The 252,640-nt window shown below is 46.8% G+C and overlaps 2 protein-coding genes and 1 long non-coding RNA gene across 3 annotated transcripts; 2 read left to right on the plus strand and 1 right to left on the minus strand.

The window, feature by feature from the left end:
- The first annotated feature begins 8,118 nt into the window (after nucleotides 1-8,118).
- On the plus strand, nucleotides 8,119-158,660 carry LOC148479053 (uncharacterized). Its single transcript, XR_015872006.1, has 5 exons — nucleotides 8,119-8,217; nucleotides 10,582-10,678; nucleotides 38,890-38,981; nucleotides 157,664-157,802; nucleotides 158,522-158,660. It is a non-coding gene; the product is annotated as an uncharacterized LOC148479053 (long non-coding RNA).
- LOC148479054 (protein kinase C delta type-like) lies at nucleotides 42,739-120,467 on the minus strand. The gene is made up of 12 exons (XM_088455023.1): nucleotides 120,065-120,467; nucleotides 108,566-108,666; nucleotides 87,039-87,209; nucleotides 82,440-82,531; nucleotides 78,600-78,662; nucleotides 75,887-76,025; nucleotides 64,124-64,267; nucleotides 57,731-57,859; nucleotides 54,098-54,255; nucleotides 47,245-47,317; nucleotides 45,102-45,222; nucleotides 42,739-42,899 (listed from the first exon to the last, which is right to left on the minus strand). The coding sequence occupies exons 1-12, from the start codon at nucleotides 120,465-120,467 to the stop codon at nucleotides 42,739-42,741; spliced, it is 1,755 nt and encodes a 584-aa protein (XP_088311149.1).
- A 39-nt stretch (nucleotides 158,661-158,699) lies between the features above and the next one.
- LOC148479055 (serine/threonine-protein kinase PLK2-like) lies at nucleotides 158,700-163,903 on the plus strand (the record flags this gene model as incomplete). The annotated part of the gene is made up of 6 exons (XM_088455010.1): nucleotides 158,700-158,793; nucleotides 160,149-160,229; nucleotides 161,223-161,382; nucleotides 161,468-161,597; nucleotides 162,719-162,829; nucleotides 163,269-163,903. Coding segments are annotated over 6 exons (771 nt in total), but the record flags the coding sequence as incomplete, so codon positions are not given.
- Nucleotides 163,904-252,640: the final 88,737 nt, after the last annotated feature.

Here is a 252,640-nt window from a genome sequence, read left to right on the forward strand (position 1 = left end):
TATGGCTGGTTCTCACTAAAAAAAATTACATGACTGGTTCCCACGAAAAAATAAACTATGGCTGGTACCCACGAAGAAGAAAAAAATGTCTGGTCCCCACAAAACCCACATTTGTTCCCCCCTTGTCACTCACACTGCAGCAGGATCGCGTGCGGGCGGGCTTCCAGGAAGGCTGCAGAGCCTGCCTGGACAGAGCGCGGGCTGGCTGATTGGCGCAGGGCGTTGGCTGGCAGAGCGGGCTGGAGGGCAGTGGACAACGCGGCGTGCGTGACCTGTGATGTCAAGCCGCCGCATCTTTGCAGGTCACTAACCGGTCGAGTCTCCCAGAGGAGGTCAGCGGCCCGGGATGCTGAAGTACAGTAAAATGTGCCCGGTGGCTCTGACAGCCCCGCGGCACACTTCACAACCGGCCACGGCACACTAGTGTGCCGCGGCACACCGGTTGAAAACCGCTGCTATAGAGTATCTAACAGGGAAGCCTGCCCAGCCCAGCCAGGAGCTACGGGACACGGTGTCTCCTCCTGAGATTTAGATGAGGGGAGTAGCTAATAGCTAAGGCAGAACATACAAACTCCACACATTAAGGGCCGTGGTGGGATCCGAGCCTTGCGCTGGTACTTAAAGGCTATTAGCCTGTTATTATAGGGATGACAGTCACTCAGCACAGCTAGGAGCTACGGAACGCGGCGTCTCCTCCCGTGAGGAGAGCTGCTAACAGCCAAGGCATGTAGTGATACGATGGCAAAACCGCTGCTCTATGTCCAGCCAGTCTGCTCTGGCGGTGGGTGGTGCCTCAGCTGCATATATCTAGCCCGCATGTTATGGTGGGCATAGCCCCGTAGCGCTGATTTTTCCACCTGTCATGGAGGAAATGGCAGGCGTTCGCGCATGGACAATGCATAGCAGGAGTACAGGGTGGGTGCAGAGCAACGCTTAGCGCTGCCATCGCACCACTCCCCATAATCAGTAACCCAGACACTGACCTCTACAAGCTGTGGTGGGTCTTTCTCAACAGCTCCCGCTAATGGTGGGCGTTCAGCGTGCCTACCACAGTGATACACATCCACTTTCCTTGCTGAGTGTAGGGAGGAGGACCCGGACCCAGCCAGTTTCAGCTGCGACGGGCCCCTTAATTGGCAGAAGAGGGAGAGCCCGACTACAGAAGGCGCCGCTTGATATGCAGGACGCGCCGGTAATAAGCTCCACCCCCCGCTAGCCTTGGCGGATTTCAGCTGCGACGGGCCCCTTCGTTGGTTTCTGGCAGCAGCGCCTGAAGAGGGAGAGCCCAACTGCCGATGGTGCCGCTAAATATGCAGGACGCGCCTTTTAATTTCACCCCCGCTACTAGGGATAAGCTAAGAGACCCGGACGCTGCCTGCTGAGGGCCGCGGCGGGTCTAGTCTAATGTTCATGGAGGGAGCTATGCAACAGCCCCTGCAGCATGCCTTTTACCAGATAAGAGACTCGGGTGCGTGCGGGGGGATGGTCGGGTCTCCTAACAGTGACATTCTATGTCACTGAGCCCAGCAATGCTTCCACTGCTCCTGCTATCAGGAGCAGTGGTTATACTTACAACTGCTGCGGCCGGGATGCTGGGCTGAGGGGGCGGCGAGGAACCCGGCACATGCCGGTGTCAGCAGTGGTGGGTCCTTGCAGGGTCTGATGACTCCATGTTTGTGCCCCCTCCTCAGGGTCACCGGACACAGGCTGCAGTAGCCATGGTGGTGCCCTTCCCGGCGGCTCCCATGTAGCAGGCAGACTGCCACAGTAAGCAGCCTGCATGTCCTCAGTGCTTGTTAATAAAAAACACTAAAAATAAAATGAAAAAGGCTGGAGACAGCCTGATGTGCGACCGGCTCTCTCGGGCACATTCTAAAAACTGGGGCTGATGGGGCATAGAGGGGGAGAAGCCAGTAACACTTCTAAATTATTTAAAGTGCCAGGCTCTGTTCTACCACCGTCTATACCCCACTGTCTTGAACTCGTGTCCCCTAGTGGATGAAGGAGAAATTGTAATTAAATGTGGGGTACCTAAACTAACGAAACAGTTGATTTTGGGGGTAATTAGAGGACATTTTTTTTTTACTTCCAAAAATGACATGTAATTATTGGACTACTTAAGCAAATTAGAAACATCCAATTTCCTAATTAGTCATTAGGGGGAGTGTCCATGGGGTTCAGCACAGTGTCCCGACATTTTAACCTTAAAATAAAGATTTTCCTTTCCATCTCTCATTAGGAAGCCTATTCATCAACACTAAGATAACGTTTTTAAGGACATTTTCCTTAATTAAAGTTATTTTCGTATTCGTGTAGAGACTTAACACAGGAGATATCACTGATATCTCCTTGCTAAGTCCCCCTGCGTTAATTTCCACACTCCCCATACATTAGTATGGGGATATGGAAATTATGGTATTCATCAAATTCCGAAAATTATGTATTTTCGGAATTTGATGGTGTTACCATACGCCACTGTGAGGTGGCGTATAGTAGGTAACACTTACCTGCTTTCAGTTGGGCAGGTCCCCCGGCATCTTCCTCCATCGCTCTGGACTCTCCTCTGGCTCCGTCTGCTATGCTGTCATGTGTTCTCCCCAGCAGAGCACAATAAAGTTTAGAAAAAAAAAAAAGTATTTCTTTTTTTATTCTAAACAGTACTGAGTTCTGCTGGGAGAAAACGTGACAGCGTAGCAGACGGAGCCTGAGGCTGCTGCGCGAGCAGGTAAGTCATGGACAGGGGGGAGGTGAGCGGAGGGGGGGCAGGTGAGCGGAGGGGGTAGGGGGGACACAAAATTACCGCCGCTGTGGGCAGTGCTGCGCATGTGCTGGCTTTACGAATGTAATAGCGCATGCGCAGCACGGATTCCAGCTGCGGTAAGTTAGAGCATAGAGTGATAGCTATCTATTTCATGAAAAGCAATCATCGCAAAAATGACAGCTTTTCGAAATATATAGTTATAGGGAGGAGGAATGATGAATTCCTCCGGTAATTAGGTAGAACTCCATGCGAGTTCTAAACCTAATTACCTCCAGAGAAAGTTTAGGTATGATGAATAGGCCCCTATGAGAGTTAGGTGGTAAATATTAACAAACCGAACACACAAATGCCATCACAAATTATTAATGCTTGTAATCGCGTATTCAAATACATAGGTCAAATATGCAGAGTTAAACATGCCACATGTATTAGGTCACACATGCAGTAGGTCACTTATGCAGAGTCACACATACAGAGGATTACAGATGCGGATGATCATAGATGCAGAGTCACACATGCCACATGTATTAGGTCACACATGCAGTAGGTCACTTATGCAGAGTCACACATACAGTGGATTACAGATGCGGATGATCATAGATGCAGAGTCACACATGCAGCAGGTCACATATGCAGAATCACACATACAGCAGATCACAGGTGCAGATGATCATAGATGCAGAGTCACACGTGCTGCAGGTCACTTATGCAGAGTCACACATGCAGCAGGTCACTTATGCAGAGTCACACATACAGCGGATCACAGGTGCAGATGATCATAGATGCAGAGTCACACATGCAGCCAGGGCTGGATTAACAGGGGGGGGGGCAACAGAGGAGTTCGTCCCTGGGCCCCCACACCTGAAGGGCCCCCACACCCGTCGGGGTTAACGTGAACCGGAGAAGACGGAACTAGTTCCGCCTCCTCCGGCCAACCTAACCCCGACGCCGCAGGGAGGCACCATTTGCCAGGCGCCCGCTGATATTGTAACCAGCAGGCGCCAGGCTCCCTCCCCGCAGCGGCTGCCAGAGCCGGAGGCTGTAGCTCATTCGTGAGCTCAGGCTTCCTGTTCACGCAGCGCACTATGGGAGAAACGTCATAACATCTCTCCCATAGTGCAGAGGAGCAGCCGGGCAGAATGGACGTGGAAGGCAGCGGGAGCGGGGCATAAGGTATGTATTTTTTTTTTAGTGCAATTGGCTATTCTACTGGGGGCATTACTCGGGGGGGGGGATTACTACAGGGGGCACTACTACTGGGGCCACTACCACAGGGGGAATGACTACAGGGGGCACAAATACAGGGGTATTACTACTGAGGGCATTTATACAGTGGGCATTACTACTAGGGCATTACTATTGGGCACGGGCACAAACAGGGGGCATAACTACTGTGGTGCATTACTATTGGGGACACAACCACAGGGGGCATTACTACTGGGGGCATAACTACTGGGGGCACTACTAATGGGAGTATTGCATAGGGGGCACTTCTACTGGGTTCACTGCATAAAGGGCACCACTACTGTGGGCTCTGCATACGGGGCACTAACACTACTAGGGACCCCATTGCGCATACCCCCAGTGCGTCACATTTAATAGCGGCCCCCACAGACCTTAATCCGGCCCTGCATGCAGCAGATTACTGATGCAGAGTTACACATGAAGCAAATCACACATGCAGCATGTCATATGCACAGTCACACATGCAGAAGTTCATATGCACAGTCACACATGCAGCAGATTACAGGTGCTCAGTCACACATGCAGAGTATCATACATGCACAGTGTGAGATACATATACTTAGGATTATACCTTTTCAGACTGATTTTTCAAGTTGGTACTTGGCAGTGGGACTGCAGCAACTTCTCTCTCCTAATCTCCCATGATGCCAGCAAGACAGAACTGTACAATCATGTGCCATTTAGCCACGCCCTCTTCTTGATACACACCTCCTTCCTCTCCTGCTTTAATGAAATGTACAGGCAGCCCAGGGATGCAGCTGCACGGAGCACCACAGTTCCAATTAAAATTTTGGGGGGACGGGGCCTCCTTTAATCCAGCTCTTAAATGCACTCACTGCATCCCTCCTACCACCTCAATGATGCGATTCCCACAGACCAGCCACCCGCTGCCAGTGTATTAGGCACAGGGCTGCACAGAATAACGTGACCGGCACATGAGGCCTGCCCCCCTATGACAGTGGGCGGAGTTTTAATTCCTTGGGGCCCACCGGGGATTTCTCCGGGCCCCCGTCATGCCAGTCTGAGCCTATACATAGGACATACTGACATCATACACACTGATCATCACTACATACAGGTCATACTGATATCATACACAGATTATAACTGGTGGATCCACACTATTTAACACCTTTTTTTTCTTAATACAAACATCATATCTCCAACTATGTATAAAGTCTTTCATATTCTAGACAGGCTGAGGTGTACAGACCATGTGACAGAGAGGGTGGTGGTACCTGATGGCCAGGCATCCATCCAATATCATGCTGCCTTTGTATTCTGCATCATCCCACCAACTCCACCTGTCCATCATTTCCAAACAGAGTGCATGGCGATGTAACTACTACAGAGTATGAGGGATGGGGTTCCAGTGGAAGGAGACCAAGAAGATCAGGTGGGAATATGAATAGTAACCGCTGGCACCATTCTCTCCTACATACATCTCAGCACCTCTGCACTATGGCCCTCATTCAGAGCCGCTCGCTATTTGCGGTCGTTCGTTCTAAAACAAGGGGTGGCTATTCAAATGAACCGTTCGCTAATTGCGGTCTGTTCACGCCTCTAAGTCTGAACGAGCAAGCAAAACTTGCGGTTGTAATTTTGAAAAATACGCCCCCTTGCCACTCGCACCATACGTCATGTCCGCTATTTATTAGATTAATCGAGTACATCGAACAGCGTATGAACTGCTCGCTATTCTTGTGGCTGGTTTTTTCAACCACTATTTTGCGAGCAGTTCTGAGTAAAAAAAAACAAGTGACGTGGTCAATGACGCTGCTGTATTAATTATGCACTCCCTTAAAACGCCCGTTTTGACCTTTAAGCACGCCTGCGTTCGAATTCCACACCCCCGTTTTCAAGCACCTTCCCCTGTTATCACCCACATACGCCTCCTTCTGTCACTCAAAATAGCAGGCATTCGCTATATAGCGAACAAACGATTTTCGGCCGCACTGACTGGTTCGCGCATGCGTATTAAAATCCGTACGCATGCGCAGATGTGCGAACATCGGTCAGAACGAACGAGCGGCCGCTTACGAGCGGCTCTGAATCAGGGCCTATATCCAGGATGAGGAGCTGGGTGAGAGAAATAGAGCATCGGTGCAGTCAGCAGGCCCCAGTGTGATACTAACAAAGGTCTAAGTATTAGAAGACTATTATCCCTGTGTGGCCATTCCCATTACTTATCATGGTACCAGAATAAGTAATAGGCCACATAAGAAAGTGAAGCTGTGTCCAAGGATGAAGCCACTGGCTTTGGCACATCCAGGAAATGTAGCCGACATGCTCCCGTTTTCTGGAACGCTGCCCGTTGTGCCCCCAAACAACAGCAGCATGTCAATCACTGTGGCACTGCGAGCGAAATCGCTTTCTAGATCTGCACATAAGCAATCTGGCACCTACACACATCCACAACCATCAGCAAAAATAATCAAAATAGCGTCCACCACTGAATCAGCCCTTATGTGTGGTCACCCAATGCCCATACTTGCCGACATTCAGCTCCCTCCTTCCGGGGGGGAGCTGAATGTCTGCTTACAGTGTGGGGCGTGGCCAGGCAATACTGACGTATTGGGGGCGTGGCCGCAAGATTGCATAATCGCTGCCCCTCCCCCTCTTCACAATGCGGAATAAACAGCGTTGTGAAGCAGGGGGCGGGGCCACGATTATGTGATTCAGCTCGAATCGCGTCACCTGGCCTCCCCACTGCCGGGGTTTCTATATATACACTGGGGGGGGTGTCGGGAGGCTTGCCAGCCTTTCCGGGGGGGCGGGAGTGGAACCCGATATTCGGGAGGCTTCCGGTCAAATCGGAGGGTAGGCAAGCCTGCCAATGCCCACAGTAGCAGCATGGCGTGTGACATCAGAGACATCCCTAGGAATTACAGGAGGGACTGTGGATAAATTAATTAGGTGAAGTGTAGAAGAAAGAACTAATTAATTTCCAAGGGATGGTGGTTGGAAAAGGATAACAGGAGAAGAGACTGATAGAGGAGAACTGCATTACAGTAGACGATGGAGGGAGGGGGGGGGATGAGTTACAGGATATATATGTATGTTATGGCTAATGTCAGAAGTAGTATAAAGCTGACATCAGGCTCATATGAAGAGCAGTTGTATTTCTGACATTAGCCATAATGTAACATACAACAGTATCAGGCGCTAGTTGTATATCTATGTTGTAAAAAAGAAAAAATGAATTGAAAAAAATAAAATGGAACAATTTTGGTTTGAAGTCAAAGCGCATCAGAAAAGTAAAATATGAGAAAAGGCGCATAGCTGCCGGCAAGGGGAGTAATTATTACTATACCACCAGGACACCAGTCTGCGTCACCTATAACAGGATACCATAGTCTCATCCATATGCAGTAACATAGGGCACCAGAGCCTGATTTCAATAACACAGCACCAGAGCCTGCTTCATCTGTATTATAAAATGGCACCAGATCCTGCTCCATCTGTATTATAGTAACAAGAGACCAGAACCTTCACCATCTGTATTATAAGATGGCACCAGAGCCTACTTCATCAACATTACAATGTCAGAACATCAGAGCCTGCTCCATCTGTATTATAGTAACAGGACACCAAAGCCTGCTTCATTTGTATTACAGTAACACATGACATCAGAGTCTGCTGCATGTTATAATAACATAACACCAGAGCCCTTTCCATCTGTATTATAACATTGCACCAGTCTGCTTCATCTGTGTTATAATAGCATACTTGAGCCTGTTCCAATTGTATTATAAAATTGCACCAGAGTCCGCTTCATCTGTAACAACAGGACACCCACTTACTCCACCTGCAGTATAATAATAACAGGACACCAGTTACCTCCATCTGTGTTACAATCACAGGACATAGTTACATGGCACCAGAGGTGACTCCATCTGTATTATAATAAATAACACAAAATTCTGCTCTACCTGTGCTATAACAGGGCACTGTAACTTCCACCACTGTTATTAATATACCAGCAATGTCTCCCCTCTGCGTCTTCTTGAGACACTGAAGGGACTACGGGCGGCCATTTTTTTGAAGCCTATACACAAAGTGAAAGTGAAAGTGGAGTTTCCTGCAGAAGTCAGGTGGGAGATACAGGGCAGAAGTCAGGTGATCTGCAGAGAGTCACTCAAGAAGACAGGCTGGGTATCGTCAGGGTGCATGTACTAAAGGGGATCTGTCCACTACCGCTGGGGAATCAGGTGGATGCCGGGTCTCCTATACACCGGGGCCGGGCCGTGTGTCTGTATCTATCTGTATATAGAGAGCAGGGGCTGATTGTGTGTATGGGGGGATGCTATGTATGTATCATATATTGGGAGGTGGGTCTCGTGTGTGGGTGGACTTGTGTGTGTATTGGAAGGTGGGGGAGTCTCGTGTGTGTATGGGAATGTGGGGGGTCTCTTGTGTGTATGGGGGAGGCTATGTATGTATTGTGTGTATCGGGAGGTCTCGTGTGCATGGGGAGGTGGGGGGCTATGTATGTATTGTGTGTATGGGGAGGTGGGGTCTCGTGTGTTTATGGGGATGGGGGGGTCTTGTGTGTGTGTGGGGGGAATGTGTGTGTATGGAGGGTTGGGGGACACTCGTATGAGTATGGCGAGGTGGGTTTTTTTTGTGTGTGTTTATGTATGACGAGGTGGGGGGGTCTCGTGTGTATGGGGGGTATGTATGTATCTTTTTGTGTGTTACAGGAGGGGGGGGGAGTTTGTGTATGGGAAGGTAGGGGGAGTTCTCGTGTGTATATGGGGAGGTGTGGGTGGTCTTGTGTATGGGGAGACGGGGGTGTCTCGTGTGTGTGTGTGTGTGTGTGTGTGTGTATGGGGAGGTGGGGGGGGGTTGTGTGTATGTGGTGGTGAGGGGTCTAGTGTGTGGATGGGGAGGTGGGGGCTATGTATGTATCTGTCGTGTGTGTGTATGGGGAGGTGGGGTGCTAGGCTATGTATGTATCTGTCGTGGGGAGATGGGGTTATGTATGTCTTGTGTATGGGGTGGTAGGGGGGCTATACATGTGTGTGTGTGTGTATGGGGGTATGCTATGTAACTCGTGTGTATCGGGAGGTCTTGTGTGGAGGTATGTATTGTATGTGTATGGGGAGGTGAGGTCTAGTGTGTATGGGGAGGCTATGTATGTATCATGTGTGTATGGGGGGATTCTATGTATGTATCATGTGTGTATGGGGGGAGGCTATGTATGTATCATCTGTGTATTGTGAGGTATCCTTACTCCTGCCTGCTTATAGTTATTACGTGCTGTCTGTGTGGAAGATGGCTTCCTGTGCAGGAGTGAAGAGAGTGCCCTGATCCAGGAATATACAGAGAGTATTTATCTTTATGTTACAGAACTCCATCCAAACATGATTTAGCCACATTTCATTACATGAAATCAGTAAAAAAGAGAAATTTGCCTTCACAGTGTACATCTGGGCTATAATAAATCTCCTAATTTAACAGCTCATAATCCCCACAAGTGGCCAATGACCTGTCACAAAACTGAGTTTGCTTTCAGCTCTTTACCTGGTGCCCACCTGTATTTTGCTTCCAATTGCTTATGGAACAGCCTCCAGTACTGGCGCGGCACCAATATGGGATGTTTCTACAGCTTGTGCTCTTTCCCTTAGGTCATAGTTTATATTTTCCACTAGGGCAAGGCTTTTCTGCAGACTGGTTTAGATGGATGCAGCCTATAGTAGTGTCTAACGCACTGGTCGGGGAACAGGGGTAAATTACCCCAAATGGGGTAGAAATGAAATTCCTGGGGGTAATGGACGGACAGTCGGGCATGTATATTAATCATTGCATGCCCGGCTGTCCGTCCATTACCCTCAGGAATGGACGTCACTGGCGCCGGGTGTGGCGCCAGTGACCTCCAGCTTGGTGCCGTAGGGAGGCTCTAAGCCGGACACCCGCTGAGATGTTATTACCAGCGGGCGCACGGCTCCTTCCATGCAGCGCCGCGTTAGCCGGAGGCTGGAGTTCTCTTCTGAACTCCAGCTTCCGGCTCTCCCCATGCACACTATGGGAGAGACGTCATGACGTCTCTCCCATAGTTCCGAGGAGCAGCCGGGCGGACAGGATGGCGGGGGATGCAGGAGCGGGGATTAAGGTAAGTGTTTTTTTTTTTGTACAAACGGCACTACAGGGGCACTATGTGGGTAAACTACTAAAGGGACATTATATGGGGGCACTACTACAGGGGCACTACTAAAGTGGCATTATATGGGGGCACTGCTAATTGGGCATTATATGGGGGCTCTAAATATATTTTGGGGTAAAGGGTAAAAAAGTTCCCTGACCCCTGATGTAACGCAAAGGTTTTTTTTTTGTCTGGGATTTTAACCCTCAGAACTCATTGCCCTCTCTTGTGCCACCTACTGACATCAGCAGGTTTGAATTCTACAGGTCACACATCCTAAACTACTGGGTAGGGGGCATATTTTACAAATATGATCCTTTATTGGCATGAACTAGTCTTTATTAATAGTATTTTCATGAAAGCAATGCATTGGGGACTGTAATGTTTGCTTACTCAGGGGTAAAGGATCATTGTTATCTTGTCTCCACAGCCAGAACGTCATCACCGTCTTCAATTTTCAACGATGGGTAAAAACCAAAAAGCAGAAAGAGCCGGAAGGATACATTTTGTCACCTGGTAAGAGACAGGTAAGCCAGATATTTCCTTACTTTAAAGAAACATTATACCAATATTCTGATTATTACATGTTTTTTTCCACTATCACCGATGGCATTTCAGTATCTTCCTGTGATGACTTTTTTATTTGAAATTATGTTTGAAATATATTTTATAATTCTTCACCCTTAATTTTGCCCCGTGGGGTGCAGTTGTCCTAAATATGGTATTTATCTGCACATAAATTAGTCTTTCTGCTTCAGGGTCCATAGGGGGCCCACAGGGTTGACCTTGGGGGTATAGCTGGATCTGCATCCACGGGCACCACGCAGTTAATGCTTTTGCTGCTCCCAGGATGCACTGGGTCCATCCTCCCCTATACCCTTCCCCCGAGCCACAGGCACCTCAGTTTTAGTTGGTGCCCGGCCGGAGTCGGGTCACCCTTAGCACAGGGGGGCTGCTTAGCAGCCCCTAAGCGTATTTTTAGAGTTTTTACATTTTATTTTTTTATTTTATTTTAGTTGACTCTTCAGAGCGGCAGCATCACACTGCCCATTGGACGTCCAAGCTGCCACTCCTACACCCCGCTGGCGCCGCGACGCCAGTACAGATCTGGGGATCGCGGCGGGACCACAGAGTCTGTACTAGCCGGGCTCTGGGGACTCCCACAACTGCTGCCGGAGCGCCGGGGATCAGGTAAGACGCGGGTCACTGCTTGCGGTGACCCGCGTGTATATGCAGTCGCATGCCTCCGGTCTCTGGGGACAGACCGGAGGCGCTAGCAGTGGCGGCAGACTCCCTCTCTCCGGAGGAATGCCCCGCGGGACCACTAGACCACCAGGGAGTAATGCCGGCAGCGGGAGACAGCGTCCCTGGTGTCAATTGCTAGCCAGGGGAGGCAGCCTTCCCTGTCTAGCGGCTCCTCCCCTCAGCTCAGTGCGCTTTTGCAGTCGGGTCTGGCAAGGTTGAGCTGCTTCCTCCTGCAGCCACTCCTCCTCTGAGGTCTCCGGCGACCATCTTCTCTCCAGTGGCAGCGCAGATCTCGCAGGCAGCGTGCGGTCGGTCCCCGTGTGTACCTATCCCCTGCTAAAGGACAGCGTACACAGCACTATAGCCCTCCCAGGCACTGAATCTGGGCAGGTTGATTGTAGTGACAAGGTGCAGTGAGTAGTAACTTTCTGCATTGTATGTGACTTTTGCTAGTGCTGACTATCTGTGCTTTATTTCTACTTACTGTCAGTCTATACCTATCCCTTTCCTTCTACGGCCCTGTAGGTGTGTGGAGGAAGGGCTTTTCTCGGACCTCACTTATATAAATTCACGTATTTGTGAGGTCGGTCACATATAGTTGTGTGCTACACGGTGCCATATCTGTGGGCTTGTGTGCTGCATACTTGTGGATGCGCAGGAGTCAAACACTGACCTTCCCTATCGTGTTTTATATATATATATATATATATATATATATATTTGTATAATATATATATTTTGTCATGTCTGATGAGGAAGTTGAGCGCTCCGCGGCTCCTTCGTTGTTCTCCTACAGACGCTGCGTCGCAGGAGTAGATAAGGAGGTTTTTCCCCTATCTGACCAGCTGATTGATCATATGGCGGAGGCCTGGCAGTCGCCTAGTAAGAGGTTCCAGCCGCAGAAACGTTTAGCGTCTAGTTATCCGTTTCCTGCTGGTCATTGCAAAAAGTGGGAAACCCTGCCCGTGGTGGATTCTCATGTTACTCGCTTAATCAAGAGCGCTACCTTGCCTTTGCCATCCATTTCATCCCTAAAGGATGCCACAGACAGGAAAGTGGAGACTTGTTTAAAATTGGTCTATTTCTGTCCATGACCATCTCTTGGATGACTAAGGCCATTGAGAGTTGGGCCAATGTACTGGAAGATACTTTTCCAGAGGATCCTCCGGAAATGCAGAGAGCTTTAGTGGGACAGATGAGGGATGCCGCTTCCTATATTGGAGAAGCGTATTTGGATGCCAGTCTCCTGACTTCCAGAGTATCGGCTGCAGCGGTGTCTGCTCGCCGGACTTTGTCGCTGCGTTTTTGGAGAGCGGATGCAGATTCCAAGAAAGGCCTAGAGGCCTTACCCTTTAACGGGGAAATATTATTTGGCCCAGACCTGGACAAAATTGTGGATACCCTGGCTAAGTCTAAATCAGCTTTTCTACCTTCGGCAGTTGCACCTTCAGAGGCTAGGACATCTGCATTTCGGTCCTTTCGTACTCAGGGAAAGTCCAAGGGACAGTCCTTCCTGAGGCAGTTGGCGACCAAGGCCGCCCCTAAGCCTAAGAAACAAGCGTGGAGTGCTAGACGTCCTTCTTTCAAGCCGGAGGATAAACCTTCTGCCTGATGGGACGGGCCTCACTCTGGGGATCCCAGAGTGGGGGGCCGACTTCTTCAATTTGCACATTGCTGGTACAACACCACCACAGATGCCTGGGTTCGAGAAGTGGTCTCTCAGGGGTACGCCCTCTCCTTTCGTCACAGACCTCCCCATCAGTTCTTCTGCACGAGTCTTTCTCAGGACAAGACCAAGGCCTTGCAGATTCAGGAAGCAATAGAGTCCTTGCTGAAAGCAGGTGTCATTGTTCCCGTTTCGCCTTCTCAACGCGGGACGGGTTACTATTCTACTCTGTTTCTGGTGCAGAAACCCAATGGGTCTCATCGACCTATCCTCAATTTGAAGTTGCTGAACAAGTTCCTCAGAGTTCCCAAATTCAGGATGGAAACTTTGCGTTCCAGTATTCTGGCTATGGAACCTGGGGACTACATGGTCTCCCTGGACATCCAGGACGCCTACCTTCATGTTCCTATAGCGCCTTCACACCAACGGTATCTGAGGTTTGCTATACGTCAACACCACTACCAGTTTCGGCCTCTGCCCTTTGGCCTCTCCACGACTCCAAGGGTATTCACCAAAATTATGGCGGCCATGGCCACCCATCTATGGAGCCAGGGTATACAGCTTCTACCGTATCTGGACGACCTCCTATTGTTGGCAAGCTCTCTGGAGGCACTTCTACATCATCTACACCTGATGATCGCTTGTCTGCAAGCGCACGGGTGGCTGATAAATTGGAAGAAGTCCTCCCTGATTCCATCACAAAGGATGGTTCATTTGGGAGCCTTGCTGGATTCTCATCAGCAAAGGATCTTTCTGACTCCGGAAAAGATTTCCTCCTTACAACTGCGGGTGCGCAGTTGCCGAATGTCTGTTCACTCGGTGCTGAGGGTTCTGGGGACCATGGTGTCGGCATTCAACATGGTGGAGTATGCCCAGTTCCGTTCCAGGCCCCTGCAGGGGCTGATGCTACCCAAATGGAACGGGTTGCCACACCGGATCAGGACTCAGATGCTGGTGTTGTCTCCAGAGGTGCGCCTTTCGCTAGCTTGGTGGCTTCAGACATTTCATCTCTCCAAGGGTCGCCCCTTTTGGATCCCGGACTGGGTTCTGCTCACGACAGATGCCAGTCTCCGGGGTTGGGGTGCAGTGACAGGTCCACTTTCACTTCAGGGCCGATGGACTGCGGAAGAATCGTTTCTCCCCATCAACATTCAGGAACTTCGGGCCATGTACAGGGCCTTCCAGTTGTCCGGTCACGCTCTTCAAGGAAGGGCCGTGCAAGTTCAATCCGACAACGCCACCACAGTGGCGTACATCAACCATCAAGGGGGGACTCGCAGTCAAGCAGCGATGTCATGCATCCTGGCTTGGGCGGAGTGCCACCTTACGGTCATCTCGGCAGTCTTCATTCCAGGAGTCCTCAATTGGGAGGCGGACTTCCTCAGCCTCATGACGTGCATCCTGGGGAATGGTCGCTTCACCCAGAGGTATTTCAACTATTCGTGGACAGGTGGGGACTGCCGGAGGTGGGCCTCATGGCCTCCCGTCACAATCACAAGCTACCTGTGTATGGATCCAGGACGAGAGACGCCGGTGCAAGCCTGGTGGACGCGCTGTCAGCTGGCGTATCTATTCCCTCCGATATCCCTGCTGCCTCGGGTCCTTCGGAAATTCAAACAGGACGGCGGCACACTTCTGCTGGTGGCTCCGGCTTGGCCCAGACGTCCTTGGTACTCCGATCTTCGGAGCCTTTCCATCGACGCTCCGTTCCTTCTGCCTCAACGTCGGGACCTGTTGTCTCAGGGACCCTGCCTTTACCCGGATCTGAGTCGTCTGTCCTTGACGGCGTGGCTCTTGAGACATCAGTCTTATGGTCCCGGGGTTTTTCCATCTCTGTCATCAGCACGATGCTTCAGGCGCGCAAGCCGGCTTCCGCCAGGATTTACCACAAAGTGTGGCATACATATTTTCAGTGGTGTGAGTCCAGAAACTACGATCCGCAGGTGTTTCGTGTTTGTAGGGTTTTGGCATTCTTTCAGTCTGGTTTGGATTTGGAACTAGGCTTACGCCTAGCTTCTTTGAAAGTTCATGTGTCTGCACTATCTGTGTGGTTCCAGCGTAGGATTGCTACTCTGCCAGATGTCCGCACCTTTTTCCAGGGGGTTCTCAGGATTCAGACTCCCTTTGTTCCTCCTGTGGCTCCTTGGGATTTGGCGGTGGTGCTTCGGGCCCTACAGGGTCCTCCATTTGAACCTCTTGAGTTGGTGGAACTCAAGTGGTTGACGGTTAAAACTGTTTTTCTCCTGGCAATTGCTACGGGCAGGAGGGTGTCAGAATTGGGAGAACTTTCCTGTCGTCCTCCTTTTCTGATTTTTCACCTGGACAGGGCGGTGCTTCGCACCCATCCGGGTTTTCTACCTAAAGTGGTTTCTAAATTCCACATTAATCAGGAAATTGTTGTGCCTGCTTTTCAGTCACCTGACCTCTCGGCTGGTGAGGCTTCTTTGGATATCGTCCGTGCTCTCAAAGTTTATGTAGACCGGACTAGTTTCATTCGGAAGTCGGATTCCTTGTTCATCCTCTTTGGTTTTCACAAGAGGGGTTGGCCTGCTGGCAAACAAACTTTGGCCCATTGGCTTTGTTGGGTTATTTGTGAGGCTTATGCACTGGAGGGTTTGCCTGTTCCGGCCTCTGTTAAGGCTCATTCTAATCGGTCTGTGGGTCCTTCGTGGGCTGCTAGCTGTGGCGCCTCAGCTGTTCAGCTGTGTAAGGCGGCCACATGGTCTTCTATCCAGACTTTTCTGAAATTCTATGCGTTTGACACCTTCGCCTCTCAGGATGCATCCTTCGGGCACCGGATTCTCCTTTCAGCACAGGAGCATCCCCGCCCTCAGTTGAACTGCTTTGGGACATCCCCAAGGTCAACCCCCTATGGACCCTGAAGTAGAAAACAAGAGATATGGTAAGAACTTACCTTTGTTATCTCCTATTCCTACGAAGTCCACAGGGCGCCCGCCCTGACGCACCTGGCTTCATATGGGGTATGTGGCTGGTCACCGATTTTCCGTGTGCCTATCTGTGAGTATGGCTCTTGTGTGTTCCAGTCTTCCTTCTATCTGTTTTTCCTCCTCCGGCCTTGGCTGCTTACCAGCTGAGGTGCCTGTGGCTCGGGGGCGGGGTATAGAGGAGGATGGACCCAGTGCATCCTGGGAGCAGCAAATCTTTAGCTTCGTGGTGCCCGTGAATCCAGATCCAGCTATACCCCCAAGGTCAACCCTATGGACTTCGTAGAAACAGAGATAACAAAGGTAAGTTCTTACCATATCTCTTGTTATATACATATATACACTACTGGTGAAAAGTTTTCAAGTTTTTATGGAAATGTAAATAATTTAATGTCTCAGAGGGGGGAATTAAATTCTCTGCGCTGGGATGTAGCTCCCGAGTTAGGTGCCCGGAGATATTCAATTGATTGCATCAGGCCCTTCTCTCAAGTCGATGCAGTTTACCACGGCTAATACCCGGTGCATAGTTGCTATAAACTGCATTTTCTGACTTTGGTGCCAGGCGCGATACGGTTACAAAATTCGGCAACACCGTGATTAGCCCTGAGCCACTAGATACAGTAGCGTAGATTTCTGCTTGCACCCTAATGACAGTGTGAGCAGAAATCCGTTAGTCGCTGGTTTGCAGCGCTTGCAATTGTAGTGTTCATTCTACGTCCGACGCCGAACCTAGAAAGAAGAACACCTGTGTGCACCCGAACAGGGGGCGTGGCAATGAGAAAAGGGGCGTGTCTTTAAGACGTGCCCCCTTTTCAACACTCTTGGGGGTGTGCCCGGCACTTACGGACATGCCGAGCTGCCCCAATCGTTCCTATCTCAGTGAATAGAAGCCGAGCGCATGCGTCTGGCATCCATTCACCGGCAGCGATCGCTCCATCACTATTTTCCCCACCCATGGGACGCTGCGGCCCACGGGTGGGACGGTACCCGCAGGCTGTTTTAGCGGGGCTCAGCTATGAGGGCAGGGTGCATTCTGCCCTTTAGAAATCGGGCAGGGCGCGGCAACCCGCTAAAAACATCCTAGCAGGAACACTACAATTGAATAGCTCCGGGCACTTACCTCGGGAGCTACTTCCTTGCGCAGAGAATTAAATACCATCCCATGTGTACTCTGAAATTAAAGCATAGAACAAATAAGCAGTTGAAGATAAAATAAATGATAGAATAGTTTTGTTTGAGAAAATGTAATCTGAATTTGTGACACCTCTAAGTAGCTGCCTTTTGCAGATATAACCACTGAACACCCCTGTGGCATTCTTCCTACAATGGAAATCACATATTGTTTGGAAATTCTTCCTGACACTGTTACAGAAGTTCCTACAAATGATGTTGCACATGTATGTTGCTTTGCTTCCACCCTTCTGTTCAGTCCATCCTAACTCAATGGGGTGTAAGTGTGGAGACTCTACTGGCAATAACATGATTTGAAGCCAACTGTCTTGTTCTATTCCCACTGTAGTTTTGTAAAAAAATTGGTAGCCCTTTCGGTTGTTGGTGGCAGCCAAATATCGCCAACTCAAGATCCATCAAAAGGGCCCCATCACACTTCCTCCTCCATGTGACAGGTGGTGTCACAGGGGATTAAGGGCCTGATTCAGAGGCGCTCGCAAATAGCAAGCGCTCGCTCTGAATCAGGGCGGCCTGTTTTTCTTTCTTTTACCTGGCCTACAGGCCGCTCGCTAAGCTGTGGGTGACCACCCACAGCTTTAGCGGGTGGCCAGGTGATGGTCGCGATTATCACAACCGTCGGGCTTTTGAGGAGACACTTGTGGTAGGGTTTCAGGTCTCGCAAGCTCGAGTGGACTCCCTGCTCTAATAGCGCAGGAAGTCCACTACTGACATGACGAGTGATGTCAGTAGGGCCGCCCACAAATGGCAGGTGTTCCATCGGGAACGCCCCCGTTTGTCCAGCCACCCCACCTACCCGCCTACAAAACAGGGCGAGCTGTCGATCATCATCGACAGCCGCTCCGTCTTGTAGCGAGCCCCGGAGTTCTCACTTGCTACGTGGCTTGCGCAATGGCCCACCATCGACCCACTTGCGAGCGGGTCTGAATCAGGCCCTAAGTGTTGACTTGTAAAAGCAGCCAGTTCTCAATTTATTTAAGCCTGAAATTTTAAAGGGCAACGCTTTTAATAGCAAAACATAGGATGTTTTGCTATTCCAAGCATTGCCCTTTTAAATTTTGAACCACTTAGTAAATCCCACACACTGAGGAACCATCCTTTTGGCTACTCGTCAGCGTGCAAATACCCTGCATGATAAACCAAAGACTTCACATTTTGATGAATTGGTCCATAAGACCTTCTAGTGGTCAGTAGGCCACTGGTGGGGCTTCATGGCTCAGGGAAGCCTCTCTTTTATTGCTGCAAAACAGCTGTAAGGCCTTAGCCCATTACTTCTTCCCTGAAAAAGGCCTTCTTATGACTCTGAAGTGTACCTTATTTTTCAGTGTTTGTTACCATAGGCACCTTATTTTATCCTCTAGCACAGGCGTGGCCAACCAGTCAGAGGGAAAGAGCCAAAATATATCTGTAGTCAAGCTAAAGAGTGGATGGCATGCGCACGCCTTTGGTATGACATTTGCAGTAATTAACATTGTGTCACACCCCCGTTTTTAATCACACTGGGGGCGAGCCCAGCACATTGAAAATACACAGTTTACATAATATTCCCAATATACTTTTTCACTGTTGAAAAACAGTGTTGCCCCACAATGCCCCCAGTATGCCACATAATACCCCAAGTATGAACAGTATGCCCTTAAGTATTAACATTATGCCCCACAGTGCCCTCTAACATTAATATTATGCCCCAGTATTAAAAAGTATGCCCCATCAGAATTAATATGACAGAGTACTTACCTTTTGTGGCGAGCTCCTCTCCTGATGATAGCCCGGCGTCCCGAACATGCTGCCGCTGCTTCTGAGTGCATAGTGCATACAGAGCAGCTTCCGAGTACCTTATGTATCACGGAATGTATGCACTATGCATTCAGAAGCTGAATCCAAGCGCTGGGCTTGTGATGGTGGGGGGGAGGCAGCTCAGGCATAGGAGGCTCAAACTGAGCCTGTGTGGAGGACCATTGCCCCGCCGTTATTCCAGGCCTGCTGCTTGCTAGACCAGCCACCGCTATCCACAATCCCGCGGTGGCCGGCCTTTAAGTCATGATGTCCCCTTTGCAGACCCCGCCCTCCGTCCCATTCTGGACTCGCGGGAGTTGAAGCATACATTGCGGGGCAGCGGGAGGCTAAATTAAACTTCGGGAGCCTCCTGCTAAAATCGGGAGGGTCGGCAACTTTGGATAAATGTTAAGTAGAATCTGATTGTGACTGCGTGCAGCTTTGCTGTTCTGTCTGAAGCTGAATCACCCCCATAGGTCACATATATATTGTGTGTACAGTGCAACTGCTAAAGCATACGCAGATGGGCGATTATTGCGTACTGTGCATGCGTATGCTTCGCAGTGCGTGAAGGCACCACACAAATTGACAGGCAGTGAGAGTTTGGGAGTGATGACGGGGGGGTGGTCGGTAAAACACAGGCGTGTCTGTCCGTTTGAATCCATTGCCTGGGCGTACATACATTAGCCAGTGAGATTGCATACGCAGCTTGAGTACTTACTGCATGCAACTAGGTTAGCAATTTGTAATTGGGGTCAGGGCTGTTGTAATTCTGCGTGAGGGGCCGATGGTACTTGATGTTACCGATGTTTAAGGTTTGCAAGGTATTACAGATGTGTTATAGCGATAGTGGGAGGCAGTGGGCGTCTCTATACTGGCGGTGTGACGGCATTACGATAGCAACCATTAGCATATTAGACCTGCGTGCGATTAAGGAGCTGCAATTGCAAAAGTGATCCTTAATGAATCAGGCCCTTAATACATTATATTATAAAGGAGCAATTGACACAATTGAACAGCTTTACCAGTTCCTGGAAGCTGAAGTCGCTGTCATCAATAGCGGTCTGCTCCTCACATGAAGAGAGTAATATGCAGCGCATGACTGTTTAAATGTGTTGCATATGATGCAGTTGCCATGGATCTTGGTGGAAATAGCATTGGTATGGGAAGATTAATATGTGCTGAAGCTAATCAGTTTCTGGGCAGTAGGAATCCTCCCCCAAAGTGGGCATGTGCCTTTCTTGGACTGTTGAATCAAATCTAAAAGAAACTGTAGCACTCTTGGGTCTATTTCTTATAGGGTACCATAGATAGTGCCACTTGTATTTAATCATTATGGATGACCACTAATAATAATAATTCACTCAAGTGTGCTCCTTTGGTGTTATAACATACTGGGTCCTATTCAATTAGAAGCGAAAAGTCCGTTTCCGTGATACTTTTTCGCCGATGACGTAATTTTCGCCGGTTTCTACTTATCCCCGTATTCAATTATTCTGACTTTTCGCCGGTGCGAAATGTCAATGCATCAGACCTGGTGAAATAGCATCACCTATGAATAGGTGGCGAGAAAAAGTGCAGAATTGGGGTTTTGGGGTGCAGACTTCCCAAAACCACCCTGCGCCCTTTGGACAGTTCACTAAAGGTAATCTGTGTAAAAAAAAAATTAAATTACTTTAGGACACCCCAAAAAAGTACTTTCTACTTCAGGGTCCATAGGGTATCCACAGGATACCTTGGGGTATAGGTGTGACGTCAGTCGCAGGGCACCAAAGAGTTAAGCTTTCAGCCTCCCAGGATGCACTAGGTCCCCCTCCTATACCCCGCCCCCGGGCCAAGGCACCTCAGTTTAGTTTGGTGCCCGGCCGGAGTCGGGTGCACCTGTTGGAGTGGGGGCTAGAAGAGCCCCTGAAGCTTTTTCTTCATGCAGCTGTGGCTGCACATCTGGATGAACAGCATGGAAAGTCAGTCCTGACGTCCATGCTGTCTTCCCTACACCCCGCCGGTACCAGAACGCCGGTACTGATCCGGGGATGCTGGTGGGCGTCTGGGGTCACAGCTAGCGGTGACCCCAGATGCTCCGGACCATGGCCGGATTCAAGGGGGACAGAGGTAAGCAGCGGGGTCCCGCGGTGGGTCCCCGCTGATCACATGGTCCTAAGTCCCCAGGCAGGGGGCTCCCTGGGGACTGGCTGCAGCGTGGAGCCAGGCGACCAACCTGCGCTTCCACTACCCCCTGGGACAGCGGACCGCAGCAGAGCGGTAGCGCTGCGGCGTCCCAGGGGTTAAATGCATGCCAGGGGAGCGCGCCTTCCCTGTCTCACAGCCGGCGCCTCCCCCGCTGCACACAGCCCTCTCTGTATGCTGCCGACTGGTCCTGTGGCAGCGCTCCTCCCCCAGGCCAGCCTCCTCTCTGCTCCTCGGCGGCCATCTTCTCCAGAACGCATGGTGAACGCTGCTGGAAGCGCTGGACGGAAGCATCGTGGTCTGGGTCCCCCCGCATACCTCTCCTCCGCTGTGGCTCAGGTCTGTGTATGCAGCGCTGTGTCCTACCAGGCCCTGTGTCTGTGTAGTTGAGTAATCAGCGCTGTTAGTGCAGGAATTGTTATTTCTCTGCATTGTATGTGACTGTGCTAGCGCTGCTGCCTGTAACTTTTCTTCTCTAAACTGTCAGCTTTATTACTGTCCCTGTTCTTCTGCTAAAGCCCTTGCGGTGCGGTGCTGCAGGGTGGTCTCTCGCCTATTTAATACTTAATTGGTGAGAGAGGTCACATACGTGGTGCCATCATGTCTGAAAGTGATTTTCCCCTCCGGCTACAGTGTACCACGTGTAAAGTACCGTTAGCGGAGGGGGAGGGTAGCGCGGAGGGCCTTTGCCGGCAGTGTTTGTCCATGGCGCGGCCTATTACGGTTACAGCACCGGTACAGGAGCCGCCCTGGGCTTGTTTCGCTCAGGCGTTAACAGCTTTAGTGGGCCAGTTAGCTCCGCAGCCCGCGTTTACTCCGAGGGGTTTGTCCCAGCAGTCTGTGGTGTCGTCACCCATGCAGGGGTTCCCACGACAATTGGTGGTACCCCACAGTCTCCCTATTTCCCCGCTCCCGGGTTCTCAGGAGCCAGCGTGGGTTAACTCCCTGACGAGTTCTGTACAGCACTTGTCGGATGTGTTGCAAGGGGAGTCTGTGATGTGGCCTCATAAAAGGCCGGTGGCGTCTCTGTCCGCTCCTTATGAGGATGACGAAGGGACGTCTGATGATGGGGAGATTCTGGATCCTTACGATCAGGAACCTCTCCATACTAAGGACGCTGATGCTAAGTCCAAAGTATATATTCCTGGACTTATTCGGGCGGTCCGCACAGCCTTGGTGATTGAGGACAAAGTTCCCCCAGCGGCTAAATCTAAGTATGCCTTTTTCAAAGATGTGAAGGGCGATGCCACAGTCTTTCCTCTTTCGGGTCAGTTGGTGGACCATTTAGAGGAGGCGTGGAAACAACCTGGCAAAAGATACCAGCCGCAGAGACGCCTGGCGGTGGCTTATCCGTTCGCGGATAATTATTTTGCTAAGTGGGAATCCCCTCCACAGGTGGATTCTCACGTGACCCGTCTTGTCCGTAGTGCCACATTGCCGATGCCATCCATGTCCTCCCTTAAGGATGCTACGGACCGCAAGGTAGAAATCTGCCTGAAGTCCGCTTATTCCCTTGCAGGGGGGGCAGCACGGCCGGCTATGGCCATTTGCTGGGTTGCCAGAGCGATGGAGCGCTGGGCGGATTCATTAGAGGCTTCTTTTGAATCCGACTGTCCGGCCGAACAGGCGGAGTTGATTGGCAATCTCCGTGATTCGGCCACCTACATCAACGAGGCGGCTCTAGACATTAGTACTCTGGTGTCTAGAATTTCTACAGCAGCGGTAGCTGCTCGTCGCACCTTGTGGCTGCGATCCTGGAAGGCGGACGCAGATTCCAAGAAAGGTCTGGAAGCGTTGCCGTTTACCGGAGAAGTTCTCTTCGGTCCGGATCTGGATAAGATTGTGGCCACGCTGGCGGCAGCCAAATCTGCTTGTCTCCCGTCGGCCGCTGCTCCTTCTGGTTCGGGACCATCGTCCTTTCGGTCATCTAGGGCCCAGGGCAGGCCCAAACCACAGTCGTTTCCTCGACAGGCTGGCCCTAAGAAATCGGTCAAGCCCCGGAAGCAGGCATGGAGTACCAGACGTCCGGCCCCCAAGCCAGATGACAAGCCTGCGGCCTGACGGTCCGGGCCTCCCTTTGGGGGATCCCAGGGTGGGAGGCCGCCTGCTACAGTTCGCCCAGTGTTGGTCGACCACTACGACAGACACTTGGGTTCTGGAGGTGGTTTCCCACGGATACGCCCTCTCCTTCCGGCACAGACCCCCGGCTCGCTTCTTCACCACGGGTCTCCCATCAGACCGGAACAAGGCTACGGAGCTGTGGAAGGTATTGCACACTATGCTCCAGGCTGGAGTTATAGTGGCTGTTCCATTCTCCCAGAGGGGCCAGGGTTTCTATTCAAATCTATTTTTGGTACAGAAACCCAATGGGTCATATCGTCCGATTCTCAACCTCAAAGCACTCAACAAGTCTTTGCGGGTCCCGAAGTTTCGGATGGAGACCCTACGGTCCATCATTCTGGCGCTGGAACCTGGGGACTACTTGGTGTCATTGGACATACAGGACGCTTACCTGCATGTCCCTATTCTTTGGCGCCATCAACAGTTCCTCAGGTTTGCAATCCGCAGCGACCACTTCCAGTTTCGGGCGTTACCTTTTGGCCTGGCAACAGCACCACGTGTTTTCACCAAGGTGATGGCGGTCATGGCGGCTTCTCTGCGGCTGCAGGGAGTCCGCATGTTGCCGTATTTGGACGACCTGTTATTGGTGGCAGGATCTCCAGAGCTCCTGTTACGCCACTTGGACCTGACCATTGCACTGCTGCAACGGCACGGCTGGCTAATCAACTGGCAGAAGTCCACTCTAATCCCGTCTCGGAGGATTCTGCATCTTGGAGCCTTATTGGACTCGGGACAGTAAAGGATCTTCGTGACGGAGGACAAGATCTCTGCTTTACAGTCAAGGGTGCGCAGTTGCCTGCACAGCCGCCGAGTGTCCTTACACTCGGCGATGAGGTTACTGGGCTCCATGGTGTCGGTGTTCGACATGGTGGAATACGCCCAGTTTCACTCCAGACCTCTGCAGCACCTGATCCTGTCCAAGTGGAACGGGCTGACTCAGTCTTTGAAGTCCCAGACGATTGTGCTCACCCAGGAGGTTCGCCTGTCCCTTGCGTGGTGGTTACAGACGACCCACCTCAACAAGGGACGTCCGTTCTGGGTTCCAAATTGGGTCCTGTTGACAACGGACGCCAGTCTTCGGGGCTGGGGAGCAGTTTCGGGTCCACACTTGTTCCAGGGCAGGTGGACGCCGACAGAAGCGGAGCTTCCAATAAATATCTTGGAACTCCGTGCGGTCTTCAATGCTCTCCAGCAGGCACAGCGGTTTCTCCAGGGTCGCCCGGTGCAGGTCCAGTCGGACAACGCTACCACCGTGGCCTACATAAACAGGCAAGGAGGAACTCGCAGTCGGGCGGCTCTCGTAGAGGTCTTTGTTATCTCTATTTCTATGAAGTCCATAGGGTTCCGCAGGACTCCCGCCCTGTCGCACCTGTGCTGCAGATGGGCTTTACTCTGGTCACCGGTTTTTCCGTCTCCCTCTGGTGAGAATGTGATTCTTGTGTGTATCCAGATCTTTTTTCTCTCTCTTCCTTATCTTCCTCCGGCCTATGGCTTGGTACGTAACTGAGATGCCTTGGCTCGGGGTGCGGGGTATAGGAGGGGGACCCTAGTGCATCTTGGGAGGCTGAAAACGTAACTCTATGGTGCCCGATGCCTGACGTCATCACCTATACCCCAAGGTATCCTGTGGAACCCTATGTACTTCGTAGAAATAGAGATAACAAAGGTAAGTTCTTACCATATCTCATATTTTTTATCTAGTATTAAACTATTTATTTGTTGTCATTTAGCAGAATTCAAAAGCCCAATCCTGGGATTTCAGTTCCACTGCGTGAGCTGGCTACCTGCACACACATGGGCAAGTCATGCACCCATATGAACCCAGGCCTGTAGAGCGATAGAGTATGTAGTGATGCGGCCGCTGGTCTCAATGCCGACAGCGGAATCCCAGCAAGGGATGTAACATAGGCATCGAAATACCGACGCCTATGTTAATCCCGACGCCGGAACGCAGAGGCCGCCAGCCACCACTAAGGGAGGGATATGGTTACTTACCTACCCCAGTCGGGATCTCTTCATGTCGGGCATCCGCTGTCGGGATTTGAACCGCCGCCGGAATTTCAATCCCATTCCGAGAGATAGTATTGAGGCTGATCTACATTCTTAGATCAGCCTCATTTTTACTAGCCAGCTTTTTAGATTTTTAATAAGCTTAAAACAATTTAAATTGTGAGTAATGCTAAGGGATATTCTTATTAGAGATGTGCGGGTTCGGTTTTATTCGGTTCTTAACGAAAAAAATAATCACAAGTTCGGATTAGTTAGGGTTTATTTTATTGGCTATCCAAAACACGTGACAGGCGGATAGCAAATATGATGTTGTTTTTGAGATCCGAACATATCCGAGTAAATCCAAGTAAAACCGAACCGCACATCTCTAATTCTTCTCAGTCCTAATAAATGGCCATAACAACAAAAGAAAGAAAATAACCTATGGTGCTATGGAAACCAATATGTAACAATAATGAGGTTTAAATTACAAATACAAAATAGAGGGACAGATACACCTAGCTGCTGTGATAAAAGTTGCCAGCAAAAGACCCAAATCCATATCCAAAACACACAGCGCTGGGGAGAATCTCTTAATCCCTTATTAATGGGTGTGTAACTAATCCACTGTACACATCATTACAATAAATTAATACATAAGTCAAATCAGTGAAAATAAATATAAAAATGCATATGTGCCATTAATAAACCAATCAATGCAAAATAATGAATCTAAATGATAAAAAAGATATAAAGATTTATACATAATCATGCATAATATAGGTCCAATACACATTGCACAGTATGCAGAGAATATTTTTCAGAAGCTGTGAACCCAAACACTAAATCAGTCTGACTGAGTGCCGGTGATTATGTATCGTATAAAAGTTATAGCTGGCAGTTCTTTAATATATCCCTGGTTGCAGCCGCAATAATGCTTCAGTTAGTAATTCCTGTCAACATTTGCCCACATTCATGAGAAATAGAAATTAGTCTTCCATGACAATTAGGAGAAATATGAAATAGACATAGAAATGTGATGGATGTGGCACTTGTTATCCACTAAACACTAAAAGGGTGGAATTCTCCCTGGTTACTGCCTCTGGCTACAGTTGGTGGAATGGCAGATTGAACTGTGGCTGCAATATTTTACATACGGTTGCTGAATGCCAAAGATGCCAAGAAATGTTGCTGGCCAAATTCTAAACCAGCAAGTTTATTGTGTGTGCAAAACATGGTATGTGTTCAAACCCACCCAGTTGTAATGCTTATATTATGGTACTCACGTTATCAGAAATGACAAATACTGAGGAGAGTCTTAGGGGTATAATTACTAAAGTGTGGGTTTTTAGAAGTGGAAATGTTGCCCATAGCAACCAATCAGAATCTAGCTTTTATCTTCTAGAAGGTGCTAGATAAATGCATACTTGCCTACTTTTGAAAACTGGTTTCAGGGAGATGGTAGGTGGCAGCAGAATGTGCTGCGCGCCGCTCAGGGGACGTGTCATGTTCCACCTAAATGGGCGTGTCTAGTTCCGCCTATGGGTGTGTCTATTGTCACTCAATATTAAATATTATGCCACAGTGCCCCCTACAGAATTAAATTATGTGCCCCAGTATTAAATATTATGCCCGAGTGCCCCTTCAGAATATTTTGCTCCGCAGTGCCCCAACATTAAATATTATCCCTAACAGTGTCCCCTCCAGAATTTTATGCCCAGTAGTAAATGTTATGCCTCACAATGCCCCCAGTATGCCGCATATTACCCAAAGTATGAATAGTATGCCCTTAAGTATTAACATTATACCCCACAGTGCACTCTAACATTAATATTATGCCCCCAGTATTAAAATGTATGCTCCATCAGAATTAATATGACAGAGTACTTACCTTTTGTGGCGGGCTCCTCTCCTGATGATAGCCCGGCGTCCCGAACATGCTGCCGCTACTTCTGAATGCATAGTGCATACAGAGCAGCTTCTGAGCACCTTATGTATCACGGAAGTCATGTGAAACATAAGGGTCTCGGGAGCCGCTCTGTATGCACTATGCATTCAGAAGTAGAATCCAAGCGCTGGGCTTGTGATGGTCGGGGGCGGTACCTGCTCTCAGGCATCGGAGGCTGAAACTGAGCTTGTGTGGGGGACCATTGCCCCGCCGTTATTCCAGCCCTGCTGCTTTCTAGATCGGCCACCGCTATCCACAACCCCGCGGTGGCCGGACTTTAAGTCATGATGTGCCCTTCGCAGACCCCGCCCTCCGTCCCATTCTGGACCCGCGGGAGTTGAAGCATACATTGCGGGGCAGCGGGAGGCTAAATTAAAAATCTGGAGCACTATGGATAAATGTTAAGTAGAATCTGATTCTGATTGCGTGCATCTTTGCTGTTCTGTCTGAAGCTGACAAATGCCAGAAGGGCCGATGCGGCTGAGGTCAGGCTTACCGCCGGCACTGCAGTATTCACCCTGTTTTTTTTTACATTCACTGCGGCTGCATCACTGTGTAATGACGTCAATACACGGCCGCGTCATGACGTCATTACGCGGCAGGCGGTCATGTGAACCTGTGCGTCTGGAGGCTATTTAGCCAGCTCCTATGAGCTGGCAACTTGCTACACTGCCCAATGTTATGTGCGGGCGCGTCATTACGCTGCTGCGTCATGACGTAATGAGACGCTGCCGGGTTTGAGGATGCGGGGCTCAGGGCCAGGGGTTATCAACGCCATTAGCTCCCCTCTGTCACTCAATTCGGCGGGTGGAGTTTCAAAAATCTGTGTACCGCACCACAAGGGAAAGGAAGCCATGGGCACACCAGATGAGATCCAGTCTCCCACATCTCAGCAGCAGTGGTTGGAGCTAAAGGGCTGCTCAGGAGGCTGCCGTGTGAGCGCTCAGTGCTGCAGCAAGTGTGCGGGGCCAGGCAGAAATGGAACAGCAGCAGGTTAGTGCTCCCATGCCAGTGTTTACCCTTTCTCCAAACAAGTGTTCCCCACCATAACTGACCCCCCATCCCAGTGTCTCCCACCTTCCCTCCCCAACCATCCCACTGCACCCATCTCACTGCTCCCCACCTAGAACCCCCAAGCCAGTCACAGTGACCCCCTTCATTCAGCCTTGTGTTCCCACCTACCAACCTCATCTCTCTGCCCTTTCCCATCCTGCCCAGTCCCCCTAACCAATGGACACCTCATTGCAGTGACTCCCACCCTGCCAGCTCATTGTCTCTCCCCTTCGCTCCCCAGTCAGCCCACTGTCCCATCTAACTTCCCCTCAGCAAGAATACCCAGACTGTCCAGTCAGTGCCCCCCCCTCATTCAGTCCAGTGTACTGCCTTTTCCAGCCTAGTGTCCCCCTCCTTACCACCACCATCTCACTGCCCCCTTTCCATCTAGCCCAGTGCCCTCCTATATATCACCCACAGCCTCTCCCCATCACCCACTGCCTTTCACCCTCTACCAGGCGTCACCCACTACCTCTCCCTGTCACACACTGCCTTTCACCATCATACTCTGTCATCTACTGCCTCCCCTCTGTCACCCATTTCATGGTGTCGCCCATTGCCTCTCTCCATCACTTATTGCCTCTCACCATTACCTTCTCCCTGTCACCCTTTGCATCTCCCCACATGGACCACTGCCTCTACCTGTTACCTTCTCCCTGTCACTGAACTGCCTCACCACCTCCCACTATCTTTTTCTATCAGCCGCTGCCTCACCCTTTGCCTGTCACCCTCTGCCTCTTCTCGGAGTCACTATCTCCCCGTCACACTCTCCCTGTGACCCTCTACCTTACATCACCCACTGCCTCTCCCTGTCACCCTCTGCCTCTTCTCGGAGTCACTATCTCCCCGTCACACTCTCCCTGTGACCCTCTACATTACATCACCCACTGCCTCTCACTCCGTCACCCACTGCCTCTCTCTGTCATCCTCTGTCATCCACTGCCTTTCCCTGTCATCCGCTATGTCACCCACTGCCTCTCCCTGTCATCCTCTGTCACCCTCTGCCTCTTCTCGGAGTCACTATCTCCCCGTCACACTCTCCCTGTGACCCTCTACCTAACATCACCCACTGCCTCTCTCTCACTCCGTCACCCACTGCCTCTCCCCGTCATCCGCTATGTCACCCACTGCCTCTCCCTGCCATCCGCCATGTCACCCACTGCCTCTCCCCGTCATCCTCTGTCACCCACTGCCTCTCCCCGTCATCCGCTATGTCACCCACTGCCTCTCCCTGTCATCCGCTATCACTCACTGCCTCTCCCTGTCATTCTCTGTCACCCACTGCCTCTCCCTGTCATCCTCTGTCACCCACTGCCTCTCTCTCACTCTGTCACCCACTGCCTCTCCCCGTCATCCGCTATGTCACCCACTGCTTCTCCCTGTCATCTTTTATGTCACCCACTGCCTCTTCCAGTCATCCGCTATGTCACCCACTGCCTCTCCCCGTCATCTTTTTTGTCACCCACTGCCTCTCCCCGTCATCCGCTATTCACCCACTGCCTCTCCCCGTAATCCGCTATGTCACCCACTGCCTCTCCCCATCATCTTTTATGTCACCCACTGCTTCTCCCCGTCATCCGCTATGTCACCCACTGCCTCTCCCCATCATCTTTTATGTCACCCACTGCCTCTCCCTGTCATCCGCTATGTCACCCACTGCCTCTCCCCGTCATCCTCTGTCACCCACTGCCTCTCCCCGTCATCCGTTATGTCACCCACTGCCTCTTCCCGTCATCCTCTGTCACCCACTGCCTCTCCCCGTCATCTTTTATGTCACCCACTGCCTCTCCCCGTCATCCGTTATGTCACCCACTGCCTCTTCCCGTCATCCTCTGTCACCCACTGCCTCTCCCCGTCATCCTCTGTCACCCACTGCCTCTCCCCGTCATCCGCTATGTCACCCACTGCCTCTCCCTGTCATCCTCTGTCACCCACTGCCTCTCCCTGTCATCTGCTATGTCACCCACTGCCTCTCCCCGTCGTCTTTTATGTCACCCACTGCCTCTCCCTGTCATCCTCTGTCACCCACTGCCTCTCCCCGTCATCCGCTATGTCACCCACTGCCTCTCCCTGTCATCCGCTATGTCACCCACTGCCTCTCCCTGTCATCTTTTATGTCACCCACTGCCTCTCCCTGTCATCCGCTATGTCACCCACTGCCTCTCCCCGTCATCCTCTGTCACCCACTGCCTCTCCCCGTCATCTTTTATGTCACCCACTGCCTCTCCCCGTCATCCGTTATGTCACCCACTGCCTCTTCCCGTCATCCTCTGTCACCCACTGCCTCTCCCCGTCATCCTCTGTCACCCACTGCCTCTCCCCGTCATCCGCCATGTCACCCACTGCCTCTCCCTGTCACCCTCTGCCTCTTCTCGGAGTCACTATCTCCCCGTCACACTCTCCCTGTGACCCTCTACCTTACATCACCCACTGCCTCTCTCTCACTCCATCACCCACTGCCTCTCCCTGTCATCTTTTATGTCACCCACTGCCTCTCCCCATCATCCGCTATGTCACCCACTGCCTCTCCCCGTCATCTGCTATGTCACCCACTGCCTCTCCCCGTCATCCGCTATGTCACCCACTGCCTCTCCCCGTCATCCTCTGTCACCCACTGCCTCTCCCCGTCATCCTCTGTCACCCACTGCCTCTCCCCGTCATCTTTTATGTCACCCACTGCCTCTCCCCGTCATCTTTTATGTCACCCACTGCCTCTCCCCGTCATCCGCTATGTCACCCACTGCCTCTCCCCGTCATCCGCTATGTCACCCACTGCATCTCCCCGTCATCCGCTATGTCACCCACTGCTTCTCCCTGTCATCTTTTATGTCACCCACTGCCTCTCCCCGTCATCCGCTATGTCACCCACTGCCTCTTCCCATCATCCTCTGTCACCCACTGCCTCTCCCTGTCATCCTCTGTCACTCACTGCCTCTCCCCGTCATCCGCTATGTCACCCACTGCTTCTCCCTGTCATCTTTTATGTCACCCACTGCCTCTCCCCGTCATCCACTATGTCACCCACTGCCTCTTTCCGTCATCCTCTGTCACCCACTGCCTCTCCCTTTCATCCTCTGTCACTCACTGCCTCTCCCCGTCATCCGCCATGTCACCCACTGCCTCTCCCCATCATCCGCCATGTCACCCACTGCCTCTCCCCATCATCCGCCATGTCACCCACTGCCTCTCCCCATCATCCGCTATGTCACCCACTGCCTCTCCCCGTCATCCGCTATGTCACCCACTGCCTCTCCCCGTCATCCGCTATGTCACCCACTGCCTCTCCCCGTCATCCGCTATGTCACCCACTGCCTCTCCCCGTCATCCTCTTTCACCCACTGCCTCTCCCCGTCATCCTCTTTCACCCACTGCCTCTCCCCGTCATCCTCTGTCACCCACTGCCTCTCCCCGTCATCCGCTATGTCACCCACTGCCTCTCTCCGTCATCTTTTATGTCACCCACTGCCTCTCCCTGTCAGTTCATCACAGACGCCCGGAGGCAAGTTATCATTTGGTGCCCCCCCCATTCTCCATTCTATCATTTGGTGCCTCCCCCCATTCTTGCAAGCGGGTCGATGTTCCCCCACTGCGCATGCGCACGACGGAGGGAGCTCCGTCGTGCGCATGCGCGAGACCTGGCGAGCGACGGGCTCTCCATCGCTCCGGGTATCGCACCAAAGGGAGCGTGCTGTCGATGTTGATTGACAGCACGCCCCCTTTGGTGGGCGTGCCGGGGGCGTGCCTGCCAGATAGAGGCGTTCCCATGGGAACGCCTACCGTCTGAAGCCGGCCCCACTGACATCACCAGGAGGCCGCTCCATTTTCATGGAGGAGGGCACTGATTCAGAGCGAGCGCTCTGGTCAGAGCGTTCGGCTCTGAATCAGGCCCTAATTGTGGTGAATATATTGTGGGTGATTTGAGGTGGAGCCCCTTCAGTGCTGGCGCCCAGCGCCTTCATTGTCTCCCATAGTCCTCCTGCCCCTGTCTTATCACTGTCGTGTAAGGGGGGTGATATATTTAAAGATATATATTTTATCACTCTGTCATGTTAAATAATTTAACATGGCAGAGTGATAAAATATATGCTCTTTAAATAAATCGCGCACACTGGGTGCATGCACCCGGCATCCATTCACAGTGACCCTAGCGCTTGGGGGCTGCCCGGCATGTCCGTAAGTGCCGGCCACGCCCCCCAGGAGTGATGAACAGGGGGCGTGCAATAAAGACACGCCCCCTTTTCTTTGGTCATGCACCCTTTTCAGCCGCGCGTGCCAAAGGAGCGCGCAGAAGTGCCCTGTCTCTTGATCCGGCACCCTGCCTGCTGCCGGACCTAGGGCCTGATTCAGACACGCTCGCGAGCGCTATCGATGGTCGGCCAGTGGAGTGCGCGAGCCCCGGAGCGAGTGAGAACTTCACTCGCTCCGGGGCTCGCTACAAAACGGGGCGGTTGTCGATGTTGATCGACAGCTCGCCCCGTTTGTAGGCGGGAGGGGGGGGGTGGCTGCACAAACTGAGGCGTTCCCGAAGGAACGCCTGCCGTTTGTGGGCAGCAATACTGACATCATTCGTGATGTCACTAGTGGACTTCCTGCTCTATTAGAGCAGGGAGTCCACTCGGGCTTGCGAGACCTGAGACCCTAAGACAAGGGCCTCCTCGCAAGCCCGATGGTCGCCATAAACGCAACCATCGCCAGGCCGCCCGCTAAAGCTGTGGGTGGTCACCCACAGCTTAACGAGTGGCCTGGAGGCCGGGCAAAAGAAAAAGCCGTCCCGCCCTGATTCAGAGCGAGCACTCACAAATAGCGAGCGCCTCTGAATCAGGGCCCTAGAGTGAACACTAGTGATAGCCCACATTTTACTAGCACAGGCATGTTTTTGTGCATAAAGTGCACAGCAGGAGCGCCTGTGTGCTTCAAATGCCAGGGCTGTTCACAGATATATTGGACCTCATTCAGAGTCGGTCGAAGCGGCCGCACGGTCGTACGGGAAAAGGGGCCGGATATTCAAATGATTCCCTCGTAAGTTGCGTCCCTAAGTTCGGATCGGTAGCTGGCCGACCAAGGGGAGGAAGCGGTTGGAGGACAAAAAAATACGGCCCCTTCTCGTACGCATTGCACGTCAATTCCAGGCATATAAGGATTAATCGAGACCATCGGGGACCATCGGAACTGGTCGTAGAGCTTAAGGTTGACCTTACCCTCTCTTAAGCTCTACGATCATGTCAGTGTAAAAACCTCCCATGTCACATGTGCCATGATGCTACTTTGTTAATTATGCACTCCCATAATCCGTATGCACTCCCATAAAAGGCCGTTCGCATAATGAGGCACGCCTGCGTTCGGATCTCCACTCCCCCGTTTTCAAGCACCTTCCCCTGTTACCACCCACAAACGCCTCCATCTGTCACTGAAGCTACCGACCTGGCTGTGTTCAAGGAGAGAGAAATTTCTGATCGTAGCGGCAAGTTTGCACACGCGCATTGCGAACTTTACGCATGCGCAGTATATCGAACATCGTTGGCGTACGATCATGCGGCCGCAACGACCGACTCTGAATGAGGTCCATTGTGTGTACAGTGCAACTGCTAAAGCATATGCAGACGGGCGATGATTGCGTACTGTGCATGCGTATGCTTCGCAGCGCGTGAAGGCACCACACAGTGATTGACAGGCAGTGAGCGTTTGGGGGTGGTGACGGGGGGTGGTCTGTCCGTTTGAATCCATTGCCTGGGCGTGCATACATTAGCCAGTGAGATTGCATACGCAGCTTGAGTACTTACTGCGTGCAACTAGGTTAGCAATTTGTAATTAGGGTCAGGGCTGCTTTAATTTTGCGTGAGGGGCCGATGGTACTTGATGTTACCGATGTTTAAGGTTTGCAAGGTATTACGGATGTGAGATAGCGGTAGTGGGAGGCAGTGGGCGTCTCTATGCTGGCAGTGTGACGGTATTACGATTGCAGTCATTAGCATATTTTCGCAGCAGACCTGCGTGCGATTAAGGAGCTGCAATTGCAATAGTGATCCTTAATGAATCAGGCCCTTAATACATTATATTATAAAGGAGCAATTGGCACAGATGAACAGCTTTACCAGTTCCTGGAAGCTGAAGTCCCTGTCATCAATAGCGGTCTGCTCCTCACATGAAGAGAGTAATATGCAGCGCATGACTGTTTAAATGTGTTGCATATGATGCAGTTGCCATGGATCTTGATGGAAATAGCATTGGTATGGGAAGATTAATATGCGCTGAAGCTAATCAGTTTCCGGTCAGTAGGAATCCTCCCCCAAAGTGGGCATGTGCCTATCTTGGACTGTTGAATCAAATCTAAAAGAAACTGTAGCACTCTTGGGTCTATTTCTTATAGGGTACCATAGATAGTGCCACTTGTATTTAATCATTATGGATGACCACTAATAATAATAATTCACTCAACTGTGTTCCTTTGGTGTTATAACATACTGGGTCATATTCAAGAAAAGTCCGTTTCCGTGATACTTTTTCGCCAATGATGTAATTTTCGCCGGTTTGAACTTATCCCCGTATTCAATTATTCCAACTTTTCGCCAGTGCGAAATGTCAATGCATCAGACCTGGCGAAATAGCATCACCTATGAATAGGTGGCGAGAAAAAGTGCAGAATTGGGGTTTTGGGGTGCAGACTTCCCGAAACCACCCAGCACCCTTTGGACAGTTCACTAAAGGTAATCTGTGCCAAATGTTTTTTAAAGTACCTTAGGACACCCCAAAAAAGTACTTTCATTTTAGGGGTGAAAAAAAAAAAAAATCAAAGTTGGGGGACAGACTTGAAAACTAGCGAAATAGACTCGGGGGGGTCCCCAAGTAAGCCCCAGGTGTTTTTTTGATTGCAAGTAGTTGCGTCAGGTGCATTTTTCAAGTTTTTTTAAACTTCATATTAGCAACTTCAAGATATGCTAGTACCCATTTTCATGTACCCCAAATTTGATGGGAGTAGTTATTTTCCCCCAAAAAAACTCCAAAATGCTATTCTTCGCCACATCTGTGAAAACGCTATATACCATTTAAAAACCCCAAATACTTGCAGGCAGGGCTATTCGGGGGTATCCAGAATGATCCCCCCCCCATGTCAGAGCATCTTTTGGGGGGTGTCAGTCTGATTTCCCCAAAAATGACAGAACTTTTAGCTGATTTCAGTTTCGCTGGGTACCGTTTTTGCTGATTTGGAATTGAATACGGGGATAAGCGGGGACGAGCACGATACTTTTTCGCACCCAAAAGCTCAGATGATGGCGAAAATTCAGCCGACTGACTTTTCGCTTCTAATTGAATTAGGCTCATAATTAACAATATATTTTTTATGAGCAAAATGAAAGGACAGCTCAGTGAGTGTAGGGTTTAGCATTACTGCTTCAGCGCTGAGGTCGTAAATCCAATGCCTGACCAAGGCTTTTTCTGTATGGAGTCTTTATGTTCTCCCTGTGTTTGTGTGGGTTTCCTCTGGATGCTGCATTTTCGTACTAACAAACTGGAAATCAGGATAATCATGAACTCCCCTCTCATTTATCACATTACCTGTCAATCACCAACAATCGCTTCCAGTTCCTCCTTCCTAGTAAATGCAGCCTCAAGTCCCTGGCACCTGGAGCAGCTCTGACCACTCATCAGCAGTGTTCTCCATTCCAGTCCTTTTAAGACACCAATTTGCGCCGTTGGGGAGCAAGGACAGGTGGGGTTAGTAGATGCAACTCTAAACAGTAATCGCTGGGTGAGAGAGGAAGCAGGTTAGCGTACTGTCGCTTAGGGGCTGGAGAGAAGAACCACATGGTCAGACTGGGTGAGCCTGAGGAGAGGAAAGAGGAAGAGTGTGATGGAGCCCATTCCAGCAGTGTGTTAGGAGTGAATTGATTGCATCAGAGGTCACATTTAAATTTTCCGGACTCCTGCGCATGCGCGGTCTACTGACCATGTGCAAAAGCCAATGTCATAGATGATGTTTTCCTATCCTATCCCTAGGAGGAGCCATCTTAGCTTATAGGCACATCCAGGCAGCTGCCCAGGGCCCCACAATTCTAGGGGCCTTTAAGCAGGGGCAGGTTGGGCCAGGGGGTATCTTCATGGAGTGTTTGGCCACTCGCTCCGTCCATAGGGCAGCTGGCTGAAAGACAGGCAGAGAAAGATGCTCCCTGGCTGCTGTGCCTGTGATTTGCACACAATCAGATTGGGCAGGCAGTATTCTCTACCTGCCTTCCAGTCTGCAGCCACAGACCTGGATTTGGGGGGAGGGGGACTGATAGCACATCCCCCTGGGCTCCCCTTTCTCCGGGGCCCCCATACTTTAATCACAGTTGCAGTCATGGCTGAACTGGCCATATAGCAGTTCTAGCACATGCCAGAAGGGCTGATGGCCAGATGGGCCAGTCCAGCCGAGCAGCAGCAGTTTTCTTCTGAAGAAACAGCTTAGGAGCCAAGAAACTTGTTTAGCCACGTCCCTTGAGGTATTCCCAAATGGGCCACTGTCTCAGAGCCCCGTCCTTTAATGTGGGGGGGGCGGGGCCTATGGCGCTGCTGCTTTCTGCAACGGGAGTACATAGGCAAACGCAGGGAGGGTTTCCGTCTGCCTGGAAACCCCCGTACCCAGCCCACACCATGACCACAGTAGAAATAGTAACATAATAGTTCTTAGTATCACAAATGAAATAATTAGCACCACCTGTGGATCTTTTAACATGTATCAGCCAGTAATAAATAACCTGTGCACCAACTAGGAGATCTGGAAAACATGCACTGCTATAGAGCCCAATATGTACATATATGTCCAGGGCAGTGCTGGGTTCTTCTGCTGCTCCTCCAGGCTCCCAGACTTGCTCCAATGCTCTGGAATGGTGTCCACATCTAAAATAAAAACATTCAACTCAGGCAGGATGGCACTACTGCTGCATCTAATGACTTCCTGTGATCCTGTATATGCTGGAATTATGACACACAATACACTTTGTATGATGCATATTAAAGCTGGATTAGTGCTAATTATGCCCTCTTCATGGACTGGCCACACTCGCTCTAAAATCAAGCATTTGGAAACCCCCTTCTAGAAATCCTGCATTTTCCACTGGAGTCCTCTAACATAAATCATGAGAGGCTGAGGCCACCCACAGCCTGTAATCAATTAATTAATATTTTATTTATTTTTCTTTGCACTTTATTAAACAGTTATATTGACTTGATGAGAGTCCAGGTACTCGGAGGGGGCGGAGCCTTCAATGTGGGGGCGGAGCCTTCTGTCTGGGGGACGGAGCATTCAGTGTCTAATGCAGGGCTGGACCACTGTGCACTGCTGCCTGCTGGGTATTCCGGTTGGTTGATCAGACAGGATGTCACAGGGAGGTGGAGCTCCTGCCAGTGACATCAGCATGGGAAATTCTACATGGACCCGCAGCACAGCTAGGTTTGGACACCCAGAGCTGCTCCCTTTCACAGTGGGGGTCAGCTACATCATACAGTATACCTTATTGTGTACTAGGAGTCATCCCTGGCTGGCTGTGCTGTTTTACTTTTCTCTCCATCTCTTCCCCATTTCCCTGTCTCTCCCCAACTCTCCTTCTCCTCCCTCCTCTCTCTGTCTCTCCCCATTGCCCCTCTCCCTGTATCTCCCCATTGCCTCTCCTCTCTCTGTCTCTCCCCATTGCCCCTCTCCTCTCTCTGTCTCTCCCCATTGCCCCTCTCCCTCTCCCCCCTCCTCTCCCTGTCTCTCCCCATTGCCCCTCTCCCCCCTCCTCTCCCTGTCTCTCCCCATTGCCCCTCTCCCCCCTCCTCTCCCTGTCTCTCCCCATTGCCCCTCTCCCCCCTCCTCTCCCTGTCTATCCATTGCCCCTCTCCCCCTCCTCTCCCTGTCTCTCCATTGCCCTCTCCCTCTCTCTCCCTCTCTCTCTCTCTCCAGCTTGTTTCTCACCAGCTATTTAGCCACTTCAAGCTGTGTTTCCCTGTTATGTGACTGAAGAGGAAATTCTCACACTCTACTACTGTATAACAAAACTAATAAACCAATAAAGGCACATAGGGAGCATGTAAGCGCTCCCTATGTGCCTTTATTGGTTTTTTAGTTTTGTTCAGTACTGAGTATCTCCAGAAATACTCTTGGGAGCTGCTAAGTAGGATACATCTTCAGTTCATGTTTAATATTTTTGCGCCTGGTTTAGATTTTTAGAATCTTTTGGTGAATCAATTTACTGTATAACAAAGCTGTAATGCAGAGTCAGGGGAAAACCTAGGGGTCTATTTACTAAGCAGTGTTAGGACAGAGTGAAAAGTGATAAGGTGCCAGCCAATCAGCTCCCACCTGTCATTTTTCAAACAGCCTGTGAGATGGCATTTAGGAGCAGATTGGCTGGTACCTTATCTCATTTCACTCTGTCTCCTAACATTGCTTAGAAAATAGACCCTAGTTTTGTATTTTAACTCCATTTCTCTTTGACAGTTTCATGTCTAATTTCCACATTGGTACAAGAATGATGCTTTCCAGTGTGGAGTCATTGGGGCAGATGTGCTGTTATACATGTTTGCAGGTGCTTATTAAATGCTGTTTAACAAATACTGTAGAGGTAAAAATGGGTTTTAATACTTAATTGTTGTCTCTTACAGGTCTGCTTTTAACAACAACCTAAGCGCTGCCTATGACTGCCTCAGTGCTGGGGGGAGGAAGATAAAGCCTGGTGTGACTGGAAAGAGTTATTGTGAGTTGCTGACCAGTATTTGCCAGGAAGGTGATATCCCTGGTGACATTTCTTCTCTTCCATAACAGGGTGGTTCTGTTACACCAGATCACTATGTTAGGCTAATACACAGGGTTTTACTTGTCTGGGCTGCTCCTGACCAGTGTGGGTTCAGCACTGCTCTATGCTACTTCATCAGTCTGTATTAGGCAGGCCTTGGTGTTGTCATTGCCCCTCCTCTGTGATATTCCCACTCATGTGGAATGGAAAAGTCGGCAATGCCTATCCCTTGTGACACTACTGCCTGTGTAGCACTGGCCATCACTTAGATACATAGCAGAGAGGTAAGAGATGGTGGCGGTAACCAGTGAGCGCTGCACCCAAGGTAAGTAACTTCTGTACATTAGCTATACATGGTGATCTTCATGTTATGGGAACTTGTCTCTTTCTATGTTAAGGATTCCCAGCTGCTTAGAGGTGATGTCCATCAAAATAAGAATTTTGAGAATAAATCCCCCCCCTCCCCTCCCCTTCTGGGTCAGTGCATTATATCCCTGTCATTCAGGAGAATCTTCCTCCTAGCAGTTAACAGATTGTTCTCCCGCCAGGAGAAAAATCAGATTTTAAATTCCACCCTTTCTCCTTCATGCACTAGGGGACACTGGAGGCTTCAGACAGTATGGGGTATAGACGTGTGCCAAGTGGGAGCTGCCACTTTAAATTTTTAAGTGTGACTAGCTCCTCCCCCTCTATACCCGCCTACAAGCCCAGTCTTAGTTATTCACATTTTCAGGGTATTTAAATAGAGGGTTGCTGCGCTGAAGCTAAACAATATCTACATTGAGGAACAGACAGGCAGCAGCTGTGCTGCCTCTCTGCATCGATCGAGCTGCCAGGGGGACCCGCTCGCAACTGCACACAGTTCGCCTGGGGTCCCCGACTACAGAGACTACAGTCTCCATATTGGAGGTCTCGCATGCCGCTGCTCGCAGTGCGCATAGCGGTCCTCCATTAGTCAGCGGAGCAGCGTTGTGAGTATGCCCTGGCTCCCCGTCTAGCGGGGTAGCCAGGTCAACATTAAGAGCGGCATATACAGGAGCAGGCTGCTCCGATTAGCGGGGCAGCCAAACATATCACTAGCACATCCTCCTCGTGCAGCAGACATAGCACGCTTATAACCCAATTTAAGCGCAATAGTGGGGGGGGGGTAGCCTAGCTCAAGAGTCCTGCTCCTTCCTCCCAGTGTCCATCCGCGCTTCCCTCGAGGGTGCTGGCGACCATTACACGGAGGGACATTCTGCTACATACGTTAAATGCTGCTGCATGGACTGTAAGTCTAACCTGGACTGTAAGTAAACAGTGGGTTTAGGCTGGTCAGGAGAGTATTTAAGGTAAAACTACTTAGTGGTTACTTCCTTCTTTGCCTAGCGTTTTCTGGCACTGCTAGGAGCTCTATTAGGGCAAGTGTGGCTCTCTCCTGCCTCTCTGTATCTCAGATTCTTCTTTTGACCTTTTTCACTACACTTTACTGTTGTTTGTGTGGGGTCTGTATGTATCATAACTGAAAGGGATGCTAAGGCGTCCCAAAAGTTATTTACCTGCAAAAAGTGTGCAGAAAAATGTACAGGGGCAGTCATCTAACTCCCTACTAATGTGTGACCATGCAATCCTGAATAACAATCTTCAGGGATGTCATTTCCGCTGTCTTGAATGGCGCAGGTTACAATGTGCTCCAGTGGTGCAATCGTTCAGCGTGCTGTACTTATAAGATAGTATCGGTTGAGCAATACCGAGGTTGTGAGTTCACTCACCTGGAGCAAATGTAATTTTATGTCCCATCTCTCTGACGAGATGGAGGCTTCTCGGAAAGAAGAAGAGGTCTCCAGGTCAGCGGCTCTAGAAAAACCAGCATGGGCAAGGTCCTTAGCTGAATCCAGGGATGGGATCTCAAAAGCGTGACTATTTCCCGTACACAACTGGATCCTCTCCACAGGTCTCAAAGAGACTGTTGCCCTCAGTCCTCCAATTGGAGGAGGAGAATATGCCAGTTTTCCAAGGGCAAATATGCCCCAAATTCGCCTAAGGAAATCCAGTAGGAGCCTGAGCCGATGTCCGGATAGAGGCTTTACTTTCTGCAATCCGCCAGGTATAGTAATTACACGACAGTCTTTCTTTCTAAAGAAACAAAGACAAGCTTTTGCATTCAGTAGAGTGGGATTCTCTTTTGATGTCAGATTAGGAACATCCATTTAAAAAAAAATTCAGATGTCCCAGCGGTTGTTATCCTTTTATCCTACAGATAGTAGAAAATCTGGTGAGGAGCTCAAGTGGCTCACCTGATAAGGCGATTACACCAGTAACAGAAAGGTCCCAGGATCGAAAGCCAGTCTGGGACAGCATGCCACTTTGTTAGTTTACTCCCCCTACAGTAGTCTGTCTAGGAAGACTATGCTACCAGTTCCTGGGGCAACAGCTTTAAAAGAGAATACTATCAAGTCCCTTTAAACAGCTGCAGGCCTCTGCGTCCTGCGATTGTAAGCTGCTGGAAGCTTATTCTGTTAGCAATATAGGGGAAGCTGCGACTTACCTTGGAGAAATTGGTTGACGTCGTCCAAAGACGTTTGCAATATATTCATCTCTGGCGTTTTCGGCGCATAGGGCGCTGTGGCTTAAACAATGGCAGGCGAATGCAAGATAGAAGAAAGCTGTGAAAGCACTTTCATTCACGGGAAGTGTATTTTTTGGGAACTAGATAAATGGATTTCTCAAGCTACTGGGGGTAAATACACTTTTGTTCTGTCTGCGGCTCCTCCCTCTAGAAGATCTTACTCGGGACCTTAGTTTTGGTCCCTTTCGTGCTCCGGGACGTTCACGTGGTCGCTTCAGACGAGGACCATCAACTTCCCGTGGTTCCAGAGGACATGGCAAAGCCACAACAACATTTGATCAATAGGAGGTTAAGTCCACTACCAAGCCTCGGGCAGGATGGTCTTCCCTCTCACCTGGGAATCCACAGAGTGGGAGCGCATCTTTGGGACTTCAAAAAAGTATGGACTAATCACTCGGGGATGCAAGCTCATTTTTCAGCTTCAACCTCCACTTAGGTTTTTTTTACCAGGTTTACCAGTCTCCAATGACAGGAGTGTCGTTTTACAAGAAGCAATAGACAGGCTTCTATCCACAAGAGTGGGGGTCCAGGTTCCCAGAAATCAGACCGGAAAGGGTTTTTACTCCAGTCTCTTTGTGCTTCCGGACGGACAGCTCGATGAGACCTATTCTGAACTTGATGGATCTCAAGCCATACCTAAGGATTTTCAAGTTCAGGATGGAGTTCCTTTAGTCGGTGATTGCGGGCCTAGAGGAAGGTGAATTCATGGTATCTCGAGATATCAAGGACGCCTCCCCTCACATTCCTATCTGGCCGCCTCACCAAGTGTGTCTGAGATTCGCAGTTCGAAATTCACATTTCCAGTTTCCGGCCTTTCCCTTCGGCTTATCATCAGCACCCAGGGTATTCACAAGGGTCATGGCTGTGATGATGAGTCTCCTTCGAAAAACAAGGGATCACTATTATCCTTCACCTGGACAATCTCCTTCTGAAGACCCATTCCAGGGACAAATTACTGCACATCACAGTGACTCACAGCCCTCTCATTCTAGAAGGGTGGATCCTGATCTTTCCCTAGTCCCATCTGCAACTGACGCAGAGGCTACAGTTTCTGGGAATGATCATGGACATTATGTCAACAGATGTTCCTCCCTCAGGAAGAGGCAACTTCTATGCAGGATATGGTGAGGATTGTCCTTCGACATCATCAGGTATCGATGCATATTTGCATTCAACTCCTGGGGAAGATGGTTGCAGCATTCGCGGCCATTCCTTACGGAAGGACCTTTCAGCTTGCCCTCTTCTCAAAGTGGACAGGATCCCATCTTTTCCTTCAACAACAGGTAAGGTTAAGTCCCAGAACTCTGATATCCTTTCTCTGGTGGTTGAACTCGGTACACCTAAATGGAGGAAAAGAGATTCGGAGTGTGGGAGGGGCTGGGGGGCTATCATTTAGGAACTTCACTTCCAAGGCCACCGGACATCACAGGAAGCGAGTCTGCAGATGAACATATTGAAATTAAAGACAGTGTTCTACGCTATTCAGACAGCAGATCACCTGTTGTGGGGCCGAGCAGTCAGGGTCCAGTCAGACAACGCTACAGTGGAATACATAAACAAACCAGAAGTTGGCCGGCTATGAAAGAAGTAAGCCGGATTCTAATCTGGGCGGAAATGTTTGCGATCGGCAGGATGTGCAGCCAGGGGAATGGGTACTACATCTTCAGGTTTTTCACCAGCTTGTCCAACGGTGGGGGTCTTCTGCAGGTCGACCTCATGGCATCCAGATGAAATCATCAACTGCCTCTCTACTGCTCTTCGACGCGGCAGTGGCAGTGGATACACTGTCATCGCTGTGGCAGTTCCAATTTGTCTATCTGTTCCCTCCGTTCCCTCTTCTCCCTGGATTCTACACATCAAAAGGGAGAAGGCCAATGTTTTATTGGTGGTTACGGATTGGCCTCGCAGAGCTTGGTATATTCCATCATTCAACTTGTAGTCTTCTCTTTTCGAATCTTTGGAGTCTATAGAGTTAAGATTTCTTTCGTAGACAGTAACACTTCTTCTCGCGCTGGCCTCAGCCAGGAGGGTGTCAGAACTGGGAGCTCTATCCTGCTATCCTCCATACTTGGTGTTTCATGAGGATAGAGCCGACCTCCGTACAAGAATGGATTTTCTAAGGTGGTTTCGGCTTTCCACATCAACCAACCTAGTGTGGTGCCTGTTTCTTCCACAGGATTCACCTTCGTCAAGATCCTTGGATGTTGTTAGGGTTCTTTGTATGTATGTAGAGAGGACTGTAGCCATAAGTAGAACAAACACTCTATTTGTTTTGTAGGATGCTGCTTGTCCTGGTTGGCCAGCTTCCAAACAGTAGCTGGCCCGCTGGATTTGTCTGACCATCAGATAGGCGTATATGGCCTAATTTAGGGAGCCTCTGCCTTCTCTTACAGCGCATTCCACTCGCTCAATGGGTTCCTCGTGGGTGGCTGCTCGCGGGGTTTCCATGGAGTTACTTTGCTGGGCGGCTACTTGGTCTGGCTGGCATACGTTTATTCGTTATTATAGATTTAACATTGTGGCCTCTGCAGCGCAGTATGGCTGGTCTGTTTTGCAGGGTTCTCAGCGCTCTCCCGCCAATGATGGGAGCTCTGGGATGTCCCCACTGTCTAAAGCCTCCAGTATCCCCTAGTGGATGAAGGAGAAAACAGGATTTTGGTACTTACCGATACATACCTTTCTCTGATTCTGCGCTGTTCCTTCCTGCCAGGGTTGTGGTAATTTTATGTTATGACTGTTAAAGAACTGTTTGACGTCTTTTCTCTTGTTGTGTTACTGTTATTTCAACCTTCTAAAATGTTCTGTGTACTTGCTTCGTCTCCTCGTCTTCCGTTTGTCTTTTTCTCAGCTCCCCTCGGGCACAGTTTCCTAAGACTGGGCTTGTAGGGGGGTATAAAGGGGGAGGAGCTAGTCGCACTTAAAATTGTAAAGTGCCAGCTCCCACTTAGCAAACGTCTATACCCCCTAATGTCTGAAGCCTCCAGTGTCCCCTATGGAATCGGAGAAAGGGATTTATCGATAAGTACCAAAATCCTGTTTTCCATACACTGCGGCTTGTATTGTGTTAGGCGCACTGAAAGTGCACATCAAATAATTATGTAATGTTGCTTTGCTTGGTTAATTACTGGCTGTCAGGGGCGTCAGAACGATTTATGTTGTAGGGTTATGAAATAGGTCCTGAGAATATGGAATCTACGTGATTTTGGCAGATTCGCGGCTAAATTTGTTTTTGCCATATAACTCATTGCCGCTTTATATTTAGCTGTGAAGTCGATGAAATCACGCCTGTTCTGTGATCTAGGAATCTATTACATAAGCCCCCATATGTTGTATAGTGTTACTAAAAATGCACTTGGGCAGTATAACTACTAAAAGATATTAGTGGAACTTATCTTAAATTAACTATCCTATCTATTCAGATGCTGATGTACCTTACGGTTTAATCATAGCTTGTCATATGTAGGGATGACTACCTGCACCTTTCACGAGCGTATGGCTAATCACCGTAGCTCTATTCATCAGGCATTGCTGACGGGTGTGTCCGACAAACCGGTTGCGAAACACTTTCTGGATGCGGGCCACCAGGTCGCTTTGCTTAAATGCAGGATCATAGACTGAATACCGAAACCTTATTGTGGAGGTGATCGGGCATTGCTTCTGAAGAAACTTGAAGCCAAGTGGATATTTAGACTTGGGACCATGTCACTCCACGGATTGAATGAATATAGTACTTGAAATGTGTTTTTGCGCTGATAGGCTTTTCGGCATCATGATTTTGATGCACCTGTGCAGTGTGTGTATGTTTTTTCTTTGCGATACAATTTGTATGCATATTTATTTTTTGGGGTATATTTGTGTGTATATTGTATATTTGTTTTGTGCTTTATGTTATTGGTGTCTTGTGTATGTTAATATTTATGTATATATTTTTTTCTGGGTATTCATTTAAGTATATGGGTGTGTATTTTAATATAATTTTAACATGTCTGTATTTGTTTTCTTTTCTCTATTCACCTGAAACCCTGGTCTTAGTACCCTTTGATGTAATGAGCTTGTGCCTATCGATATTTGCCCCACCTGATTGGACTTAGAAGTTTCTCTTTGCATGTGGAACACAGCCTAACATATCCTTATTCCAGACATATTTGTCTGCTGCACCCGCTACTTCCGGTTCGGTGGAACGCGGAAGTTGGTGTAATCTTGGGGCAGAAGTGAGTTTCTGCTCCCTGGCTGGAACGCACTCTGGGTTGTAGCGTGTGGTACACGCTGCAAGTATGATTATACATGTGATGCGCTCTGAGCCTTTACCGGTGAGATCGCGGTTTTCTGATGTTTCTAGTGCATACTTTTAGCTTATACTCGGCGATGGTGATATGTTATGGTGTGTTCCTTACTTGATTACTTAATTAGTGTTATTATGCTATAGGTGTTGTATGGGTATTTATATAACCAAGGGGGCTGAATGTCCTCTCTGTAGGTGTTTTGGGCTTTTTGTTCATGCTGCGCTGTGTTGGCTGTGTTTCCTGATGAAGGGCTCATTGGAGTCCGAAAACGTTTGAGCAGTGTATTACCTCTGCCTATATGTGAGTAATAAATAGCAGCCTTTTTATATGCAAGAAGAATCTGGTGAGGCGCCCCCCCGGGAGAGTTAGGGTCAGGCTAGGGGAAGGGGGGTTAGAGTTAGGCACCCCCAGGGGGAGGTTAGGGTCAGGCACCCTCCCCCCCTGGGAGGGTTAGGTTTAGGGTACGGGGAGGGGGGTTAGGTTTAGGCCCTTGCTGGGGGAGGAAAGGGTTAGGCACTAGGGGGGGAGGTTAGGGTTAGGCACCCCGAAAGGAGGGTTAGGGGGGGAGAGAGGGCTAGGTATAGTAAAAAATACTTACCTGTCGGGATCTTGTCATGCCGGTCTACCGGCGTCGGGATTTGAACCGCTGGACTTAAACATACCGATTCCACAGAAGACTAATGTTGCACTACAAGTGTAGTAATATTCAAAATCATTTGTACATTAAACAATCGATAATTAAGCTACATTATATTGTAGAGACTTGCACAGGTTTATATGCTGGACTGTAATAGTAGCCCAGAAATGACAATAGCAGTGGCAGAACTTGTGACTAGTGGGCCCATGTGCTGAAATATGTTTTGGGCCCTCCTCCTCTGCCCCACCCCAAGTTCATAGTGACATGGAGAGGTAGAGGGTGAAAGGGAGAGGCAAGAGGGTTACAAGGAGAGGGTGATAGGTACTGGGTGACAGGGAGAAGCAGTAGGTGACAGGGAGAGGGTGGCAGGCAGTGGCTGACGGGGAGAGGCTGACGGGGAGAGGCTGACGGGGAGAGGCTGACGGGGAGAGGCTGACGGGGAGAGGCTGACGGGGAGAGGCTGACGGGGAGAGGCTGACGGGGAGAGGCTGACGGGGAGAGGCTGACGGGGAGAGGCTGACGGGGAGAGGCTGACGGGGAGAGGCTGACGGGGAGAGGCTGACGGGGAGAGGCTGACGGGGAGAGGCTGACGGGCAGTGGGTGACGGGCAGTGGGTGACGGGCAGTGGGTGAAAGAGAGAGGTGACAGACAGTGGGTGGCAGGGAGAGGGTGACAAATATATTACTGTTTAGTTACGTGGTCCCAGAACTGCAGCTCATTTGATCCTCCTTGGGTTTTAATGTCGGGGACAGTCACAAGATCATGACATCTGTTGGTGGCAGTGGTAAGGACTACCTCAGAGGAAGAGCCAGGCCAGTCGGGGAGAAGCAGGGCGGGATGGGGAGGAGCAGGTAGGAGAGAGGCTATGAGGGGAGGAGAGGAGGGCCCAGCCTCCTCCAGCCGGATTACATCCACAACCACAGCTCATCATTCCATGATGTTACCACTGGGACGGGTTGGCGGCACATGGTGGCGTATATTGAGTCAATCTGACTCATTATAATCCAGCCAGCTGCGGGTCCCTTTATTTCGGCGGGCCGCAGTGCAATTCACCAGCTGCACCACCGGTAGTTCCGCCCCTGGCACAATGGCAGGAGTGACTTTTTGTATCTCAGAGTTAGGATTCTCCATCTTCTTCATAGTCTTTGTAGTTTAGTCATATTCTGTTGTTTCTTAGGAACTTTGAAAACCAAGTATAAATGTACCTTTATTTTGAGAAGAAACATGTATGCAGTATACATGTAGTAGCATGTTTATTGAAAATAATATATGAAAATGACATTGATCCATAGTATACAACCTCTGTGTTGTATATGATTTCCTCTTAAGAATTAAAAGTTCTCAAACTTGACAATTTTTAGGTAGTTTGAAGAGAAAACTTATTGGGAGATTTCTGCTGCTGTCTTTAGCCCCACACTGATAATTGGATAAATTGTATATCTGGTAATGGTTAATGACCAGTTGACACTTCAATTTGGAAAAGTTTAATGCCTTTCAAATCTGGTTTAAGTGCCAGAAGGGAAAACGCCTCCATTACGGGACTGATATATCTATAGCCAGCTAAGATATCCAAGGTTTCCAAAATAAAGTAACAAGTAATATATCTAGGCTGTTATCTGTGTGGAGTTTGTATATTTTCCCTATGCTTCTGTGGGTTTCCTCAAGGGGCTCTGGTTTCCACCCACGATGGAAGGTCCTGGAAGGATAAGCTTGGTAATCATCCCACAGTGCTTCCTATAGAGCAGCACCTCGTGTGGCCATGGTTACTATGATGACCTGTAGAATGCTTCCTATTATTTTCCATGTAATAAATATCTAAATAACACTCAAATAAATGAATCCAGAACATCTGCTTTTTATAAATCATTTTCTTTTATTGAACATATAGTAAAAGGCATACAAGGTACAAGCAGAGGTAGACCATGTAACTCTGATACAGTAACACAGCAAGGTAACGATACAAACAATGGCAATAACAAATGAGAACAGAACTAAGGGCCTCATTCAGAGGCGGTCGGAGGATGCAAGCGATCGCTCAGAAACTGGGCGGCCGCTTGCATCCTGACCGCCCGCCTCTGTTTCGGTCGTTAGGCTGTGGGTTTACACCCACAGCTCTAACGACCGCTAGGGTGATGGTCGCGATGGTCTCTGACGACGAGACCCTAGGGTAGGGTCTCACTTGTCGTAAGCCCCGGAGAGCTTCTGGCTCTGTCAGAGCCGGAAGCTCTCCACTGACATCACTAGTGATGTCAGTGGGGCCTCCCCCAAACGGTAGGCGTTCCCATGGGAACGCCTCCGTTTGGGCTGCCACCCCCCCTGCCCGCCTTCCAAACGGGGCGAGCTGTCAATCAACATCGACAGCTCGCCCCCTTTGGAAAGAGACCCGCTACGACCGGCGCTGTCGGTCGTAGCGGGTCTCACGCATGCGCACGAAGGAGCCGGCTCCCTCGTGCACATGCGCACTTGACAAACATCGAGGCGGCTGTGCGGTCGTAGACCGTACGGCCGCCTCTGAATGAAGGCCTAAATGCTGTCCTAATAAGATATATAACATCAGGTATATATGCAGCGATACCATTATCATATAATGGGCCTGATTCAGATGTGGACACAATGCTGATATTTACGCAGTTGAGCAATTATCGTCCGACGGCGCATGTCTCATGGTCGCACTACGCAAGCACCAAGATACCTCAGCAGTGAGGATTACAGGGAGTGGCAGCAAAAATGTGGGCGAGTCTTGAAGACGCTTCCAGCACTGCTTGAGTTTAAGATGACGGCGGCCCCGCCCCTTTATGCGAGACGTCATGACGTCATGTGCAAAAGGGACGAGGCCGGCACGGGGCGCTCAGAGCGCTAGCTACGGCTCTGCTCTTAAGTGTTTTTGTTCGGATACGGTTTTGGATCCCTTAAATATCAATGCAAATCTATAAAAAAAATTCATAAATCATGTAATTTGGACCTGCTTACATGCAGTTCAAAACCCGAGGTCGGTTTTTAAATCTGATTTCCAAACTGACTACAGAACCGAATCGTAACTTGAATTGTCTCGGAACCTACCCCAAAGTGATTTCGAACTAGGGAGCTCATTCAGAGCCGCTCGCTCGAGGGGATCGCTCGTCCCCAGTGTATGCAAATTCGGCTAAGTGACGGCATGGCAGGCGCTCGCTCAGAAAGGCATAAGCACCCCACTTTGTGTTGGCAGATGCCCATTAGCGTATGTAGAGACTCCCATTAGCGCCCATCATCTCCAGGAAGTGTATTAAAATATTGGTACATCGAGGACCATCGGAAGGGCTCGCAGCGCTTGTGGTTGCCTTACCTTACCGCAAGCTCTGTGAGGACTTCAGTGTACAAAACAGGCAGGTGACGTGTACTATGACAATGCCTCTTAATTATGCACGCCGAGGAAACTACGTTGAAAAACATAGGCACGCCTGCGTTCGCACCTCCACTCCCCCGTTTCTAGTGGCCTGCCCCTGTTACCACCCACAAATGGCCTCTTCTGTCACTCAATCAACTGGGCTGTCTATGCTGAGCAAGCGAGTGATTCCCGGTCTATCGCAGTGGTTCCCATACGCGCAATGTGATGCATACGCATACGCAGAATGCAAAAATTGGCCAGCAACGAGCGAGCGCATCCTAGCGAGCAGGTATGAGTCAGGTCCAGAATCTTGTGGGAGACACAGCCAGAACAGAACAACCCACACAGGCCCAAGAGCCAGCACCTGACTAAAACTGCTGGTAACCAATCACAGTCGACCAGGCCAATGCGTAGGCTGACATAATCATAACTGGTAAACAAGTCAGCAACCTATCCAAGGATTCAGTCTAGACTCAACCAGCCGAGTACAGATATAACACCACCTTCCCTTCTAGCTGGCAAATCACACACCTTTCTATTTTGTTGTTATTAAGATTAAACTATTCTAACATACTAAATATTAAAATGTACATGTAGAAAATTAAAAAAATCTAAATAGTATTATAGCTATCCGGCCCCCAACCTGCCCTTCTAGACGGCCAATCACACACCTTTCTATTGTGTTGTTATTGTCTTGTAAAAATTCAACTATACTAACATAGTAAATATTAAAATTTAAATGTAGAAAACTTTAAAATCATAAATAGAATTATTTATATCCGGCCTCCATCTGTTATAATACCTGATGAACTCCTGCACTGTCAAAACCTAAACAAAGTGCCCTTCACCAATAACAACCCCCTTTCCCGGAACACACACTTGTTCGTAGGTACTCGGCTGCCGCCTGGACTTCGCACTTAAAGTAATAACAGTGCAGGAAGCACAGGTATCAAAATATATACATAGGAATGTGACACTCTAAGACTTCATATTGGGAACTACACCTAGATTATCAGGAGGTCTTCCATCTAGGAATAAACCCAAGCTCTTACTCCTTAGCTTCTCACTCTCTATTTCTATTGTGTTATTACTGTCTTCTGAAAATGAAACTATACTAACATACTAAATATTAAATGTAATTGTAGAAAAAGTAAAAAAACCATAAATAGCATTATAGCTATCCGGCCTCCAACCTCCCCTTCTAGCCGGCCAATCACACACCTTTCTATTTTGATGTTATTATCTTATTAAAACCAAACTATTCTAACATAGCAAATATTAAAATGTAAATGCAGAAAAAGTAAAAATCATGAATAGACCTATTGCTTTTCGGCCTCCACCTGTTATGATACCTGATGAACTCCTGCACTGTCAAAACCTAAACAAAGTGCCCTTCACCAATAACAACCCCCTTTCCCGGAACACACACTTGTTCGTAGGTACTCGGCTGCCGCCTGGACTTCGCACTTAAAGTAATAACAGTGCAGGAAGCACAGGTATCAAAATATATACATAGAAATGTGACACTCTAAGACTTCATATTGGGAACTACACCTAGATTATTAGGAGGTCTTCCATCTAGGAATAAACCCAAGCTCTTACTCCTTAGCTTCTCACTCTCTATTTCTATTGTGTTATTACTGTCTTCTGAAAATGAAACTATACTAACATACTAAATATTAAATGTAATTGTAGAAAAAGTAAAAAAACCATAAATAGCATTATAGCTATCCGGCCTCCAACCTCCCCTTCTAGCCGGCCAATCACACAGCTTTCTATTGTGTTATTACTGTCTTCTGAAAATGAAACTATACTAACATACTAAATATTAAATGTAAATGTAGAAAAAGTGAAAAAAACATAAATAGCATTATAGCTATCCGGCCTCCAACCTCCCCTTCTAGCCGGCCAATCACTCACCTTTCTATTTTGATGTTATTATCTTATTAAAACCAAACTATTCTAACATAGCAAATATTAAAATGTAAATGCAGAAAAAGTAAAAATCATGAATAGACCTATTGCTTTTCGGCCTCCACCTGTTATGATACCTGATGAACTCCTGCACTGTCAAAACCTAAACAAAGTGCCCTTCACCAATAACAACCCCCTTTCCCGGAACACACACTTGTTCGTAGGTACTCGGCTGCCGCCTGGACTTCGCACCTAAAGTAATAACAGTGCAGGAAGCACAGGTATCAAAATATATACATAGGAATGTGACACTCTAACAACTCATATAGGGAACTAACCTAACCTAGAAAAAGTAAAAACATAAATAGCATTTTAGCTATCCGGCCTCCAACCTCCCCTTCTAGCCGGCCAATCACTCACCTTTCTATTGTGATGTTATTTTCTTATTAAAACTAAATTATTCTAACATAGTAAATATTTAAATGGAATTGCAGAAAATGTAAAAATAGAAATAGCTTTAAAGCTATCCGGCCTCCAACCTCCCCTTCCAGCCGGCCATCACACACCTTTCTATTTTTGATGTTATCTGATTAAAATCAAACTATTCTAACATAGTAAATATAAAAAAAGTAACACTTAAAAAATATATTTTCCTATCTATATCAACATTTATCATAAATTATCAAAATACTACAGGATCTAATGTCCTCTTTCCACACGTCTGATCTTGCACGTGTCTTCCATGTCCTGTATAATTAGAAAACAATATTAGTACATTGTACCGATTACACCATGTGCACTTAGTATCATTTATAACAAAATATATATAACATAATATACATTTTTGTTTCTATGTAGAAAAAATATAGACTTTTTAAAACCTTTGGATTATTTACTAGTGTAACATTATGAGTCCACAGAGCATAAGCTGCTTTGTGACATTTCTTTTTGCACTAATGCGATCATTTATACAGTAAGCACCTGGACCTGTACATCAATGGGGCGACTTCTGTGGTGTGGTGCAACATCTTGGTGGGAGAAGATGGATATAACACAGTGTCTGTAGCTAATTATTGGTTGTTAGCACTTACAGGATAAAATATGTAAATGAGACTGAAGGGGTGGAGACTGAGAATCAGAGGCATTCTCTGGTTAGCGGGTGGTCGCAGAGTCTCTTCCCTGCTATAGGATCTTTTACAGGTTCCCAGAGGATGTCGGTAATTGGGAATTGCTCTATACTTTTAGTAGGACAGCTTTTGTATCACCCAGACACCTTTTATATAAGTGTCTTGCTTGGTGCACAAATACTTTCTGTAATAAAAGCACAATATATAACATGGAAACATACAGTAAAGACAGTCCACAGCCCTCACAGTCTCCTCACCCATGATTAATGTCACGTGATGCTCCTATTAAAAGGGGAATATGGGAAACTAACGAACAGAGTGATCACATTTAATAGTAGGCATATTTACTTTGTCAAACACGTGCACCCACCAAAGGCTGGGCTTAAGGCACACTTGCCTACCCTCCTGATTCGGCCGAGAGCCTCTCGGAAATTGGGTGCCGCTCCCGGCCCCCCGTAAAGGCAGGCAAACTGACTCCTCCTCTCCGTGCGGTTATCAGAGATTCCCCCGCAGCGGGAGTGGTCCATGACGTGATTCATGCTGAATTGCATCATTTTGGCCCTGCCCCCTGCTTCAGAATGCAAAGTATTAGAGATATGAGAAAGCAGTAGTGGGCGTCCCTATGCTGGCTGAGCGGTGGCCGGCATTCGCATATTCTCACTGCAACTTTGCTTACGATTACGCAGCTGAGATTGCGATCCGTGCTAAATCAGACCCTATGTTTGGTTCTATTGCTTTTTCTGTGCATGCAGCAGGTACAGCTCACTCCTCCTACCCCTCCCTGCCTCCACTGTTCTTCCTCTGCTCACATCCCTGACATGCCCCTTCTCCTCCATTTCCCCCGCTATTATTTTTATATCTCTTAAGCTATATCTGTTTATGTAATAATCCCCAGCCTGCAATTATTTCTGCATTTCATCTTGCAAGAAGCTTATTGTCCAATATGAAAACTGATTATTATTGATCCTCAAATTACTATTATGCCCAGCTCTATCTCCCTTTTTCTTTCTTCATCTTTCCCTGGTTTAAAATTGAAATCTTCAATCAAACATGTTTAAAAAATAATAAATATATAATGTACATACATGCAGAGGTTCCCATTCTGGCACCCAGCAGTGCTGAAGCCTCAGCTCTATGTTCTTACAGGCCGGGTGGCTTTGGCAGGGTTCTCCAGGTGGAGGTGACGAATGAGAACCCTGCAAATCCTTCCTGCTCCTCGGCTGTAAGAGGCAGTTTACGGGCTTCTGCTGCCTCCATTCTTTCCAGATGTTTAGTTTTGGAGGCAGGCGGTGGAACGGTTGGCTAAAGAAAGAAGAAATAACATTTATACCAATGACTATTGCATCTTTTATTTGTAAGGTAGAAAAAGAGGCATTTACAGATTTTGCACAATAGTTTAAATACTAGGTGCTTACAAGGAGGTACATTTACTAAGGTACAGGTTTTTAGAAGTGGAGTTGTTGCCCATAGCAACCAATCAGATTCTAGATATTATCTTCTAGAAGATGCTAGATAAATGATAAGTAGAATCTGATTGGTTGCTATGGGCAACAACTCCACTTCTAAAAACCTGCACTTTAGTAAATATACCCAAAGATGTCTATATAAAGCTGAAGGAAGTGGCATAAATGTTGCACAAAGAACTGTCAGTCAGACCATATATAACAGTATTGCAGTAGATGCAGTGCTCGAAGTGGGGCGGTATGACATATCGCCACTTCCTGCTGCCACTTAATTTTTGATACAGTAGAGAATGTACCAGCGCTGGAACAGCTGTGGCATTGTGTGGAGATGTGTCCATTGTGATGGAGCCGGGAGCATCAGCTCCTGGTTGCACTGCTGTTTACAGCTAGCAGTGGCTGCCAGCCAATCCTGGCTCGCAGACCAGCTACCAGTCAAAAGAAGGGACAGATTTTTTAATCTGGTACCTTCTGCTAGCCAATAGCGGCTTGCAGACCGCCAGCCAATGAGAAGCAGCAAAGTGGCTTTCTCATTGGCTCACGGCCGGTGCTGGATTTAAAAAGACTCTCCTTCTTTTGACTGAGTCACGCGTCCCCGCTGGTAACCGGCATCGCGGATCCCTATTCCCTCTCTGACAGCTGGTTTAGGGGTTGGATTGTGGACATCTGCTGTCGGTTCTTGCTTCCCTTAGAGTAGCCTCAGCCATTCTCAGGACAGACAAGCTACCCATTGAGGAGACCCTGAAGGACAGTCCTCAGGTCACAGGTCTGGCAGGGAAGTGGCTGTAGTGTGCTGCGTGGGTGTGGGGTGTGTGTGTGTGTGGGGGGGAGTAGAGGAGGGGTGGATTACATTTTTCATACCCCCTCCTCTGAATTCCCACTTTGAGCACTGAGTAGATGTGAGATTGCTCTGGTGCGACTAAAGGTGTTGGCATACTCTATGCTCTCAGGAGAAGTCTATGTAACCTAGAAGTGCACCTTGATGTGCATAGAGGAGAATTCATTTCTAGAGGATAACTATGGAAAAGAGTAAACTGAGTATTAAAGTCCAACCTCCAACCACTTTATTTACACCCATTTATTAACATAAATAATTACAGTTTCCTTCCTTAAATACTGTATTATGTATGGTGCCACATGGTAGTAACGCTAGGAATGCCTTTCTCCACTGATGTGCCATATGAAGGCTAAGAGGAGCCCCAATAACAGTGTAGGACAAGACCCAAAGACTATCACCTGGGTGCTGGTGCAATGGTCACATCTTATTATACAGCAGCAATGGCCCCTTAGGTCAGCAAGAAATGTACCATGTCTACCCCTTTACCTCATTGCCAAATTACTGTATCACTCTGAGGGCTCTATTTATTAACATTATTTTTATTAAAAATAAAGTGAAGTAAGGGGCTTTCACACTCTTTTCACATTATTTTAGTTTCACATAAATTTTCTAAAGGACGATTGGAGTAGAATTCGGAAAAATTCTACTCCAAACCCTAATTATCACATATTTTTAGTAAGCAAATCGCCTTTCCCATAATTATAATGGGATAGAACAGCTGACCACCAGAATCCCTGCAGTTAGTATTATGACCACATCCCATATACAGAGGTGGAGGCTAATGCATGCGTCAAGTTATTGCAGTCACAGCGGCAGTACTGTGCAAATGCTAGTTTCAGCTTCCCTCTTGTGTACAAGCGTATGACGGACTCTGCAAGCTCTGAGATGCCCACTTTCCTTGCTTGTGCCAGGGGTTGTATACACTCCACCATTAACGCACCATAACTTGCAATATCGAAATGACAGCCTATGGCAGCACAGTGCTTCCTTCTGAACATCTCCTAAACATGGCCTCTATGGTTGTGGATCTGCTTTTGAGAATGCTGCCTCATTCACTGACATGCCCCTGACTCTCCATAACATGCCTATGACTTTCCATAACACACCTGTGACTCTCCATAACACACCTGTGACTTTCTATAACACGCCTGTGACACCTTGAGACAGCCTTTTTTTGTGTTCACTTTAGGCCATCTCCCGGTAACCGCCCAGGAATACCTATGGCTTTCTGACGCCAGCTCAAATGGATGCGATACCATATGCAACAGAGGTGTCTGCATACACATAGAAGTAACAGCGGTGTCTGTGTACACATAGAAGTAACAGCGGTGTCTGTGTACACATAGAAGTAACAGCGGTGTCTGTGTACACATAGAAGTAACAGCAGTGTCTGCGTACACATAGAAGTAACAGCGGTGTCTGCGTACACATAGATGTAACAGCGGTGTCTGCATACACATAGAAGTAACAGCGGTGTCTGTGTACACATAGAAGTAACAGCGGTGTCTGCGTACACATAGATGTAACAGCGGTGTCTGCATACACATAGAAGTAACAGCGGTGTCTGTGTACACATAGAAGTAACAGCGGTGTCTGCGTACACATAGATGTAACAGCGGTGTCTGTGTACACATAGATGTAACAGAGGTGTCTGCATACACATAGAAGTAACAGCGGTGTCTGTGTACACATAGAAGTAGACAGGACTTAGGGTTTGAGTCAGAGGTGGACGCAGTGTCAATGTTTGCACAGTTGTGATTATTTGGTACTGAGCATGCACAAATAGTCCTAATTATGTGAATGATAACTTTTATCTATATAGTTCTGCATAACTGGTGGCATTATATAAGTAAACAAGGGATGTAGTTACCATGCTGGTGCTCGGGATGTCGGCGTTCAGCAATCGGAATCCCAACACCAGAATAACATCCGCTGGCATCCTGATGGTAAGTATTAGGGTTAGGAGGGGGGGTAAGGGTAAGACACTATGGGGAGGGTTAGGTTACGGGGAGGGAGGGTTAAGGATAAGCTGAGGGGTTAGGCTGCAGGAGGGAAGGTTAGGCTGCAGGGGGCGAGTTAGATTTCGGCTATGGGGAGAAGGTTTAAGCTGCGAGGGGAGGGTTATGGTTAGGCTGTGGGGGGGAGGGTTAGGGTTAAGCTGCAGGGGGAGGGTTATGGTTAGGCTGCGGGAAAGGTGAGATAGGGTTAGAACACTTGTCTAATTGGGTCGAGATTCTGACTGTCTGAATGCCACTGTCGGTATTCTGACCACCGGCATCCCAACTGCTGGGATTCCGTATCCAACCCATAAACAATAATAAATGTCAATAATAGGTTGAGTGGCAGCTATAGCCTGGACCATACATGCACATTTGCACATCTCCTTAGCTCCATGTGTCTGACATGTATGTATTATCTGCTGACCAGCATTTAGTGACAGGTTGTCCAGTAGCTCATGGAACTTCTGTGCTATACTTACTGGTGCAGGTATGTATGGGGGTGCGGTGCTAAGGGCTTCAATGGCGACCCAGTCGATTGGCTGAAAGAAGGGATCACGGCGTATGTTACCATTAACTCCGAGTCGTCTGGCTTGGTCTTTATGGAGGAGCTGAAAAAATTATTTGCATTTAATTTAATGGCTTACATACAGACATACATAATAGTAGCTCAATACAATCATTTTACAAACATTTCTGCTGCCCGGCACAGAGGAATATAAAGTGATTTGTCCATGGCCACAGCATGTTATACTGACATTCTATCTGGGGTATGTAGTATGTCTCCCATTATCATTCTCCATTCAAAGAACATCTACCCACCAAGCCATTTCTTCTCATATTGCTCCTAATTTGGTTATCTGTGTAACAATGGGAGGTCAGTATGGGTGTTTCTATAATGGGTGCAGGGTGTACAGTGAGCACTGGCCCCTGGGTGTAACAATGGGTGGTCAGTACGGGTGTTCCTATAATGGGTGCAGGGTGTACAGCGAGCACTGCCTCTGGGTGTAACAATGGGAGGTCAGTATGGGTGTTTCTATAATGGGTGCAGAGTGTACAGTGAGCACTGGCCCCTGGGTGTAACAATGGGAGGTCAGTATGGGTGTTTCTATAATGGGTGCAGGGTGTACAGTGAGTACTGGCCCCTGGGTGTAACAATGGGTGGTCAGTATAGGTGTTTCTATAATGGGTGCAGAGTGTACAGCGAGCACTGGCCCCTGGGTGTAACAATGGGTGGTCAGTATGGGTGTTTCTATAATGGGTGCAGGGTGTACAGTGAGTACTGGCCCCTGGGTGTAACAATGGGAGGTCAGTATGGGTGTTTCTATAATGGGTGCAGAGTGTACAGTGAGCACTGGCCCCTGGGTGTAACAATGGGAGGTCAGTATGGGTGTTTCTATAATGGGTGCAGGGTGCACAGCGAGCACTGGCCCCTGGGTGTAACAATGGGAGGTCAGTATGGGTGTTTCTATAATGGGTGCAGGGTGTACAGTGAGTACTGGCCCCTGCGTGTAACAATGGGTGGTCAGTATAGGTGTTTCTATAATGGGTGCAGAGTGTACAGCGAGCACTGGCCCCTGGGTGTAACAATGGGTGGTCAGTATGGGTGTTTCTATAATGGTTGCAGGGTGTACAGCGAGCACTGGTCCCTGGGTGTAACAATGGGAGGTCAGTATGGGTGTTTCTATAATGGGTGCAGGGTGTACAGCGAGTACTGGTCCCTGGGTGTAACAATGGGTGGTCAGTATGGGTGTTTTTTTTATAATGGGTGCAGGGTGTACAGTGAGTACTGGCCCCTGGGTGTAACAATGGGAGGTCAGTATGGGTGTTTCTATAATGGGTGCAGGGTGTACAGTGAGTACTGGCCCCTGGGTGTAACAATGGGAGGTCAGTATGGGTGTTTCTATAATGGGTGCAGGGTGTACAGTGTGCACTGGCCCCTGCATCCAGGGAGCCTCACACCACACACTCTGCACCCATACAGTATTCTGGCATCGGCCTCACAGAAATCACTGGGAAAAAGGTGCTGCTGCATTTTCCCGAAGATCTGCACATGTGCAGTAGAGAAATCACTGGGAATATGGCACCATCGCTGTGTTCCCGGAGTACTGCATTCGCACAGTAGACACTGGCACAGTCCCAGAGGCTACTCTGCAAATTTGACGGAGAGAGAGGGGAGGAGCCATACGGAGTCAGCACATGGGCCCCTCCTCTCTTACACCACTCCTGGTGCTCAGGGTTTTTTGGACATTAGAATATTACTTCTATACTTCTTATTAAACAAAGCATATGAATTATAAGCAGCATGATGGTGTACTATGCCAGGTGGGCACTGCCAGAGCTTTTCTATGACCTCACCTGTGATCACTAGAAGTATATATTTATTGGGCTTTGTAAGAACCATACCTGCAATTATCTGTAATGTTTCCAATTGTCTCACTATACAAAAGTCTTCCATTACTTATGTAATAATTGTATTTCTGATTGCAGAGAAAACAGTTGGATGATGCAGGTAGCTGTGTATGTTTTGCACTGAAATGCACTTTATATTTATTAAGTATATTTATCAAATGAGAAAAGCCATATCTCAATGGAACCGCCCCCATCTCTGCCTTAGCGGAGCCTAACCCTAAAACTCCCAGGGTGGTGCCTAACCCTAAGTTCTCCGGGGGGTGCCTAACTCTAACCTCCCCCCAGTGCCGCATACACCTAACCCCCCCAGGGGGTGCCTAACCCTAATTTTCCCCAGGGTTGCCATAACCTAACCCCCCCCATCCCCAGGTTAAGTAGTATACTTACCCAGCTGTTGATGATAGGGATGGTGGGGGTCGGGCTTCCAGCGTCAGGATTTAGATAGTCATTGGTATTTCGACACCTATCTTAAGTCCCATGCCGGGCTTGTGCAGTCGGGATATAGACCAGCGGCAACTCATCCGCCGGTCTATTGACTGCATCCCGTGTGAGCCAGCTAGCCGCGGAGACTGGCCCAGAGAAGAAGTAAGATAAGCCTTACAGCTCCTGTCCAGTACTGAGAAGCATCTGAGTATCACTGACCAGGTGATATTGCATTAATAAATTGCATCAATACTGTCTTTCTAATGCAACAAAAAGGAGGGATTAAAATATCCCTATCACGGCTTGCTGATAAGTATCACTCTGCGTGCCTGAGATTTCCCAAACATTGTGAGATCTCGTGCACAGCCGGACTTCCACAGAATCCATACCAGCAGGTAATTCTGCCAATAGAAGGAATAATGATAAGCCACAAAAGAGCACTTATTGTTTTTAATAACATCTGAATGATTTTCTGCCTACAGTAAAATCGTTACATATTTGCATATAACCTACAGAAGAGTAATTTTCTCTCTGTTATCTGCTTTCATACATACCGATGTTCATTGTAAGTGTCAAATAGCGCTGGTTATAGTGCATTTAACATTTACCAAATCTTCTTACATCTCCTCCTTAGTTCCACCTTTGGGAAACCAGAGCTGAGCCCTTCATGTATTTATGTCCTGGTGCAGTGTATCCTGTAGTTCTCCTGGGGGACAGTATAAAAGTGTGCCTTTGCTAACCCCATTACACAGCCATAGGACATAGCCATAACTATTACTTTATACATAACCTAGAACATGTAGGAGAGTGGCACAGGGTTGGAGGGCTGTCTAGCATATTTATTAAGGCGCACCATGCAAAGACTGATGTGACTTCTTCTCTGCATTCCACAGGTAAATTACAACTACTGCTCCCATCAGATGCTGTTTTAGTGATTGCCTCAGCACAGTTTTGAAAATTTATACTGGGTAAATTACAACTACTGCTATACTAAGAGCAATTTATCTAAAGGAAGTTAGGAATTTATTGTGAATCTGTGTTGGCCTCCCCCCTTCTCACAAATTGTTTATCTTAGACTTTATTGCATCCCAATTTAGTGTGTGTTAGAGCTTTCGGGGTGGGGTCCCAATCAGTGAGCACAGAGACACATGTTTGTAACTTTAGATATTACTGCTCCCACAGGCTGCATAGCCGGTGTTAAGATTCAAAGTGTTCTGATTATAAGTGTAAATACAATTTGATAACTAAGTCGGAGTTACGCTGGAGATAAACTGGAGGAAAACTGAGGGAAAAGAAACTCAAAACCAGATCACTTTCTGAACAACAAGAAGCAACATACTTATGTGAATGAACAAAATCAACATCTTCTGCTGTATGCATATCCAGGCAACTACTTACTGCACTCACTGCTTGGACACTGCAAGTGCTCCCCTGTCTGTGTACTGCTCTTGTTGATTGATCTTTGTTGATCAGAACACTTTGGACTGGATCAGCTCGGGTACATTGTAATTTTGTCCTCATTCATTTTGTATTGCCTTTTCCAATTGCGCCACATCTATCCACTTTAATCATTTGTTTATAAACTAATTCCTGCACCCACTACTCACATACCTCTCCTTTATATATCACTTTTGGAGCTGCGCTCATACATTAGCAGCACTGTTCTTTACATGTATTTTTGAACATTTAACAACTTTAATCCACACTGACTCTATATCTCACAGCCTCCACTCCAGTTTACATCTCAATTATTACCTTGTCCACAGCATGAACACACTTACTTCACACAACCCCCATATTCTATGTCCACATAATCCTCTACTTTATCCATCCCTCTCTTCCCCCTCCTGTTTCCTCCACTTGCTGTTCTTCCTTTTTTTCTCTCATCAGTCTGCTTCCAACCCTCTGCTTCTTTCCCCCACCTCTCCTATACCTCCACTCTCAACCACCTCCCTCCATGGTCTTGTTACCCCACTACTAAGCCCCATTCCCTCCTCGTTCTGTCTGTCACCTCCAGGGCTGCCAAGAGAAATTCTGGGCCCGGGTACTGCAACATCCTGTGGGACCACATCATGTATGGCTGCACCCATTTGTGAGTGGGTCTAGCATGTGAGATGCACCCACTCACAGGAGCATGGCATAGCACCCAGCAGCTGGAACTAAAGTAGTCACTACTGTATTAGGATGGCGGGACAGTCCCATAATAGCTGCATTTCTTGTCAGGCTGTATATAGATGCTAAAATGTAACACAAATTAAAGTGCTTCTACTTTACTTTGTACATCTCTCATGTAAATAACACAAACAATCTATTTTCTATCATAGAGACAGATGAATGAAGGACTTAATTTTTACATAACATCAGGTCATCTTATACACACACATTCCGCAGCACATATCCTAACCCACTGCTCCATGCTCCTTCTTCACTATCTACCCCATCTGTGTCACCCCTGTCTGTCTGCCCTTCCCCTTTAGAATGTAAGCTCTCACGAGCAGGGCCCTCATCCTCACGTGCTTCTCCTCCCCCTACTTATAGTATAATTTACTCCTAACTCCCCACAATGGCACCTAACACCTGGTTGCTCATGTCCTGCTGCTTGTGTTTTGCAGCTGAGTTTATAACCTTGTCCTTGTCCTGCATTGTTTTGTATTACTATTAACTGTTTTTCTTGTGTGCTCATTTATGTACTGTGTAAGGCGCTGCGGAACCTTTGTGGCGCCATATAAATAAAGGATAATAAAGGATAATAATAATAATAACAACAGCAGGGGTGAAACTAGCAGTGGTGCATAGCACTGGGGCCCACCATAATGAAGGGAGCCCGCTGTTGCCAGACAGCATTATCAGCAGGCCAGCCAGGTGTTATTAATGAGTCAGACTGACTCATTATAGTACATCGGCAGCTGCCGGGATGAGAGCCATAACAAGGAGAGAGGAGGAACCAGTCTGGCCTCCCCTGATCTCATGGACATTTACATTATATTCTATACTAGCTGGGATACCAAGCATTGCTCTGGTTGAAGGCTGGACTGTGAAGTAACCTGCAGCCTTCATTTTGTTACATTGTCCTTACCTATAACCTGGATAACTATGCAAATTAGGAGTAAATGACAGTGCAGGCGGGTGTATTATCATACCTTTTGGAATGGGGTATATCAGAAGCAGACTGACTTACAGAACAGCTATAGCTTCCAAAATCACTTTAGTTACAGAAATCACTGCAGAACAGAGGGGGTGATTCAGCTATGGATGGATATGCTTTTGCAGCTGCTAACATGTTAACAGCTGCGATATCTGTAATATGATAATGCAGCAGGAGGTGTTATGCCTCCTGCATACGTTACTGAACCCAGCTGCATCCAAGGACACAGCATCGAATTATCTACAATAATCAGGACTCTGCTTGATCCCTGTCACTGTGTCTGCAGCTGAATCACCACTTGAAATCACTGTGCAGTCCAACATTGAAGACCATGTCTAGCAGTGCTGCCATCCCTGGAATGCCGGGACTGGAGTCCCATTCCCAGACAGAAGGGGGCTCGCTCGCAGTGGCACTGTATGGCTGCGATCAATCTCCCCTGCTGTTTGTAATCTCTGTATGCTAAGCCTTGCCAGGATCAAAGATTGTGGATTGATTATGCTGTTTGCCACAGTCTAAAAATCTTGAGTGCTGAGCTGCTCATAAGCCTGCCAGGTACTGTGTGTGTATGAAGCCAGCCCATCAGCCCCAGAACCTGTGTAATTAAAGAGTATCTCAGTTTTGTTGGATTCTGTGACAGTGTATGGCTCTGATGATGTTCAAACCTAGGAAAAAACCTATTGCTGGTCAAACTACACCATCATGCCAAGTTTGGTGGAGCTAGGTACAAAACTCTGGCTGTGCATAAAGGAAAAACAGACAGGCACACTGTTTTGCTTATTATATAGATGTGTATCTATCATTTCCCTTTTGCTGTGTACAATATCATACAAAGTTATCTATAGCCATTAATATCACATACTTTACAGTTACAATGTATAAATGTAATCTTATTTACCTGTTCAATGATGTCTTTGACCGCAGTGCCTGATGCAGAAAGTCTTTTGGGATTGTATGTAAGACTTCCAGTAATCATTTGAGTTAAAATAACTCCAAATGAATACCAGTCTGCACTGGCATTATACTCCTCACCAGAACGCACCTACCAGAAGAGAGATATTCATTATCAGGTTGTTACCAATAATTTTTCCATTTTATCTTTTTTTAATTGACCAAGTCCATCGCTCTGTATAATATGTGTTTATGTGGAGACAGAGGGCCTGATTCAGAGCCGGACGCTCTGACCAGAGCTCTCGCTCTGAATCACGGCCCTCCTACATGAAAATGGAGCGGCCTTATGGACGCTCGCATAGCTGTGGGTTACCACCCACAGCTTATGCGAGAGTCCATGATGATGGTCGCGATGGTCAAGACCATCGCGACCATCGGGCTTGCGATGGAGACCCTGCGGTAGGGTCTCGCTGCCGCAAGCCCTGGAGTGATTTTGGCTCTATCAGAGCCACAATCACTCCCACTGACATCACTAGTGATGTCAGTGGGGCCGGCTTCAGACGGTAGGCGTTCCCATGGGAACGCCTCCGTCTGGCATCCACGCCCCCGGCACGCCCACCAAAGGGGGCGTGCTGTCACTCACCATCGACAGCACGCCCCCTTTGGTGCGAGACTCGGAGCGACGGAGAGCCCGTCGCTAGTCGGGTGTCGCGCATGCGCACGACGGAGCTCCCTTAGTCGTGCGCATGCGCAGTGGGGCAACATCGACCCGCTTGCGAGCGTCCTGCACTCGCGAGCGGGTCTGAATAACCCCCCGAACACACAAAAGTAGAATCATAAAACAATGCAGTGATGTGCGGTGAGGTCAATGGCTGGGGAAGCACACATGTCTAAAAACTCAGTTTTTATATTAAAACTCTGGAGCATGACAGGGAGTATGATAGGGGAGGGAGTATGACAGGGGAGGCACTGCCTCCCCTGCCTACCCCGACCGCACGTCTTTGATACAATGTAATGTGTCAATTCAGGACACTGATGTGTGGCTTTGTGCCGCCTTGTAATCATATTGGCATATGCTGTGTTTCCTGGGGAAGACTACATGTATATTACCTTAGTGTTACTATAATTATTAAGGACTTTATTTCATTATTATTTGTAAAGCGTGGACATTTCCCTGGCCTGGAATCAGGGCCGGCCCAACCATTACTCAGGGTATGCGGCCGCGAAGAGCGCCACAGTGACGAGGGCGCTGCCATCACGCAGCCCGACAGTGGATGTGACGGGGTGGCCGGCAGGCGCAAAGTTCTAGGGGGCCAGGTCTGCGTATACCTTTCTGTTAGGGAAGGAGCGATAACGGTGCCCTGGCATACTTTACTCACATGAGGCAGCTCCTTCCTGCTGCTTCTCTCTATGGTAAGACACCCCGGGGGTCAGAGGGTTGTGTGGTGAGCCCTGATTGGAGGAGCCATGTACACATGACTCGGGCAGGGGCGGAGCTACACCGTCTTGTTCTTCAACTCCTTATGGTGCGTACACACTGGGCGATTAAAGTGGACGACTGAACGATAACGATATCGTTCAGTCGTCCACTTTATCGTCCATTTTTAACACAAAAAAGATGAACGATGACGACGACGCGCGTTCCCGCGGGTCGTTCGTCATCCTCGTTCATCGGGCTGACATGCAGGCCAACCTGACGACCTCGTCAGGTTGCTGTATGTCAGGGAATGGGTGAGAGAGCCCGGCGCTGAATGATATCGCTAATGATATCGTTCAGCGGCTGTGCTCAATGTCATGAACGACATTGAGCACAGCCTGCCGGGGACACACTAGACGATATCGCTCAGGGAGCATATCGTCTAGTGTGTATGCACCTTTAGTCCAGGGCTTCAGGCAGCCTGGAGGAACTACTAGAAGCTCCACATCAAGGTGAGAGGGGGTGAGACTACAGGGGCATATTGCTTATGTCCTCCACTCTCTGTGTGTGACCCTGCCTGGATATGTGTGTGTGTCTCTATGTAACCCTGTATGTCTCTATATGTAACCCTGTGTGTGTGTATGTCTCTATGTAACCCTGTATGTCTCTATATGTAAACCTGTGTGTGTGTGTGAGAGAGAGAATGGGTAACTGCTGTGTATGTGACAATGTCTGGCTGCTGTGTGTGTGACAATGTCTGGCTGCTGTGTGTATGACAATGTCTGGCTGCTGTGTGTGTTACAATGGCTGCTGTGTATGTGACAATGTCTGGGTGCTGTGTGTGACAATGTCTGGGTGCTGTGTGTATGACAATGTCCGGCTGCTGTGTATGTGACAATGGCTGCTGTGTATGTGACAATGTCTGGGTGCTGTGTGTGTGACAATGTCTGGCTGCTGTGTGTGTGACAATGTCTGGGTGCTGTGTGTGTGACAATGTCTGGGTGCTGTGTGTGTTACAATGGCTGCTGTGTATGTGACAATGTCTGGGTGCTGTGTGTGACAATGTCTGGCTGCTGTGTGTGTGACAATGTCTGGGTGCTGTGTGTATGACAATGTCCGGCTGCTGTGTGTGTGATGATGGCTGCTGTGTGTGTGACAATGTCTGTCACACACACAGCACCCAGACATTGTCACACACACAGCAGCCATCATCACACACACAGCAGGCGGACATTGTCACACACACAGCACCCAGACATTGTCACACACACAGCAGCCAGATATTGTCACATACACAGCAGCCATTGTCACATACACATCAGCCAGACATTGTCACACACACACAGCAGCCATCGTCACACACACAGCTGCCGGACATTGTCACATACACAGCAGCCGGACATTGTCACATACACAGCAGCCTGTCACACACACAGCAGCCAGACATTGTCACACACACAGCAGCCAGACATTGTCACACACACAGCACCCAGACATTGTCACACACACAGCAGCCATCATCACACACACAGCAGCCATCATCACACACACAGCAGCCGGACATTGTCATACACACAGCACCCAGACATTGTCACACACACAGCAGCCAGACATTGTCACACACACAGCAGCCAGACATTGTCACACACACAGCAGCCAGACATTGTCACACACACAGCACCCAATGTCTGGCTGCTGTGTGTGTGACAATGTCCGGCTGCTGTGTGTGTGACAATGGCTGCTGTGTGTGTGACAATATCTGGCTGCTGTGTATGTGACAATGTCCGGCTGCTGTGTGTGTGACAATGGCTGCTGTGTATGTGACAATGTCTGGCTGCTGTGTGTATGACAATGTCTGGCTGCTGTGTATGTGACAATATCTGGGTGCTGTGTGTGTGACAATGTCTGGGTGCTGTGTGTGTGACAATGGCTGCTGTGTGTGTGACAATATCTGGCTGCTATGTGTGTGACAATGTCTGGCTGCTGTGTGTGTGACAATGTCTGGGTGCTGTGTATGTGACAATGGGTGCTGTGTGTGTGACAATGTCCGGCTGCTGTGTGTGTGACAATGTCTGGGTGCTGTGTGTGTGACAATGTCTGGGTGCTGTGTGTGTGACAGGCTGCTGTGTATGTGACAATGTCCGGCTGCTGTGTATGTGACAATATCTGGCTGCTGTGTATGTGACAATGTCCGGCTGCTGTTTGTGTGACAATGGCTGCTGTGTGTTTGACAATGTCTGGGTGCTGTGTGTGTGACAATGTCTGGGTGCTGTGTATGTGACAATATCTGGCTGCTGTGTATGTGACAATGTCTGGGTGCTGTGTGACAATGGCTGCTGTGTATGTGACAATGTCTGGCTGCTGTGTGTGTGACAATGGCTGCTGTGTATGTGACAATGTCTGGCTGCTGTGTGTGTGACAATGTCTGGCTGCTGTGTATGTGACAATATCTGGGTGCTGTGTATGTGACAATGTCTGGGTGCTGTGTGTGTGACAATGTCTGGGTGCTGTGTGTGTGACAATGGCTGGCGTGTGTGTGACAATGTCTGGCTGCTGTGTATGTGACAATGGCTGCTGTGTGTGTGACAATATCTGGCTGCTATGTGTGTGACAATGTCTGGGTGCTGTGTATGTGACAATGTCTGGCTGCTGTGTGTGTGACAATGGGTGCTGTGTGTGTGACAATGTCCGGCTGCTGTGTGTGTTACAATGGCTGCTGTGTATGTGACAATATCTGGCTGCTGTGTATGTGACAATGTCCGGCTGCTGTGTGTTTGACAATGTCTGGGTGCTGTGTATGTGACAATGTGTGGGTGCTGTGTGTGTGACAATGTCTGGGTGCTGTGTATGTGACAATATCTGGCTGCTGTGTATGTGACAATGTCTGGGTGCTGTGTGACAATGGCTGCTGTGTATGTGACAATGTCTGGCTGCTGTGTGTGTGACAATGCCTGCTGTGTGTGTGACAATGTCTGGGTGCTGTGTGTGTGACAATGTCTGGGTGCTGTGTGTGTGACAGGCTGCTGTGTATGTGACAATATCTGGCTGCTGTGTATGTGACAATGTCCAACTGCTGTGTGTGTGACAATGTCTGGGTGCTGTGTGTGTGACAATGGCTGCTGTGTATGTGACAATGTCCGGCTGTTGTGTGTGTGACAATGGCTGCTGTGTGTGTGACAATGTCTGGGTGCTGTGTGTGTGTGACAATGTCTGGGTGCTGCTGTGTGTGTGACAGGCTGCTGTGTATGTGACAATGTCCGGCTGCTGTGTGTGTGACAATGGCTGCTGTGTATGTGACAATATCTGGCTGCTGTGTGTGTGACAATGTCTGGGTGCTGTGTGTGTGACAATGTCTGGGTGCTGCTGTGTGTGACAGGCTGCTGTGTATGTGACAATGTCCGGCTGCTGTGTATGTGACAATATCTGGCTGCTGTGTATGTGACAATGTCTGGCTGCTGTGTATGTGACAATATCTGGGTGCTGTGTGTGTGACAATGTCTGGGTGCTGTGTGTGTGACAATGGCTGGCGTGTGTGTGACAATGTCTGGTTGCTGTGTATGTGACAATGGCTGCTGTGTGTGTGACAATATCTGGCTGCTATGTGTGTGACAATGTCTGGGTGCTGTGTATGTGACAATGTCTGGCTGCTGTGTGTGTGACAATGTCCGGCTGCTGTGTGTGTTACAATGGCTGCTGTGTGTGTGACAATGTCTGGGTGCTGTGTGTGTGACAATGTCTGGGTGCTGTGTGTGTGACAATGTCTGGGTGATGTGTGTGTGACAGGCTGCTGTGTATGTGACAATGTCCTGCTGCTGTGTATGTGACAATATCTGGCTGCTGTGTATGTGACAATGTCCGGCTGCTGTGTGTGTGACAATGGCTGCTGTGTGTTTGACAATGTCTGGGTGCTGTGTATGTGACAATGTGTGGGTGCTGTGTGTGTGACGATGTCTGGGTGCTGTGTATGTGACAATATCTGGCTGCTGTGTATGTGACAATGTCTGGGTGCTGTGTGACAATGGCTGCTGTGTATGTGACAATGTCTGGCTGCTGTGTGTGTGACAATGGCTGCTGTGTGTGTGACAATGTCTGGGTGATGTGTGTGTGACAATGTCTGGGTGCTGTGTGTGTGACAATGTCTGGGTGCTGTGTGTGTGACAGGCTGCTGTGTATGTGACAATGTCCAACTGCTGTGTGTGTGACAATGTCCAACTGCTGTGTGTGTGACAATGGCTGCTGTGTATGTGACAATGTCCGGCTGTTGTGTGTGTGACAATGGCTGCTGTGTGTGTGACAATGTCTGGGTGCTGTGTGTGTGACAATGTCTGGGTGCTGCTGTGTGTGTGACAGGCTGCTGTGTATGTGACAATGTCCGGCTGCTGTGTGTGTGACAATGGCTGCTGTGTATATGACAATGGCTGCTATGTGTGTGACAATGTCTGGGCGCTGTGTGTGTGACAATGTCCGGCTGCTGTGTATGTGACAATGTCCGGCTGCTGTGTGTGTGACAATGGCTGCTGTGTATGTGACAATGTCCGGCTGCTGTGTATGTGACAATATCTGGCTGCTGTGTATGTGACAATGTCTGGCTGCTGTGTATGTGACAATGTCTGGCTGCTGTGTGTGTGACAATGGCTGCTGTGTATGTGACAATGGCTGCTGTATGTGAGAGAGAGAATGGGTAACTGCTGTGTGTGTGACAATGGCTGCTGTGTATATGACAATATCTGGCTGCTGTGTGTGTGACAATGTCTGGGTGCTGTGTGACAATGTCTGCTGTGGATGTGGCAATGTCTGGGTGCTGTGTGTGACAATGTCTGGGTGCTGTGTGTGTGACAGGCTGCTGTGTATGTGACAATGTCTGAGTGCTGTGTGTGTGACAATGTCCGGCTGCTGTGTGTGTGACCATGGGTGCTGTGTGTGTGACCATGGGTGCTGTGTGTTTGACAATGTCAGGCAGGTGTGTATGTGACAATGTCTGGGTGCTGTGTGTGTGTCAATGGCTGCTGTGTATGTGACAATATCTGGCTGCTGTGTGTGTGACAATATCTGGCTGCTGTGTATGTCAATGGCTGCTGTGTATGTGACAATATCTGGCTGCTGTGTGTGTGACAATGTCTGGGTGCTGTGTGTGACAATGGCTGCTGTGTATGTGACAATATCTGGCTGCTGTGTGTGTGACAATATCTGGGTGCTGTGTGTGTGACAATGGCTGCTGTGTATGTGACAATATCTGGCTGCTGTGGATGTGACAATGTCTGGGTGCTGTGTGTGTGACAATGTCTGGGTGCTGTGTGTGTGACAGGCTGCTGTGTATGTGACAATGTCTGGGTGCTGTGTGTGTGACAATGTCCGGCTGCTGTGTATGTGACAATGTCTGGGTGCTGTGTGTGACAATGTCTGGGTGCTGTGTGTGTGACAGGCTGCTGTGTATGTGACAATGTCCGGCTGCTGTGTGTGTGACAATGTCCGGCTGCTGTGTGTGTGACAATGTCTGGGTGCTGTGTGTGTGACAATGGCTGCTGTGTATGTGACAATATCTGGCTGCTGTGTGTGTGACAATGTCTGGCAGCTGTGTATGTGACAATGTCTGGGTGCTGTGTATGTGACAATGTCTGGGTGCTGTGTGTGTGACAATGGCTGCTGTGTATGTGACAATATCTGGCTGCTGTGTGTGTGTGCGCATGTGAGACAATTGGTGACTGCTGTGGGTATACAAGACAACGTCTGACTGGTGTGTGTGACAATGGGTGACCTCTATACACCTGCATAGTAAAATGAAAAGGCGGGTAGCTGCTTTGAGCAAGCTGTGAATAAATACAGTACACATGCGCGCCGCATCTAATCACTGGAGAGAGGGACTGGGGGCATGTCCAGCAGATCCCGGAGTGCTGGGCATGCATCAAGTGTGACAAAAATGGGGGGTGGCTTGTGGGTATGGCTTTTCCCATGAGACCACAGCCCCTAAATTATTTTGGGTGCGCGCAACAATATGCTTAGGGTTGCCCAAAAATATATTTGCTTACCAAAAAATTTGGGCTAGGGCCGGCCCTGCCTGGAATATTAGGGAATATAATAATAGTTACTGTCTTGGTCTCCTACCTTGCTCGACATTTCTTAATATTTATTTAGTGACATCTTAAGACCTAACATAATAAATCACTTCATGCTGAAAAGCTAAATAGATAACAAATATGTAACCAGCGCCAGTGCTATAGCCAGTGCTTGGTGCTGTTAAAGCAGGGTGACTGGGTATGGAGACTAGCTCTCTCCAGTGCTGGGCAGGCTTACCTACTCTCCGATTTGGTCGTGAGCCTCCCGAATATTGGGTGCCGCTCCGGACCCCCGGAAAGCCAGGCAAGCCTCCCGGCTGCTGTCTGCCCCCCGTCCACTAATAGAAATCCCCGCAGCGGCAGGGGGCAATGACGCGATTCGCGCTGAATCGAGTCATCGCAGCCCAGCCCCCTGCTTCACAATACCTTTAATGTTGGCATTGTGAAGAGGGGGGCGGGGTCATGATGATGCGATCGTGCGGCCCCAACCTTGGCTCCGCCCCAATCTGGCATCAGTGTCTGGCCACGCCCCCCGCAGTGTGCAGGCAAGTATGGTGCTGGGTCACCAGTGGTCTTAAAAAATATAAAACAACGGTACATTTATAAGAAGGTATTACCATGTCTGAACCTGAATCGTAACTAAGAATTCCTGATAACGAGTAATATTTGTCTAATGTGAAGGCTTTGTCTGGGGGAGAAGCAGGGAGAGGAGACGCAGCTGCCCAAAATGCTACAAATCGCGTGTCTGTGGGGAGGGGGTGGAGCTAAAATTACACAATCCTGTCATTTTATCCCAGTCATCTTCCTACAGACCCAGGGCTGCCTAAGGCTGCCTAAGGGCTCCGGCTCCTGAGGGGCGCCGCTGAGGTGACTGAGGTCACTAGCACAAACATGATAGAAGTCTCTAAAAGAGACACCCTTTTGTTACTTAGTACTGACAGCAGAAGCAGATTATATAGACAGCTGCTGCACCCGTACTTTCCCCCTTTTCTTCTATTCATGTATAACATGCCTGGCTGGTTCAGCATTGCAGGCAGGTAGCAGTGTCTATCCTCTTCCCCTCTCCCCCTCTTTGAAAGTACATAGGTGACCTGGGGTATTTATAACCATTTGTGGTATATTCAGCCCAAACTACAGTCAGACACTTTCTGGGGCAGCTCACACATGGGGTTATATTTACTAAAGTAAGAGTTTTTAGAAATGGAGATGTTTCCCATAGCAACTAATCAAATTCTAGCTAGTATCTTCTAGAGGGTGCTAGTTAAATGTTAACTAGAATCTGATTGGTTGCTATGGGTAACATTTCCATTTCTAAAAACTCTCATTTACATACATACATACACAGTGTAAATTCACACAACATATTCTAAACAGGTGCACATTCAACACCGCATCAGCACCATAGTTCATACTGAATATTAGATTGATCATGAAGTTATGATCCATCCAATGTTCAATACAACTTTTGTAATAATACTATTCCACATCATGGGGTATATTTACTAAAGTGAGAGTTTTTAGAAACAATACAAAAAACGTTCAATACAACAAAAGTTGTATTGAACATTGGATGGATCATAACTTCATGATCAATCTAATATTCAGTATGAACTATGGTGCTGATGCGGTGTTGAATGTGCACCTGTTTAGAATATGTTGTGTGAAGTTACACTGTGTATGCTGTGAAAATGAACATGTGTAAAAGTGACTATGCACAGTCATGTGCACTTTGGACCCTTAAGCTTGCGAGCAGGGCCCTCTTACCCTTATGTATATGAATGTATGTCTGTCTTTTACAACCCAGTATAATGTTAATGTTGATTCAAATTGTAAAGTGCAACGGAACTTGCTGCGCTATATAACAAACTGTTAATAAATAAATAAATAATACTGTCAAAGAGGGCCAGGCTAAAGCTTTGCCGAGGGTGCCAAGAAACCTTGCACTGGCCCTGTACAGACCAGTGATTCCCGTTATACTGCCCACTTCACTAGGAAATGGGGGCATGCGGGAGATCCGGCCACTCTTCAGGGGGTGCAGGGTACTACACGAATAATAGGGAGCCTCCCGTACCTTGTGTTAGAGTAGGTAAGTATGGATAATGTTACTAAATCCTCCATTTGTTTAAGGAATGAAAGCTACAACCTGCTAATCCCTTGTATCTGAGTTCTAGAAGGGCTCATCGTCCTTTCCTCTTCTAGTTACTCTTTCGCCTTAATATCTAAAATCTATAAACTTTAATATGTCACATTCCAGGGAATGTATCCTGGCTTATATTTTGGCTCCATGCATTACTTAAATTGTTTATTTTTATTAATATTGGAATTTATTGAAAGTTGGCAAATAAAAAAGTTGCTAAATAATATAAAAATAATACATGAACAATAAAGTTAATTAATTCCGAGTCTGATGAATGTCGGCTATTTCTCTCCATACAAGAATTCAGAATTCATTAATTCAGCTATTGGACTAAAGTTGGACAAACATGTCACAAGCCAATCCAATCATTTCATCTACTTAGTTGTTATAGGATTGTTAAAGATTCAAGAGTGTGGTGAAAATAATAGATTAAATGCATTCTAATGTAGATGGTTACATCGATCAATCTAATTGGATTAGGTAATAATGCTTTATCCAAAAAGATTGTATTATATCTTAATTTTATGTATTGTAATTACACAATTAAAGTCTTACAGATCTCTATGTTCTGTTACACTAAAATTCTGATGTGTATTGTGTGTGCTTAAAGAATATATTGCCAGAATATGTATGGAAATCTATATATGTACTTTGCTTTGTGTCTTTCAGTTAGTAGGTGACACAAAGAAAGCGTACTCTCCTCCCCAGACTGTGTAAGCCTGGGTGGTAATAGCAGCTGAATGACGGCTGCATTCCTAATGATATAACGGAAAGCTAATGCAATTACATGCGTGTCTTCATGCTTATGCATCACGCCACCACACTGTGGGCCTCATTCAGAGCCACGTGGGCCTCATTCAGAGCCACTCGTAAGCGGCCGCTCGTTCGCTCCGAGCGATGTTCGCACATCTGCGCATGCGTATGGGTCGTAATGCGCATGCGCCAACCAGTCAGTGTGGTCGGAAATCGTGTGTTCGCAAAATAGCGAGTGCCTGCTAATTTGAGTGACAGGATGAGGCGTTTGTGGGTGGTAACAGGGGAAGGTGCTTGAAAACGGGGAGTGGAGATCCGAACGCAGGCGTGCCAAATGGTCAAAACGGGCGTTTTAAGGGTGTGCATAATTAACAAAGCAGCGTCATCGGCCACGTCACTTGGTTGTCTCTTAGCCTGAACTGTACGCATGATTGCGGTAGAAAAATCCTACCACAAGCACTGCGAGCAGTTCAGACGCCTTTCGATGTACTCGATTTATCAAATAAATAGCGGAGATGACGTAGGATGCGAGCGGCCAGGGGGCGTCTTTACAAAATAGCGAGCGCATGTTTCGTTCGTTCGCTCAGACATAGAGGCGTCAACAGACCGCAAAGAGCGAGCGCTCAATTTAAATAGCCGGCCCCTTTTTCTGAACGAGCGAGCGCAAATAGCGTCTGGCTCTGAATCAGGCCCTGTGTTCTGTCTGCTTGAGTAGCTGTCATCATCAGTGTTGCCACTTACACCTACTGTACCCTAGGCTTAGAGCAACAGATCGGTGTAAAATAGGTGTCCCTCAGGCATTTGCATGACTCTCCCATGACTCTCCCATAAGCCAGTCCTCTTCTGTGCTTCCACCCAGTTATCACCCAGATACACTCATTCTTGTATGGAGAGAAATGGCCGACATCAATAAGATACAAAATCACCCATAACTACGCAAAGATGTAATTGTGTACTACAGTGCATGCCCAGTTTGCTCAATTTGGCTAGATGCGGCCACATATGGGGTTACATGTAACTTATGCTGGGTACACACTGAGATGACGGGTCAGTGAACAAACCGATCTGCCATCAGAGCTGCCGATTGGTAACCTATACACACTTACCAATCGGCAGCTCAACATATCTGGGCTGCTTTCACAACTGGGTGGGCATTTAAATTTGCCCATCCAGTTGAGATGTCAGTGTTAGCGGTCCTTGCAGCAAGCGAATGGACAGTCAGCTGCAGGTTTGACCTGATATGCCTGTGAATTACATCGTCCACAGACATATCTGGTGTCCAACCTGCCGATGCACTCGCGATATATCGTTCATTGATTGAACACAACGATATATCGAAAAGTGTGCGCCCAGCATTAGAATCAGGCCCAACGTGTGTAGTAACCAGTAGGAAACCCATGTGCACCTCACCTCAGGAGCAATGTAGCCACGTGTCCCAACACAGCCAGTGGCTCTCCGGTCTCCGTGCATGTTCTCAATAGCGAGACCGAAGTCGGCGATCTTGATGTTGCCCGTTTCAGCCACTAAGATGTTCTCTGGCTTGAGGTCTCTGTAAAGAAAATCAAATCTTTGTATGCACTATGCTTTTATATAAACATGATTTACTTTTATATATAGAATTATATTATACTTTATATGTGTATTTTCTAAATATCTGTAATTTTGAATTTATAGTTAGAAGCAGGGACTAGAGTGTCAGCTCCTATTGTATTCAGTGTTAGGTTAGTGTCCTTGTGATCCCACTATTTCATGTACATTGGTATGTGTTCAGCAGCATTCAATGTTATTTAATAAGTAGAGCCCTACTTAGACCATTAACATTTGCAATGCTAATTTGTGTGGGTACTGCATGAATAATTACTGATATTAACAGTTTAATATAAGCAGCCCAAAGAGTACCAAACTATGCTCAGCAGTGATGGGGTTACAGAGCCTTTGTGCCCTGCACAGGATTCCATTTATTGCTGCAAGCAGAGGTGGCAAAAGCTGTTTTTGGCACAAATTTAGTAGCATGCCTCTGCCATGCCCTCAGCAAGCCCAATTTACTATTCCCATCATTATTGTTCCTACTCCTATACATTAACTCAGTAGTGTCCCCACACATTATACCAGAAGTGTTCCCAGTACATTATCCCTAAACAGTGACCCCACATAATATATAACCAGTAGAGCCTGTCCTGTTACTAGTGTACAGGGTTTATTTTCCCATCCTCTTGGCCACATATTCTCATTATCATATCTATAGGCTCTAATCCCATCTGTATAACACATACATGTTTTATGCATTTTAATGGTGTTGGTATGTGTGCCTTAGCACTTATGTGAAAAAATGTGATTATAACAGTGGCCAGCCTGCTGACCTTGTAAATCTTCTGCCCTTGGCCACCTTGCTGGCCAGTGTATACTGTTCTAACTCACAGATGTATTCACTGCATCTTATAGCTGCTATCAGCCTCTGTTTTTTTGGCTCAGAGCATTTTCTTTTCTAATACCTTATAGAGACTTGGTACCAGTTTGGTCTTTAGTGCAGGAAAAGAAATATAGCACTATTAGCTCATTGTATTTAATGGTTAGTTTTCTATCCTGTATTGGTATGCCCAAGAGGCCTATTCATCAACACTAAAATAACGTTTTTAAGGACATTTTCCTTAATTAACGTTATTTTAGTATACATGAAGTATCTTAACACAGGAGATATCACTGATATCTTCTTGCTAAGTCCCCCTGCATTAATTTCCACACTATGTGGAAATTATGGTATTCATCAAATTCCGAAAATTATGTATTTTTGGAATTTGATGGAGGTACTGTATCCGCCACTGTGAAGTGGTGAATAGCAGGTGAGACTTACCTGCTTCCAGCTGGAGAGGTCCCCCGGCGTCTTCCTCCGGCGCTCTGTTCCCTCCTCTGGCTCTGGTGGTTGATTGGACAACTGTGGTCTCCCAGCAGAACACAATGAATAAAGTTTAGAAAGAAAAAAAAAGTTTTTATTTCTAAACTGTACTGTGGTCTGCTGGGAGACCACGTGTCAGACCAGCAGGACGTAGCCGGAGGCTTCTGCGCGGGCAGGTAAGTGCGGGACGGGGGGGAGGTGGGGTTGGGGGATACACAAAATTAACGTAGCTGTAGGTAGTGCTGCACATGCGCTGGGTTTACGAATGTAACAGCACATGCGCAGCATGGATTCCAGCTACGGTAAGTTAGTGTAGAGAGGGAAAACTATCTATTTCCCAAAAAGCTGTCATCGCAAATATGACAGCTTTTCGGAATAGATAGTTATGGAGAGAGGAATGATGAATTCCTCCAGTAATTAGGTAGAACTCCATGCCAGTTCTATACTTAATTACCTCCATTGAATTTTAAGTTATGATGAATAGGCCCCCAAGTCTAGTTTCATAGAGAAAGCTCTATCAGTCAGTGATCACAGATGCTGGTAGCTCCTCCAGGACCAGGTGGGAGGTTTCTCAGCCCACTTTTCCCACAGTTGTTGGCAGAGAACTGAGCTGCTAGTAGCACAGAAAAGTACAAATTTTTTAAACTCTCCTCACCCAAAAATGATATGAAACTAATAAAACACTGCAGAAGGGAGGGCGTGTGTAAGATATAAGTGGGAATATGTGCCAATGATAAAAGTATAACACATAGACAGGGCCATAGAGAGCGGTGGTGGGCCCTGTTACTGTAGGGGCCTAAATGTGCAGGAGCAGCCATGTCCCCTACAACAAACTATGCAAAATATTATTTGTGGTGTGTCAAAGTGGTGCTGTGTGCCACACAGCGGGGTGCAGTGCGCCCCTCTGCCAGGGGCAGATCAAGGAGAGGGGCGTGGTCAGTTTGATTGCTCCTCCCCTACCTCCACATTAGGTGCAGGCTGAGGAGACTACAGCTCAGCGGCAGCGCTGATATGTAAGAGGGGGCTGGGAGGGTGGTGGACCTGGATCCCCACTGGGCTCCTCCAACAGCCTGGGCCTTAGCAATTAGTACCCACTGCCCCCTTCCCTCGGGGCACCCCTGCACATAGAAAGTTGGGAACAGGCATGATAAGTATATTACATTCTGTATATTAGACTCTATACTAATATCACTGTATTATACTGTTGCTAAATTGTAACTATATAATTACCGATGGACTATGCCCTTAGCATGGAGGAATTGCAAACCACATACAATTTCTGCACTGTAGAACCTGGTGGATAGAAAATAAGTAAAGTTACATTGTTGGAACATTTAAATAATGGATGAATGATTTCCAGCCAACAGTCCCCACAATTTGTGCAAATGTCCCCATTCTTTGTTTCATATTTGCCAACTGCCTAATATGATGTTTCTGTCTCTGGGCCTGATTCAGACCCGCTCACGAGCGCTGAGCGCTCGCAAGTGGGTCGATGTTACCCAAGTGCTCATGCGCACGACGGAGGCGGCTCCGTCGTGCGCATGCGCGAGACCCGAATAACGACGGCCAAGCCGTTGTTATAGGTCTCGCACCAAAGGGGGAGTGCTGTCGATGGTGATTGACAGCATGTCCCCTTTGGTGGGCGTGCCGGGGGCGTGGCTGCCCAGACGGAGGCGTTCCCATGGGAACGCCTACGGTCTGGGGCCGGCCCCACTAACATCACTAGTGATGTCATTGGGAGTGCGTTTGCCTCTGATAGAGCCAAAAGCACTCCAGGGCTTGCGGCAGCGAGACCCTACCGCAAGGGTCTCGTCGCAAGCCCGATGGTCTTGACCATCGCAACCATCATTTTGGCCGCTCGCTATAGCTGTGGGTGGTCACCCACAGCTATGCGAGCGGCCAGGAGGCCGCTCCAAAAAGGAGGAGGGACGGCCCTGATTCAGAGCGAGCGTCCGACTCTGAATCAGGGCCTCTGTGCGTTGTTGCAAATTACTATATATTGAATATAGCTTATAACGGCGGGTACACACAGGAGCGATGTCGGCACGATATGACTATTTTGTGCGAATCGGATTAACATATCGGCCACATCGCTCAGTGTGTATGGCCAATATGTGCGCTCCTGCGCCCACTTGCTACACTGTCCGGTTGGTGTGCTGCATGTCCAACTGGACGATATCGCAAGCAGCTCCGTTGCAGCTAATGAAGGACAGAACTAGGTATTGCTCCGTCCTTCATTACCTCGTTCTGATGTGTACCCATGATCCGATACGTCGGCCCGTCAGACCGACATAGCAGCTGGGTACACATCGCTCAGTGTGTACCCGGAGTTTATTAAGAGGAGTATTATTTATTTATGTTTATTATTTATTAACAGTTTCTTATATGGCGCAGCGTATTCCGTTGCGCTTTACAATTTGAGACAACATTAATAGAAAAAAGACTGGGTTGTAAGAGACAGACATAAAGGTAAGAGGACCCTGCTCGCAAGCTTACAATCTATACTGATGCCAGCAAGATGATGCTCAGAAAGTCATTTTCTTATAACACTCACCTTTATTACAGTCACCTTTATTTATCAGAATGGAAGGCAACGTATGGAATCAATTTCTTTTACCAATCTCTATCACTAATCTAATGGTGTTCATCTCTCAATTAGATAGGTGAGCTTGTATGTGCACAGGAAAACAGCACCTTCATAGAAATTCATCTCCACCGCAGCTCTATCCTAAGTTTCTGGTGTTAAACCCAATATTTCTTCTTCTTAACTCAAATCCAGGGGAAGCAATCGGGAAGCCGACTGCCTAAATACCGGTAGCCGGCTTCCCGACTGTCATATCCCGGCAAGGGTGAAATGCCGGGCAACTAGATGTAGACGCCCGCATTTCCCCGACGCCGGGAGACCGGCGCCCGGCATCCCGATCGTAGTGATGCCGGGCGCCGCGAGCGGACAGCCGCGGGGGGGGAGGGTTAGGTTTAGGGCTCCCGGGGGGGGACTTAGGGTTAGGCTAGGGGGAGGGAGGGTTAGGGTTAATCACCCCCGGGGGGGACTTAGGGTTAGGCACCCCCCCGGGGGACTTAGGTTTAGGCAGCGGGGAAGGGGGTGGTTAGGGTTAGGCACTTGGGGGGGAAGTTAGGGTTAGGCACCCCTAAGGAGGGTTAGGTTAGGTTAGTAGATACTCACCTATCCACGATCGGGATTTCCAGCGCTGTCGGGCTTCCGCTGCTCGGAACTCTGCTGATGTCGGCCTGCCGCTGACGGGAATCGAACCCATTCCCCAAACCAGACATCAATCTGCCCAATCTGAAACTATAACCCTAATATTTACAAATAATAACCATATAGATTAGGCTAGTATTAAGCAGCTCAAACCATATAGCCAATCAAGACTAGTCATAAAAAAGAAAGGTGTCTCTGACAGAGGCTAGACCCCAGGCCATTTGTGCTATTTTGTCTGTAGACTGAAAAAAAAAATGGAGAAAAAATGATCAGGCCCCCGCAAGTTAAGAGTACCGTCCTAGGGACAATGGGCTCCACAACATTAGGGGCCAGGAAAATACTATAACATTATGGAAACTCTTGTAGAACTATAAGCAACAGTATGCACAGTTGGTGCTCTACAGATGTCCCCGTAACAAATAAAATAAAAAGTATTACCCTGCACTAAATGAAATAGTTGTGCCCCCATAAAATAAAAAGAGCAGTGCCCTGTAATGAATAAAAAGTAGCACCACTATAGTATATAAACTAAAGAAGAGAGCCCCTATAATAATTAATGAGTAGCACCCCCATAAAAAATAAATTAGTAGAGCAATGCAATAAATAAAATAGAGTAATGCCCCTATTATAAGCAAAAATAAAGAGTAGTGCCACCGTAATTAACAAAATAAAGTGTAGTGCCCCCGTAATTAATAAAGAGTAGTACTCCCGTAATTAATAAAGAGTAGTGCCCCCGTAATTAATAAAGAGTAGTACCCCCGTAATTAATAAAGAGTAGTACCCCATAATTAATAAAGAGTAGTACCCTGTGATAAATAAAGTAAAAAGTAGCGTCTCTAGGGGAAATAAAATAAATAGTAACACGTTTAAGACCAGTTTTTCAAGTTCCCCCTTAGAGGACAGGGCCCAATCCTGTGTAGGCTGGGCTCTTACAGAATATAAGGACCTAATGCAATTTAAGAGTTTGAAAACCACCACAAATCTGGATGCAAATTGTTTCAAAACACAGATTAGTAAATGGGTTGGATCTAAAAATCACATTTGATGTGTGGCGGTTTCCCAACCACATACAAAACTGCCCCTTTGTAAAAGTCCACCTTCATGTCACTGACCATTATATGTATAGAATACCCAGCTGTGACCGGCGATGTGTTTGCCCACTTTGATGAAAGCAGCTGCACAATTCTGTTACAACTAATGTATGTCACTGCTAATACTATTGATATCCCAATCCTAAGCTACAGTATAAGACTTATACTCAGTGGCAGATGTTACCTAGGGGCTGCGAGGCTGCGCCCCCCCAGTAAAATCAGCAACTTCAATGAGCCAGTGCACTCCGTGACTGTACTGACTTCACTGCGACTGGAGGTGGCTTCCTATTAGAGGTGCCTCCTGCCAGTCACGCTAAAGACAGGCAGCCCCAGGGGAAGGTGTCTCCTCCCCCTGGGACTGCCGGTCCGTGCTGCGATCAGCAGAGAGCTGCTTGCAGTGGAAGCCGATGCTCTGCCTTTTGGGCAGCCCTACAGGGCTTATTGAGGCTGCCACCAATGCAGCCCCGAGAAACTGGTGATATGCGCATGCGCGACGCCACCACCGCTTATGCGCATGCGCAGGTCCTGATTCAATGAGCAGGCGCCGGGACCCAGGCCAGCAGCAGCGGCAGCCCCCTCAGGCAAGAGAGGAGGAGCTGCTGCTGCATATAGTCCATGCTATTACATACTGTGTTATCTATTTCTATACATCAGGAGAACCCTTTCCACTGAATACAATAGATCATTATAATATATCACCTATCATAAAGTCCTTCCTCTAACCAGTGTCTCTAACAAGATATTCTCCCATATCCTCACCTTGCACTGGGGATGGTAAGGCGGCCTTTCCTCTGCAGGAGACGATGGAAATCTCCGCCACATGCATACTCCATGCCGAGTAGTAAATGCTCCTGTGTATGGTAGAAGCAATAGTATCAGTATACATGTCAGAGAGGCCAGGAGGACATGGGGAATGTCATCTTTAGACCATAAATAAGTAAAGATAAATTATATACATTATTAATTCATAAAAACTGTCCTTCGGTTATTTTCTCTTCATGGGAATATAATGGATGGTCATGGGGAAGACAAAGGGGCCTATTCATCAACACTAAAATAATGTTTTTAAGGACATTTTCCTTAAATACCGTTATTTTAGTATTCATGAAGTATCTTAACACAGGAGACATCACTGATATCTCCTGGTTAAGTCCCCCTGCGTTAATTTCCACACTCCCCGTACAATAGTATGGGGATATAGAAATTATGGTATTCATCAAAGTTGATGGAGTTACTGTCCGCCACTGTGAGGTGGCAAATAGCAGGTAACACTTACCTGTGTCAGCATGGGCAGGTCCCCCGGCATCTTCATCCGGCGCTTTGGTCCCTCCTCTGGCTCCGGTGTCTGCTCGGACACTGTTCTCCCAGCAGAGCACAATAAAGTTTAGAAAAAAAAAAAACTTTTTTTCTCTTCTAAACTGTACAGTGCTCTGCCGGGAGAACACGTCTGAACAGCCACCGGAGCCAGAGGCGCTGCAGCGGGCAGGTAAGTGTGGGACAAGGGGAAGGTATGCGGAGGGGGAGGGGGGTTAAGAGGGACACACAAAATTACCGCAGCTGTAGGTAGTGCTGTGCATGCACTGGTTTTACGAATGTAACAGCGCATGTGCAGCACAGATTCCAGATGCGGTAAGTTAGTGTAGAGAGGGAAAACTCTCGCAATTGCAAAAGAAAAGAAATCGCAAAAATGACAGCTTTTCGGAATAGATAATTATGGGGAGGAGGACTGATGAATTTCTCCGGTAATTAGGTAGAACTCCATGCGAGTTCTAAACCTAATTACCTCCAGAGAATTTTAAGTTATGATGAATAGGCCCCTATGAGAGCAGAGAGAGGGCAGGGGACACAAGGGGGAAAAATAAGTATTACAGTTTATAGAACATGTTCTATAATGTTATTACAGTCCAGTTATTATTACATAACACCAGTAACATTTTTATTTTTATACCAGAATATTATAATTGTCCTACATGCAAAGATTAATAGTAATTTTTGCATCTAAAACAAAAATAATGAATAATTGCAAAAGAGCTGCACAACTGTATTATCACTAGAAGCTGTTATCTGTAGCGCTGATCCTCAATCCACGGAGCACATGACACAAGTAATATGTAGGGGAATGTATTACTGTATAGGTGGGGGGATGGGGAAGAAATACTGTACTACAGGTGAGATGGTAAATATATTACAGAGATTAGAGGGGAATATTTTACAGCAGTGATGGTGTTATAATCATATATCAGCAGTGGCGGAAGTTCATCCCAGATGCCTGGAGGCAAGATATCATTTAGTGCCCCCCTTATCCCCCATATTTACAGCCCTAAGTGGGGTGAATATATTATTGGTGATGGAGGAGGTGCCCCTTCAGTCCTGGCGCCCGGGGCAGGCGCCTCCATTGTCTCCTATACTTCTACCCCTGTATATCAGTAACAATATGATAAAAGGAATTATGGCCAGCTAGTTCTTAACAGTATTTCCAGGTTAGGATATCCCATCCTCATGACCTCCTATATACTCCCATGTCCAGTAAATGCCGCCCCTCAGATTACCCCACTACTAAATGACCATCGGCTAAGATCTGTGCTATATTTAAATCAAGTAAACAGCCCAGTTCTAGCAGTGGAGGAGTAGACGGGGCAGGAGATATTGCTGTAATGATATACTGGTAGGTTAATTGGCTCCCCGCAAAATTGACCATAGTGTGTATGTTTGTGAGCATGTGGTAGGGAATATAGATTGTAAGCTCCACTGGGGCAGGGACAGATGTGAATGGTAAGATATTATCTGTAAAGCGCTGTGGAATATGTGTGCGCTATATAAATAACTGGTAATAAATAAATAAAAATGAATGTAATACAGAAGGCAGCACACAATGGGAGAGATGTTACTGACATACACTCAGGTACAGCATTTATTTCTGTTTTCCTCTCTATCTTCAATAATCCCTTTATCACCAAGTGGCCTATTCATCGTCGCTTAATTATTACAAAAGCAAATGAAAATGAAAATTTTTACCTGTAATTGTAAAAATTAATTTATCAGGCCATTCATCAAGATATCACAGATATCTCCTACTTACCTTCCACTGGCGGAATGGCCCGCTGTCCCCATACACTAGTATGGGGACAGAATTCATCAAGCTCCAAAAATACATTATTTTCGGAGCTTGAGTGCGGGAGCATTCGCCATCTTGTGTATCACAACCTGCTCCTTCCCTATGGAAAGGAGGTCTGGGTTGCGAAGAAGGATCCTTTTGTATCCCTCCGCCCCTGTCCACTCCTTCCGTCAGATGTCGGGGCTCCTGTGCGCATGCGTGACCTATAGGTTACACATGCGCACTAGCAGCACTGCTCCAAAAGGAGTAGTGAAAAGATTCACGGCTCTGATAGGAGCAGTGATGCCGCTCGCCGTAAAGCTGATTTTCAGGTCACCTGTCACCGCACCGGAGCAATGCTGAATCGGCAAGTTAGAATGTTAATTATCGGGGGTCCCCAATAATTAACGTCATGAATAGACCCCCAAGTGATGTAGATACCGTTTACAAGCAGTTTTGAAAATGTATTATATATATATATGGTGCCAGCATATTCTGTTGTGCTTTACATCTAGATGAGATTTAATTTTTAAAAAGAAAAGTCACAGCAGAATATTAGCATACAGTCAGGTGCATAAATATTGGGACATTGACAGAATTCTCATATTTTGGCCTCTATTCACCACCACAATGGCATTGAAATGAAACAAACAAGATGTGCTTTAACTGCAGACTTTCAGATTTAATTTGAGGGTAATTACATCCAAATCAGGTGAACGGTGTAGGAATTACAACGGTTTCTATATGTGCCTCCCACTTTTTAAGGGGCCAAAAGTAATGGGGCTATCAACTCAAAAGCTATTTCATGGACAGGTGTGGGCTATTCCCTCGTTATTTCATTATCAATTAAGCAGGTAAAAGGTCTGGAGTTGATTCTAGGTGTGACATTTGCATTTGGAATCAGTTGCTGTCGACTCTCAATATGAGATCCAAAGAGCTGTCACTATCAGTGAAGCAAGCCATCATTAGGCTGAAAAATCAACACAAACCCATCAGAGAGATAGCAAAAACATTAGGTGTGGCCAAATCAACTGTTTGGAACATTCTTAAAAAGAAAGAACGCACCGGAGAGTTCAGCAACACCAAAAGACCCGGAAGACCACGGAAAACAACTGTGGTGGATGACAGAAGAATTATTTCCCTGGTGAAGAAAAACCCCTTCACAACAGTTGGCCAAATCAAGAACACTCTCCAGGAGGTAGGTGTATATGTGTCAAAGTCAACAATCAAGAGAAGACTTCACAAGAGTGAATATAAAGGGTTCACCACAAGATGTAAACCATTGGTGAGCCACAAAAACAAGAAGACCAGATTAGAGTTTGCCAAACAACATCTAAAAAAGCCACTACAGTTCTGGAACATCATCCTATGGACAGATGAGACAAAGATCAACTTGTACCAGAGTGATGGGAAGAAAAGAGTATGGAGAAGGAAAGGAACTGCTCATGATCCAAAACATACCACCTCATCAGTGAAGCATAGTGGTGGTAGTGTCATGGCGTGGGCATGTATGGCTGCCAATGGAACTGGTTTCCTTGTATTTATTGATGATGTGACTGCTGACAAAAGCAGCAGAATGAATTCTGAAGTGTTTCGGGCAATATCATATGCTCATATTCAGTCAAATGCTTCAGAACTCATTGGACGGTGCTTCACAGTGTAGATGGACAATGACCCGAAGCATACTGCAAAAGCAACCAAAGAGTTTTTTAAGGCTAAAAAGTTGAATGTTATGCAATGGCCAAGTCACTCCCCTGACCTGAATCCGATTGAGCATGCATTTCACTTGATGAAGACAAAACTGAAGGGAAAATGCCCCAAGAACAAGCAGGAACTGAAGACATTTGCAGTAGAGGCCTGGCAGAGCATCACCAGGGATGAAACCCAGCGTCTGGTGATGTCTATGTGTTCCAGACTTCAGGCTGTAATTGCCTGCAAAGGATTTGCAACAAAGTATTAAAAAGTGAAAGTTAGATTTAGGATTGTTTAGTTTGCCCCATTACTTTTGGCCCCTTAAAAAGTGGGAGGCACATATAGAAACCGTTATAATTCCTACACCGTTCACCTGATTTGGATGTAATTACCCTCAAATTAAATCTGAAAGTCTGCAGTTAAAGCACATCTTGTTTGTTTCATTTCAAAGACATTGTGGTGGTGAATAGAGGCCAAAATATGAAAATTCTGTCAATGTCCCAATATTTATGCACTTGACTGTATATGGTACGTATGGATATTAAGCAATAAAGAAGCAATCACAGCAGTACCTTGGTCTGCAGAGCAAAGTAGGCATGTGTGAGGAAGGCGCTCCCATGTGCAACTTCTAACACCCTCCGTTCCACAAACGCGAGTTCTTTGCCCTCGGCGAGCAGATCCCTCTTCTTGATGACCTTGACAGCCAACAACTGGCTGCTACGTGAGTCTGCTGCCAACAGGACCTAGAGGAAATATCACAGTGTCAGCCTCATAAACAACACAGGAACATGAAGGCAAATGTGTTGTTGTCCAACAAGCAGTGGCGTAACTAGGGTATATGGAGCCCAGGGCAAATTTTAAAATGGAGCCCCCCCTCCTATGTGGCGCGAAGAGAAGAGAGGCGTGGTCACAAGGGGCATGGCCACGTAAAAATGGGGCTTGTCAACATGACACACAGCTCTCTCTCATCACTCTGAACATTCCTTTCCATTCCATATGCACCTTAATGCAGTGCCCCCAGTAGTGATCTCCCTTATGCAGTGCCCCATGTAGTGGTCCGCCCTATGCAGTGCCCCCAGTAGTGGTCCCCCTTATGCAGGCCCCCAGTAGTGCCCCTTATACAGTGCCCCCAGTAGTGGTCTCCCGTATGCATGCAAGTAGTGATCCCCCTTATGCAGTGCCCCATGTAGTGGTCCCCCTTATGCAGGCCCTCAGTAGTGATCCCCCCTATCCAGTGCCCCTTATACAGTACCCCCAGTAGTGTTCCTCCTTCTGCAGTCCCCCAGTAGTGATCCCCCTATCCAGTGCCCCTTATACAGTGCCCCCTGAGGTGGTCCTCCCTATTCAATGCCCCCAATAGTCCCCCCCATGCAGTGCCCACAGTAGTGGTCCCCCTTATGCAGGCCCTCAGTAGTGATCCCCCTATCCAGTGCCCCTTACAGTACACCCAGTAGTGTTCCCCCTTCTGCAGGCCCCCAGTAGTGATCCCCCTATCCAGTGCCCCTTATACAGTGCCACCTGTAGTGGTCCTCCCTATTCAATGCCCCCAGTAGTCCCCCCATGCAGTGCCCAAAGGAGTAGCCCCCTCCCCAGTAGTGCCCCCAGTAGTGGGTCCTCCCCCCCGATGCAGTGCCCCAGTAGTAGCCCTCTCCCCAGTAGTGGTCCCCCCCCCACCCCGATGCAACACACGAGTTAAAGAAAAACCACTTACCTTAATCCCGGCTCCTGCTCCCACTGCCGTCCAAACCACCGGGCTTTCGCGCTCTGCATTATGGGAGAGACGTTGTGACGTCTCTCCCGTTAGCCACTGCAGGAGCCGGAAGACCAAGCTCATGAGTGAGCTCCAGCCCGGCTCTTGCAGCGGGCACAGCAGCCAATGAGAGTCTGTCTGACTCTCATTGGCTAGTGATTAACACACACATTGCTGCCGGGCGGCGGCGATGTGTGTGCAGCAGCAGCAGCCAATGAGAGTCTGTCTGACTCATTGGCTGCTGGCTGGTTAACACACACATCGCCGCCGCGCTGGCCAGTGGCGGAACTCCCGGAGACAATGGAGTCAGTTGCCGCCGGGCGCCCAGCCCTGAAGGGGGCATCTGGCTCCATTGTCTCCAGGGACCCGGCCGTTCCACTTCCTTCCACCGCATCTATACCTACCCCTATACCGCTACCGCCGGCTTCACTAGTCTGTAAATAAAAGAAAGCCAGAGAGAGGAGCCGCTGAGCTGAGCGCCAATCAGCATCAGCGGCGCTCCTCCTCCGGCTCCACTACACACTCTGTGCTCTCTGCGGGCCGCGGACGTCACCACGTATCATGTGACCGCCCGCGACCTCATCCTGCGCCTGCCCCGTGCTCCTCTGAAGAGCCGCCCGACACTGCAGAGTGCAGACGGACCGTGGTGGTGGAGACACTGTCTGTGGAGAGTGCGGCTGGGACCCGGGAGACAGGATCTGCGTGGTGGACCACCTCCCGGAGAAATAAAACTGGCTGATCGGGAGCCGGCAGCCCCTGCTGTCTGAGAGCTCAGCCACAGGTAAGAGCTCCCCTCCCTTTGCCCCCCAGAACTATCACCTCCCTCTCCCTTTGGGTTCTGCCATGTTGCCCACTCCTTTTACCCTGTACCTCAGCTTTTGCATGTCCTCGAATATTAGCAATGCCCCCCCTCTCTGCTAGTCCATGATAAGTTTCTGAAGCCCCCTCTATTGCCAAGCCCCTGCCTCGCACCCTCTTGCCAGTCACAGTCCTGCATCACCCTCCTGGCAGCTACCAGCAGTCCCCATTGGAATGGTCTTCTCCTCTCTATGCGTCCCCTAAACCTGGGAGGGGGCGGTAGGAGACAGGATGGATGGAGAGGCGGCCCGGAATAGCTGTTTACCTGCACCGGGGACGTGGGACAGCACCTTTCTGCGAGGGAAAGAAAATTGTATCCGTGGCGTAGTGTAAAATCCATCAAAGGCTGGAGAGGAGGAGAAGATGAGAGGGCGGGCAGCAGCAGCAGCAGCAGCAGCACACATAGCTATCTACTGTATGTGCAGGACAGGCTGATGATCTATACTTACTATATATTATATGTGTGGCACGGAGATTATATATATATATACATATCATGGGCAGGGTTATGATTAATCTTTATACTGGAGAACCAAATATAACTGTTCTGGGTGCGCCAGGACGTATTGTGATACATACTATAGGACAGTGACAGATACAAGGGCAGAACTATGGGAGACAATGGAGGCGCCTGCCGCCGGGCTCCAGCTCTAAAGAGGGCACCTCCTCCATTGTCCACAACATATTCACCCCACTTAGGGCTGTAACTATGTACCATCATGGCCCTTCATGGCACCTGATAAGCCACCATACACTAGTGGAGAACTCCGTGTCAGACCATCAGCTGCTGTCTTAGTCTATCTATAGCCTGTCTGCATGAGAATTGCTACATTACAGTGTCAGCGGCTGTGACGGGGGGGCACCAAATTATAACTTGCCTCCGGGCGTCTAGGATGAACTTACGCCACTGGCGCTGGCGGCGATATGTGTGTAAATACACCAGCCGGATCCCGCCTCCCACCCTCCGCCTGGCGCTATTGGGTAGGCGCTTAGGGGGAGGGAAGGGGCTCGGCTGTGTGTGCAGCACAGGACCGGTGCTGGGCGCATGGAAGCCTAGCACCGGTCCTGAGTAAATGTGTAGCAGTGACCGCACTCACTGCGGTCAGCGCTACACTGGCTATCTAGGGCAGGTCGGTACCGTGGTTGGCGGTGCCCCCCTGCGCCATGGGTCCCACGGCATCCAGGGCACGTGCCCGCTCGCCCTGCCCTAGTTACCCCACTGCCAACAAGGATTTTACTATTTTATTAAATAAGACAGAACAATAAGAAGCTTTTGGTCTGCACTGTCATTTTCCCCAACCCATAATACAATTTAGCTAAGGCCGCGGACGTGAGGATGAGGCTCCAAGTGGACCTGGGACAGGTACTTTGTATATGTACCTCCCTCCACCCCCTCTCAGCTTCTCTGTCTGCTGGAGAAAAAGTTTGCAGCCACTGATGTGAGGAGTTGTATGAATGTAAATCAGTCTGCTAAGGCCCTGATTCAGAGCCGGACGCTCTGACAGAGCGCTTTTAGAACGGCCTCCTGGCCGCTCGCATAGCTGTGGGTGACCACCCACAGCTATAGCGAGCGGCCAGGAAGATGGTCGCGATGGTCAAGACCATCACGACCATCGGGCTTGCGACGAGACCCTTGTGGTAGGGTCTCGTTGCCGCAAGCCCCAGAGAGATTTCGGCTCTAACAGAGCCGGAATCTCTCCACTGACATCACTTGTGATGTCAGGGGGGCCCAGCCCCAAACGGTAGGTGTTCACATGGGAACGCCTCTGTTTGGGCAGCCACCCCCCGGCCCGCCCGCCAATGGGGGCGTGCTGTCACTCAACATCGACAGCACGCCCCCTTTGGTACGAGACCCGGAGCGACGGAGTGCCCGTCGCTATCCGGGTCTCGCGCATGCGCATGACTGAGCCGGCCCTGGTCTGCGCATGTGCTTTGGGCCACCATCGACCCGGTTGCGAGCGCTCAGCGCTTGCGACCGGGTCTGAATCAGACCCTAAGTGTGCATTAGATGCAGTATTGTACCTAGTTTTCCCACTTTGCACATATAGGCCCTCATTCAGAGCCGTACGCTCTGAGCAGAGCGCACGCTCTGAATGAGGGCCGGGCTCCATTTTCATGGAGCGTCCTCCTGGACGCTCGTATAGCTGTGGGTCACCACCCACAGGCTATACGAGCGTGCTTTGTGATGGCCGCGATGGTCGAGACCATCGCGACCATCGAAATTGCGAGCCGGAGCCTGCGGTTGAGGTTTTCAACCGCAAGCTCCGGAGTGATTTTGGCTCTATCAGAGCCAAAATCACTCCCACTGACATCACTAGTGATGTCAGTGGGCCGGCTTCTGACGGGAGGCGTTCCCGTGGGAACGCCCCCGGCAGGGAGGCACGCCCCCGGCACGCCCACCAAAGGGGGCGTGCTGTCAATCAACATTGACAGCACGCCCCCTTTGATCGGACACAACGAGCGAAGGACTTTCCTTCGCTCGTCGCGTCTGGCGCATGCGCACGACGGAGCTCCCTCCGTCGTGCGCATGCTCAGTGCATAACATCGACCCACTTGCGAGCGGACAGCCGCTCGCGAGTGGGTCTGAATCAGGCCTATAGACTTGAATTATCTATTATTTATTTTAACAAAGGATTTGCTGCTGCTCTCATACTGTATGTGATTGGCTGAGCAGTGTAAGAGATCGCTCCTGCTTAGCTACCTATTACCTTTCCCTACTCACTGGAGCTTAAATCATTTGGTGTAGGGACAGTCAGGTGCTTCTCGGGAGTGAACCATTCATTCGAAGGGGCAGATTCAATTAGCCGTGAGTCATTAAGTTTGTTTTGTTAGCTAAAGTACCCGGAACTATTCAATTATAAACACTTGAGCAGCTCAGAGCCAGCAGGTAGCAGTGGTGCCAAAAGGGGGAGCGGGTACTGTTTACCGGGGCCTGGGCTTGTGTGAGGGACCCGGTAGGGGCCCAGGGTTGCCCCCTTCCCCTGTAACATTTCTGGAGATCGCACCCACTGAGCAGCACCAGCATCCTCTTTCTGAGTGATGTGTGAGGGGATGTGTATATTTTCATTTGCCCCCAGGACCCAGGGGCATTTCTAGAGAGGAGGGGGCCCATGTGCAGTCTCCGACACGGGCCCCCTCCTCTCTGTCCGGCGACCGGCAGCGTACTGAGCTGTGTGCAGTCAGCACCGGAGTTATAGACTCTGGGCCCAGACTCTATAGAGTATGCGCTAGTCACCGGGAAAACGGCCGCGGTGGCCATTTTCTCTGTACTGTGCAAACGATTGTAAAATGGCTGCGCCTGCCATTTTCCGGTCGTTTTTACAACGATGAATCCCTGCACCGACGTGGACTCCGGTAGGTAAATAATACTATGGGTGCAGGGTGTGCCCCGCGCACCCTGGACCTATTATGGAGACAGCAAGAGGTCCTGGCAGTTAATGCTAATTTCTCCTGGTACCTCTGGATGCTGGAAGTATAAATAAGCTTTAGCTGCTGTTCCTGGGCTGCTTGTGGGTTTGTAATTGAATAGCTCTGAGCACATTTGTAGGGGGACAGACCGCAAGACTCAATCTGTGGCTAATTTCATCTGGCCCATATGTTTTTTCTCTTTCCCATATGGATTACCATATTCCCCAGCATAAGAAAGAAAGAAGATGCTAGGTAGGTATTTATTATGGGCGCAGCATTGTTTTCTTGAACAACTAATTATTAGTTATGCTTTTTTTTATAATCAGTGATATGATTTATTTCTTTATAATCAGTGACATGATTTATTTCTTTATAATCAGTGACATGATTTATTTCTTTATAATCAGGGACATGATTTATTTCTTTATAATCAGTGACATGATTTATTTCTTTATAATCAGGGACATGATTTATTTCTTTATAATCAGGGACATGATTTATTTCTTTATAATCAGTGACATGATTTATTTCTTTATAATCAGTGACATGATTTATTTCTTTATAATCAGTGACATGATTTATTTCTTTATAATCAGGGACATGATTTATTTCTTTATAATCAGTGACATGATTTATTTCTTTATAATCAGTAACATGATTTATTTCTTTATAATCAGTGACATGATTTATTTCTTTATAATCAGTGACATGATTTATTTTTTTATAATCAGTGACATGATTTATTTCTTTATAATCAGTGACATGATTTATTTCTTTATAATCAGGGACATGATTTATTTCTTTATAATCAGTGACATGATTTATTTCTTTATAATCAGTGACATGATTTATTTCTTTATAATCAGTGACATGATTTATTTCTTTATAATCAGTGACATGATTTATTTCTTTATAATCAGTGACATGATTTATTTCTTTATAATCAGTGACATGATTTATTTCTTTATAATCAGTGACATGATTTATTTCTTTATAATCAGGGACATGATTTATTTCTTTATAATCAGTGACATGATTTATTTCTTTATAATCAGTGACATGATTTATTTCTTTATAATCAGTGACATGATTTATTTCTTTATAATCAGTGACATGATTTATTTCTTTATAATCAGTGACATGATTTATTTCTTTATAATCAGTGACATGATTTATTTCTTTGTAATCAGGGACATGCTTTATATCTTTAGGCTCAAGAGCATACTTTATTTGTTTAGACCATAGTTATTATTCGTTTATAGATGCAATATTTATTGTAATATATTTTCATAGTACTATCCTGGTATCCAATGGCCAGGGGTAAAAGGAGAGGCCTGGAAGCTTAGATATTAAACCCCTCATCTGATTTCTGTTTGCAAACTGCATTCTAATCCGCAGTTTAGTACATTTACTCTTGTAATACCTTTAATGCCACAGATTTGTACCTTGCAGGTTGCATTTCAGTGAAACAGCATTTCTTGTACAGTGTAAAGACAAACATCACACACATACAAAAGTGCCACATGTAATAAAGGCAATATTAATTTAAACCATAACTTATGTTGCGTGGCAAATTTATCGAAACAATGGAAATGTTAAATTTAATAAAAGGTGTAATTCCAGGGTCGGATTAATAAATGGGGCGGGTGGAGCTGCAGGCCCATCGTGAAAATTGTCTCGCCACCCAAAAGATTAGCTGGTAGTGTTGACAAAAAAAAAAAATCCTGTCACAGGCTGCCAGCTGCCTTGTGCTGCCTGTGGGGGGACATTAACTACAGGTGCCCATCCACTAGACGATTAAGTTGAGCGATTGGACGATAACAATCGTTTGCAAATCATTTGCAAAAGTGTCTAATACAACCAGCGAGGTGCGTGCCCACTGGTCGTTTAGACATCTATCATCTTGCAAACATACTGATCAAACTGACGATAACGTCAGGTTGAGCATGTTTGCAGATGATGATTGAGCCTGTACTGAACGACTGCTCGTTCAGTGCAGGCTCATCACATACTGACAAACGACTGCACGATTACAATGTCGTAATTGTGCAGTCGTTTTCATGTCTGCTAGTGGATGGGCACCTTTAAATTGAAGTGCTGCTGCTAGTGCTGTAGGATAAGCAGAGGGAGGGGGTGTGTTCTGAGGACAGGGGGCGTGGCTAAATGGACCATTGTACTGCCTCCTGCCTGCTTATCTGGCTGCTCTGGTATCATGGAGCAGAGGGCTTATCTGTGACAACTAGAACAACCAGTACCTGACCTACAAGATAAGAGAGAGTTTAACTACTGTTTAAGTATGTGTGTGTAAGTGTCTCAACCTATGTGTGACTCGCAAGCGGGTCGTTGGTGAGGACCTGCGCATGTGCAGCGGCCGATGTGCTCGTGCGCAAGCCCCGGAGCGAGTGACAAAATTCACTTGCTCCGGGGCTCACTACAAAAGGGGCGGCTGTCGATGTTGATCGACAGCTCGTCTCATTTTGTAGGTGGGGAGGGGGGTGGCCGGACAAACGGAGGCGTTCCTGAAGGAACGCCTGCCGTTTGTAGGTGGCCCTACTGACATCAACAGTGATGTCAGTAGGTAGCTTCCTGCTCTGTTAGAGCAGGAAGCTACCTGGGGCTTGCGTTAGATGAGACCCTACCCCAAGGGTCTCGTCGCATGCCCCGATGGTCACGATGGTCTCGACCATCACCTGGTCACTCGCTAAAAGCTTAGCGAGTGGCCAGGAGGCCGGCAAGAAAAAACAAAGCGGCCGCCCTCATTCAGAGCGAGCGCTCGCTTTTTGCGAGCAGCTCTGAATGAGGTCCTATGTGTGCATGTATGATGCTCTGTATGTGTGACCCTGTATGTTTATCTGCATAGAAATGAGATCTGCTGCATGTGTGACTGCATATGTGATCTGCTGCATGTGTGACTGCATATGTGACCTGCTGCATATGTGACTACATACGTGACCTGCTGCATGTGTGACTGCATATGTGACCTGCTGCATGTGTGACTAAATATGTGACCTGCTGCATGTGTGACTGCATATGTGACCTGCTGCATGTGTGAGTGCATATGTGATCTGCTGCATATGTTACCTGCTGCATGTGTGACTGCATATGTTACCTGCTGCATGTGTGACTGCATATGTGACCTGCTGCATGTGTGACTGCATATGTGACCTGCTGCATGTGTGACTGCATATGTGACCTGCTGCATGTGTGACTAAATATGTGACCTGCTGCATGTGTGACTAAATATGTGACCTGCTTCATGTGTGACTACATATGTGACCTGCTGCATGTGTGACTGCATATGTGACCTGCTGCATGTGTGACTAAATATGCGACCTGCTGCATGTGTGACTACATGTGACCTGCTGCATGTGTGACTGCATATGTTACCTGCTGCATGTGTGACTGCATATGTGATCTGCTGCATGTGTGACTGCATAGGTGATCTGCTGCATGTGACTGCATAGGTGATCTGCTGCATGTGTGACTGCATATGTGATCTGCTGCATGTGTGACTGCATATGTGATCTGCTGCATGTGTGACTGCATATGTGACCTGCTGCATGTGTGACTAAATATGTGACCTGCTGCATGTCTGACTACATATGTGACCTGCTGCATGTGTGACTGCATATGTTACCTGCTGCATGTGTGACTGCATATGTGACCTGCTGCATGTGTGACTGCATAGGTGATCTGCTGCATGTGTGACTGCATATGTGATCTGCTGCATGTGTGACTGCATATGTGATCTGCTGCATGTGTGACTCCCTGTATATGCATACATGTTACATACGTTTTTCTTATGTGATGGAATTGGTGTGAAATGCTCCTTGTATTTACCGCCTACTAGTAACTCCCTGTTACTGTCTCTATCTCATTTATTGGGGGCAATTCCATTCAGCGCAATGTTGAATAGTCCTAGGAAGGAATTCCTAGAGCTATACAATTGACCACGCTGTTAGGTCCAACTAGAATCACTAAATGGCGCACATCCACTACACGATTAAAATGAGCGATTGAACAATAACGATGAATCATTGTCAAATCGTTCATTAAAATGTCTAAAACGACCAGCAATGCGCGCTCCCGCTGGTCATTTTAGACATCTATCGGGCAAACATGCTGAACAACCTGACGATAAGGTCAGGTTGAGCATGTTAGGGGATGATTGATGTGACTACACTGACCGACTGCTCGTTCAGTGTGGGCACAGCACATACTGTCAAACGAGTGCACGATTACAATGTTGCAATCCTGCAGTCGTTTTGAGGTCTGCTAGTGGATGTGTGCCTTAAGTTGAATAATGCGGGTTACGGCGCCATAAGCTTGGTGTTTAGTCGTGGTAACCGGCATTCTCTGACTAAAGTGCCAGCCGCGAGGCTGTTAGCTCCGCGCTAAGCCAGAAAATAGCATTGCAGCCAGCACTGAAGTTGGATTTCTGTTTGCAACTGAGGAGGGTGCGAGCAGATATCCTGTAGTATGACTTAACAACACAGTGAATTGAATAGCTTTGGGAACTCCTTACTGGGGCTATTCAACATCATGCTGAGTTGAATTGCCCCCATTATGACTATGCTATTAATTTTAGACTTTTAATTAATTTTATTATATATGTAGGGCGTGGTCTAAACTGATGTGAGACGTTGAGGTCCTCTGCTATCTCCAGAAGCAGCGCTGACCCGGAGGCTCCTATAGCGGTGGCGACTAAGAGATCTGCCAGCTGAGAAGAGCTGATTAATGGGCTGTGTACAAAGGTGGCGATTCAATTCCAAAGCAGAAAAACAGCTGCGTGCTCGGCACTTTGGTCGGATTTCTCTCCACATCCCCAGGGGGGTGCGAGAAGAAATCCTTTAGCAGCCCAAACAGTGCGGTGAATTGAATGGCTGTGGGAGCTCCCTCCCGTGGCTATTCAACATCGCGTTGAATTTAATCGCCCCCATAGTTCTTAGCCTTGATGTATGTGAGCATTATTACAAGTAAAATTATACTTTTTATACTATTCTCATGAGTGCGCTATTCCTACTATCTGCATATATATATATTTTATTTTTTTTTAAAGAATTTTTATATATATATATCACATGGGACAGATCTTGGCGGATCATATATATGTCAATGATGGTGACACTCGGTAATAAAACTATGCTTAACTGCAGACAGTAGGAACCAACGTTTCAATACTTTATTGTATTGTCTTCAAGGTACCGTGAAGACGATGCAATAAAGTATGGAAACATTGGTATATATTTTCTGCAGTTAAGCATCATTTATTAATGAGTGCCGTTGTCATTGGAATCTGTATTGTGGGTTCACTTGATGGACACCTGCAAGTATATATGTGTGTGTGTACAGGCATAAATGATTGTGTATATATACATATAATTATATATATTATTACTATGTCATCACAGCGTACTGCAGTCATGATAGGATGATGGGCAGCGTTCGGAATCAGACATGGTGTCATAGGATATAAGGTGAGCTTTATTCTTTTAGTTTTGTGCATACTCCTGCTGAGCTGATAGGTGTGATATATTTTGTCAACAGTGAGAATGTCGACAGCATTATGTTCTGAATGACGACATTCAGGATGTTAACAATATAATGCAGGATTACATTATGTAGATGGATGCTCAGGGGTACCAATTATATGTGCTGCAGATTTATTGAGACTTTTTTCTTTTTAGATCTAGTTGATTTGTACATTTTCTATGATTAGGTCTCTAATGCAGTTGTTACATTCTCTTTATTATATATGTGGTTTATTGGCTTATTATGATTAGTGTATCATGCTCACAGTATCATTATGTTTGTATATGTGCTATTACCTACTTGCATGTACTTGGGATTATTTCTATTTATGTATACACTCTGTTTCTATAGTAACCAAGCAAACTCCGAAAAGGATGTGCCGAGGTGGACACAGCCGCCAATTGTAGCCTGCCGGTCCAATGCTAGAAACTCACATTTGAATATATGTTAGTGTTTTATGATGTACATTGGGCCTGATTCAGAGTTGTACACAGTCTCTGGACGCAGCTGCTCTGCGATAATATGTAAAAATAGCAGGATGCTTTTGTGATCCACAGCTGCATGGCATCACCTGCATGAACATCGGTCATCTAAGTAACCCTCAGGTTACCCAAGATGGCCGTGAGTTTCACGCTTCCGGGGCCAGTGGAGCTGCGTCCAAGGATGCAGCCACTAACCTTGGTACGCCCAGAAAAACGGGGTTGACACGCCACCACTTTCTGTAAAAACCACTTCCCCTTTCCCAAACAACCACAAAGAGCAAAATTTACTAAGCAGCGGGTTCTAAACCCTGGCGGTTTGGTGGCGGTTTGATGGCGGGTTCTAAACGCCGGGAATTTGGTGGCGGTTTTGCGGCGGTTTCTAAATGACAGCCCTGTTCTATTCTATTCTAAAATGTGTTATGACGGTGGTTTTGCAGCGGTTTTGGCCTTAGTAAATCTGCGGATAGCAAAACCGCCACCAAACCGCCGGAGGTTAGAACCCGCCGCTTAGTAAATTTTGCCCAGAATGTCAATCATACTGCGGTTTAGAGAGCACTGTGACCATTGTCACAGACACAGATCTGCACATGCGCAGTACAGATCCTACGCATGTGCAGAATGACAAAGATCGGAGATGTACGTAAACTATCGGGCTTGCGTACATCTCTCAATCAGGCCCACTGTTCCCTGAGGAGATAATTACACTCTGAGAGATTGGAATGCAAGTGTTTACTGCTGACTCATCTGTTTAACAGTTCCCTGAGTGCCGATTGCATCTGGGCAATAGGAGTGATGGACACATAAGTGACAATGGCAAGGTTAGAAATAATGATTTTTATTTGACATAATTTTGTCCTTCAAACTTTGCTTTCTCCAAAGAATGCTCCTTTTGCAGCAATTACAGCATTGCAGACCTTTGGCATTCTAGCTGTTCATTTGTTGAGGTAATCTGAAGAAATTTCACCCCACACTTCCTGAAGCACCTGCCACAAGTTGGATTGGCTTGATGAACACTTCTTGCGTACCATACGGTCAGTAGAAAAGAGAGGGGGGTTTAACCACCTATTGTTCCTCAGCACACTGAACCATACCAGCAACAATATATGAACACTATATGGTAATAGAATTTCAGAGATATTAGTTGCATGCATTTGCAAATACATGGGAAACTGCTAGGCCTCGTCAAGGCTTCTCTGTCACTAGCAGTCCCTACACTAAACGGTTCACGTCCGGGGGGCAGAGCACCCCAAATTAAGTCCAGCCCAGGACCCCCCCAGGGCATCACACGAAAAATGGAAAAAGGGGTGACTCCCAGGTAAGCTGGCTCTCAATTCGGATGCATTTATGTATGTGCCTTTATCGTGAGGCCTTACATTTGCCAAAAAATATATATGTGCCTTTATTATGAGGCTTTAATTGGCATACATTACATTTGGGGTGAGCGTTTGGGGCGTAGGGACCCCGAGGCTGCTCTGGCTGGGCCTCCTGAGGGCATCACCACTTAATACTCAGTTACTTTTCACATCACCTTTTTATGTTTGTTTATTATTCATGTAATTTTTCACATATATTTTAACCCCTTAACACTTAGTAATTACTCGCACACTTCTATACTTTACACCGCACTGTCATTCTTTTTCCATTTTTCGTGTGATGCCCTGGGGGGTCCTGGGCTGGACTTAATTTGGGGTGCTCTGCGCCCCGGATGTGAACCGTTTAGTGTAGGGACTGCTAGTGACAGAGAAGCCTTGACGAGGCCTAGCAGCATCCCATGTATTTGCAAATGCATGCAACTAATATCTCTGAAATTCTATTACCATATAGTTTTCATATATTGTTGCTGGTATGGTTTAGTGTGCTGAGGATCAATAGGGGGTTAAACCCCCCTCTCTTTTCTACTTGGTATGACCCCTCCCTTTCATGCACCTGTAAAAGTACTACCAGATTGATTGAGCAGCTGACATTTTTTTGTTTGTACCATACGGTCAAGCTGCTCCCACAACAGCTCAATGGGGTTGAGATCTGGTGACTGCTTTGGCCACTCCATTACAGACAGAATACCAGCTGCCTGCTTCTTTCCTAAATAGTTCTTGCATGATTTGGAGGTGTGCTTTGGGTCATTGTCCTGTTGTAGGAGGAAATTGGCTCCAATCAAGTGCTGTCCACAGGGTATGGCATGGCGTTGCAAAATGGAGTGATAGCCTTCCTTATTCAAAATCCCTTTTACCTTGTACAAATCTCCCACTTTACCAGCACCAAAGCAGCCCCAGACCATCACATTACCTCCACCATGCTTGACAGATGGCATCCGGCACTCTTCCAGCATCTTTTCTCTTGTTCTGCATCTCACAAATGTTCTTCTGTGTGATCCAAACACCTCAAACTTCGATTCGTCTGTCCATAACAGTTTTTTCCAATCTTTCTCTGTCCAATGTCTGTTTTCTTTTGCCCATATTAATCTTTCCTTTTATTGGCCAGTCTTAGATATGGCTTTTTCTTTGCCACTCTGCCTAGAAGGCCAGCATCCCGGAGTCGCCTCTTCACTGTGAGCGTTGACACTGGCGTTTTGCGTGTACCATTTAATGAAGCTGCCAGTTGAGGACTTGCGAGGCGTCTATTTCTCAAACTAGAGACTCTAATGTACTTGTCTTCTTGCACAGTTGTGCACCAGGGCCTCCCACTTCTCTTTCTACTCTGGTTAGAGCCTGTATGTGCTGTTCTCTGAAGGGAGTAGTACATACTGTTGTAGGAAATGTTCAGTTTCTACTTCAGGGTCCATAGGGGGTCCACAGGGTTGACCTTGGGGTATAGCTGGATCTGGATCCATGGGCACCACGCAGTTAAAGCTTTGCTGCTCCCAGGATGCACTTGAGTCCGTCCTCCTTTATACCCCGCCCCGGCCACAGGCACCTCAGTTTTAGTTGGTGCCCGGCCGGAGTCGGGTCACCCTGCGCAGTGGGGCTGCATAAGCAGCCCCTAAGCTTTATTCTTTATTTAAAAAAAAAAAAAAAAAAAAGAAGATTTTATTATTTTATTTTTACTGTCTTCAGAGCGGCAGCATCAGACTGTCCATCTGGACGTCTATGCTGCCGCTCCAACAGCCCCGCTGGCGCTGCGACGCCGGTACTGATCCGGGGATCGCAGCGGGACCCCGGAGTCAGTGCTAGCGTGGCTTCGGGACCACCCAAGGACTGCTGCCAGACTGAAGGGGCCAGGTAAGCCGCGTGCAGCGCTGTCAGCGCTGCACACGGGGAAAATGCAGTCTTCATGCCGCCGGTCTCTGGGGACAGACCGGCGGCGCTAGTAGCGGCGGCGGGCTCCCCCTCTTCAGGCATACCCCGCGTGTCCGCTGGCCCCCGGGGTGTAAGTACCGGCGGGTAACCGGCTTCCCCGGGGGTTTAGTACTAGCAGGGGAGGCAGCCTTCCCTGCTTCAGCGCTCCTCCCCTCAGCCCAGCGCGCCTTCTCTCATGTGTGCTGGCGTCGCTGGGCTGTTCTCACTCGGCCACTCCTCCTCAGAGCTCCCCGGCGGCCATCTTCCTCAGGCAGCATAGCAGAGCTCCCAGGCAGGCTTCCAGTGGACCAGTCCCCCTGTGTACCTCTCCCCCTGCAAAGGACAGTGTTCGCAGCGCTATAGCCCTCCCAGACACTGAATGTGGGAGGTTGATTGTAGCAGAAGGTGCAGTGAGTATAACTTCTCTGCATGGTATGTGACTTTTGCTAGTGCTGCTGTCTGTGCTTATTTTCTACTTACTGTCAGCTTTTTACCTATCCCTTTCCTTCTCCTATGGCCCGCAGGTGCGTGGGGGAGGGGTGTTCTTTCTGTGTACCTCACTTATATAAATCTACGTATTTGTGAGGTCCGTCACATACTGCGGTGTGCTCCTCAGTACCATATTGTGGGCTGTTTGGGTTGCATACTTGGGAGTGCGTGGGTGTTATACGCCTTACCTCGTTTCGGTGAGACACTTTTTTTGCAAAAAAGTTTGTGTCATGTCTGATGAGGGGAATGAGCGCTCCGAGGCTCCTGTGTTGTTTTCCTGCCGACGCTGTTCGGCAGGGGTTGACGGGGCAGAATTGTCTGAGGACGGTCTGTGCGGGCGGTGCCAGTTGGTACCTGGACCCTCTAAACCCCCGGTGGCGCAGGATCCTCCGTGGGCAATGTTTACGCAAGTGCTGGCGTCAATCGCGGACCGACTTGCGGTCCCGACTGCGTCCCCTTCAAGGGCGTTGCCCCAGCCTACCATGCCCCGTTCCCCGGGTGTGACTCGTCTGGTGCAGTCTCCTCCTGGGTCTCAGACTGTGGGTCCTTATGCGGGTTTGCCGGTATACGTGCAAACCCCCACAGTGCCGCAGCAGTCGATGGTACCTTTTCAGGGGTATCCTCAGGCAGTACCCCCGCCTTGGGTGGACGTCCTCTCCAGCTCTGTTCAGAGTCTGGCGGCTTCGTCATCGGCTTTTCAACATATGTTGCACAGTGATTTGCCCCCACGGGCGTCCAAGCGTTCCGTTCCGGCTTCACTGGCGGCTCAGTTCACGGACACGGACGTGTCTTCGGATGACGGGGAGATCCATGAAGACTCTGACTCGGATGCCGGGGCCCAGGAGATGGAGGCTAAGTCTTCCATTAATGTGCCGGCATTGGTTAGGGCGGTGCGGGCCATCCTTCACATTGAGGAGGTGTGCCCGCCCCCAGGTCAAAATACCCAAATTTTAAAAAGGCCAAGGTAGCTTCGACGGTTTTTCCCCTGTCCGATCAATTGACGGATCATATGGCAGGGGCCTGGCAGTTGCCCAGCAAGAGGTTCCAACCGCAGAAGCGGTTGGCTTCGAACTATCCGTTTCCGGAGGCTCATTGCAGGAAGTGGGAAACTCCTCCAGCGGTGGATTCCCACGTTACCCGCTTAATTAAAAGCGCTACGCTGCCTTTGCCGTCGATCTCCTCCCTGAAGGATCCCACGGACAGGAAGGTGGAGACTTGTTTGAAGTCTATTTACTCTCTCTCGGGGGCGGTGGCCCGTCCGTCCATGGCCATCTCTTGGGTGGCTAAGGCCATCGATAGCTGGGCCAATGCTTTGGAGGATACCTTTCCGGAAGATGCTCCGGAGATCCAGAGAGCGTTGATAGGTCAAATGAGGGATGCGGCTTCCTACATTGGGGAAGCATCGTTAGACGCAAGCCTGCTAACCTCTCGGGTGTCGGCTGCAGCTGTGTCGGCGCGTCGGTCCTTGTGGCTGAGGTCTTGGAGAGCTGACGCTGACTCCAAAAAGGGACTGGAGGCCTTACCTTTTAATGGGGAGTTGCTTTTTGGTCCAGACTTGGACAAAATTGTGGACACTGGCTAAGTCTAAATCAGCCTTCCTCCCTTCGGCTTCTGCTCCTACCAAGGTACGGAGCTCTGCTTTTCGGTCCTTTCGGGTTCAGGGCAAGGCAAAAGGTCAGTCCTTCCCGAGGCAGTCGACGACCAAGGCCGCTTCTAAGCCCAAGAAGCAGCCCTGGAGTGCCAGGCGCCCTTCTTCCAAGCAGGAAGATAAACCTTCTGCCTGATGGGACGGGCCTCCCTCTGGGGGACCCCAGAGTGGGAGGCCGACTTCTTCTATTTGCCCAGTGCTGGCACAATACCACCACGGATGCCTGGGTTCGAGAAGTGGTCTCCCAGGGGTACGCCCTGTCTTTTCGGCACAGACCGCCCCACCAGTTTTTCTGCACGAGTCCTTCTCAGGATACGACAAAGTCTTTACAGATTCAGGAAGCTATAGAGTCCTTGCTGACAGCAGGGGTCATTGTTCCCGTTCCTCAATTACAACGAGGGACGGGGTTCTATTCTTCTCTGTTTCTGGTGCGGAAACCCAATGGTTCTCATCGCCCTATCCTCAACTTGAAGTCTCTGAACAAATTCCTCAGAGTTCCCAAGTTCAGGATGGAAACGTTACGTTCCATCATTCTGGCGATGGAACCGGGGGATTACATGGTGTCCCTGGATATCCAGGACGCCTACCTCCATGTTCCGATAGCACCTTCGCACCAGCGGTATCTGAGGTTCGCTATCCTTCAACACCATTACCAGTTCCGGGCGCTACCCTTTGGTCTCTCCACGGCACCGAGGGTGTTCACGAAGATTATGGCGGTCATGGCCGCACATCTTCAGAACCAGAATGTACGGCTACTACCGTATCTGGACGACCTCCTGTTGCTGGCGAGTTCCCCGGAGGTACTGCTTCATCATCTCCACTTGACGGTCGCTTGCCTGCAAGCGCACGGGTGGCTGATAAATTGGAAAAAGTCCTCCCTGATTCCATCTCAGCGGATGGTTCATTTGGGAGCCCTGCTAGATTCTCGGCAGCAAAGGATCTTCCTGACCCCGGAGAAGGTCTCCTCCCTGCAGCTGAGGATACACAGTTGCCTGAGCAGTTGCCGCCTGTCGGTCCATTCGGCTATGAGGGTTTTGGGCTCCATGGTATCAACATTCGACATGGTGGAATTTGCCCATTTCCATTCCCGGCCTCTGCAGGGGCTGATTCTATCGGAATGGAACGGGTTACCTCACCGGATCCGCTCTCAGTTGCTGGTGTTGTCCCCGGAGGTTCGGCAGTCTTGGGCTTGGTGGCTTCAGACAGCTCATCTGGTCGAGGGGCGTCCCTTTTGGATCCCGGACTGGGTCCTGCTCACGACGGATGCCAGTCTTCGGGGTTGGGGGGCAGTGACCGGCTCGTTGTCACTTCAGGGTCGTTGGGCTGCGGAAGAAGCTCTTCTTCCCATCAACATTCTGGAACTGCGGGCGGTTTATCGGGCCCTGCAGTCGTCCGGTCCCGCTCTTTACGGACGGCCGGTTCAGGTGCAGTCCGACAACGCCACCACGGTGGCGTATATCAACCACCAAGGAGGAACTCGAAGTCGGGCAGCAATGTCGGAGGTGTCTCGCATCCTTGCTTGGGCGGAGTGTCACATTCCAGCGATCTCGGCAGTCTTCATTCCCGGAGTCCTCAATTGGGAGGCGGACTTCCTCAGCCGTCACGACGTGCATCCCGGGGAATGGTCGCTTCACCCAGAGGTGTTTCAGCTACTCGTGGACAGGTGGGGGCTGCCGGAGCTAGACTTGATGGCCTCCCGTCACAATCACAAGTTGCCCGTTTACGGGTCAAGGACAAGAGACGCAGGCGCCAGTCTGGTAGACGCGCTGTCGGTGAAATGGACGGTTCACCTGGCGTATCTGTTTCCTCCGATATCCTTACTTCCTCGGGTTCTGCGGAAATTCAAGCAGGACGGCGGCACGCTCGTGCTGGTTGATCCAGCGTGGCCCAGACGTCCTTTGTACTCCGATCTGAGGTGTCTCTCCATCGACGCTCCGTACCTTCTTCCTCAGCGTCGGGACCTGTTGTCTCAAGGGCCCTGCCTTTACCCGGATCTGGGTCGGCTGTCTTTGACGGCGTGGCTCTTGAGACAGCCGTCTTGAGGTCTAGGGGTTTCTCCAGTTCAGTCATTGGTACCATGCTTAGGGCACGCAAGCCTGCCTCCGCACGGATTTACCACAGGGTGTGGCGCACTTACTTTCAGTGGTGTGAATCCAGAAACTATGATCCTCAGGTGTTCCGGGTTTCCAGAATCTTGGAGTTCCTTCAATCAGGTTTGGACCTCGGCTTACGCCTGGCCTCTCTGAAGGTTCATGTGTCTGCATTGTCTGTGTGGTTTCAGCGACGGATTGCTACACTACCGGATGTTCACACCTTTTTCCAGGGTGTTCTCAGGATACAGCCTCCCTTCGTGCCTCCTGTGGCTCCTTGGGACTTGGCGGTGGTGCTACGGGTCTTGCAGGGTCATCTTTTTGAGCCTCTTGAGGCGGTGGACCTCAAGTGGCTGACGTTCAAGACCGTTTTTCTCCTAGCAATTGCTTCTGCCAGGAGGGTGTCAGAGTTGGGGGCGCTTTCCTGTCGCCCTCCTTTTCTGATTTTTCATCAGGACAGAGCGGTGCTCCGCACTCGTCCTGAGTTTTTGCCCAAAGTGGTCTCGAAGTTCCACATTAATCAGGAACTTGTTGTGCCAGCTTTTCAGTCGCCTGATCTTTCAGCTGGTGAGGCTTCCTTAGATGTAGTCTGGGCACTTAGAATCTATGTGGATCGGACTGCTTCGGTTAGGAAGTCGGATTCTTTGTTTGTCCTCTTCGGTTTTCACAAGAGGGGTTGGCCTGCCAACAAGCAAACGTTAGCCCGTTGGCTTCGTTCCGTTATTTGTGAGGCTTATGCACAGGAGGGTTTACCTGTGCCAGCCTCTGTTAAGGCTCATTCCACTCGTTCTGTGGGTCCCTCTTGGGCTGCTAGACGTGGCGCCTCGGCTGTTCCGCTGTGTAAGGCGGCCACTTGGTCTTCAATTCAAACGTTTTTGAGGTTCTATGCGTTTGACACCTTCGCCTCTCAGGATGCATCCTTCGGGCGCCGGGTACTCCTTTCAGCACAGGAGCATCCCCGCCCTTAGTTGAACTGCTTTGGGACATCCCCAAGGTCAACCTTGTGGACCCCCTATGGACCCTGAAGTAGAAAACAAGAGATATGGTAAGAACTTACCTTTGTTATCTCTGTTTCTACGAAGTCCATAGGGTCCACAGGGCGCCCGCCCTGACTCACCTGGCTTCAAATGGGCTGTGTGGCTGGTCACCGGTTTTCCGTCTCCCATTTCTGTGAGTATGGTTTCTTGTGTGTTCCAGTCTTCCTTCTCTCTGTTTAGTCTCCTCCTCCGGCCTTAGCTGCTTACCAACTGAGGTGCCTGTGGCCGGGGCGGGGTATAGAGGAGGACGGACCCAAGTGCATCCTGGGAGCAGCAAAGCTTTAACTGCGTGGTGCCCATGGATCCAGATCCAGCTATACCCCAAGGTCAACCCTGTGGACCCTATGGACTTCGTAGAAACAGAGATAACAAAGGTAAGTTCTTACCATATCTCTTGTTTTCTTGCCAATTTCTCACATGGAATAGCCTTAATTTCTAAGAACAAGAATAGACTGTCGAGTTTCACATGAAAGTTCTCTTTTTCTGGCCATTTGGAGAGTATAATCGAACCCACAAATGTGATGCTCCAGATACTCAACTAGCTCAAAGGAAGGCCAGTTTTATAGCTTCTCTAACAAGCAAACCCATTTTCAGCTGTGCTAACATAATTGTACAAGGGTTTCCTAATCATCCATTAGTCTTCTAACGCGCTTAGCAAACACAATGTACCATTAGAACACTGGAGTGATGGTTGCTGGAAATGGGCCTTTATACACCTATGTAGATATTCCTTTAACAACCAGAAGTTTGCAGCTAGTATAGTCATTTACCACATTAACAATGTATAGAGTGTATTTCTGATTAATTTAATGTTATCTTCATTGAAAAAAACAGTGCTTTTCTTTCAAAAATAAGGAAATTTCTAAGTGACCCCAAACTTTTGAATGGTAGTATATATATATATATATATATATATATATATATATATTACCAACTATGCAATGGTGGGCCAATCAGAACCTGGGGACAGGGCTTCGCAGGTGTAGGGGAGGTGCTGTGCTCCGTGTCCTGGCACCTTGTAAAAAAAATAAATAGTTTATGCTGTGCCATCGATGAAGGGAAACCGTCTGATTCTCCCCCATCGATGGTAAAAGCATTCGACATCAGCCATAAACCATCAATGATTATGAATCATCAATGGTCGATGGCCATCCCTAGGTCACATCCATGACATCACTAGTCAGACCATAGGCCCTTTATATCTTTCAGGGTAATTTTAAAGTGGTATGAGGTTAAACTTTACACTTTTGCATTATGTGTCTACAGTATCTTTAGATGCTTTCTATAACCCCAAATGCTGTCTCCTAATAATACACCAACAACACCACAGCGCACAATGAATTGACACTATCACAGACCCAGCACTATAAATTACATGTAATGCAGCAAGTACAGTGTGGAATAACATTAGGTGGAGTGACAAATCAAAACTAACATTGAATGAAATTGTGCTGTAGCTCTGTACATCTGTACTAACATCCAAATTCAGACATACAGTAATTCCCCTGTGACAAATAAAACCTCATTACTTACCTTTCCAAAGCCACCCTGGCCTAGCTGACGGAAGAACGTTAGTCTCTGGATGGTGTGAGAGACTTCATTGCTGAGGCAGGATGACTGAGCACTGCTGGTTCCTAATGGAAAAGTGAGATGAGAACATTTCAATAACTCCCATATATTATAGAACATTAAGGGGCCTAATTATCAAATGTTTTTATTTTCATATAATTATGTAGAAACTGCAGTTTCTACATAATTTTATGAATTGTTGCTATGTATTAATAGCCTAATGCATGGCATTTCATAGAAATCTCCTGCAGAAGGCTAATTAACACTGCAGATCGCAGTCCCCATTATTATCAATGAGGACTATGATCTGACCCCTATGTCCCAAATTCCGAAAGGCAAATCATTTTGGAGTTTGGCCCCATTAGTTTACATCATTTTCAGATGGTGTAAACCGCTTTAAGTCTATGGAGGCTTTACTCTCAGGAGAGAGATCTTCCAATGCAGTGTCAGATTCCCCTGGAGGAGTTTTTCACAAATGTGAAAGACTGCTCCAAAATGCTGGGGAAATAACTCACAGGGACAGCGGTTATCACTACCGCTGTCCTTGCGGGTTCAGTTTAGTACATAGTGGGGCTACTTTCATTTGAAATAAAAAAAATTCTGCCGTGATATGAAGTGTTAATAATCGTGGCAGTGCCTAATTGAGCTCACATATTTATTACAGCAGACAACCAGTTACATGAATATTTCCATTCATATATCCTACTTCCTACTATGTGCCAATTGCAGTCAATCTAAGGCCCATATTCAATTAGCGTTGAAAAGCCGAGATCGCCAAAAAGTTTTCACCGATGTGCGGTTTTCGCCACTTTACGAAGTATCGCCCTATTCAATTCCAGGACGCTTTTCGCCGATCATGGCTTTCCGCCTCTAATTGAATCCGGCCATTAGGGGTTTTTTGGTCAGCTATATGTTTTGGGACCAGATGGAGCAATTCAATTGTTGCTCCACATGGGCATTATAGCCGCCAGCATTTCTGCTTGCACCCTCTGGATGATGCGAGCAAAAATGTGCAATAAACCGGTAGTTAGAGTGTCCAAACAGCAGTTTGGGCGCCCTAACCAGGACTGTAGACGGGTTTATCCGTTTTACATGTCTAAACCTGGTCTAATAAGGCCTGATGACCGCAATAAGGCGTCCATTCATTTATTGTGAAAAACATTAAAACCATTTTATGCTAATCTTAACTCTAAAATAATGACACTGACAACAAGTGCTTGGTTCGAATCAAATTAATGTATTTATTAATTGCATGAATTTATTTTAATAAAGGGTGGCAAAAGAAGGCGCTACCACAACCCAGCTCTAGCCAAATACTTCTCACCAAAAACTGGGGATGACTAAGATGCCCCCCTTTCAATATGCGTAACCTGCGCTGTGAAAGTCTCACCACCCCTTACTATGGCACAGTCCAGACACTTCCGCAAAGAAAGCGCCCAATTGTCCACCCCGCATAGGTAGGACACACTCCCTGTCCTTCAAAGGGGCAAGTGCCCCACAGCAACCACTTATGCCACATGTGCCCGCTGGTTAGTATCGCCTTCCCGCCTACTGCTTTAAAATTGTTTAGTAAAGGACAAACACATGGTTTTGGGTAGGGAGCGAGGGGCTTCCAACTGAAAAAGAGGCTGAACCTATTCAAATTTAGCCTTAAATAGAAAAACTCATTATGCAAGCCCCTTGAAACTCTAATTGGCTAACTGTCAACTAATGAAAAAAGGGCCTCAAAAAGCAGAAAACTGCCTAGCAAACAAATTCCCTATTACTGACCAATCACAAAAACTGAGGACTCTTATATAGCCTCATGCCTATGCAGCCCTCAGCTAGTCTAATTAATGGGTACCCAAAACCATTAAATTGCAACACTTGGCGCCCACTAATTATCGCCGCCCACAAAACAATTAAATTGCCCCTATAGTATATAATTCTGCTCATAATAACAGTATATACACACACATTTTTCTAATCTCATCAACTATGTTAATCCAATAGCATCAGAAATCTAAAGTATGTGAACTAAATATTTCCTTTTGTGACAAACAGGACTGTCTGCAACATTTGTGTTTGCATTACATTTGCCTATAATGTGTGGTCACATGACAGCACTGCTACTATCTGGGCCGAATTAAGGCTTGTGGGGGCCCCAGGGCAACTAAATTGTGGGGGCCCCTCCAAACCACACAGAGCCCACCCCCCTCCCTGAAAGACCCACCCAGAGCCTACCCCCGCCACATGAAGACAGGGACAAACGTAGGATTTTTTTTGAGGGGGGGGGCCCTGAAAATAAATTTATATATATATATATATATATATATATATATATATATAGAACCCATTTGAATCCGGCACTCATAATGAAAATTTGTACTTGCCCAGGTGCCCTCTACGCACACGAGTCCAAATCTGTGTCCAAATAGTATCCAAAGTGTAGCCGCACTCACGGGACTTGTTTAGATCAAGAAATTATAAACTGCTGATAGCAGGCTTGAATTCCAACGTTTCAGATATTTAATCTTTTTTCAAGGATATAGCACGGTGCTATATCCTTGAAAAAAGATTAAATATCTGAAACGTTGGAACTCAAGCCTGCTATCAGCAGTTTATAATTTCTTGATCTAAACAAGTCCCGTGAGTGCCGCTACACTTTGGATACTATATATATATATATATATATATATATATAAATCATACACTCACACATAAACAGTATACACACGCTAATACATATATACATATTAACACATGGACACTAGAACATATATACATATACACACTAACACATACACAGTATACACATAACATACTGTATACACCATGACATATATCCATATAGAATAGAATCACATACATACATACATACATACACACAAACCGAAACATTACACAAACATACCTTCACTTAATGCAGCAGCTGCTACAGGACCAGTCCTGGTTGCAACAAGGACCGAGCACCTCGATCCATTAGGCCCCGCCCCCTCAATGTAATGCAGTGATTTGCGGGTATATGGGGCGGGGCTTGTCATATTGGCTCCGCCCCCCAATGTTGTGTGTCAGGGAGGGTTTCTATGTACGCAGAAACCCCCCTGCATCCGCAAAATGCGAGCGCTCTCTCTGAATGAGGGCGGTGGTTTCTCTGTAATGAGCCGGCCTCCTGGCCGCTCGCTAAGCTGTGGGTGACCACCCACAGCTTTAGCGAGCGGCCAGGTTGATGATCATGAGTGATGTCAGTGGTGCCGCCCCCAGATGGCAGGCGTTCCTTCGGGAACGCCTCTGTTTGGCCAGCCACCCCCCACCCTGCCTACAAAACGGTGCAAGTTGTCGATCACCATTGACAGCCGCCCCTTTTGTAGTGAGCCCCAGAGTGAGAGAATTTCTCTCTCGCTCCGGGGCTTGCACACTCGCAGTGCGGACGCTGCACGTGCGCAGGGCCTCAACATCGACCCGCTTGCGAGCGCTCCGCTTGTGAGTGGGTCTGAATGAGACCCTCAACCCGGGAACAGGTGTCGCTTTGTGTGGGGGCCCCTGGACGACCACCCCTGTCGCCCCTCCCTTAATCGAGTCAGTTTCTGCCGAGCATTGATGAAGTTGTCATATACACAAGTGTGAAGCTCTGGAAGGAGATATAGCTAACAAGCTCCACAAATCGTATCTTGGCCCCAGATCCAGTTTAAAGTTTCCCTCTGCCCTCCTGTCTCAGGGCGCCCCCCAACTTTGATTACAGCTTCAGTGCAAAAGAGCACCACAACTAGAAGTTGAAAATGAGGAGGGTGGAGACTGAGCAGGGGGACGGGGTTACATGGCACTATACAGCCAGTCAGTGCTAGCAGCAGAATGGGGGAGATGAGGGGAGGGGGGGACTGAGCAGGGGGACGGGGCTACATGGCACTATACAGCCAGTCCGTGCTAGCAGCAGCATGGGGGAGATGAGGGGAGGGGGGGGACTGAGCAGGGGGACGGGGCTACGTTGCACTATACAACCAGTCAGTGCTAGCAGCAGCATGGGGGAGAGGAGGGGAGGGGGGGGCCTGAGTAGGGGGACGGGGTTACATGGCACTATACAGCCAGTCAGTGCTAGCAGCAGCATGGGGGAGATGAGGGGAGGGGGGGGTCTGAGCAGGGGATGGGGCTGCATGGCACTATACAGCCAGTCAGTGCTAGCAGCAGCATGGGGGAAAGGAGGGGAGGGGGGGACTGAGCAGGGGGACGGGGCTTCATGGCACTATACAACCAGTCAGTGCTAGCAGCAGCATGGGGGAGAGGAGGGGAGGGGGGGACTGAGCAGGGGGACGGGGCTACATGGCACTATACAGATAGTCAGTGGTAGAAGCAGCATGGGGGAGAGGAGGGGAGGGGAGGAGAGGCAGCAGGAGCAGATACAGACAGTGGGTCTCATTCAGACCCGCTCGCAAGCACCTATTAGCTTTCAAGCGGGTCGATTCTCTCGCTCCAGGGCTCACTACAAAAGTGGCGGCTGTCGATGGTGATCGACAGCTCGCACTGTTTTGTAGGCAGGGTGGGGGGTGGCTGGCCAAATGGAGGCATTCCTGACGGAACGCCTGCCGTTTGGGGGCGGCCCCACTGACATCACTCATGATGTCAGTGGTGAGCTTCCGGCTCTATTAGAGCTGAAAGCTCACTGGGGCTTGCAGCAGACGAGACCCTACCACAACGGTCTCGTCACAAGCCCCGATGGTCACGATGGTCTTGACCATCGCGACCATCAACCTGGCCACTCGCTAAAGCTATGGGTGGTCACCCACAGAATAGCGAACGGCCAGGAGGCCGGCTTTGAACATAGAAGCGGCCGCCCTCATTCAGAGCGAGTGCTCACATTTTGCGAGCGGCTCTGAATGAGGTCCAGTGTGCCAAGTGATGATGTAAGGTAAGAGGGAGGAGGAGGAACACTATCTATATGTATATATGAATAAGGCCAAGATTTACTAAATAGGATAATGCTGTAAAACCCCAGAAAATGCAGTTTTCAGGGTTTTTACCGCATTCTCCATATGTACAAAGCACCGGCAAGCATCAACCCGATGGGTAACGCCACCTTTAGGTGTCATTACCCAATGGAAGCCTATGGGCTTCTTTTCAGGACACTCCTAGTTGGGAGGGATCTGATCGGATCTCTCCCATGAGCCCCCGCGGCCGTCTGGGCATGCGTAGAAGGACGCCTGAGGCACTTCTGGGTATTAAACTCGGAAATCCCTCTGCCGGGCAGCATAGCAAAGGACAGCTCTTATCGGGGTAGCTGTCCTTTGCGATATTCTAGGTACATACCACGGTAATGAACTGCAGTGTGTACACGAAGACAGGCGGGATGTACCGCATTGCTAATGCAATGCTTAGTACATCCCGCCCTAAGTGTGTGATTATCTGTATGTGTGTAAATGAATGAATGTATGTGTATGACTTTGTGTACCAGTATGATATATATGTGTGTGTATAAGTTTCTGACTACATGTATGTATGTGTGACAGTGTGTATGTATGTGTATAAGGGGCAGATGTAGTACTTAGCTTTGGAGAGAGATAAAGGACTTGAGTCACTTGTATGCACTGCAGTGCACGTGCATGAATTAGCATTACGATCGTACTGTGATCACTTATACAGATATAAAGCCATCGCAGACAGAGGGACAGGACATCAGCGTTTGGGGGTGCTGACGGGGGAGTGGTTGGAGAACCACAGACCTGTCTGTCTATTTGAATGCCATTTCCAAGGCGTGCATAAATAAGCCACTCCAGACGGCATACGCAGCTTGAGTACGTGTGATGACATCTAAAATTTCTGAGTAAGGACCGAGTAGCTGTAATTCTGCATGAGGGTCCAATGTTACTTGATGGTACCGATGTATACGCAGGTCTGCAAGGTATTACAAAGGTGAGATAGCGGTAGTAGGTGCCTCTATGTTGGCTTTGCGATTGCAAACATTAGCAAATTTTCGCAGCAGATCTGCGTGCAGCTATAGCGATCCATAGTGAATCAGGCCCAAAGTGCCAACCAATCAGCTCTTAACTGTCATTTTTCAAACATTGCCTATAAAATGACAGGAGCTGATTGGTTGGTATTTTATCTCTCTCCACTTTATCTCTCTCCAAGGCTTAGTAAATCTACCCCTGTACGTGTAACTACATATGTAGGTGTGTGACAGTATATATGTATATGTGTGTGACTGTATGTATGTGTATATGATGTGTGTGACAGTATATCTGTATGTGTATATGTGTGTGACTGTATGTATGTGTATATGATGTGTGTGACAGTATATCTGTATGTGTATATGTGAGTGACTGTATGTATGTGTATATGTGTGTGACAGTATATCTGTATGTGTATATGTGAGTGACTGTATGTATGTGTATATGATGTGTGTGACAGTATATCTGTAAGTGTATATGTGAGTGACTGTATGTATGTGTATGACAGTATATCTGTATGTGTATATGTGTGTGACTGTATGTATGTGTATATGATGTGTGTGACAGTATATCTGTAAGTGTATATATGTGTGACTATATGTATGTGTATATGATGTGTGTGACAGTATATCTGTATGTGTATATGTGAGTGACTATGTATGTGTATATGTGTGTGACTGTATGTATGTGTATATGATGTGTGTGACTGTATATCTGTATGTGTATATGTGTGTGACTATATGTATGTGTATATGATGTGTGTGAAAGTATATCTGTAAGTGTATATGTGTGTGACTGTATGTATGTGTATATGATGTGTGTGACAGTATATCTGTAAGTGTATATGTGAGTGACTGTATGTATGTGTATATGATGTGTGTGACAGTATATCTGTATGTGTATATGTGTGTGACTGTATGTATGTGTATATGATGTGTGTGACAGTATATCTGTAAGTGTATATGTGAGTGACTGTATGTATGTGTATATGATGTGTGTGACAGTATATCTGTAAGTGTATTTGTGAGTGACTGTATGTATGTGTATATGATGTGTGTGACAGTATATCTGTATGTGTATATGTGTGTGACTGTATGTATGTGTATATGATGTGTGTGACAGTATATCTGTAAGTGTATATGTGTGTGACTGTATGTATGTGTATCATACTTGCCTACTTTTGAAAACTAATTTCAGGGAGATTTTAGATAGTGGTTGGATTGCCATTTGTCCTGCAGTCTATACTACCAGGAACTCGGGTGTACTGTATACATAACCAAAGTCAGCAGAATAGATATGAAAAAGGGGTTCTAGAAAATGGAAGCCACCCTAAATCACTGCAAGTGGTAATCTCAAGTCTGAGAAACGCCCCCTCCCCTCCTCATTAAAAATTATTTCACAGATCTGATACACCCTTCCGCCATAGCTTAAAATCAGACCCCACATCAGCCTCTCTCAATTATGATCATATGGTACCCCACACTTGACAAACCCCCTCCCTCAATTGGAAACATACCCCAGTCCTGATTATCTTCCCGGCCTTTCTCAATGTACTCTATAATCAGTCTCAAACATGACAACTCCCTCAATTAAAATCACATCCCAGAACTGCCCCCCAGACCTAACAACCTATCCCCCTTAATTAATAACATATTTTAGAAGTGGCCCCCTTCATACATGACAACCCCCCTCTTCTCCCTCAATTAACAGCATGTTCCAGAAGTGACAACCCCCCTTCTCCCTCAATTAACAGAATGTTCCAGAAGTGACCCCCCCTCATACCTGACAACCCCCCCTTCTCCCTCAATTAATAGCATGTTCCAGAAGTGACAACCCCCCTCATACCTGACAACCCCCCCTTCTCCCTCAATTAACAGAATGTTCCAGAAGTGACCCCCCCTCATACCTGACAACCCCCCATTCTCCCTCAATTAATAGCATGTTCCAGAAGTGACAAACCCCATACCTGACAACCCCCCCCCCCTTCTCCCTTAATAGCATGTTCCAGAAGTAACCCCCCTCATACCTGGCAACCCCCCCTTCTCCCTTAATAGCAAGCCCAAAACTGTTCTTCCCTTCCCTGCCCCCCTCCCCCTTCACCTTCAATAAAAATCATTTACTAACTGCCTTAAATCTGATAAAAGAAAATGCATTTTAAAAATAAGACCTCAAATCAATGGGGGAAGTCCAATACTCACCAGTCTCCTGCTGCTGTTGTCCCTCCTATCTCCGGCTCTCTCTCAAAGTCTGCATGGCCGTTTGCAGCCTTCCACCAGCCATCCACCAATCAGCGTTCAGATACTCCAGCCATCCACCAATCAGTGTTCAGATACTCCTATCACTGTGATTGGTGGATGGCCAGCTCCATCCACCAATGAGGCTGCAGACAATGTTACTTGGCTTCTGCCATCGCGGCCGCGGATCCAAATCCTTTACAGTGTACCGGCCGGGCCGGCCCGGGGGAAGATGCCTTCCTGCACAGCTCACCCTCTACTTATATTTTTTTTACTAACGAGGTGAGCAGACTTGGGACAGCAGCCGGGGAGGAGGAGAGGACGCTGCAGCCGCCGCCAGTCCCGCTCCCTGCAGTCAGAGATCAGACAGACTCGGGAGGCAGTGACACCTAGGCGGCCAACGTTACTCACAACTCCGTGGTAGCCGGCCTATCATATTACATTACTGTAAATGACGTTGCTTGTCGTGATGTCCTCAAGCCTGGCCCCTCCCCTTTCATATCCGACTCGCGCATGCGTAGTGCGGTGCTTTGACAGGTCAGTGGGAAATACCGGGGGATTCTCTATACTTTCCGGGGTAGCGGGAGCTCCCAGCTTATAGAGGGAGGCCCCCAGCGGAATGCGGGAGGGTAGGCAAGTCTGATGTGTATTTGATGTGTGTGACAGTATATCTGTAAGTGTATATGTGTGTGACTGTATGTATGTGTATATGATGGGTGTGACAGTATATCTGTATGTGTATATGTGTATGACTATATATGTATACATGTCCTCCCAACCATCACAATGTTGCTGGGACCTGCTGTGCACATGAGCATAGGGGGCAGCCCAGCAGCTGTGGAAGCAATGTGTACGCCCCCAGTGTGAAGAAAAATGGGTGTGTGATGTATGGCCATGTCCCCATTTATTTGCATGCAGAAGGCTCACACACTATGAGCCTGATTCAGAGTTGTACACAAACCTGATCATTTGCTTACAGCTTCGATGATGGGTGATCGGCGCATGCAGAGGATCTGTACGGCTCATTTTCTGATAAGTGTCCATGAGATCGCTTGCAGTATCCCCTAAGCTGCAGCATGATTGACATGCTGTGGCCATTTGGGGGTGGGGGTGGTGACAGTGATTGATTTACAAAATGGGGACATGTTGCCCCCATTTTGTAGGCATAACAAGGCCAGGATCTCCATCTTCTGATGCGGATTTCCTGGCCCCAGCAGAGGCGTTCCATAGGCCATTGTTAGTAAACTTAGGCTACTTATACCCCTTTCACACTGCAAGCAATAACCCGGGTTATTGTGCAGTGTGGAAGGACCCAGTTGAAATAACCTGGGTCAAGTGACCCGGCATGTCAACCTGGGTAACGAGCAGGATTGAACACGGGTTCATCCCGGCTCGCAGTGCAGTGTGAACGGATAACCTGGGTCGATGTGACTTGGGACCCGTTAGCAGCATAGGAAGAGCTGGCGCTTGGAGATGATCTCACATGACGCCAGTGACATAATTGACCCTGCAATAAGCCGGGTCATGCTGCCAGTCTGAGATTCCAAAGTGAAAGGGGTATAAGATGGCCCGTGGCTGTTAGATGGTGATTTGATGCTGTGTCTTTGGATGCACCACTCTGAGCTGGGATGCCGGCAGTGAGAGTTTTCAGCCTCCAGACGTACAATTCTGAAACAAGCCCAATGACCAAAACTTTGTATCTCAAATATTGGTCTTTAGTGACCCCCAGCCTTAAGTTCCGGGCCCCTCAAAGCCTCAATCCAGCTCTGCTTGGTCCAGTTGAGTAATTCCATCTTCAGATGGGGAGAAGGTGTAACAGATAATTACTGGCAGAGTACGTTATGTGGTCAGAGGATTTATCATATGGTTGGGTGGAGTCTGAGATCATTAGTAAATCATGGTATTGATTATTGACAAATAATGTAAGAGACATGATTGGTATGGCAGGAAATTGGAACGGAGCTGCACAAATCATTTTTGACCCTAAAGTACAGTGTAATTCTTCTAATTTCCCAGATGTAATGGGCCACATGTTCTGGGGATAGCAAAATGAAGTTAAAAAAGTATTTTTATTTGTTTGTTTAATCTTGCATCAGACGTCTGCTTTATAGGTGAACACAATAAGGATTAAGGTGGCGTCTCTATATCCTGTATTTTACAAATATGTATGTAAATATGTGTATGGGTTTCATACTCACAGATAGTGATCATCACAATTACAATAGATATAATGACTACTAAATGACTGGACACTAATGTTAATATTAAGCTTTATTTACAGATATCAATTTAGCTTTTAGATTTAAAGCGGGAATAATGTCTAATTATTGCTGCTTTAACTCTAGCGGGTAAGTCACCAAAATCTTGCAGCTGCCTGCAACCCACAGGCTATTACACTTAGCCCATAATCTTTACTTCTAATTCACATTAATCAGTACATCCAGTTACTACCAGTACCCACACTGCAAGTGACTGAAGCCGCCTTGTCATTGGTAGCTCCCCATTAGCCTCTACACATCCAATTACATCACCCACACACTAAGGGGTCAATTCAAAAGACTGCGAAGGGTGCATGTCGCTGTTGCCATGGCGTTAAAACACCAGCAATGGCACGGCATTTCGCACCCCTCGCGGCCTGCTCTGAGCCTGGATTCACATAATTTTGCTTGGAGCCCTACGAGGCTGTGAGCACTTAATGCGAATTCGGGATGCCGTCAAGTGCAGCCGTTGTCATGATGACTCGCACCCTGGAGTACATCGCATTTAATTGCACAGTAATACATGTGGTGTAAATGGTGCTTTACACATTACCAATACTCTTGGGGGAGATGTATCAAACCTTGGAGAGAGATAAAGTGGAGAAAGATAAAGTACCAACCAATCAGCTCCTAACTGTCACTTTACAGACTGTGTTTGAAAAAATAAAGTTAGGAGTTGATTAGTTGGTACTTTATCTCTCTCCCCTTTATCTCTCTCCAAGATTTGTTACATTTCTCCACAATATTTAATAGTTTGGTTGTAGTCCATGGGGCACAATATTTCAGCCCAGATATAGTGCAACCCCCTATTACTGTAATAAGTACAAACATTGTCATATATAAGCATTCTTGGATTTACTATTAAGACAAATACCACTAAATTAGATTTTGATGCAAGAAACAGCATGATGTAAATAAATACATGTAAATGTATTTTCAAATAATGGTATAGATATAGAGGCCTCAGCACTTGTCTACTATAGCACAGCCTACAAAATGTCATTCATGGTGTTTGTATGATAACAGTTTGTATGTATGAGTCTCCCTTACCCTGTCTCTCTGCATCTACGTGATGTTCTTTGCTCTTCTTCTTATCTCCAGGCTTCTCCTCTGGGCAAGATGACAAGTGCCTGCATCTCTTCTGTCTCTTGATGGAGACCTTCACCTCTTCCTCGGAGGGGTTAGAAATAATCCTCCTCTTGCTGTAATGTCCGTTCTTGCTCTCCTCTGCGCTGGACGATAGCTTCCTCCATCTCTTCTTCCCCTTCTTGATGGAGACATTCACCTCTTCCTCGGAGGAGGAGTCAGATAGGATCCTCCTCTTGCTGTCATGTCCAGTATGGTTCAACTCCTCTGAGCTGGATAATAGTTTCCTCCATCTCTTCTTCCCCTTCTTGATGGAGACCTTCACCTCTTCCTCGGAGGAGGAGATGGAAATGATGCTCCTCTTCATGTCACGTCCGTTGTTGCTTAACTCCTCTGAGCTTGATGATATCTTCCTGCACCTCTTCTTCCCCTTCTTGCTGGAATTGATGCTCCTCTCCATGGTGGCCTTCTTCATCCCTGGCTTCCAACGGTCGCTCTTCCACCAGTGGTTTGAAAGTAAACTGCCCTGACACCAGCTGCAGCTTTGAAAAGTGGCATGTGCCATCAGTGGCAGTTACCTGCCCATATCCCTGTGCTACATACATGGTGTATGCTGGGCGAGCCTATATGCATGTAACATGAATAGGGAGGCATGTGTGAGATTATCACTGGATTAAATAGGGTTTTCCTAAATTATGGGGTGGGAGTCATTTTTATCAATGTGGATTGATCTGATTAAAATGTATCTATATTAAGGTGCATATTGAATTATGTTTGTCACTATTTTATTAAAAAAAAATTATAATGTATTATTTATATATTCTGTATTACCAGTTATTTATGTAGTGCACACACATATTAGCCCGTGCTTCCCAGAGAACATTTCAGTTACTGACATTAGTCCCTGGCAGTCCTTGTCTAATAAAAACATGGACATTAATCCCTGCCCCAGTGGATCTTACAACATACATGCCTACCCTCCCGGAAGTCGCAAGAGGCTCCCGATTTTTCAGGTAACCCCCCGCACCCCTGGAAGAGTAGCCACTTCTCCCACATTCTTCCCACTTCATAGTGAAGTGGGCAGAATAAGGAGATTTTTCTTGCAGACCGGCGGGTCAGCAAGTAGGGGGCGTGCCCTAATGACCTTATGATGTGTTCTTTAAATATGCCCCGTTCACGGCAAATTGCAGCGAGGGGGCGGGGCTTAATGATGCGACCCATCCCCAACTCCTCCCACCTGCTTCTCCTCCCCAGGCTTCTCCTGGGTAAGAAAACTCCAATGTCGGCAGGTTTGGCTTACAATCTGTATTCCCTATCACATGGGCTCACAGTTTATAGCAATACAGGTTGAGTCTCCCATATCCAAATATTCCGAAATGCAGATTTTTTTTTGTATGACTGAGATAGTAAAAACTTTGTTTTTTGATGGATCAATGTACACAAACTTTGTTTAAAGCACAACATTGTTAAAAATATTGTATAAAATTACCTTTAGGCTGTGTGTATACGGTGTATATGAAACATATACATTTCATGTATGTACACAAACTTTGTTTGAGCCTCAAAATTATTGAACATATTGTATAAAATGACCTGCAGGCTGTGTGTATACGGTGTATATAAATCATAAATGCTTTCTGTGTATAGATTTGGGTCCCATTCCCAAGATATTTCATTATGGTGTGCAATTATTCCAAAATACGGAATATTCCGATATCCAAAATACCCCTGGTCCCAAGCATTTTGGATATGTGAGACAGCCTGTACCAAATAGTTATTGACAAGATAAACACAAAACACACAGGTGCAGTAGTCAGCCATGGACGTGTCACTTCTCATACATACTATTATTCCTACTGGGATACAATTTGGCACTTTCCTCATTGTCCTACACTGTGTCTTACAATTTGCATACTGTATCCAGTCTCATGGTCTCTCTATACCTTTTATAAGCCAGGGATATCATGGTCTTAACTTGGGCCTGTATTCAATTTGAGGCGAAAAGTCCGGATCCGCGATACTTTTTCGCCGATGACGTAATTTTTGCCTGTTTGGCTTTTACCCCGTATTCAATTTGAAAGACTTTCCACCTAGGCGGAAAGTAAATGCAATGTAATAGGCAGAAAAGTTTCGCCTATGAATGGGAGGCGGAAAAAGGTGCAGAATTGGGGTTTTGGGGTGCAATATTGCGGGAACCCCCGTGCAGTCTTCAGACAGTCCCCCAAAGGTAATCTGTGTCAACATTTTTTTTAAAAACACTTAAGGACACCTAAAAAAAAAATCACTTTCATTTTGGGGGCAAAAAATAAAAATGTTGGGGGACAAAGTTGAAAACTAGCGAACTTGACTCTGGGGGGACCCCAAGTATGCCCCAAGTGTTTTTTTGATTGCATGCTCTTGCGGCAGGTGGTTTTTTCATGATTTTTTCAACTTCACTTTAGCAACTTATAAATATGCTAACCCCCATTTTCAAGTACCCCAAATTTGATGGGATAACTTATTTTCTGGAAAAAATATTCCTGAATACTCTTCTGCATCACGTATAGAAAAATACAATTTAGCAGCTATTAAGCCCGTTTAAAAACACCAAATACCTTCAGCAAGCCAAATCGGGGGGTACCATAGGGAACCCCCATGTCAGTGCATCTTTTGGGGGGTGTCAGGCTGATTTCCCCAAATCTGACAGCACTTTCCACCTGTTTAAGTTTCGCCGGGTCCCGTTTTCGCGTGCTTTCAAATTGAATACGGGGTAAAGCAGGCACGCGATACTTTTCCGCCTACAAAACAGGCAGAGTAGGCGGAAAGTCCGGGCCGCGAAAAAGTATTGCGGCTCGGCTCAAATTGAATACAGCCCTTAGCTGGATGTAATATTACTAGTACAACTGATATATTCCTACTAGTGATGAGCTAAGCTATTGCAATTTAGGTCCTTAAGAGTTTTGTTTCAATAAAAAAAAAATTGCCATAAAATACTGAAAAATGACTTTTTCAGGTGATAATTACACAGAAGCAGGGGCGGGGGCAGGAGGCCAGGTGCCCCCCAGGCCGCACCATCACCTAGAGTCCTGGGCTGCCTTCTCTGCAGTAAGCGCCCTGGTGGTCAAGTGGTTGATATAGCCGTGATCCACCTGTCGGATCTTACTACATCTTTCTGTTACTGCAGAGTGACAGAAGCCATGTAGACTATAAGTTAGTAACAGAACAGGCTGTGATACTGGCGGCCGTATTACAGGGGAGACTGCTTGTGTGTAGCTGTGGCTGTGCTCCGTGAGTCACAGATGACAGCCTGAGACACAACAAGCAGGGCCAGCAATGTGACCATATTAGTGACATGGTTGTACTGCAGCTAGCGGCTGTGTCACCCAGGACCCTCCTCAGACTTCAGGTGCCCCCACACCCAGATAACATAATAAATATATAATAAATGGAAGCGTCATTCTTAGTAGGAGGCTCCCATAATTATTAATATTAAAATATATTCAACTGACTCATATGAATATATAACCCTATATAGTACCCTCTGCTAGTAAGAGACTCCCATATAGGCAGGAGGGCCTGGCAAAAGAAATCTTGGGGCCCAGAACACTCATGTTTTTGGGGCCCCCCATCCCTTAATAGCAAAAAATGCTCATTTCATTATTTCCATTTCAGGATGGGGATAACAAGAGACAGTGAATGAAGAAATGATTTGCTTAAATAAAGCTTTTTTTCTATATGTAATTTTATTAAGATATTTTAAATCCAAATATTTAAATATTGAAGTTTTTTTTTATTTTTTTTATGTAATCTGTTTTTATTGCAAACGAAAACAGCACGGTACAGATATGGCCGCAATGGCCTACAGAAACATCAAATAAATTCAAATAACAATATGAATTCAATGGACAAATATAATCATGAGGCATGAAATGAAAGAACAAGAAAGAGTAAGTCTCAGATCGCATGGTTCTGTACGTGCTGTCAGATATTACTAAGTAAAATAAAATAAAAGTAAATATAATATTAGAAATCAAAATAACTAAGAAAATAAAATACATAAAAATTAAGAAAGAAAATATTATATAAAGGTAGCAAAAGAATGGGGAAAATTAAAAGAGGATGTCGCTATATCCTAAGAGGCATTTAAGTATTGTACTTTGTACTCAGTAGTCTCTTTAAAACTCAGCCAGCAATGCCAAGTGTCTGCAAATCTCAGGGGAGCTGGTTTAGATAATGAGAGGTCTTCCATATACATATACTGGTCTATTCTTTGGAACCATCGAGATATGGGAGGACAAGTCGAAGACCTCCAATAACATGGTACAGTAGCCCTCGCAGCATTCATCAGATGACGCAACATGGATTTTTTATATATAGATAATGGAAGGTCAGACAAATTTAGCAACCAAAATTCAGGTTTATCAGATAAAGAAAGACCAGTGATCAATTCCGATAAGTGTCGAACCTTCCTCCAGAAGTCAGCTAACACTGGGCATTGCCACCAAATATGAAAAGAGGTGCCCACAGCCTGTTGACAACGCCAGCATAAATCAGATAAATTTGGAAACATCCGATGAATGTGAACAGGGCACCTATACCATCTAGCCAAAATCTTATATTGGGTTTCTAGAACTTGGAGTGATGAGGAACTAGCAAAAGTAAAATCAAATATTTGTGACCACTGATCCTCAGTTAGTTCCCTTCCTAGTTCACTATGCCAAGCAGAGACATAAGAAGGTAAGGATGGGTTAGAGTACTCAAGACACATTCGATATAAGGAAGAAATAAGGTGTCTTGGTGGATCTACTGCCATACATAAAACTTCAAACTTAGTTGGAGTCCAGCGAGGATCACTAGCCTTAAGAGAGTTAACATAGTGTCTTAATTGGAGATATACCCAGAATGAACGGGATGGGAGATTATATATTTGCCGGAGATCTGTAAAGGATCGCAATCCACTAGGTGCAACTAGGTGGGATATACATGTAATACCCTTTGTGGATCAATCAGATAAATTAGACGCCATGAGACCTGGGGGGAAATCTGGGTTATCCACCAGTGGAGTAGGTAATGAAGCGCCTGGGCTAAACGAGGGGGAGCTTCTAAATTTGTTCCAACAGTGGAGGGTGCGGCCTAGTGTCGGGTGAGATAAAGACGGACATTTAACAATCCAAGGAAGGACATGGGGTGGTTTACCTACTGTGTGACCTACTATACATGTCCATTGTTTGACTGCAGATAGTCTAGACATTTCAACAATCCTAGACAAGTGGACTGCATAGTAATAAGTAAGAAAGTGGGGTAATTGCAGACCACCTTTCAAACGACTTTGCGTTAATACAGCCTGTGATAGTCTGGATCTACCTGAGCCCCAAACAAAATGGTCCACTAAGCTTTGTAATTCCCTAAAAAAGGAAACTGGTATGGTAATAGGCAACACTTGCATCAGATATAAGACTTTAGGTAAAATAGACATCTTGACCGTATTGATTTTACCCAACTTGGATAGCTTCAGTAGAGACCATCTCTGGAAATCTGTCTTAAATTGTTGAATAAGAGGGGGAAAATTTAATTGGTACAAATTATTATTTGAAGGGGATAGAAGAACACCCAAATATTTAAGACTAGAAGAAGTCCAAACAAAGGGAAAAGCACTTCTAAGGCTTGTCACAGTACTGTCAGAGGCTGATACATTCATGGCAACAGATTTGGAAAAATTGATTTTAAAATTAGAGATCCCACTGAACCTATCAAACTCATGCATGAGGGCAAGGAGAGAGGTCACCGGCAAAGAGATGGTAGCAAGGAGATCATCAGCAAATAGTGCCAATTTATACTCATGGTCTCCAATCTGCACACCTTTAATATCCCCGTTACACCGGATAGCCCTCGCCAATGCCTCCATGCAGAGTACAAATATAAGAGGAGACAGTGGGCATCCTTGACGTGTACCATTATTAATCGCAAAAGGCTCTGAAAAGGCCCCATTAACCCGTACTCTGGCCATGGGAAATTTATAAAGGGCTAAAATACGATGAAGACAGTGAGAGCCTAACCCCATATATCGGAGAAGACCTTCCATGAACCGCCAATCAATCCTGTCGAAGGCCTTATCTGCATCCGTTGAGAGAAGGACAACAGGGGACTTAGTTCCTTTAACAAAATGAATTATATCAATAATTTTAGAAGTATTGTCCTTAGCCTCTCTACCTCGAACAAATCCCACTTGGTCCTCGTGTATCAAGCCAGGGAGAAGAGAACTCAACCTATTTGCCAGCATTTTAGCATACAATTTGAAATCATTATTTAATAAAGAAATAGGTCTATAGCTTGCACATTGGGCAGGATCCTTCCCCTCTTTGGGGATTATTGAAATATGTGCTTCAAGTGTCTGAGGAGAGAAACCCAGCCCATCTGAAACTTCATTACAGGCCTTCAAAAAAAGTGGTAACAACATAGATCTAAACGACTTATAATAACTTACAGGAAAACCATCAGGGCCAGGGCTTTTCCCAAGTGGAGTATTTGACAAAGCAAGATCTAGTTCCTCGTAAGTAAAGGGGCGATCGAGAGAGGTCAGATCACTCTCATCGAGTTGTGGGAAATCAACCGAGGAGAGGTAATTTCTGATCACTTCCTGATGCGTTAATGAATGGGTAGGTGATTGTTCCTTACGTAAATTATAAAGTTTCATGTAGTAATTTTGAAAGGCAGCTGCAATCTGAGGAAAGGTGTGGACAACATTCCCCCCTGAATCCCGAACATTAGAAACGTAAGATTTTAGCCTCTGAGTTTTTAAAGCTCTAGCAAGCATTTTGCCAGGCTTGTTACCCCATTGATAAAATTTGTGCCTGCATTTCTGCAAATCCAATTTAGTTTTATCGTGAAGAAGCTTATTAAGAGCCTGTCTTGCTTCAGTAAGTTCTCTCAATGTATTTTCATCTAAAGAAGATTTATGGGATGTCTCCAGGGATTTAATACGGGCTAGAAGTTGTTGCCTTTGAGCCATCCTCTCCCTTTTTAATCTAGAGCCTAACTGGATATAGTGTCCTCTAATCACACATTTGTGTGCCTCCCACACCGTTATCTTAGACACATCTGGAGCGTCATTAATATCGATATACTCAGTAATGGCTTTGAGAAGGTAATTTTTAGTACGAGGATCACTAAGCAAAATCTCATTAAAGCGCCATGTCCACGGTCTGGGCATCGAGTTGGGATAACATATATTTGCAAAGATTGGGGCATGGTCAGACCAAGTAATATGACCTATTTGACTATGGGGAAATATTGAAGGTTTCTATGGTCTACAAGAAAGTAATCAATACGTGAATATACATAGTGCGGGTTCGAGTAAAACGTATAATCCCTAACCGTTGGATGTTGAGTCCTCCATAAATCTATCAATTGGTACTCAGAAAAGAGTTGACGTACTCTACGATGGTCCCGCAAGGAGACTCGGGGCGATCCCAAAGAACAGTCTAACACAGGATCTAAGGACCAGTTAAAATCTCCACCTATTATTACACACCCCTCTCTCAATGGTTCCAAAAGTTTTAAGACCTTATTAAAAAATTGCCTCTGTTTCTGACTCGGAGAATAAACATTTACAATAGTGTATACTTGATTATATATCTTACATTTCAATATCTGACATCTGCCTTCCACGAGGATATGATGAGATATATCTGTAACGGCGAGCTTACGAGAAAGGAGTATAGCCACTCCCAGGGACTTACTCTGAGAGTTATTACTGCAAAACACATGAGGGTAATAATAATTCCCAAGCTTAGGAGCAACCAGCTGCTTAAAGTGGGTTTCTTGCACAAAAGCCACATCTACCCTCTCTAGGTGAAGTTCTCGTAGTAATGTGGAACGTTTCTCAGGAATATTAAGACCTTTAACATTAAAGGAACATAATATTATATTTTCTGACTTAAGAGGGGCCATGGCAGTGACTGTGGGAAAGGGTAATCATATATAGAGAGTAAGGCATTATATGAATCTTATAAAGGTGTACATGGGCAGCAGAGGTATAGCGACTAGAAAGGGAAAAAATAAAAACAAAAAATAAAAACAAAAATAATAAAGAAAAAATAAATTAAATAATAAGAAAAAACTGAAAATAGTCTTATTAGAATAAACAGGAAAATATATCCATGAGAAAAAATTTCCGCTATTGGAGCAGGCAGGAGACGATAGTCGGCCCATGCTCCAAGGTCAAAAAATGCGGAACGACCCAACTGGGGTAAGGCAGCTAGAAACCACCCCCCCCGGGAATAAAGAACTAACATATATCCTGTAAACGATAATATCAACAAATCATCTACATAATAATAATAACAGTACCATCTACATTAGTATCGTAAATGTATGAGGCATAACTATATAGCAATTCTAGAAGAATTTCGTAAAAAAAAAAAAGAAGAAGGAAACTTGCTAGAACAAACACAACCTTACAAAATCTGCTGTATAGTGAGAACAAAAAGCATAAATAAATTATTTCCTTTCGTATAAACGACAAGTATAAAGCATTAAACTGTCAGGCAAGAGCTAAGACAATTATAAAAATCTATAATCATCAAATGATCAGTGAGCGAGCTGATCCCCAACAATATCAAAAGGATACAATTCCGGACATGCATCCTATCTAAGCTCAACAAAGAAGCAAAAAGATCATCACATTTAAATATCTTAGATGATCAGGTGCCAGAGGCCGTCCTCTCAAATCGTGGAGAAGTCGAATTATGTCTCTGTCCCCTCACCGTTGCCCAAGGAACTTTTGCAACAGGTGAGACGGGTGGATCTAGACGTGAGAACAGGTGGAACCAATCTTGGAGAGGAGGTATTGAAATAGAGAGAGCGTCACAAAAATTATCCAGGTCTTCTGGTGTCTGCAAGACAAGTTGGCGACCATCATGCATGACTTGAATACTCAGAGGAAATCCCCAATGAAAACGGACACCTTTCTGTTTAAGAATGTCAGTAAGAGGCTTAAGAAGGCGCCTTTGATGGAGTGTATTCCAGGAGAGGTCAGGGAAGATTTGAATTTTACTGCCGTTAAACTCAATACCATCCAGTTTGCGTGCTTTGCTGAGAATCTCTTCCTTAATATGATGGTAGTGAAGTCGACAAATAATGTCTCCGGGAGGCTCAGATTGGAGACCCTTTGGTCGTAGGGCCCGGTGAGCACGATCAAAAAGAATTATATTATCTGGTTCTGCATCCGTGAGTTCATTGAACATTTTGGTTAGTGCATCAACGATACCGGGACCTTGGACGTCCTCTGGGATTCCTCGGATACGTAAATTATTGCGACGCCCTCTGTTATCGAGATCATCCAATCTCCGCTGCATAATTCTCATCTCTTGTGCATGCGTAGAGACAATGTCCCGAACTTTTTGTTGAAAAGAACTAACTTCCTCCATGTGTGTCTCCATGTCAGACACCCGGTGGGCAACCTGAGAAATTTCTTTCTGAAGAGTAGCAATTTCCGCCTTGACTGTGGCCCCAATTTTCTTATCAAGATCTAGAAAGTCTTGTTTTGTAGGGAGAGAACGTAAGTGCGTTAGAACCTCAGCCATAGCGGTATCCGATATATCTCCGGAACCAGTATGAATTGGTGACGCCATAAGTCCAGTATTATCAGACGACGTAGATGGGTTAGAATCAGAACGTGCGTTATCTTCAAAAGCACCACCGTCAGGGGTAAGATAGCAGAATAAGTTGGGTTGCAATGATGTATCCACAGTCCTCTTTGCACTAGGTGTCCGCACTGTCCTCTTAGTTTTTCCCATCAGAGAGATAGAGACAAGAGAGACAAGAAAGAAAACAAACACATGGAGAAAGGGAAAAGAACAAACACAGCAGATATGTAGGACAAAAATATTAATACATGTATAGCCTCAGCAGGTATATTCCCAGGGTGTGGTCACCACGCACTCCTCCCCATAGTATACGGGTGAATCAGGGGGTCATGGCCATCTCGCAGCGTACTTGTCAGCCCATGGAAATCAACATCTACCTCCACAACGAAATATAGGAGATGTAATAGTAATATTAGGCAATACAATATGTTATAGACACCCGCTCTGAGATCAAACAGAAGGACTTTTATAAATAGGTAGATGTAAAGTTACAAGCGTGGACACATGGGGGAGCTCCAAGCCCAAATATGTTATAATATCAGTACACACTCATAGGAATGAAAGGATATATTGGAGGAAAAGAAAAACACATAAGAGTTTGCTTGCAGAAGAACTATGGCCCTCATTCAGAGCCGTACGCTCTGAGCAGAGCGCACGCTCTGCATGAGGGCCGGGCTCCATTTTCATGGAGCGTCCTCCTGGACGCTCGTATAGCTGTGGGTCACCACCCACAGGCTATACGAGCGTGCATTTTGATGGCCGCGATGGTCGTGACCATCGCGACCATCGAATTTGCGAGCCGGAGCCTGCGGTTGAGGTTTTCAACCGCAAGCTCCGGAGTGATTTTGGCTCTATCAGAGCCAAAATCACTCCCACTGACATCACTAGTGATGTCAGTGGGCCGGCTTCTGACGGGAGGCGTTCCCGTGGGAACGCCCCCGTCAGGGAGGCACGCCCCCGGCACGCCCACCAAAGGGGGCGTGCTGTCAATCAACATTGACAGCACGCCCCCTTTGATCGGACACAACGAGCGAAGGAAAGTCCTTCGCTCGTCGTGTCTGGCGCATGCGCACGACGTAGCACCCTCCGTCGTGCGCATGCTCAGTACAGACCATCGACCCACTTGTGAGCGGACAGCCGCTCGCGAGTGGGTCTGAATCAGGCCCTATATCTGTTATCCGACAAAGTGGCACGATTCTTTTTAATGGGCACTGTCCACTGGTTCACTTTCTTTATGGTGGGCAATCACAGTCCCCGCAATACAGCAGCAAAGATGTTAATATCCCCTCACAGCAAGATGACACAGTCAGTAGTCTCAGTGACCGAGCATAGGACCAGTAAACTCCTGCAGAAGCTTCAGTGGTCAGAGTCAGGGAACATATGTGTAAGGAGGATGTCACAGAGGGCTGTCTCACATATGGAAGCAATGCAGTACTTCCCAGGATAGCAGCCTCACCTTCCGGCAATAGATTGGGAGAAATAGGAGATGGAGCCAGAGAACCAGTAACAGGGGTGTATAAGGGCAGCCTCCGCTTGGTCACCGCTGTGCCCCGCGTCGTCCCGCGATACAACCACAGGGGTCTGGAGCGCCCGCAGCAAGTGTGCCGCCAGGAGCTTCCGGAGCACCGCCTGTCTCCAACCAGGGCACGAGAGGAGTCAGTAAGTGTTTGGGGTCTTCCAGGGGCTATTAGGTAGAGGGGAGGCTGTACCTCGATGCGTATAACGCAGGCTCCGTCGGGCGGTTCACCAACTCTAGGTCCCGGCTTCTTGGCGTGAACCAGGCCTCAAACCAGCGGGGGTCTGCTGACTGCCTCCGGGAACAGCAACTACCTCACGGGCAGCACAGCAGGGTCCTGAGAGCAGGAATAGGTGTCCAATGGAGAAATGGAGCCCAATAGTACCTCCAGTGAGGGCTTTTAGGGCTGATTTTGCAGGAGCTCTCTGCAGATGCGACTGCTCAGCTTTAAGTCCAGGCCGCGCCCCCCCAAATATTGAAGTTTTAGTAAGATTTTGGGGTACGTAAATCATGAAGGTGGACTACACATAGTGTCTGGTTTTTAATCTACTATAACAAGTTTAAGGCATAAAAACACTGTATAAACATTTGCTACATTTTATTTCAAAATAGACATTTTAAACAATGACCATAAAATGTATGATACATAGTATATATAGTATGATATAGGATTTCATACTTGTGATGAGCAGTGTTGTTCTCAGTGGCATAACAATGGTCCCGCAGACATTGCAGTGGCTTGGGGGTGCCGGAGGCCAAATTAGGGGCCGGTCGCAGGGGCAGGGTGTTGATATGAGAGTTGCACTCACAGCCAGCATCCCGCAGCAACCATTGAGACCATAGACACAGCGCCGCCATTTTCTAATGTGGCACCGGTCAAAAAATCAGAGCTCGCGGACCGGCAGCCAATTAGCAGCTCTGATTTGCATCTGGCACCAGAATGATTGCGGCGTTGTGTATCTAGTCTCAAGGGTTGCTGCCACTGCGAATCCAAATCAACCCTGCCACTTTCTGTGATCCACTGTTACATGAGGACGCAGCAATGGATCACTCTGCGTGACCATCGGCCATTTGAGGAACCCTCCGGTTACTCAGTATGGCCGGTGTTTTCACGCAGCAGAAACCAGTGGTTTAAACACGCCCAGATAATGGGGCCGACCACTCCCCCATCTGTTCTCTTAGAAGCTGCCTGACACTTCGCCTGCTCTGCTCCCAATCAGGTTGCGGTGCCCGGACACTGAGGGCCTGATTGAGATCCGCATGCAAATGACATCGCAGCTGCCATATCTCACGGATCACAACTGCGAAAATGTGCTAATGTCTCCACAACTTACCCCAGCATGTGGATGCCCACTGCTACCTTCTCATACCCATCCGACAACGTGCAACAGCGCGTGACCATCGGTAACATCGATGCAGATCTGGCAGCCACGCAGCTTCTCAGTATGTCTAGGCTGCTGCAGACACAGCGGGTCTCCAGACACACAGAGGGCTCTCCTGCTGTGAGCAAGAACGCAGTGGCTAATTTATGTACGCCCAGAAAACAGTTATTAAATGGACCTAACATGCCTACATTTCTCTAGCCACCCCTGTTACCTCCCACAATCACTGATAACCTGTCTCTCACTTTCCATATGAATCCTCTGTGTGAGTGTAATCACAATATGATCACTGCACATGCACAGTGCGGCTTACACACATGGGTAATGGCTAGCAATCGCTCAATCTACAGTATATGAACATCGACATTTGCATGCAAATTAGAATCAGGATGAGAGCAATGTCGTAGAAGGAGACCCACACAATACATAACTACATGTGCGCAGATCTGCAGACATCTGAGTTGTACATAAACCATTGGGTAAATCAGCCCCATGAGATAATTATTATGTATTTATTGGTCACACAGCTGAAACAGCATAGCGCTCACAGCCACCTCTATTGTGGTGTTTTATTCTGGTAGTATTTCAGGCCGATTCCAAACCCACTGCTGGATAAATGTGGTGGCTAGTCTCTATGGGGTGTATAAACACACTGCTGGATAAATGTGATGGCTAGTCTCTATGGGGTGTATAAAATCCACTGCTGGATAAATGTGGTGGCTAGTCTCTATGGGGTGTATAAACCCACTGCTGGATACATGTGGTGGCTAGTCTCTATGGGGTGTATAAACCCACTGCTGGATAAATGTGATGGCTAGTCTCTATGGGGTGTATAAAACCCACTGCTGGATAAATGTGGTGGCTAGTCTCTATGGGGTGTATAAACCCACTGCTGGATACATGTGGTGGCTAGTCTCTATGGGGTGTATAAACCCACTGCTGGATAAATGTGGTGGATAGTCTCTATGGGGTGTATAAACTCACTGCTGGATAAATGTGGTGGCTAGTCTCTATGGGGTGTATAAACCCACTGCTGGATACATGTGATGGCTAGTCTCTATGGGGTGTATAAAACCCACTGCTGGATAAATGTGGTGGCTAGTCTCTATGGGGTGTATAAACCCACTGCTGGATACATGTGGTGGCTAGTCTCTATGGGGTGTATAAACCCACTGCTGGATAAATGTGATGGCTAGTCTCTATGGGGTGTATAAACCCACTGCTGGATAAATGTGATGGCTAGTCTCTATGGGGTGTATAAACCCAATGCTGGATAAATGTGATGGCTAATCTCTATGAGGTGTATAAACCCACTGCTGGATAAATGTGATCGCTAGTCTCTATGGGGTGTATAAACCCAATGCTGGATAAATGTGGTGGCTAGTCTCTATGGGGTGTATAAACCCAATGCTGGATAAATGTGATGGCTAGTCTCTATGCGGTGTATAAACCCACTGCTGGTTAAATGTGGTGGCTAGTCTCTATGGGGTGTATAAACCCACTGCTGGATAAATGTGGTGGCTAGTCTCTATGAGGTGTATAAACCCACTGCTGGATAAATGTGATGGCTAGTCTCTATGGGGTGTATAAACCCAATGCTGGATAAATGTGATGGCTAGTCTCTATGGGGTGTATAAACCCACTGCTGGATAAATATGATGGCTAGTCTCTATGGGGTGTATAAACCCAATGCTGGATAAATGTGGTGGCTAGTCTCTATGGGGTGTATAAACCCAATGCTGGATAAATGTGATGGCTAGTCTCTATGGGGTGTATAAACCCACTGCTGGATAAATGTGATGGCTAGTCTCTATGGGGTGTATAAACCCAATGCTGGATAAATGTGATGGCTAGTCTCTATGGGGTGTATAAACCCACTGCTGGATAAATGTGATGGCTAGTCTCTATGGGGTGTATAAACCCAATGCTGGATAAATGTGATGGCTAGTCTCTATGGGGTGTATAAACCCACTGCTGGATAAATGTGATGGCTAGTCTCTTTGGGGTGTATAAAACCCACTGCTGGATAAATGTGGTGGCTAGTCTCTATGGGGTGTATAAAACCCACTGCTGGATAAATGTGATGGCTAGTCTCTATGGTGTGTATAAACCCACTGCTGGATAAATGTGATGGCTAGTCTCTATGGTGTGTATAAACCCACTGCTGGATAAATGTGATGGCTAGTCTCTATGGGGTATATAAACCCACTGCTGGATAACTGTGATGGCTAGTCTCTATGGGGTGTATAAACCCACTGCTGGATAAATGTGGTGGCTAGTCTCTATGGGGTGTATAAACCCACTGCTGGATAAATGTGGTGGCTAGTCTCTATGGGGTGTATAAAACCACTGCTGGATAAATGTGATGGCTAGTCTCTATGGGGTGTATAAACACACTGCTGGATAAATGTGGTGGCTAGTCTCTATGAGGTGTATAAACACACTGCTGGATAAATGTGTTGGCTAGTCTCTATGGGGTGTATAAACCCACTGCTGGATAAATATGGTGGCTAGTCTCTATGCGGTGTATAAACCCACTGCTGGATAAATGTGATGGCTAGTCTCTTTGGGGTGTATAAAACTCACTGCTGGATAAATGTGGTGGCTAGTCTCTATGGGGTGTATAAAACCCACTGCTGGATAAATGTGGTGACTAATCTCTATGGGGTGTATAAACCCACTGCTGGATAACTGTGATGGCTAGTCTCTATGGGGTGTATAAACCCACTGCTGGATAAATGTGGTGGCTAGTCTCTATGGGGTGTATAAAACCCACTGTTGGATAAATGTGGTGGCTAGTCTCTATGGGGTGTATAAAACCCACTGCTGGATAAATGTGGTGGCTAGTCTCTATGGAGTGTATAAACCCACTTCTGGATAAATGTGATGGCTAGTCTCTATGGGGTGTATAAACACACTGCTGGATAAATGTGGTGGCTAGTCTCTATGGGCTGCAATAAAATGTAACTTAATTAAACATGTTACATTCAATTTACTAATGGTAATAGAAATCTCTTTTGCAGGTATGCCATACCTCTTAACATTGTTCTAAAGCAGGGGTGGGGAACCTTTTTTCTGCCGAGGGCCATTTTGATATAACATTATTCGCAGGCCTGGTGCAGGTTATGCCCCCTCCGTGTGATGTCACACAGGGGCAGGGCCACAATTGCCGATGATTACAACAATGCCCGGAGCATCCTGAGGATGCTCCGGGAGCTGTAAGGGCAGCGGTGTGACAGTCTGAGGCGGCACTGCTACATAGAGTTTGGCTGCAGGGCGCTATTCTAAGAACCCTGCTAGCCAGATGAGACTAGCAGAAAGAAGCTCAGAGGGCCAAACCAAATGAATCTGGGGGCCTTATACGGCCCCCGGGGCTGAGGTTCCCTATCCCTGTTCTAAAGCCTTTCACAAAAAAAGAAGAAAGTGGGGTGTTGTGTGTGGAGGCACAATGAGAATCCCTGATTGTAATATTATTTTAAATAAAAAATGAATACATCTTTATTGGTATTCCTTAAAATATATTGTTCAGGACATTTAGGGCAAAATATTTGTTAAAATTATAGAATTACTTTGTGCAAAAAGATATGAAAAGTGTATTAAAAAGAAAGTTCCATATACCACTGATCTGTTATATGTATTATTATTCTCTTCAAATGTGTCAATTTGTTAATGCTCCCAACATTTCAAATAATAGTGATTTAGTTACAAGTATATCTATCTTATTATTACTGTATCATGAATATCCTGTCACTAAACCCAGATGAATCCCAGGTGGCCACCTAACCTGTGCACTGCTTAATATAGTGAATAAGTCAGTGTTGTTCAAGCCTGATGCAGTTTCAATATATAAATGTTACCAAATACACAGTAGCTTTCAATAGATTTGTATCAGTGTCTCAACCTGATGTATTGTAGATTACACAAATATCCACACGTATTCTCCAATATGATTATTCAATAATGGGATATAATGACAGATGTTCTCCCAGTTAATATTTTCCTATTATTGCTACTAGTTGTTCTAGTTTAGATACATATTCATGTCAGTTTATTTAATAATTAAATGATTTTATTCCTGCACGTTAGATAAAACCTGTATTTTGTTAATTACAGCTGTGACTTTGTCTATAGCTGTGTCAGAAATTGTTATAATAACTTGTAACAAATGCAATATATCTTGCTACATCACAGGTTACACTTTGGCTGTAATCTTATACATTAGATAACTTTCCATGCTGTTATGTTATGCACCGCTCTCCCCTCTAATAACATTGTCAGCGCCAGCATGGAGAGCCGTGTTATCAGTCATTGTATTAGTGCTGCTGTGCGCGGCTTCACGTATAAGCTAAACCACTATTACTTTAATTATAATTGTCGGTGCATTGTAATGTACATAGTCCTGTTAAGTCCGTTATAGTTTTAGACACATTGAGGCGGGTAGTATGATCGTGATCAGCGGTACTATTGGAAACGCCAATGTGCGTTTCGCCTGCAGCTTTTTTAAGGCTATCCATCTATTGTTCTAAAGCCCCGTGGGAACAGATGTGTATGGCTACATGCAATCGGAGCCATGCCCCTCCACTGCATCACATTTCTCCGCACTCACTTCTCCCTTACTTACTCCCCCCAACTGTAGTAACACATTTGTCCTTTGCACCTGCAGTAACAATTCAAAGGCCAGAACCTCTGTAGTAATAAATCCCCCCCATCCCCAGCACCCCTACATTTTATATTTGCAGTAACACATTGTCCCTACCTCTCACCCCTTCTTGGTAACCTATTCTCCTCACCTCCACCTCTTTATTAACTCATTACCCTCAATCAGCTCTGCATTTGCACATACCTGTTAAAAATGATGTGTGTGCAGGTGGTGATATTACAGAGTTATATAGGCACACACCAGTGGATGACTCAGATTATGAACAGCCCAGTTACTTAACCAGTGGTGATGGTTTATTTGGCTATAGCAGGAACAGCTGTACTCACTGTGGTATACACACTGGTGATAGAGTAAAGCTTGAGCAATGCGGCATTTCATACAGCTCACCAGCCATATGATGCTTTCGGGTAGCAGTGCAGGATGCTGGAACAGCATAATAGCAGGTAATAACCAGGTCTCTTGTTAGGAGCTAAGTAGGAGACATCTCTCTCCCACCATGTCATTCTACACATTGGCAAGATGGTATGCGCAGCATGAAGTCTGGCAGCCATCTTGGTACAGGTAATGAAGCCTCCCTGGAGAGACAGTAAGATAGAGTCTGTCGAGTGGCGCACTACACTTTCAACAATTTCCCTTCATCAGCTGTGCAGTAACACATTCTCCTCCATTCTCCATGAGTTAAACTGCCGGTAAGCTCGCAATGCCACTTTCATTACATGATGCAAGTTATACAGAAGCCTTCACAGATCAATGAGACCCGTGAAGGCTTCTGTGTGAAATAACCCCTGAAAAGTGTAAAAAAAAAAGACGTGGGGTCCCCCCTGAAAGCACAACCAGCACCAGTCCTTTCTGACCAAGTCCTTGTAAAATACAGGGGAAAAAATGTAGGGTTCCCCCGTATTTTCATCAACCAGCACCAGGCTCAGTGAGCCAGTCCTGGTTGTGGAAATATTGGAGACAAAAGGAGTAGGGGGTCCCACATATTATCCACAACTGGCACTAGACTCTAGCAGGGGGGGGGTGAGTACGGGTCCCCCATATTATCCACAACTAGCACCGGACTATTTCTAGCGGGGTCTCCCGGCCAAAGTATTCATCACCCCATGCTAGTCAGCCTAGGGCGGGGATCTCTGGGGAGGTAGGGACCGGCTAAATGGGGTCCCCCTTTCCAGGGTACCCCAGGCCCAGGATGACAGCCAGTAGCTATTACCTACACCCCTGGTGATAAATAAATGCTTTGATAAATAGTTTGACTATTGTCTTTAACATGGGGACTACAAATCCCAAGGCTGCCCCGTTTGCTTACACTTGTAGAACCACAAGTACCAGCACACCCAGGCATTATGGGTCTGCTGTTACTTGTAGTCCTTCTTTTAAATAAATAGTCCAAAATAACCCACACGACACACACACGGTGATAGTATTAACTTTATTAAGCATGGATTATAGATTTTAATTCCATGTATGGATTTGTTATTTTCACTAAACTGTATTACTATTACACTCAAAATAATATATATATATATATATATATATATATATATATAGAGAGAGAGTATCGGCGCCAACTTAGATACCAAAGAATCTTAAAAATATACTCTCCCTAAATATTACAGAGTGTCAGCTAGACCAAATGTATAGGTGCAATGGGTGTGCTCCTTAGTGAAGGTATGTGTAAGTGTATAGAGGCCCTGATTCAGAGCCACTCATAAGCGGCCGCTCGTTCGCTCCGAGCGATGTTCACACATCTGCGCATGCGTATGGGTCGTAATGCGCATGAGCCAACCAGTCAGTGCGGTCGGAAATCGAATGCCTGCTAATTTGAGTGACAGGATGAGGCGTTTGTGGGTGGTAACAGGGGAAGGTGCTTGAAAACGGGGAGAGGAGATCCGAACGCAGGCATGCCAAACGGTCAAAACGGGCATTTAATGGGAGTGCATAATTAACAAAGCAGCGTCATCGACCACGTCACTTGGTTGTCTTTTAGCCTGAACTGCTGGCATGATTGCAGTAGGAAAATGCTACCACAAGAATAGCGAGCAGTTCATTCGCCTTTCGATGTAATCGATTGATCTAATAAATAGCGGAGATGACGTATGATGCGAACGGCCAAGGGGCGTCTTTACAAAATAGCGATCGCATGTTTCGGACGCTCGCTCAGACATAGAGGCGTCAACAGACCGCAAAGAGCGAGCACTCAATTTAAATAGCCAGCCCCTTTTTCTGGACGAGCGAGCGCAAATAGCGTCCGGCTCTGAATCAGGCCCAGAGTCTTTTAGCGACTGGCGTATTAACACTGTGAAAAATTTAATATATACAATAAAGTGTCTAGTGCAGAGAGTTACCATAAACATAAAAACCGTAGTAATTTTCTCTTATTTAATTAAATTGAAAAGTTGACAAAAGAAACATAAAATATAAAATACAAGTATTGAACTTTCAAATGCTCAAACAGACTCTGTTAATGACCCACAGGTCTCACTGGTCCCTTGTGCAAAATATGCGTGTAATAAAGTGCAAAATTCATAAACAATGCAGTATGCCCCTTATACATATGATAAAATGTGGGGTATTGACAAAGGGATATAAAAATAAATAGAGAATAAAAAAATTAATATCAATTAAATAAGACAATGGGCCTGATTCAGACCCACTCGCGAGCGGCTGTCCGCTCGCAAGTGGGTCGATGTTATGCACTGAGCATGCGCACGACGGAGGGAGCTCCGTCGTGCGCATGCGCCAGACGCGACGAGCGAAGGAAAGTCCTTCGCTCGTTGTGTCCGATCAAAGGGGGCGTGCTGTCAATGTTGATTGACAGCACGCCCCCTTTGGTGGGCGTGCCGGGGGCGTGCCTCCCTGATGGGGGCGTTCCCACGGGAACGCCTCCCGTCAGAAGCCGGCCCACTGACATCACTAGTGATGTCAGTGGGAGTGATTTTGGCTCTGATAGAGCCAAAATCACTCCGGAGCTTGCGGTTGAAAACCTCAACCGCAGGTTCCGGCTCGCAATTTCGATGGTCGCGATGGTCTCGACCATCGCGGCCATCAAAAAGCACGCTCGTATAGCCTGTGGGTGGTGACCCACAGCTATACGAGCGTCCAGGAGGACGCTCCATGAAAATGGAGCCCGGCCCTCATTCAGAGCGTGCGCTCTGCTCAGAGCGTACGGCTCTGAATGAGGGCCAATGTCTGGTAAAAAGTAGGCACAGGAGAAACAATACTTTTTAAAAATGTATAAATAACATGTAAAAAGTAAAAGCAAGAGTCTAAAAGCGATATGTTGTTATCAGGTGCTTATCTTAATAGTTCATTGAGGCAAGAGGCAGCTTCCCAATGCGTTTCATCCACAGGGGACTTCTTCAAGGGCGCACCACTGTATAATTATTTATTACTGTGCAAATAGACACTGATTGACTCCGTACACGGAGCCGCCAAGCTAGTGCAGTGCGGGGTGTTTGCAGGTCTGCGGGAGACCAGATATATTTTGTATGTGTATCCTGTTAGATGCGAGAGCTGTTTATTAGACATGTTAAACAGAGACAATCTCCCTAAGACCACCTCACTCTATGTCTACACTGTAATACCCATATCTAGTGATACACTGATCCTGCTGGATGTCAGGTCCCTGACGGCAGTAATTATAGGAGCCGTGTAACATAATCTTCACTGACATATACATAGGATTGCCTGACCATATAAGAGTTGTTCAATCCATATGTATGACCATCCAACAATGATGGTATAAGGGTAATATTATCTGTGGGATAAGTGTATAATATCATTTTGTTAGGTGGTTATACCAAGAGCAACAGAACGTTGCTGTAACATCAGCTTCTGGATACAATGAACATCCAGTAATACACTTGGCAACTAAAGTGACAGTTGTAACATAATAGTGTTACAATCAAAGGAGGAATTTCTGTAAGAGTTATATCACTGGTCTATTATAAAACAGCTGCACACAATATATTAAGAACAGCACTACCTCAACTTGAATTAACTATTATTTCATGGTGAAAGCACAGAAATATCTTGAATGCTAGTTTATTTAAACATCAGCGGAATCACATTTTAAACACTTGTTTATTTCTCTTCACATTCTTTTCTATGTCTGTTTTTATTTCGCTAGCTTCACATGTGCTAATTGCAATCAAAAAATTTTTTTTATTATATGATCAAATAAAAGTTATATTTTAACATTCGATACATTGCCAGAGTGCACCTAGCTTTAAGATTCTTTTTCCACTTTCCCCATTCCCTGGTTAGGTTTATGCATCTATATGTAATCTTTGGTAACACCCCTCTCTATTGGACTCTATAAATAGTATTATTCACCATCATATTATGACGTGTCTGATGGGAGGTAAAGTAATGAATCAAAATATCTAGACTCCAGTGCAGTGGAAATATCTATGGTTTCTATGTGAATGTTGATCTTGTGTGCTCAGGTCATATTTGTCCTTTTGTGGGTTGTTAAAAGTCATTAAACCCCCAGAAAAATTACTGTATATTTACACATCCTTGGTGGTGGTGGAAAATTGGTCTATGCTTTCAGTGGTACTCCTTTTCCACCATCAAGAGCTATTTATATTTGGAATACAAAAATTAAATAAATATATTCAATAAATAAGACACCAGTGAGAAGTGTTTTGTGGAGGTGAGGGGGAATAGAAAGTTATATTGAAATAGGTTGGTGGGCATAGTGGTCAATTGGGCAAAAGAAGCACTATGCACATCTGCATTTTGGCAACATTATAATATAACTCAGTAAGGGGTAATTTTTACTAAGAATCGTGTTTGATCGAGATTACAATCTCGGGTGAGTTTAGGCATTTTTTTCAACTCGCAAATTTACTAAAGACAAACTTGGGTGAGTTTGGGAGAGTTTTCTCTATTTCCACTGAAAAACTTGGGTGAGATTGCAAACACGATTAAACTCTAAAGTACTTTCAATGAAAAAGATACAACTTGGGAATTTAAGAATTGTGATTAAAATCATGGGTATAATTGTAGCAAACTCGGAGCTAAAAATAGACCACCTCCTGAGCTGCGAGTTTGGCAGAAACATACACAGATCTGTGTGATTTGTGTATGTTTCTGCATGTTAACTACCTACTGTAAAGTGTTTTTTTTGTTTTTCTTTAAATGACGTAGGGTCCCCCACAAAACAGCAAGACCAGCCTCGGACACCTCAGCCAGTCCTGGTTCCTAAAAATATGGGGAAAAAACGTGTAGGGTTTCCCCGTATTTTAGGAACCAGCACTGGGCTGCTAAGCCTGTCCTGGTTTAAAAAATATGGGGAAAAAATTGCGTAGGGATCCCCCTATTTTTAAAACCAGGACAGGCTCAGCAGCCCAGCGCTGGTTCCTAAAATATGGGGGAACCCTACATGTTTTTCCCCCGTATTTTTAGTTAATTTACTTCACTTTACTACTTCACTACATTTTTTCTGAATTTCTAACAAACTTTTGGCTTAGGGGTGCCGTTAAACAATTGTGATGCACTAGGGTGTCGCGATGCAAAAAGTTTGGGAACCACTGTACTAGATAAATGATAAGTAGAGTCTGATTGATTGCTAACCCGCACTTTAGTAAATATACTCCTAGGTCATTAAGATTTGGGAAGTTACAACACTATGCCAACCATAGTTGTGACTACACTGCATCTCCAGCAGAATTCATAAGGTTTGAATAAAGGAATCTGATTTTAAATTTGACCCTGCAGGATAGTGACTCTCCCCGCTGTAAACTCAGAGATGAGACACAGAAGACTTTGTACATAGTGCAGCACTTGTAGGTACCTAAAGAATTCTGTAGACAAAAAGATTCTCTAAACTGTAAGTAACTCGGGATCGAAAACAGCTCTGATCGCAGCAATGTCTCTATCTCTCCAAGGGGTCTATTTATTGTCACTTAACATTTTCACCTGCTTTTGTAGAAATTAAGTTTTGGGGCCATTCATTAAAAAGGCAAAGCGGGAGATATTACAGATATCTCCTGCTTACCTTTCTCTCCCGATGTGGCCCGCTGTCCCCATACACTAGTATGGAGACAGAAATTCATAAACTCCACAATATTTTCTGAGCTTGACTGCGGTGCGATACTGATGGGTATCGGGGACTGTATGCCATCTCAGAATGGCGGTACAGTATCACTCACAAGTTCCAAAAAAATGTTTTTTTTGGAACTTGATGAATAACTAAAGTATGGGGACTGTGAAAACTTTCGGGGGAGAATTGTAACCAGGAGATATCAGCAGGCTTGCGACACCCATGGCCAATAAAGCTCCACCCACTCGCAGGTGCCCGAAGCTCCGCCCTCTCACAGGTGCACTTAGCTCCGCCCACTCGCGGGTTCACGAAGCTCCTACCGTTTACTTCCCACAGTAATCCATCTTCAAATGAGCTGACAGTTTGAGACTGCAGTGGACACTAAAATTATGAAAAAATTGGAGCAGCTGAGGTCAGTGGGGCCGGCTTCAGACGGTAGGCGTTCCCATGGGAACGCTTCCGTCTGGCCGGCACGCCCACCAAAGGGGGCGTGCTGTCAATCAACATCGACAGCACGCCCCCTATGGTGCGAGACCCGGAGCGAGGGAAAGCCCGTCGCTCCCCGGGTCTCGCGCATGCGCACGACGGAGCTCCCTCCGTCGTGCGCATGCGCAGTGGGGAACATCGACCCACTTGCGAGCGTACTGCCGCTCGCGAGTGGGTCTGAATGACCCCCAAAGTTTGTCTACATACATGAAAATCATTTATGTTTCATATACACATTATACACAAAGCCTGAAGGTATTTTTATGCAATATATATAATAAGTTTGTGCTTTAAACAAAGTTTGTGTACATTAAACCATCAGAAAGCAAAGGATTTACTATCTCAGTCATGCTAAAAAACTTCCGTATTTTGGAATATTCTGTATTTTGGCATATTTGGATATGGGAGACTCAACCTGTATTGGGTTTTAGACCTGATAATTGAAATTTATTATCATTGATAGTTGCGGTAATAAGAAATTATTTAATGCCTGAATGTATAAAAAAAAACACAGGCAGGGACAGGTATTCCGAAAGGAGCCCATACCTGGGTCGGGAGGTAATTATGAGATCGGCGGCCGCAATGCCGCCGGTCTCAATACCGACAGCTGAAGCCTGACAGGGGACTTAAGATAGGCATTGAAATAAAGATGCCTATCTTCAGCCCGACGCCGGAACATACATATTAATGCCACGCATTTCTATACACTGGGTACACCCACTTTGGCAGATGGTTACACCCCTTCAGTGGGCCCCTACTATTGCAATCCCCTGGTGGGCCCTTCATGCCCCAGTCCGACCCTGGATATCAGTGTTATCTCCTGGGTTACAGTAATGATGAAGGAGCCTATAACTTAATTTCTACACAATAAGGTGGAAATGTTAATTTTCCCCTACCTTTGTAGAAATGAAGGGATGATGAATAGGCCCTAGGTGTAGAAATGAAGGGATGATGAATAGGCCCTAGGTGTAGAAATGAAGGGATGATAAATAGGCCCTAGGTGTAGAAATGAAGGGATGATGAATAGGCCCTAGGTGTAGAAATGAAGGGATGATGAATAGGCCCTAGGTGTAGAAATGTAAATTCACTCAAATGTTTTGCTCATATCTACATGCTAATTAGAGACTGGCTGTGTATAGAGAGTTATGTATTCTTTTAAGACTGAAAATATGGGTCTGTTCTGAGCTGTATGTAGCTGCGATGTTGAACACAGTGTTTTTTGTATGCACATGTGTCTGAGTTGCACTGCACATGTGTGCCGTAGGTGTTTGTACAGAGGACGCAACAGTCCGGGCTCATTTATGTATCTGCCTGACAGGTTACCACAGTTCCGGGATTTGCGTTCCACACTGTGGAATGCAAACCGGAAGTTCTCATCGGCTCCTGACTAGCCGGCACATCCGGGTGCCGTTAGCCGGGAGCAGCAGCATAGCGTTAGCGCTGCTGCTCCTTTGCCTTCATAGTGGCAGCGTCTCATCCTGCACATAGCATCCAGCACCAGGGACCCCTGTTCAACCTGCTGACAAGCCGGCGTCAGCAGCTTCCGGAAGCAGTGCCTCTCCCCTCTGGTACTTGGCAGTGGCAGTGGACACTATAAGGCAGCAGAGTCGAGCCAGCTGTGCCCAGCATTTAGCCGCTTCGTACTCACCGCCTCAGGATGCCTGCTAGTTAGACCATGTATATAGTTTCTGGTCCTTGTTACTAGAGACGATTTTGTGAGACTTCTGGGGGTTAACAACTTGCAGCAGTGCAGTCACTCTAAACTGCAGGAAGCAAACAAGGGAAGAGTATGCACTGTGATTCTCTTGTTACAGTAGACAAATGTCAATTTCTCTATTAAGACTGTCCTTGGTCCTCTTTTGAGTAAAGCTAGTGTGCAGGCAGAGGCAAAGCATTGTACACTAAACACCCTCCATCCCATGACATACTCCCCACCTTACCTCTCAGCTCCTAGACATAGTGTCCCCGAAACCCAGGGACATACACTATACACTAAACCCCCCCCCTCCCGATACTCTTATGTCCCCAGGGACATACACTCCCCACCCTACCTCCTGGCCACCAAACCACAAACTCCCCGATCAGGGACATACATTATACACCCTACCACCACCAGCCCCCTCCCTCGTCCTAGAGACAATACACTGTCCGCTATATCTTCCCCCCTCCTGGTCTACTCTACACCTCAGTCCTGGGAACAAACACTACTGCTCTGCCTCCCCTAATGTCCATAGGGACATATACTCCCTGTATCCCAGTGCTAATGCTTGTTTTGTTTTTTTCCTGTGGGGTCCGATGTGTTTTAGTTTTTTCCGTGGAGGCCATTGTGTTTTATTTTCTCCTATTGAGGCCAATGTGTTTGCTTGTACTATGTTTCTCGTGCTTGCGTCTGAGTTTCTCCACGCATGCGTTCCATACAGAGTTGCAGTACAGATTCAGATGCGCACAGCAAGAAGTAGATTAGAAATGTTTTGGGTTCTCACAGGGGGATGACTAATCAGACTCTGATGTAATGTAGTATGGGTGTGTTGCTGAAAGTGGTTGCGTATAGAGACACTGAATCACTGATACTGGAGGCCATACTCAGACGGATGATCTGCACCTAGCATAGGGCTTGTGAAAGTTTCAATGATGTGACTGATGGTGGCGCCTAAAGACGCACGGAGCATGATCTGTAGACACTGAAAGTGGGCCGATGTACACCAGGCATTGTAGCAGCATTAGTTTAAAGTCGCAGATAGAACTGTTGCAAATGACACAAAGAAGGTCGCAACTATGTCATACTCATAAACACACTGAGGACAGTCCCGCCCCCTTGACAAACCCCGCCCCCATTTGGGCTGCTTTCATAAATTTCCCGGGCTGGTTTTCCATCCCAATCCGCCCCTGCTGACATATGTTGGGTGTTCCTGGGCAGCATCTGGGAGGCAACAGTGGTGTGTGAGTAAACGGATGCACAGAGATTTTGCGTATTATGGGAGTGTCACAGGCATGTCGTGGCCAAGTTGCTGATAGTGGGTGTCTCATACCTTGCACAGTTATACATACGGATGTACACCAGGGAAGGGCATTGTAGCAGCATTAGCATAAAGTCACAGACCTGACTGCGGCAAAAGATGAAAGGACTCAGAAGCAGCCTATATGTGTCTTTATTAATATTAAAGAAAAAGCATATTTTATATCTACATTGTCAATTGTATTAAAAAAATTGCAGTAGCTGCTTATTTTCCTGCCATAAAGAGCAAATTATCACCAATAGACAGAAAAATAGTTGGCATGATTAGAAAAGACCGTTTTCTGCTGAGTAGATCATGTATGTAAGTCTGTCATGCTGTCTAGTCAGATTCTAGCGTACTGCAACTCCCTTCATAAACCTCCCCATCATAAACTACAGTATGAACTGAACAAAGCACTTATTACTTTTTATGAATGTTTATTCACTGATGTGTATATGCTGCACCTGACATGAATTTATGACATGTAAATATAAAATGCATACCCATTTGCATTCGTACTTGTGTCTACATGCGTTTACAATGGGGCTCGTTTTTTTGGATCCTGCTTGGTCCACTTTAGTGTGATCAAAGTATGTCATCGGCTTTGTTTTATTTAAAAAACTTACAACAATACGTCATAAACACATAAAAAAACATAAAATCATTGCAAATTTAATAACACACATCACCTTGTCCACCCCAACCTTCCCCATTCTGCCCCCTATGCTCAGCTTGACTCCCCACCTACCCTGCACACTCTCGACTAACACCATAAATCCTAAACTCTTAAGTACCGGAATGATAAGAAAACCGTTTTAGTAGTTTGCAAACCATTCAGATCATCAAAATTTCCAACACCCAAGAATGTGATAGAAGAAAACCATAAGATCAATAAAGGAAAGGACTTCCGCCACCCACTCAAGGGGGCTTCAGGTGGCACCACAACCGGGTCAAATTAAGTGGTTCAATCAAAATCGTGCTGTATTTTTATGTTCATGTCAGTGGTTATTTATTCATATGGCCCATTCATTTCAATACAGTTGTTTCCTAAATGAACAAGCTCCATTTATATAAATGAGCAATATAAATGAATGTGCTATTAATATGAATGAATCTGCACAGCATTGGTAAAAAAAAACAACCTCAACAGAAATTCAGTTAATCTTTATTGATGGATCCTGCACAGTCTACCCTTCAACACCACCCTTTCCCAATTGATAGACTTCAGCCCTGCACTGATAAGAATAGGTTGGCTATGACAAGGAGACCCTACGCTTTGTCTCTAGCGGTGGGACAACACTCTCGGTTTCCCTCTCCTTTAGAGGCAGGAGGCCATTGCTATCTAGCACTGGGCCTGGTTCAGGAATGTTTGGGGAGACAAACAGCATAATTTTATATATAGTTTATTGAGATTCTCCAGTTCATATAAATTCATATCAATGGGACCATTCAACTGAAGGGGAAAGTTATTGAAATTACCTATTTGTGTAGAACCTGCGTCATTACAATTGGAACCAGCAGAATGTGAAAAGGAGATTAGTCCATACCATGAGTCCTTGAATAGGTTTGCAGGTTTATTGGTAACAACAAGTATTTTATATGTCAGAAACTCTTAAAATCCTGATCCTTCCCTCTCACAAGAGGATTGGGTATGCAATCCCAGCACACACAATGCAGGTGGTCAGAATCCAGGCACCGGAATCCTGATGGTGAAAATCCTGACTCCTGCAGGTAGGTAATCTAACCTTTCCCCTAAACCCTACCAACAGATATACAAGTGTCACATATCAAATTAATCAGTGCAATCTCGTGAAGCGGCTTTGTCACACCATGTTGTGACTAAGGGCACATCAGTGTGAAAAAGATGCAAAAAAGATGCTTGGTGCATGCCAAGTCGCACAGAACCTGGCATGCTGACAATAGTGGAAGGAAAAATGGAATAGCTTTTCAATGCCCGTGCTGTTTGTATATAGCTTTTTTTCTTAGCATCTAGAGCCTTCATTCTATGTTTGGTTATTTTATGTTACTCATCTGAGCTTAATATCTGTTAATGGAGACATGCCTTTATGGATACATATTTATGTTTTGAATAAATTAGCCCCTTGCATTCTATTGTTTTATGGAGTTCAGATTCATTTACTCAAAATGTATTTGGAAATGACCAGACTAGACACATACTGTATCTTCCTCATGTAAGGTCATATTGGCATGTCGGTTACTGCTGTGTTAAACATTATAAATGATACACAATGTTGATGATGTTGCTCTAAATAAGAAAAAGTGATGGGATGTGCTAGAAATAAACCCCTTTTCTGCAGTCCTGTCACCCTGCCAGTGACCCTCCACCCCTTTGTGCTCACACCAGACAGGTCACAGATTATACTAGTTACAAATGTAACACTCAGACAGTTACTTAGCATGGCCGTTCCTGGCAGGAGCCTCAGAGGAACACATGGCATCTATTCTAGTGATGTCCAATTCCTCTGTCTGCAAATCAAGTTCAAGGAGCAGCTTCTGTTTTGCAATCTGTTTGCAAACACGTAATGTACAGACATGCAAGCACCAATACCATGCTTTAGTGACATATTTAACACAGATATTGGACACATACACAAGAAAATTCACATATCTACACAAACAGTGACAATGAAATACATTCGCACGCATTTGGAATTTTTCCCATTTTGTTACATGATGGAATGATGAAAAGTGACACAACAAGTACCCATTCTTCCATTCTCCATTAACATTCGGGCTCTTGGCTGTACAATTTAATTGACATTTTACTTTTACAGAACAAAGAGTATTAACCTCTGCTGGGCACCTGTTGCCAGCACACACAGGGGGTCTCATTTATAAAACGCACTAGAAGGTTTTAGGAGAGCTTTTGAAAGATTAAGGCTGCATGTGAGTCTGGTCAGGCGGAGTAGGAAGTTCCATAAGTAGGGAGCAGCATGGGAGAAGTTTTGGAGGTGGGAGTGAGAGAAATGGCTGTCTCAGAGAGGATGTGAAACATAGGGGTATATTTACTAAAGTGCAGTTTTTAGAAGTGGAGTTGTTGCCCATACCAACCAATCAGATTCTAGCTAATATCTTCTAGAACAGCCATGTGAAACTCGCGGCCCAAATGTACATTTTATGCTGCCCCGACATCGAGGGCTCAAATATACATATTTTGCGGTCCAGCCTGCTCCTACTGCCCGCCCACTATTACGCTCCCTGGCCCATGGTGGCAGACTGTGACAACATGCCAGTGACAGACCCTCCCAGGGCCTACTCCTGCCGATGTGCTGCAGCTGCCAGCACCCACTACTTTTACCCCACCCGGCGCAATCGCCTCCACCGCATAATAGTGAGTCAAGTGACTTGCTCCACATCCCACCTTACCTATGCCGCATTGTCCGGCGTGCCCACAATAAAGTTTTTCATGTGAGCACTGAATCCGGCGCGGCGTTACGTCATAACATCAGTGCTCTTAAAAAAAACTTTATTGCGGGTACGCACGCTGAATGAGAGGAGCCGCCGCCGTTGGTGTCAGAACTCTGAGCATGTGCTGGAGCAGACAGACAGAAGAAGGAGCGAGTGAGGTAACTAAGGCAGTGCTGCAACTATGGGGGGGGCTGGAGGTGCACGCTGCACCCAGCGTCAGTGTCCTCCAGCCTGGCGCCGCAGGGAGGCTCCAAGCCAGATGCCCACTGCTATTTTATCACCAGCGGGCACCTGGATCCTTCCCTGCAGCACTGCGGTAGCCGGAGGCTGGAGTTCTCTCCTGAACTCCAGCTTCCGGCTCTACCCACGGGCACTATGGGAGAGACGTCATGACATCTCTCCCATAGTTCCAAGGAGCAACCGGGTGGACCGGGCGGCGGCGGACGCAGGAGCGGGGTTTAAGGTAAGTATTGTTTTTTTGGTTTTGTGTAAGCAGCACTACAGGGGCATTACTATGGTGGCATTGTTACAGGGGTATTACCATTTGGGCACTACGACAGGGGCATTATTATGGGGTCATTACCATATGGGAACTACTACAGGGGCATTACTTTATGGGCACTACTACAGGGGCATTACCATATGGGAACTACTACAGGGGCATTACTTTATGGGCACTACTACAGGGGCATTACTATATGGGCACTAATACAGGAGCATTACTATAGGGGCACTACTATTGCACTTCTTCACCATTATCCCCCTCAACTCATATCATATTATGTCATGGGCCATATCCTTATTGCTACTAGGGTGGCGTAGACACAATTCTGGAAACTCCCTCCCTTTTCTAAGATTATTGCTAATACTCATAGAAATAATGAAAAGGAATCTTTAGGCTTGAAATATTCAACATCTACCGTCTCACCTTTAGTTAAATGGAGCCCATTGTTTGAATATTATACCGAACATTTTAACCCATCCCATTCCTCCTCCAATCCATAATTAGGTTCTGTCTCTCTTGTTGTATGCAGATTACCTTTATAGGCCTGATTAGAGAAAGAACAAGTAACTGTGGGCCTGATTCAGAGTTGGGAATAGAGAGAGACATAGCACTTAACTGTGAACCTAAACAAACCATATTGCAATGAAAGGGGTGTAAATACATACATTTGTTTGCATGTGGGGTAAATACTGGCTACTTTTACATGTAGCCCACAAATACTGCACAGCTTTATTATTACTCTACAATTCAGATGTCAGTTTGGACACCTCCATCCCAAATCTAAATCTCTGCACATTTTAAATCTGCCCCACCTGCAGTGCAGCATGGTTTCACCAAGATGATCAGTTGAGAGAGATATCGCTCTCTGGGTCTGATTCAGAGCCGGACGCTATTTGCGCTCGCTCGTCCAGAAAAAGGGGCTGGCTATTTAAATTGACCGTTCGCTCTTTGCGGTCTGTTGACGCCTCTAGGTCTGAACGAGCGAACAAAACATGCGGACTTTTTTTGTAAAACACGCCCCCTGGCCGCTCGCATCATACGTCATCTCCGCTATTTATTAGATTAATAGAGTACATCGAAAGGCGAATGAACTGCTCGCTATTCTTGTGGTTGCATCTTCCTACCGCAATCATGCGAGCAGTTCTGGCTAAAAGACACCCAACTGACGTGGTCGATGACGCTGCTTTGTTAATTATGCACTCCCATTAAACGGCTGTTTTGACTGTTTGGCACGCCTGCGTTCGGATCTCCTCTCCCCGTTTTCAAGCACCTTCCCCTGTTACCACCCACAAACGCCTCACCCTGTCACTCAAATTAGCAGGCTTTCGCTATATTGCGAGCACACGATTTCTGACCACACTGACTGGTTCGCGCATGCGTACTAAAACCCATACGTATGCGCAGATGTGCGAACATTGCTCGGAACGAACGAGCGGCAGCTTACGAGCGGCTCTGAATCAGACCCTCTATTCCCAAGTCTGAATCAGGCCCTGTGTATCTTAGTAAAACCACTGCAGGTGGAGAAGATGTAAAATGTGTAGATAACCTTGTATTGCAAGTGGTTTCAGTGATTTCAGCTGCTGCATTGAAAAATGTTTTAAATAAAAATATATTGTTTAAAAAATAAATAAATCTCATGCACGTATAGGGATTATGACATATTACTGCATGCATTATCCACAACTGAGGTACCCAATTCTGGTATTCAGGGTTTACAGTTCATTATCTCGTTGTAGGTAATTTTTTCATTGCCAAGAACATGGTTGTAAAATTGGGGACCTGGGATTGGCTGTGGAGCAGTGTGAAAAGATCCCAGGGTAAGGATACCGTCCATGTTATCCAACTGCTGAAGCATGCTTGTGATTTCCGCATCCTCAGACAGATGTGTTTTTCACCCCAGCATCATATGTGGCACCCCAAACTACCTATCTCCTGAAGTTCTGGCCAAGGATAGTCACTCTTTCAAATCAGACATCTGGGCTCTTGGATGCATAATGTAAGAGATGTATGATAAAGTACTGAGATTTCTGTTTCCTTTCCCTGTACTACAAATGTCAAGGAAGCAACATAGCATTAAATTACATGACATAGTCAGCATGATAATACCATTAGAATAGTAGGTTCTGCTCACACCAGGCCCACAATCCAAGTATTTATATCATTCTATAATTCTCTGGCAGCTCTACAAACCTTGAGAGCGCCATCCTATTTATGTATACAGAACTGAAAAACGGCAGCATATAGTCTATCATGTGCCATCATAAGCCATCCAGGGACGAGCAATTCAGTTTTTGTAATAAATACTGTTTGTTGATTAAGTCATATGAATGTGACCTTGCAGGGTCAAGAATCTTCATTCCCAATGTACATATCTGAGATTCAGAGGATTAATTGCTGTAAATATGCACCCAAGGGCAAGAACGAGGCCAGACCTCTTTTGGGACATAAAGGGAGATGCATCAAACTTTCTAATCAGGACAGGTGAGAAGTTACCCATAGCAACCAACCAGATTTCATAGAATATAATAGATAAAATGATATATAGATCTGATTGATTGCTATTGGCAACTTCACCACTTTTCTCTCTTAGAACGTTTGATACATCTCATAACATCAGATATAAGGGGGAATTCAATTAGACTTGTTATTTTAACAAGTGTGAAAAAGGGTGGTAGCCTCTGGCTTTAATGTCCCAGGGCGAGATGTAGTTATAATTCCAACAGTCAGGTCGTCGGCACTAGCTAGCACCTTCTAGAAGATAATATGTAGAATCTGATTGGTTGCTATGGGCAACATCTCCACTTCTAAAAACTCTCACTCTAAATTTACCCCTAAGAATGTGTTAAAAGCATAACAATCAAATCATAACACCTTTGTGTCTAAAGTTTGTTTTGCAGTACCAAAATGCTATTTATTGTACAGAAAGTAGCCTTAGCCTTTGATGGGAAACAGGATCAGCACTCCTTAAAGCATGAAGAGTAAACAAATAAAATAGAATGGTTTAATGAGTTGCAAACATCCACTTCTGCACTTTGGGGCTGATACAGGGGGTGTAGTAAGTATTACCGTGGGCCACATGGCCAGCGGTTCAAATCCAATCACTGGCAGCCTGGCAAGGGTGAAGATCCCAATCGTCCCTAAGGTAAGTATCGCTAACCTAATTCTACCCCCTAACCCTGCCTTAGGGGTGCCTAACCCTAACCTCCCCCCCAAGTGCTTAAACCTAACCCCTCTTCCCTGCTGCCTAACCCTTAATCCCCCCGGGAGGCCTTAACCTAACCCCCCTCCCCCACGGCTGTCCGCGCCTTTATTCGGTATGCCGGGCGTCGGTCTTCCGGCGTATGGTTAATGACAGGCATCGAGTTTTCGACGCCTGTCATTAGTACCATGCCAGGATTAGAGAGTCTGGAAGCCAGCGGTCGGTATTTAGACAGTCGGCTTCCAGACTACATCCCGATACAGGGGTGTACACAGCCGAAACTGTCTATTGGCGGCCACCTATCTGCAACTTTATGCAAATACCACCACAAAGCCCTTTCCTGGTGTACATGAGTATGAAGGTGCAAGGACTGAGACACCTACTGTCAGATTCTGTAAATTCTTTAATTAGTTAATGAATTCTACTGTGCTCCTTTGGATAAAATCACTATACTTCACAAATGTCAACCAATGCGTTTCTTCTTCCTGCACTAACAACATAATGTTTGCTAATGTCCTTTGTCTGCTTGTAGCGCCAGGTAGCCAGCACTTATTATTAAGCACTTACTATGGTGCATCTTTCACCATGGAAACTTGCACATGTGGTATGGCAGGTTCTCCGTCTGTGTATGGCCGTCTATTTGAACGCCTATGTGAGCAACCACTTTCACAACACACCCACAACACTCTCATAACACGTCCATAAGATGGTGCCCCAAAACATTTCTGATACCATGCATCTCCATAGCTATTAGCAACAGCGCCTTTGTGTGAACACTGGGCCTGATTCAGAGCAGAGGAGTAGCATGGATCCATGGCGCCCAGAGAAAGTGCATGTCATACCGCCTCCCCCTTCCCTGTGCTGAAATGTGCCAGCTGGGCATGGCCAGCCTGTAGGGGAATACTGAAGTGAAGAGAAAAAGAGCAAACAGTGGCAGTTTGACACTTTGCAGTGAGGTACCATTGGGGGAATGGAATGCTTTGGTGAGGCACTGTCGGACATTAAGGAGTAGCTCCTTTGGCACTGCTTTATTTATGTATAGAACCTAGGCTCTGACTTTTATCTCCTTTGAATCATTGTTATTAGTCAATAGAGGAGATTGTATTATATATTCTGATCATTTAACTTAAATTGATAAAATATATGTGCAAGAGTGAAATGTCACAGGGTGCAAAGCTTATTACTGCCCCAAGCAGCTATCACTGATGTGGGAACACCTATGGGAAGCTCCCTTCTCAGCTATGCTACTACTTAGCAAATATACATTGCACCTATATTAATGTGTGTACTACTATTCATGTTCTGCCTGCCACCATTATTATTATATCAGGTCTCCTAATATTTTTTAAAAGACCTTTCAAATAACACTTTGTGGTCATGCCTGGGAACATCTAATTACTTTAAATAGCAAAGCAGTGCCTTTGTTTAATCTAATACCTTATAATTGAAGTTTAGGACTTTACCTCAGATGCGTCACTTTTAAGTCCATTGAAGCACAATGAATGAATGAGGAGAGGATGGAGGGGATCAAAGAAGAGAGAGGAAAGTGCCGATCTGAGAGGGGAGGTGACAGAAGCCAATAAGAAAAAGAGAGGGTTGGTGACAGAAGCCAATAAGAAAGGAGTGGACAGGGGCAAAGAGCCAATCACATGGTAGAGAAGGGAGGGAATTAAAGAGGTGAGAAGTGAATGTAATTAATCTGACAGGAAAGGGGAGGTGACAGATGATAATCACAGAGAAGGGAGGGCCGGATGGGAGGCAATCTGGGCAGCTTGAGAGAGCATGAAATGTAGAAACGGATCTCAGATCCGTAACTTATTTAGCATATAGAGCAAACAAACCGAGATAAAACTAACAAGGCGGCCGTCATACTGAGTAGCACCCATGACATCCGGAACCCCGGATGGCACCCTCTGTCCATTTTTGCACCTGGAGCTCATGCTCCGCCAGAACCACCCTCGCTAGTCCCGATTCAGAGATGGACACTAATGTGATTGCAACAGCGTTCTTGTACGATTGCAGCTGCAAAAATATGTTAATGTCTGCAAAGATCTCCTGAGCATAGACGCCCACTGCTGCCTTCTTACCTGCGTGCAACGACGCAAACCTGTGTAAATATCGGTAACATCAACGCACATCGAGTAGCCATCTTGGCCTTGCGGCAGGTCTGACCAGCCGCTGCCTTGGGAGCTCTTCAGACATGTAGAGCTGCGTATACACTCGCAGTGGATAATTTATGCACGCCCATGTAATAGTGTTTACACGTACAGATGGCTGTGTTTCTCAGACCACCCCCCGTCACCAACCCCAAATGCTGACAGCCTGTCACTCACAGTGCGGCTTATACGCATGCGCGATGGTAAACAATCACTCGATCTGCATGAAAATCGCATTAGCGTCCATCTCTGAATCAGGCCCAGTGTGTGTAACACAAGTGCCATAGGAGATATCAGGGATATTCGCACACGCGCAGCATCAAAAGTTGCTCAGGTATGTGACCTTCAGCATTGCGTGTAGCTCTGAATCAGGACCTTTGTGATATATGAAATAAAGCATTCGGCATTCCCACTTATAGCTATATTTATGGACATACAGTAGTAGCATCATATTTCATTCTCGTGGTGGCCTCACACTTGTGTGTTAGAAGTTGTGTACTTGTGCTGCTTACAAACCTCTTTAGCAGCATTGTCATGTGTTTGTGTGTTTTGGATCAGCTAGGGGACACATTGTTACTTCACACCGTACTTTAGTCATTTTTAACAGCTTTTTCTTTTACAGCTTGTGTTTGATAGGCTGCAGCATTTATAATTCATTTCAGTGGTCCTGGACCTTCAGCAGTTTTATCTGTTAGGGGAAAACACAACATATAGCCTTAGTAAGCTATAGAAGCTTTGGAAACATTAGAGGTCCAGCAAATAGCATATGCCATAGACTGTAGTGATAGGGATGATCAATAGATATTTGCTGCTTTTACTGACACTGCTGGTTACAAAACACAGATCTGACACCAACCCAATATGGGATTTGGTACACAGGTGGCTTATGTTGTTTCTGTATAGAGTGCAGACTCTGCGAGGGGGTATGTGCTGTTGTACTTACACAATACTAAGCTATGGGAAGTTACAGCTCTACTCTGTCACATTCAGGTACACAATGCTGTGTGAATATTCCCCTTTAAGAGCCCAGTCACAGAAAGAGATGTATTACTTCATCCGAGAAGGATTCTTTCCTGTACTGTCTTACATATCATCTAATGGCAGAAGACTAATCATCTCTTTACTTGTGAGCTGCCCCACCAATAGGCCATGTATAGAGGAAATCCTGGCCCATGATTTCTTCACCCAGGTATAGAACGGCCTCACTGGTGTACTGAGATAGGGGTATACTCACTATCCTAAGTGGGGATTTATACAAGTTTAGGTGTTGCCCATAGCAACCAATCAGATTCTAGCTATTATCTTCTAGAAGGTGCTAGATAAATGATAAATAGAATTTAATTGGTTGCTATGTGCAGCATCTCCTCTTGTATAAATCCGTACTTTAGTAAATATACCCCTTACAGTACATATTTGGAGGGCTGTCATAAGCAGCTACATGTAAATGCTGCACCCGTGCAATGGGATGTATTTACTAAGTTGTATGTAACCTAATAGAAAGCCATAGGACAAGCATAAAATGAGTCTTTTATCATCACTGAGTCTTTTCTTGTATTCAGGAAATCACACCCGAGAAGCTCTCATCTACCACCTGCCACACAGCTCCCACCCTGTCGCTTTCCATCCACCTCACCAGATTCTTCAGAAAGGCAGCTAAAGTTTTATATAGAGGAGTATTATACAGATCCTTATGCACAGGTATATAACTTGTCAGCTTCCAGCTATAGATAGCTAAGCATACTAACTTCATCTTGTACAAATGCTTGTGCTATGCTAGAAATGTTAGTGCAACTGGCATTCTTTTTATAGCATACAGTGTTTATATTAATAGTACCTTTGCCCTCTCTGTATAATGAATAATAATGATCATTTCTAATATTTCCTCTTAATTCACTTGGAGCATTATATAACAAACTTGCTCTTTTTTGATGGAGGGGGCAGCACTCCAAGAGGTGGGGGAAATAGTACAACAACCTGCAGTTGTCTGGTAATTAACCAATCAGATAAATAAACTACTGTAGTTCTTAGCCTATGTATGTGTTTGTCCTAAGCACAATTATATAGTAAAAAATTCAGATCCGTTATAAGGTTGACTTAAAAAATACATATATTGTATAGTTATTCAGCTCTTAACATTTATGCACTACTGAAAAGTTATTAAAATGTATTAGACTTTTATTGTATAGTTCAGGTCTCATTATCAAATGATAACAATGGATACAGTAATATGTGCAGGTCATTAAATATATTATAGTAAGAAGGGAGCAAATATAATCAAACTAATGCATTCCCTGCTAATTAACAACATTGCTAAATATATGATAATAACATTATACAACGCCATAATATCACATTTGGATAAAACCATCCTTTGTGTTTGCCCTCATTAATCTCTATGTATCTGTATGCTTTCTCAGAGTTTCCAGAAGCAGGGGGACATAATAGCTCCATGATTGTCCCAACGCAGAGTCTGATGTCTCTCAGTACAGATAAGATGTGTGAGGTATGAAGAAGAGGGTAGCTGGAGACGCCATGTGTTACAGGCATAGTTTTCCACATTTGGAGAGACCTCTTGTCTGTCTTTTGTCAGGGAGAAAAAAAGGAGATGTTACAACAAGACCTGGTCATGAATCTTTGTACATTCTCATGAAAGGAAGAATGAGCCACAGGAGCAGGTCGGCCTCCCAGAGTGAGCGCCAGTTTTACAAGTGGGATAATGCTAATAGTGCCTTGTATGACACCATGCTGGCTATATATACTTCATTATACAGACTCACAGTTATATCTCATCTCCTACTGTGCAAGTTACTGTGAGCAATGTGTAAGGTATCAGGTTTGGTTACAGAGAGAAATGTGCATATGTTTGTTCATTTTTAATAGAAAATTACTTTATTTACATAAAATGTATGAACAACAGGTATAAAAATAGGCCAGTCAGAAATGTAATGCACCCACATATATAATCCAGACATTAGAACACAATACACAACATACCGTTTATGGTGTAAATACACATTACATCATATATTGCATTTTTCTGACAACACTGAAATCAAGAATGTTTCCTACTAAGCTGATTGTAAAGCTGAAATGGTATGTATCAAGTACCTAGATATCCAATCCTGGATACCATCAATTATTCTCCTCATGTATTTCTAAGTGTCATGTTTTAAACCTTTCCCTACTATATTTTTGATAATCTAAGATTACAGCTGTTTGTCACTGCATTGCTTTCGCCACCTTGCTTCTACCTATCATTTTATAGAATGTTCTTGATAACGCTACCTCACATCTCATTGTGTGCATAGGGTGGTTTTGGTGAGAAGTGAAATAGATATAATGATGTAGGTTGGGCAGGCGAAAGCTAAGAGGAATATCAGTTTTCTTACCTTCCTTGGCTTGTCCTTTGCTATAGTCTCCTATGTTATCAGTGTGAATAAGTCATCCTCTCAGCAGTACCCTTCTTAATCCATTAGGTGCCATCTCTGTAGATGTGTCTGGCCAATCCACAGAGATTGCAGGGCATCTACCTTGGACAGTCCCCATTCTTATTATGACTATCCTCTTGGCAACTCCTTCATGGTGCTATGCTAATGTCCAGAGAGAAGCTCTGTGGCAAGTGCTGGAGGCCATTGGCTGCTACCTGACAATGACAGATTATTTATAATCAATTATTATTAGTACATGGATACAATCCTCATTTTCCATTATATGCATTCGTCATTCTGATATGACTTAGGTGTGTACCAAATAAATAGCTCCTGAGCAGACTAAGATACAGTATCACGTGATGGCTTTGAGATATGCTGCCTGCACCTTCAATAACACCTGCAATAAGTTTTGGTACAATCAACACTAGGAATAAGAATTGATCATGAACAATTAAGATTTTTTTATTAAAGATCAATTGGAAAACTGATTACTTCCACCATGTCCACATTCAGTTACAGTTCCCACTTTGATAACTTTGTAGCATGCTATGTTTTAACACTTTGCTCTGTCAGAAGCTCAGGCTTTGCTCTATGTGCTATTCTTTTCTTGCAGTGCAGACAGAGACCGTCACGGAGAGAGTGGTGGAAGGTGTCACACTTATATTAGAGAACTGTCTCTGCAACATCATACCAGGTGAAAGCAATGGAAATAGTATGAAAGCCCTTAGCGCTAAAACAGGGGAGTGAGGAAAGAGTACATATACTTCTCTTGTGGCATAATTTCTCTCAATAATAAAGAGGCGTTTCCAAACATAAAAGAGAAGACAATAATAATATAGTGTGATACTGTACGTAATAAATAGCTAATTCTAAAATCTAACAAATAAAGCAAATATTTTCAGAGATAAATCTGAGTAAGTTTTATCCCAGAATAATTTGCTCAAAAGAGAATATCCTAAAAACTGATCAATTACTAATAAAACATTTTACAGACATATTCTGCATATTCAATACTAAAAACGTGATAAAAGCTCAAACATAGAGCAGTAGTAGTACAAATAAAGTTCTAAATGGCCAAATAGGCCTTTGTACCAGATAGAGGATATAAGTTCAGCGTTGTGTCACAGCCTTGAGGAAGAGATATCGCTCACAATGCACCAGTGCTGATGCCAGCTACAGACTACTTCTCTCCTGATGGGCCTTTGCCATTTACACATAGTAAGTGAAGTCCGGCATCACTTCTAGTGCAAAACAATGCTGAACTTACATCACCCATCTGGTTGGAAGGCCTATTAGGCCATTTGCTTGTGTGTATTGTAATGTAACACTATCACTTTGGACCAGGGCGCTGTTTTATCACATTAGCGAAAAGTCTTTTGAACATTTTCAGTGGCCAATATATGCGCAATGGAGCCATGTGTGGCTTTTTCTGTCACAATGCCTGCTCATAAGATCAAACGCCAACACATCTTTGGGCATCAGGCAATGAGATTTCATAGAAAAGAAATTCATCCCTTGCACTATGCAAATGGGATTTTGTAAAGGGCTATAATAGGACATATTCCAACAAAGATTTGGTGCTTGAGCTGAGGTGGTGGTCTCATCCTCTGACCCGTAAAATAATAGTAAATAATCAATATATTTATCTTCTTCTGCTAGTTTTGATTTCTCATTTTCCATCAAGCAGGTGAATTGGATCCCAGAGACCAGGTAACTTGCCCCATCCTGTGGGTGACCAAGTGGGTGGATTACTGTAATAAATATGGCTTTGGTTACCAGCTGTCAGACAACTGTACCGGAGTGCTTCTGAGTGACGGAACACACACTATTCTCTCCCCCCATTTGCAGTAAGTATAACAATATACTGCCATTTTTAATGACTTGGTTTTAGCGTGGCTAAGATGTATCCTTTCACTCTCTTCTTTCTTTCAGAAAAGTTTGTTATTCTACTAGCTTATACGAGCACATTACATTCCCTGAATGGAGTCCGCCCTGCAAGTTGGATGTAAAGATGAAGATATTGAGGTTCTTCTCTGAGTACATGCAGGAAAATATCTTGGAGGTGAGGACTTAGCAGCCATAGGAGAAGCATGTTGTTTGTGTAACATTTTTATTTTATTCCACATTGTATGAGAAGTATGAGTAAAGGTGCGTACACACGCAGCAATTTTTTTGACGATTGAATGATAACGATGTCGTTATCGTTCAGTTGTCAAAAAATCGTTCAGCTTCTGCCCCAAAACGATGAACGATAACTACCAATGTGCGCTCCCACTTGTAGTTGGTAGTTATTGTTCATCGCCCGAACCTCTCCAACCTGACGAAAATGTCAAGTTGAACATGTTCGGGGATGAGAAAGGTATCCCAGGACTGAACGATAATCGTTCATTATCGACACTGATCACACCCCTGCCGTGGACACACGGGATGGTATTGTTCATGGAGCAAATCGTCCCGTGTGTATGCACCTTAACAAGTATATGTCAGTGATTATGTGAGAAGATCCAATACAATAGGTTTGTTAAACTGATGGCACGACACACCTAAACAACTTACCTCTATTTTCTACTCTGAAGTATAATTCTATTCTGCATGTCCATTTGGAACCAGCAGAGGCTAGATACTTAATTAGAGTAAATATTAAGCTATTCACTATATCAATGCTGTCACCCTTTACATAACACGATAAATGGGGATGCCGTTTATAGACCGGCGGACTAAATGCCGCCGGTCTATATCCCGACACGACAAGCCCGACGGGGGACTTCACAGGCATCAAAATACCGACGCCTATCTGAATCCCGACGGCGGAACGCCGAAGGATGACAACCCGAATGAGGTGAGTCCGGGGCGTCTTTAGCGTTAGCTGCGGGGGTGGGGTTAGGTTTTGGGGGGGAAGGTTAGGGTTAGGCATTCCCCCGGTGAGAGTTAGGTTAGGGTGCGGGAAGGGGGGGTTAGGTTTAGGCATTCCCCCGGGGGGGACTTAGGGTTAGGCACCCTCAGGAGTTTTAGGGTTAGGCGCCTCTAAGGGGGGGAGAGGAGTACTCACCAGATGGCGTCGGGATCTCCTGTGTCGAGATTTGAACCAGCGGCTAAACAGACTGATTCCGATAAATGAATGGCTACATGTCATGTCTACAGTCCCTTCCATAATACATATTAAACTGGAAACTCTACTTACAGGGTGGAGATCTCCGTGCAGCACCAAGCCCCAACGTCAGGACTTTGTGCCTCCTGCACTTCCTGAAGACAGACCAGGCTCTGCTCATGTTGTTCAGTAACAGGACATTACAGGTAAGTAGGTCTAGTCAATGCAGTTCATGAATATTTACACTGTTGCCTGGATGCCACTAGAGTATAGGTATGAAATATAGGTCATTATTTTCCTTAGCGGAAACAAGTTCTTTATGCAATTCACATACTATAGAAACAGAGTTTGACGGCAGATAAGAACCACTTGGCCCATCTAGTCTGCCCACTATATACATCATCTCTGATGATTTTGATAGAATATTTAGATATGGGAAAATCAATCTAGTTTTACAAAGTAGTCTACATAGATTGATTTTATGCCATTTTTTAAAAAACATATTGCATGTGGCTTTCTGGGAACCATATCAGATTCACAAGTAATAGCATCACTGGAATGTAGCGGCAGTACACAGGGCATTCAGTTATTATTTGCATATGACCCCTAATATTAATGTGCTATATAATTTATCTTCATTGGTAGGTGAATTTTTACCATGACTGCACAACAAAGATCATCTTAAGCAGAGGACAGCAGTGTTATCTACTGAGTTTCATTGACCAAGACAGACAGAGCTGTACAGTGCCCCTGTCAGCACTGCAAACCAGTTGTCCTCCACTCATAATTCAGAGACTGGAATATGCCCTGAAAATGCTGCAAAGCCTGAAATGGGATTAGCCAATCCACAAAGACACATTTCTGACAGGTTTTATGGGACTGCCAAGTGTACACTGTAGTTACAACTTACAATAATACGGTAACCACTGAAAAGGAACAAGGCGTGTTATGAATTGTGGGCACATGTATGTGAATGTAGCACCTGTAAAGATTGTTGTCTGGTGGGGAAGTCATGATAAAGCATTTCATTAAAGTTGTATACTTGGTTAGCCGGGAGCGAGGCAGTAAGCCAGGTCAGGTTCTGTGCCAGATACAGTAGCTGTCAGGGTACAGAAATATCAATCTGGTAGTACTGAGAAAAGATGCAGCGCAGTCTGGTAATATGGAGGTCTAAATTTGCATCAAATGAGAAAAACAAGAGTTCTGGAGTACATTGTAGCAATTCAGATTTCATACTGGATCATCTTCTACTTTATACCAAAGAGATATTTTGTAATCAATAAAGGTCATTATTGAAAGTGCAAAACATTTGTCAATGCATAGTTTCTCATTGTGTGCAAATGTACCTGTTCGTTCATATTCTGTAAGCCTCAGCTTACTCTGCCTGGTCAGCATGCGAGCCCCGAAGACTGCGTACGTCCATGCAGTTCCCGGGCTGGCCACTCCCGGAAAACGGGGCGGACACATCCTGTTTCCGGGAATGGCCGAAGACCCCATACCTCCACCCCACAAAAATCAGTGATCACAAGGATTTGCTCGACCCCCTAAATGGAGCCCATGGTGCTTAGCGCTGCTCTTGATTACATGACATAATTTAATAAATATCCTTTTCTATGATTTTAAACAGGAAGGGGTGATGCCATATAGGTTTGTAACTTAAATAAAAGAAATACACATCAAAACAATGAAATAAATAAGAATAAACAAGAAAACCAAGTCTCTCGTCCACCCCCCCGGAAGAACCCCACACCCTCCGTCTTTAAACAGAGTTTGAATAGAAATCAATGGGCGGATCATTGTCGATTATTCGCAATAAATACCAAGAAGTGCTACGTAAGCCAAGTGTACAAATATACTTTCCCACATGTTAAAAAACATTCTACTTTATGCTCCTTATCCATAGCTACTTATGTAACAGACCCTAGCTGTGCCATGTTCTCCCGTTACAAAGCCAACAATAAAGCAATTTTTTTCAAATTGATCTTACATGTTTTCACTCGGTTCAAGATGTTATCACTCGGTTCAAGATGTTATCACACTGTTCAAGATGTTTTCACGCGGTTCAAGATGTTTTCACTCGGTTCAAGATGTTATCACACGGTTCAAGATGTTTTCACTCGGTTCAAGATGTTATCACACTGTTCAAGATGTTTTCACGCGGTTCAAGATGTTTTCACTCGGTTCAAGATGTTATCACACGGTTCAAGATGTTTTCACTCGGTTCAAGATGTTATCACACTGTTCAAGATGTTTGTTATCACTCGGTTCAAGATGTTTTCACTCAATTTCAAGATGTTTTCACTCGGTTCAAGATGTTATCACACTGTTCAAGATGTTTGTTATCACACGGTTCAAGATATTATCACACTGTTCAAGATGTTTTCACTCGGTTCAAGATGTTATCACACTGTTCAAGATGTTTTCACTCAGTTCAAGATGTTTTCACTCGGTTCAAGATGTTATCACACTGTTCAAGATGTTTTCACTCGGTTCAAGATGTTTTCACTCGGTTCAAGATGTTTTCACTCGGTTCAAGATGTTTTCACTCGGTTCAAGATGTTACCAATCACTGTGCACTTGTCATCATGCAGTAACGGCTGATAGATAAATGTAGCCTGTAGAAAAAGACAAGTGTGAGTTACCCATGTAATGCCACTTTCAGAAGAGGAAATGATTGTTCTTAATTATGTCTCCTATAGAGATTATAGGCATGTTATGGCATTGTAGAGTAGAACATATCTTCCATTAATAACGATTCAACTATTGCTCAAATGATAACTGTATATAGGAACTGTTTTTTGTCAATGTAAGATCATAGATGGCAGGTAATTTCAGCACTGTAACTACATTTACTGGTGCCCGGTGCAGGCAACGCCCCCTCCACATGACATGAGGGGCGCCCTGCTAGGCAATTGCAGGAACCATGGGTGAGCAGCGGTGCCGCCCACAGAGCTCTGCGCTGGTGCACTGCTCGCACACCCCTAGTTATGGCCCTGGGTAGTCTGCCTGCTGTTTGAATGCCCCTTCCCCCTCCCCCCCATTTTAGGAGACAGCTAGGTATCCTCACGTCATCTATATGCAGACACATGGGGCCCAAACATCAGAAATAAGAATGATTCACTGATTCTGCCAAATTAACACTAGAAAATCCCTGTGGTAGTAGCTGAGAATAAAAATGGTGCAGGATGCAGGCACCAAAAGGTGCATAATAATATGTTGCTGGTTCGGTCAACTTTTCCTGCAATGAGCTCCAAGAACCAGTTTGCATAACAGACAATTCCAATATCCATACATTTTGAAAATTAATCCCACTCCCCTCCACCTGAATAGTGGGTGGAGGAAGAAATAAGGTAACCAGTGACGACAGGAAGGAAGAGGGGGGTGGACCAGTGACGACAGGAAGGAAGAGGGGGGTGGACCAGTGAATGCAGGAAGAAAGAGGTGGGGATCCAGCGAATGCAGGAAGAATGGAAGGGGGATCCAGCGAATGCAGGAAGAATGGAAGGGGGGGATCCAGTGAACGCAAAAAGAGAGGAAGGGGGGGATCCAGTGAATGCAAAAAGAGAGGAAGGGGGGAACCAGTGAACACAAAAAGAGAGGAAGGGGGGAACCAGTGAACACAGGGAAGAAAAGGGGGAACCAGTGAACACAGGGAAGAAAAGGGGGAACCAGTGAACACAGGGAAGAAAAGGAGGAACCAGTGAACACAGGGAGGAAGGAGGGAACCAGTGAACACAGGGAGGAAGGGGGGAACCAATGAACACAGGGAGGAAGGTGGGGACTAGTGAATGCGGGGAGGAAGGGGGGAATCAGTGAACACAGGGAGGAAGGTGGGGACTAGTGAATTGGGGAGGAAAGTGGGGAAACAGTGAACTCAGGGAGGAAAGTGGGAACCAGTGAATGCAGGGAGGAAGGTGGGGACTAGTGAATGCAGGAAGGAAGGGGGGAGACTAGTGAACGCAGGGAGGAAAGGGGGGAACCAGTGAATGCAGGGAGGAAGAAGGGGAACAAGTGAACACAGGGAGGAAGGGGGGAACCAGTGAATGCAGGGAGGAAAGTGGGAAACAGTGAATGCAGGGAGGAAGGTGGGGACTAGTGAATGCAGGAAGGAAGGTGGGGACTAGTGAATGTGGGGAGGAAAGTGGGGAACCAGTGAATGCAGGGAGGAAGAGGGGGACCAGTGAACCCAGGGAGGAAGGTGGGGACTAGTGAATGGGGGGAGGAAGGGGGGAACCACTGACCGTAGGGAGGAAGGGGGACCAGTGAACGCAGGAAGAAGGTTGGGACCAGTGAACACAGGAAGGAAGGGGAGGCCAATATATGTGTGACAGGGGGTGCAGTGGAAGGAAGGATGGGAGGAGCAATGGATAAAGAAAAATGGAAGACAGGGGGGGCAGTGAATAAAGGATGAGGGGATTAGTGGATGTAGAAAAGAAGGGGTAGTGGATACTAGAGACTCGCTGTCAGCTCTAAGGGCCTGATTCAGACCCGGTCGCTAAGCTGCGTTCGCACGCAGCCGTCAGGGGCCGGGTATGCAAATCCCACGATCGCATGGGATGGCTTAAGGGCACCCTCTATGTCATAGCATGCGGCGGCTGTGCGATCACAAGCCAGTCTAATGCCGCCCCCTTTCCCTTCTCAGCACGTCATCTCCAGGAAGTGTATTAAACCATCTGTAACATCGAGAACCATCGGAGGCATACGCAGTGCTTGTGGCAGTGCCTACCCTTCCGCAAGCGCTGCGAGTGCTGCAGTAAAAAAAACAGCCAGGTGATGTGTACAATGACACTTCACTTTAATTATGCATGCCCAAAGAACGCTGTTTTGACGCTCAGAAATACCTGCGTTCGCACACCCACTCCGCATTTTTCCAGGTCCTTCCCCTGTTACCACCCACAAATGGCACATTCTGTCACTCAACCTAGCAGGCCATCTATGTGTTCTGAGCGATCGCTTCCCGATCGCTATGAGAGGCTCACGCACGCGCACAGCGATGCATAAGCATGCGCAGACGGTGACAATCGACCAGCAGCGTTCGAACGTAGCCTTGCGATCGGGTCTGAATCGGGCCTTAAAGTTAAGAGCTGACGGCCAGTGTCTAGTATCCACTTCCCCTTCCTTCCTACATCCACTAACTTCCCTTCCTTAGACTAAGCCAGTGACTGTCAGCAATGGCTGCTGCAATAGGTGGCACTGTTATAGGGTTCCCTCATTTCCCTGCACCCAGGGCAGTAGAGTGCCTCAGTGTAACCTGCTGTACTAGGCTAATGCCGCAGTCTGTCTCCTCCTATGACCGGCAGCACTAGCAGCTATCCTGGCAGCAGGGGGAGAGGAGCTGTGTCAGCTTAGTATCAGAGTCCAGAGATTAAGTCCTGCACTGATCCCTGTGCCTTGCTCTGACCCCAGCCATACATAATGTCATCCTGCTACCTCTGCATCATACGAGCAGCAGCTGGAGTAAGAGGGTGGAGGGGGTAAGCATGGAGACAATGCAGGTGGGCATCCCGGATATTGCGCCGAATGACTTTAGTGCCATCACGGAATTCGGACAATGCGGCTCCGCTGGGTGCCGCGATGCGCTTCCTGATCTCCTGATAAGAGCCATTGCTGCCCCCGCCGTCATGTTTCTTGGCTTCTTACGTCACTGGCACCACCACAGTGTCCATGCGCCAAGAGCTCTGAGGCTGGTGTGCACACATACATGAAGTCCCCTCTGCTCTGGTGGCCATTTTGTTGTAAATAGAGAAGAGAACAAAGTAGCGCTTGGCCATTGAGGCTGCGCTGTCTGTGGACATGTTAACAAAAGTCAGTCATGGCTCATTATGTAAACACATGCCATAACGCCCACAGACAGACTTTGCTCTTGATGGACATCGGAATCCCGGCATCAAATGGTTGCTGGGCTAACTACATCCAATCCAGCGATGCGATGGCAACTAGCCGGTATGTACCTAGAAAATCGGTAAGTGCTGTTCTTTGTGATAGAGGGATTTCTGGGTTTATGACGTGCATGCCTCTCAGGGGGCATCCCAAAAAGAGGCCCATAGCCTTCTATTAGGGTAACAACCCATTGAGTCGAAGCACCGTAATACATACAATATATGAGAAATGCAGTAAAATGCCCAAAACCTACAGAATTTTTCAGTTTAGTACATCCCATCCTGTGAATGGTGAGGTTTCCTCCTGGGTTGCTGGGCATTGGAATTCAGACAAGGGATGCCCATCAGTGGGCTGGCCGTTAGTGGTTATCATCGAGCATTTCATCTGTGATTTCCCCACAGATGGTTTTGCTCCATCAATGTTACTGTTGATAGTTTGCAATGCCACCGGAAGGCATGGCGTGTCGCAAGCCAATCAGAATTGGGGGTGGGCCTTAGCAGACCACTGGGAGGCTAAATTCCAGCCATCTGAGATAGAAAGAACTCATCAGGTCCTAGTCAGCTATAGATGACAGGGAACCACTGGATCTCTGCCATCATTGACAAAACCATCGACCATCGGAAGTTAACCATTGATGGTAGTTAACTATCAATGGTCGATGGCCATCCCTAATTTAGACTCAACTTTAATAAGAATGATTACGGAGTTTATTATCATCATTTAACATTTTCACTTTTGTAGAGGGGTGACACCAAAATGCCAGCTCCTCTGCAGTGACAGGGAGCACACCACATGATGCTCCTTTTGGTTATTGGTGGGCTGTTAATGTAAACAGTGCAGTGATTACATCACCAGGGCTCCCTGCTGAAAGCAAACCAGTGATGCCAATAGCCATGATGGTGTGTGATACATGGATTCCCATCCTTGGTCAAAATGAGTATTTTGCAGCAGTGGCGTAAATAGGGTATTTGGAGCCCAGGGCAAGTTAAGTTTGTGCGTGAGAAAAGCCACATGCCACAAGGGGTGTGGCCACTGAAAAATGGGGGCGTGTCAACGTGACTCCCCACCGTTTCCTGACACACTAGGAACATTCCTTTCCATTCCATGTGCACCTTAATGCCTCAGTAGTAATGCCCCTTACAATACCCACTGTAGTAGTGCCCCTTATGCAATGCAATGTCCCCAGTAGCATTGCCCCTTATGCAGTACCCCCTGTAGTGCCACTTATACAGTGCCCCCAGTAGTGGTCCCCCCTATGTAGTGCCTTTTATACAGTCCCCCAGTAGTGGTCCCCCCTATGCAGCGCAGCACCCTCAGTAGTAGTACCCCTGTGCATTGCCCCCTATACAAGTACCCCAGTAGTGGTCCCCTCTATGCAGTGTCCCCAGTAGTGGTCCCCCCTATGCAGTGCCCCAGTAGTGGTCCCCCCTATGCAGTTCCCCTAGTATTGCCTCTTATACAGTGCCCCCAGTAGTGGTCCCCCAACATGCAGTGCCTCTAGTAGTAGTCCATTCATGCAGTGCCGCCAGTAGTGGGCCTTCTATGCAGTGCTGCCAGTAGTGGGCCTCCTATGCAGTGCTGCCAGTAGTGGGCCTCCTATGCTGTGCCCCCAGTAGTTCCCCCCTTTACAGTGCCCCCAGTAGTAGTCCCCCTATGCAGTGCTCCCAGTAGTGCCCCCTATACAGTGCCCCAGTAGTAGCCCCCCTATGCAGTGCCCCCAGTAGTGGTCCCCCCTATATAGTGCTCCCAGTAGTCTCCCCTATACAGTGTCCATTATATAATAAAGACACGCACACAAAAAAAAACAACGCTTACCTGAATCCCCGCTCCTCCGTCCTCCCACTCAGCACTATGGGAGAGACGTCTTGACATCTCTCCCATCACTCACTGTGGGAGCCGGAAGGTGGAGCACATGACTGAGCTCCAGTAGTGGGTGCAGCAGCCAATGAGAGTCTGTGTGACTCTCATTGGCTGCCAAAACAAACACACCGCCGCCAGACAGTACGAGTGTAGTACCCAGTGCCGGCATGTTTGTTACTGTGTACTCTGTCTGATCCACACTACACTGACTTAAAATCACTGTCCTGGACTGCGGCCAGTCCGATGGAGCCCAGGGCACGTGCCATGCTCGACCCTCTGTTTTGCCCCTGCTTTTCAGAGAGGGCATATACCAACAAGCTGTTGTGTAGTTGTTCCTGGGTCCAGCACTAGCACCCGCTATACCCCAAGGGTAATGAAGTGTCATAAAGTAGCACAACTGCAAAATCAGGCCCTATTACATTTCCCTCAATATGTCTTCACCACTGTAAATCATTTATTATTATTGTACATGTGCATATAATAGTCTGGTGAATTGTAATCAATTGATGGAGTCTAAGACATAGTTACTTACTATTTAGATGTTCTTTGAAATTTTGAGCGCAGCCAGCTTAGGAATTTATTCTTGTTTTGTTTTCTGCAAAAAAAAGCACATATGTTGGTACATGCGGCAGGTTCTGGTTCTGCACCAATGTGTATGTTTTGTTTATCGGCCAGCATTGTCACAGAAGAAAAGACACTTGGGGGTAAATTTACTAAAGTGAGAGTTTTTAGTAGTGAGTTTTAAAAGTAATGTTGCCCATAGCAACCAATCAGATTCTAGCTATTATCTTCTAGAAGGTGTTAGTTACTGTAAATGTTAAGTAGAATCTGATTGGTTGCTATGGGCAACATCACTTTTAAAACTCACTTCTAAAAACACTCACTTTCGTAAATTTACCCATTGATGTGTATGACTACTGTGTATGTGTCTCACATGTACATAGTTGTGTGTATATGACTACTGTGTATGTGTCTCACATGTACATAGTTGTGTGTATATGACTACTGTGTATGTGTCTCACATGTATATAGTTGTGTGTATGACTACTGTGTATGTGTCTCACATGTAAATACCGTATATACTCGAGTATAAGTCGACCCGAATATAAGCCGAGGTACCTAATTTTACCACAAAAAACTGGGAAAACTTATTGACTCGAGTATAAGCCTAGGGTGGGAAATGCAGCAGCTACTGGTAGTAATCCCCCCTCTGGTACTGTCCCCAGTAGTAATCCCCCCCTGGTATTGCCCCCAGTAGTAATCCCCCCCTGGTAGTGCCGCCAGTAGTAATATCCCCCCCTGGTAGTGCTCCCAGTAGCAATATCCCCCCCCTGGTTGTGCCCCCAGTATTAATCCCCCCCCTGGTAGTGCCCCCAGTAGCAATATCCCCCCCTGGTAGTGCCCCCAGTATTAATCCCCCCCCTGGTAGTGCCCCCAGTAGCAACATCCCCCCTGGTAGTGCCCCCAATATTAATCCCCCCCCTGATAGTGCCCCCAGTAGCAATATCCCCCCCCTGGTAGTGCCCCCAGTATTAACCCCCCCTGGTAGTGCCCCCAGTAGCAACATCCCCCCCTGGTAGTTCCCCCATTATTAATCCCCCCCCTCTGGTAGTGCCCCCAGTAGCGATATCCCCCCTGGTAGTACCCCCCGGTAGTAGCCCCCCCAGTAGAAAGAAATGTAAAAAAAAAAAAAAACACTTACCTGTAACCCCGCTCCTGGTCCCGACGCTGCTACAGGCTCCTCTGCCGCTTTGCATAATGGGAGAGACGTCGTCATGACGACGTCTCTCCCATTACCCACTGCGGGAGCCGGAAGATGGCTCCCGCAGTGGGAGCAGCAGTAGCCGCTGAGAGTCTGACAGACTCTCAGCGGCTGCTGATTACACTAAACACATAGCTGCCGGCTCCGGCGGCTGTGTGTTTAGCAGTGTGTAGTGCTGACCGAACTCCGTCCGGTCAGCGCTACACACGCGGTGCAGCTGTGTCACAGTGACACAGTCTGCACCGCGGCCCGCATGGTACGCTACTCAGCAGCGTACCATGCGGGCATGACTCGAGTATAAGCCGAGGGGGTGCTTTTTTAGCACAAAAAATGTGCTGAAAAACTCGGCTTATACTCGAGTATATACGGTAGTTGTGTGTGTATGGCTACTGTGTATGTGTGTATGTGTGTATGACTACTGTGTATGTATCTCACATATAAATAGCTGTGTGTGTAAGACTACTGTGTATGACTACATGTGAGACACATACACAGTAGTCATACACACACACAACTATTTACATGTTAGAGAGATGAATGTGTGTATTTTGGGGCTAATTGGTGTGAGGTTCTGGTTTTGTTGTGGACCCAGGGTGGTATTAGGAGCAGACACTGAAGTAGATTTAAAAGAGAACGTGGAACTTTTAATGAGTGGTTTAGTAGACATGGAAATGGCAACATAAAAGTCTGGGTAGTAATAAGGTGCACTTGAAACTGTAGTGAGGCAATGGGAAAAAGTCCAGGTAGTGACAGACAGGAGACAGTCCAGTATCCCAGGTTTGTGAGGCTGAAGTGAAGTGCAGGCTGAAGAAAACAAGATCCAGTGGAATGCAAGTGGAGGCAAGGTGCAGGGTACAGGAGACTCAGGTACTTAGACAAGGGAGAGGTAATTGGAGGAGGCAGAGGAATCCAGCAGAGTTGGAGCAGGCAAGGTGAAGCAGGCTAGACAGGGATTCCAACGACTGGTGTATGAGCACAGGAACTCTCTCTCAGCTTCCGCTGAGAAACACGTTGCACTGGCAATGAAAGGGAGCTCTGAACTCCCTTAAATACCCAGTGGTCTGCCATGACAGGCCAGAGAGAGAGCACGTGACACACCAGGATAGGGCGACTAGGTCACATGGCCAGAGGCAATATAGCAGTGCCCATGCTGGAGCGGAACAGAAACACCGCCAGGCCTAACCAGCCCAGAATGACAACATGCCAGCACAGGACCAAGCATAGCCAATGCTCCCCGCCAGACAACAGCACCACCGCCAGACGCCCCTCGCCATAGCATCCTCACAGGTATCACCCGCTGACTGCCATGCCGAGAAACCCTGGTCATGACAATTGGGACTTTAGTAATACACACTCACATTACTTCTCTATGCTATCATTGGATAGAAGTATATACAGTTGTCAGATGTAAATTAAGAGAGGAGAGGACCTGTGTGCAGCCTCCTTGCTAGCCCCTTCCTGTCTCTGGGACAATGGTGGCTGTGCTATATTCCTGATGATATCTGTACTGTGCATACACAAATCTCCGGAAAAATGGTGGCCGCACCATTTTTACTATGATTGGCACAATGCTGACAAGTGACTCCAGAGAGGTAAGTACACTAAATGGGTGCAAGGTGTGTGGTGTGGGCCCCCCTGGTCACAGGGGCACCTGCACCCATTATAGATGCACCACTGACAGTTGTACACCTGACTAATGACTGGGGCAAGTGTGTCTCTCTGACTATTTACACATACAGTAAATACTCTTTTTTTTCTATGTCCCATAATACAACACTTCACCATGATATACATACTGAATAAACCAACGCGTTTCGTCGTGTGTGACTTTTTCAACTGTGAAAAAGTCACACACGTGACGAAAAGCATTGGTTTATTTACTTTCATCCAATACTGACGTCACAGACGTGTGACCAGAGAACTCTGGAAGCACAGACACCGGGAAGAACATACGCGGCTAACGTGATAGGGGCATCACTAAACAGGAATAGTGAAAAAGAGAGTTCCCGTCTCCGAGTGACCCGGCTTGCTGCTCCACTGTATAGCAGAGAGGAGATCCTGAAGTCGCTGCAAACAGGGACAGGTACGGAGAGGGACGAGTTTAAAAATTTCTACCACTGCTGCTATAACCAGCAAGTATTTTATCAGTATTGGTTTATTATTACTACTTTATGTCTCAATACTGTGACTTTATTTTATTATACATAAGCTGTCATATTTACTTAGTAATTTTAAAACTATTTGGTATCCTAAAGGGGGGTATCCACTACAAGATCTGAAAACGACTGCAAGATTACGACATTGTAATTGTGCAGTCGTTTGTCAGTTGTGTGATGAGCCTGCACTGAATGAGCAGACGTTCAGTGCAGGGTCATCAACCATCTGGTAACATGCTGAACCTGACGATATCGTCAGGTTGACCAGCATGTTGGAGAGATCATAGATGTCTAAAAGACCAGCGGGCACGCGCATCGCTGGTCGTTTTAGACACTTTTGCAAATGATTTGCCAGCGATCTGCAAACGATTGAACGATCAAACGATTGTGATCGTTCAATTGTTCCACTTAATCGTGTAGTGGATACCCCCCCTTAAGGGTCACCAATGGGAGAGCTGCTAAAAACATAGTTATTTATAGGGAGCACTGGATGATTGTTCCATTAGGATACTTACCGACAGGTGTCAGTATCCTAACCATGTGCCGGCATCCCGTACCCAAAACGTTTATTACTTAAATGTTATTTCTATTATTACAGTTAGCGAGAAGATGATTCCCATTTGATGTTTAGAGGGGAAAACTTCAGATGTAAGTATTTATGTCATTTTGTTGGCATTTCTATTATATATGCAATTTTTATTTTAATTTCTTTTAATATTGAAACTGTGACTCTCACATATATTATTAACACTGTCATGACTATTATTTTGTATATGATATATAATTATATTAGTATATTATATAGAAACAAGGGAATGTGAGTACAGCAATTACTACTGACACAGTCGCACTACTGTTCTATACTCTATGCTATCATGGGATGTAAGTATAATACGGCTACTCCTGACTAATGCCTGAGGCAAGTGTTACTGTGACTGTGCCGGCCGCATACTGAGATGTGTCTGACTGAACATTTGCGCATATATACACATTTTCTTGCGTGCATCTTATATGCGTTCCATAATACAGAATATTATAATGATATACATACTCAGAATTGGGGACCTTCTAGAAGATAATAGCTAGAATCTGATTGGTTGCTAAAGGTAAAATACTTCAAAAGACTCTTACTTTAGTAAATATACCCCTGAGGTGGTGATTCAGAGCTAAACACAAAAGGGATAGCTTCTGCCTCTTCAGTAGTAGCAGAACTGAGAACTTCTGCAAATGCTGCAGGTGGCATCTGAGAAACTGGCCCACTGCTAGATACTCAGATCTGTTGCATGTGTCCAAAGATGCAGCATTGGATCAACATTGGGAACATTGCGTGGACTATCAGATATCTGAGCAGGGCTGCCATCAGGCAGGACTGACGAGACTACTATACCGGGCTTGGACACTCCGACAGAAAAAGGGGCCCGGTCTGCTCCTACCACCCGTCCGCCGCTGTTGGGAGTGCAAATGAATGGGGACAGCACCACTACTTACCAGTGCAAGTGAAAGGGGTCCCCGTCTTAATACCCACCCGCCACTGCTACTGTAAGTGCAAATGAATGGGGCCCCTGGACGGTCTCCCCCAAACCCACCACTATTACCTCATCCCCAAGGTGAAAGGAGCCCATCGCCTGCCATGAATGAGATGCCCGTCCGCCCCTTCTGCTGTTGTACAATAAAGTTTATTTCCGGCGCATGTGATGTCATGGCGCCACTGAAGAGAGAAGCCACAGCACCAGCCTGGTAGGGTAAGATTTATATACTGCCTGGCTGAGGGAGAAGGGGGCTGGAAGAACACTTTGTGCAGGGCTGGGGAGACAGAGGATAACTCACAAACATAGATAGAGATTATATGTATATATATATATATACACACACACACACACATCTATATATCTATGATGTATATATATATATATATATACACACACACACACACACACATTTATTTGTGTATGTATGAATGAATGTATGAGAGATATGGTAAAAACTTACCTTTGTTATCTCTCTTTCTACTAAGTCCATAGGGTCCACAGGGAGACCTTGGGGTATAGGTGATGATCGGAGTCATCCGGGCACCACGCTGTTAATTTCTCTTCCCAGGGTGCACTGGGTACCTCTCTTATACCCCGCCCCCAGGTCAGAGGTGCCTCAGTTTCGTAACAAGCCAAAGGCCGGAGGAGGGTAAAAGAGAGAGAGGAAAGTCTGGAACACACCAGTCAGTCTCACACAGAAGGAGACAGAAAACCGGTGACCAGAGCGAAGCCCATCTGAAGCACAGGTGCTTCAGGGTGGGTGCCTTGTGGACCCTATGGACTTCATAGAAAGAGAGATAACAAAGGTAAGTTCTTACCATATCTATAATTTTCTACTTCAGTGTCCATAGGCTCCATAGGGAGACCTTGGGGATGTCCCTAAGCAGTACCCTCAAGGGTGCGACGCTCCTGGGCAGAGAGGAGAACCCGCCGCCCGAAGGATGCATCCTGGAAGGCAAAGGTATCAAAAGCATAATACCTCAGAAAGGTCTGGACAGAAGACCACGTGGCCGACTTACAAAGCTGAACAGCTGAGGACCCATGGCGAGCTGCCCACGAAGGATCCACAGACCGAGTAGTATGAGCAGTAACAGAGGGCTGCACTGGAAGGCCCTCATGAGTGTAAGCCTCAGAGATCACCTAGCCAAAATTTGTTTATTGGCTGGCTAACCCTTCTTGTGAAAGCAGTAGAGGACAAACAAGGAGTCTGACTTCCGAAGGGAACTAGTACGGTCCACATAAATCCTGAGGGCACGTACCACATCCAATGAGGCCTCACCAGCCGAGAGGCCTGGGGAATTAAAGGCCGGCACAATAATTTCCTTACTAATGTGGAAACTAGAGACCACCTTTGGAAGGAAACCAGGGCGAGTCCGAACCCTGTTCTGGTGAAAAAACAGAAATGGGGAACGGCAAGAGAGAGCCCCCAAATCAGACACTCTTCTGACAAAAGCAATAGCCTGAAGAAAAACTGTCTTAGCAGTGAGCCATTTGAGATCCACTGAGTCCAGGGATTCAAATGGAGGGCCCTAAGGACAACAGTCAAATCCCAAGATGCCACAGGAGGGACAAAGGGAGGCTGAATGTGAAGGACCCCTTGAAGGAAAGCGTGGATATCAGAGAGAGGAGCAATCCTTCACTGGAACCACACTGAAAGGGCAGAGACATGCACCTTCAGTGAAGCAGGGTGGAGACCAAGGTCTAAACCCACCCACAGGAAAGCCAAAACTTTGGATACCCTGAACACTTGGGGGTTGTAACCTCTGGGACAACACCATTCAAAGTAGGTATGCCACACCCTGTGGTAAATCTGGCAGAGGCAGGTTTCTGTGCTCAGAGTATAGTGTTAATGCACACTAGTAATAGACACAATTTTAGGTAAGTCCTACAAATTATATACTGTAGTGCAACTTTGGGTTGATTTTTGGGGCGTGGGTCCCCTGGATTGCCTTGGTTGGTCTGCTTCAGGGCATTGCATTATAACACTTTCATTTTTTGCACATTTTATACACTTTTACTGTTTGTTTTTTATTATATTTGTATTTTCACTTTTCTATCCTACACATGCAGCAGCAGCAGCTGCTCTTATCTTTCTTACTTTACACTTCACTTTTCTCATTAGAGCGATGCCCTGGGGTGGCTCGGCTGAGCTGGTTTGGGTGTATCCTGCGCTCTAGATTTGAACCCTAGTATGTTAGGGACCTACCCTACAGAGGTTACCTGGATATGATGGGCAGGCCCATAACCTTGGCCATGATTATGCTAAAAACCTCTATTCATTGCAAAATTTTATTGCATAATGTATTTATATATAATCAGTAATTTGGAGTTGACCACCTGTGATCTGTCCGTTTCTGTGCTTGCAATAATAGTCTCAACAAGTAGCACCTCCCATTATATATATTCAGGGTGTGCAGTCCAGGACCCTTTCTTATATACTATGCTGTATTGCCTCTGCCACTACTGTGAATTACATCTACGTATTTAGTGCGGCTAATAACCTTTTATAGTTATAGTCAGTGTGTCGACATATGATTCAAGTTTAGTACACAAGTACAGCAGCCACAGGGACGCCAACTTACGTTTCACCTGCGGCTGCTTTTTCAAGGCATCCTGAGGAACTTGTTCAGGGACTTGAGATTGAGGATAGGTCGGTGGGATCCGTTTGGTTTTTGAACCAGAAAAAGGCTGGAATAATAACCCGTTCCCCTCTGGGATAACGGGACCGGTACAATGACCGCTGCCTGCAGCATGGATTGTACTGCCCTTTGAACAGCCAAGGCCTTGTCCTTGTTTGACAGGACATCTGTGCAGAAAAACTGATGGGGAGGCCGTCTGCAGAAGGAGAGGGCGTACCGCCGAGACCACTTCTCTCACCCAGGTGTCTGTAGTAGTGAAACACCACCGCTGGGTGAATTGAAGAAGTCGGCCTCCCACCCTGGGATCCCGCCCCGTCAGACTGAGGGCTTTTCATCGGGCTTGGCAGCTGGATGTCTCGCACTCTAGGCTTGTTTCTTAGGCTTGGTAATTTTCTTGGTGGTAGACAGCCTAGGAAAGGACTGGGTTCTAGCCTTACCTGGGGCCCGATAGGTCCGAAAGAACGAACTCCGTGACTCCAGGGGAGCAGGAGCAGATGGCAGACAAGCCGACTTAGCTGTAACAGTGTATGCACTATTTTGTCCAAATCCGGGTCGAACAGGACCTTACCATTATAGGGGAAACACTCCAAGCCCTTCTTGGAGTCCGCAGCTGCCCTCCAAGAGTGAAGCCACAGGGAGCGGCGAACGCAATTTCCGCCGTAGAAATCCTGGAATTCAATAAGCTGACATCTAAGGCCGCTTCATTTATATAGGTAGCTGAATTTCGCAAGTTGTCCACCAGATTCAACTCCTCCCTGATCGCATCTGAAGACAAGGACCCCTCAAGGTTGTTTGCACAGTATTCCATAGCCCGAGCCACCCAGCCGATAGCAATAGCTGGTCTGCATGCGGCACCTGAAAGGGAATAAATGGACTTTAGGCAAACCTCCACCTTCCTATCAGTGTCATCTTCAGTGATAATGTGGAAGGTATATGGAGAGTGGCGCTTTTAACCAAGCGCGTGACGTGAGAATCCACTACCGGTGATGTTTCTCATTTTGAAAAAGTCCTCAGCGAAGGGATAAGCATGGGCCAGACGCTTCTGCGGCTGGAACGCTTCCCAGGATTTTTCCATGCCACCTCCAGATGGTCCACCAGCTGGTCGGACAACGGAAATATGGCTTAAAAAGGGCATGTCTGGATTTAGGTGCTGGAGGATCGTCCTTCTCTATGACCAAGGCCGCACGGACAGCTTGTATGAGACCCAGAATATATATATCTTGGACTTGGACTCCCTCTCCCGTGTAGAGGAGTTGTAGTCAGTCATCCCGGAGCGCCCCATCTTCAGATGAGACCTCGTCATCATCACAGAGTAGATTGGGACGACGGCAAAAACCTTTTAGACGGTTTGCCCTGAGGGGCCTCCAGCTGGTGCATTTCTGCAACATTTTGCAATGCAGTGGGAACTGTATTAACCTACTGGGGAGATAGCACCTGCATGGGTGAAGCAAGCTCTGAGAGGGCATAAGCTGCTGCTGCGTGAACTCCAGGGGAAAAACACAGGAGGGGCAGCTAAACGTACCACAATGGCCGTAAGTGCTTGTGCAAAGCACGCCCACAGAGGCTCCTGCGGATTGGCAGGGACCGTAGAGGGACCTGGGGGAGCATAGCACCTCAAACATAATCCCTCCAGTACCATGTCTCCCACCCCTAAAGTCGCTGTACATTTTTTACAGGACAGCTGGGCAGGAGCCACATTAGGCATATCACTCTCACTGCCAGACATAGTGAAGAGGATAGAAATATAATGTATGTGACCCCCTACACAGAAAGAACAGACTGTGAGAGGATGTACCCCGACAACACCTGTTTATAAGAGCTCAGAGAGGACAGGCACAGGGAAAGCAAAATGGCGTACAGGTCAGAAAGTGAAACTCAGACAGACAGCGCTAGCACACAGTCACATACAAAGCAGAATAAAAATAATACCTGCACTAAATCACACTTACTAGTCAACTATGCAGACTTAACGTCTGGTAGGACAAAAGTGCTACATACGCTGACCACCGACCAGGAGAAGAGGTATGTAGGGGGACCTGGACTCCGCACTGCCTGTCTGCGATGAGCGACACTCAGCCAGGAGAAGATGGCTGCCAGAGATCACTGAGGGGGCGGATACAGAGGAGGGAAGTTGTCACAGCCCAGCCAGACCTGCGGCGGCAAGGAGCACTGTGCAGCGAGTAGGAGCCGGCTGTTATACAGGGAAGGCTGCCTTCCCTGATCAGCGTTTAACCCCTGGGATGCTGGAGCGTTCCGCCAAACTCCAGCCCAATGTCCCAGGTGGCTCAGTGAGGACACAGGACTCAGTACCTGGCCCACTTGCTGTCATCCCCAGGGAGTCCACCGCCCCCGGGGGAAAAGACTAACTGGGGCGCACACCACTGCAGAAACATGCACTTACCTTGTGTCCCCATAGTGTCCAGCCACATTCCAGGGATCCGGTGTCCCTGCAAACCAAAACCCCAGAGGACTGCCGAGATCCCTGAATCAGTACCGGCGTCTTGCGCCGGCGGGGTGATGGAGTGACAGTGCGGACATCCCCTGGACTGTCCTTGTTGTCACAATGTAGAAGGAAACTTCTTTAAAACAAAGAAATCTTCAGGGTCTGTGTTAACAGCCCCCCCTGCGCGTCAGTAACCCGACTCCGGCCGGGCACCCAACAAAACTGAGGCACATATGCTGCATGTGCAGATGCAGTTGTATACCGCAAGGAGGGGTTTGTGGCCGCACAGGGCGGGATTGCCTGGGGTGGCATTCGCTGTACCTACCGTCGGCTCACAGTGTCTATACTGTGGGGTGGGGGGGCTGGCTGTCTATTTTGTCAGTCCCAGGCCCCACAATTTCTGATGGCAGCCCTGCATCTGAGCAACCCTAAGGTTGTGACAATATCCTCCGCTAGTAAGCTGCAGAGACCAGAGAATCTGCATCAGAAGACGCAGTTGCAGGATTCGGCATGCCCATAAACTGGTGGTGACATGCCCCATCACCGCCCACAAATGCCTGAGAAATGTCAATCACACTGCGAGTAACACAACAGTGTGATCGGAGCCACAATACCATTACCGCATATGCGCACTGCGGCACTACGCATGTATACAACAGAAAACATAGGTAATTTGTGACCGAATCATAACCGCGTCCATCTCTGAATCACCCCTTTAGTTCTTTATCGTTAGGGCTACATTATATGACGTTACTGCTGTTTACTCACATTAGTTAAGTGCCATTTCTATTAGGACAGTTGCAGAATAGAAGACTTCCATTTGATTTTTAAAGTGGAAACCTTGTATGTTAGTATTTATCATTTTATTTTTGTTATATATGTGAATTTTATTCATTATTTTTATATTGAAAATGTGACTCATATATATTATTAACACTGTCATGACATTATTCTCTCTTTTGTGTATGATATATAATTGTATTAGTATATTATGTAGAACAGGGTAATAGGAGTACAGCAATTACTACTGACACAGTCACACTACTGTCCTACGCTCTCTGTACTACCATGGGATGTAAGTATAATACGGCTACTCCTGACTAATGACTGAGGCAAGTGTTACTGTGACTGTGCCGGCCGCATACTGAGGTGTCCGACTGAACATTTGCACATAAATACACTTTGTTTGTGTGCATCTTGTATACGTTCCATAATACAGCATAGTACAATGATATACATACTTAGAATCCGGGACCTCTTCCTCTGGTGGTCTATTATAAATACGTGAAAAAAAAAAATATATATATATACATAATATCTGTATAACAGTGTTAATGATTTTCTGTTACATAACGAAGCCCTTTTCTCCTTGCTAGGTACTGATTACATGATGATTACATATAATATATATGCTGGCTGACAAATGTATCCTCATTAGCTACAAAGATCGCTACTTCTGAATTATTGCTAGTAAATTATTATTAATCTATATATTAATATTGCTAACATATTACATAGCTCTTTACATACTCATGTACAGCAGCCACTGTGTTAGTAGAACTTACAGTATTAATTCTCTACCACACTGCATCAGGGGGGGACTACTACTGGGGGCACTGCATCAGGGGGACCACTACTGGGGGCACTGTATAGGGGGGGGTTATTACTGGGGGCACTGTATAAGGGGCACTGTATAGGGGGGACCACTACTGGGGGCACTGAATAGGGAGGACCACTACAGGGGGCAATGTATAAGGAGCACTACTGAGGGCACTGCAGAGGGGGGCAGTTATGAGGCATACTTAAAATTGTAGGAGGGGGCAGTTATGGGTCATAATTGTGTGAGGAGGGGGCAGAGTTTAAATACCGCAGTATAGCATAATGGCCCTCTGCTTTGTTGAATTTTTTTATGTAGCCCACACTGCCTTAAAAGGTTGAAGACGCCTGGTATAGATATATGCTGACAGTTAGGAAAAAAGACACAGACAGGCAGAATTTACACTGCAAATTGGCACTACAATCAACCACCCAGATTCAGGACCTCATTCTGAGTCGGTCGTTGCGTCGTAAGGTAAAAGGGGCCGGATATGCAAATGAAGCGCTCGCAAGTTGTGTCGTTAAGATGGGATCGTTAGCTGGACAAGCGAGGGGAGGATGCGGCCGTAAGACTAAAAATACGCCCCCTTCTCGTTCCCATTACATGTCATCTCCGGGCATATAAGGATTAATCGAGACCATCGGGAACCATCGTAGCTGGTCGTAGAGCTTAAGGTTGACCATACCCTCTCTTAAGCACTACGATCAAGTCAGTGTAAAAACCTCCCATGTCACATGTGCCATGACACTACTTAGTTAATTATGCACTCCCATAAAATGCCGTTTGCATAGTCAGGCACGCCTGCGTTCGGATCTCCACTCCCCCGTTCACAAGCACCTTCCCCTGTTACCACCCACAAACGCCTCTTCCTGTCACTCAAACTAACGACCTGGCCAAGTTGAAGGAGAGAGCAATTTCTGATCGTAATAGCTAGTTTGCGCACGCGCATTGCGAATTTTACGCATGCGCAGTTTAGCGAACATCGGTGGCTTACGACCATGCGGCTGCAAAGACCGACTCTGAATGAAGTCCTCAGTGTCTGGGGATGCTATAGCGCTACATACACTAACCCAAAAGAGAGGTATGCAGGATGACTGGACCACGCGCTGTCCTGAGAGATCTGCGTCTGTACCACCAAAAAAGTGGCCACCGGAGACATCAGAGGTGGCGTGGCTGCAGGAGGAAGCAGCTCAGAGAAGCCAGACTTTAGAGCAGGGATGGGGAACCTCAGGCCCGGGGGCCTTGAATCATTTGGTCTGGCCATCGGAGCTTTTTTCTGCTAGCCTCATCTGGATAGCAGGGTGCCTAAATGGCACCCTGCAACCAGAATCTATGCAGTAGTGCAGCCTGGAGCGCGTCCTTAGGAAACTTCAGATGGTCACACCGCTGCCCTTACAGCTCCCCGGAGCATCCTCAGCATGCTCCAGGCATTGCTGTAATCACTGGCGATTGAGGCCCCGCCCCCATTTGATGTCACATGGAGGAGGCATGGGCTGCACCGGGCCCGTGAATAATGTTATATATATCAAAATGGCCCTCGGCAGAAAAAAGGTTCCCAACCCCTGCTTTAGAGGAAAGGCTCCCTGAGCTGAGGGGAGGAGCCGCTTAAACAGGAAAGCTGTCTCCCCTGGCTGATTGTTCAACCCCTGGGACGCTGGTTCCCACACCAAAATGTCCCTGGTGGTCTAGTGGAGTGTGAGGGCTGGAGTCTGCGTCAACACTCATCACCTCCGGGCTGTCCCCAGAGACCGGAGGTATGACTGGCAATGTGCCGTCGAGATCCCCAGATCAGTACAGGCGTCGCGGCACCAGACGGCAGCACAGACGTGCTATGGACAGTCTGCTGCTGCGCGCTCTGAATTTAGTAGAATAAACTAACAAAAATCATAAAAGAAAATAGCTTTAGGGCTGCCCCCTGTGTTAATAGTTGACCCGACTCTGGCCGGGCACCAACGAACACTGAGGTGCTTCTGAGTCAGTGGGAGGATAGACCAGTGCTTCCGGGGAGCTGAAAGCTTTAACTGCGTGGTGCCCGGATCCATCACCTACACCCCAAGGTCTCCCTGTGGAGCCTATGGAGCCTGAAGAAGAAATATATATTTATGGTACATGAATAAGTTACAGGATCATATATGACTCATCTGAAATAAAAAAGTAAAAAATACTATAGGTACATACATGAAGGGTACAACCCGGTTTGACGACTTAGCACTGTTATGGAGCGTACACACGGTCAGATTTGTCAGACTTGTCAGATGAACGACTGAACGACTGAACGATGTGAACGATTTGAACGATTTTACCAAAGTTTTGAACGATTTGAACGATTGAACGATTTTTGACTGCATTAAAATGAATGGAATCGTCCAAGTCTGACTGCAAACACATCAGATGTCAGATATCGTTATCTGACAAACGGGAACGCGCATCGTTGATCGTCCATCGTTCAGGCATGTCAGATATGAACGATTTCCCTTCAGATATGAACGACTGAACGATTTTTAAATCGTTATCGTTCATATCTGAAGGAAAAATCTGATCGTGTGTATAGTTAGAAATATAAAAAATTATGAAAAAAAAAGTTAGTGGTTTTCTTAATCCAATTTGCTTTAAGTTACTGGCATACAGCTCTGTATCTATTACTACATTGCTTTGTTTTTCTGCCTTTAATCTCTACTTTTGAACCAAATCTTTATATCATCTGGCAGAGTTGTTTATTTTGTTGCCCTAGGATACAACACAATGCTGTGATCTGGATACAACTATCTGATCTGTATCTGTAGAAATGTACCTGATGCATAAAGCACAGCAGAGCAGCATTGTATTCTATAACAGCAAGATGAAACAACACTGCCTGACTATACAGAATAAAAACATGGGGCTTGGGGCCTGATTTCGTTTTTTTTAAGTCAAATCAACCTGATTTTGCCAAAATTGCTACTTTGAATTACAAAATCAGCCCTATTACACTTCCCTCCCAATGTATCTTAACCATTAAAAAGCATTTATTATTATTGTACATGTGCATATAATAGTCTGATGAATTTGAAGCAATTGATGGATTCTTAGGGGCATATTCAGTTAGGTGCGAAAAGTCAAAAACTTTTCGCATGCCGGACTTTTTTCCCATCTTCGCTGGTTTTATTTGCGGAAAAGTATCGCGCGCATCCCTGCTTTTCGCCATATTCAATTAGGAATCGCCGAAAACGGCAGCCGACGAATTCAGGCCTGGCGAAAAGTCTCGTCAGAAATGGGGAAATCTGCCTGGAACCCTGAAAAAGATGCACTAACATAGGGGATCACTATAGGGGTGTTTTTAGTACCCCTAATAAAGCTATTCTGGGTACTTCAGTTTTTTCAAAAGCTTGCTATTAGCATCTTTGCATAAGTGAAGAATGGCATTAAGCAATATTTTTTCAACAAAATAACTAGTCCCAGCACATTTGGGGTACATGAAAATGGGTGCTAGCATATTTAAAAGTTGCTAATGTTAATCCACCTGCCGCAAGCACCTGCAATCTTAAAAACACCTGGCACATACTTGGGGACCCCCCCTGGAGTCTATTTAGCTAGTTTTTATGTTTGTCCCCGAAATTTGGTCTTTTCCGCCCCCAATTTAAAAGTGCTTTATTGGGGTGTTCTTATGTATTTTTTATTTTTTTATTTGACACAGTTTAGCTGTGGGGCGCTGTCCCAAGGGTGCTGTGTGGTTTCCGCAAGTTTGCACCCCTAAACCCCAATTCTGCACTTTTTTTGGCCTGCTTTCATAGGCAAATCTTTTCCACGAATTCCAATGCATTGACTTTTCGCACCTGCGAAAAAAGTTTCCACAATTGAACACGGGGATAAGTTTTCACCTGGCGAAATGACGTCACCAGTGAAACTTTGTCGCCAAATACGGCTTTTCGCACCTAATTGAATATGTCCCTCAGATGTAATTACTTACTAGCTAGCAGTTGCTGCAAATTTTGAATGTAGCCATCATACAACTTTATTTTTGGATTTATTCCTGCAAAGAAAAAAAACACATATGTTGGTACATGTAGCAGGTACTGGTTCTGCACCAATGTGTAAGTTTTGTTTATAGAACAGCATTGTCACAGAAGAAAAGACACTTTTCTGTGTATGACTACTGTGTATGTCTCACATGTATATAGTTGTATGTGTATGACTACTGTGTATATGTCTCACATGTACATAGTTGTATGTGTATGACTACTGTGTATATGTCTCACATGTATATAGTTGTATGTGTATGACTACTGTGTATGTGTCTCACATGTATATAGTTGTGTGTGTATGACTACTGTGTATGTGTATCACATGTAAATAGTTGTGTGTGTATGGCTACTGTGTATGTGTCTCACATGTATATAGTTGTGCGTGTATGACTACTGTGTATGTGTATCACATGTAAATAGTTGTGTGTGTATGGCTACTGTGTATGTCTCACATATATATAGCTGTGTGTGTATGACTACTGTGTATGTGTCACATGTATATAGTTGTGTGTGTATGACTACTGTGTATGTATCACATGCAAATAGCTGTTTGTGTATGACTACTGTGTATGTGTCACATGTAAATAGCTGTGTGTGTATGACTACTGTGTATGTGTATCACATGTAAATAGCTGTGTGTGTATATGACTACTGTGTATGTGTCTCACATGTATATAGTTGTGTGTGTATGACTACTGTGTATGTGTATCACATGTAAATAGCTGTTTGTGTATGACTACTGTGTATGTGTATCACATGTAAATAGCTGTGTGTGTATGACTACTGTGTGTGTCACATGTATATAGTTGTATGTGTATGACTACTGTGTATGTGTATCCCATGTATATAGTTGTGTGTGTATGACTACTGTGTATGTATCACATGCAAATAGCTGTTTGTGTATGACTACTGTGTATGTGTCACATGTAAATAGCTGTGTGTGTATGACTACGGTGTATGTGTCACATGTAAATAGCTGTGTGTGTATGACTACTGTGTATGCGTATCACATGTAAATAGCTGTGTGTGTATGACTACTGTGTATGTGTCTCACATGTATATAGGTGTGTGTGTATGACTACTGTGTATGTGTATCACATGTAAATAGTTGTGTGTGTATGACTACTGTGTATGTGTATCACATGTAAATAGTTGTGTGTGTATGGCTATTGTGTATGTGTCTCACATGTATATAGTTGTGCGTGTATGACTACTGTGTATGTGTATCACATGTAAATAGTTGTGCGTGTATGGCTACTGTGTATGTCTCACATATAAATAGCTGTGTGTGTATGACTACTGTGTATGTGTCTCACATGTAAATAGCTGTTTGTGTATGACTACTGTGTATGTGTCACATGTAAATAGCTGTGTGTGTATGACTACGGTGTATGTGTCACATGTAAATAGCTGTGTGTGTATGACTACTGTGTATGTGTCTCACATGTATATAGTTGTATGTGTATGACTACTGTATATGTGTCTCACATGTATATAGTTGTGTGTGTATGACTACTGTGTATGTGTCTCACATGTATATAGTTGTGTGTGTATGACTACTGTGTATGTGTATCACATGTAAATAGTTGTGTGTGTATGACTACTGAGTATGTCTCACATATAAATAGTTGTGTGTGTATGGCTACTGTGTATGTGTCTCACATGTATATAGTTGTGCGTGTATGACTACTGTGTATATGTCTCTCACATGTATATAGTTGTGTGTATGACTACTGTGCATGTGTCACATTTAAATAGGTGTGTGTGTATGACTACTGTGTATGTGTCTCACATGTATATAGTTGTGTGTGTATGACTACTGTGCATGTGTCACATGTATATAGTTGTGTGTGTATGACTACTGTGTATGTGTCACATTTAAATAGGTGTGTGTGTATGACTACTGTGTATGTGTCTCACATGTATATAGTTGTGTGTGTATGACTACTGTGCATGTGTCACATGTATATAGTTGTGTGTGTATGACTACTGTGTATGTGTCTCACATGTATATAGTTGTGTGTGTATGACTACTGTGTATGTGTCTCACATGTATATAGTTGTGTGTATGACTACTGTGTATGTGTCTCACATGTAAATAGTTGTGTGTATGACTACTGTGTATGTGTCTCACATATAAATAGTTGTGTGTATGACTACTGTGTATGTGTCTCACATGTATACAGTTGTGTGTGTATGACTACTGTGTATGTGTCACATGTATATAGTTGTGTGTGTATGACTACTGTGACTGTGTCTGACATGTATATAGTTGTGTGTGTGTGTATGACTACTGTGTATGTGTCTCACATGTACATAGTTGTGTGTGTATGACTACTGTGTATGTGTCTCACATGTACATAGTTGTGTGTGTATGACTACTGTGTATGTGTCTCACATGTAAATAGGTGATGGAGTAAAAAAGTGACCCCAGAGGATCTTTGCAGAAACTACTCTTACACCTAATTTAGAATGTAAAGAATCTGAAATAGGAACTTTGGGCCTGATTCAGAGCCGTTTGCTATTTGCGGTCGTTCGTTCAAAAACAAGGGGTGGCTATTCAAATGATCCGTTCGCAAATTGCAGTCTGTTCACACCTCTATGTCTGAACGAGCGAGCAAAACATACGCTCGTTTATTTGATAAAAACGCCCCCTGGCCGGACGCACCATACGTCATGTCCGCTATTTATTAGATTAATCAAGTACATCGTACAGCGTATGAACTGCTCGCTATTCTTGTGGTTGGTGTTTTCAACCGCTATTTTGCGAGCAGTTCCGAGTTAAAAAAAAACAAATGACGTGGTCAATGACGCTGCTGTATTAATTATGCACTCCCTTAAAACGCCCGTTTTGACCTTTAAGCACGCCTGCGTTCGGATCTCCACTCCCCGTTTTCAAGCACCTTCCCCTGTTACCACCCACATACGCCTCATTCTGTCACTCAAAATAGCAGGCCCTCGCTATATTGCGTACCAACGATTTTCAGCCGCACTGACTGGTTCGCGCATGCATACTAAAAACCGTACGCATGCGCAGATGTGCGAACATCGCTCGGAACGAGCGTACTGCCGCTAGCGAGTGGCTCTGAATGAGGGCCTTTGTGTTGATCAGAGACAATTGAGAAGTGCAGCCTCACAAGAAACACAATACTCCTGGACATACCTGATGTAAATGCAAATATATGGATACCTGATAGGCACATTGTAATGAAGTTAACTGCTACACATAGGAATTCAGTTAAGCTGTGTACACACTGATAGATATATAGCCTGCTTGTTTTAACGAGCGATATATCTATAGTGCATTGCCGAGTGTGTACAGCAGATGTCTGTGGACGATATCGTTCACAGACATATCTGATCTGCTCACAGCATACGGCCGACATATCTGAAAGATATATCGACCATCTGCTCGTGTGTACGGGCGACCCGCCGATCGCGCATACACATGCTGTGGCACCCGGGGGTGATTGACAGCTCAACTGGGCAGGCAATTTAAATGCCTGCCCATTTGAGCTGTCAAGCCTGGCACATCGGGCAGGAGAATTGGTAAGTGTGTATACAATTAGCAATTGTCAGATAGGTCAGAGGGTTGACCCAGCTTCATGTATCACAGGCGTCAATGAATGACGTCACAACACTGTCAGTGTGCTGAGAATAGGGGAGGGAGCAGGATGAGCTGAAGAAGGCAGAGTATGTGACAGCAGGAACCATGTAATCATTAAGGTCAGTACTGTTGCTGAGCAGAGACAAATTGCAGGTTACTACTAGCTAGTAAGTGGTGATATGTGGGAAAGTCTGAGTGGCATGTGGGGAGGCCTTTGGAGAGATTTGGGTAGCATGTGGGAGACTCTAACTGGCATGTGGTAGTATGTGCAGAGGTCTAAGGCCCTGATTCAGGGCAGCTTGCAAGCGGCCCATAAGCACTGTGCATGCACCGCGTCTGGCATGCACGAGCCCCGCCGAGCGACTGAAGTTCGGTCACTATGGGGCTCGCAACAAGATTGGGCGGCTGTCGATGGTAAGTGACAGCTCGCCCTGTCTTGTGTGCGGGTAGGGGGGGTGGCTGGACAAAGGCAGGGGTTCCCTTAGGAACGGATGGCGTTTGTAGGGAGGTCTTACTGACATCAGGAGGAGCAGAGACGGCCCTGATTCAGAGCGAGAGCTCTGTCAGAGCATTCGGCTCTGAATCAGGGCCATAGTCCATTACATCCTCCTATACAGCAGCCCCTGTGTCAGTGGAAGTAAGGAATACATTTGCTAAGTGGTGGCTTTTGCTAGTCACTGCTTCTGTGTTTTTTTAATGCCAAATTGTAACATGATAATTATGGTCAAAACTGTGTTTTGTGTTAAACATGATGGTCATTTTACATTTTGGGGTTAAACATGATGAAAAGTTGCGGTTTGCAAGCTTAGAACATTTACCCCTAACCAGGGCCGGATTGAGGGCCACATGGGCCTGGAGCTGAAAATGATTGAGGGCCTATTTTGAAAAGCAGATGAGGTGTGACCAGAGCTGTATGGTGTGGCCAGAGCCACATGGGCGTATGCACCCACTATAATGTCAACACCAATGTCTCCGTAAATATGTAAAAGAAAAAAAAATCTATTTTGTGAGGTGATACAAATTTACTACTTATGATTTATGGCTGACCATGTGGACAGCAGATGGTCAGTCAACATCATGCTGTCATGACAATGGGCCTATATTTATTTGGAGGCCTGGAGCTGTAGCTCCATCCGCCCCATTGTTAATCTGGCCCCACCCCTAACAGTCTAAGGGATCTATTTACTTAGCAGTGTTAAGCTGGCCACACACTAGACCAATTTACATCCAACCAGCCAACTAGTTGATTGGTTGGAATGAAAATCTGGTAATGTATGGGAGTAACTGATGATCAGCAATTTGATCCTAAATGCCAGAAAACAGACGAAAATGGTCGTTCAGAGTTAAGTTTGTTAAATGTTTGATCTAAACTATTTGTTCATTTTCCAGCGTTTAGGAGCAAATTGCTGATTGTATTTCTTACCAGATTTTCATTCCAACCAATCAACTAGTTGGGTGGTTGATGTAAGTTGGTCTAGTGTGTGGCCAGCATTAGGAGACAAAGTGAAAGGAGATAAGGTACCAGCCAATCAGCTCCCAACTGCCATTTGTGACATGCCAGTTAGGAACTGATTGGCTGGTACCTTATCTCATTTCACTTTGTCTCCTAACACTGCTTAGTACATAGACCCCTAAATTATTTTCATACAAACTAGTGTCCAGGGCAGGATTAAGGCTTGTGGGGGCCCTGGGGCAACTAAGTTGTGGGGGCCCCCACCAAGCCACATGGAGCCTACCCCTTCCCCCGCCACACGTTAAACACGGACACACACATATAATACATATGTAGCAAACATGTTTTCTATAACATACATACTAACACACACATGTACAGTATATACAAACACATACACACTAACACTACACAGTGTATACACACTAGCACATACTGTATATACACATTAACACATACATACACACTAACACATACACACTAACACATACTATATATACAATAACACATACACATATACACACACTAACATATACAGTACTGTATACAGTATACAATAACACATATATACACTTAAACACATACATATACACATATAGACTATAGTATACTTACATTCTATGCAGGCTGCTGCTCACTTCATTAGGCCCCGCCCCCTCACGCTGTACTGCCGTGAATCTCGGGTCATATGGGGACGGGGCTTGCCATGTTGGCTCCGCCCCCATTTCGGGAAAAGTAGAAGGGGGGACTGGTCGCCAGGGGGGTGGTTTCTAGCTGACCTGCAGCAGCAGCAGCAGCAGGGTGCAGGGAGCTGGCTGGATGGGCACTCTCCCTCCTCAGCGTGACACTGACACACCCCCCGGATCATGCACTGAGATGAGCAGGCTGTGGTTCAGCCTATGCTATGGTCGGAGCCTGTGTAATGCGCTGCCCGTGCATTATACAGGCTCCGATCACAGCACAGGCTCAGCGCATGATCCGGACTGCGCTAGGGGGGGCGATCGCTCCAATCGCCCCCCCCCTGGATCCGCCACTGGTGTGCGGGCCCTCTGTGTGTGGGGGCCCAGGGACGACCGCCCCTGTCGCCCCCCCCTTAATCCGGCCCTGCTAGTGTCACTTTGGCCCAAAGCTAATGCTGGGTACACATTATATACAAATATAACTGCAGATGATGGTCGTTCATACACACTGAGCGGCCATCATCTGCTTCTGGCCGCAGGTTCCGGCAGCCGGGGGGTGGGGCGAGGGCATGTCCCTACCCCCTCCTTGTGGCTACCGCTATATGTGCAGACCACCCATACACACTTGCCGATGGACAGATATGTCTGCAGACCACCCGTACACACTTGCCGATGGACAGATATGTCTGCAGACCACACGTACACACTTGCCGATGGACAGATATGTCTGCAGACCACCCATACACACTTGCCGATGGACAGATATGTCTGCAGACCACCCGTACACACTTGCCGATGGACAGATATGTCTGCAGACCAGCCATACACACTTGCCGATGGACAGATATGTCTGCAGACCAGCCATACACACTTGACGATGGACAGATATGTCTGCAGACCACCCGTACACACTTGCCGATGGACAGATATGTCTGCAGACATCTGCCAGTCGGCTATGCAGCACAGCCAATGCGATATGTCTGTGAACGATGCCGTTCACAGACATATCGCGGATACACACTGGCCAACGGGCAGCAGATATATTGCCAGATCAATTGATCGGCCAATATACCTGTCAGTGTGTTCCCAGCTTAAGTAACCTAGCACTATATAATTTGAACTTTTGGGGAAGAAAGAACCTAGAAGAGTCCCACTGTATACAGACTGGGAAATACCATGTTACTGCATATGAGCCGTAAGTAAAAGCGCATTGTGCACTTCCACGTTGGCATTTTGCACTTACTTTTGCCAGAGCTTTTGCTCTTTTGTGCACATGTGCCATCTTTCTGATTATCACTGGGAAGATGGTGCAAGGGCATGCAGTGACTGGTGGTAGCCATGAATTGATCTGTGGGAAATATGAATTAGGCTCAGGGCATGCAGTGACCGGAGGTAGCCATGAATTGTTCTGGGGGAGACATGAATTAGGCTCAGGGAATGAAGTGACCGGGGGTAGCCATGAATTGATCTGGGGGAGATATGAATTAGGCTCAGGGCATGCAGTGACCGGGAGTAGCCATGAATTGTTCTGGGGGAGACATGAATTAGGTAGCCATGAATTGATCTGGGGCAGACATGAATTAGGCTCAGGGCATGCAGTGACTGGGGGTAGCCATGAAGTGATCTGGGGGAGACATGAATTAGGCTCAGGGCATGCAGTGACTGGGGGTAGCCATGAATTGATCTGGGGGAGACATGAATTAGGCTCAGGGCATGCAGTGACTGGTGGTAGCCATGAATTGTTCTGGGGGAGACATGAATTAGGCTCAGGGCATGCAGTGACTGGGGGTAGCCATGAATTGTTCTGGGGGAGACATGAATTAGGCTCAGGGCATGCAGTGACCGGGGGTAGCCATGAATTGATCTGGGGGAGACATGAATTAGGCTCAGGGCATGCAGTGACTGTGGGTAGCCATGAATTGATCTGGGGGAGACATGAATTAGGCTCAGGGCATGCAGTGACTAGTGGTAGCCATGAATTGTTCTGAGGGACACGTGAATTAGGCTCAGGGCATGCAGTGACTGGGGGTAGCCATGAATTGTTCTGGGGGAGATATGAATTAGGCTCAGGGCATGCAGTGACTGGTGGTAGCCATGAATTGTTCTGGGGGAGACATGAATTAGGCTCAGGGTATGCAGTGACTGGGGGTAGCCATGAATTAGGCTAAGGGCATGCAGTGACCGGGGGTAGCCATGAATTGATCTGGGGGAGACATGAATTCGGCTCAGGGCATGCAGTGACTGGGGTAGCCATGAATTGATCTGGGGGAGATATGAATTAGGCTCAGGGCATGCAGTGACTGGGGGTAGCCATGAATTGTTCTGGGGGAGACATGAATTAGGCTCAGGGCATGCAGTTACCGGGGGTAGCCATGAATTGTTCTGGGGAGACATGAATTAGGCTCAGGGCATGCAGTGACCGGGGGTAGCCATGAATTGTTCTGGGGGAGACATGAATTAGGCTCAGGGCATGCAGTGACTGGGGGTAGCCATGAATTGTTCTGGGGGAGACATGAATTAGGCTCAGGGCATGCAGTGACTGGGGGTAGCCATGAATTGATCTGGGGGAGACATGAATTAGGCTCAGGGCATGCAGTGACCGGGAGTAGCCATGAATTGTTCTGGGGAAGACATGAATTAGGCTCAGGGCATGCAGTGACTGGGGGTAGCCATGAATTGATCTGGGGGAGACATGAATTAGGCTCAGGGTATGCAGTTTCCGGGGGTAGCCAAGAAGTGATCTGGGGGATATGAATTAGGCTCAGGGCATGCAGTGACCGGGGGTAGCCATGAAATGTTCTGGGGGAGACATGAATTAGGCTCAGGGCATGCAGTGACTGGGGTAGCCATGAATTGATCTGGGGGAGATATGAATTAGGCTCAGGGCATGCAGTGACAGGGGGTAGCCATGAATTGATCTGGGGGAGACATGAATTTGGCTCAGGGCATGCAGTGACTGGGGTAGCCATGAATTGATCAGGGGGAGATATGAATTAGGCTCAGGGCATGCAGTGACCGGGGGTAGCCATGAACTGTTCTGGGGGAGACATGAATTAGGCTCTGGGCATTGCAGTGACCGGGGGTAGCCATGAATTGTTCTGGGGAGACATGAATTAGTGCTCAGGTTATGCAGTGACCGGGGGTAGCCATGAATTGATCTGGGGGAGACATGAATTAGGCTCAGGGCATGCAGTGACCGGGAGTAGCCATGAATTGTTCTGGGGGAGACATGAATTAGGCTCAGGGCATGCAGTGACTGGGGGTAGCCATGAAGTGATCTGGGGGAGACATGAATTAGGCTCAGGGCATGCAGTGACTTGGGTAGCCATGAATTGATCTGGGGGAGATATGAATTAGGCTCAGGGTATGCAGTGACCGGGGGTAGCAATGAAGTGATCTGGGGGACATGAATTAGGCTCAGGGCATGCAGTGACCGGGGGTAGCCATGAATTGTTCTGGGGGAGACATGAATTAGGCTCAGGGCATGCAGTGACTGGGGGTAGCCATGAAGTAATCTGGGGGAGACATGAATTAGGCTCAGGGCATGCAGTGACTGGGGTAGCCATGAATTGATCTGGGGAGACATGAATTAGGCTCAGGGCATGCAGTGACTGGGTGTAGCCATGAAGTGATCTGGGGGAGACATGAATTAGGCTCAGGGCATGCAGTGACCGAGGGTAGCCATGAATTGTTCTGGGGGAGGCATGAATTAGGCTCAGGGCATGCAGTGACCGGGAGTAGCCATGAATTGTTCTGGGGGAGACATGAATTAGGCTCAGGGCATGCAGTGACTGGGGTAGCCATGAATTGATCTGGGGGAGACATGAATTAGGCTCAGGGCATGCAGTGACCGGGGGTAGCCTTGAATTGATCTGGGGGAGACATGAATTAGGCTCAGGGCATGCAGTGACTGGGGTAGCCATGAATTAATCTGGGGGAGATATGAATTAGGCTCAGGGCATGCAGTGACCGGGGGTAGCCTTGAATTGTTCTGGGGGAGACATGAATTAGGCTCAGGGCATGCAGTGACCGGGGGTAGCCATGAATTGTTCTGGGGGAGACATGAATTAGGCTCAGGGCATGCAGTGACCGGGGGTAGCCATGAATTGTTCTGGGGGAGACATGAATTAGGCTCAGGGCATGCAGTGACCGGGGGTAGCCATGAATTGTTCTGGGGGAGACATGAATTAGGCTCAGGGCATGCAGTGACCGGGGGTAGCCATGAATTGTTATGGGGGAGACATGAATTAGGCTCAGGGCACGCAGTGACTGGGGGTAGCCATGAATTGTTCTGGGTGAGACATGAATTAGGCTCAGGGCATGCAGTGACTGGTGGTAGCCATGAATTGTTCTGGGGGAGACATGAATTAGGCTCAGGGCATGCAGCGACCGGGGGTAGCCATGAATTGATCTGGGGGAGACATGAATTAGGCTCAGGGCATGCAGTGACCGGGGGTAGCCATGAATTGATCTGGGGGAGACATGAATTAGGCTCAGGGCATGCAGTGACCGGGGGTAGCCATGAATTGATCTGGGGGAGACATGAATTAAGCTCAGGGCATGCAGTGACCGGGAGTAGCCATGAATTGTTCTGGGGGAGACATGAATTAGGCTCAGGGCATGCAGTGACTGGGGGTAGCCGGGAGACATGAATAAGGCTCAGGGCATGCAGTAACCGGGGGTAGCCATGAATTGTTCTGGGGGAGACATGAATTAGGCTCAGGGAATGCAGTGACCGGGGGTAGCCATGAATTGATCTGGGGGAGACATGAATTAGGCTCAGGGCATGCAGTGACCGGGGGTAGCCATGAATTGTTCTGGGGGAGACATGAATTAGGCTCAGGGAATGCAGTGACCGGGGGTAGCCATGAATTGATCTGGGGGAGACATGAATTAGGCTCAGTGCATGCAGTGACTGGGGGTAGCCATGAATTGATCTGGGGGAGACATGAATTAGGCTCAGGGCATGCAGTGACCGGGGGTAGCCATGAAGTGATCTTGGGGACATGAATTAGGCTCAGGGCATGCAGTGACCGGGGGTAGCCATGAAGTGATCTGGTGGAGATATGAATTTGGCTCAGGGCATGCAGTGACCGGGGGTAGCCATGAATTGTTCTGAGGGAGACATGAATTAGGCTCAGGGCATGCAGTGACTGGTGGTAGCCATGAATTGTTCTGGGGGAGACATGAATTAGGCTCAGGGCATGCAGTGACCGAGGGTAGCCATGAATTTTTCTGGGGGAGACATGAATTAGGCTCAGGGCATGCAGTGACTGTGGGTAGCCATGAATTGTTCTGGGGGAGACATGAATTAGGCTCAGGGCATGCAGTGACTAGTGGTAGCCATGAATTGTTCTGAGGGACACATGAATTAGGCTCAGGGCATGCAGTGACTGGGGGTAGCCATGAATTGTTCTGGGGGAGATATGAATTAGGCTCAGGGCATGCAGTGACTGGTGGTAGCCATGAATTGTTCTGGGGGAGACATGAATTAGGCTCAGGGTATGCAGTGACTGGGGGTAGCCATGAATTAGGCTAAGGGCATGCAGTGACCGGGGGTAGCCATGAATTGATCTGGGGGAGACATGAATTCGGCTCAGGGCATGCAGTGACTGGGGTAGCCATGAATTGATCTGGGGGAGATATGAATTAGGCTCAGGGCATGCAGTGACCGGGAGTAGCCATGAATTGTTCTGGGGGAGACATGAATTAGGCTCAGGGCATGCAGTTACCGGGGGTAGCCATGAATTGTTCTGGGGAGACATGAATTAGGCTCAGGGCATGCAGTGACCGGGGGTAGCCATGAATTGTTCTGGGGGAGACATGAATTAGGCTCAGGGCATGCAGTGACTGGGGGTAGCAATGAATTGTTCTGGGGGAGACATGAATTAGGCTCAGGGCATGCAGTGACTGGGGGTAGCCATGAATTGATCTGGGGGAGACATGAATTAGGCTCAGGGCATGCAGTGACCGGGAGTAGCCATGAATTGTTCTGGGGAAGACATGAATTAGGCTCAGGGCATGCAGTGACTGGGGGTAGCCATGAATTGATCTGGGGGAGACATGAATTAGGCTCAGGGTATGCAGTTTCCGGGGGTAGCCAAGAAGTGATCTGGGGGATATGAATTAGGCTCAGGGCATGCAGTGACCGGGGGTAGCCATGAAATGTTCTGGGGGAGACATGAATTAGGCTCAGGGCATGCAGTGACTGGGGGTAGCCATGAAGTAATCTGGGGGAGACATGAATTAGGCTCAGGGCATGCAGTGACTGGGGGTAGCCATGAATTGATCTGGGGAGACATGAATTAGGCTCAGGGCATGCAGTGACTGGGGGTAGATATGAATTGATCTGGGGGAGACATGAATCAGTGCTCAGGTTATGCAGTGACTGGGGGTAGCCATGAAGTGATCTGGGGGAGACATGAATTAGGACCAGGGCATGCAGTGACAGGGGGTACCAATGAATTGTTCTGGGGGAGACATGAAGTAGGCTCAGGGCATGCAGTGACTGGGGGTAGCCATGAATTGTTCTGCGGGAGACATGAATTAGGCTCAGGGCATGCAGTGACTGGGGGTAGCCATGAATTAGGCTCAGGGCTTGCAGTGACAGGGGGTAGCCATGAATTGATCTGGGGGAGACATGAATTTGGCTCAGGGCATGCAGTGACTGGGGTAGCCATGAATTGATCTGGGGGAGATATGAATTAGGCTCAGGGCATGCAGTGACCGGGGGTAGCCATGAACTGTTCTGGGGGAGACATGAATTAGGCTCAGGGCATTGCAGTGACCGGGGGTAGCCATGAATTGTTCTGGGGAGACATGAATTAGTGCTCAGGTTATGCAGTGACCGGGGGTAGCCATGAATTGATCTGGGGGAGACATGAATTAGGCTCAGGGCATGCAGTGACCGGGAGTAGCCATGAATTGTTCTGGGGGAGACATGAATTAGGCTCAGGGCATGCAGTGACTGGGGGTAGCCATGAAGTGATCTGGGGGAGACATGAATTAGGCTCAGGGCATGCAGTGACTTGGGTAGCCATGAATTGATCTGGGGGAGATATGAATTAGGCTCAGGGTATGCAGTGACCGGGGGTAGCAATGAAGTGATCTGGGGGACATGAATTAGGCTCAGGGCATGCAGTGACCGGGGGTAGCCATGAATTGTTCTGGGGGAGACATGAATTAGGCTCAGGGCATGCAGTGACTGGGGGTAGCCATGAAGTAATCTGGGGGAGACATGAATTAGGCTCAGGGCATGCAGTGACTGGGGTAGCCATGAATTGATCTGGGGAGACATGAATTAGGCTCAGGGCATGCAGTGACTGGGTGTAGCCATGAAGTGATCTGGGGGAGACATGAATTAGGCTCAGGGCATGCAGTGACCGAGGGTAGCCATGAATTGTTCTGGGGGAGACATGAATTAGGCTCAGGGCATGCAGTGACCGGGAGTAGCCATGAATTGTTCTGGGGGAGACATGAATTAGGCTCAGGGCATGCAGTGACTGGGGTAGCCATGAATTGATCTGGGGGAGACATGAATTAGGCTCAGGGCATGCAGTGACCGGGGGTAGCCATGAATTGATCTGGGGGAGACATGAATTAGGCTCAGGGCATGCAGTGACTGGGGTAGCCATGAATTAATCTGGGGGAGATATGAATTAGGCTCAGGGCATGCAGTGACCGGGGGTAGTCTTGAATTGTTCTGGGGGAGACATGAATTAGGCTCAGGGCATGCAGTGACCGGGGGTAGCCATGAAGTGATCTGGGGGAGACATGAATTAGGCTCAGGGCATGCAGTGACTTGGGTAGCCATGAATTGATCTGGGGGAGATATGAATTAGGCTCAGGGTATGCAGTGACCGGGGGTAGCAATGAAGTGATCTGGGGGATATGAATTAGGCTCAGGGCATGCAGTGACCGGGGGTAGCCATGAATTGTTCTGGGGGAGACATGAATTAGGCTCAGGGCATGCAGTGACTGGGGGTAGCCATGAAGTAATCTGGGGGAGACATGAATTAGGCTCAGGGCATGCAGTGACTGGGGTAGCCATGAATTGATCTGGGGAGACATGAATTAGGCTCAGGGCATGCAGTGACTGGGTGTAGCCATGAAGTGATCTGGGGGAGACATGAATTAGGCTCAGGGCATGCAGTGACCGAGGGTAGCCATGAATTGTTCTGGGGGAGACATGAATTAGGCTCAGGGCATGCAGTGACCGGGAGTAGCCATGAATTGTTCTGGGGGAGACATGAATTAGGCTCAGGGCATGCAGTGACTGGGGTAGCCATGAATTGATCTGGGGGAGACATGAATTAGGCTCAGGGCATGCAGTGACCGGGGGTAGCCATGAATTGATCTGGGGGAGACATGAATTAGGCTCAGGGCATGCAGTGACTGGGGTAGCCATGAATTAATCTGGGGGAGATATGAATTAGGCTCAGGGCATGCAGTGACCGGGGGTAGCCTTGAATTGTTCTGGGGGAGACATGAATTAGGCTCAGGGCATGCAGTGACCGGGGGTAGCCATGAATTGTTCTGGGGGAGACATGAATTAGGCTCAGGGCATGCAGTGACCGGGGGTAGCCATGAATTGTTCTGGGGGAGACATGAATTAGGCTCAGGGCATGCAGTGACCGGGGGTAGCCATGAATTGTTCTGGGGGAGACATGAATTAGGCTCAGGGCATGCAGTGACCGGGGGTAGCCATGAATTGTTATGGGGGAGACATGAATTAGGCTCAGGGCACGCAGTGACCGGGGGTAGCCATGAATTGTTCTGGGTGAGACATGAATTAGGCTCAGGGCATGCAGTGACTGGTGGTAGCCATGAATTGTTCTGGGGGAGACATGAATTAGGCTCAGGGCATGCAGCGACCGTGGGTAGCAATGAATTGATCTGGGGGAGACATGAATTAGGCTCAGGGCATGCAGTGACCGGGGGTAGCCATGAATTGATCTGGGGGAGACATGAATTAGGCTCAGGGCATGCAGTGACCGGGGGTAGCCATGAATTGTTCTGGGGGAGACATGAATTAGGCTCAGGGCATGCAGTGACTGGGGGTAGCCATGAATTGATCTGGGGGAGACATGAATTAAGCTCAGGGCATGCAGTGACCGGGGGTAGCCATGAAGTGATCTTGGGGACATGAATTAGGCTCAGGGTATGCAGTGACCGGGGGTAGCTATGAAGTGATCTGGGGGAGACATGAATTAGGCTCAGGGCATGCAGTGACCGGGGGTAGCCATGAAGTGATCTGGGGGAGACATGAATTAGGCTCAGGGCATGCAGTGACCGGGGTTAGCAATGAATTGATCTGGGGGAGACATGAATTAGGCTCAGGGCATGCAGTGACTGGTGGTAGCCATGAATTGTTCTGGGGGATACATGAATTAGGCTCAGGGCATGCAGTGACTGGTGGTAGCCATGAATTGTTCTGGGGGACATGAATTAGGCTCAGGGCATGCAGTGACCGGGGGTAGCCATGAATTGATCTGGGGGAGACATGAATTAGGCTCAGGGCATGCAGTGACCGGGAGTAGCCATGAATTGTTCTGGGGGAGACATGAATTAGGCTCAGGGCATGCAGTGACTGGGGGTAGCCATGAAGTGATCTGGGGGAGAGATGAATTAGGCTCAGGGTATGCAGTGACTGGGGTAGCCATGAATTGATCTGGGGGAGACATGAATTAGGCTCAGGGTATGCAGTGACCGGGGGTAGCCATGAAGTGATCTGGGGGACATGAATTAGGCTCAGGGCATGCAGTGACCGCGGGTAGCCATGAAGTGATCTGGGGGAGACATGAATTAGGCTCAGGGCATGCAGTGACCGGGGGTAGCCATGAATTGTTCTGGGGGAGACATGAATTAGGCTCAGGGCATGCAGTGACTGGGGGTAGCCATGAATTGATCTGGGGAGACATGAATTAGGCTCAGGGCATGCAGTGACTGGGGGTAGCCATGAAGTGATCTGGGGGAGATATGAATTAGGCTCAGGGCATGCAGTGACTGGGGGTAGATATGAATTGATCTGGGGGAGACATGAATTAGTGATCAGGGTATGCAGTGACTGGGGGTAGCCATGAAGTGATCTGGGGGAGACATGAATTAGGATCAGGGCATGCAGTGACTGGGGGTAGCCATGAATTGTTCTGGGGGAGACATGAATTAGGCTCAGGGCATGCAGTGACTGGGGGTAGCCATGAATTGTTCTGGGGGAGACATGAATTAGGATCAGGGCATGCAGTGACTCGGGGTAGCCATGAATTGATCTAGACTGAGGTGTGTGAATTCTGTGTGTGATACACAAGAACAGATTGTGGCAAGGCATGAATTGTCACTGTGCAGGGGGAATCTGTACTACTGAGGGAGCAGCCCACCTACATGATCACTAGGTAACTCATCACAGAGGTGGGCTGCTGTCTCCGCAAGTTATGAAGTTACGGCACTCTGAGATGAATTCGATGATCATTTTGGATTTAGGGCCATATTCAATTAGCGTCGAAATTGGCTGATTTTCTCAAAAAAACAGGCGAAAAGTTTTCACCATCTCAGACCAGGTGGAAAAAATGCAAAATCCCTATTTTTGACTAAAGATTTAGGAATTTCTCTCAGAACCCTTCGGACAAACCGCCCTGCCCCCCCCCCTCCTAATGATAAATGACCCTAACTGTTTTTTGAAAGATGCGTCATTTTGCAAAAAAATGACCGGTCAAATTTTTGGAAAAATAAAGTTGAAAATGGGTTGGGTATTGGGTCTGGAATTTCAGGGGGCGATATGGATGCGTCAAGTGTTTTAAACATTGCACGTGGTTACAGCAGGCAATTTTTTAATGTTTTTAAAAAGTGCGCTTTGATGACATGAAAATATACTTGCAGCCATTTTAACTAACCCCGATTTTATGTGGAACAGTAATTTTCTGGAAAAACAATAGCTTTCTATCATTTTTAAAAGAAAATTTCAGGCTCGCAAATTATCGCCAATCAACAGAATTTAAATGCCCTAAATAGTTTTATTACAGCTAATAATACACTTCTAAATTGATTTCCAATGTACGTTAGCCATTTTTGGGGTACAGACGCAATTTCCTAACTTTTTTGCACCTCCCGTTTTCGCCTGTTTTTTTGTGAAAATCGGACGATTTTGCCACTAATTGAAGGTACATAATAGAGTTGTAGGATCATATGTGACTGATCTGTCAAAGAAATATAAAAGTAAAGAAAAGAATGTAGATACAAAGAAAAGAATGTAGATACATACGTGGATGGTAAGGCTGGGTATGGCCAGTCAGCACTGTTAGAGAAATAACAATAATAACAAAGTTAAAGGGGTTTTCTATATCCTATTTGCTGTAAGTTACTGGCATACCTTTCTGTATCTGTTACTTCACTGCTTTGTTTTTTTGTCTTTATATTTTTATATCATTTTTATATCATCTGGCAGAGTTTATTTTTGTTGCTAAAAAGGTCACCCAAAGAACCCTTTAGGAGTATACACATAATAGGACAATGGTTTTGCATAACCTGATTCAGGACATGGACATATTCCACAACAGTAAGTATAAATATACCTTTTCTCTTTTAAATTCGCAAAACAGTCCAAAAAAAAACAATCACAGTTTAGCGTATCTACCGCACATGTTAAAGTTCCTTAGGTTCTTCTGAAATGATGGATCATCAGCAGCCCATTCATTTAACAAAGAACGTCACACTTTTCTCCTTGATATGGGTAGTACTCTGGTTCTGGCATATATAATTACTGTTGTGAAATATTTCCATACCTAGCGTTAGGTTGCACAAAACCCATAGGGGTAAACTTACTAAAGTGAGGGTTTTTAGCAGTGAGTTTTAAAAGTGATGGTGCCAATAGCAACCAATCAGAATCTACTTAACATTTATCTAGCACATGCTAGAAGATAATAGCTAGAATCTCATTGGTTGCTATGGGCAACATCAGTTTTAAAACTCACTTCTAAAGACTCTCACTTTAGTAAATTTACCACCAATAGTGATCTTTAATGATAGATGCTAGTACAATGCAGTGCTACATCTTCAGTAGTAGCGGTTCTAAGAAGTTATGCAAATGCTGCAGGTGCCATCTACTGGAATGAGACGCCCACCACCAGCTTCTCAGATCTGCTGCATGCGTACGAAGATGCAGCATCAGATCAACATCGGGAACAATGCATGGACTATTGGACATTTCATTAACCCTAAGGTTGCTGACAATGGGCCTTATTCAGCAATGCATGCTAGTGCACTGCTGAACGCAGATTCCCGATGATCGAGAATCTGCACATGTGCAAAACGGGTATGTGATCCCGCATGTAGACTGGCAACAGGCTGTCAGTGACAGTCTGCTGTAATTTGTGGGTGGGGAGGGGGTGGCGATGGCCTCAGTTTCCCGAAAGGGAAGTGTGTCGCCACTGTTGGGGGGAGGGAAGAAGCCATAATCTCTGACGACTGATGGAGAATTCCTGGCTCCTTCCTCTCATCTGCGGCGGCTGGCTGTGTGATCTCTTGGGTCACCTTAGCCGGCCGATGTTCCGCAGAGTCTCCGATGCTGCGTTGGACAACGCAGCTCGGATACATAATGCGGCAGGAGGCGTGATGGCTCCTGCTGCATTACCATATCTGCTTGCGAGCAGCTTTGCAATTCCATCCGTAGCTGAATAAGGCTCAATATCCATTGCAAGTGAGCTACACAGACCAGTGACCTGCATCCGCTGGGGTCGGCATGCCCCTAAATTGGTGGTAACACGTCTTAGTTTTCTACAACACTCCTCATCACCGCCCCCAAACGCCTGAGAGATGTCAATCACACTGAGAGTAACACAACAGTGTGACCGGAGCCACAATACCATTACTGCACATACGCACTGTGGCATTACGCATGCACACAACAGAAAACATAGGTAATTTGTGCCCAAATCGTAACCGCGTCCATCTCTGAATCACCCCTTTAGTTCATTATCATTATCTATTAGGATAGTTGCAGAATAGAAGTATATCCTGTCATTTTATTTCTGTTACATATGTGAGTTTTATATAATTACTTTTTATATTGAAAATTTACTTTCAAACGGTCATGATGTTATTCTCTTCTTTTGTGTATGATATATATAATTATATTAGTATATTATATAATAACAGGGTAATGCGACCACAGCAATTACTACTGACACAGTCACACTACTGTCCTACGCTCTCTGGGCCCGACTCAGACACGTTCACTAGGCTGCGTTCGCTCATTCGTAGTTGCCCGACTTTTGCATGTATATAATTTACAGTGCGCGTGCGCAAGCCAGTCATAGCGATGGGGAAGCGATCGCTCGAAGTACACAGACTGGCCGCTTATTTGAGTGACAGAAAGTGCCGTTTGTGGGTGGTGACAAGGGCTGGTCTTTGAAAACGGGGGAGTGGATGTGCAAACGCAGGCGTGTCAGTGTGCTCTAACCACGTTTAATAGGCGTGCAGAATTAACATGGAAACCTCATAGTACACGTCACCTGGTTGTATATCAGCCTGCAGTGATCGCAGTGCTTGCGGCAGGGTAGGGTCTATCTCAAGGGCTGTGTTCAGCTCCGATGGCTCCCGATGTTACTGATAAAGCACACACTTCCTGGAGATGACATGTGCTGTGAAGGGAAAGGTGGCGTCTTTAGACTGGCGTGCGATCACTCTGCCATCGCTCTCTAAGACATAGAGAGCGTGCTTATGCCTTGCCGTTCGATCGTCTGCCATGCCGTCACTTAGCCGAATTTGCATACTCTACGAAAGAACGTTCGCATCTAGAGAACGGGTCTGAATCGGGCCCTTTGTACTATCATGGGATGGAAGTATAAAGTATAATACGGCTGTACCACTGACTAATGACTGGGGCAAATGTTACTGTGACTGTGCCGGCCGCATACTGAGGTGTCCAACTGAACATTTGCGCATATATACACATTTTCTTTGCGTGCATCTTGTATACGTTCCATAATACAGCATATTACAATGATATACATACTCATAATCCATGAGATCTTCCTCTGGGATCCTATTACATACACATACAGTAAAAGAAAATGTGTAAAAATCAAAAACATACCTACGATATAGCTGTATAACAGAATTATTTTCTGTTTCATTATGAAGTACTTTTTGTTTGCTAGGAATCTATTACATATAATATACAGGGCCAGATTAAGGGCAGGGCGACAGGGGCGGTCGTACTGGGGCCCCCACACATAGGGGGCCTCCACACACTGCCCCCATCCCCATAATAAACAATTTTTTAAACTCTTTTAATGGTGCCGAGGCCCGCAATTAGGCCCCACCCCTCCCGCGATTTGGCTCCGCCCCCTTTTCAAACTGACCGGGCTACCTCCTTTATCGGCTCCTCTGCTCCTGTCCTTTCTTCTCCGCGAACACACATGGTGGCCGGGGCCCGGGATCTGCTTCCTCTGCTCTGTCAGTGGACGCAGTGAGCACCATGGAGGGAGCACAAGCAGTACCCTGCAGCTGGAAGGTAGGGGGGTGCCTGGGTGCTGGTAGTGTAGGAGGGGTGTGTTTTTAGTGTAGTTAGGGGGGTGTCTGTGTTTTTAGTGCAGTAGGGGGGTGTCTGTGCGTTTTTAGTGTAATTGGGGGGTGTCTACTTTTAGTGTAGTGGGGGGGTGTCTGTGTTTTTAGTGTAGGAGGTGGTGTCTGAGTGCTGGTAGTGTACTAGGGGGGTGACTGGGTGCTGGTAGTGTAGTAGGGGGGTGTCTGTGTTTTTAGTGTAGGAGGGGGTGTCTGAGTGCTGGTAGTGTAGTAGGGGGGTGTCTGTGTTTTTAGTGTAGGAGGGGGTGTCTGAGTGCTGGTAGAGTAGTAGGGGGGTGTCTGTGTTTTTAGTGTAGGAGGGGGTGTCTGAGTGCTGGTAGTGTACTAGGGGGTGACTGGGTGCTGGTAGTGTAGTAGGGGGGGTGTCTGTGTGTATTTAGTGTAGGAGGGGGTGTCTGTGTGTATTTAGTGTACTAGGGGGTGACTGGGTGCTGGTAGTGTAGTAGGGGGGGTTGTCTGTGTGTTTTTAGTGTAGGAGTGTTTTTATATGTGTTAAAATATATATATGCGTGTGTGTGCATTATATACATATATATATATATATATATATATATATATAGTAGGGGTGAGCGGGTTCGGATTTCTGAAATCCGAACCCCCCCGATCCGAGTCCGATCCGAGTCAGGCTCGACTTTTCCCGCCTGACTCGGATCTGAAATCGAGGCAAAACGTCATCATCCCGCCTTCCGGGTCTTGCAGGTTTTGGATCCTATATAAGGTACCCGCGTCGGCGCCATTTTCTCACTCGGCTGTGGACAGTGAAGAGGGAGGGTGGGAGTTAGGGCTGTGTAGTGTAGTGTAGTGTAGTGCTGCTGTTGTCCACTACTTCAAAGTCCATAGGGGCTGGCTGTGTTGTGCTGTGCTGCTGTTGTTAATAGGGGCTGTGTCCACTACTTCAAAGTCCATAGGGGCTGGCTGGACTGTGTTGTGCAGTCAGTTCTCCATAGGGGCTGTGTCCACTCCAAAGTCCTGTGCAGTGTCCCAGTCCTAAAGGAGTGCTGTAGTGTTGTCCAGGGGGTGCTCTGTCCATCAGGGGTGCTCCCCCCAAGTGCTAAAAAAATAATATATTTTCTGTGTTTGTGAATTGTGTGCGCAGTAGCCGCACGTGCATCAACAAAGTAGTGCCAAGCGTGCGCCTGTGTCATAAGTAAAGGGCCGGCTGGCTTGACCGTTAAAGGGTGCTGTAACCCCCGAAAGTACACTCCAGTCCAAACCAAAAAAAAATTATTTTCTGTGTTTGTGAATTGTGTGCGCAGTAGCCGCACGTGCATCAACAAAGTAGTGCCAAGCGTGCGCCTGTGTCATAAGTAAAGGGCCGGCTGGCTTGACCGTTAAGGGTGCTGTAACCCCCGAAAGTACACTCCAGTCCAAACCAAAAAAAAAATTATTTTCTGTGTTTGTGAATTGTGTGCGCAGTAGCCGCACGTGCATCAACAAAGTAGTGCCAAGCGTGCGCCTGTGTCATAAGTAAAGGGCCGGCTGGCTTGACCGTTAAGGGTGCTGTAACCCCCGAAAGTACACTCCAGTCCAAACCAAAAAAAATATTATTTTCTGTGTTTGTGAATTGTGTGCGCAGTAGCCGCACGTGCATCAACAAAGTAGTGCCAAGCGTGCACCTGTGTCATAAGTAAAGGGCCGGCTGGCTTGACCGTTAAGGGTGCTGTAACCCCCGAAAGTACACTCCAGTCCAAACCAAAAAAAAAAATATTTTCTGTGTTTGTGAATTGTGTGCGCAGTAGCCGCACGTGCATCAACAAAGTAGTGCCAAGCGTGCGCCTGTGTCATAAGTAAAGGGCCGGCTGGCTTGACCGTTAAAGGGTGCTGTAACCCCCAAAGTACACTCCAGTCCAAACCAAAAAAAAAATTATTTTCTGTGTTTGTGAATTGTGTGCGCAGTAGCCGCACGTGCATCAACAAAGTAGTGCCAAGCGTGCGCCTGTGTCATAAGTAAAGGGCCGGCTGGCTTGACCGTTAAAGGGTGCTGTAACCCCCAAAGTACACTCCAGTCCAAACCAAAAAAAAAATTATTTTCTGTGTTTGTGAATTGTGTGCGCAGTAGCCGCACGTGCATCAACAAAGTAGTGCCAAGCGTGCGCCTGTGTCATAAGTAAAGGGCCGGCTGGCTTGACCGTTAAAGGGTGCTGTAACCCCCGAAAGTACACTCCAGTCCAAACCAAAAAAAAATTATTTTCTGTGTTTGTGAATTGTGTGCGCAGTAGCCGCACGTGCATCAACAAAGTAGTGCCAAGCGTGCGCCTGTGTCATAAGTAAAGGGCCGGCTGGCTTGACCGTTAAAGGGTGCTGTAACCCCCAAAGTACACTCCAGTCCAAACCAAAAAAAATTATTTTCTGTGTTTGTGAATTGTGTGCGCAGTAGCCGCACGTGCATCAACAAAGTAGTGCCAAGCGTGCGCCTGTGTCATAAGTAAAGGGCCGGCTGGCTTGACCGTTAAAGGGTGCTGTAACCCCCAAAGTACACTCAAGTCCAAACCAAAAAAAAAATTATTTTCTGTGTTTGTGAATTGTGTGCGCAGTAGCCGCACGTGCATCAACAAAGTAGTGCCAAGCGTGCGCCTGTGTCATAAGTAAAGGGCCGGCTGGCTTGACCATTAAAGGGTGCTGTAACCCCCAAAGTACACTCCAGTCCAAACCAAAAAAAAAATTATTTTCTGTGTTTGTGAATTGTGTGCGCAGTAGCCGCACGTGCATCAACAAAGTAGTGCCAAGCGTGCGCCTGTGTCAGAAGTAAAGGGCCGGCTGGCTTGACCATTAAAGGGTGCTGTAACCCCCAAAGTACACTCCAGTCCAAACCAAAAAAAAAATTATTTTCTGTGTTTGTGAATTGTGTGCGCAGTAGCCGCACGTGCATCAACAAAGTAGTGGCAAGCGTGCGCCTGTGTCATAAGTAAAGGGCCGGCTGGCTTGACCGTTAAAGGGTGCTGTAACCCCCGAAAGTACACTCCAGTCCAAACCAAAAAAAAAATTATTTTCTGTGTTTGTGAATTGTGTGCGCAGTAGCCGCACGTGCATCAACAAAGTAGTGCCAAGCGTGCGCCTGTGTCATAAGTAAAGGGCCGGCTGGCTTGACCGTTTAAAGGGTGCTGTAACCCCCAAAGTACACTCCAGTCCAAACCAAAAAAAAATTATTTTCTGTGTTTGTGAATTGTGTGCGCAGTAGCCGCACGTGCATCAACAAAGTAGTGCCAAGCGTGCGCCTGTGTCATAAGTAAAGGGCCGGCTGGCTTGACCGTTAAGGGTGCTGTAACCCCCGAAAGTACACTCCAGTCCAAACCAAAAAAAAATTATTTTCTGTGTTTGTGAATTGTGTGCGCAGTAGCCGCACGTGCATCAACAAAGTAGTGCCAAGAGTGCGCCTGTGTCATAAGTAAAGGGCCGGCTGGCTTGACCGTTAAAGGGTGCTGTAACCCACAAAGTACACTCCAGTCCAAACCAAAAAAAAAATTATTTTCTGTGTTTAGCCGCACGTATATATCAAATCGATATAACATAAATGGAGGACCAAACTTTCTCCGATAAAAATAAAATAGAGAAAGATCAAGAACCACTTCCTCCTAGTGCTGAAGCTGCTGCCACTAGTCATGACATAGACGATAACATGCCATCAACGTCGTCTGCCAAGGCCGATGCCCAATGTCATAGTAGAGGGCACATACAATCCCAAATGGCAAAGTTCAGGAAAATGACCTTGAAAAAGACATTTAAATCAGCTGAAGAGAAACGTAAACTTGCCAATATGCCATTTACGACACGGAGTGGCAAGGAACGGCTAAGGTCGATCCCTAGTATGTTCATGACTAGTGGTTCAGCTTCACATGACGATGGAAGCCCTCCTCCCACTAAAAAAATCAAAAGAGTTAAGCTGGCAAAAGCACAGCGAAGAACTGTGCTTTCTAAGAAGATATCACAAATCCCCAAGGAGAGTCCAAGTGTGGTGGTGGTTGCGATGCCTGACCTTCCCAGCACTGGACGGGAAGAGGTGGCTCTTTCCACCATTTGCACGCCCCCTGCAAGTGCTGAAAGGAGCACCCACAGTCCACTTGCTGATATGCAAATTGAAGATGTCACTGTTGAAGTACAACAGGATGAGGATACTGGTGTAGCTGGCGCTGAGGAGGAAGTTGGCGAGGAGGATTCTGATGGTGATGTGGTTTGTTTAAATCAGGCTCCGGGGGAGACAGTTGTTGTCCGTGGGATGAAAAAGCCCATCACGGTCATGCCTGGGCAGAAGACCAAACATTCCACCTCTTTGGTCTGGCAATATTTCTATCCAAATCCGGACAACAACTGTCTTGCCATATGTACCATATGTAAAGGTGAAATAAGTAGGGGTAGGGACGTCAACCACCTAGGAACATCCTCCCTTATACGGCACCTGCAGCGCGTTCATAAAAAGTTACTGTCAAGTTCAGAAACTTTGGCTAAGACCGTAAGCAGTCCAGGGACACCTAAATCCCGTTGTCCTGTTGTATCCAAGCGCCTGCAAACCACACCGTCAACTCCCTCCTCGTCAATTTCCTCCTTAGTCAGGATCGGAAGTAGTCCTGCAGGCCATGTCACTGGCATGACTGACTCTCCTATCCGGGATTCCTCTGGAGGATCCTGCATTGCTACGCCTACTGCTGCCGCTGCTGCTGTTGCTGCTGCTGGGAGTCGTTCATCATCCCAGAGAGGAAGTAGGAACACCACTACTTTTACTAAACAATTGACCCTCCAACAGTCCTTAGCGAGAAGGATGAAGTACGACAGCAGTCATCCTGAAGCAAAACGTATAACTGAGGCCTTGACTGCTATGTTGGTGTTAGACGTGCGTCCGGTATCCGCCATTAGTGCAGTGGGATTTAGACAATTGATGGAGGTAGTGTGTCCCCGGTTCCAAATCCCGTCTAGATTCCACTTCACTAGGCAGGCGATACCGAGACTGTACAGAAACGTCAGAAAAAGTGTACTCAGTGTCCTGAAAAATGCCGTTGTACACAATGTCCACTTAACCACGGACATGTGGACAAGTGGAACAGGGCAGACTAAGGACTATATGACTGTGACAGCCCACTGGGTAATTGTATCACCTTACGCAGCAACAGCAGCAACGTCACCAGTAGCAGCATCTCAGAAACGCCAGCTCGTTACAAGGCAGGCTACGCTGTGTATCACCGGTTTCAGTAAGAGGCACACCGCCGACAACCTCTTAGAGAAACTGAGGGAAATCATCGCCCAGTGGCTTACCCCACTTAGACTCTCCTGGGGATTAGTGATATCTGACAACGCCACCAATATTGTGCGGGCATTACATCTGGGCAAATTCCAGCACGTCCCATGTTTTGCTCACACAATAAACTTGGTGGTGCAGAATTTTCTGAAAAGCGACAGGGGCGTGCAGGAGACGCTTTGGGTGGCCCGAAAAATTTCTGGCCACTTTCGCCATTCAGCGACTGCGTGCCGAAGACTGGAGCGCCAGCAAACACTCTTGAACCTGCCCCGCCATCACCTGAAGCAAGAGGTTGTGACGCGGTGGAACTCAACCCTCTATATGCTTCAGAGGATGGAGGAGCAGCAAAAGGCCATACAAGCCTATACATCCACCTATGACATAGGCAAAGGAGGGGGTATGCACCTGACTCAAGCGCAGTGGAGAATGATTTCCGTGTTGTGCAAGGTTCTCCAGCCCTTCGAACTTGCCACACGTGAAGTCAGTTCAGACACAGCCAGCTTGAGTCAGGTCATTCCCCTCATCAGGCTTTTGCAGAAGCAGCTGGAGAAAGTGAAGGAGGAGCTAAGACGGAGCGATTCCGCTCGGCATGTGGGACTTGTGGATGAAGCCCTTCATTCGCTTTGCCAGGATTCCAGGGTGGTCAATCTGTTGAAATCAGACCACTACATTTTGGCCACCGTGCTTGATCCTAGGTTTAAAGCCTATGTGGTGTCTCTCTTTCCGGCCGATACAAGCCTGCAGAGGTGCAAAGACCTGCTGGTGAACACACTGTCAGCTGAAGCGGAACGTGACACGTCAACGGCTCCTTCTTCATTTTCTCCCGCAACTGGGGCTGCCAGGAAAAAACTTAGGTATCCTAAGCAACCCGCTGGCGGTGATGCAGGGCAGGCAGGACCAAGTTTGGACATCTGGTCCGGACTGAAGGACCTGGCAACAATTTCTGACATGTCTACTGTCACTGCATATGATACTGTCACCATTGACAGAATGGTGGAGGATTACATCGGTGACAGCATCCAAGTAGGCATGTCAGACAGTCCATACCTGTACTGGCAGGAAAAAGAGGCAATTTGGAGGCCCCTGTACAAGCTGGCTCTATTTTACCTGAGTTGCCCCCCCTCCAGTGTGTACTCCGAAAGAGTGTTTAGTGCAGCCGGGAACCTTGTCAGCGAAAGGCGTAGGAGGTTGCTTCCACAGAATGTGGAGAAGATGATGTTCATCAAAATGAATTATCAGCTCTTCCAGGGAGACCAGCCTCCAGAAGGTACAGAGGGACCTGTGGTGGTGGATTCAAGTGGGGACGAGTTAATACTTTGTGAGGATGAGGATGTACACACTGAAGAGGGTGAGGAATCGGTGGATGAGGAGGATGAGGATGACATCTTGCCTCCGTAGAGCCAGTTTGTGCAGGGACACATTAATTGCCAGTTTGTTTTGTGGGGGCCCAAACGAACCAATCATTTCAGCCACAGTTGTGTGGCAGACCCTGGCGCTGAAATGATTGATTTGTTAAAGTGTGCATGTCCTGTTTATACAACATAAGGGTGGGTGGGAGGGCCCAAGGACAATTCCATCTTGCACTTCTTTTTTTTCTTTGCATTATGTACAGTTTGGGGCCTAGTTTTTCTAACTGCCATCCTGTCTGCCACTGCAGTGTCACTCCTAGATGGGTCACGTGTTTGTGCCGCCCACTCGTGTCGCTTAGCATAGTCATCCAGCTACCTCGGTGCAACCTTTTGGACATGAAAACACTATTGTGAGGTGTGAGGTGTTCAGAATAGACTGGAAATGAGTGGAAATTAAGGTTATTGAGGTTAATAATAGCATAGGAGCAGAGAAACCAACAAATTCTGTGATTTTAGCTGTTTTTATGCTTTTTAAAAAAAAAATACAGATCCAAAACACAAAACCCAGAACCCAAAACACGGAAGGGTGGTTTTGGCAAAACCAATCCAGATCCAAAACACGAAGAAAGATCCAGATCCAAAACCAAAACACGAAAAGTGGCCGGTGCACACCCCTAATATATAGCCATCACTCTGGCACTCACGGGTTCCACAGGTAACTGAGCTGGGTGCCCTCCACAGTCGGCCTCTATCAGCAGGGCAAACTGAACATATTGAACGCAGGGCGGCACTCCGTAATAAACATGTCCAAAAACAGAAGGTAGTTTTGCAACGTTTCAGCGCTTAATTCCTCGCTTTCATCAAGCATACAAGACAAACGGGTTTGTCTCGTATGCTTGACGAAAGCGCGGAAACGTTGCAAAACTACCTTCTGTTTTTGGACATGTTTATTACGGAGTGCCGCCCTGCGTTCAATATATATATATATATATATATATATGCAAATGGATATGTGTTGATTGGAATTTGAGTTGCTGGCACCAGGGTACTTTTAACTCTATCTAAGGGAGTGCCGACCTAATGGAACTTGTTTTATATATATATATATATATATAATGATTTTCAACTTTTAATGATAGGGGCCCCCACATGTTTGTTGCCCAGGGGCCCCCACAGACCTTAATCCGGCCCTGATAATATATGCTAGCTGACTAATGTATCTCAATTGGCTACAAAGATCACTACTGTATGAATTATTGCTAGTGAATTATTCTTAATCTATAAATTAATACTGCCAACATATTGCATAGCTCTTTACATAGTCATGTACAGCAGCCACTGTGTTAGTGGAACTTACGGTATTAATTCTCTACCACACAAATAAGGGTCACTGTGGCCCAAATCTATTACCCTACCACTATATCTTTATATGTTTGGGAGGAAACAGGAGAACCAAGAGAGTCCCACAGGAAGACTGTGAGATGGTGCAAACTACACACAGATATTGCCATGGTTACAACCACACCCATGGCCAAGCACTGTGAGGCAATAATATCAATCACTGTCCCATCCCCTCTTCTATTGGATGCAGATATAAGACTGCAGATACTGCAGCACTTCTTCAGGTTTCTAGTAATGCATTATGACTTAGAGAAAGATATCCGAGGAATAACACTATAGGCATTTTTGTACTAGGTACAGAGGCCCTGATTCAGAGCCGAAAACACTCTGACAGAGCGCTCGCTCTGGATCAGGGCCGGCCTTCTGGTTTTTTAGAGCGGCCTCCTGGCCGCTCGCATAGCTGTGGGTGACTATCCACAGCTATAGTGAGCGGCCAGGAAGATAATCGCGATGATCAAGACCATCGGGCTTGCGACGAGACCCTTGTGGTAGGGTCTCGTTGCTGCAAGCCCCAGAGAGATTTCGGCTCTAACAGAGCCGAAATCTCTCCCACTGACATCACTCGTGATGTCATTGGGGCCGCCCCCAAACGGAGGCGTTCACACGGGAATGCCTCCGTTTGGGCAGCCACTCCCCTGGCCCGCCCACCAAAGGGGGCGAGCTGTCACTCAACATCGACAGCTTGCCCTCTTTGTTGCGAGACCCGGAGCGACGGAGTGCCCGTCGCTATCCGGGTCTCGCGCATGTGCACGACGGAGCCGGCTCCATTGAGCACATGCGCACTGGCCCACCATCGACCTGGTTGCGAGCGCATAGCGCTCGCCACCGGGTCTGAATCAGGCCCAGAGTTTGCGTTGCACACAGTGCCTGGGTTAAGAGGGCCCTGCATTGCACTCCCTAAACCAGGGATGGGGAACATCCGGTCAGGGGAACGTTTAAGGCCCTCGGAATCATTTGGTCTGGCTCTCTGAGCTTTCTTTTGCAAGCCTCATCTGGCTAGCAGGGTGCCCAGAATGGCACCCTGCAGCCAGAATCTATGTAGCAGTGCCACCTATAGCGTCCTTAGGATGCTTCAGATGGTCACACCGCTGCCCTTACAGCTCCCCGGAGCATCCTCAGGATGCTCCGGGCATTGCTGTAGTCACCGGTGATTGTGGGCCCGCCCATTGTGACATCAACAGAGAGGGGGCTGGTCTGCATCAGGCCCGCAAATAATGTTATATATATCAAAATGGCAGAAAAAAAGGTTCCCCACCCCTGCCCTACACCCAAAGCAACTTGTGCTGTCAGGAGGGTCCCTCCTCCTTGTTAGCAGTGCCTTATAAGTACCACAAGCTGTCTGATTGCACCACTGGAGCACATTAGCAGTGCCATCTTCCTAGTGACATCTTTGGGAAGTTGGCACCACACAGTGAAAGCAAAGACTCTGGCACTGTGCCAGCACCTTTGCTCTCTTCTGCACAAGTGCCATCTTTCCAAATATCACTGGGAAGATGGCACCACAGAGGAGGAGAGACCCACTTTAAGATGCTGGGCTGAGGGTGGCACACTGCACATAGGTCTGCTGAGGTATAATATGACCATTCCTGACTTGTACCATTTGGAAGGTCAACATTGGGACCCTATCTGTGTGTCAGAACAAATTGAAGGTTATAGAGTAGAAAGTAATTGGGGTGAAGGTGCTGGGTACAAATACATTTAGTGATATAAAAGTATTGAGCAGGAAGGTGCAAAGTAATTACTTAGTTCTCAGGTTATGCAGTGACTGGGGGCAGCCATGAATTGTTCTAAAGTGAGGTGTGTGAATTCTCTGTATGATGCACAAGAACAGATTGTGGGAAGGCATGAATTGTCACTGTGCAGGGGGAATCTGTACTACTGAGGGAGCAGCCCACCTACATGATCACTAGGTAACTCATCACAGAGGTGGGCTGCTATCTCCCCAAGTTATGAGGTTACGGCACTCTGAGATGAATTCGATGATCATTTTGGATTTAGGGCCATATTCAATTAGCGTCAAAAGTGGCTGATTTTCTACAAAAAACAGGCGAAAAGTTTTCACCATCTCAGACCAGGTGGAAAAAATGCTAAATCCCTATTTTTGACTAAAAATGTAGGGATTTCTTTCAGAACCCTTCGGACTACCCCCCCTCCCAATGATAAATGACGCCTAACTGTTTTTTGAAAGATGCGTAATTTTGCAAAAAAGACCGGTCAAATTTTTGGAAAAAAAAGAAAAGTTGAAAATGGGTTGTGTATTGGGTTTAGAATTTCGGGGGGTGATATGGATGCGTCAAGTGTTTTAAACATTGCACGTGGTTACAGCAGGTAATTTTTTTATCTTTTTAAAAAGTGCACTGTTATGACATGAAAATATACTTGCACCCATTTTAACGTACCCCGATTTTATGTGGAACAGTAATTTCCTGGAAAAACAATAGCTTTCTATCATTTTTTTAAACAAATTCATACATGCAAATTATCGCCAATCGACTGAATTTAACTGCCCTAAATAGTTTTATTACAGCTAATAATACACTTCTACATTGATTTCCAATGTACGTCAGGCATTTTTGGGGTACAGACGCAATTTCCTAACTTTTTCACACCTCCCGTTTTCGCCTGTTTTTTTGTGAAAATCGGACGATTTTGCCACTAATTGAAGGTACATAATAGAGTTGTAGGATCATATGTGACTGATCTGTTAAAGAAATATAAAAGTAAAGAAAAGAATGTAGATACATACGTGGATGGTAAGGCTGGGTCTGGCCAGTCAGCACTGTTAGAGAAATAACAATAATAACAAAGTTAAAGGGGTTTTCTATATCCTATTTGCTGTAAGTTACTGGCATACCTTTCTGTATCTGTTACTTCACTGCTTTGTTTTTTGTCTTTATATTTTTCTATCATTTTTATATCATCTGGCAGAGTTTATTTTTGTTGCCCTGCGATACCACACATGGATATAACTATCTGATCTATACAAATGTACCTGATGCACAAAGCACAGCATAGCAGTATTGTATTTTAAGGCAACATAATGATACAATACCTACTAAACTCTACATTATAAAAACATGGGGCTCTATTTACTCAGCAATGGTTTTTTTGAAACTTGCTAATTCTCAGCAGGTTTGACTCTGAAATTTAAAGTTACACCAATTTTAAATGTAAAACCTTCTATGATTTGCATTTAATATTACTGCAAATCCACCGAGAATTAGCATCTTACAAAAGCCGCTGCTTAGTAAATCTAGCCCATGGTCTGACCACTGAACTTGCTGTATAAACAGGTAAGAAGATGCCTGATTCCCATTTTCTTCAGAGCTCTGAATGGAGACAGACATCGTTCCATAGGATTTTCTTTCCTATTTTCAAGCCATGAATGATCATGTGTACAAAGATGATCCAGCTGATCAAAAGAACTTAGGTGACCAATAAATGGATAGACAAAGGTTTTACATGAAGGAGTGTTTAGAGTAAAACATCTGTCTGTTAGTGTAGGTGTCTGAATTTTTTCCATTAATTTCTACTTTGTTCACTAAAGGTCCAAGTGGACCCTGACTACTAGGGCAAGCTGGCATGTGTGGTTCCTCATGCTCTGGCAGTCATGGGTATGCTGAAACTTGTAGTGCTACAATTGCCAGCATGTAAAGGCAACCTGGACATGCTGTGACCTGTAGTGCTGTGGAAAATGTAAAAATTAACATTTATTTAAACTAAAACAAAAATGATAAGTTATGCGCTCTATATACAGGTGCTACAGTAAGCTAAAAAGGTCACCCAAAGAACCCTTTAGGAGTATACACATAATAGGACAATGGTTTTGCATAACCTGATTCAGGACATGGAAATATTCCACAACAGTAAGTATAAATATACCTTTTCTCTTGGAAATTCGCGAAACAGTACCAAAAACACCAATCACAGTTAAGCGTATCTACCGCACATGTTAAAGTTCCTTAGGTTCTTCTAAAATGATGGATCATCAGCAGCCCATTCATTTAACAAAGAACGTCACACTTTTCTCCTTGATATGGGTAGTATTCTGGTTCTGGTATTTATACTTACTGTTGTGAAATATTTCCATACCTAGCGTTAGGTTGCACAAAACCCATAGGGGTAAATTTACTAAAGTGAGAGTTTTTACAAGTGAGTTTTAAAAGTGATGTTGCCAATAGCAACCAATCAGATTCTACTTAACATTTATCTAGCACATTCTAGAAGATAATAGCTAGAATCTGATCGGTTGCTATGGGCTGCATCTTCAGTAGTAGCGGATCTGAGAAGTTATGCAAATGCTGCAGGTGCCATCTACTGGAATGAGATGCCCACCACCAGCTTCTCAGATCTGCTGCATGTGTACGAAGATGCAGCATCAGATCAACATCGGGAACATTGCGTGGACTATTGGGCATTTGATTAACCCTAAGGTTGCTGACAATGGGCCTTATTCAGCAATGCATGCTAGTGCACTGCTGAACGCAGATTCCCGATGATCGGGAATCTGCACATGTGCAGAACGGGTATGTGATACCGCACGTAGACTGGCAACAGACTGTCAGTGATTGACAGTCTGCTGCCATTTGTGGGCGGGGAGGGGGTGGCGATGGCCTCAGTTTCCCGAAAGGGAGGTGTGTCGCCACTGTTGGGGGGGAAGGAAGAAGCCATAATCTCTGACTGATGGAGAATTCCTGGCTCCTTCCTCTCATCTGCGGCGGCTGGCTGCGTGACCCCTTGGGTCACCTTAGCCGGCCGATTTTCCCCAGTGTCTCTGATGCTGCGTTGGACAATGCAGCTCGGATACATAATGCGGCAGGAGGCGTGATGGCTCCTGCTGCATAACCATATCTGCTTGCGAGCAGCTTTGCAATTCCATCCGTAGCTGAATAAGGCTCAATATCCATTGCAAGTGAGCTACACAGACCAGTGACCTGCATCCGCTGGGGTCGGCATGCCCCTAAATTGGTGGTAACACGTCTTAGTTTTCTACAACACTCCTCATCACCGCCCCCAAACGCCTGAGAGATGTCAATCACACTGAGAGTTACACAACAGTGTGACCGGAGCCACAATACCATTACTGCACATGCGCAGTATATTCATTATATATAATTATATTAGTATATTATATAGAAACAGGGTAATGCGACTACAGCAATTACTACTGACACAGTCACACTATTGTCCTACGCTCTCTGGGCCCGACTCAGACACGTTCGCTAGGCTGCGTTCGTTCGTAGCTGCCCGATTTTCACATGCGTATAATTTACAGTGCGCGTGTGCGAGCCAGTCATAGCGATCGGGAAGCGATCGCTCTAAGTACACAGACTGGCCGCTTATTTGAGTGACAGAAAGTGCCGTTTGTGGGTGGTGACAGGGGCTGGTCTTTGAAAACGGGGGAGTGGATGTGCAAACGCAGGCGTGTCAGTGTGTTCTTTCTAACCGCGTTTAATAGGCGTGCATAATTAACTTGGAAACCTCATAGTACACGTCACCTGGTTGTATTTCAGCCTGCAGTGATCGCAGTGCTTGCGGCAGGGTAGGGTCTATCTCAAGGGCTGTGTGCAGCTCCGATGGCTCCCGATGTTACTGATAAAGCACACACTTCCTGGAGATGACGTGTGCTGTGACGGGAAAGGGGGCGTCTTTATACTGGCGTGCGATCACTCTGCCATCGCTCTCCAAGACATAGAGAGCGTGCTTATGCCATGCCGTCACTTAGCCGAATTTGCATACTTTACGAAAGAACATTCGCATCTAGAGAACGGGTCTGAATCGGGCCCTCTGTACTATCATGGGATGTAAGTATAATACAGCTGTACCACTGACTAATGACTGGGGCAAATGTTACTGTGACTGTGCCGGCCACATACTGAGGTGTCTAACTGAACATTTGCGCATATATACACATTTTCTTTGCATGAATCTTGTATACGTTCCATAATACAGCATATTACAATGATATACATACTCATAATCCATGAGATCTTCCTCTGGGATCCTATTACACGTACAGTAAAAGAAAATGTGTAAAAATCAAAAACATACCTACGATATAGCTGTATAACAGTATTATTTTCTGTTTCATTATGAAGTACTTTTTTGTTTGCTAGGAATCTATTACATATAATATATGCTAGCTGACTAATGTATCTCAATTGGCTACAAAGATCACTACTGTATGAATTATTGCTAGTAAATTATTATTAATCTATAAATTAATACTGCCAACATATTGCATAGTTCTTTACATACTCATGTACAGCAGCCACTATGTTAGTGGAACTTACAGTATTAATTCTCTACCGCACAAATTAGGGTCACTGTGGCCCAAATCTATTACCCTACCACTATATCTTTCTATGTTTGGGAGGAAACAGGAGAACCAAGAGAGTCCCACAGGAAGACTGTGAGATGGTGCAAACTACACACAGATATTGCCCTGGTTACAATCACACCCATGGCCAAGCACTGTGAGGCAATAATATCAATCACTGTCCCATCCCCTCTTCTATTGGATGCAGATATAAGACTGCAGATACTGCAGCACTTCTTCAGGTTTCTAGTAATGCATCATGACTTAGAGAAAGATATCCGAGCCCTAACACTATAGGCATTTTTGTACTGGGTACAGAGTTTGCGTTGCACACAGGGCCAGGGTTAAGAGGAGCCCTGCATTGCACTCCCTACACCAGGGATGGGGAACCTCCAGTCCGGGGGGTTCATCTGGCTAGCAGGTGCCCAGAATGACACCCTGCAGCCAGAATCTATGCAGCAGTGCCGCCTATAGCACCCTTTGGATGCTTCAAATGGTCACACCGCTGCCCTTACAGCTCCCTGGAGCATCCTCAGGAGCTGTGTGCAGCCAGGGTGCCCGAAGAACGTGCGTGCTACGGCACCCCCCCCCCCCTCAAGTGTTCCAGGGAGGAGGCGGGTCCATATGGGATTAAAGTAAAGTATTGTAAAAATAAAGATTAGGGGCAGCCCCCTGTCGTAGTGCCCATATGCAGTGCCCCCCTGTGCCCCAGGAGAGGACCCCCTTATGCAGGCCTCCAGAAGTGCCCCCAGTAGTGATCCCCCCTATGCAGTGCCCCTTATACAGTGCCCCCAGTAGTGCTCCCCATGTGCAGTGCCCCTTGTGCCCCCAGTAGTAAGCCCCTTATATAGTGTCCCCAATAGTGGTACCCCTATGCAGTGCCTCTTATATAGTGCCTCCAGTAGCAGTCCACCCCCCATGCAGTGCCCCCAATAGTGGTAACCCTTATGCAGTGCCCCTTAAATAGTGGCCCCCGTTGTAGTCTCCCCCCTATGCAGTACCCCCAGTATTGCCCTTTTTATAGAGCCCCCAGCAGTGGTCCCTCGATGTAGTGCCCCCAGTGGTAGTCCCCTCCCCCCTATGTAGTAGTCCCCTCCCCCCTATGCAGTGCCCCTAGTAGTAGTCCCCTCCCCTTGTAGTGCCCCTAGTAGTAGTCCCCCCCCTTGGAGTGCCCCCAGTAGTAGTAGTCCCCCCCCTTGTAGTGGCCCCAGTAGTAGTAGTCCCCCCCTTGTAGTGCCCCCAGTAGTAGTAGCCCCCCCCCCTTGTAGTGCGCCCATTAGTAGTAGTCCCCCCCTTTGTAGTGCCCCCAGTAGTGGGCTCCCCCTAGTAGTGCCAGCCCCCCCCCCAGTAGACACATGTAATGAAAAAAATTAACAAAAACCCACTTACCTGAATCCCCGCTCCCGCCGCCATCCGCTCTTCCGTCTGTCCTCCCGGGCCGAGCCGCTCTGCATTATGGGAGAGACATCCTGACGCGTCTCCCATTTCCCACTGCGGGAGCCGGAAGATGGAGCGGCTCCTGCAGTGGGCGCAGCAGCGGCTACTGAGTCTGTCAGACTCTCATTGGCTGCTGATCAAAACAAACACACAGCTGCCGGAGCTGGCGGCTGTGTGTTAGTCAGTGTAGCGCTGACCGAACTCCGTCCGGTCAGCGCTACACACGCGGTGCAGCCTGTGTCACAGAGACACATACTGCCAGCGGCCCGCATGGCGCTGCAGCCCGGGGGGCACATGGCACCCTGCCCCCCGGCCCAGCCCGCCACTGGTGACTGATCTGTTAGAGAAGTAAAAAGTAAAAATGAATGTAGATACATACATGTTTGGTAGAGCTGGTCCTGCCCATGCAACCCTGTTAGAAAAATAATAATAAAGAGAAGTTAAAGTGGTTTTCGATCTCCAATTTGCTTTAATTTACTGGCATACCTTTCTGTATCTTTCTGACAGTCTGACAAATACTACATATCACTGCACATGCATAGTATGTATGGTAGTGGGAACGCAGGCAGCTCTGCAATTGTGATCCTTGCAATAATGCAAATACGGCAGGAGGTGTATGGCAGGTGGTGTATGGCAGGAGGTGTACGGCACCCCCTGCTGCATGTGCGATCCAGGCACTGCGTCGGAGGACGCAGGCTGGGATACTATTGGTGGTCGCGATGGTGGACGATGACGGGGGGCCGGCCAGCTGAGTAAGCCTCTGCTTACTCAGGCTGGCGAGTCCAGCAGACTGCGTACGTCCACGCCCCAATTCCGGGAGCACCGGCTGCACCCACCCCGCCTCTTAAATGCCTCTGCCTGTCAATCGGGAAGAGGCATTCAAGGATTTGCTTGTGTCTTAGCAGGACCCATTCTGCACACTTGCGTGCTATACTGAATCAGGCCCACTGATCCTCATAGAGAGATGCAAGGACAGTGCACAGAGCTATCTAGCCAAAGTGGATGATGGAAGAGATGAGACAGTTATATATGTGATTTTTCCTTTAAATTGCTTTTTCAATTAAAATTCAACTATCACATATATTAACATTGTCATGACTATTCTCTCCTTTGTGTATGATATAATTATCTACAAATGGTGTTGCGCTAATAAATATCTAATAAACTATATAGTCACAGAGCATGGCAGAAATAAAGATGAAGATGCCAATTTAATATAATGAATCAATATATCCTTTATATAAACACATGTGTCACATTAAATAATGACACCATAATAAAAAGCACTATACAATACTCACTCTAGTGACTATTTTTTGTCTCTTTTGTGGACTCACATAGGCCCATAGGTGTGTGCGGCTGTATTTAGTATACAGTGTATTAGCACCTTGCTCAGTGTTTTTTTCTATGATATAATTATATTAGTATATTATGTAGAAATAGGGTAATGGGACTTTAGCAATTACTACTGACACAGTCACACTACTGTTGTACACTCTCTATGCTGTCACTGTGTGTAAGTATATACAGCTGCACCCCTGACTAATGCCTGGGGCAAGTGTTACTGTGACTGTGCTGGCTGCACCCTGAGATCTTATCTACGTGCCATAATACAGCACATTACAATGGTATACATACCGACGTTTGGGGATCTCCTCCTCTGGTGACATACTACACACACAGGGGCCTATTCATCAACACTAAAATAAAGTTTTTAAGGACATTTTCCTTAAATAACGTTATTTTGGTATTCATGAACAGACTAAACACAGGAGATATCACAGATATCTCCTTGCTAAGTCCCCCTGCGTTAATTTCCACACTCCCCATACATTAGTATGGGGATGTGGAAATTGTGGTATTCATCAAATTCCGAAAATTATCAATTTTCGGAATTTGATGCAGTTACTATTCGCCACTGTGAGGTGGCGAATAGCAGAATCCACTTACCTGTATCAGCGTGTGCAGGTCCCCCGACGAGTCCCTCCGGCGCTCTGCTCCGTCCTCAGGCTCCGGACGCTGGTCTGTCATGTGTGCTCCCCAGCAGAGCACAAGAAAGTTTAGAAAAAGAAAAAAAAAAGTATTTTTTTTTCTAATCTGTCATGTGGTCTGCTGGGAAACCACATGACAGACCAGCAGGACGGTGCCGGAGGCTGCTGTGCGGACAGGTAAGTCGGGGTGAAGGTGAGTCGGAGGGTGGAGGGGGGGGGGGAGGATCGGGGGGGGGTACGAAACTTAACGCATCTGTAGGCAGTGCTGCGCATGCGCTGGTGTTACAGATGTAACAGCGCATGCGCAGCACTGTTTCCAGATGCGATAAGGTAGTGTAGGCAGGGAAAAGTATCTATTTCCCGAAAAGCTGTCATCGCAAAAATGACAGCTTTTCGGAATAGATACTTATGGAGAGGTGGAATGATGAATTCCACCTATAATTAGCTAGAACTCCATGAGAGTTCTAAAGCTAATTATCTCCAGAGAATTTTAATGTTTACTGAATAGGCCCCACAGTAAGAGAAAATATGTGAATATCAAAAAACATGCCTATAGTACAGCCGTATAACAGTATTATTTCCTGTTACATTAGTACATTTCTCCTTGCAAGGTACTAATTACATAATGATTACATATAATATGTACTGGCTGACTGTGATGTATTAGAATTATTGCTAGTAAATTAGTATTAATCTATAACTAAATAGAGCCAACATATGACATAGCTCTTTACTTACTCATGTACAGCAGACACTGCGTCAGTGGAACTTACAGTATAAATTCTCTACCACACAAATTAGGGTCACTGTGGCTTAAAGCTATTACCCTACCACTATATCTTTCTATCTCTGGGAGGAAACAGGAGAACCAAGAGAGTCCCACAGGAAAACTGTGAGATGGTGCAAACTACACACAGATACTGCCCTGGTTACAACTACACCCATGGCCAAGCACTGTGAAGCATGCTCAGGGGTGCCAAGAGGGGAAGCGGGTGAAAACTTGTTGGAGGGGCACAGGTCAGCTGCTAAGGGGGGACATCTGCAGTGGGTGGTGCTGTGAAGTATAGTGATCTACTGTCTGCTAAGGGGGAATCACATGGTCTACTTTTGCAGCGCAGCTCGGCCTCTCCCCCGAGGACCAGATTGGCCAATCGCTGGGAGCCATAGATAATGTGATAGAAGAGGCATTTGCAGAGTAGTAGATCATCCATGGGGGTATCAGCAATTGGGGCCACCACTCCACATATGCCCAGCTTTACTGGCATATCTTTCTGTATCTTTTACTACATTGCTTTATTTTTCTGTCTTTTTGATCTACTTTGAACCATATCTTTATATAATCTGGCAGATATTTGTTGGCCTGCAATACAACACAATGCTGTGATCTGGCTACAACTATCTGATCTGTATCTGTACAAATGTACCTGATGCACAAAGCACAGCAGAGCAACAAAATGATACAACACTGCCTGACTATACAGCCATCTGGCCAAAGCGGATGATGGAACAGAAATGAGACATTTATATATGTAATGTATATATATCTGTACCCCTGACTCATGCCTGGGGCAAGTGTTACTGTGACTGTGCTGGCTGCATACTGAGATTTGTACATAAATATAGTTTTCTTTGAGTGCATCTTATCTATGTGCCATAATACAGCACATTACAATGATATACATACCGAGGTTTGGGGATTTCCTCCTCTGATGATGAACTACACATACAGTAAAAGAAAATGTGTAAATAACAACATGCCTACAGTATAGCTGTATAACAGTATTATTTTCAGTTACATAATGATCCCACAATCACTGACAGTAAGAATCATTTTCAGACTTTTTATCTGATTTCCATAGACCTTGCAGATACAAAAAACTGCCTGAAATAGTACAATGTGGGGAACACACTTGAATGACAAATCATTAGATTGCTAACCCACTGACCGATCTAAATATTTGGCAAGGTTATGCACAAACGGCCTTGTGCATACACATTTACCAATCGGCCGCCCTATATGTCTGGCCAGAATAGCCAGCTATTATGTCATTATCGCTGGTATATGTGTCCAGCATATGACTTGGTTGGTCAGGCGTGTGTATACATAAGCTATCTTATAGATATATTACATCTGCCGTGCAGCATGCCTGATGCAATATGTATGTGACAGACATTGTTCACAGATATATTGTGTGTATATACTGCCAGATGGACTGAATGATATATCGTTCCTCAGCTGTACAATATCCCCTAGTGTGTACCCAGCCTAAGGTGGGTGTCTGGACTTTAGAGGACAATACCTTTAAGAAAAGAGAAGTCACATAACCATTAGCGGATGGGCAATGTTGTGCCCACCATTGTCAGACAGTGATATTCTTGCATACCTCCAAACATGACATAGCGAAAAAGAATTAGGTCATGTCTAGAATCCAATCAGACAATATGCCAATCTACCTATGGCACACCCTTTGCTGTGAGACCATATCCTTTATGCCCACTGCTATGAAGGACAGTGCCATGAAAATCAGGACAGTTGGGGAATATGTTCTTGCCAATGGGACATAGGAAGATCAATCATGTAAATCTGTCCATGAGAACATCATGTGGTTTATAATAACACCCAAAATGCAGTAACATTATCACGGAGGATTCAAAGTTTATTCAAGTGATATAAACACAATTTATGAAAGGTCATCCAACAATATTATCAGCTTGAATAGAATGTGCTTATATTAATGGGGTTTTAGCAGACACTAATTGTAGCAGGTTTAAAATAAAATAATATAATTACCATTCCTCGGGCGAAACCTCTGCAAAAAAATAAATAAAAAATATATATATATTTTAGAATGTTTATTTTTTTTACTTTTGCATAAAATAAAAGTGATGTAGTAGTGTTGGCTGGTATAACTGACCGTAACAGCAGCATAACAGCTCAGGACTTACCGGGTATTGTCTCCAGAATTTCCTACAAAAGTAACAAAAATAATGGTAAGTAGACAATAAATATAAACCTTTAAATTAGAGATGTGCGGGTTCAGTTTTACTCTGATATGTTCGGATCTCAAATACTGCATTTTATTGGCTAATTGCCATCATGTGTTTTGGATAACCAATAAAATAAGTCCGAACTAATCCAAACTTTCGATAATTTTGGCGAAAATAACTGAGTAAATCTGAGAAAAACCGAACCCGCACATCTCTACTTTAAATACATACATTTCATATATATATATATATATATATATATATATATATATATATATATATATATATATATATATATATAATATCTTGTTATATAACTTACAAGTTTTTTCCCCTTCCTCCCTCTAATCCTCCTCTTCTTCCTCTTCCGCATTTTACTACAAGCAGAAAATACAGAATGTTCTAATACACAGAAATGTACATCACATATTACATATTATTATTATCATATATTTATATGGCGCCACAAATGTTCCGCAGCGCCTTACAAAGTAACATCACATATATGGGCGCCATAAGGGTTGTGCAGCTGCATTTTGTGTTAAGGCCAAGTGGGATTTGTTACAATTGCAGCACTGTAATCCCCAGGTAAGGAGGAGGCCATATAAAGTAATGGGCATAACAAGCCATCTAATGCTTTATTTGTCTAGGTGAACAACATTGAGCATGCTTATATATAAGATAGACCTGTAATATACAAGTCCAATAAGAATACATTCATATAAAAACAAATGTATCAATAGATGCACAATGTTATAGAACAGACAAGTCTGCAATAAACAGAAGGAAAAGTACATTTAGATTTAGGTAAAAATTTACTCTACATCACTGGAAAACAGACAGAAATGCTCGTTCAGGCAAATTGGTTACATCAAATGGATTTAAGCAATCTGAACAATAGTTTTTGTCCATAGACCATATGGTCGATTGTCATTTGTTCCAATACATTACCAGGTTGTCATTCCAACCAGCCAGATTGGACAGATATCTGGCAGCTAATTGTATAGTGTATGCCCAGCATAAGGCTAAAGATAGATTTCATTTATAAAAGCCCAAGCAAATCACATGGGAGACCTATGTCAGAAGAAACCATTTGGGAATAAGGGGACCTGGACCTTGGAGGCTACCAGATGGAAATAAGAGGACACGAGTAATAAGAATTATGAGGGTAATGGAGGGTGTGTTAGGGTGGCTCAGGGAAAACTGACATACTACTGCTAGAAGGAATCAGGATGGACAATTATAGGGGCGATGAAGGGGCAATGTATGTAAGCTGGGAACAGGTGCAAATTACTGCTGTGTAACGTATGTGAAATATAAAATATTAAAAACAGTGAGATAAACAAGAACCCTTGGGGCCATATTCAATTAGCGTTGAAAACGGACGTTTTTGCCAAAGAAAACGGCAAACAGGTGAAAATGGAGAAAAAAACTGGAGAACAGTTTTCCCCAGGAATGATGATGTTCGTCCATGTAAGATGACGTTTTGCCTCTTTCTGAGTTCCGTTTTTTTGGAGGGAAAAATCCGAACTCCACGTGCAAACTCGAACCTATCCGAGCCTGCACATCCCTAATATATATAACAAGAGATATGGTAAGAACTTACCTTTGTTATCTCTGTTTCTACGAAGTCCATAGGGTCCACAGGGTTGACCTTGGGGTATAGGTTGGGAACCAAATCCGGGCACCACGCAGTTAAAGCTTTTAGCTCCCAGGATGCACTTGGGTCCACTCTCCCTATAACCCCGCCCCCCAGCCAGAGGCACCTCAGATTGTAAGTAGCCAAAGGCCGGAGGAGGAGAGAAAAAGAGAGAGAAAACTGGAACACTCTAGAACCATACTCACAGAAAAGGAGACGGGAAGCCGGTGACCAGTAACACAGCCCATATGAAGCCAGGTGCGTCAGGGCGGGCGCCCTGTGGACCCTATGGACTTCGTAGAAACAGAGATAACAAAGGTAAGTTCTTACCATATCTCTTGTTTTCTACTTCAGGGTCCATAGGGGGTCCACAGGGTTGACCTTGGGGATGTCCCAAAGCAGTTCAACCAAGGGTGGGGACGCTCCTGTGCTGAGAGGAGAATCCGTCGCCAAAAAGGAAGCATCCTGAGAGGCAAAGGAAACCAATGCCTAGAACCTTAAAAAGGTATGGACAGAAGACCACGTGGACACCTAGTAAGGCAAAACAGCCGAGGCGCCACGACGAGCCGCCCACGAGGGTTACACGGCCCGAGAAAAAAACAAGCCTCAACGACAGAAATGCCCACCCATGGGTAGGCCCCTGAGGAAGACATACGAGGCCATCCAGTCAACATTTCATTATAGGCCGGCCATCGTTTCCTGTTAAAACCAGAAACCGCAGACCACCAATAAGGAGTCCGCTTACCATAAGGAACTTGAACGGATCACATAAAGCCAAAGAGGCCGGACCACAGTCCATGAGGCCACAACAGCCGAGAGGACTGGGAACTGAATGGCCATACCATAAGTTCCAGAATAATATGGAACCTAAAAACCACTTTAAGAAGAAACACAGGGCGAGAGCAACTCACACCCTGACATGATGCCCTCCAGAAGAGGGAGCCACATGAGAACGCTCCCCATTCAGACACTCTCCTGGTTGATTTAAACACCCTGAGAGAGAGAGAGAGAGAGAGAGAGCTTAAACAATAGACCATGTAATGGCTATCACAACCAGCGGTTCCATGGACTGTCCCCGGAGGGAACAAAGAACCACTACTAACTCCCCAGGAGTCCCTAGGGAGGATAAGTGGAGACATAATCCAGAAAACACTCCAAAGGATGAACTGGATACCAGAGCGGAGCAATTCCATATCTTAACCATACCGACAGTGTAGAGATCCGCACTGTCAGGAAGGCCAGGCCAAGGGTGAAACCCAAGCCAGCTGGAAGGAATGCCAGAATATCTGGAAATCCTGGACACCGGAGGATCGTATCGACAGGTACGATACCATAAGAATTATGTATGCCACAGTCCGTGGCAGATCCCAGCAAAGTCTGGCCTATCTGCTCTAAACATCTCAATGAAGACAGAGCCAGGGAAGCCCGAGGACCACAGTAGGGGCGCAGTTAAAGACAAGCGATCCAGATCCAGGGAAAAACAAGGACCCTGAGACAACAGGTCCAGATAGTGAAGCAGTAGGAACGGAGCATCGAGGAGGAGACTCCGAAAATCTTAGTACCAGTGATGTCTGGGACGACCTGGAGCCCCCAGAAGGAAAGCCCCTCCGTCTCGAATTAAACTTCCGAAGACCTCGAGGAAGAAGGGAGACCGGAGGACACAGGTACACAAAGTGGAAGGACCACTTCACTGACAAAGAGTCACTGAAGGTAGCTTCAGTACTCCTAGAGCTGGACTGTAACACCGGTAATGTGTGATCGAGTCAGAAGGCCATGGGGATCAATCCCCTCAGGGAGGCCCCCTCTGCTCACCAGGAGTTGAAACCTCTCTTGGAGAAGAGACTAGTCCCCGGGATGCACGCCGTGACGGCTGAGGAAGCCCGCTTCCCAATGGAGAGCTCCGGGAATAAACACCGCAGAGTTGGCCAGGAGAAGACCCTTGGACTATGTCAGAATGGGTGACATTCCTAACATTGCCACCCAACTACCAGTGTTGCCTAGATGGAAGCCACTGTTGTGACACTGTCGGACTGAACCTATTCAGGTTAACCGTGACAAATGGGTTAGGCCAGAGTGAAAGTCCAAGACAGCTTAAAGTATCAACAAGGTAAGTGGCAGGGCAGAAGCGACAGACGTCCAACTGCCCCGAAATGAATGCGGACCAGACACTGTCTTTAGCAAAGAACACCCTGGACGAGATGGCCATAGCCACCCGGACAGAGACCAACTCGCCTCCGTAGAAAGTATCATCGTTCGAACAGTGATCCGATGGAAAAAACTCGATCCATCTGGAGGGGAGTCAATTATGGCAAGGCCTGGAATGGAACTGAGCACATTCCACCCTACCAAAAGGTAGACACTCTGGTAGACCGCGCATCACAAAGAGTAATGACATATGTCGACTGCGTAGATATCCGCACCCTCGAAGTTGAAGAGTGGAGATCTTGTCTTACGCCAGAAAAATTCTCAGATTCTGAGAATCCAGCAGTGCTCCCAGATGAAGAAAACCCTGTGAGGGATGCAGGGAGGACTTTTCTGTGACGAGAAGAAGCCCCGGTTATCCTGACCTGGCGGTAAAGTACCTTGGTGATCCTGCTAAAAGTAGGAGACCGTCCAGAGAAAGGAGCATTCGGATACACTGAACAGGTGAACTGTCAGAAAATCCATAAAGCTGGTAAACCCCGGTGGAGTTGAGGACAGCCCCAAAAGGCAGAGCCCGAAACTTACAAGTGTTGCTGTGGCACAGCAAACCTGAACCCATGCTGATGAGAGGGCTCTGTATGTACCCGTAGGTACGTATCCTGAATACTCGGATATACCATAAAATCCCCAGGTTCCAAACATCGGATGATGGAGCATGGACGATTCCACCTGAGTCAAGGCACCGTTGGAATCTGATTCAGGGATTTGAGACAGAGTATAGGCAAAGGAGGACCAGTCGGTCACCGCCCCAAAAAGAAAGTAGAACAACCAGTCCCTCACTGAGATAGTGAGGTTGGCCGAAATAGCTCTGCTTACCACAAAGACTGTATAGCTTTCTGGGATTGTAAGGCCCTGATCAGTTCTGAAGAAGGGCCCGTGTACCAATGCCTGTGAGGAGGCTGCATGAGCAATGAGAGGCCGTTGAGAATCAGTACCTCACTCTGGAAATTCCCCAGATGTAGACCTGTCCCGTCAGGCTGAGGGTATATCCTCAGGTGTAGAAACAGGGTCGTCCGGAAGTCCAGGACTGCTCGGTACTGGATATGGTGGCCCCCGTGGAGGCCGACAGCCTAGGAAAAAACAGGCCTTTAGGCTGACCCTGAGGACAAAAAGACTTAACAGAGTTAGTCCGAATGTAGTGGGAGTAGCTAAAGACGGTATCTCCCCATTAGTGATACTGCCAATGATGCAACGATCTTGTCAAGGTCAGGACCAAACAAGAACTTCCCCCTGGAAGGAGTGTGCACCTCTGCTTTCCCATAACGCAGCCATAGGGTACTGCGGCGGATACAGATGCCGCCGAAACCCTGAAAGTTAGAAGACCGGCATCCCATGAGGTAATCCCACATATGACCACTGCATATTTTGTGAGCGGCAAAAAGATATTTGAACCTCAGACGTGTTGGAGGGGAAAAACGTCACAAAAGCATCACCATGCGATGGCCATGGTAGGACGGGCAACAGGCCCTGAAAACGAGTACATTGATTTCAGGCAAAGTTACCACCTACGGATCCGTAAAATCCGTCCAGGCCGGGATGGGAGGCGTATTAATGCCTGTAACCCGATGATTAACATACAAATCCATCCCAGAAGGGGATTTCCATTACTTGTGAGGACCCTCAGGGAATGGGAAACAGGAGGCCTTTGTGACTCCTCGTATCTGGGGACAGCCAGACTCCCGCTATGAGATCCACCCGCTGGGCAGAAAACGGGAGATGTATGATACAGGTGCAGGATCGACATTCTCTATATCCAGAATGAGCCTGGCTACCAGCCCCAAAGCAGGGATAATAATACTTGAGATCGGCTCCCCCCCATGTGAGAGGGAAAGAGCCGAATATACCATCCAGTTCACGGCAGAGCCACTGGTCAGTAACCACAGGGCGTATATCACGCCAATTAGTATTTCGTATAAAACGACATCCACCAGGGTGGCCGTTGTGGTAATCCCTGCAAGGGGAATGACAGACCGATGTGGTATCGGAGGTAATTCATGTACTGTGAAAAACCCTGGCAGGGAGCGATAGTCTGTGACACAGGGGTAAATTGCAAGAAATTGCGAGATACCCCGAGTTCAAAAGGGCAGTATGGTGAAGTAACTCCAAGCGAGTGACGACAATGGGGCCCGCCCGGCGATCCTCAAAGGAGAGTATCCTGAGAAACAACGCCCTTTAAGGGGGTCGTGCAAGGGGCCCGGCCCCAGATGGTGCCGCATACGTAAACCTTTCTGAGTTAAAATCCTCCGCACTAATTCCTGCAGGCTATGACTTGCAGGATAGCAATAATGGGTGCAGTATCGTGTGCAATCTCCTGGTCAGATATATCTGACTATCTTGACGGAAATTTTAAGCAGCGCCATACCGGTCCTGACTGACGCTAAGATTAGCTGCAGGAACCCATTATCAGCGTACGCAACTCACAGTTCCATCTAAAATATGGCAACATGCAGCACGCAACAGTATGTGACAAACCTCACAGATATTAACAAATATATATATGTGAGGTCTCAGAACCACCCCAGGTACACCTGTATTAGGGCAGATAAAGAAAAGGGATAGATATACACTGACAGGTGAGAGAAAAAGCAGACAGTCAGCACTAGCATAAGTCACATACAATGCAGAAAAATATATATACATACATAAGCATGACATATAATATACTGCACAATATCGCTACATTCAACTGCCCAGATTCAGTGTCTGGGAAGGCTATAGCGCTGTGTACACTCACCCAAAATGGGCAGGTACGCAGGGGGACTGGGCTCACTGACATCCTAAGAGTTCTGCAGCACCACAGAGAGAAAATGGCCGCTGGAGACCTCAGAAGAAGCGTGGCCCGCGGAGGAAGCAGCTCAGCGACGCCAGACTGTAGTATTGAAAGGCGCGCTGAGCTGAGGGGAGGAGCCGCTAGACAGGGAAGGCTTCCTCCCCTGGCTAGCAATTAACCCCCCGGGATGCCGGCTCCCGCTGCCGCTATAATCCCTGGTGGGCTGTGGACACGCGGGGTATGCCTCCATGGAGGGGGAGCCCGCCGCCACCGCTAGCGCCTCCGGTCTGTCCCCAGAGACCGGAGGCATAAGGCTGCATGTACACGCGGGTCACCGCAAGCGGTGACCACGCGACTTACCTGTCCCCGTCGATCCGGCAGCAGCCCAGGGATTCCTCCAGAGCCCGGCTAGTACAGACTCTGGGGTCCCGCTGCGATCCCCAGATCTGTACTGGCGTCGCAGCGCCGGCGGGGTGTAGGAGCGGCAGCTCAGACGTCCATTGGACAGTCTGATGCTGCCGCTCTGAAGAGTAGTAAAAAAATAATAAAACAAAACTCTTTTAAGCTTAGAGGCTGCTAAGCAGCCCCCCTGCAGTAACGGTGACCCGACTCCGGCCGGGCACCAACTTAAACTGAGGTGCCTCTGGCTGGGGGGCGGGGTTATAGGGAGAGTGGACCCAAGTGCATCCTGGGAGCTAAAAGCTTTAACTGCGTGGTGCCCGGATTTGGTTCCCAACCTATACCCCAAGGTCAACCCTGTGGACCCCCTATGGACCCTGAAGTAGAAATATATATATATATATATATATATGTATATAGATATATATATATATATATATATATATAAAATCTGTATTATATATATCTATATGGGATATCTAAAAACATATATAGTGATATATATATATATATAAGTCTGAGAGATATATATAATCTCATATACAGCTAATATATATATATATATATATATATATATATATATATATATATAAATATATATATATTACTTTGGTAATTCCGTATCTTTGTGGCCCCTGGTTACACTACTTGCCTATCTTCACTATTCATTGAAGATACGCAAGTAGCATAAACTTCAGGAAATACTATTCGGACCCTTACGGGCTCGCTTCGCTCGCCACATGGATTTATTCCCCCTCCATGCCCACTTGGATGGTAGGGAGTGACATTGGATAGTAGGGAATGACTTTGACAAAAGTTTATAAGCCAGTGTCCAAACGTCATTACCATCTAACGTCATTCCCTACCATCCAGGTGGACATGGAGGGGGAATAAATCCATGTGGCGAGAGAAGCGAGACCCCACCCCTCAACAGACCCCGCTCTCATTAGGGCTGCATCCAGAAATTTCCCGGGCTGGTTTTCAGACCCAATCCACCCCTGATCCTGTCTGTAGGGTGGAAGCAGTCGGTTAGCCGGGCGCCGGGTGTGGCCCACCATTTTATTAGGTTAGGGGCTCCCAGGGGGGACTTAAGGTTAGGCATGCCCCGGGAGGTTAGGGTTAGGCACCCCCCGGGAGACTTATGGTAGGCTGAGGGGAAGGGGGGTTTAGGTTTAGGCACTTAGAGGGGGGTTAGAGTTAGGCACTTGGGGAGGAGGTTAGGGTTAGGCACCCCCGGGGGGAAGTTAGGGTTAGGCTAGGGGAAGGGGAAGTTAGGGTTAGGCACCCCCGGGGGGAGGTTAGGGTTAGGCACCCCACGGGAGACTTATGGTTAGGCTGAGGGGAAGGGGAGGTTAGGGTTAGGCTAGGGGAAGGGGGTTAGGGTTAGGCACCCCCAGGGGGAGGTTAGGGTTAGGCACCCCCAGGGGGAGGTTAGGGTTAGGCACCCCCAGGGAGACTTATGGTTAGGCTGAGGGGAAGGGGGGGTTAGGCACTTGGGGGGGAGGTTAGGGTTAGGCACCCCCCCGGGAGACTTGGGGGTTAGGCTGAGGGGAAGGGGGGGTTAGGTTTAGGCACTTAGAGGGGGGTTAGAGTTAGGCACTTGGGGGGGAGGTTAGGATTAGGCACCCCTAAGGGAGGGTTAGGAGGTAGAATTAGGTTAGTTTATACTTAGCTTAAGGACGAATGGGATTTCCTCCTCTGTCGGGCTGCGACTGTCGGGATTAGAACCTTCGGATTCCCTGCAGGGAAATCTGCAGTGCTAAGGTATAGTGTTTCCATTGTTGGATTTTTATCCTGATCGGATAGAATTTCCTTTTCAGTTTCCAATGTTTGTTATCTGTAGTGAGTTGTGTTAGCTCTCCTGTTATGTATTTACCACATAATTATTACTACAAAATTAGACAGGTAATGTACCCAGGAAAACTAGGAAAAGACAGGAAGAGACCAGGAAAGGTGACAGTGGAAACCCTGAGCCCAGGGCACTGCCCGGTTACAGCACTTTGATAACACTGCACAATAATGGTTCAGTCTGATATGAGTGTTACTGTAATCCAAGGGAAAATGTAGTGATATGGAACAGATACCCTATGAGACAAATGCACCTGTAGAAATATTCCCAACTCGGTATAGCGTGACCAATACAAAGCTGGGGAGCAATACCAGGTCCCCCAGGGGTATGTAGTCAGGAAGCCGGCGGTCGGTTCCCGACTGTTAAATCCCGACTGTTAAATCCCGGCATGGGACTAATGATAGGCGTCGAAATACCGACGCCTATCATTATCCTATCCGGGAGGATTAGGTTTAGGGTGCTGGGAGTGCGGGTAGGTTTAAGCACCCCTAAGGTAGGGTTAGGGAGGGAAAGGGGTAGAGATAGCCTACTTACCTCCACTGTTGGGATCTTCACCCATCGGGCTGCCAGCGTTGGGATTTCAACCGCTGGCCTGACAGCCGGCGGTCATTCATACCGATTCCCCCCAGGAGAGAGACACGTAATAATGATACAGACTTCTCTCCCACTCAGGTCACATGGGGTCATTCCTGCTATTATTTTATACTCCTACTTATTACAGATACAGTACATCCGGAAAGTATTCACAGTGCTTCACTTTTTCCACATTTTGTTATGTTACAGCCTTATTCCAAAATGGAATAAATTCATTTTTGTCCTCAAAATTCTACACACAATACCCCATAATGATAATGTGTAAAAAGGTTTTTTGAGATTTTTGTAAATTTATTTGAATACAAAAACAAAAAACAAAAAAAACCTAAGAAATCCCATGTACATAAGTATTCACAGCCTTTGCTCAATACTTTCTTGATGCACCTTTGGCAGCAATTACAGTCTCAAGTCTTTTTGAATATGATGCCACAAGCTCGGCACACCTATCTTTGCACAGTTTCCCCATTCCTCTTTGCAGCACCTCTCAAGCTCCATCAGGTTGGATGGGAAGTATCGGTGCACAGCCATTTTCAGATATCTCCAGAGATGTTCAATCGAATTCAAGTCTGGGCTCTGGCTGGGCCACTCGAGGACATTCACAGAGAGTTGTCCTAAAGTCACTCCTTTGATAATTTGGCTGTGTGCTTAGGATCGTTGTCCTGCTGAAAGATGAACCCGTCGCCCCAGTCTGAGGTCAAGAGCGCTCTGGAGCAGGTTTTCATCCAGGATGTCTCTGTACATTGCTGCATTCATCTTTCCCTCTATCCCGACTAGTCTCTCAGTTCCTGCCGCTGAAAAACATCCCCACACCATGATGCTGCCACCACCATGCTTCATTGTAGGGATGGTATTGGCATGGTGATGAACGGTGCCTGGTTTCCTCCAAACATAACGCCTGGCATTCACACCAAAGAGTTCAATCTTTGTCTCATCAGACCAGAGTTTCTTTCTCATGGTCTGAGAGTCCTTCAGGGGCATTTTGGCAAACTCCAGGTGGGCTGGACGCTCACCTCACCTACATGCACATTTGTAATGGTTAGCAAGACTGTAAAAACATCGGTACAATCGAGTACCATCGGACCCATACACAACATTAAGGCAGGTCAGACCTCACTCAGGTATTGCTAACTTCAGCACACGCTATGAGGCCTCAGGCTGCGTATGGTATTACACTGGATAATTTATGCACGCCCATGCAACAGCGTTGAAACGCACTGGCATGCCTGTGCTCGCCCGATTACCCCCCCGTCGCCACCCACAAACGGCACTTCCTGTCACTCACTCTGCGATGGGTCTGTGTAGTCACTGTGATCACAGTCCCGGTCACAGTGGAGTGTTTGCACATGCGCACTGCGATGCATAGGCATGCGCAAAACGCAACAATCTTCCGATTGCGGGCGTATTAGCAACTGCGTTTCCTTCCTGAACCAGGCCCTAAATCTGCACTTCCAAGATATGCTGGGTGTATTATAACAACCAATTACCAATCTTCTTCCATATTTACAAATAGGATTTTAATATAGTATAAATATGACTTAAACATGACTATATTCCCAGCCACAAATGAGAATATAGTTATATTTTTTTTCCCAAAATCTGTTTATTGAACAGCATAAAGAAAATGTACATCATACACCTCAAGAATTAAATAAAATACAACATTTCAATATATATTTAAAGACAATGTCCTGATTGACTCACGGACTCCTCATAATTGGGTGACAAAGCAACATAGGCCAGGTGCTGCGGGACTGTAAGCTCATTGTCTGGGTGGAGGGGCGGCTGCAGTGCTGGGGCTGCAGCACAGTCCAATATTCTAATAGGGGCAGCCACACCAACTGCCAGTGATGTCTGGCAGCAGCTGGGGTGGCAGTTGGTGTGACTCCCCCTATTAGAATATTGGACTGTGCTGCAGCCCCAGCTCTGGAGTCATAATACTGCTAAGGACACAGCACTGGGCTTTTTCCATTGGTGGGATACGTCACTTGCTTTGGATGAGAATGAGCGTCTGAGGGGGCAGAAGGGGAGAACAGGACAGGCGGAGGAATCAGAGAGGGAACGGTGAGGTGATGTAGGAAAAGACAGAGGGAGAGGTTCTATGAAACTGAGGTAGGAGGCATCCTGGATAAGATGCCTTTATACTAATATGTTTTTTCTGTTTTTTTGCTCTAAATGCCAATAAAAATTTTTGCAAAAAACATATATATCAGTGAAATGTTTAGATTTATATCAAATAACATGTAAGTGCTTAAGAGTCTTTTGACAGACCCGTTTCCTATATTGTTTCCTCTAGCAAGTCATCATTTAAGGATCTTTCTATCTGGAATATGGTAAGTAATGGAAAAGCCAATTGTTTAATCAACATATAGGGGCATATTCAATTACCCGCTGTGCTTACTGTACAGGTAAAGCTCCGGCTATAACGCTCAGACCTATTGAATATATTGTCACTTTCCCCACACGGTAAACAAGCAGGAGGCGCGCGCTAACCCACAGATCGTGCACTAAGCGCTGGAAGTTATAGGTTTCCCCGCGCACTAAGCCCCAGAGGGAGCAATGTAACACACATTTCTCCTCACAGCTCTGAGGAAAGATACAAGTTATGGTCACTGGTTCTTACTGAGTCTGCCCCATAGTTTTGCTATTGTTATTCAGGAATGATAGAATGGAAAGGTGATCATGTCATTAGGAAGAGAAAGCAAACGTGTACACCTAATAAGGATGACGTTTGGAGAGAACAGAAAGTAATAATAAAGGACAGGATTAGAGCCTCAAATAAAACATACCTCCATTATGCAACTCGTACTGAGAAGTGAGGATTCCACGGGGGTGATGTCATAATGTGCAGCCTGACTGCCTGTGACATCACCAACAGCCATTATCACCTGCTGCAGAGGTTCATGGGACATTATTACAGTGAGAGGCCTATCAACAGTTAGAGCGGGGAGTAAATAGAGGTCGTGGGACAATAAGGGGTGTTTATTTTTTACTTTTTCTTTTTTTTAAGATAAGCTTTTAAAAACAAAAAGTGATAAAAATTGCTATTTTTCAATGATTTCAAGGTTAATTCCCAAATCTTTGCATCCATTTGTGAAATAGACCTATAAATGAACAGTTTTCCAAACCCATGAAAACAACTTGTCATACACTGAAAAAATGATTCATTCAGTTAATGCAATTTGGGAATTAGTAATAATGTTTTCACTGGTCTTAGACACTCAGGTGTAAATTCACTAAGAATCGAGATAGGGCGAGCTGACCATCTCGGGTGATTTATTTAATTTTTTCCTGCTTGCAAATTTACTAAAGGCAAAAGTCAGGCGAGTTAAGGTGATGATTTTTAGCACGATTTTTTCAGTTTCTACAGGTTCGACAGACCAATCGTTTTAAAATAGTTGTATATTGAGTCTTCTGCGACCCCGATGCGCGTCCCCGCCGTCGTCTAGTTGGATCGCAGATCAGATGGTTTTGCAGAGAGATCTACGATCTTTTGAGTACAACCTGAATCACTTCTATGCATCTTATCCTATGATCGTAATGATCAATCGTACACCATTTGACCACATATTTTTCAAGGGAAGAATTTCAAGGGATCTCGTACAACTCATCTTACCAACTTTGAATCTCACCGTGTATGGGGGCCTTTAGAGAGAGATTTCTCATATCTCACTCGTAAAACTCGGGTGAGATAGCAATCTCGAATCAAATCACCATCGGGCCAAATCGAAAGTACTTTTCACCTAAAACATACATCTCTCAAATTTACCAAGAATTGGGATGACAAGCTCGGGTGAGATAGGAGCAAACTCTCTGTCAAAATCACTTTTCAATCTCTCAACCCCCTGAGCTGCAAGATGGTCAGAAACATACACAAATCATTGTGATTTGTGTAGGTTTCTTCCTGTAAATGGTTAAAAATGGGTTAATGTTTAAAAAAAAAAATACGTAGGGTCTCTCACCTCCAAAAGACTAACCAGCCCAGGACTTGCCAGCCAGTCCTGGTTTTTAAAATTACAGGGAACAAAATGTGTAGGGTTCCACAGTAATTTAAGAACCGGCAGCAGGGTCAGACCTGGTTTTAAATATAGGGAGAAAAAAATTGGCGTGAGGTTCCCTGTATATATAAAACCAGCTCCGGACCCTTTCTAGCGGGGGACTGATGCCACAGCCAAGGGATGATGCCTTTCACCGGGTCCCCCAGCCGCAGCATCAGCCCTGACCGCTAGTCAGCCCTTAATAAAGGGGTCCCCTCTCCAGGGCACCCCTGGCCTAGGCTGATAGCCCAGGGCTATACCCGCCACCCCTGGGCGGCGGGTTAATAGTGTATGTTTAGTGTTACAAATATAATTATCAACATTGCCTTTACAGTGGAACTACAGGTCACAGCAAGCCTCCCCCGCATACTGGTACTTGGTGAACCACAAGTACCAGCATGCGGGGCATTAAGGGTCCACTGATACGTGTAGTTCACCTGTAAAGAAATGTGTAAAAAACACAAGACACACATACCGTGAAAATAAAGATTTATTACATCTATACACACTCACACATACTCACCTGCTCCCACATGTTCACGTCCCCTTCTCAACGTAAAGTATCCTATGGAAGTACCTGAAAAAAAGATCCAATACTCATCTTTTATCCCACGATGTTCGCCGCTGAAAGCCAATCAGGGCCACGGACACACTGTAACAACACGTTATAACATTGTTACAGTACGCGAATGACAGCTCATGGAGAATGAGCTGTCATTAGTACTGGGCCGCGAGCCAATTAGCGGCGGCTTAACATTAGCGGTCGCTCAATGGCTGGGACCCACATGGACTTAGCCAATAAGCGGCTCCTCCACGCTACACCTCTGATCAGACCCCTCTACATGCTCCTTATTTGCCATCAGACTCCTTCACATTCTCCTTATATGCCAGCAGAACCCTCCACATGCTCCTTATATACCATCAGACCCCTCCACATGCTCCTTCTATGCCATCAGACCCCTCCACATGCTCCTTATATGCCAGCAGAACCATCCACATGCTCCTTATATGCCAGAAGAATCCTCCACATGCTTTTTATAGGCCATCAGACCCATTCACATGCTTTTTATAGGCCATCAGACCCCTCCACATGCTCCTTATAGGCCAGCAGACCCCTCCACATGCTACTTTTATGCCAGCAGACGCTTTCACATGATCTTTATATACCAGGAGCTACATGCTCCTTATATGCCAGCAGACCCTTTCACATGATCTTTATATACCAGAAGAAAGACTCCTCCACTTGCCCCTTATATGCCAGCAGACCCCTCCACATGCCACTTATATGCCAGCAGACCCCTTCACAAGCTCTTTATATGACATCAAACCCCTCCACATACTACTTATATGCCAGCAGAACCCTCCACATGCTTTTTATAGGCCATCAGACCACTCCACTTGCACTTTGTATGCCAGCAGACCCCTCCACATGCTCCTTCTATGCCATCAGACCCCTCCACATGCTCCTTCTAAGCCATCAGACCCTTCCATGTGCTCCTTATATGCCAGCAGACCCTTTCACATGGTTTTTATATACCAGAAGACCCCTCCACTTGCCCCTTATATGCCAGCAGACCCCTCCACATGCTCCTTATATGCCAGCAGACCCCTTCACATGCTCCTTATATGCCAGCAGACTTCTCCACATGCTCCTTCTAAGCCATCAGACCCTTCCACGTGCTCCTTATATGCCAGCAGACCCTTTCACATGATCTTTATATACCAGAAGACCCCTCCACTTGCCCCTTATATGCCAGCAGACCCCTCCACATGCTCCTTATATGCCAGCAGACCCCTCCACGTGCTCCTTATATGCCAGCAGACTTCTCCACATGCCTTTAACAGCTTAACAGTGAGCATGTATAGGAAGATGCATTTCAGAGTCTTTTATAGAGGTTATTTGTCTCCATCCAGGAGATTTGCTATTGGAATGCACACTACACCTCACTGCACAAAATGTGCCTGTACTAATGCCTCCCTATATCATTGTCTATGGAATTATCCAACGATAAAAAAAGTTCTGACTCCACGGTAGACATTAATCACTGACACACTTGGTTAATTTTGTACCGATCTCACCTGAATGGGCAATATTTAGGGTCTCCTTTTAAATTTTGAAAACTATGCATAGTTGCAAGAAATTACTTTTATCTATATCTGGCGCGGCAACAAATGTGTCCTGCACCAAACCAAACTGTTTTATTCTAAAGCTGCCCTTTTTGAAATTTGGGAGAGTCTCATAGAGATATTCCCATGGGTATGAAACTCCAGCTCCAAACTTGTCATACAACTGATTGGTATGAGACCAAGATATTGCTGCATGGTCGCCCCTATTCAATAAATGCTCCTCCCTTTCATACATGCTGAAGGACCTGTGGTCTTAATTTTCTTTATGTCCCCACCCCCTCCTTCTACCCTCCCTGCTGCTCCCTTGGTTCTAGAGATTATTTGTTTGTACTTTGTACATTATCACTTGTTCAGTTTTTCATGATTAAAAGAAAAAAGGTAAAAAAAAAAAATGTACTTACTGCTTTTTCTTTGTTCTAAGGTTATCTATGTCTCGGGCTTCTATTTACTATGTCCCGGTACTTTGGTTTATGTTAGACACTTATGAATAGTCATTATATAACATGTTAAACATGCCATGTACATGTTTCTCCACATATATGCTCCTATCTCCTTCCTTTTCACTTTATGTTCCTTTTTACTCATTTTTATAGTAAACATATTTGGAATAATAATATTCAAGCACTAAATAAAGTGTATTACTTTAGGGGCTGTGCTATATACTAGGGCAAAATATGGCTCTCCAGTTATTTTGGAAGGAGAAGTCCCAGCTTGCCCTCTGTCAGGGCATATGGTGCGCTGTATAATATCACAACACTGAAGAGCCAGAGACATCAATGAAAGTAGTGTCATAGACTGAGAGCCACCTACCTTCTAGCTTGTATTCAGTCCTCTCCTCCTCATCAACGGAGCAGCGCAGGGTGCGGAGTTCATCCATTTGGGAAGCCAGCATCACTACAAAGGAAATATGCTTGGTTATAACTGACCAATTTTGAACTGGCTCACCGGATTTGGTCTTTAAGTTGTACTAAATTGGATGATAATAATAATAATAATAATAATAATAATAATAATAATAATAATAATAATAATATAGAAGTCTATAAATACATAAAATTGACTAAAGCAAAATTAAAATGTTAGGAGATCGTTATTCCTAAAAAAAAAAAAAAAAAAGATCCGTTAATTTAACGAGTGTGAAAAAGACTGGTAGCCTCGGGCTTTAACGTCCGGGGCTATTCAATTAGAGCCCCTTTTTCTTCTGAGACCCTTTTTTAACACTGTTAAAAAGTGTTAAAGGTCACACATGTTAACGACTTTCAATAAGTAGGATCTGCGAAAAGTTCACAGACTTATGCGTTAACAGGGTCTTATCACCCGTTAACAGGCAATTTATCGGGGACTTCTTTTCGGGTCTGATAAGACATGAAAAAAAATCCCCATTAAGTGCAGCCTGTGTAATTACTGTGGCTATTTGAATTCCCCCCTAAACGATATTATTCTGAACAGATATTGTGGCAATGCCAGTAACACCATAATACGTGTGCAATTCATATGGAAAAGCCTACACTGACAAAGGCTGGAGAATCTTCCTGACATAAGGCTCTTACCTGCCATCCTCAGGTTCTCCCATGTTGCTTCTGATTGGTGCCCAGCAGGACTCAGGCGACTTCAGCAGCAGAGGAGGAAGAAGGTAAGGGGTGGAAGAGGGCAGAAGGGAAAGATGACAGGGGTGGCTGGGGTGCAGGGAAAGAGGAACACTGGGGAGTGAGGGGCATAGAGGAAAGGGGGGAGGTGTGGGCAAAGAAAGAGGTAGATGGTGTACAGGTGAGAGGGAAATAGACATAGACATAAAGAGAAGACAAATTAGGAGCAGTGGATACAGACAGTAAATGGTGTTTAGGGGCCTATCCACTAGATGATTTAAATGAGCGATTGAACAATAATGATATCGGTATCGTTCAATCATTCATAAATCGTTTGCAAAAGTGTCTAAAACGACCAGTGATGCGCGTTCCCGCTGGTCGTTCAGACATCTATCATCTTGGAAACATGCTGGTCAACCTGACGATAACGTGAGCATGTTTGCAGATGATGGATGAGCCTGCACTGAACGACTGCTAACCCTGGGTGAAGGGTATGCTATAACCTAACGTTCTGGCAGCAGCACCAGAACCGTGGAGCTAGTACACCATGAGGCTATGATACTTAACAGGCTAAGATATCAGGCCAATAGATTAAGCTAGGCGCCCTTTGTTACTGAACGAAGGGGAGCCTGACGGGGTAAAACCAAGCGGCGCTGCAATTGGCAGGACTGTGTCTCGTCAGCACATTGCTTCTAGACGTGATGCATCGGTTGAACCACTGGCCTCTTTCCGAACCGCCTAAAGCGGTGTTATAGTGCAAAAGGGGGATTGGGCTAGCGTTCCTACCGCTAGCAACCAGCTATCCACTGTAGCTAGCATTAATCCCCTGTCATCAAGGACAGGCAACCCACTCACAGCGTGGTTGTGTCTAATAAGTTTGCTACCAAGTGCACCATTGTAAATAATAATAGGTCCCCCGAACGGGCGCCGTAGATATAGAATGACGGGAACCAATCTATAACCCCAGGAGGGTGTAAGCACATATCTTTATATACATGTGTGGTGCAGGTAGTGCACTGAGCTATACTGCCTGTGTTATGAAATACCACGCTGTGTATGCGCGAACTGTTACACACCAGTCGTCAGCACAGCGCTAGTCCCCTTAATAGTGTGGAGTAGTTGAAGGTCCGGTCAGTGGCGGGAATACAGGGAGCATTCAAGGCTCCTGACGCAAAGCCACGCATTAACCAACATCTCTCCTGCAAGACAGGAGAGGGGTTAACTCACGGGAACACTGATGTGCTCCTGTGGCAGCAGCATGACGTCATACAGGCATAGGTATAACGTAAGGCTATTTGCTTTATGCTATAGAGCAGTGATTTTCAACCTTTTTTAACTCGCGGCACACTACACAAGATTTTAAAATTGCCAAGGCACACTATCCGGCGATGCGGTGTGCGCGGACTATGAAAAAACACACTACATTAGTTCCCACAGGAACAAAACACACTACATTGGCCCCCACAAGAATAAAAAATACACTACATTGGCCCCCACAAGAATAAAACAATCCCATTGGCTGGCCTAACAGAAAAAAAAACCCACATTGCTCCCCACAAAAAAAACAACCATACCACATTGCGCCCCACAGAATTGCTCCCCACAGAAAAAGAAACCTATGGCTGACCCCACAGAAACAAAAAACAAAACACATTGTTCCCCACTAAATAGGCAAATATATGGCTGGATAACATATGGCTGGTTCTCACTAAAAAAAATTACATGACTGGTTCCCACGAAAAAATAAACTATGGCTGGTACCCACGAAGAAGAAAAAAATGTCTGGTCCCCACAAAACCCACATTTGTTCCCCCCTTGTCACTCACACTGCAGCAGGATCGCGTGCGGGCGGGCTTCCAGGCAGGCTGCAGAGCCTGCCTGGACAGAGCGCGGGCTGGCTGATTGGCGCAGGGCGTTGGCTGGCAGAGCGGGCTGGAGGGCAGTGGACAACGCGGCGTGCGTGACCTGTGATGTCAAGCCGCCGCATCTTTGCAGGTCACTAACCGGTCGAGTCTCCCAGAGGAGCTCAGCGGCCCGGGATGCTGAAGTACAGTAAAATGTGCCCGGTGGCTCTGACAGCCCCGCGGCACACTTCACAACCGGCTACGGCACACTAGTGTGCCGCGGCACACCGGTTGAAAACCGCTGCTATAGAGTATCTAACAGGGAAGCCTGCCCAGCCCAGCCAGGAGCTACGGGACACGGTGTCTCCTCCTGAGATTTAGATGAGGGGAGTAGCTAATAGCTAAGGCAGAACATACAAACTCCACACATTAAGGGCCGTGGTGGGATCCGAGCCTTGCGCTGGTACTTAAAGGCTATTAGCCTGTTATTATAGGGATGACAGTCACTCAGCACAGCTAGGAGCTACGGAACGCGGCGTCTCCTCCCGTGAGGAGAGCTGCTAACAGCCAAGGCATGTAGTGATACGATGGCAAAACCGCTGCTCTATGTCCAGCCAGTCTGCTCTGGCGGTGGGTGGTGCCTCAGCTGCATATATCTAGCCCGCATGTTATGGTGGGCATAGCCCCGTAGCGCTGATTTTTCCACCTGTCATGGAGGAAATGGCAGGCGTTCGCGCATGGACAATGCATAGCAGGAGTACAGGGTGGGTGCAGAGCAACGCTTAGCGCTGCCATCGCACCACTCCCCATAATCAGTAACCCAGACACTGACCTCTACAAGCTGTGGTGGGTCTTTCTCAACAGCTCCCGCTAATGGTGGGCGTTCAGCGTGCCTACCACAGTGATACACATCCACTTTCCTTGCTGAGTGTAGGGAGGAGGACCCGGACCCAGCCAGTTTCAGCTGCGACGGGCCCCTTAATTGGCAGAAGAGGGAGAGCCCGACTACAGAAGGCGCCGCTTGATATGCAGGACGCGCCGGTAATAAGCTCCACCCCCCGCTAGCCTTGGCGGATTTCAGCTGCGACGGGCCCCTTCGTTGGTTTCTGGCAGCAGCGCCTGAAGAGGGAGAGCCCAACTGCCGATGGTGCCGCTAAATATGCAGGACGCGCCTTTTAATTTCACCCCCGCTACTAGGGATAAGCTAAGAGACCCGGACGCTGCCTGCTGAGGGCCGCGGCGGGTCTAGTCTAATGTTCATGGAGGGAGCTATGCAACAGCCCCTGCAGCATGCCTTTTACCAGATAAGAGACTCGGGTGCGTGCGGGGGGATGGTCGGGTCTCCTAACAGTGACATTCTATGTCACTGAGCCCAGCAATGCTTCCACTGCTCCTGCTATCAGGAGCAGTGGTTATACTTACAACTGCTGCGGCCGGGATGCTGGGCTGAGGGGGCGGCGAGGAACCCGGCACATGCCGGTGTCAGCAGTGGTGGGTCCTTGCAGGGTCTGATGACTCCATGTTTGTGCCCCCTCCTCAGGGTCACCGGACACAGGCTGCAGTAGCCATGGTGGTGCCCTTCCCGGCGGCTCCCATGTAGCAGGCAGACTGCCACAGTAAGCAGCCTGCATGTCCTCAGTGCTTGTTAATAAAAAACACTAAAAATAAAATGAAAAAGGCTGGAGACAGCCTGATGTGCGACCGGCTCTCTCGGGCACATTCTAAAAACTGGGGCTGATGGGGCATAGAGGGGGAGGAGCCAGTAACACTTCTAAATTATTTAAAGTGCCAGGCTCTGTTCTACCACCGTCTATACCCCACTGTCTTGAACTCGTGTCCCCTAATGGATGAAGGAGAAATTGTAATTAAATGTGGGGTACCTAAACTAACGAAACAGTTGATTTTGGGGGTAATTAGAGGACATTTTTTTTTTACTTCCAAAAATGACATGTAATTATTGGACTACTTAAGCAAATTAGAAACATCCAATTTCCTAATTAGTCATTAGGGGGAGTGTCCAAGGGGTTCAGCACAGTGTCCCGACATTTTAACCTTAAAATAAAGATTTTCCTTTCCATCTCTCATTAGGAAGCCTATTCATCAACACTAAGATAACGTTTTTAAGGACATTTTCCTTAATTAAAGTTATTTTCGTATTCGTGTAGAGACTTAACACAGGAGATATCACTGATATCTCCTTGCTAAGTCCCCCTGCGTTAATTTCCACACTCCCCATACATTATTAGTATGGGGATATGGAAATTATGGTATTCATCAAATTCCGAAAATTATGTATTTTCGGAATTTGATGGTGTTACCATACGCCACTGTGAGGTGGTGTATAGTAGGTAACACTTACCTGCTTTCAGCTGGGCAGGTCCCCCGGCATCTTCCTCCATCGCTCTGGACTCTCCTCTGGCTCGGTCTGCTATGCTGTCATGTGTTCTCCCCAGCAGAGCACAATAAAGTTTAGAAAAAAAAAAAAGTATTTCTTTTTTTATTCTAAACAGTACTGAGTTCTGCTGGGAGAAAACGTGACAGCGTAGCAGACGGAGCCTGAGGCTGCTGCGCGAGCAGGTAAGTCATGGACAGGGGGGAGGTGAGCGGAGGGGGGGCAGGTGAGCGGAGGGGGTAGGGGGGACACAAAATTACCGCCGCTGTGGGCAGTGCTGCGCATGTGCTGGCTTTACGAATGTAATAGCGCATGCGCAGCACGGATTCCAGCTGCGGTAAGTTAGAGCATAGAGTGATAGCTATCTATTTCATGAAAAGCAATCATCGCAAAAATGACAGCTTTTCGAAATATATAGTTATAGGGAGGAGGAATGATGAATTCCTCCGGTAATTAGGTAGAACTCCATGCGAGTTCTAAACCTAATTACCTCCAGAGAAAGTTTAGGTATGATGAATAGGCCCCTATGAGAGTTAGGTCACTTATGCAGAGTCACACATACAGAGGATTACAGATGCGGATGATCATAGATGCAGAGTCACACATGCCACATGTATTAGGTCACACATGCAGTAGGTCACTTATGCAGAGTCACACATACAGTGGATTACAGATGCGGATGATCATAGATGCAGAGTCACACATGCAGCAGGTCACTTATGCAGAATCACACATACAGCAGATCACAGGTGCAGATGATCATAGATGCAGAGTCACACGTACTGCAGGTCACTTATGCAGAGTCACACATGCAGCAGGTCACTTATGCAGAGTCACACATACAGCGGATCACAGGTGCAGATGATCATAGATGCAGAGTCACACATGCAGCCAGGGCTGGATTAACGGGGGGGGGGCAACAGAGGAGTTCGTCCCTGGGCCCCCACACCTGAAGGGCCCCCACACCCGTCGGGGTTAACGTGAACCGGAGAAGACGGAACTAGTTCCGCCTCCTCCGGCCAACCTAACCCCGACGCTGCAGGGAGGCACCATTTGCCAGGCGCCCGCTGATACTGTAACCAGCAGGCGCCAGGCTCCCTCCCCGCAGCGGCTGCCAGAGCCGGAGGCTGTAGCTCATTCGTGAGCTCAGGCTTCCTGTTCACGCAGCGCACTATGGGAGAAACGTCATAACATCTCTCCCATAGTGCAGAGGAGCAGCCGGGCAGAATGGACGTGGAAGGCAGCGGGAGCGGGGCATAAGGTATGTATTTTTTTTTTAGTGCAATTGGCTATTCTACTGGGGGCATTACTCGGGGGGGGGGGGTTACTACAGGGGGCACTACTACTGGGGCCACTACCACAGGGGGAATGACTACAGGGGGCACAAATACAGGGGTATTACTACTGAGGGCATTTATACAGTGGGCATTACTACTAGGGCATTACTATTGGGCACGGGCACAAACAGGGGGCATAACTACTGTGGTGCATTACTATTGGGGACACAACCACAGGGGGCATTACTACTGGGGGCATAACTACTGGGGGCACTACTAATGGGAGTATTGCATAGGGGGCACTTCTACTGGGTTCACTGCATAAAGGGCACCACTACTGTGGGCTCTGCATACGGGGCACTAACACTACTAGGGACCCCATTGCGCATACCCCCAGTTCGTCACATTTAATAGCGGCCCCCACAGACCTTAATCCGGCCCTGCATGCAGCAGATTACTGATGCAGAGTTACACATGAAGCAAATCACACATGCAGCATGTCATATGCACAGTCACACATGCAGAAGTTCATATGCACAGTCACACATGCAGCAGATTACAGGTGCTCAGTCACACATGCAGAGTATCATACATGCACAGTGTGAGATACATATACTTAGGATTATACCTTTTCAGACTGATTTTTCAAGTTGGTACTTGGCAGTGGGACTGCAGCAACTTCTCTCTCCTAATCTCCCATGATGCCAGCAAGACAGAACTGTACAATCATGTGCCATTTAGCCATGCCCTCTTCTTGATACACACCTCCTTCCTCTCCTGCTTTAATGAAATGTACAGGCAGCCCAGGGATGCAGCTGCACGGAGCACCACAGTTCCAATTAAAATTTTGGGGGGACGGGGCCTCCTTTAATCCAGCTCTTAAATGCACTCACTGCATCCCTCCTACCACCTCAATGATGCGATTCCCACAGACCAGCCACCCGCTGCCAGTGTATTAGGCACAGGGCTGCACAGAATAACGTGACCGGCACATGAGGCCTGCCCCCCTATGACAGTGGGCGGAGTTTTAATTCCTTGGGGCCCACCGGGGATTTCTCCGGGCCCCCGTCATGCCAGTCTGAGCCTATACATAGGACATACTGACATCATACACACTGATCATCACTACATACAGGTCATACTGATATCATACACAGATTATAACTGGTGGATCCACACTATTTAACACCTTTTTTTTCTTAATACAAACATCATATCTCCAACTATGTATAAAGTCTTTCATATTCTAGACAGGCTGAGGTGTACAGACCATGTGACAGAGAGGGTGGTGGTACCTGATGGCCAGGCATCCATCCAATATCATGCTGCCTTTGTATTCTGCATCATCCCACCAACTCCACCTGTCCATCATTTCCAAACAGAGTGCATGGCGATGTAACTACTACAGAGTATGAGGGATGGGGTTCCAGTGGAAGGAGACCAAGAAGATCAGGTGGGAATATGAATAGTAACCGCTGGCACCATTCTCTCCTACATACATCTCAGCACCTCTGCACTATGGCCCTCATTCAGAGCCGCTCGCTATTTGCGGTCGTTCGTTCTAAAACAAGGGGTGGCTATTCAAATGAACCGTTCGCTAATTGCGGTCTGTTCACGCCTCTAAGTCTGAACGAGCAAGCAAAACTTGCGGTTGTAATTTTGAAAAATACGCCCCCTTGCCACTCGCACCATACGTCATGTCCGCTATTTATTAGATTAATCGAGTACATCGAACAGCGTATGAACTGCTCGCTATTCTTGTGGCTGGTTTTTTCAACCACTATTTTGCGAGCAGTTCTGAGTAAAAAAAAACAAGTGACGTGGTCAATGACGCTGCTGTATTAATTATGCACTCCCTTAAAACGCCCGTTTTGACCTTTAAGCACGCCTGCGTTCGAATTCCACACCCCCGTTTTCAAGCACCTTCCCCTGTTATCACCCACATACGCCTCCTTCTGTCACTCAAAATAGCAGGCATTCGCTATATAGCGAACAAACGATTTTCGGCCGCACTGACTGGTTCGCGCATGCGTATTAAAATCCGTATGCATGCGCAGATGAGCGAACATCGGTCAGAACGAACGAGCGGCCGCTTACAAGCGGCTCTGAATCAGGGCCTATATCCAGGATGAGGAGCTGGGTGAGAGAAATAGAGCATCGGTGCAGTCAGCAGGCCCCAGTGTGATACTAACAAAGGTCTAAGTATTAGAAGACTATTATCCCTGTGTGGCCATTCCCATTACTTATCATGGTACCAGAATAAGTAATAGGCCACATAAGAAAGTGAAGCTGTGTCCAAGGATGAAGCCACTGGCTTTGGCACATCCAGGAAATGTAGCCGACATGCTCCCGTTTTCTGGAACGCTGCCCGTTGTGCCCCCAAACAACAGCAGCATGTCAATCAC

This window comes from Taudactylus pleione, unplaced genomic scaffold (assembly GCF_031769625.1).
Source record: "Taudactylus pleione unplaced genomic scaffold, aTauple2 ptg000641l, whole genome shotgun sequence".
In the NCBI taxonomy this organism is placed as follows: Eukaryota; Metazoa; Chordata; class Amphibia; order Anura; family Myobatrachidae; genus Taudactylus; species Taudactylus pleione.

What these genes read in the sequence shown, in the direction of transcription:
- LOC148479054 (XM_088455023.1), bottom strand. Translation starts at nt 120,467, where the DNA reads ATGAAGAGGAGCATCATTTCCATCTCCTCCTCCGAGGAAGAGGTGAAG. An exon ending in GCTAAGGGCATAGTCCATCG is followed by an intron (nt 76,026 to 78,599) that starts GTAATTATATAG and finishes TTTTCTTTACAG; the next exon opens with AGACCTCAAGCCAGAGAACA. An exon ending in GTGGCTACATTGCTCCTGAG is followed by an intron (nt 64,268 to 75,886) that starts GTGAGGTGCACA and finishes CTCTTCTGGTAG; the next exon opens with GTGCGTTCTGGTGAGGAGTA.